Source organism: Falco rusticolus, chromosome 6 (genome assembly GCF_015220075.1).
Source record: "Falco rusticolus isolate bFalRus1 chromosome 6, bFalRus1.pri, whole genome shotgun sequence".
Taxonomy (NCBI): domain Eukaryota; kingdom Metazoa; phylum Chordata; class Aves; order Falconiformes; family Falconidae; genus Falco; species Falco rusticolus.
In genome coordinates, this window is record NC_051192.1 from 56,217,299 (window position 1) to 56,505,656 (window position 288,358).

General features: G+C 41.5%; 3 protein-coding genes, 1 long non-coding RNA gene and 1 other non-coding gene across 12 annotated transcripts; 4 read left to right on the plus strand and 1 right to left on the minus strand.

The window, feature by feature from the left end:
* Nucleotides 1–55,329: 55,329 nt before the first annotated feature.
* LDAH (lipid droplet associated hydrolase) lies at nt 55,330–179,842 on the plus strand. 4 transcript variants are annotated; one of them, XM_037391257.1, is made up of 8 exons: nt 55,357–55,504; nt 67,184–67,364; nt 72,117–72,272; nt 92,612–92,746; nt 115,349–115,518; nt 139,198–139,438; nt 162,832–162,914; nt 176,597–179,842. In XM_037391257.1, the coding sequence occupies exons 3-8, from the start codon at nt 72,260–72,262 to the stop codon at nt 176,786–176,788; spliced, it is 834 nt and encodes a 277-aa protein (XP_037247154.1). In that variant the 5' UTR covers nt 55,357–55,504; nt 67,184–67,364; nt 72,117–72,259; the 3' UTR covers nt 176,789–179,842. The 4 variants fall into 4 exon arrangements, with proteins under 4 accessions (XP_037247152.1, XP_037247153.1, XP_037247155.1 ...); XM_037391255.1 differs by lacking the exon at nt 67,184–67,364 and having other exon boundaries at nt 55,330–55,504; XM_037391256.1 differs by lacking the exon at nt 67,184–67,364 and having other exon boundaries at nt 55,330–55,504; nt 92,612–92,728.
* Nucleotides 179,843–192,496: 12,654 nt separating this feature from the next.
* GDF7 (growth differentiation factor 7) lies at nt 192,497–196,479 on the minus strand. Its single transcript, XM_037392668.1, has 2 exons — nt 196,146–196,479; nt 192,497–193,454 (listed from the first exon to the last, which is right to left on the minus strand). Exons 1-2 carry the CDS (start codon nt 196,477–196,479, stop codon nt 192,532–192,534), a joined length of 1,257 nt encoding a protein of 418 aa, XP_037248565.1. The 3' UTR covers nt 192,497–192,531.
* Nucleotides 196,480–214,045: 17,566 nt separating this feature from the next.
* TRNAS-AGA lies at nt 214,046–214,127 on the plus strand. The gene has a single exon. It is a non-coding gene; the product is annotated as a tRNA-Ser (tRNA).
* A 78-nt stretch (nt 214,128–214,205) lies between these two features.
* Nucleotides 214,206–268,276, plus strand: HS1BP3 (HCLS1 binding protein 3). 2 transcript variants are annotated; one of them, XM_037391991.1, is made up of 7 exons: nt 214,206–214,379; nt 219,522–219,687; nt 228,822–229,029; nt 231,322–231,532; nt 255,228–255,379; nt 256,074–256,275; nt 266,524–266,606. In XM_037391991.1, exons 1-6 carry the CDS (start codon nt 214,339–214,341, stop codon nt 256,238–256,240), a joined length of 945 nt encoding a protein of 314 aa, XP_037247888.1. In that variant the 5' UTR covers nt 214,206–214,338; the 3' UTR covers nt 256,241–256,275; nt 266,524–266,606. The 2 variants fall into 2 exon arrangements, with proteins under 2 accessions (XP_037247888.1, XP_037247887.1); XM_037391990.1 differs by having other exon boundaries at nt 214,207–214,379; nt 256,074–256,209; nt 266,524–268,276.
* A 749-nt stretch (nt 268,277–269,025) lies between these two features.
* LOC119150354 lies at nt 269,026–283,733 on the plus strand. Of its 4 annotated transcripts, none has more exons than XR_005105034.1 (3): nt 269,026–269,220; nt 271,820–272,605; nt 275,133–277,271. It is a non-coding gene; the product is annotated as an uncharacterized LOC119150354 (long non-coding RNA). The 4 variants fall into 4 exon arrangements; XR_005105033.1 differs by lacking the exon at nt 269,026–269,220 and adding an exon at nt 279,662–283,733 and having other exon boundaries at nt 269,266–272,605; nt 275,133–275,263; XR_005105035.1 differs by lacking the exon at nt 269,026–269,220 and having other exon boundaries at nt 269,266–271,957; nt 272,528–272,605.
* The last annotated feature ends 4,625 nt before the right edge of the window (nt 283,734–288,358 follow it).

Consider the following 288,358-nt stretch of genomic DNA (forward strand, 5'->3'; position numbering starts at 1 on the left):
AAATCTGGCTGGAAGAGGCCAGATTTCAAGTTTCATTTTAATATAAAAACTGTTGCTTTAGACTTCTATAGAATCAGAATAAATACATTGTTGAGCTCCATTGTTTTAAGTATTTTGATTTACTAAGTGATCTGATATAAACCACAACAAAAAAAAATCTTTATTTTACTTCATATTCCTTTTATTTAACTTTAAGTTCTGCTTTGAATTCATAGAGTTCCGAATTTCTTAAGTTGCAAAGCAAGTAAAATCAATAAATTCATAAGAAACATGTTACGGAAAATTGCCTAATTAAAATTCCTAAAGCACTACGGGTGTTTTGTACTGCACTTTCCCTGATATTTGCCCATTGCAGATATGTTCATTAACCTTTTTTATTTGATACTGCAGTTTCTTTCTTTTTGTGGGTTATATATTAGAAAAATAATGTTGCTACTGCTCATTTACATATTCAGAATATACTGTATTCCCATGAGTTGTGCACTTCTCTTTTCTAGCTTGATAACCTTATTAAAATTATAGGCCAGAACATGGCACGATGATTGGCAAACAGTGTTTTCTGGAAGACTGTGCTGGTTAGAACTGAAATCACCATTTGTTTCAGCATGTTCCAGGGAATGATTGCCCACTGAGATAATGTAAGTTAAGTAAAAAAAAAACAACCTTCAAACAAAATTTAACAACGAAGTTGTATCATGTATATTTAGGGGAAATTCTATGTATTTAATACAGTGTCCTGTGTTGCAGAGTGCAATACTAGTCTCTTTAAAGAGCTTTTCTTCCTACTTTTCTAACAGTACCATAAAAAAATCATTGTTAGAATTCATCATTCCAAATAGTCAAGGCTAGCATTTTATAGAAGCACAAGTAATTATAAGGAAAGGATATGTTATAGAAATAATAAAACCCTAGTATAAAGGTCAAGCTATGTGAAGTGAAAAGCTTTTATTAAAGAACCTCTAGTTCTGACCTAGAGACCCTCAAAATCATTATGATCATCCCTACCTCTCTTAAAATTAAATGGTTAGGTTACGAAACATATTTTAATATCATCAGCATAACTTTCACATAGAATGCACTCTTGAAACATCAAATCATAGCAATATCATGGGGATACGTGCAGAGAATATCAGTATTTATGACAGCAACTGCACCTAGTCTCTCACTTTATTTTGCTCTTCCTTGTGCTTCTGATTCTGTACTTTTAAGAACAATTTGGGGTCATATTTAGTTTAGTCTTAGTCTAAAAATTATAGAAACAAATTCACCCTGGATTAACCTTTCTATACACTGTTGCTAGAGCAGCTAGAAGTTCCCACTTTGACAAACTGAACATTATCATGTCTTGCAAAAAACACAATAACTGTACTAAAAAGCACCCCTCTTAGACAAGTGTTGCTAAGTTAATGAGCCCAAAAGACAGAGAACATAAAATAACAGTGAGGGGATTATAGACAGGAAGTGCTCAGGGACCACTCTTAACTGATCTGCAAAATGGCATGTGACAAAAAAAATAAAGGCTACAAATGTGTATTTGAAAAGAACACAAATGAACACAGTTCTCTAACTACAAAGGACAAATCATTGACAGCTCACTGTAACATACTCTACTGCCTTCCAATGTCAACTCTTGTGCAAAGTGTTTTCAGACATTTTTCTTAGCTATTACTTTAGCTTCACTAGCTTCACGATAAAAGGTGAGGGGAAAATATTTGCAATATAAGCTATAAAATCTAACACACTTGTAGCAGGAAAGTGTCAGTCAAACATGATGGAAGACGCTGAACAAGGTAGAAGCACATGGATAAGTGAATAACTGTGAACTTGTAGTCACTTTTTTGCTAAGCTACTGGAAAAGCAATATTGTTTAGGAAGTCAGTGGGATGTCAACGAAGTGCGTGCTGATCTGTAATGGATGTGGAAAACTCTAAGGCTAAAATTTTTTAAACATTGCCTAAAAGGTTCAACAGTTGACAAAATCAATAGGAATTCCACATCTAATGTTCAAAAGTGGATTTGAAAAACATTACTTTAAGTGCACTTTTCAACTGGAAATATGAAGTATTTATATGATAGAGAATGAAAGTCTTTCCATGTTCTCCTACAGACCTCCCAAGCATTGATCAGAACATCCATATTCTCCCCTTCTCTGCATCCACTTCATTCTTCTTCCCCCATTCATTGACACTCTTTTTCAGCATAACCGCCACATTTTTTCTATTTTCCCCATCTTTTTATCTCTATTGCTTATTGTACTCATTAAGAGGTGAGCATATATTTTTAGTGAACATGCATGTATAAAAATAATATTAAAAAATAATTTTAAAGTCATATGCAAAAGTGACAGCATGCCAGAATAAGCTTGCCCATGCAATCCTAGCTTATTTTTCTTGGGCATATGCATTTTGATACGGGCTTTAATTACATGATCACAAATAGCACCCCAGCCATTTCAGTGCTCAGATTGGGTAGTGTTTACTTAATGAACAGCTGTTCAATATTTACTTCATTATTCAATACATGGTCCTATTGTTCAATGATGGCTTCATGCCATCTTTGTTGCACGCTATTCAAACCCTTCTCTAAAGATATTTCTTAACTTCCCCACAAATTTGTTTTATGATGCTCATCAGTATAGTTTTGAAAGTTTTACAAATATTAATTATATCCACAATATCCATGTGAGTTGATGGGTACATCCTACAAATGTGGAACTGAAGTAGGCAGATTACAGCTAATAATTTCCATGAATTTTTGAATATCCAGTTTGAAATGCCTTGGGTTTGACTTACAGCTCCCACTGACCTAAGTTGCAGCAGGGAGTCTTCAGCACTTCCTCAAATTTGTTTCCACAATCTGAGGCTGAGTAACCAAGAAAATGAAGCGCTTCCTTTTAGCATCAATCTATGCAAAGTTTAGGTTACTTTCCCAGGATCGCAAACCTAAAGCTGAGATTGGAAGAGAATTCAATTGTGTAGACTAGCATCCACATCTTTGTTATGAGGCTCTCTCCCTTTCCCTTAATGAAATCTTGCTTCAGCTTTATATTCCTTCCCACTTCTGCAACAAATGGGTAACGAAGACAACCTTACCTATGATACAAACACCAGAGAGATAATCTCCATCCTGTCAGGGGGACAGAGATCCTACAAGTAAAAACATATGGATCTGTAATGAAAAGTTGTGCCATGATACATAGGCAAACCTTTAAAGTAGAATTTCCTGCTCTTTGATACCCTGAATTTTCAATCCTAATAACGTTTTACTTCCCACTTCCAGTTTTCCCCTATTATTGACTCTTTGCCCAGGTAATCTCAATTTTGTCTCTGTAGTTTCCTCTTTGTTTTCCTTTAGCTCTCCCCTACATCCCTGAGCCCTTGTTTCTCTAGACATATTGATTGAGTCCAGTCCTTTTCTTTCTCAAATTCAGCTTTTGTTTCTATTGCATCTGAACATGCAGAAAGGTTATAGCTGAAAACAGATAATGGTCATAAAGAGTGTAATGCAAGATCAGTTCCCTGCTCCTGTTTTAGTGTTCACATAAACCAGAAACTCCATCTTTGTCTCTATCACTGCGAGCTAGGGCACACTCAGTTTCTTGGTGAGGGATGGTGCCTATTGCGTAGAGAAAGACCTAATGACACTGAGACACCTGAGGATGCTTTGGAGTTTTTAATCCATAAGGCTTAAGGGGTTTTGCCTATATCTTTACTGAAGCAGGAAAAAAACCCCAAACAAACAAACAAACAAAAAAAACCCCAACCAACCAAAACAAACAAACAAACCAATCAACCAACAAACCCAAAAACAAAGGTACACCTTTTCTTGCCAAACCAACTCCCTGAAAATTTTATTTTTTCTGTCCCTAGGTTTAGGAGCACTGGCACTTTACAAAACATGTACTTCAAGAATTTCAGTGACAAGGGCAAAAATACATACTTTTTCCTTGCATCATTCTTAGAAATGGCAGAACTATTCTGGCTGGAGCTTTCCAGAAAAGTACAGCCTGGGACAGCTACTTGGCATGGGAAAGTTCAGTCAAAACAGTTACAGTTTGGCACTACTGTAAGCAGACAAAATCAAAGTTTCATAATAGGAAACATTAGGTAATTTTAATAATAGGCAGTTCTATCACCTATAAAACCTTTAAACATAACAAAATATTATGTGTGCAAACAAATATCAAGAAAAGTCCTATTAAAAAGTGTCCTAGTGAAATGAAAAGGAGAAAAAACAAACATGCAAAAATGTGAAATATCACATCCTGTCCTTGAAAAATAAAGACACATATACTTCTTCACCTTAACACAGCAAGTGTTCTGAGCTTTCTTCACCTCTGTCCAAAAACAGAACACAAAACATCGCTTTAATCTGCCAGGAAAAAAAAGAAAAGCAAATAACAAGTTAAAGTCCTTGAGCTTCCTTGCTTCCTTGTATTAAAGCATGGCAAGTCTAGGGCCTAACCTCTGACATTCTTCTGGCTGCTTTAATTTAGCATAATGAATGTCCAGATAATGTATTTTAATTTTCTCTGTGTATGACAATCTGGTGAAGCCTCTTTCTTCATATCTCTCTCTCTCTCATTTCCCCATTCTGTCAATACCCAAAATACCGAAGAACATCTGATTGCCCTGGTTTTGAGTCTCATGGGCCAGGACTTAATTCAAAAGTATAAAATGTCCTGTACTGATTTTTTAACAATTTTATTACAAAACAATGTCCTGGAATGAAATACAGTAGTGATATTCAAGGGATATCAGTTTGGAGTGCTTAAGATAGTTAAAATTCAATTTATTCAATAGTTCCTATCTTTTAAAGACAAAGAGGGTTTTATGACTGTCTAATCTCTCTTGCATAACATACTATAAATATCCCACAATAACTTCTGCATTACTCACATAATTTTATTATTTGCTACAGAACGTGATTCAGAATCATATTCATGCTGGATTTAAAATCTTCATGTAATGGCAAATATACTACATCTTTGGATTTAAGTCATGAAAAATAGATGTTCCAGCACTAGCCCTGCATTGAAAGAGAACCAACAAAGTCTGTTCTGTTGTACTAAGTGCGGCAAAGGACTAACTTGAATAAAACTGATCACAGGCTATGAGGATAGTTCAGAATTTGTATCAGCTAGCAGAAAATCCCCAGGATGAAAAGAGTTATCTAAAGTAAAGGGTTATATGAATATATACAATACAATATAACTTGTAAATATTGCTTCTATTGTTTACCATAATCCTAGGCAGTAAACTCACAGGACCTTGCTGGTTTAAATAAAATGCAAGAAGGAACTGACTGAAGGATACATTTTAATAGCCCTCTGTCAGAGAGAGTTAACACACTTGCACCTCTAACAACAGCATTTTTATTAAATCTTTATTATGTTGTATTAAAAAAGTCCCCTTAGCCCTCAGGTAGTTGGTTGATGCTGAGTTTTCAAATGAAATATTTATGAAGTTCTTTGTTTAGAAGTTTAATTGTATCTTTAAATGACTTTCATATGTTTATGTGCTTTACCCTCCAATATAAATGCCATATGATGCTCTATCATACTGTCCAGAATAATCATTATGCATTTCACCATCACAACTGTTACATAACAATAAGCAGAAAAAAAGGACAAAAGGATAACTAAGTTAAACCAGATCCTATACATACTTATTTTGTTGGTAACACAGATCGTATCTCCAACTAAATGTGCTTCTAATCATGTAACATAGCATAGTGCTGTAATACTTTCCATATTTAAACTTTTGGTCAATGTATATTACTATAAAAGATACTAAAATGTTCTGTGCACTGGCCTTTCAATCTCTCTGCCACGGGCAGGGGGAAGGACAAGGCTCTTGTGGATAAAGAACAGGGGTGGAATGAAGAGACCTAAGATCTACTCCTTAAATAAAATTCAGTTTTTCTTCTGTAAGGGCTGTAGAGATCCATCACTCTTTTGGTACAACATTTAAGGGAAAAGCATAGTTTAGATTTATTTTCTTTCAAAGTAATGAGTGATGATTTTGAAATTACCTTACTGGTTTAGGAGCTAAAGGGACATTTTCAAAGGTGAAAGCACATTAGAGATCATGCCACTTCATGCGAAAGCAGTGCTGCATTAACTCTGATCCCACTGTCTTCTACCATGCTGTTCAGGTGCTTCCTGTAGAGCAAATTTTGACACTGCTCCAGGAAGCCTCTATGATTAGTCTTCAAGGAGTTTAGACCAGATAGATAACATGATAGGAGATCTCAAATGAAGTTGTTCGCAGTTTTACACATGGAAGACACACACTCATCATCCCATGCAGCCCTTTTCTGACCCACAGCTAGGAAGTGATATAAAATCATAGAACCATGGAATAGTTTGGGTTGGAAGGGATCTTGAAGATTATCTAGTTCCAACCCCCCTGCCATGGGCAGGGACAACTTCTACTAGACCAGGTTGCTCAAAGCCCCATCCAACCTGGCCTATCAACACTTTCAGGGATGGGACATCCACAAGTTCTCTGGGCAGCCTGTGCCAGTGCCTCACCACCCTCACAGTAAAGAATTTTTCCTTATATCTATCCTAAATCTACCCTCTTTCAGTTTAAAGCCATTCCCCCTTGTCCTCTCACTACATGCCCTTGTAAACAGTCCCTCGTCAGCTTTCCTGTAGGCCCCTGAAATGGGGGCAGTGAAAGGTAGTATAAGGTCTCCCTGGAGTTTTCTCTTCTCCAGGCTGAACAACCCCAACTCTCTCAGCCTGCCTTCATAGGAGAGGTGCTCCAGCCCTCTGATCATCTTCTTGGCCCTCCTCTGCACTCATTCCAACAGGTCCATGTCCTTACATGTTGGGGGCCCCAGAGCTGAATGCAGTCTTGCAGTAGGGTCTCACAAGAGCAGAGTACAGGAGGATCACCTTCCTTGACCTGTTGGTCACACTTCTTTTGATGCAGCCTTGGATACAGTTGGCTTTCTGGGCTGCAAATACACATTGCTGGCTCGTATTGAGCTTCTTGTCCACCAACACACCCAAGTCTTTCTCCTCAGGGATGTGCTCAACCTATTCTCTGCCTAGCCCGTATTTGTGCTTGGGATTGCCCCGACCCATGCACAGTACCTTGCATTGATTCTTGTTGAACTTCATGACGTTTCATGGGCCCACCTCTCAAGCCTGTCAAGGTCCCTCTGGATGGTATCCCTTCCCTCCAGCATGTCCACCACACCACACAGCTTGGTGTTGTCAGCAAACTTGCTGAGGGTGCAGTCCATCCCACTGTCCATGTCATCAACAAAAATGTTAAACAGCGCAGGTTGCAATACCGACCCTTGAGGAACACCTCATCACTGGCCTCCATTTGGACATCAACCTGTTGGCCGCAAAAATTTGAGTGCAACAATCCAACCAATATCGTGAAACTGCTCAAATTTTTGCGAACAGTGATGCCCTTCTCCATGCCCTGGGCAGGCTGGAGAGCCATCACAGACAGAAAGTAGAGGAAAGAAAAAGGTATGAAGCAAACTTCAGGGCCAAAAGGGTGCAAAACTTGTCAAGAGCACAGGCTACTATCCGCTGCTATTCTTTCACGTAAGCATGAATGATGCTGCAAGCCAGAACCTGGGCAGAATTAAGGATAAATATAAAGCCGTGGGGGTGCAAGTGAAAAAGTTTGGTGCCTAAATTATTTTTTCTTCTTTTTTCATGCAGGGTGCAGCCAGAAATAGATGTATAATGCACATCAACTTCTGACTTTGTGGCTGGTGCCATCGTGAGGACTTTGGCTTCTATGACAACGGGACATTCTTTGACTATAAACTCTCAGGAAGGGATGGGATCCATCCATCTAGAAGAGGCAAGGGAATCTTTGGTAGCATGCTGGCAGCTTGGTAAGGTGGGCTTAAAAAGTGAAGGACTCTGGGGGAGGGGTCCAAAGTGGCAATGCTCATGCTATCGCATCCAACTGAGGAATATGCCAGAACAGCAATACATGTTCCTTAACTGCCTCGCAAGATGAGTACCAGAAGGCCAGCCACCTCAAGGGTGCGTGTGGCTATGATGGATCCACTTCCATCCCTCCTGGGAAACCTGCATGCTTGATTACATGTCTGAAATGCCTGTACTCCAATGCATGCAGCATGGGGAAGAAACAGGAAGAATAAGAGATCTGTGTGCATAAGGGCCATAATCTCCTTGCAATTCCTGACATGGTGACATGATGTTTACACAGTACGAGGGCTGGCCTGCTGGAAGGCAGCTCTGCAGAGAAGAACCTGGGAGTTCTGGTGGGCATCAAGTTGCCCATGAGCCAGCAGTGTGCCCTGGTGGCCAAGAAGGCCAATGGGATACTGGGGAGCATGAGGAGGAGCATGGCCAGAAGGTCCAGGGAGGGGATCCTCCCCCTCTGCTCTGCCATGCTGAGGCTGCATCTGGAGTGCTGTGTCCAGTGCTGGGCTCCCAGTTCAAGGGAGACAGGGACAAAGATCATTAGGGGACTGGGGCATCTCCCTGATGAGGAAAGGCTGAGAGAGCTGGGCATCTTTAGCCTGGAGAAGACTGAGAGGGGACCTTACCAATGTCTACCAATATCTTAAGGGTGGGTGTCAAGAGGACGGGGTCAGGCTCTTTTCAGTGGTGCCCAGCAGCAGGACAAGGGGCAACGGGCACAGATTGCAGCACAGGCAGCTCCACCTGAATGTGAGGAGGAACTTCTTTACCTTGGTAGGGTGACAGAGCTCTGGGACAGGCTGCCCAGAGAGGCTGTGGAGTCTCCTTCCCTGGAGACATTCAAAACCTGCCTGGATGCGATTCTGTGCAACCTGCTGTTGGTGACTCTGCTTTAGCAGGGGGCTGGACTAGATGACCTCCAGAGGTCTCTTCAAACCCTGGCCATTCTGTGATTCTGTGCATCTGTGAATAAAGGAAATTGTGGATTCATTAGATGGGATACTTGCTTTGGTAGTTATCAGAGGGGATAGTGAAGGATATGATATCTATGGTTTATATTAACCACACATTACTATTGTACAGTTACAGGTATTAATACAGTATGTTAGCTCACAATACTACCTGAATACACTATGCAGAGTTCTTATTTTTTGGTCATGTGTTACATTAAAATCTTTTGAGCGGAGTATCAGTTTACAGCTCATGAAAGCCATTAGTTTTGCAAAGCCGGCAAAAAAAGGCCCTGTTGATCCAGAGGACTGTCAGTGTATGACTGAATAACATTCCCTGTTTTTCTACAACAGCAAATACTGCCTTGCTAAATTTGTCCTCCTGATGACAATTTTCATTGTAACAAACAGTCCCTAAAATCTGTCTTTCCTATAAGGAACTTACTCCACTTATTATCCTAACAGGCCACAACATCTAAGAAAAAATCTCACATATCATTTAAGGTAGAAAACAGTATTTTCCTATATAATATATTAGAATAAAATCTATGTGAAACAGGAAAAACTCTGGAAAGTACCTATGGGGACCACTGGTTTCAGAAATGCAGGAGGATTAATTCTTTTTCTAAAGCAGCTACTAGTCTGTCACAAAGTCCAGCTGCAAGAAGTGATAATTTTGCAAGTTTTTATAACATTGCTCCAGCAATTGCTCCAGAACATGTATGTAACTTTGAAGTCCTGTATGTTAATTGCATTAGTTGAAAATTAATGGAACCCTTCTCATCAAAATTACTATCTTGGAAATACAAACTTCTAGCAAGACACGATCAAACTTGATAACCCTTTACATTACACCAAAAAAAACTAACTGCAGGTTTTTTCAATATTTTATAGTGTAAACAAAATTTTCTGCTATAATTTTACACCCAAATGACACAAGAGTTTCACAGATTTCAGTAACTAGTTAGTTAAATGTATCACACATAAAAAAGACATTTCCCCCCCTGTTTTGTTCCCGTACAAAGGCTGGATTTTATTCTAGTCTTATTGATATCATTCTATTTATTTCACAGTTGTTAAGACCAATAGGAAGAGAAACAGAACCATTAAATCAGAGTTTCCTCTTTTTTCCTTGATGCAACCTGATGCTTTTTGGTTTACCATGGAATGGTTGCATGGTGAGAGAGACAGATTTACTTGTGTTTTTAATAATGTGTTCTCTTGAGAGAGAGTCAATATTTGCCCTGCCTGGCTTGGCTGGCCTCACTTTGAAAATACTTAGTTATGGTTTAAAAAGATTGGAGATGGTAAAGAACACATTCATTAGGACTTGCTACCACTGGGGACATGTGACAGAGAGAAACATCCATTAGAGGAGCATCCATTTTCATCAGAGGGAATTGTATTATGCAATTTCTTTTGCAATGTGAGCAAGTTCTGCCCTAAAACTGTATAAAGCCCTTTATATCCACTGGAATGTCATGCAAGAACATGATGCTTAAAACCTTTCAATTCTCCATGTCAGACTTCATGAAATGACACCGTTTCATCTCAAATAGTTCTTGGTCCAGCACTGTCCAATAGTTGCTCCTTGTGTGTATTCATCCCATTCTGACACAGCACTCGACAGCCAGTGTACCCCTTGCCTTTGTTTCCTGCTCTGAATAAGCTTGGTACTTCCATCTCATCTGACAAGAACTTAATTGCCCTTATTGTGCTGGACTTGTCTGCTTTCTTGAAAATGCTTACCAGAACAGTACATGCTATTCCAGATAAGGTCTTATCAGAGAGCTGTATCAGGACAAATAGCCTATCTTTATGGAAGAACTGTTTTGGAAGTATTTCAATTGAAATTTAATGGAAATACCATTAAGCTTTGTTTGGCTTTGTAAAAGGTGATACAAAATACTCTGAATCACCACAGCTGAAAAAATACAGTCCTCACTGATGCTCGCTGGAAAAAAAAATTCCCTTTTGAGAGGACTTGGTTAATTATTTTGCTTATTTGTGACCCAAAATGAAAATAAAAAGCAAAAAGCGCTGTCATTACTTATTATGTACACAATTTATCACTGAACACAGCTCTGTTCCTCTGCTTATTAAGCCTCTCCCACATTTTTTTTTTGTGTTTTGGGCTTCTAAAAAGCCTTAAGTAAAACTGATGCTACCTAACAACTCAATCACTGCGGTCTTCTGCAAACCTCTGAGCTCGCTGCTGTTTTCTCACCAGTACATCAAAGCTGACTTAGGATTTTAAATATTTCATGTGCTGCATGAAACAAAAGAACTTGATTATTCATGCATCACATGGGTTACTCTCTTTTTTATTATGAAAAAAAATTAACTAATTGTACTTCTTGTTGTATTTCATTGTGCTCAGGCAGGAATCTACTCTGCTGACCTCTCCAGTGTAGCCTTCTAGTTAGTGAAATGTTACAAATGGCATGAAAGGGTGAGCAAATGTGCCGCATGAGAATGCAAAGGATCACTTTGCCTTTTACTTCTTCCTCCTTCTCTGACTAATCTCTCCTCTGAGAAACTCCTGAGGGCATTTGCCAGTGCAGTTGCAGTCCTCTGCTGCTCCAATAGTGTGTAGGTCTGTCAAAAAGATCCAGGTGGGTTGTGTTGATATTAGCTCAATAGACAAAGGCTAATTGCCCAGTGACCCTTGGAAACCATCTGGAGGGAGTCAGCTCCAGCAGTTAGCCAGGAGTGGTGGACAGGAGCAGCCCGCAAGAGTTCCTCAAAGGAGAGATCAGTCAGAGAAGGAGTCTGCAGATGTAGAGCAGGGAGGTGCTCTGTTACTGCTTTTTTTTTTTTTTTTTTTTTAAATGAAGTAGATTATTATTCCTTTAAGTAAATCAGGCTCACCCATGTTAGCCTTTTGGTTCAGCTCTGAGTGTTGTGTTGGAGCTCTATGCTGAAAATAAGGTGATTTTCAGAAAGCCTAAGGACTTTGAACAGACAGAACTCAGTTAAAAGCTGGGATATTTTATGTTAGTACCTTTTAAATTATTTTCGCAGTCATGCAGATGAAACAGAATCTGAGTTTGCAATGAGACCTATGCAATAGCTGAACCACATTCCCATTCCTCTGGCCTGCCGCTTCTCTCCTGTACTGCAGAGAACAAACAATAGGTCAGGAGCAGGCTGTGCTCTATCAGACAATGTTCTTCACTCCTTCCTCTTCCCCTGTGCCATTGCAAGAATGAGAGGGAACGTAATCCTTACACCACATCCAGGGTGGAACAGTCACAACTCAGTTTTTACCCACAGCAGACAGGAAATGTTCAGTCACAAATCATGAAGTCACAGGGCAAGATCATGCCTGTGGGCATGTTCAAGGCTTACAGGCTTTCCTAACCACAGCCCCTGGCCATGCCCTACCATCTGCCCCAGGGAGGCCTTGTGCAGCAGTTCAGCCCCTACTACTACTCAGTAGTAGTAAATAAAATGTAAATGTAGGTAGCTTGACTTTACAGTGCCTTTGCCTACTGTAATAACTTTTCTCAGGTGTAGGCCTATGGATGGCGTGACAGGCTCCCCCACAGTAGATGACACGAACAGCCAGCAATGGCTATTCAATTTCTAGCTTCTTAGCAAAAAGGCAACGACATTTCCTAGTTAAACTTTTGCCCTCGTCTTTGCAAGCCCCAATCCTCTCCCCTACCCCCAAAGCCCTAATCTTTTTATCTGGGGTGGGGGGAGAAGAAATAGAGAGGAAGAATATTTTTCTGATGGGCTTGTATGGTTAAAAATCATAAACAGTAAAGAAATCTATGTGCTAAGGTTCCAACAGAAACAGAGACTTGGCTGACTTCTGTAATCTGAACTTTGCATTAATTAAGTGTTTTGAATTTGATTAGAATAAATTAGCCATCTCATTTTGTCCAGCATTTGCCCCTTTCCAGCCATTTTAAAAGCCATATCCAAGAGGATCTGGGATCCTAACCAGAGGAATGAGAAGGGTGAGAGGAGGATGGGGAGTTGAGGGTAGAAAGATAAGCACAAACAAAACAGGAAAAACAGTTGTCATCTGCCCAGGATTTGCATTTGGATTGTGTGTCTGTCTTACCTTGTGAGGGCTGCACTGATGACACTCCCATTTTAATCCTGAATTCACATATTTTATGCATGTATTTTTTCATTGGAACATAATTATTTTATGAAACTAAGAAACATCAAATAAACATGGAAACAATTACTGGTGCTTTGTTCCTGCTTTTGTTGGATCTTGGAGAGGCACTTGACAAACCAGACCAGGGCTACTCTGACAATGTTTGAAGAACCAGTTCAGCCATAGGTTGATGTCAACTGTACTAATCAGAACTCTATCAGTCGATAACTACATTCACATGTTGCACTACACTACTCAGATATGCGTGGCAAGCTCCATGGGACACAGAGGCTATTTGACATTAGCTTTCTTTCCTAGACAATTTATTTTGAAACTGTTAATTCAGCTGTTGTGTCACTCTGATTTTTCCTTTAAACATAGATTCACACATTCCTGATAACAGGCGTAGAAGCGTGACTGCCCTACTCATTTTGAAACCTTGGAGAAGAGTTAATTGTTACAACACCATAACCTTGTAAGGAGAATGCAGAAGCAGGAGGAACATACCTGTGGTTCAGTTCCCCCTTCAGCTACAGAGAGCCTGAATCCTCAGCTCCCATTTCCCAGGCTATGCACCACGCTTTGTTTGTGCAAGCATGCGAGCATGTACACATAGAGAGGAGAGGGGGAAGGTGTTGAAATCTGTTCTGTGCCACAGCCAAGAATTCAAGATTCATAGGGCCAGACAGACACTTAACCAAGTCTGATTGTGTAATCTGCTAGGCAATCCACAGTCCTGGGAAGCAGGAGCAGAAGCTGCAGATCTGAATTTCCCATCTTCTCCCTCAACTTTGTATTTAAGTGTAGCTATGACTGTTATACTCCATTTTTGATTTAACATTGCCTGTGCATCAGGCAGCTCTGGCACCATGTGTTGTTTTCTTGCGTAAAAGCTATATGGCCTTCTGAGGACATGGTTTCAAAACATTCAGCTGCAGCAAAAGGTGCCTTAAAGCACAGGCTGCAGCTGAACTGTAGACACTTAAAGCTTTTACCAGAATATTTATGACCCTATAACAATCCCAGTTATTATCCTTGGACTTAGATGTTTCACATTAGTTGTGTTCTGGGCAACTTTGTGTTATTCTGGATCTCATCTTAGACATCCACAATTTAATAGATCTTTAGCTCCTGCTGTTAACCCCTGCAGTTCCCCAGTGCTTTAGGTTTTCTATCGAGTTGAGCAGAGGGATGTGTAAACTGAGTCCAGTAGTTTCATTACTGTGCCAATTAGGATGTATGTGTTCCTGTTCAGGAATTTAAGCACTGGTAGAAAAATTGGGTATGCTGAAATATTTTGCTTGTCTTTTGATCACCTAGAATATTTTTCCAAGTGGTATATGTAGCTTGAAAAGCAATTTTATGCTAAAAACTGCTGCTTTTTTAATGTGGAAGTGAAACAGAGAACCTGCAAACAGTTGCTTTTCCAAATAAATGGTGTGTTGTCAGAAAATTCCTATTCACTTGCATTAGGATCTTAGTCATGGAGTTTAATCACTTGAAAACTCAACTCATGGGAAGCACAAGACCCATGTCAGCAGGGGGAATACAGTATGCTGAGCAGAAGCTGGCAATAACATGTCTGTTGATCCTGCAAGCTGCCACTTAGCCTTTCCAATACTGTTGTGATAGTGGAAGAACAAACAAGGTTTCTTCCCGGTTTCTGACGTAACCACGTTCCTTTCCCTTCTGCATGGATCTGAAGCCTGCAGCCAAAGCCCATGGTCCCAGGCATTTCAAAGTATACACACAGTTTAATTTCTACAAAACTATCTACAGTCACTATTTCATATTGTAAAATACATTTCTTTTTATAATACCATGCCTATAACATGTCATGGTCCTAACTACAGTCCTCCTAGCCCAAGGCTTATGTATCAGCATTTTGCTCAGTAAGCCTTATTATGGTGTATCTCACTTGGAATTTTGTTTGCAAGACAAAGCTCACAGCCCCAGTGCTCTACTATCTGTATTGTTACTTGTCCCGTTGTTACACTATGAGGAAACTTGGTATCAGTCAATTTTAAATGGATTGTCCTACAATTGTAACAGACCACAAAAAGATTTCTGAATGCTTTGTTTATAATAGCAAACAGGAGTTTTGTTTCCACCCAATATTTTCCATGATGTCTACAAAACAACACTAGTGAGAATGCTACAGTGCTGAGATCACTTTTGTCATGATGACCAAAATTATTTGTTTCCCTGTGCTCCCTATTCCCCTGTAATTATCTGGTCTGTAATTACCAGACTGTAAATTCCTCCAGGTATCTTTTTCTTTGTTTTTACAGCACTTAGTATAACAGCACCCAGGATCTCAAATGTTTCAGTAATACTGCAACTAATCATGAAATTTTTGGAGTTCAGTCCAGTGTGTTTTAGTTGCAAATCTGTAAAGACAGAGAAAGCAAAGGATTATCTTTACAGTTCATCTTCCCACCTCCTTTCAGTATTGTTCACACAGTTCATATTGCTAGGGTTGGGCTCACTGTGTGGTCAGTCCGGCAGTACAGTTCTCACAAGCTTAGTTCTTTGCCTGCTGTACAAAGCCAAGCTCAATGGGCATTATTATCAGGAATTACATGGCTATGGCATCTTCTGCCTCTCTAGTTATATTTGCACATAATTATTTTAAAATTATTTAATCAAGAATATCCACTCATAATAAATAAGCTCGATTTTTAGATTCCTAAAGATCCTTTTCAGTACCAGAAGTGGGAGATTACACCAGCTGGCCAACAAGAAAGCATCCACCAACTACAAGCAGATTTCCACACAGAGCAGCTACAAGAGAAGTTAGATGACCCCATCTCTTCTACTACAGAGGAAACATTTAACTTCTGAGACATCAAATAGCCAATGCTTGAGAAGAGAGAATCTAGGAAAGTCCTAGGTTACAGCCAAGAAGGAACAAAAGGCATAGATTGCATTTGTGCAATATAATCGTACTACTCCCACCCTCTCACTGCTCATGTTAGACAAAAACTTTATTGGAAAACGTATTTGGAGTGGCTGCTGTGAAGGAAAAGGAGAAGAAAGCAGGGCTGATAGAATCTTTTGGCAATTGGATGAAGAGATAGGAATGAATTTTGAAGTCACAGTGGAGAAAGTAATGACAATAATCAGAAGAGAATTTTTAAAAATAAGCAAAATAACATCCATCGTGTGAATATAGACATCGGTGAGCAGGCACTATTGCAGGTGCTGACAGGTGGGAAGGAAAGCGAGCGGTTATGCTTTGGTTGATTCTTCTGTAAGGATGAAATGTTTTGCTGCATGTGTAAAAAACCAAAGTGGGTCAAAGAAAGGGAGGTGGCCAAAGATGAAGGTTCTGCGGTGCTACCTGGAGAACTAAGAGGCAGAACTAGGGAAGGAAGAGGGGAAAGGGTTAAAGAAGAGGGGAAGGGAAGGGAAGGTGGAAAGGGAAATGCAGAAAGCAGAAAGAGAGATGATCGAGCAGCATACCAATCAGTAACATCAGTGGCCTCAGGAACTTGCTATTAAAAATCACTCCTGTACATGGGAAGAACCGAAGAAAAAGCTCAAAAAGCTTCTCATTTTACTTTTCCTTCCCTACATTTCAGTAACATTTTTTCTGTATTTTTTCCATATGCCCAAAGTGAGTTTCTTAAATTACACTGTTTAGAAATAAACACATGGAAACAATAAACATCTAGAACATTAGCCTGCATATTTCCTTAACGTATGCATATTTCTCTCCAATTTTCCACATGAAATGAGACTAATTCACTTAAATTTCTTGGGATCCACCCTCTGTCAAAGTTTCCATGATTTCAGGGTTAGCTCAGTAGTTGATTAATACCTTTGAGAGTGTGGACTTACAAATTTGTAAGTCAGCTGCCCATATTGTGCATAGCAGAATATTTACACTGAATTCAAGTGACCTCTGTCAACTTAACCAGATGAGAAATGGCCTATTATTTCTTTTTCTTATTGTGAAAAAATAAGGAGAATATTATGCATACAGAAGTCACTCCTAAAGGAATACAATCAAGGTTTCTTAAAATATTTTTCTACTTTGGGGTATTTTCTGCCACATTTCTAATGTATTCTTTGAAATTTCAATGTGCTAGTTTTTATTCCACGGTTATTTGCAAATGTAAAATTAACTCGCCTCCACTCTGTTCACAGTCTTCCTCTGGATTAACACCAAAAGCAGAATTTTGTTAAATATGAGTGTTCCCTCACTACTTTTTTCTTGCATTCCTGGAGCAAAGAACTTGTCCTTAGACCTTCTAACCTTGCTGTCCCCAGCAGTGGCAAAAGCAGATGCACATGACAGCACATGATCGTGGCTACTTTTTGTAGTACATGCCCTTATAAACCACTCGTACCCCATAGCCATCATATGAGAGATGCCAGAGAGTCTTTCTAATATTTGTTAATGGAATGTTGTCCATTAATTTGACTAATCCTCTTTTGAACCTGCCGACACTGTCTCCAGAACATCCTGGTGCAGCACATTTCAGGATTTCATTACCTCTTTTATAAAGAACAACTTTTCCTGGTCTGTTTTCCCTTTTGTCATTATGCCCTGTGCCATTTCAGATTCTGTGTAGGTGACTCATGCCAAATTCTCACTGACTACTGTTAGGAATTACCTGACCCAATTCAACCAAAAGAGACTGTGGCCTGTTTTGCTTTTAATTTTGTGGTGACAATGAATTGTCTGGCTGGCAGGAAAGCCTGGCCCGTTTTCCAGGAAGAGGTAAAAGGGAGAGGATGTAAGCACAGCAGCATGCACTCCAGGTACCATGACCTAAGACAGCAGGTCACGGGCAGCTGAGAAGATATGTTGATATATTAAATTATTCTCAAGGACTAGCTTAATGTACGGTTTGGGCCAAGCAAAGACAGAAAAATCTCCTGAATTTGAGAGTCCTTCCCCTGTCACTTGTATTTTCATAAAGTTCTGATGTTACCAACAAAGATTTTATGCTGTTCTAACCCAGTGGTCCCCAACCATTACCAGCTCATATGCCGTAACACTAGTTAGAAAAAACCTGTGTGTACACCCTCTTTTGGACTTTCTGATTTATTTCAGATTTCTTAATGTCCTGCAAGCATGAACAATACCAAAAGACTAGTAAGATTTTACCTGTTGAACAGCACAGGCCCCATACATTTTACCATGTATTACAGGGCACCAGAGCTTGTTTACCAAGCCCCATAGTTTATCAACTGACAGCTAGATTTTATCTGTTAGAAAGACTTCTGTTATTTATTTATTCTACATGATGTCAAACTCATTACACTTCTCACTTCACAACACTCACTGTGAATTGCATCAACATGAAAATCAAGGAGCATACTTCTATTTTTTTCCTGGTCTTCAAATTCTGTGCTATTGTATTCTTTCATTCTTTTTCTTTGTTACATTGAAAAATGTTGGAATATTAAATATTTTGTTCTCTGGACATGGAAATATGTTTTTAAAAATCTGTTAATTTGTTTTATATATCACTGAACTCCTTTATGCTTTATTTTTCAAATCATGCACCATTCTTTTTCTTCTTAAATCTTCTGGTTTTATAAAATATAGACATGGAGAATGGACAGAGCATGCCAGAAGTGGTTGTATTAAGTGCAGAAGTTACATGAATGATAGAAAGACAGAATACTGCCCTCATTTCTGCCCACTATTTGCCACTCTCCACGTCACCTAAGGGTGTGAAACTGCATTTCAGTTGACCCTGGGATAGCTTACTGCTTGTTGCTATGGATTCATCATTATGTATATAACTACTTCAGCAGTGATTTTTCACGTAGGAGATTCTCATTGATGTTTATTTTTAGGCATCCAGTTTATTTTCTTACGCTCCATTTAAACCAGCATCTTCTTCATATGATACCTTCTTTTTCTGTGATCAACTGCCAGTGGTCCTCCCGTAGAATCTTATCTCCCTACTCCACCATACCCTTAAAGGTTGTTTCATGTAAAGGCTATAAAAACGTCAACGTGGATTAGCTACATTCATATTTTTAATTATCCAATCACTTGTTAAGGACCCACTTTCCACTGAATGGCTCTGCAATTGCTTCATTCCTTTCACTCACTGCTTTTATTAAAACCGACACACTATGTAGACTCTTTGACAGCCACACAGGAATCACACAAACAGAAGACAAGGAGATGAGAGTTTCACCCAGGTGTTTTGGTATCACCCCACCATATGCACCTCTCTGGAATATAAAGTTACAACTTTCTGGCCTACTGCAGGATAATCAAGTCTGTCAGACGATACTTCTTTCTGCTGCTGCCTCTACTCTCATAAATGAAAAAGGGATTTGCTCTACTTGAGAGTTACTAAATGAATTTTAATTTGGGCAGATAATTTTCTATAACTGAGCTACAGCTGAACTTATAAAAATATAGGGGGATCATTCTTATGAGTTTTATAACTTATTTTATCAGATATCATTGTTAATAGCTAAAAAATGAGTATTTCAAAAGTTGCCAAGTCCCAAAGTCAAAAAGAAACAGCTGAAACATTTAATAGGCAAGCTCTTGTTTGACAATATACCTACCTACACAAAAGTATAAGCTTAAGGCAGAAGATTCAAAGTAGGAAAAAGTTCTCATTTCCAAAAGTATTCACTGGAACAAATTACACGGCAATATAATACCTTTTTTCCTCTTAGTATCTTTAGATCAAGATTCTTCCTGCAATTACATGTTAACCAACCACAAGGTGTCACATGCAAGGAGGAGTAATTGTTTGAAATTTACCACGTATATTTTTCATAATAAAAATATATTGAATAATATAATACAGTTCTGGCCATGAACTCCAGGAACTTTAGAAGATGTACTTCTTGCAGTCTATGTTATTTTGAAATTCATATGTCATTTTGATGCATGGTACACTCAATAAGACTTGGTCAACTCATCCTGTATGAAAGGCGTATGTGAAGTGCCCATTATCTTCCCCTCTCAGTTCCAGATGGATTTTTCCTTAATTGTTAGTACATCACTTTTTGTTTCATTCTTCCTTTGGCTATTTCTATTGGGAAAATATTCATATATTTCCTCTGAAATGGAAGCTGGATACCAGCGTGAGACACTGTGAGGTGAGTCTCTGTTAGCAGATGATCCCTCCCAGCCCTTTCACATACTCAAAGTGAACACTGGAGTTGGAGTGGAATACTTCAGTCCCACAGATTCAATGCAAAACAGATTTTAATCTACAGTTTGTATTTTTGCTGGTAACACACATTAAGATAATTGATTTCTTAATGAGTTGCCATATTCAAAGTACATCATCAGGAAAAATAGATTTCAGATGGAAGCTAAGACCCTGTAAGCATCCTGAAGCACAATGGCTATTCAGACTGTATGTTTTCCCTTTCAGAGAGGCACACATGCAAACAGATCGCTTCGGGCCTCCTCCAAGGCGGTACATACCTCAGGAACTTCAGTTGTGCCCCTGCCGAAAGCATCTTAATGGCCCCATTTACAGCAGTAATGAAAATGAACTATGACTTATTCTCTGCCCAACTGACACGGTAGAGCATTCACCCGTATGACTCTGCCATCTTACTCCCCAAACCAGGTGGTACCTCTGGACCTTTTTCTGGGAACCATCTCTGGTATGTACCACCCTTCAGTCTCTGTTCAAGCATCACCTGGAAGACAGCTTCTTGGCACAAGTGAAAAGCATGCACGAACTGTGTGCTGACAAACAATATGAACCACCATGTGGCAATGCCTGGATCCATGGCAGCACTGATTATTTCATTAGTATAGATGGAGCCAATGTGTCTTGCTCTAATTATTTAATGTTAAATTGTTCAGTAGCCACGACAGCCTAGCCTGGGATACCTTCAGTGCTGCTTTTGGGTGCCTTATCCTCTAAGCCTCCAAACAGAAATACTGCAATGAACACATAAGCAATGTCTAGGACAATGCTGATTTGTCAGGATGAATGGCCAGGGCAGCTGTGTTTCCAGTAGTTTTTATTGTCATAAGAAAACCCAGTGGAGCTGTATTGGTCAAAGTAAGAGACCATCCATCCAGTCTGCTGTAGAGAAAAGAGTCTGAGATATCTTTTGTCCCTGGCAGTAATTCTTCCATAGTAACACAATGCAGTTGAATGGGTGCTTTCCAGACACAGTCTACACTATTCTCACAAGCCTGGAGAGCTTTTATTTATCTGTGCACAATGTTTGTTTTTTAATTGAACATTATGGAAACTCTGACAGTAATGTAAAAGATGATTAGCAATAAAACAAAATATAAACCAATGGCTTCTAAATTTAATAATAGGCTAAATGTCTACATTCAGACATGGTTAATCAAAACCAGTTTGTAACTTCATTTTATTCAGGTCAGCCAGTCAACAGTACATGTAATGCATACTATAAAACTGATTTAGGGCTTTTGGACACCCAAGCATCTACATAAACCAAGCAAGGATTAACTAGGTCTGTCTACTCATAAATTACTGCACATTGTTTTTAAGTGAACAGGATAAAAAGCAACATGCCGTGAACCATCTACATCATGCTTTTTTCTCCTTTGACCAATTTCCCAGTTACTCTCTCAAATTATCACTCCAGTTCCTTCTTTGTTCATCCCTGTATTGTTTCCATATAACTGTCCAAATCTGCCTGCAAGGCAACTAATCAAAAAAGGCTGAAGCACAAGAACATTGACCACTTGATAGTTTGCCCAGCTTATTAAAAATATGAGTTTGACATCCTGCAGCATGTTTTAACAATTGGTTCGCAAATTACAGCATGGCTAAATACAATTAAATTCATTCCATTGTACACAATAACTATTTAACATATGCTGTGAATCTTGTACACAGATCAGGACTCTGCAGTGTTTTTCTACAGCTGTTAGTCAACTCTTATTGCCTTGTACTGCAGACCCATCGGATCTCATAACATAAACAGGCTTGGGCTGGGTCAAAGCTTGGTTGGGATTTTAACAAAACAAAACAAAAAACCTCAAAAGACCATTCATATGGTTTTTAGAAGCAGTGATGACCTTCCATAAGCAAAGTTCTTCACTTCTCTGTACTCACTGAAAAGAAGTACTGAGCTCAGCTACCGCTGTGCTTGTAGAGGTGGAACCATCCCTAACCACTGGACAAGTGCCTTGACTCCTTATCTCAAATGCCTGAATACATGCAGAGCTGTAAGCACTTACCACTTATTCCTATAGCAGATCTCACATAACTTCATAAAAAGTTTTCCTCCCCTTTCACAGAGGCTGAGCCTGCAGAGCACATTCTATCCAGCACAATGTATGTGATAATATATTGGCTCACATGGACAAACATGATATACTATCCATCCCACAGATACTACATGCCACTCTGTGCACCAGATTTGAGAAGCACATGATACACAACTCTCAGGGGATATGAAACACATGTGGGTCTGATTCACCACTTTTATTCCAACTGTACACCGTTGCAACTCTAACGAAGTTACACCAATGTAAAACTGTTGTACTAAAGTGGAGGATTAAACCCATATGTCTTTCTATACGAGCCAAATTTATGGGACAAAGTTATTCAAATAAAGTCACTAAATTCAGACTTCTTCAGAGTCCCATATCTGTTTAGTCTTCAGACAGTACTTTTCTTGCTTCAGGAAAAGCTTTACAGTAAAAGACAGTAGCTGTTATTTGTTAAAAGGATGTCAGTAAGAATCTGAGTTATTAAAAAAAAGTCAAAAAGACTGAGAAGATATGTGACCTACAAACATTTAAAAGAAGATGGCATTTCCTCAAACTCACTCAGCCATGATTAAAACGCCTTTTGCTTGCTTATATGCATACCTTTTTGTATAATTAAAAGCACAACCCATCACCATTTGCAAATTCTTATAATTTCACTGTGCAACTTTTCAAGTGTTTTTTCTGGCTTCTTTCCAGACAGTACACCTGCATATTAGTTTAGCAACATTTTACTGCAATTGAAAATTAATTAATTCTGTTTTATTTGGATTTGTATAAAATTCTGAAAACTTGTAAGCTATATGTTTATAAACTAAGTCAGATATATTTATCCACCAACAGATAAAAAGACATTTATAAAACATATCATACTGATTCTCATGAAGTGTCCTTTAGAAACAGGGATCTGTGCTGCTGTTCAGAGGGTATGTGACTGATCTAGTTCAATGGACAAACCCAAAATTTCAGATTAACTCCATATATATTTCTTCAGAACATTTCACTGAATTGAAAAAGTTGAAATTTCTTTCTGGCTGCAGAAAAATTATTCAATCAGCCTAAAGAATCAGGCTTCATTTCCTTTCACAATTGTGATTGCTGCTTTTAATGCTACACAAAAATACTGAGATAACATAACAACTATGCTACTACTACAACAACAACTACTTTCTTTGGAAGACATAAAAAGTGTGGCAATATTTTCTGCTTTAAAGTTATTTCTACAGTTCACCAAAAATATACTTTCAAGAAGTTAGTCACTTAGATTGTACATTTTCAGAAATAAAAACCTTTTTCTGAAAAATAAAAAAGTAATAAATAAATAATTTTATCCAGTCCCAGCCCCAGTATGTTCAATTCCAGTGCTACTGAATTCAGTTTGATTACTTAATGAGTAATTTTTATGTCATATATATGGTGACTGCAAGATCAGTTTTGTATATAAATTTCTGGGAAGTTTTACTATTAAAAACATTCAGAAATATTGTTCCAGTGTCAACCAAAATTATAAAATATGATGAAAAAAATCCTTACCTATTTTCATTCAAAACAATTACAGCTCACTTCTGACTATATGTTATGAATTCTTTTCCTCCTGGAAATGTCTTTAATAAAGGCATCTATTTATTTGTTTTGCTAAGTTTTTAAAAATTATTCTATACCTCCCTACTTATACCTGTAATGTGATTAGATATGGCAATCAATAAACTCTGTGACCAGCTTTATATTTAGTTATTATAATATTATATATTAATATAGTTATTAATATGGTCACCAAGAAACAATAGTGACTTCAGTTATTGAGGACCATAAATAGTATCTCATATAAATATTATTCATGAAGTACATTAGAACTAGAAGGGCATATCTAAACAGCAAAATTCCCGATATAAATACCTTTCTCTTTTTAAAAAAGTACATCTAGACACTTATTTAGGGTGTGATTCCTCTCACCTAATTCTAATACTGATGAATGTTAGGGAGCCGATTCACTCAAACTTATATGTTGTATACTTAGATGAAGTTGCTGAACACCTAGGGTACAATAGAGGACCCAATACACCCACAGAGCTGGCAGCTCTGATGTGCCATTAACATTCTTCTGAAGCAGCAGCTGGAGGTCAGTGGGGAAAATTATATTCCCATTATATTCTGAATTTCCAGTTTAATCAGTACAGTCAGCAGCACTGCAACAGCAATTCAACTCAGCCAGAACACTTAGGGTAGGATTCAGTTACTTAAACATAGGCATCTACTGCCATTAGGAAGTGTGAGGGTTCTCTAAGACTAACATCCAGTCATCCCATCCTAATAGAGATGTGTAAAATAGGACAGAGGAAATAACCATTCCTCTTCATTGAAAATAGAAGCTTTCATAAAGCTGAATTAGATGGTCACCCCTGGGATTACATTCAATTGCCTACATATAAGCATCTAGTGTCTTTGTAGATTCCCTGTTGCGCCTGAGATGACCACATGGTGATGGACATTCTGCAGTGGCAGCTAGGGTGCAACTGAATTGAGGTCTTATGGTGGGATCCAGGTATTAGAAGCCATCTTAGATGCCATTTCAGATATCTGAAACTCCTGCATGGAGCTGACAGGTATTAAACAGAACCTATAGAAAAGCCACATCTTTCACCAACTGAAAGCCAGATGGGCTCTCACATATAATACCTCATGAATCCCACCCATACAGTCTAACACCATTGTTCCATCCCTACATGGGATTTGATCTGACATCCATTAGCTGGTAGAAACTCTTGGACTGCTGGCAGGAGCTCTGCTGTATGGGAATTTACTTAACATAATTGACCAGCAAATCCATTTCACCTCCTCCTTGGTCTCCTCTGTGCATTCTCTGGGATCACTCCTTTTTCTAGCACAGTATTCCCACAGCTCTCTGGAGGATGACCAGTCACTTCACACGTGCTGCTGTTTACCAGAACATCAGTCTCACTAGATGGTATTTTGCAGTATCGGGCTCTCCTGGAAAAGATCTTACAACTAAAGCTGCTAGAAATACATTAATTTTGTGTAGTTTCACCTCTACATCCTATGAACACCAAGCCCAGGATTTGGGTTCTTCTCCCATACTTTAAGGATTCAACATTCTTATATAAGATTATTAAGCACCATTCCAAGCCTAAAATATTACAGAAATGGGTGAAGATGGCAAACCTTAGGACTGAGCCCAGGTAGGAAAACAGAAGGAACTGTTATGACACTTCATATATGTGAAAATGTATCAACATCTGAATCAAAGTAATTTCTACTTAAAGAATTACATTACAGGTACTTTAAGCAAATGCATACAGCATGAGACATCACAAAATACAAAAGCCTTCATGATGCCTTGGAAAAGCAACCAGAATTTAAATGAGAAAAACCAGATGCCTTCTAAACCTTCTTCAAGTTTTGTCCCTTCTTTTCTTCTTGTTCACAAGAAGACTGAGAGGGGCAGATCTTCACCTGATACAAAACAGTCAGTCCAGCTTTATCAAAGTCAAAGAAGCTACCACCACACACACCACAGGAAAATCTGGCATGGTGCATGTAAATTGCAGATATAACATTAACTGTCACTAATTGTGAATTTCTAGATATTTCCTTCCTACACACGGTTATGTCTTTACCTGACTATCTTTCTGCTTTTTATTATTAGGCATCAAAGGTTATTTTTTTAAAGTCTGCATGGAAGAACGTCTCTCGTTTCCATACGATTTCTAAACTTATCCTTCTTACTTTAATTTGCTCCTGAGGACTTGAAAACATCTTATTGTCTGCAGTAGAAGAAACATCTGTTGAAGTCATATAGTTTATTGGCTGGAATCAGTGATAAAAGACAGTGTAGAGACTCACCAAAACATTTCATTGCTATCAATGTGAGACAAAATATTACAAAAAGCAAGCTGTTTTAAAAAAAAAAAAGAGAAACATGGAGAAAGTTTTGCAATCCAAACGGACAAGAAAAACAGTGACTTTAATTCATCAAGCCTCACACAACTGCATTTTGTATCCCAGCCAGCTAAGGCCTAACTGCACTACAAAAAAAAGTGGTTTTTAATTAGCTAAGAAGGAGAAACAATTTATGAACAATGGTACTTTTCTCCACAGGATTTCCTGTTTAGAGGAATTGCTTTCTGCACTAGAACTGATTTCTGCTCTTTCTACCTACTGGTCTGTTTTAGCACTTGCCTAGTGCAGCCTGATATTAATTACTACTTTTTTTTTTTCTCCTCCTGGCATAACACACCAACAAGACCCCAACATCAAATTTCAGATCTAAGAGCCTCCTAGGAGGTGAGGTGGGAAGTATATGCAATGAATTTAGCACTGGCATATTTTTTCCTCTTTTTATTAGTCTTCTCCAGCACCTCTCTGTATTAGGCACAGAGAATTCAAGGAAGCAGACCACCTGGCAAGCTTACTGAAGCCCGACTATCTTACTGGCATGACAATACACAGGTAAATAATTTGACGAAAGCCTCTAGTAATGAGGAAGAACTAGAAGATGGTATGTCTGAAGCTTCATTTCACAAATTACTCTTTTCACATAGGAGCAAGGATGACTATCAGTAAGGATATAGTTAGCAAGTATGGCCCTCTTCAGGTATTTTGGTTATTTGATACATTTGCCTATAAAATTTCCATCTACCTGCAGTTCTTCAAGCAGGCCTAGCCCCAGTACAGTCACCAATCCTCCACAAGGTTTCAAAGATTCATCTACTGTTCGTGCTGTTTCTCCATACTCTTCAGACCAGTCCACCCTGCTTCTTGCTTCTGCTGCATCCTTCTCCTTGTCTCTCCTCCATCCAGGAGGCTCTCCCACCTCCCTCCACTTCTTCCAGGTGTCTCTTCATAGGCTGCTCCCCTTCCCTACCCCTTAGAGCTATTTAACTACTTAGCAGGAACCAGTCACAGCTGTACATTATCCACATCGGCCAACCCACCCCCCCTGAAGCCAGCCCACAGCTGTATATTATCAATGTTAATTAACCCAGCTTCATCCCTCTACAATTCCTCTACACTTTTCCTTCTTGTTAATTTTTGTATAGTTTCTTTTATTTTTCATTTCCTTTTCTGTCTTTTTTTTTTTCTTTTGAGGCTCTCTGTTGTACACCAGTTTCTGTTGTACACATATTAGTGTTAGAAAGTGTGGAATAAGGCAATGAATGAAATGAAGCTTACTGGCCAAAGCACTGGGGATCTGGTTGTCTCTTAGCATTTCTCTTCCATGTTCCTCACCACCTTGACAAAAAGTATTTTGCTTACGCATAGACAAGTCTGCGAAAGATGCAACTGTGAACTATGTATGAACAGATAGGTTTTGCCTTTTTGTGGCAGATTTCTTAATTCCAAAGTTCAGAGGTTTATGACTTGTTTCTTGTAGTTCCAGATCTGCGGTCAGGATGCCCTAGCATTCACTTGGAAGGATCTATGCCTTCTTTAAATATTTGTTGTATTCTGCTATTTCAGACAACTCTGTAACATTTATGTCAAGCACCAATATTTTCATAAACCCATAGTAGCCATGAGGATCTTCTTTATACCCTTCCTTCTCAAGTAGGCAAGCATTCTGTCTCCTTCAAGGAAGCTGCAGAATATCAGAAGGATATTTAATATATTAAAATAAGTCAGTGTCACCAATGCAGAGCAGGATCTGTACAGAATATAGTTTAAGAAGGTAAGAAGTTATATGTTATAGGTATCTACAAAGTAAAAAACAGAATCTGTAGTAAAGAGTCATTACTACTTGATCCTACTCAGAAAAGTTTGTTTCTGCACTTTGCTTCTAGAGATGTTAGGAACAGCACGGAGCTGCTCTGTTTCTGTACCTGAGTTTCTAATCTCTTCCTATAGTTGTGGAAAAGAAAAAAAGTCTTAGGATACTACTGATTTAAACATAACAAGATTATGTTCCTCTGCAAAGGTGCACACTTTAATGGAACTCGGGTTTTAAGATGCTTATGGATACCTCTGGATTACGTGATGCGAAGAAGCTAAAAGATGCTATCAAGATTCATGGAGTCAGAAAACGTAGCTGTATTGTAACTTTACAATGAGATTTTAAAAGTCACACCATCATTTTTTCTTTTCTGAAAAGAGTAGTAAAGTTTGGCATAATAAGCAATATGGTGTATTTTCCAGTGCAACTTGTTGAATTTCTGTAGATGATCTTCCTAGAGCTGTACTAACTAAACTGAGCAGCCACACAATCTTGTTTCTAAACCTTAGTCTTGCACATTGTTAAGTTTCTGAGAATACAGACCTACTATATTTATGTCTATTATGGTGATTGTCAAGTACATAATGAGTAACAGCAAATAGATTGGGTCAGCATTCAGAAGGTAACCTAAGGCAACCCACCCACTTGCTGCTGCAACAGAGAGCTGTATTTTTGCTGAAGAGACCAAATGCTGAAGGGACTGTATGAACGTAACAGTAATGGAAGAAGTTATTATAAAATGTTGATATATAATTAAATGTTGCATTCTTTAAAACCAAAACCAAAACAAAACCCAAACAAAACAGGATCATTTCATCCCAGCTAAGAAGACCTGAGAATATAAACTAATCAACTTTTGGCTGCTGGTTAATACCATTTGACAGTTTTTCTATAGCCTGTGTAAAATGCAACGGTAGTCTTAGGCACCTCCTTAAGACTGCAGGACACAACTCCTTTTGTGCCAAACACTCTTTCCACAGGAACTAAAGGTGTGATTTGTCTCACCTAGCTCTGTGTCTTGATGGCAGTTGTCAATACAAAGGAGTTCCATGCCATTCTTGTGTCTTACAGTATCTCATCTGGCTTCCATATGGGTCTATTGTACATTGCATGCTGCTCTAGGTGGACATCTCAGGTACTGTAGGCCACAGGCATCAGGCACCTATACTTAGGCAACTGAATAGTTACCTACATCTTCACTAAGTACCAGGGAATCTTAGATACCCAGCTCACATGCAGATGCATAAATATTGACATATATTTAATTTTAGGTGCTGAATTGGAAATACTGTTCTGAATTTAAAGCTGATTTCTAACCCCTAAAATACAGTAGAATCCTACAATAGAATCCTACCCTTCATGTTATTCCCCAGCATTTACATCACACAGAAAAGATGCTGTTTTATAACTCTATAACTCAGCTATTGCTATGTCACTTACTCATTTGCAGGCTCTTAGGGTTCAAGTCTGTTGCCTAAACTTACATGCCTGAGATGGCCAGGAATATCTGAAACACTCACATGGCACTAGCAGATACAGCCCAGGAATGAGACGTGTTAGTTCAAGGCCACATGGGCATCTCAAGTAGCATGCTGGGGCAACTGAACTGCACCACAAGCAAAATTAGCTCACTCCTGGGAGTGGGTCTTCAAGATCAGAGATGAGGCACAGTAATGAGGTGATGCCTATTGAAATTTATGATCTATTTACCGAATAAACAGACAAGTGGAACATTTGTTCCTCCTTCAGTTGCATTGGCCTCTGTCAGATTTACACTCCCTGAGAAAACAGGGAAAAAAACCAAGCATAGCTGCAAGGCATCTCAAAATTGAATAAAAAGCAGGCTATAATAGGAAGGAATATCTATAGCCTCTGAGTTTAAGATGTGTTAAAATAGCCAAAATAGTAGACAGTATTGTATCAAAGGTTGTGTTCTTACATTTGTTCCCTAAATTACTGTCAGTAGTTTTCATCAAATAGAGCAGGTATTTTTCAGGTAAGTGCAGCTGACCTTCAGGGTCTGCAGCCCCTTTATAGCTGGTAGCCTCCACTAATGCTTTGGTTATATAGACCAAAAATGTCAACTATCATTAAAAGGTACATTATTTTTATTACAAAATGATGGAAGTGAACTCTCATGGAATTTTCAGTGGGATATACTGCAAATAAAACAGTTTACAAAAGGTAAGAGAAATCTTCCAGAATTTTCAGATCATTCATCTAACAAGCTCCATACATATGTCAAAATAAGATGAGAATGTTGGCAGATCATAATATGGCAAGGCACTCTCTGATGTTTAGTTGCATCACATAATGGCTGTTCAAAGAATTAACAGTAACAGCTGCTGTGTTTGATCCAGAGCTGGTAGCCAAAAGGAAGATTTGCTTATGTTATGCTCTTAAGCTAGTCTCACCACATTTAAATTGTTTAAATTATTTAAATTATTTTAATTCGTAAATCATTGACTCTGCTGGGGTCAGAATTTTGTTCATGAGGATTTACTATCACTGTTTCCTTGATCACTGATGATTGCCTGCAATAACTGAACCGTCACAGGTAGAGTATTTATTTCTGCATTTAAACAAGAGAACAAGATAAAAATTCCAGCGCTTTATACAATACTGTGCAAAAATTCACTAATATTTGGCTTTTCTGGTAACCAGTGAATTCAGGGAATTCAAAGAATTACAGATATTTTTATTATTTTTGGCTTCACAATGGACATTTACTTCAAGTTCATATAAGGTACACTAATTAAGTTATAGAGGCTTATGTATCTAAGTGCTTCAATATTCATTAACCTCACAAGTAATCACTGTCATATTCAGAGCTGAGTAAATGCAGGGCTATACAGGATACACATAATTCACTGAATTTACCTCTCTGCTTTGGTCAGTCTGGATCAGCTTTAAAGACTACCCTGAACTGATCAGTCACGTTATCAAGGTTATTTGCTTTCTGGTAATGTCAAGGAGATCAGTGAGGACTGAAACCCCGTTACCGCAGGCACTGTGCCCCCTTTCCTTTAATAACTGATCTCTGCAGCAGTGCTTCCAGACTTCAAAGGCAAAATCAACTAACTCTTTTCGTAAAATAGGCCAAAGTCTACCCAGAGAGTGCAAAAACATGTGTAAAATTGGATACAAACTGACAAGGTCTTCAGATGTACTGTAGGTAGTGAAAGAACTCTGAAAACATGAAATACGTGACTGAGGCTGGAGCTTGTAGAATTGCTGAGATTTTGCCAGCATAACATTCTGCTACAGACTTGGAAACACACAAGAAATTTAAACATTATAGAACAAAGCTAGGATAAAATGAAGCAAAAAATATGGGATTTTATGCACTTTATGGTGAATTATAATTTTAGGTAAATTTAGGTAAAATTTAGATCAATGCAACAGATAAATTTCCAAGATTATACAATGAAAGAGGTCCTACTCAATTTAAGTAATTAATTAGCCAATGTGGTTGACCCTGGCCAGCAGCCAAACATCCACCCACCCACTTGCTCACTCCTCTCTCCTGTGGGATGGCGAGAAAGTAGAAGGAAGGTGAGAAAACCATGGACTGAGATAACAGCTTAACAGGGAAAACAAAAGTTGCATGTGCTAGCAAAGCAAAATAAGGAATTAACTCACTAATTCCCATCGGCCAGCACATGTCCAGCCTCTTCATGGGAAGCAGGGCCTCTGCACATGCAATGGTTACTTAGGAAGACAAACGCTGTAACTCTGGACAACCTCCTTTACTCCTTTCCTTCAGATTTTGTTGCTGAGCACAGTGTCATGTGGTATGGGATATCCTTTTGGTCAGTGGGGGTCAGCTGTCCCAGCTGTGTCCCCCTGCAACCTCTTGCCCTCCCCCAGCCTACTCACTGGGGGTAGGGAAGAGGGGAGAAAGCCTTGATGCTGTGCAAGCACTGTTCAGCAAGAGCCAAAACACTGTTTCAGCCACAAATCCAAAGCACAGCACCACATAGGCTGCTGTGATGAAAATTAACTCCATCCCAAGCAAACTCAGTACAGGCAAAGTAACAACAAATGAGAATTTGTCTCCATGGCTGGATAACAAATACATAACAAAGAAAAATTCAAGTATAACTGGGTTGATGAATTGTGGAAGGAAGAAAGGTCTAGAAGAGTCACCAGCTACCAGTAAACAGGGACTTAAATGAGTATCTCATTGTCCAACAAAGCACAGGCTGCAAGAGCTTCAGTGACCCAACAAGAGGGAATGGAAGAGAAAGTGTTTCATGAAGGTGAAGGATCTTGTCATCATGCAGTAATACAGAACTGGCAATTATACCCATTCTGTGGGGATAAAAAAGGGGGGCTGTAATGCAAGAAAGGTAATTGGAAGAAGTCTAATAAACATTTTCTTGAAAGCAGTACAATATGAATAGTAGATGCAAATTCTTCCTTCTGATGAAGAGGAATTATCAAGCCAGCAAATCAGGCAAGTTATTTCAAAGTTCTTCCGGTTTTGAGCAGTCTCCATAGACCTAGGCACACTTCCCGCTTTTTGCTCTGTTTTACAAGAAAGTGGTGATTTTCTTTACATTAGCGTTTCATACAGCCCCAACCACAAGTAAGTTCACTCACCCACCTGTGCAAATGGAAATGGGTTTTCAAGCCTGGTGCTTTATGCAAAAAAGTTTTGGAAGTCTCCTTTGGCCTGAAATCCATTCAAGTGTCACAGAGGACAAAAATTTTGCCATAAAAAAAAAGGAAGACAAAAAAATCATATTTCCTTTGACGCTTTGTACCTCAGATCATTCTCTTCAAGAACTTGGCTTACCCTGTTGTCAATGCACATTAAGTTTGGTCACTGTTTTGGATTTCTTGCTACGCACAAGAAGTTTTCTCACCATTTTTTGTAAGCTCTTCCAAGAATTAATCTGGCAGGGTGCTGACCATTCTGGCCTGATCCAGAAAAACACTTAAGCCTGTCTTTAAGCACCAGAGTAGTTCTAACCAGATTGAGCTCATAATGCTATTGTTTTACAAGATGGTGAAATATCTGTTTACTCATTAAAGTCTGAATATTAAGATTCAAGATTGCTTGTTATATCCATTACAGATGTTTTCTCCTCATAAATGACAATCAAAATTTCATTTGTTTGATGTTTATATCTTTGTTCAGTTCTCTACTCTATTGGATAACTCGCAGTGAAAAATTCCAGGCTCTTCTTGAACAATTTATTGTTCTTTTCTCTTTCTTCATTATTATTAATGGGAAATTCTAAACTTTGCAGATAAGATTTATATAGTCTTTCAAATGGGTCAGAACAAGAGAATATCAGAAATGTTTAAAAGCCTGTTTTGCAATTTATGGCTTTATTAAAAAACAAAACACAAAAGCCTCAATTGCTTTAAAAAGCATAAAATTGCTAAAACCTCTGAGACTGATGCACCACAAAGGAATCTGTCTTTCAACCACTTATGTGCCCAATTAATTATAAGCACATGAGTAGCACACCACATTGTACACTTTCATTAATGACCTAGATAACACTAGACAGAACATGACTATTACTTTCAGATGACACCATGAGAGAAGAATTAAACAATGTCATGCAATAAAAAAGTTAGGCTCTATATTTGCTGCATAATAATACATTTCCTTCAGCTTTTAAAGGCATTTTTCTGACTTTACTTTGAAATTAAATGTAATGAAATTGGAGACCATAATGATCTTTCACCATGAAAAACGTCAGATTTACTATTTTTGAAGAGCTCAGCACTGCATTTAGCACACATCTATTAATCTGAAAAATCTTGCCCAGCTCTAATCTTCAATTATTACAATTTCTTGCAACAAACCAGTTACCATTACACCCTTATTCTCCCTCAGAATCATAGCCTGTAGGGTCCTGACTGATACAAGAGATGATAGCAATAAAGTATTTTCTGTCTTTTGCAAGATTTTTCTGACTATTTCTCTGAATTAGGGACTCATATTTATTCATAATTTCTAATCTAGAAATTAAATTGCTGTTTCTTACCAGAAGACCACTTCCAAGTTCAAATTCCATGTCATGAAGTCATCCCACACCTTTTGAGGCTTCTGGGCTAGAAGAACATCCTGAGTAACCCCATCCAGTCACTAATTGATGCAGGTTGCATATCACAAATTCCTTCTGTAATTTTATAAAATCAGTAACAGAAGGGGTAAATTTACTTTACCTGAAACCTTGCAGGCTGCTCTTTATTCTTGACTCTTGCAAAGACCATGGGTCTCTTTCTAATGCCCAGCCTAAGTTAGCCGTGGCTTGTTTATAACTAGTTGTCCTTAGGCTATTCCTTAGTTTAATGAGCATTTTTCCCTCTTTGGTAGTCAATCTCTTGATACAGCTAGAGATAGCAATTATGCCCTTTTTCAGACAATTGATTTAGATGTCTGAATTGATCTATTAATCTGAAAAATCTTGCCCAGCTCTAATCTTCAATGATTATAATTTCTTGCAGCAAAAGTTACCTCTGTTCCTGTAATTGATTATTTTCTCATCTTATTACCATGACTGCGCTCCAGATTGTGCTTATTTTTCTTAAAACAGATATGATTCAGACTACATAGTGTTTCAAGCAAGTCAAGCATTTTCTATCTTTTATGACATTCTGATTCTCCCTGTCCTGGGGATACTTCTCAGCTTTGTGTCAGTGGATTTTATTGGAAATGTCCATATATTTCTTCTGTACTCATGAATACTTTTGCCTTGGAGAGGTAAAGAGATTCAGTCAAGGTAAAATTAATTCAATTATTTTTTCTGGGTCCTCAGATTTATTTTTGTCTCTGGAAGAAACTGAAGTTAGTGGCTTCTGGATACAAAAACCACTGTGACTTAGTCATATAAAATTAATAGATATGACTTCTCTTTATAAACCATTAAAACGGTCCAGCATACTCACATAGCTTGACATTAGAGCCTATAGATTAAAACACTAAAGTCTATCAATAGTATGGTATCATCACGGATACTTTCCATTCTAGGACCCTTAATATTTTTTTTCACTCACTTTTGGGACAAGGTATGACTTTTCATAAGACTTCACTCAAGATTTTCCTCCAGCTTTTGGCTGTGCCTTTTTGAAAAGATAAGGTTTTGTATTTCAGGAGAATAACAATAATTTTTAATAAGCTTAGTACCTAAAAGTGTGCTGTGCTGTACAGTTTATAGTATTAAAAGCTTACTACATTTATTAACTTAAAGAGTTCAAATGGAAAGGAATGAAAAAGATGGAGCCAAACTCTTCTCAGTGTCACACAGTGACAGGATGAGAATCACTGAAACACAAGAAAATCCATTTCAAAAAAAGAAAAAACTTTTTTTTTTTTTGTTTTACTGTGAAGGTGATCAAATACTGGAACAGGTTGTCCAGAAAACTTGCAGAGTCTCCATCCCCAGAGATGTTCAAAATCCAACTGGACATAAAGCTCTGTGCAAGTGGATCTAATTGACCCTACTTTGAGCAGGTGGGTTGGATTAAGCAACCTCCAGAGATCTCTGACAACCTCAGCTGTACTGTGAGTTGGTGATTCTATGAAACCTGACTTTCCATTGCCAGTGTTGAAATACCGAACTAGCATGTGGACAACCGTCTTCCAAAAATTACAGCAGTAGAACATTCATTCATCTTACAAACTGAGGCCACTCTAACAAGAAAGACTTATAGGAAAGACAACAACAAAGAGAAAAGAGCATTCTGCTGCAATAACAGATGTTGACCCTAGAATTGTTTATATGTTTACGTTAGACAGTCACTGGATAACATAAACCCAGTTTCTGTACTCCTCAGCAGTGAATGCTGAGTAAACTGCAAAGTCAGGCTTCTTTGTGCTTCCTCTCATTCCAGCCACCATAACTTCCTTATTTGTAGGTGTAGAATGTTTTAGCTTCATGAAAGTAAGGTATGAACCGTCTTCCTCCTTCTCTCCTCAGATGCCAGCTTGGTGGTTAGCATACTTTTTTGGACTATGAGATAACTTTCCAGCTCCTTCAATCCTATTTGTTAGGTGAATACCTTAACTGCAAAACTTCTATACAAAAGACATGGCTGCTGCTCCATTGCTTGATGCATAGTGGTTTAAGATATGAAAATCTAAATGAGTGCTGACTAAGGATGTCTTAATTCAACCATGACTAGATGTTTAATATCCTGGCCAAGTGCTCTTGAGCTTTTTTCTGAATGATAAGCATAAAAGCTGATAAATCAGTTAAGGGTGGGTGTGGTTTTTTTTTAATTATTCTTTACTAAATGTATATGATACAGCAAAGAAACTAAAAAGTTCAAACATCAGTCATAAGTAAATGATATAGGAAATATGTGTATATATAATTATAGTTTGTGTTCTGTAAAGATAATCTTTGTTATGGAACAGTGAAAACAAACACAGAATCAAAACCACACAAAAAATGGGAAAGAATGGGCAGAGAGGAAAAGATAAGTAAGATTAATGTAATCTGCAGTATATTAGCCTGCTATCTGATACTGAACCTGAGAGTGTGTTCTGTAACACTGAGCTACGACTTGACTGATCTGACTGGAACAAATGGGTCAGTCAGTCAGCCTGTGACAATCGAAAAGTGCAGCCATAACTGGTCTTATACATTCAATTTATTTACACTGAGCAGGCCTTCTTCTGTACAAAGCTTCTCGCTTCTGATAGAAAATGTTAACACTGCATCATAAGATAGTTCTTAATGATATTAAAGTATATTATTTTGATCGTAGTTGCAGCATACTCTTAATATTCCTTACAAACAGGAAAGTAAAAAAAAAATAAATAAAAAAATAATAAATCTCCCAATTTCTATTTTGTAGGTATCACTAGTCTTCTTGTAGCATAGCATTTTAAGAAAATATTTATCTTTTTCAGTTGTTAACTTTTCCTTCCTCAAGAATATTTGTCAAAATCTGTCTGGCTAAAGTCACGAGACCAAGGGTGTCAGTTTTCAAAAGCGCTGTGCTGTACAAGCCTGCCAGCTTATTTGGAAACAACTCAAGAATCTCAAATAGGGCACTGTATAATGACAATAAAAACCTTAACCTAAAAGCGCTATGTCACCTCTGAAAACAGGACTAAACTCACTTGGCTGGTACCCCTAGAGCCTCCAGTGGATTTTTTTCTTGCACTGCAAAGCTATAGTGCAGGTACCAAATTCTGTGGTTGATAGATCTGTTCCTCTACTGCAGTAACGGTGACATTTCATAGCTTCCAATATACCTGTTTCAGTCTAAATAGCATCATGACGAGCTCTCCTAAGGACCTCAAATATTTTTCTCTGTATGCAAGACTCTTCATCACTTACTTAGAAGTAACCTTTCACACTCTGATTAGGTTTTGAGGGAAACCTCTGTGCTTTTGTATGGGAACTGGAAGTGCTTTGATGACAAAAATATGGATCTTTATAATAAATATAAGGAGCTGGATTCAGCTGCACACATACAAGCTGCTCATGTCATTTTAGATGAAGCAGGATTTACTGTCTAGCATGTAGATGCTGCTTGAGTAAGGCACTTTTTTTCCCTATACTCTGTCTCACCTGCCAGCCTAATGCAGATGTCTCAGATATTGTAAAGCATTTCAAACAGTTATGCATACATCTATAGGCAACTGAATAGAGATTTAATGAGATTCAGATTCAGACATCTGAACTTAGATATCTACCATATAAAGTATCTAGAAGTGAGCTAGATATCTAAGCTCCTATTATAGTCAGTGGAGATCTACTGAATATAGTCACTAGAGTAGTCTCACCTTACAACAAACACGTCTGTGCAGGCTTCACTTATGATGCCCAGGGTATTCCACCTGGCTCCAGCCACCTCCCCAGAAGGCCAAGGAGCTCCCACAGATCCTGCATCGTATCTACCAGTAAGAAGTAGTTCTCTCACATGCCCAGGGGCATCTCAAGTGGCAGGCACTTAAGTGCAGACAACTGAATCAAGCCCATATATTTTGTTTATTTACCTAGATCATAAATAGATACCTATACTGTAGACATCTCAATTTAGCTGCCTGTATCTAAATCACAACAGGAGTTTTAACTTGGCATCTAATATTCCATAAATTTCCATAACTGGAAATAAAGTATTTTCCAAGCCATCATATTAATCAGAACTCTATTACAAAAAGCTTAAAGGACATCAGTGGCAAAATCCCTAGGTTTTTGCTATACACCTAGAACTTGATACTTAAAAGCTTTGCAAAATCCAGTGCTGTGTATCTCTGTGCTTTGATCCTTCAGTATATTAAGAGATGACATCAAATGGCTTAGTATGTGAGTGTGCAAGCACAGCACTCCAAATCACTTGCATTCTTCTGAATAAAACGAATTTTACAGTAAAGTAAATACATTGGCAGGGGTAGATGATTTTGGGTGAAATATTCTTATAATTTATAAGCAAGATTATTGATGTGATGATTGCACAGTACAGGGGTTGACCTGGTAGAAGGACCTGGGAGTTCTGGTGGGCATCAAGTTGCCCATAAGCCAGCAGTGTGCCCTGGTGGCCAAAAAGGCCAATGGTATCCTGGGGGGCATGAGGAGGAGCATGGCCAGAAGGTCCAGGGAGGGGATCCTCCCCCTCTGCTCTGCCATGCTGAGGCTGCATCTGGAGTGCTGTGTCCAGTGCTGGGCTCCCAGTTCAAGGGAGACAGGGACAAAGATCATTAGGGGACTGGGGCATCTCCCTGATGAGGAAAGGCTGAGAGAGCTGGGCATCTTTAGCCTGGAGAAGACTGAGAGGGGACCTTATCAATGTCTACCAATATCTTAAGGGTGGGTGTCAAGAGGACGGGGTCAGGCTCTTTTCAGTGGTGCCCAGCAGCAGGACAAGGGGCAACGGGCACAGACTGCAGCACAGGCAGCTCCACCTGAATGTGAGGAGGAACTTCTTTCCCTTGAGTGTGACAGAGCTCTGGGACAGGCTGCCCAGAGAGGCTGTGGAGTCTCCTTCCCTGGAGACATTCAAAACGCGCCTGGACACGATTCTGTGCAACCTGCTGTTGGTGACTCTGCTTTAGCAGGGGGTTGGACTAGGTGATCTTCAGAGGTGCCTTCCAACACTGGCCATTCTGTGATTCTGTGGTTTTGTGATTATGAGATAGTGCAACTACATGCAAAAGGGGTTTTGTGCATCTTGCTACCTATATTATATTGGCGCTTCTTTTTCTTAGACTGATATAATGTATTTTTAAAAATTTCTTAACACTTGCTTATCGTACATCAAATTATCCCAGAAAATGCATGGTCACGTTTGGAAGCATCACATTTTGCAAGACTGTTTTCACATTTGAAGAAAATATTTTATTTTACTTAATGTGTTTCAGAGTACTTAATCACAATAAGAAAACTGGGTTTCTTCTTCACATGTCAGTGGCTGGCCACAGTGTTTTCAAAGCAGAAAAGCTCTAATTAAGAAATGACTGTGCACTTATAAATGACAGATAAAAGCTAGCAGGAGAACTGAAAAGGCAGCCTACTGGGGTTTGGGGATTTTTCTTAGCAGATTTCTTTGAGAATATTTCATTTTGGAAGTTCATCACTTAATCTTTTTTTCATTTTATGTACTTTGAACAAAAACACCATGATTTTCAACAGTCTATTTATTGTGCTACACATCACAATTAGTAATTTAGAAAAATTAACAGTTTCTCTAGAACACATTATCAAAGAACATGTATAACTCTTATTTACCGGAAGAATTTTTCCTCCACAAAATCCACTGATGCATATCCAAGGAACCCCTGGATAGAGCCTGCTGAAGATCTTTTGCACTTCATGTATAAGAGTACTCAATTCAAATAATGTGTGCAATGCTGAACCTAAAAGGCATTAATGCCAGAAACAACAACTGCACTATATCAAGCCCAGGAAAAAGTAATAGGACTAGAAAGGGAGATTTTCCAAAAATCAGAGGTTTTATTTCATCTGTAATATCGTTGATAAATGGAAATGCTACCATGCAAAATCTCAGCACTTTTTTGGCTGGAAAGGCACTCACGCTAATATAATGAGTCTGGATTACAGAGGTTTGCCAAGCTTAGATCATGTATAGATTAATAATGATGTCTTTTAATGTCTTAATGATCTCTTAATGAAATACATTTATAATGCTGAGATTTGGTGAGGACTCACTAAACATTTTTCATATCAGAACATGATGTTCAAAGCTAGGTTCTTAATAATAATTAACACATGTACTTTCCTTTTTCTCTTCAAAGTGCTCTAGGAACATTAGCAATCAGTTAAAAACCCGTATGCTGTGTGTACGCTATCTGTTTAGGCTCTAAGAGGCCCACAACAATCAAACTGGAGCTAGCCAGGAAAGTCCAAGCAGAAAATAGTAATTTCTTCTGTGTTCTGAAGAATTTTATATCAAGGCAGACATGTCATGAGATAAATTAAATGCAGGTGGCAGCCACTTCATACAAATACTATGAGGCAAATAATATAAACATAGTCTACACTTAAAAAATGTATCCAGAATGTTAAAGCTTAATTAATTTTTTTCCAAAAGGAAGTAAAAGAAAACGCAACCTCTGAAGCAGAAGACTCCCCTGAACCATCTGAAATGCCTTATTTTCTAATCTCTGTTCTCAGCATCCAAAGTGAGGTTTTTAGCATAAGCAACCAGAGGCTTGCAGTGCAGATTCAAAACTTGCTAAAACTTGGTACATGCAAGCTATAAAAAAAATCTGTATAAATCATACCCATTTGCTCCTGTGGCTGATATCTGGCAGCACAGGGGTTAACTGAACAAATAAGAGATTGACACTGGCTAAGTTCCTAGGGTTCATCATCTGCCAGACAAGTACAGATGGGAAAAGAAATCAGAAAGAGATCAGTTATAGCCATGCAAGACTCAGCTTGAGTACCCAGAGAACACTGTAGCTTGGGAAAAGACACTTTCCTTCAGAGATTCACAATAATATACCCCCGTAAACCAGTGAAAACTTGGTTCTGAGAAATTCCCTTCAGTGCCAGAAGAATTGTTTCACAGCATTGTACTGCTTTGGATGGAAGAACTAACTCATGATAACATGAATTCAGAGACTTTGTTCTATATCTGGGAATATTACAGAATTTTTATTTTCACAAATAATTCAAATACATCTTTGAAAACTCATGCAGGAAGCTAGCTGTATACAAAGATCTGGGATTTCTAGCCAGTCTAGATTTTATGGTTGTTTCAATACCTAATGCAATCAATGACCTTGTTTTCTAAGTAGAGACGAGTAATTCCTACATTCACAGGGATATTGTAAAGATAAACATATAAAAGATTCATCAGTAATAGGGTTATGTGCTTAAAATAAATCTGTAGCTAGATTTAGCCAGTGGAAGTTTGGTTGTCTGCTCATGATCTCAGTTTCAAGGAGTAAAAAAAGTCCTAAATGTTTCTATTTAGTTGAATTTGAATTTCAGCAGTCCAAAAAGTGTTCATTTATGTAACTTCTGATTTTCTTTGCCATTTTTCAGCAATGAAAGATTTGAAATAAATAAGAGCTACTGCAAGCTTAATTAACATGAAGCCCTATGAAAAAATAATTCTAATATTAAACCCAGTCTGTTTTAGCAAAACATACATATTTTTTTTCTATTTTATTTGAGAAAGGAAGAAGTTAAGGGTAGTGGAGAATTTGGTAATTGAAAGAATGGCATGAGATACTCAATAAAAAATTGGTTGTTACAAAGGAAACACCTTTAGTAAAGGGCAGAAGCTGAAAGTCCGATTAGTTACACATTGTACTGACTGGACTTGTTTCAGCCATATACTGGAAATTTATTTTATCTTGTGTTAATTTTTTGGCAAATGAAAGCATGATGCTTGTGAGGTCTTCAGAAATATGACCTAGAAAAAGCTGATAGCAAATTCTTGAACACACTTGTTCTGTTTAAATTACACAGATGGCACAAGAGAAATACAAAGGAAGGGGAGGAGTAAGATTGAAAAATGCAGAGCAAGGCTACGGGATCTCAAGCTGCTGTCTTCTGAGTCTGAAGAAAATGACCAATTTCCATTGCTTTTCTTGGAAGCCGCAGTGAGGCCAGGTTTCACTAAGCAAGCCTTGCTCTGTAGAGGAATGAAGCTGGGTTAATTAGCATTGATAATATACAACTGTGGGCTGGCTTCAGGGGCGGTGGGTTGGCTGATGTAGATATGGTGCAGCTGTGGCAGGTTCTGTAAGTGGTTGGGCAGCCAAGGAAGAGAGAGCAGCCAAAGAAGAGAGAGGAGGAAGAAGCAGAGAGAAGGGTGAGAGAGAGAGAGAATGCGCATGTCCTGGATGAGGAGAAGGCAGGAGAGGGACTGGTGTGAAGGGTATGTTGGTATGTGATGGTAAAAGATCTTGTTGCAGCTGGCTAGTCTGGAGAGTGCTGTGACAATTGGTGCTCTGTGTGAGGCCCTTCAGATGATGAGACTGAGTGTAATGAGCGGTGACAGCAATAATGGCTGTGCCGGGGGACATTTGAAGTTTTCAACAGTGACAGCGGTGCCCAGTGTAGTGGAGACAGGCGGGGATAGTCTGTGATCTAGATCACGTTGAGATAGGCGGGAGAGCCTGGGGACCTGGATCAGATACCAGTAAAGGTGAGCCGTTGGGATCAAAGAGAAGGAAGGCTGACTGCCATCGAGTTAAGAGGCTGAGGGTAATCGGCAATAGCAGCAGAGTACACAGCCAGATGTGGCAGCAGCCCACAGCGGTGGTGGGTCCAGAGCGTGTCCGGCCAGACAGCGGTGATGGCTGTGCTGGCAGAAGGCGCGGGAGCAGCGTGGTGCCGCGGGCGGCTCCTGCCGTTGCTGCTGCTGCTCGGCCTGGGGGTATTCTTGCTGGCGTTTATGTGCTCGTTGAAGGTGTCTCCACTTGTAGAAGAAATGGGCGACCACAAGGCTGTTAAGAAGTTTTTCAGGACACAGAATGATGTGTTAGCGTTGTATTCTAGATCTGCTGCTGCTGAAAGCTCACTCAGGTTACTGTCTAGTGTGACCCAAGAGGTGAAAGGACAAGGCACGACAAGTTCATCAGAACCCCCCTCTGAAGAAATCAAAATCCCAGATGCTAAGAAAGCAGATAAGAAGAAAGGTGATCAACCTGCAGAAGCTGAAAAGCCCAAGATAAAAGTGAAGAAGGAATTCAGGGACAAGTTGTCTGGACTGTATGAAAAGTTTATTTGTAAAAAGGTTGTGATGATTGTTAAATACCTAAGGTATGAAATGTTAAAAAGGGGGGAAATATAAAGGAATTATAGAGGACTGTATGAAAAACTTATTTGTAAAAAAAAAAAAAAAAGTTGTAATGATTGTTAAAAATATAAGGTATGAAATGTTAAAAAAAAAGGGGAGGGGAATTGTAGAGGAATGAAGCTGGGTTAATTAGCATTGGTAATATACAACTGTGGGCTGGCTTCAGGGGCGGTGTGTTGGCTGATGTAGATAAGGTGCAGCTGTGGCTGTTCTGTTAAGAGATTGGGCAGCCAAGGAAGAGAGAGAAGAGAAAAAGCAAGAGTGTGTCCTGGATGAGGAGAGACTAGGAGAAAGCACCAGAGGGACTGGCATGAAGAGTATGTTGGTATGTGACTGTAAAAGACCTTGCTGAAGCCGGCTAGTTTGCAGAGTGCAGTGACATTGCCCTACTGTAGCCACCTCCCTCTTCTCTGCTGAAGAGTCAGTCTACCCAGTAAGACAAGCAATTCCAATAGACCTCTGAAATCTAAGGCAGGAAATTCCTTTCAGCACAGCTTTCAGCAATGAAATGGACTGTCAAAACATCCTCCCAGAGGATTACAGGGTTCCTGCCTAGGAATTAGCAGAGAAAGTTCGGCACTTACATTAGTATAATGCCTCTAGCTCCACTTCAGGTGTAACAAGAGGAGCTTTAATGTACATTTATGTTGAGGCTAGTTAACATTTTCAAACTCAGTGCAAGAATGTTACTTTTGTAATACGGGCTATTAAGAACTTCTAAAAATACATATGTAAGAAAATGCTTCTTCTTGTCTAAAGCAGTCTAATGCGTGTCCTTCACAGCTTGTAAATGGAATTGTTTTATTAATTAATTTTGGAGTCTTTTATTTCTGGCCTATGTCTTAAATAATTTTATTAAAGACCTTCTTATAGTCTTGCCAAAGATCCCAACCCAGTGTATATGCAATCACATTGTGCATATACAGGTGTCAGTGGGATGAGAAGGCACACACATATTGTGTCTTCTGCCCTCCTTCAGCCAATTAACTTGGTGAATTTACTGGCCAGTTTGGAAAAGTTGTTAATGCTAGAGGCTTTTTTAATTCCAATTGATAACACAGTGCTGTTCACTGGAATTCACTTAATGGTTGACTGCTGGGATAGGATTCAGTTGTATAAACATATGTGAAAGTGCTAGCCAAGATGTCCTAGTTTATGTCGCTGTGTCCTGAGGTGTTTGGACAACAGCTGCCAGACCAGAAAATGCCTGATAGGTGTCATCTGTGCCAGACCCCAGCAAATGTTATAGATGCACAAGAACATTTGAAATAGCACTAGATGCTTAGGTTTAGGCAGCTGAATCCAGTTTCCGATGACTTTGCAAATAGCATTCTATTTGGCATAACTGCCACAGCAACAAAAAAGCTGAGAGTTCAGCAGCTGTGGTAACAGCCTAACCCCAACCCTGTGCTACTTCAGAAAATCATTGTCTTGAAAACAGCATATACTTGAAATGTAAACCTCAACAGGTTCCCGAAGATTATAATGGAAAATAACTGTGTAACATTACAGAGTATCACTGAAATGGAATTGTCTGGTTTTATTACCTCAATATACCTTGTAACTTAACAGAAGTTTGTCAACAGCCATGTACCAGCAAGCCATATGCTAACATTTGTATCATTGCTGTATTTTTTATATTTTTAAATAGGTAAGTATCCCAGTGCAACAAACAAAGATCATAACCCCTGGCCTCCTCCACTCCCTTTCCCCAAATTAAGTTGTAAATGCACCTGCCTTGGACCCAAATGATAAAACCAGCAGAAACTGGAGAGATGTGTCTGTCACCTGTGTATGGCCAGAAGGAGTCCACCATATTTTAGAAGCTTTTCAGGAGAAAAAAAAGGTGGAGTAATGTTACAGAAAGAAAGATGGAGACTCTCTGAAAAGCCTGTGCCCAGGCAGCATTCTGGAGGGACACATAAAGGAAAAGCTTTCCCACTATTGCTAACTGACAGAAAATATAAATAAGCTAGATTGAGCTGTACATTCTGTAGAATCTTCTGTACAGGAGAAAAGGATGTCCTGTGGAGTCAGAAACACAGGTACAAGGAAAAGGTAGAAGAATTTATTCAGGAAAAATGGATGAGTCATTCTAGGTACTTTCACACAAAATGTAAGGAAATCTGATGCACTGCATATTGGGAAACTGCCTGTGCTGGAGCAGGCTCCTGGCAGGGCTTGTGGACCCATGGAGACAAGAGTCCAGCTGGACCACGTTTGCTGGAAGTACTTGTCACCTCATGGAGGGGACCCATGCTGGAGCAGTTTGTGAAGAACTGAAGCCCATGGGAAGGACTCACATTGGAGAAGTTCATGGAGGACTGTCTCCCATGGGAGGGACCCCACACTGGAGCAGGGGCAGAGTGTGAGGACCCTTCCTCTGAGGGGAAGGAGTGGCAGAGACAATGTGTGATGGACTGACTGAAGCCCCTGTTCCCCATCCTGCTGTGCCGCTGGCTTGGGGGAGGAGGTAGAGACATCAGGAGTGAGGTTAAGCCTAGGAAGAAGGGAGGGTGGGGGGGAAGGTATTTACTGTTTAGTTTTTATTTTCTCACTATTCTGCTCTGATTTGATTGATAAAAAATGAAATTAATTTTCCCAACTTGAGTCTGTTTTGCCTGTGACCGTAACTGCTGAGCAGTAGCTCCCTGTTGGTATCTCAGCCCACGAGCCTTTCATTATATTTTCTCTCCCCTGCCCAGCTGAGGAGGGGAAGGACAGAGCAGCTTTGGTGGGCACCTGGCATCCAGCCAGGATCAACCCACCACAACAACCAAGAGACAGAATTAGCCAGTAGACAAGCTTCTTCCTGAAGAACAGCCTGGGAAGCTAAGGAGGACAACCTCATGATCTCTGCAAAAGAGAGGCTCAAATGCAAGGAGCTTTGCTTTATAAGGGGTAGAGTCAGATCAGAGATCGCAGACAGGGATCAGAGGGGAGATCAACACGGGAGACATCACAGCAGGAATCTGCTACAGGCACCCTTGTGAAGAGGACTTCTGTAAAGCATTTGACACTGTCTCCCATAACACCCTCACAGACAAGTTGAAGAAGTACAGACTACATAAATAGGCAGCAAAGTGGACTGCAAGCTAGCTGAACTGCTGGGTTCAAACCTCTGTGATCAGTGGCATGAAGTTCAGTTGAAGGCCACTCACTAACAGTGCTCCCAGGGGTCAATACTGGGACCAATACAGTTTAACCTCTGCATTTATGACCTGGATGAAAGGGCAGACTGCACCCTCAGAAAAACTGGGCTGACTGGGGTGGAGGTGCTGCCATTCAGAGGAACTTGGGAGGTTGCAGAGTTGGGCGTAGAGAAACCTCATGCAGTCCCACAAATGCAAGCATGAAATCTTGCACCTGGCAAAGGAACAATCCCACACATCCATGCAGGCTGGGGACCAACTAGCTGGAAAGCAGCTTTGCAGGGAAGGACCTAGGTATCCTGGTGGACAAGTTGGCTGTAAGCCAGCAATGCACCCTTGAAGCAAGGAAAGCCAACAGTATCCTGGGACTGTGTTAGGAAAAGCATCGCCAGCAGGTTGAGAAAGGTGATACTTCTCTTCTACTCAGCAGTGGTGAGGCCACATCTGGAGTTCTTTGTTTAGTGATGGGCTCCTCAGTGCAACAGAGACATGGACTTCTGCAAGTTTAGCAAAGGGCTACAAAGAAGGCCGAGGGATAGAAACATCTGACCTACAAGGCAAGGCTGAGCGAGCCAGGACTGTTCAGCCTGGAGAAGAGAAATCTCAGGAGAATCTTATCAACAGGTGCAACTATCTCATGTGGGGGAGTAAAGATGAAACCAGATTCTTCCCAGTGGTTCCCAGTGACACAATAAGCAGAAATGGGCACAAACAGAAATACAGGAAATTAAATTTAAAAAAAAAAAACAAACCACACAAAAAAAAACCAAAACAAAAAACAACTTATTTACTGTGAGACTGGTCAAGCACTGGGAAAGGTTGCCCAGAAAACTTGTGGAGTTTCCATTCTCAGAGAGATTCAAAACCCAAATGGTCACAAATCCCCAAGGACCCTGTTTCAGCTGACCCTACTTTGAAAATGGGGGTTGGTCTAGATGATCTTCCGGGGTCCCTTCTAACATCATCCATCCTGTGAGTCTTTGAATCTGTAGGTGTAGTTTAAAAGTGCAAACAAAAAAGCTGAAAAATAAACATTTTATTTTGTCTGTCCCCTGCGTTACTTCAAGAGTAGAATTATATCTACCTACCTACATTTGTCCATGTACTCTATTCACCATTTGTGCAAGATTCAGGAGCAGACAGGCTGACCTTTCTTCCTTTTGATGTCTAAACTTGACTAATGCTTTAGAACTACAGCTCTTTCCAAAATTACACAAGGAAACAGAAAATCTGTCACCTACTCTGCCCTATAAAGTACTGTACTGATACAACAGTGGCAGGGAAGGGAGAACAAGGATTTGAAAATGTCAAAACTTCCTTTCATGTAATACTGATGTACATTAAGTGAAAATTATAAGATATTGCTAAATTTAAAGGCAGTGATCACAGTATTAGATTTTATTTCACCAGCAATATAGTTTTAGAATATGAAGAATATTGCATTATTATCAAAGATACAGACACGACATACATAGTTTTTTAGGGGATTTAATGTAGCTAAACTAAAAAAGAGAACAATTTCATATATTTAAAATGGCTCAAGCAGAAAGAATTTTCATTTACGATCAGCTAAAGGACTAAAACCAAAACATCATCACAGCAGGTCTTTGCTGCATATTGACCTCAAGGGAAAAGTAGTTGGTCACATCAATAACAAGAATGAAAAAGTGTAGAAAGGTGTTTGGAAAGTCCACCACTTTCTACTGGTTTAGATTTCACTGTCTCTGGAAGTGGGTCTGTGATTTCTTAGTGGGAGACAATTTACAGGTAATTGTAAATAGCAGTTAAGGATAACATTAAATATTCTGCATTTTTATAATTTTTCTAAGCAGAAAAGTGATCCATGGGGCTTAGGCAATGGTTAGTGCTAGAGCTGACTTTTTACAACAGACTAAATTCCATACCTGAGCTGAAACCTGCACCCTCTGAAACACCAGAAAATCTCTGATGAAGACTCTTGGACAAACCATGGTGCGATTTACGACTTACAGTTTTCATGGTCAGTTTTAGATAGCAACAGGGGAAGGTAAAGGAAAAAAATAATTACTTGACTAGCTCTCAAATGTACTTATAAATGGAATTTACTTTCATGAAATTCAATGTTTTATTTCATATTACAGTTTGCAGCTATTAAATATGAGGCAGGCAGTTGCTGTGTGAGTTGTTCCAGTACACACAGCTGCATTAACAGCTAACTACAAATACATTTTACACTAGTGGGTACTTTCAAGAACCAAATGTCTCCTCAGGAAGTTTTACTAGCAACTTTTTTTCATTTATTTACGCAGTTCCAGCTAATTCCATATGTTACTTTCCACATATATGCACTTTTTTTCTGTCTTTGCTGCCTGAAAACTAATTTCCACTCATCTGTGGGGCAAGATTAACAAAGACACTACCATCTGTTCCTTGACAGGATTTGTAATCATATAACTGTTGACATGTAAAGGGTATTTTATATTTTGATTGGACATTAATTGTGCTTTCCTTGGATTAAGTATTTTAAACTGAATATGAAAATAGCCTTAAATATATAGGTCATAGCAATTATTGTGTTATTTACATTACTAAACCAGTATGCAGCAGATGGCCTCCAGGGCCCTGGCCAGAAGAACCTATCTCCTGCAGATTTATTTGGTGCTTGGAGATACTACCAACTAACTTTTCAAACCTGTTTGAATGCCACTGTGCCTCTTGTTTGCTGCCAGCAAAAATATTCCAGGCTTGTTTGTTTCAACACCACTGTTTCTCAAGGCCTTCCTGGTACCTGGCTATATAAAATGTTCATACTTGGGCCTTGTCAGAGGCCATGCCCCTGCAGTTAAATGAAATAGCACCAGGGGCTGCAAGCTGGCCACATTTACACTTCTCAGTATTTGGCCCAAGTCTCTTTTTGGACCCAGGTAGTACCACTGTGGCCATTAGGCAGAACTGTTCCATTGTGTAGGGTTTTCTCATTTATATAAGTGCCTGAAAAATACAGAGACTGTATTGCAGCCCTCCACTGTGATTTCTCCATTTCACAAAACCGAAGTTGTATGCAGTATGAGTCTGAGATGGTTGACAGTGCAAAGCCTGCTAGGACAGCTTTAGAATACCATGTGAGGTACAGAACACCACGTTTGGCGCAGTCTTGTCCACCCTGCCTATTGAGCACGGCTTCCAGTGCAAGCCCGTACCCTGAACTGTGCCCAGGATTGTGCACAAGAGTGTTCAGGGGGCCAAAGCAGGTTAACACTTGCCCAGTCTAGACAAGCAGTAGACCAGCACTGAAGGACACTCACCAGTCCTGGTTTATGCAGCAGTTAAAACTTAACCAGGGAAGTCATGCAAAACACTCAAGAAGATCTGCCCTTATAACACACTACCCCAAGCTTTCATGACAAATTCTCTTTATTTTTCCCATCCCTGAGTTAAACTGGCCCTTAAATGTACTTACTGTGTTCCACCCTGATCTACCAAAATTTTTATGCATGTGAGCTGCTTTAAGCTCAATGTTTTCAACGAGGCTGTTTGTATAAGCAAAGTCTATGCATGCACAGCAGCTCTGGGACCATTGCTTTATGTGAAACCATTCACATACTCAACATTTTGTGTTTGCTGTACTCCAACTTTATACACCTAGAAAAAGAATCACATGAGAGCAATACTATATACATGATATATAAAAAATATAAAACCTACAATTAACTTCCATTTTCAAATGCTTATGTTAGCGGTTTTAGTCTTATAATACAGGAATAAATACTAAAATATTATTTCTGCCATTCACGACATGAACATACTCAAATGCATACCACAAAGTCTGCATGTGCCCACACACAAGGGTACAATGAGCCAATCAACACTATGTCAAGTCCATTTTTTCCCATAGAGATGTGGAAAAATAACCTTTTCCTACTTGAAGTTTCCCTTTCTTACACAACTACCTGTACAGCCACCTTAGTCCTTGGAAGAAATTTATTAATTAACAATCTCTTTTTCAGTTGTTTTGGGAACTGACAATGCAACTACTTTTTGAAACATTTCACTGTCTCTAGGATATCACTATGTATTTCCAACTGCTCTGTAATTAAAAAAAAACACCATAATATGAAAAATACAAAGAATTTATTTTACATACTTCTGAAAAATTCTCTTCAGACAAAATGAGTATGCACACACACAACAGCTGAGCTGTTCACTGTGAAAACTACTTCCATGAGCAATCTAAATATTTATATAAGCCATGTATATTCTTAAACTCTTAATTTTAAGATCTTGGTTACATAGAGAGCTAAGATATTTAATTCTGAGGGAGTGAATAGTTATACTGAAAATCTGTTCAGGATCCAAATGCTGCAATCTATTGTCTGCCTTCCCAGTGTGGTCAAATGTCTCCATTTAGCTAGTACAGTGTATGTTCACAGAATAGGAAACATAATTTCAAAAAAACCCAAACAACAAACAACCAAAATTCTCATGGAAGCTGGACATAAAGATATAAAGAACCCCTTTTTCTCTCCCGTTGATTAAAAAACTACTTTAAAGTATTAGTGACACTGCAGACATATGTACTTCTTCAAACAGAATTTTACCAGTGTCCTCTGACAGATCCTATTTATCGTTATTGTAACTACCTTTAGTAAACTGTCTCCAAAAATACTATGCTTTATCAATGTGAAGACTAATGTTTTAACTGTAAAAGAATCACTGAACTTTTTTTTTTCCTCTGGACTGTAGGCTACACTTGCCACATCATCTTTCCCTCTATCAACTTTAATTTATTACATTTATTTCTATGAGTCCATCAAAGAGAAGCCACGCAAACTAGAAACACCTTTCCGTTGTGTTCAAAGCACCAGAGAACAAAAGAAACAAAAAGCTGGGGGTAAAGGCATTTATATAATTCAGTGACTATTAAAGATGACTGGTTTTCATATTTACAGATAACCTACTGAAATTAATGTCATTAGGTGTGTCATTGATACATATGTATGTATTCATAAACACTGTCCCACCTTACTACTAAACTTATAAATTACACAAACAGAATTGGGAACAATTTGTGATGTTCTGAAAATACATTCTCCAGATTGAATGATAATGAATCTTTGAAGAAATCTTTGAACACTGCCAAGATTCAAAATCTACATCATACATAGAAATTTAGCTTAAAAAAATACATTCAGAAATTGGATTACTGATGATTTTAAGGGGTCATGGAGATTTTCCCCCCTGATGTGAGGACATAAGTGATGAAAACACGTATCTAAAAAGCAGTTATGGAGATGAAAGGAATGACTGCCTAATATTACAGTGGAGCACATAGTGTATGCACAAGTGATGAGCTCAGATGATGAGCTATTAAACAAAACATGTTGCCCTCAAAACACCCGCTTCATCTGTTTTATTGACTTACATTCTGCCACTATATTAGTGTAAACACTGGTTTGATTAACCTCTATTTTCATTATTTGTTTACTACATTAAAACACCCAGATTAACTACAGGTCTGTAATCCATAAAGTTAGTTGCTAATTCACAAAGCACACCTACCAAAAAAAGCCATTACAAATATCAAGACAGAAAACAAATCAACAAATAGCTATCTTATACTAAACTATTATTATTATTACTACTAAAATATTGGTGCATATGAGCAATGTCTTGAGCAATGCAAATGCATTACAGAACCCTGTTTAAACAAAGCGCATGTGAGATGTTTTAAGCCACCTCTCTGCAGTTCATGTCGAGTTGTTCATGCACTCCCTTCGCAAGGGAAACCATTATGAAATTCATGCTAATTAGCAATTCTATTATCTCACTCAAGAAATTAAAAGTCACTGAGAATTTTCCCTCTAAAAAACCATAAACAAACCACATATAAAACTATGATTTATACTTCTGTGAGGACAAAACCTACCAATTTTCTCAACTATTAGAATAAATTTAAGAATTAGAATAAATTTAAGAAAATAACCCCAGCTAAATTACAACACAGCCACTGATAAACAGAATATTGGCATGACCATACTGCCCTCATCAATCCCCTCCTCCCACTTTCTGTCATCTGCCCTCATGACAAGCAATCAGATCACAAATAGTTGAGCAAAAGCCTAAAGTTGATCCTCTTGCAGGGAAGGAAGCAATGCCAGCAACCTTGGAATTTGCACCTAACAATTACAATTTAGGCTGTTGTTATTAACATAACTTTAATGAGGAACCTGAATGTCAAAACATTGAAATTATTTTTTCAAGAACAGAAATTAATATGTAAAATCCAGGACAGAGCTGAGGAATACTGATTCCTTCGAATTTCCATTCAGAACAGACCAGGGCAAACTGCCTCACTCTTCTACAAAGGGAGAGAAAGTATTTTTTGTTACTTCACTACAGGAACTTGCCAACTCCAGTTCATATCAAATGTAATACACATAGTTGCTATTTTAATATTCACCCATGAGCTTACCTGCTGCTGACAATCAGATTTTATAAACAGTTTAATAAAACTGTGTACTCTGATCAACAGTGCCTCTAGCACCTTGATGGCCCTGTGATATTTTAAACACAAATCCAATAAACTGAGTTGTGGAATAATAAATTACCTGCAGGACTTGACAATCGCAGAAAAAAGCAATGTTAGCTGCAAATAGGAACATGAAACCTGTATCACATCATGCTAACAGTCCATTCTGTCTTTGACAGCATCCAACAGTAGGTGCCAAGGAAAGGGCAAGCACATTGGGCTCCTCCCCTGGTACAACCTACGGAAGACTGGTGTCTCTCAGGGCTTTCTGAGCCTTTAAGCAGCATCTTCATGTTTCAGCCACTGATGGATTTCCCATCCATAAATCTGCCTTATCTTTTTGTAAATCCCTGTAAACTTCTAGGAATCCGTGACATTTTTAATGAAGTTTAAGACTGCATTAAAATAGTTTTTGTTTTGAAACTGCTGCCTGTTAGCCAAATTTGCTTTCTGCAGGTTTTGCATTAGAAATTACGATGAGGAATCACTCAACTCAAAAGTCCATTCAACTTGGTCTTGCAAACCATTGTACAGGCTTTGGGCATTATTTCCCCAACCTCCTTCTCCCATCAGCCTGTCTTCCAACTTCCATCATATTTAGTGCTCTCTATGTAGAAGAATCACGGACTTATGAATAACTTTGTCACACCTTTCAGTAACTTTTGTAGTATTTACCCTTTCTGAGAGGAAACTGCTAGATCTGCAGATCCCATCCAAGCAGCCAGCACATGACCATCACACAGAGTGAGAAACATGGCATCCATTTCCAAATGGTTACTAGATCTTAATTGATTTTGACCTCTGGAAGCACAAAGTACTGAGATTTCATACAGCATCTGTTGTCACTCCAAAGTCTTGCTCATGAACATCAATCATTTGTTAAGAGCCTTTCATTCCATCTGAACACTCAGTTTTATCTCATGCGTCAACATGTGTCTATCATTTTACTGCTCTCAGTGGGAATTCAAAAGTCCTTCTGCAACCTGATAATTATTTTTACTAACCTGAAACAACAGATTTTACTACTCCACTATCTGCCCCCTTTCCCAGACTATTTATGACTATGTTGAACACTACTGATCTTCATACAAATTCCTGTACAGCCCTACCTGTTATGACAATCCATTTAAAAATATGGTAATTGATTCCTACCTTTTTGTTTCCTATCTTTTCACCAGGTTGCCATCCACTTGAAGGTTGTAACCTTTGTCTCATGACCGCCTTAGAACACTCCTTCTAAGCACCTTAGACAAAAGCTTTTGCTCAAATGCCTCTCGGAAATCCAAGTTCATTACCCAGGCTTGCCTTGGTCAAGTGTGGTCACTTGGCTTCTCCAAAGATTCCCACAGATTTCCGAGGCACGATGTCCATCCATAAAAAAATTATGCTGATGATTCTACAGTGCATTGTATCTATTCCTATTCCACTTGCTTTTGTGTCTGTTATTATTCACACTGATTTGATCAACACAGGCATCAACCTGAGGGGCTCCTCTTGGAGCAGTTCAGGTTTCGGCTACACGCAGCACTCGCCAGCATCCAACACCATCTGTAGCACATGATTACACAGCATGCTCAGCAGTCCGTCTGTTTCATCCCCAAATCCCTCTGCAACTGCTGGATAAACACCGTCTGATCTTGCCAATTTCCTATTAGATTTGTTTTCCTTATACCTTCTACCACGACTGCAAATGGGAACAGCTCCTCCAGTGCTTTTCTTCAAAAAGCAGCATTTCAGCAGGGAAACCTCCCTAAGGTCCTCTTCCACAAGCAGGAGGTTTAGTTTTTTCGTTACAGCCTCACCTTCCCTGAGCTACTTTCACACCTTATTTAGCAGGCATACAGACCCCATGGCAGGATCCTGGTGGGTCCAGAAAGGATTTACTGCTGTATTTTATGTCTTTTGGAATTTGATGTGAAAAATACTTCTTTGGGGTGCCTGCTTTACCGCTCCAGTTATGCCTGGTGTCCAGGTGCCCAGGTCCAGTTTCCTCATTTAGATGCAACTTCAAACACGTTGTAGGCGAGTCTGTGCTTTTGCCAACACTTCCTCTGCCTTTTTTAAGCACCCTGGCTTGTTTTGCTCTTTCAAGGCTATTTTTTTTTCCTTTGCCAGAATTCCCAAAGAAACTGTGAGGTTTGGCCAAGCGTGACTAACAGAACCTGCAGGAGACCCCTAAGCCGTGCGTCTCGGGGGCACTCTGCTACTCTCGCCTCTCCCTAACGGGCGACTGGCGACGGCGCTCGCTCGGCGCCTCGCCTGGGGCTGGGGCTGCGGCGGCCCCACTAGCCACTGGCCACAGCTCCGGCGGGAAGGGCCGCCCTGTCGCCCCAGGGGCCCCGCCGCCAGGCAGGGCAGCGAGGCCCAGGGTGGCTGCCGCGGACCTGCCGCCCCTTCCCTCAGGGGGCTCGCACGGCCGCCGGCCTCGCGGGGCGGGGCGGGGCGGGGCGGGGCTGCCCTCAGCCCACCCCGCGCGGCCCAAGCGGAAGGAGCGGCCCGGCCCAGCCGCCGCCGCCGCCTCCGCCTCCCGCGGCCGCGCTGCGCGGCCTCGCCGGCTGCTTCCGCCCGGTTTCGGCAGACGTCGCTGGCGCTGGGCGCTGCCTCGCCGCCGCCGCCGCGATGCTGGGTGTTGGGGAGCCTGCGAGGGGGGAAGGTACGTGTACGTGCCGCAGCGGCGCCGCGGTCTCTCCGCTCCCCGCCGCCTCGGGGCGCCGTGTGGGGCGGGGGCAGCGCGGGGAGGGGGGGGGGCGCTGCGCCCTCGCCAAGGGCGGGCGGGGGGCTGGGGTGGCGGGGCCGGCCGGGCCCTTCGCGGCAGCCGGGCGGGCCCTCCCTTCCCCTGCCCTCCCTGCCCTGCCTGGCCCTGCCCGGCGGGCGGTGTCGGTCCGGCAGCGGCAAGGCGAGCGGCCGTGCGCCCGGGGCCTGGCCGCGGCGGCTGCCTAACGCCCGGGGCGGCCATGCGCCGCGGCGGCGGGTTTATGGAGCTGTGCGCCCCTACACAGTGTGGGTGATTTCTAGGGGTGAGGCTAAGGATGGGGTAGCACATCCCGTGCGGCAAGCAGTGCTTTGTACGTGCTGCCTTGACTTGTTTTCCCTTGGATTGGGAGGAGACTTGAGGAAGCAAGTCCTAAGCAGTGCCGCCTTTTCCAGGCGGTAACTGCAGTGATGCTACTTGTAACGTTTTTTGTATGTCAGTGCTTGTTCCTGTGGAGCATCTCTTGGAGCTGACCGACGCTCATTATTGAAGCGGCGAGTTATAAAATGGGTGGGAAGAAAAAGTCTGTGGCTTGAAGGGCCTATAAATGAGGAAAATAAGATTGTAAAGTCTTCGAAGTTAAAAGTGGGTTGAGATTTATAGGTGGCAGGAAGTCTGTGCCTTTTAATAGAAGACCCTAACTGGTTTGTGAAAGCGGAGTCCAGCAGGCATACACACCCTTCTTCAGGAACCCTCTATCAGGTTTGCTGTTGGTACTGGTCCCAGAGCATCATCGTTGTTAGTGAATACAGGCTTGAAGGTAGCTGCTGCAAAAGAGCAGAAATGCGTGCACCAGGCAGGAGATGAGTGGCAGGCTCGGGAAGCGGTGTAAGTGCCGGTGTGGGAATGTATGGTTAAAGAAATCGAAGTAATGATGAAGCAGTGTTGAGGCATGGCAGTTGTCAAGCGCTTTCTTACTGGTAACTTTTTTGTTGCATTTGTAAAAATAATTAAATGGCTTCTTTTCTTGCAACTGAAGTATAATATTAAAACCTTCTCATCAGAAGACTTGAATGGCTTGAATGATGCAGGCCCTTATTTCATTTAAGCTGCAGGATACTCCTGGCCCTCTGGGACTTTATGATATCCAGTTAAGGTCTGAGAGTCCATCCGCATGGACCTGTTGCAGAATCTGGATATGAATTTGTTTTGTATGTCTCTGAGAACAGAAGCCTTCAATTATTAATTAGGATTATTGCTGTTCCCTGTTTTCTTGTGGCGCTTGCTTATGATGTCAGTGAGGGAAGTGGTCACGCATTTACAGAATTGGGTGAGCGACATTTAGTATTCACCATCATGGGATTGCTACAAAGATTGTATAAAAGCAATTGAAGACAGTGATTTTTTTCAAGAATCTTTGAAAGTACCCTAAGCAGATGCTCTTGAAAGAGGCAAGGACATAGGATTCTTCTTTATCTAGACCCACTGTGTAAGTATCCACTCAGCCTGCAACAAAGTGCAGCCCAAGAACTTTCTGGAACAGGTGTACTGAAGACTTCAAGTTTCAGTCTTTTCCATCAACTTATCCTTGCCTTTAAGCCACGTGGAGATCTAGTGTTCACAATATCCAGCCTTAGGCAGTTCTGTGGGTCAATTACCCATTAACTCAGGAGGCACCTGTGATGGTTTTAAACACACTTTCTGCTACTTCTGTTTGGTATTTCCTATTTTTAAATTAGTAGAGTCACTGATGCTGTTTATCTGGTTCATGTGATTCACAAAGGCAATTACAATAAATTGTGTATGGGTAAGGGTAAAACAAAATTTCTAATATGACTGATGAGCCAAAGAACAGTAAATTTGACAGGATTTACTCTAAAGCTTCCTAATAGCACTGCTCTTATAGGTTTTTGTGGGTTTTTTTATTGATAGCTTTGATTTTTTTGAAATTACATAGTTGCCATTATCATGATTTATTATAATGAGGGCACCTTGTCTGGGAGGAGGGGTGGCCCCCACTTTGGATGATATCTTGGTTCTATTTACCAAGTATTAGGAGTAGAATTTCAAGGTTTAAGCTTTAGTGGTGGTGTGCATGCATTGTACAGGCAGTGTGCATGCAGGATATGAAGTAGGTTTTGCTTATTTAAATTGAGCATGCTCTTAATACCAATATAACTATGTTTTTTCTGCTCTTGACAAACCACTGTGTAATACTGTGATTTTTCAGTGAAATATTTGACTAAATTTGATTCCAGCATGCACTTTGAGTGATAACATTTAGATGTCCAGTAAAGTTTGTAAACAGCTTACACCAGGGGAAGTAATTCTGATAAAAGAATATTCATAATAGGAAACAAATGTATAACATGAAAGGTCTGAGCTTAACAGAATCTTGAGCTAGAAACAGATTCACGTTTTCATACCGAAATACCAGCCTGAGTACATAGTTGACTAGTGAAATGAACAAGAACACTACTTATTTACCTGGCTAGGATTGCACAGCCACCTAATGCAGCTGCGCATTGTGTGGCAAGTGCCTTGTTATCATATGTTAGATAATCCTGATGCCAGAACAATGTCTAACCAGAGATGCTACAACTCCAGGTTTGGCAGGATTTCTTTCATCTGCATCCTCATTTCTTTCCTCAGTGTCCTTGCTTCTTCCTGCTGCTGCCAGTAACCATGCTGTTTTTCTGGTTTTTTTCCTTTTTCTGTCTCACCTCCTGCTTCTGTTGAGGTCCTGTTCCTGTTGTCCTTTGTTTAGACAGATCCTTTACTCAAATTATTATTATTATTATTATTATTATTATTTTTAAATAAAAAAACACCTTTAATGATACAAACTTTTTGTGGAAATCCAACTCCCCAAATTTTACTTCTCAAAAAATTATTGCACTAAATGAAAATAAGTATCAGATGATAACTGAATTATTTTTTGCACCAGTGATGAAGACAGGCTTTGTTTATCTATGTATTTGTATGTAGTCATGTGTTGTCAGGGTTTGGCAGCATTATTTTGATGGGAGGAGCTGGATCCCTGTGCAAAATAGTGATGCCTCACAGATTACTCTTGTTTTGAGGAAGAAGCTATCAGTGTTGCCAACGTGATGAATTGACTTGGATCCTTTTGCTACTAGACCTGTAGCCTGTATGTTAGAGCACTGGCGTGTGCAGGCCTTCCTGCAGCACTGGTTCTGGGAGAAACATTTTGGCTGCTGCACTGCCTTGTCCAGCGTGCCTGTTGAACCCTCTGTCCCATCCACCTGATCAGTAGAATGATGAATACCACCATTGCTTCTTACTGGGAAAGACTTGTACTCCAGACCTCATATTAATAGTACAGACAATTCTGTTACTGTAGTGACTCAGAAAGGGATCTAATACTCTCTGGTATCGTTCTGTGTAGTCTCCTGTATACATCTCCTGTTCATTGATTCTTCTGTTCGATTTCACTTGTCCTTCGCACTGAGCTGCATACAGTGTATATGTTTTCATGTCCCTGCTTACACTGCCTTCCTAGCCTGTGTACATTAGTAAATGAATATCAGAATATAGTAAAACCTGCAGTAAATATAAGGAGGATGTGGTAGAGAACTGAGTGGAGAGGAACCTAATGAAGTTCAACAAAGGCAAGTGCAGGGTCCTGCAGCTGGGGAAGAACAGCCCCACGCACCAGCACAGGCTGGGGCTGACCTGCTGGGAGGCAGCTCTGCGGAGAAGAACCTGGGAGCCCTTGTGCACAGCAAGTTGCCCATGAGCCAGCGGTGTGCCCTGGGGGCCAGCAAGCCCATGGGGTCCTGGGGGGCATGAGGAGGAGCATGGCCAGAAGGTCCAGGGAGGGGATCCTCCCCCTCTGTTCTGCCATGCTGAGGCTGCATCTGGAGTGCTGTGTCCAGTGCTGGGCTCCCAGTTCAAGGGAGATAGGGAACTACTGGAGAGGGTCCAGTGGAGGGCTAAAAAGATGATGAGGGGTCTGGAGTATGTCCCTGATGAGGAAGGGCTGAGCGAGCTCAGCCTCTTTAGCCTGGAGAAGACTGAGAGGAGACCTTATCAATGTCTACCAATATCTTAAGGGTGAGTGCCGAGAGGACGGGGTCAGGCTCTTTTCAGTGGTGCCCAGTGACAGGACAAGGGGCAACGGGCACAGACTGCAGCACAGGCAGCTCCACCTGAATGTGAGGAAGAACTTCTTTCCCTTGAGGGTGACAGAGCTCTGGGACAGGCTGCCCAGAGAGGCTGTGGAGTCTCCTCTGGAGGTACTCAAAACCTGCCTGGGTGTGACTGCACAAGCTACTGTAGGTGAACCTGTTTTAGCAGAGGGTTAGACTAGGTGTTCTCCAGAGGTCCCTTCCAATCCTCACTATTCTGTGATGCTACCTCAGACACAAACCTCAAACACTGGTTGAAAGATTACTAGAGGATGTTATGACTAGTAAGTTGGTCTACTGTAAGTAGACAGAATTTTGACTAATTCTTTTATGTCCTTGTTATAAAGCAAGAAAACCAGCAGTAGCTAGAGAGCTAAGTTGAAAGTGAGATTAACAGTTGATGTACGAACACATGCAAATTGAAATAATAAAACGGGATGGAAAGAAAAAGTTTTGAATTCAGTGTGTATGTTATGCTAAGGGAGAACAACTAATGTGGAAATGTGGAATAAACATATCAAGAGGGGTAGTTACGTAGGGAGATTCATTTTGAACAGCACAGCGAAGGATGGAGGAAGCCTGATCAAGGACAGCATGATGCTAATTGGATTGGTGTATGTTCGTGGGGTATTTTTGCTTTGATATCTGTTTCTTGCTGGTATTCATTATGCTCTTTGAGCTTTGCCTTACTTAACAAGAATAAAGAAAGAATATTGCTTTCCATTGAGAGCACCATCTTATTCTCATAGGAGTAGAAAAAGAGTTATTTAACATAAGATGAAATATCAATTGCTTTTTACTGCTTTTGCTTGTTATTACTGCTGCTGAAAGATTGAAGTTTCTTGAAATGCTTAACTTTCATGTGCTGTGGTTTAAATGCATATGTAGGTTACTGCTACTTCAAATTCTTGCATTTTTGTGTTTCATGGAATGCTGTACAGATTACCTGTATGACTTAAATGGTTGCCCAATGGAAATGCGAGGCTTGTAGTTTTGTGATGTAGGAGAAAAAATAAGAGTATAGAACATATGGTTTCAGAGCCAAATAGTTCTTTGACTTTTTTTCCTTTGGAAAGGTGCAAAGTTCTTGTTTTCCCTAAAGATAGCAGGAATCAAAGGGCAAAGAAACATCATCTGTGTTTCATGAGCAAGCATTTTTTCCAAACCCTTAGATCATAAGTAAACCTATTTGCATCTGCATGTTTTCTCTCCCTCAATACCATTTTTAGTTTCTTCTTGTGCATGTGTCCTTGATTATCTGTTCTTTCACTTTTTTTGCAGTGTATTCTGCTATTTCTCCTATTGAAGCAGTATCCTGTTAAAGGTCATTGTCGTCTCTTTGCCCATGCAATTCACATACCTGTTCAATTTTTAAGATGTTCTGTTCTGGGTGGTGATACATGCTTGTAGGGGAATGAAGGCAGTGAGTTGATTGGCATTGATGGCATGCAGCTGTGGCCTTGCCTCAGAGGCAGTGGGTTGACATGGATGATGTGCAGCTGTAGCTTATTCCCACTAAGTGGTTAAATAGCCCAAGGATTGTGGGAGAGGGGGTCAGACAGAGGAGGAATAGTGTTGTCTGACCTCTGGAGGAAGGAGATACAGCACAGACAGTAGAATCTGACCAACAGTAAAGCCTTGTTGCAGTCTACTAGTTTGATTGTGCTGCAACACATGCTTAAGTTTGAAGGCCGCTAATCTTTCTTTCCTCTGTATCCAAAAAAGTGTGATGGGTTCTTGTTCATGAAGTATAACATTCCCACCTCTAACTTTGGTTTTAACCCAGTCTGTGATCATGGTGTTAACATCTCAGTTTTGCCCAGTGGCTCCCAAAATACTGGTGTTCAGCATCATCCACACTGAAATAACAATTAAAGAAATTGCATACTTTGTAGATTATACTGTATTTGTGACAATTTTCTCATGCTATCCATTCCAAATGGGGATTTATTTTCCTTTGATTTTCTAGTGTAGAATTCTTGCTTTTTGCTTGGTTTTCCTGCAGGCAGGTAAGAAAGTTTATTTACAAGATCCTTTTGACATGAGTCTGTTTTTTCTGTGAAATTTGCTGGTCAGAAGACACCTGGCATCGTTTTCTCCCCGGAAACCTTCTTTACCATTGTATTTCATTGTATTTCAGCCACAGCTTTCTGTATTCTCTAACATAGATATTCTGTCGTTACTTGACTGAGGTTTTGCTAACTTTTCAGTCTAATCTCAGAATATGTATTTAAAGTATGTTTATTATACGCACCTGTTATTTATGCCCACCACCTTCTGTTTATCCATCTGTGAGATTTCAGTTTTAAACTTCCCAAGATTTTCCTCTGGGTCCAATACTTCAATATTTGGAGGGAAAGCTGTCTTTCAAAGCCAATTCATTTGTCCAGTATTGCTTGAAAGTGTGTGCAAATGAACAAATTTTTCTTCCATTGGGAATAACCTGTTTCCCAAAATTCCATTTTCTGTTCTAGAAAATACACCATATTACACCAAATTAAACCATGCTATTTGTTTTCATGCAAATGAAGCCATCATTACTTCCTTCAGTGTGCTTGTTTCTTTAAGCAACAGATTTCTTATTTGTTTCTTTTCAGGTCATCAACATTATTAGCTTTATCTCAGGCTTGCATATTAACTGGAAAATGTGGGAGTTGCTAGGAGTATGGCTACCGCTTTCTTGTAATTTGTGGGATTCCCGACCTTGATAATACTTACGAAGTTACTTCAAGAAAAATCAAAACAAAACCAACTTGCACTCTTTTGGTCTCATTTTCATGTTGGTAGCTCTGAACAGTTCACCAACAGTTTGTGATGCTTTAGCTCTTTTGAAAAAGTGAAAATTACCATCTGGATGTGATTAAATAGATTGATAGGACATGATATGTAGGACCTCATCCACTGTATGCTGAAACGTGTTTGATAAAACATATTCCACTTTTAGAATGTCATGGTTTTTTTTCTTTTGAGTATATTTATACTTGCTGGTGTTACATGAAGCCTTGGGGAACCCTCAGCCATACTGGGGTAGCTTCTTGGGATTTGGTTATGCTTGCTCTGACTCCAGGGCTACATGTTTTTAACCGAGTGTTAAAGTCGCAATGACAAATGGAGGACCTTTTGATCTACCTAGTAACAAGGGACATGGACTCTGCTATTTGAGCACTGGGCAAGCATAACTGGGTGTTTGAGCTTTGCTAAAAGAGCATCAGCACAAACAAAAACTGAGTCTGTGATTGCCAAAGAAAAAAAAATTGACCAGACATAAAACTTAGTGTCTTGTTGCCAGAACTGCAATGAAACGTTGGATCTTCTTGCTGACTATGTTGAGTGCAGCAGACCGACAGCTGGTGCTTTCAAGCTTGGGACTGCTTTCATAGAGGTTGCCATTGTGACCAGTTCCCTTGGAAGTCTTTCATTTGCTGTTTCATCCTCTTGACAGTAGTCTGGAAATAAAGACCAAGAGAGTGCTGCAGTAGTTTTATTATGGTAATTAAGTAGAGCTCCATATTTATTTTTTTAGTCATTAGTACATGCTGAAATTTTTAAAGCCAAAACTCCGAGAGATGTAGAGATTGGTTAAAAGTTATGGTGGGCCTTCCTAATCCATTTCCTTAGGGTTTTGGCGACTCTCTCTGTTGAATAATTTTGTACCAGACCAATACAGACATGTATCATTGTGGGATCCGAAAGCGTTTTCGGATTTCTTGATTCCTTACCCCCAAAACTCTTTAATGTTGTCATACCACAGCAAAACACCTTGTTGGAACATCTGTTCCTGTTTTGAATCCACAAAATCTGGACCTTTCCAAGATAACACTTTTTTTTTTATTATTTGAGTCCTATGCTGCTTTGCTGAAAAGCTGTCTCAGTAGATGGTTTTATAATGCTTGGCACTGATAAGGGACCACTTGTCCAGTACAAAATTGATACCCAGAAGTTATTTTCCCTGCTTTCCTTCCACCAGGACAGTATGTGCTTTCCTGGTGATTGCTACAAGGTAACAAGTAGTAACAAAATCCAAATTTTGTGATGATGCTGTATATCCAGTTCTTAAAACTAGATTTCTTCCTACTTGGGTCTATACACAGTCCCCTGTGTGGTGTCTGTAAAAGGTTTGGAAAGGAAAACTGATTCAAGTTTCCATTCTGCATTTTAGGTTTTTATCATTGCAGCTCTAAGCATGAGTAAGCTGTACCCCATTTCCACACATTTCACAGATATTTTTGCACAGTCGTTGGTGAAATTCTTTAAGCTCTCTTACTGCTTGAGGGAGGGGCATGGGGGGAATGACAGAGGAGCAAAACAAATTGAAAGTATCAGGTTGCTAAGTCATTAGGCGAAAATAAGGCCTCCTAGTTACTTCAGTTGTTTTAGACAAAAACATTTTGCTGCTCTGAACTGCCTTAGGTATACATGTTTGGATTTTATTGTGTTATTTCATATGAATAGATTGCTTTGTTTGTGTCCATAGTGTTAACTTTTTAGCTTTGCTCATTTTTAAAAACCTAACAGTTTTTATTTACTAATTCAGAACTAGTGTGGAAGGGACTATAGCAGGTCTTTGCCATCATATGACTTTGACAGAGACCTGTACTGTAAAGTACAGTGAAGAAATGTTCCAGTTTTATGTACTTCTGGCTGCTGCTGCTTTTCTTATACACAATTGGTCAAGATTTGTGACTGATGGCACAAAAGCTTGCGAAGTCTTTGACCTGTGTTTGCTGTAGAAAATCTGGCACGCTCTGTTTGTTTGTAGTTTGTCCAGAGGAATCCTTGATGAGATCCAAGCACCCTGTGTTCCCCTCTTCCTCCCCTTGTTCATCTTTGCAGGTTTTCTATCAGATTGGTCAGTCTGTCCCTCCTGCTTCTTGTTCTTAGCTATGAGCATGCTAGTTCCAGTCTACAAATCAAAGAGCATATGTCAGATCTGGATAATTATCTTCTGGGGATAATGTTGCAAAAATTGTTAGAACCTTAGCATAGCAGGCAGCTAAAGGAATCTTGCTTTCTGTTTTTCCAGTTATTCTTTTGCATTGAATATTGCAATTTTGAGTATTGGTATTGAATTCAATCACATTAACGCTAACCTGATTGGTGAGCCATTTTTTTAAGCTGGTACAGCTAATCCATGGAATAAATCTCCTTCAGTATCATATGTTTTTTGGGGGCTGACCTATTTTAGATTCTTTTTCTCTGACCTATGTACTTGGTCATTGTCATCCACTGTATTTATGAAGCCCTCTGCATTTGGTGAGGTACCAGAAAAATTGTCCGAGACCCTAGTTGCACCTCATGCTTTATCTTTTTCCAGTGTTTTAGGGCCACAACAATTGTAAACTGTTGATTTATAGAAAACTGGAGAAAATTTAGTCCATCCTTCTGTTCAGACCAAAATTATTTTGTCCAGCAGAGTCTTAAAACCCTTCAACAAAAGAGGTTCCACTGCCTTCCTGGCAATCTTCCATTGCCTTCCTAGCAATTTTTTTTTTTTTTTTAAATGTCAGGACTGTCCAGGCACAACTTGTGGCTTTTGCCTCTTGTTTTACGATCTGCCGTTGCAAAGAAAAGTTTGGTTGTGCTGTCTTTGCAGATCTCTTTCAAATAGCTCAAGGTGCTATTTAATTACAGCTTGTCCTCTTCTTGGCAAAGCACAGTTCATGAAGCTTTTCCTTAGAGGTCATGTGCCCTAGGCTGCTCACCCTCTGGGTAGTCATCTACTTGACCCTCCCAAGTTTCCTTGTGTCCTTCTTGACCTTGTGGGGTGAACAAAACTGGGTCCAGTATTGCAGGTATGTATGTTCTCACTACTGCTGAATAGAAGAGTAACTTCCCTCAATCTTTTGGCAGCACTTCTTGAATTTATTTCGGTCTGACGCGTATTTGCCTTACTGTGTGGAGAGTGCGTTGTTGTCTTTCGGTTTGGCATCCATCGTGATAAACCTGTCTTTTTCAGCAGGGCTGTTACTCAGCCAGTTACTTCTGAGCTGCTTCTGAAGCATGGTTTCTGCTCCAGGTGCAGACTTCTGTGCTCTCCGCTGCTGAGCATCATAAGGGATTTGTTGGCCTAGTCCTTAAGGTTCTTAAGGAAACAACCCTCTGAATTGAAGCTCTGCTCTGGCTGTATCCACCATGCCAGACAATTTAGCATTATTTGCATTTTTTGTCTCATCCAAGTTTCTGATGAAAATGTTGAGCATTATAGGCTCCAGTGCTGACCCAAGATTACTTGACTTGTTTGACATTCAGATGACAGCTAGTAGTTGACTATCTCTTAAGCTTGTTCAGTTACTTTTCAAACTATGTGGGTCAGTTTATTCACCCTGTGTTTCCTTAGCCTGGAAAGGAGAATGCAATGGGAGACAGTGCCAGATGTCTTAAAAAGGCAATGTGTATTGCATCTATGTCTCTTCCTTCCATCTTGTAGCCAGGTGTTTCATCATTGAAGGCAATCACATTGCTTGAGCATAATTTGCCATTGGGAAGCTGGTTTCCTGTTCTGGATTAACATCTTTTCCTTTATTTGATTAGAAGAAGATATGCTGCTGTGATTTTTTTTTTTATTTTTTTTTTTTTCCTGAGGACTCAGCTGAGACAAATCAGCTTATAGTGCCTTGGGAGCTCCTCCTTACCTTTCTTGATTGAAAATGGCAGTGGTTTTAGGTACTTTCCCCCCCCCCCCCCCCCCCCGTCTCCACCCACCTGCCCTGGCCTAGCCATCAAGAGCTCCCCTGGTTTAATGAGTCTTTATTAAGCAGCAGCCTTGCAATTGCATCAACAAATCCTTTTGGCACTTTCTAGTTTATCTATTCTAGTCTTATGAATTTGCATACATCCAACTTCTGTAGGTCATCCCTAAGCTGTAGTCCAGCCCCTTTCTCAAACAGGACAAAGCAGGTGGGGTTGCTGAATGCATTGTCCACTCAAGCACTGAGTATCACCAAGGTTGGAGATTCTATGGCCTCTCTGAGCAACTTATTTCATTACTTAATAATCCTCTTTGTATGTGTGGGGAAACTTACTTGTCACTGGAATTTCCTTTGTTGCAACTGTTGACTCTTGGTCCTAGTCCTTTGGACATAAATCACGTGATTCAGTGTTCATATAATCAAATGGATTCTCTTCAATATGTTGATGTCTTGCTTGTGCTGAGGAGTCCAAAACCGGACAGTGCCCTCCAGATGGAGTCTCTCCAGTGCCAAGCACAGGCAGATAATGGTGTCCCGAAACTTGCTGGCTACTCCTGCTAACGTAGGCTTGTATACACTTGGCGTTCATGGTTGCAAGGGCATGCTACTGACTCATTTCCAACTTGCTATCCAGTAGTGTCTTTTTTGCAAGGCCAGCTTCCTAGCCTTCAAGTCCCCAGCCTTAAGTTCTCAAGGTTGTTACAACACAGTAACCAATGTGTTGCTGCATTGGGTTACTGAACTCTAGGTGCAGGACTTCTCACTTGCCCTTGGATTTCATGTGGTTCCTGTTTTTCCAGCTTGTCAAGGTCCATTTGGATAGCAGCCCAGCCCACCAGTGTTTCAGTTGATGTCTTACTCCCCTCTGAAACTGGTATTATGCACGAACCATCTGAGAGTGCGTACTGTCCCATTGTCCAGGTTTTTAATGAAGACATTGAACAGTACTGGCCCAATACTGATCCTTGAAGGACATTGCTGGTAAGTTAGCGGGGGTTTTTGTGTTCTGGTTTTTGTGTGTGAATGGAAAAAGAAAAAACCCAAACATCTTCCTTTTTTCCCCCCTAAGAGCACCTTATAGTCCCCTTAGTCCACATCTCGCCAGTTTAAGAATAAGAATACTATGGGAGATGCTGTAAAAAGCCTTGCTGGAGAAGTGAAGCTAAACAGCAGTTAGTGTTCTCACCTCATCCACTGAGCCATTCATCTAATCGGAGAAGGCAGTGAGGTTATTCGAGCATGATGTGCCCTCACTAGATCCATGCAAGGTGTGCTCCAGGTTGCTTTCATGTGCTTGGGTACAACTTCGCAGGGGATTTTCTGTGGTGTAGACTTCTGAGAACTGAGATGAGGCTGACTGGCCTTGCACACTTCATCTTGAACACGGTTCACGATGGTTGCCTTTTTGTGGTTTTCAGGCGCTTCCCCTCAGTTCCTGTGACATACCAAAAAGGACAGAGAGTGACCTCACAGTAACCCTGCATGGGCACCGTGGGATGTATTTCTTACGGCTTTGTGGAATATCATATGTTAAATCTGCTTCAGTGATCCTTTCTCACTGTTTCATGCAGCTTACCTTTTTCCTTTGATTACCATTGCATCTCTTGCTTCAGCATCATTTTTTCAGATCAGGTACACCAACCTGTTTGTCCTGTCCTGTGACTGGGTATTTTGTAGGCTAGGTATCAGTCAACTTACTCTGGTTACATTATGTGGTGCTAGACAGAGTTTGTCTTTCATTAAACACTGTTTTGGATGCAGATCACAGATTTTGTTATTCCCAAGTTATCTTTCAAATAAAATGTCAAGCCCAAGTAATAGTGTAGGATGGAGCCATTAATATGCTGTCAGGACAGTTGTGTAAATAATTAAGCACAATGTGTGTAAAGGAGACAGGTTTACTGTCAGCATTTTACTTTGGAGTCAGTTGAATCAAAGATGGATATGAAGAGATCTAGTCATATGGCAGAAGTAATCTGCTGTTTGTGGCTAACAATTTCCAAATATTCTTATCTGAAACAATGACAGGTAGGTGGAGTGCGGATCAGTAGTAAGACACCTAAATACACATTTCGGTTTGTAAGTGCAAGTGTACATCTAAGTTCTCATTGTAGGCTTTGCTAGCTGGGGGATGGTTTGTCTCATCCTGAGGTAGAAACCTAGTGGCTGTTCCCATGGTTCTTCACCGATCAGTCCATATACTGTCATGCAGATCTTAGCATTTTGCAATTTGCTTTCGGGCAGACACCTACATTAAGGGTGTGTTAATCTAGTGCTAAAGCCCTACCCTTTAAGTCAAAGCAGATTTATGTATCCTAGCAGAAGTTTCATTACTAGATTAAGTACTGTTGACAGAAGCTGTCTTTTCTTGTAGTGTTTTTCCATGTATGTTTAGAGAGTTTATGGGCAGGGGCTGGAGAGAAGAAAGAAAATATTGCATTGGGATGCAGTTAGTCCTCATTTCCTACATAGTTACATCTTTCTTTCGCTCAATTATTTTCCTCTGTGATGACTACTGTGAAACTCCCACCAGTCAGGTTTGTGGTTATGTCCTCTTAGCTTTCTTAAAGCTGCGGTGCAAACTGTGCCCTCTCTGCCAGCTGCCTAAGCTGGAAGGAGTCTAATCTCTAAAGACCTCTGTCCATTAAATGTGTTTTGAAATAGATAGGTCGTTTTAAGAGATTTCTAGGGGAAACAGGCAATTCATGCCAAAGATAGATGCCTATAATGGAGATGCTGTTCTTCAAAGCTTCATTTCTGAAGAGGAAAGGAGATCCAGAGGGTATTTTTGGGTACTGCTGATTTAATCTTAAAACAGGTCCGAGTAATATACTAGGAATTTATCTGTCTTCTCTCTGGTTTTCTATTCACTCGATTTCTGTAACTAAAGGGCATAAAGTTACACATTAAAATCCTAAAAATAAATAAAGAAAAATCCCTCAGATATTATGTAGAGTTAATCCTAGGAAACCTTTTGGGATTGTCTCAGGTGGGCAGTTTTTCAGAAAACCTTTTCTCTAGTGTGCGGTCTTGTTTTAGGTACTGCAGCAGTGTGCATACTAGAAATTAGAAGTGAAGTTAAAAACTGGACCAAAGCTACTGCAAGAGTCTGTGTGAACCTGAAAAGCCTGCCATTCCAGTCCAAAACATATTGCTGAGCTTCTTTTTTATTGTTGCTTGCTTTATGACCTTATGTTGCAAATGCTGTTTGAGAGTGAAGAGTTGTCAGTGGGATTTCCGTTTGGAGATGTCCAGTGAAATCAATTCAAAATGAAACTTTACAACTGATTTTAAAGTTTATGATCAGAAATTTTGTATAAAATCTACTTTCTTGGATAAGGACTTGTAACTTTTGCTTTTTGGCTTGTAAACACCTCAGAAAAGGGATGACAAGGTTACTGTTTAGTTGCTGATGTAACTGGAACCACTTTGAATAGTGCAGCAATAAAAGCAGGAATAATGCATTTAAAAATATACCTTATTATAGTTGAACAAAATTAATTTTTGTTGTTCAACAAAATATGCCTCAATTACTTATGTTCCAGCCACTCTAAGTTAAAGATGACAACATGGTGAATAATGAAGTAGTAAAGATGTCTCCTTTGGCATTAAATGAACTTTTTTATTTGGGGGGGGGAAGGGGGGACAGAGGGAAGTTTCATCCAGAGACTTGTGCTGTAGTTTAAAGTATTAAGCAACGCTTCTTCCTTCCCTTCAGTAGCATTTTCTGTTTGTATTCTACTCATTTTTTTCATGGTGGTACTTGTTAATTCAAAATAAAACATATCTCTTCTGCATTGCCTGTTGTTTAACTTAACCTTTCAAAATTTCAGATTAAAACTGGGGGAAGTAAGGAAATGTTGCTTCTACAAGTGTACTTTTAAAATGTAGTCAGGTGTCATTATCTACAGTTTCATTTGGATCAGTTCCTTTCAAATTGTGTAACACTGAGAATTTTCTGGTGACAGTGAAGGTAATGCCTTCCACCTCATGGTCCTGCAAAGTCTGTAGATCGTAGGTGTCAGTTTACACACCTAAAATGTCACAAACTGACTAGGAAATAGAATTTGGATACTTGTACACAAAAATGAATGGCCCTTTTTCACTAAGCAAAAACATTTGAAAGGCCTAATGTTATCCTTAACTAGATATTTTTGATGTTTTAAAGGTCATGGTGGTATGCAGCAATATCCAGTTTCATTGTAATGGGTTTTTTGTTGTTGTATCTTCTTTGACCATAGTCTCATTTTGTTTGAATTTATCCTAATTCCATGTGCTGATGGATTACTGCTATATAAGTTATATATGAAATAGTGGCTTTTGAACTCAAGAAGGATCATCAGCTGAAATAGCATTAAAGGTGGCTGTACTTTTGTCTGTTAATTTCAAAATGAAGCCTACCAAAAAGTTTTCCCGCACTGGCTGCGTGTGAAGTCTTTGAGAGTTCCTTTTGGGAATTGCTAGCCTATAATCTTGGGATTTTTTTGTGTACTTTCTAATTACAATTTTTTCATTGTATATACTAGGTAGAGACACTAAAGTCTGATATTTTAGGTTATTTATTAGACTTAATCTTTGGGGTTTTTTTCCTGGTGTGTGAATTGAATTACAATGTAATTAGATTGGATACAGTTAAATTGGACAGCCTTTCCCATTATACCTAGTCATGTATTGGATAAAGAATGCATAGTCATTCCTGTAATAATTCAACAAGTTTTTCAAGTCTAAGCCATAGCTGTTGCTTCAGAAGCCTGAAATGTGGTTCTTAAAAGATTAGAAATACTCTGTAGAGCTGAAATAGCCCTTGAAGTTGACATAGACAGCTTTGTGGACTGATCTCTGTTCTAAGTGATGCTCGTGTGTGATACTATTCCAACAAGGGCAGGCTTCCTGTCCTGCATTTGGTAACTGCACTTGTTGTTGCAAATGGTAGAATGGTTATTTTGGCAGATGCTTGTCTATGTTGGTGTTCATCTTGATGACATTCTAATTCATAAGTAGTCACTTGATGAAGTAGCTTTTTTACTGAAGGAAACATATGGGAGTTTGGTCAGTCAGCCAGTTTCAGCATGATAGCCTAATAATGTTTCCATATGTGATAAATACATGAACCGATGAACATGCCTTTATTTGGCAGCATAGTTTTATTTTCCATCACTGCATGCAGGTAACCAGGTAATCTAAAAAAATTTACAAAGGTGAATGTAAATATTTGCCTGAATTCATCAAAACTTGATTAGCTTTAACTGACAAAGCCTCCTTTAATCCTTTCAAAATTTCTGGAGAACTGAGTGATGCTCTGCTCCCATAGTTAAAGCACACAGAACTTGCAAAGACATCCATGCAGTAGTTCTGTTTGGTGTTTTTTCTTTCGTTTGCCTTCAAGTAGGTTTCAGCTGAACCTTTTCAGTGGGTGATATGAGTAAGAAATGATAATTATTTTTGTTTTTACTTTAAGGTAGAGTAGATCTTGCTGTGTAATTCATCACCATATATTCCTGTGGCAGAAACTGAAAGAAGCTTTCTTTAATATAATAGTAACATGCATCAATTACTGTCACCTATTCAAACATCAAATACTGAATTGGGCCTCTGTTTACTGGAGATGACAGCTGTTTGGGGAAACTAGTTTGGGTTTGTTTGCAGTTAGTCTATGGGAAGGTATAAAAGCAAAGAGCCAGTTATGTAAATATTTGCTGATCTGTTACAATAGTATCTTATTCTGTCTAACAGCAAACAAGAGGTCAGCAGAAGAGCCAATCCCATTACATGAAGAATTCATCTACTGTTGTGGAGCTGCTACCCATGTCTTAAAGTGTGGGCCTTGGAAAGACCTCTCAAAAGATGAAAGCAAAAATCTACCCAGGCTCTTATTCATGATTATTCCCGGTAAGGGTCATCTTTTGTTTAACTCTAGAAGTGCAATGATTGGAAATTTGTTCAATTTCAGGTCTCACTAGGTAAGTGGTAGAATTTGATCTGTGCATATGGCAAAAAAATCAGTAGTATTTCAGTGGTGAAATTTCTTTGTTATATTTGATTACTACTGTTATCTATAGTTGTAACTGTGCAGTAAGGTAAAACAGAAATTAGGATGTCTCACTTAGTTACTCTGTGGTGGTGGTTTGCTGACAACATTACAGGTAGTTTTTGGTTTTTTCCATTGCTCTCCTTTTATTTATTTCTTGCACATTGAAGTACTGTAATGTCAGCTGTGTGCCAACTGAAAGATGGAAGTTACAGTATTTGAGGGAAAATTCTGTATCCAGTAGATTTTTAAAGTTGAGTGTGCTATTTTTAATAGTAAATTATTTTTACGTTAGAATGCATTGAATAGTTCTCAGTTATATTTAAATCTGTTCATCCTAAAATGAAAGGTATAGATTTTCATTTACCATATGTTAACATTAACAGATAAGTCCTAAATTCATCTGAATTCATTAAATTCTGCTAGTGAACTGTAGGAATTTGGACAATAGCAGAAGTAGAGCTTGAGCCCACTCACTTTCACTGCCTTAAGAGTTTGCAGATTTTTTTTTAATGCTTCCTACTATCTGAATGTCTTGAATACTATTGTTACTTCCCCAAGAATTAGTGGTGTAAATAATGAGGCTTCTGATTATCCACATCTTTGGTTTACTGTTTCTGTAAGAGTATACTCTGTTGCTGTTTATGGGCCAGCATGCAGGTTGGACCTTAGCAGTGAAAGAGAGCGCAGGTTCCTTTTTGCAGTATTTTTGCAAGGTTTTAGAAGCCCTGTGGAATATTTTATGTTAGTTTCTTTGGGCACAATGATTTTATGCCCTTGCCTCCTGGAGTTGAATAGTGTAGCTTGTAACTCAGTGACAGTAAAGTTTAAATTCTTCCCTTAACTGAAAAGAAGAAATAAGCTTCCTATGATTATATCTTGTTACTGTTTCATGGGAACAACTTTTTAAGCCAGATACTGCATAGTGTAACTCTTCTTAGTAAAAGACTGACTGTAGATACCCAGATTCTCAAACAGTTTGCCAGAGGTGCAAGCCTGATTTGATGCTTTTCAGTTGCCGCTTTCTTCCAGTTAAGGCATTTCTGGAAGGCTTAAGTGAACAGCTAAGTGTTTATTTCCCCCCAAGTTCTAGAGCCTTCATCTGTCTTCAGGTTGTGATACCCTTGTGTTTGGGTTGGTAGTAGAGCCTATAACTAGGGTAAATCTGCAAAGCTAAGAGCACAAAAGTTGAACATTAGCGTCCAAGGCAAGGTACCTCTGCAAGACATGTAAGTTAATTCTGCTCAAAATATTTTCTGGGCTGTGTATTCATCACAGGAAACTTTGTCATGCAAGAAAATACAGTGACAGTGGCAGGGCTACAGGGAGCTTATTTCCTGCTGAACAACTCTGTGAAGACTTCTTAATAACATCTTACTTTAACTAGATAGGTATCCAGAAATAGACATCAGTGAAATGTTCAGAGTGCTTCTATCGTGGTTGGCAAGCTTTTGTGAGGAACTGATTTATGGTTTTTCTCTTATTTCAGAATTATGTTGGTAACAAACTGGAAGCTGTCTTAATGAGGAAACAATTGAAAAATGCAGCAACCACAATAATGCTGTCTTCATTTTAGATATCCAAATTCAGTAGTGAATCAAGTTACCCAAGCTCCTTGCTATAGCTGGCAGGGAGCTGACTAGGACCTGGCATAACGTAATGCAGTTTTGCTTCTCATAAATCAGATGTTTTTTTTCTTACTGGTATATACCTTGTTTTTAGCCTTCAAGGGAGTTTCTGTCTGCCAACACAAAAAACACGGCCTTAGGAGAAATCCGGACATTTGGGTCATCTGGCAACATGTTCGTGTACCTAAAGAGTTAGGATTAGCATTCCCTTCATGCTTTTGTAACTTTCCAAGTAATGAAAAGTGGAGTCCTTGTGGAATCCAGCAATTTTCACACTTGAAAGGCATGTATCCCTAGTTGAGATTCTTTATGGAATGAAATAAAGAGGGGCAAAGGGATGCTTGGTACAAGTCAAGGAAAAAAACATCCAGACAGGGCAACTCACTGTCAGAAAGAAGAGTCTCTGAAAGTGGTTAGTCCTACTGCATGTGATACATTGGTCTGCATATTGAACTGCTCTGGTACGTACTGTTCCAGTCTTAATGAATTTCATGCATATGATTTTGTTTATATGTAATCAAAAAAAATGAGGTTGAAGGTGGGTATAGAAGAGAAAGATGATAACATTCTAAGTTTGTGCTGGAATCAAATCGTTGCAAGAGATTTGAGAGAAAGTCCTGTGTACTTATTTTCTTTTTTTTTTTTAGTCAGATTTCTTCATAACGGGGAGGGTTTCTTTTTGGTCTGACTTTATTATTATTTTTTTATTTAAAAAAAAAAAAAAAGGAGGGAGAGGGAGGAAGCTGACTCCAAAACATTCTTCTACTCTGAAATCAGTGGCAGAATTCCCATTGACTTTAAATGAGGCAGGATTCTGCCTCCTGAGGACTGGTAGCTCACTGTGCTTGAAGTAGTTGGAATACAGAACATGCAGCAGAGTTCAATCTCATTTAACTACAACAAGCTAGTGGTTTTATTGATGGCAGTCTGTGTAAACTTATAATTTTAATAATGTTTTACTATATTAGTTGAAATGTTTAATTCACTTTTTTGTTCCGTAACATTTTTTCCCTGTGTAAGCAAAACCTCTGTATAGGAGTAATAATGTGTTTACTGAAGTAATTACTGTGTGAAAGGCCCAGTATTTCCTTAGTCTAGAATATACGCATATACTTGTTTGCCTTTCTTAACATGAATTCTTTTCTGTTAAAATCGATGAGTTTTACTCATAAGAGTAAAATTAAAAGTGTACAGTTGAAGGATCAGTTCCATGGTTTTCTGGAAATGTAGGTGTTGGGGAAAGGACAGGAATTACTTTTCCTCTTGTGTCATAAAGGTCTGTTTACCCTTTTGCAATGTTTGTTTAGTGTAAATAACAGTGAAGTATAAAATCTACTGCAGCAACATCTAACATTGCTTGGGTTCATTGAAAACCAGGATCCACCAAGTGTTACAGAATATTCTTTACTGTTTTAAGAGTATCTGTCTATTTGTGTCTGTGTATTTATGAAAACATTTAACTCTGTAAATAAATACAGTACAAACTTTAAAACCACCGTGCTGTTTAGCTCATGAAGTTTCACTGTTCATCAAGTTTGTCTTGCATTTCATTGCAGGACTGCATTGCAATACCTTCATTCCAGGCTTCGTAATTTTTGTTATTATTTCTGTAAACTAGGCAATTTTGTTATTTGAATCTTGTACTTAAAAAGCTTAAGTTCACAGTCAGTAATGTATAATGTAAATAACATTTGTTGTGGTAAAGCATGCTACGCAAGTTTAATGTGCAGAAATAATTTCAGAATTCTGTTCTTTGGCATGCATGCAGAGTATTACCTACACTTGCCAAGTTTCTTGATCTGCCTGCTTGCAGTTGGATTGCTCCTGGGTTATTGGATCATCTTACTGTTTTACCAGTTCATGAAGTGAATTGGTGATGTTTAAGGCCTATGAGAACTTAAGCAGACACTTTTTTTTAATTACAAAGTTTTAATACCCTGAGCCAGTCCTCTGAGTTGGAGAGTTGCTTGTGGTGTTCTGCACAACAGTAAGTGAGGGCTTGAATTCTGACCACCTAGGAGCAGTAACATGTACTTGCATCAAGACTGTTGTCACTTGAAGACTACTTAACTGTTTGTCAGCAGTGAAAACAGTGCAAACAATTTGCCTGGATTATGACAGATCTTTAAGGTATTCTCCCTTGAAGTGAGACTTCCTCTTAAAGTCTTTGAAGTTCTATTTTTGACTGTAATGTAGAGACTCTGAAAAGGTTTCAATAAATTACGAGGCTTTGTCTTCATCTGATGTTTTGATATTTAACAATCATCCCTCTCAATTTGCATAAGAAAAGTTACATCAGGAATCACCATGTAATAATACTACGCACTAAGACTAATTGTATAACCCTGAACCTTGGTTCCTTTATTTTGGGTTTGGGGTTTTTTTTTTGGGGGGGGGGGGGGGGCCTGGCGTGGTTGGCTCCCACTAAAACGGTGGGGTTTTTTTAAGCTGTTAATCATTTACTTAGCTCAGCAGTTGCTGGAATTAGTAGCTCTTCAGAGGTCTACTGTCACCATGAGACGAAGGGGTTTGCGTAATAATAAAAGAATCTATTTCCTCATTCTACAAGCTGTGTAAAGCTTGTTTATTCCAATTGTCTTCAGTTTGGTTTTAGAATGTGCTTTAATTTATGTGATTAAATGTCCTTGTTGGTACGTAATCTGTGTGTTTGTCTACATCAAGTATTTGTCTACAAGAACTGCATTGGCTCTAGTAAAGACATAGTGTTGGCAGATTAAGTTGCAGCATGGAGCTTCTGGCAACCTTGGCCAGAATGTAATCCAGAGACCTGTATGTGACTCTTGGTACTTAATGTGTAATTAAATCAATTAAAAAAAAGACAGATCAGAACTGTTTTATGTGAGGCAAAATCTGATTTTGGTGTAGAGACCACTGAGCTACTCAAGGAAGGTACTTCCATCCTCTCAGAAACTACTTTTTAAGTGGGCAGCCAGTATCTCCTCCCCCAGGGCACAGTGCTGTTCACCATTTGCCTTTGGAATACAACTGGAGGAAGGGGAATGCTGCTGGCAATAGACAGCCAGGTGAAGAGGAAAGATGACCTTTTACCTCCTGAGCAAGGGGACTTCTGGGTTATGTTCTGCTCCATACAGTTTGTGCTCACAGTCACTGAATGAGCTTCAGCAACCATTCTATAAACAGAGTCAAGAACCTGTTCCTTCTGAATCTATTAGACAGTAAAAGCTGCATTTTTCCTCCTTTGGGTTTTGTGGTTTGGGGTTTTTTTTTGACTGATTAGTGTCAGCGCATCAGTAGTAGGAAAAAATGTTTGTCCAACCTCACCTCATCTTTTACCTCTGTAGTTTTGTCACTATCAGCCTGGTTATGAGAGCTCTCCTGTGGTTTGGTTTGGTTGTGTTTTGGTTTTGGGGTTTTTTTGTTTGGTTGGGTTTTGGTTTAGTTTTGGGAGGGGTGTGTGTTTGTGTTTTTTGTAGGGTCAGGCTAGGTCCACGTCACCTCATTCAGAAAGGCACTCTAAGGTCCAATTCCATCCAGCCTAATATAAAACACCTAATTAAGGTGCTAAAGTAAGGAGCGTAAGTTCCGGGGTACTTTGTTTAATCAGTAACTAGGGATGAGCACTACCATGAGCGTGTTTGCCTACTGAGAGGTTAGGTTGCCTTGAGATGTTCTGAAGTCTGTGGAGATAATCAAAACTTGACTGGGTGCATACCTGGGCAGCCTGCCCTAGCTGACCTTGCATGAGCACAGGGTGGGCTGGGAGATAGATCTCTGGAGATCCCTTCTGACTTCAGTGATCCTTCAAATGTGACCCAGGGACGGGGCAGCCAGGCTCCTTGTCCAGGTGTGGATTCTGATCTGGAATTTTGTGGTGCCTTCAAAAGGTAGTAAAGATAAGTACATGGATAATCTTAGATAAGTATTTGATTAGAATTAGCCACTCTTGAAAGCTATAATTTAAGGTACCTTCTCCTTGCCTTTACAGCCATACTGAATAGCATGTGCCTTATCACTGGAATTGGGTTTGTTGAGTGCTGGGAACCAAACAGAATTAAAAATTGGTAAGGAATAAAGAATGGTACTTAAACGTGGCATGGAAAGACTATGCCAGAAGAGGGAGCTGTTTTAAAGAGTAGGAAAAAATAGAGTGTTTTTTTGAAAGTTTACTGCTGTAATAGCCAGCTATACCATTTACCAGCAGACTTGAAGCTCTCATCTGAATGCATAGGTAAGCACTGACTGTTTCTCTACTGTATGTGTATCACAAAAAGTTAGTAGTTCTTGTAAGATTGTTCATGTGACTGTGATTCATCAGTTACATTGGTTGTTGAGGATCATAAAAATGTCTTGTACTTGCTTTAGGAGGACTGAAATACAGGAAGTCCACCCAGAATGTAGAGACTGTAAGGATTAGAGTGCTGGGGCTTCCATTCCCAGCCTTTCCACTGGGTTACTTTTCAATAGATGGCTAGTAGTCCTTGCAAATTGTGTACTAAATCACCAAATAAACCATCAAATTTGCAAAATTTATATTATCAATCACCTGTGTCTCTAAGCTAGCATTGTTACAATCAGCTAACACTAAGTAAATAAATGAACAATAAAAGCACAGCTGCATGGAGTGAGACATCAAATGCTTCCTCTCCTGGAATGTTTAAGTCATTGACCAACTCAATGGGCAACTCCACTCTTACTGATTGTGTGGATTTCTTGTACCAGGATGTATATCATCTTGTGATGTACAGCAGTAAATATCCAAATGACATTAAGGAAGAATAACTAATCATATTTAAGTACATCAGGTCTTTCTTAAAGGAATCGTTCATTTAACTTTGGATTCTGATGGTTTGAGTTAAGTAATGTTTTCAGATGCAATGAGAATTTTTAGAAGAAAGCCATAGAGTAACTGCATTGGTGCTAATGTTGAAATAAGCTGTACAGGACTCCTGTTTACACACTAACTTGCACTTCATTTTGCCTAATTCTGTATCACATAGTTTTGATGACCTAAAGCTGAGGCAGAAAAGCTGTTTCCTGTGTGAATGTATATTTGCTGTCATATTAACACTGTGCTTTATGTATTTATCTTTACTTCTACTAGTGTAAGATATAAGTTGCATAGGTTCTATTATCTTTGCTTATTTTGACCATACCTTCAATGCTGCTATTGTCCATCCTCAGCTGAAGCATTGGAGGAGAGAAGGGAAATTTAGGTTTTGAACGGTAAAGATGGTGTTATTTAACACACCTAGTCAAAGGAATCAATTTAAGAGTCCTGTTTGGTTGGATTATTGGCTCCTTTGACAAGGCACATGGAGGATTATGCAGCTCAGAATGGCATCTAGTCCAGATGGCACACTTGAGTCATGTGTGGCTAATCAGGAACCAAAAAAAGGCTCAATTTTGCTTCTAAAATTCTGTCCTGAGGTAGATGTTTATATCCAAACAGGGGATCCTGCTCAGCTATCTGTGTGTACACAGATGCTCATTCTATTTATTTAACAAAGGCTCCTCTTTTACATATTAGCTTAGCAGCAGCATTCATCTGTTCTGTGGTATTTGCTTCAAACTTCACTTCATCCTGAAGATATTAAACTTGAGCAGAGTATTCACTGTAGAATATCATGCCTGACCGGGAGTTAGCGAGGAGAGGATGGCAGATTCCCTGCAGCTCTTTCATGAACAGAGGAAGAGAAATGCTATGCTCTTATCGTGGCCTGTCCTGCACAACTGCAGTGTAGGACTTGATGCGACCACTTGATGCCTTGAATGCATGGCTTGCCTGCTGACTGCTCTTTGCACTGGCTCTAGGAAAGCTAACTGCTAGTCACAAAAGTTTGAAAAGCATCCTTCCTTGTGTCCCACCTGTCTGTCTTACTGATCTTATGTGATCAACATCACTTAATTGGAGCCTTTCAGGAAAGTCTCTACCACTCCCTGCTTTTATTAGCAGTTGAGATTTACGTAATTGAACTCTTTGGATTGGAGCAGTCTGTAAGGAAACTAGGTGGCAGGACTGGGCAATTGATAAGAGTTCTTGCATTCAGGTAGCTTTTAGAACCATCAAGTAAGGTATAAAGCAGACATTGAGGAGTCTAATTTAGTATGGAAGTCACAAATTGTTTGTAGAGTGTACATTAAGGCCCGCCAGGCATTAGAAATCTAAGAGCTTAGTGCTTGGAGCGCTTAGAAAACTTCCTAAGGCCATTATTTCACAATTCAAAATGTTTGTCAACAATACTGGCATAAGACATTCCTGTTCCCACCATACTGTGCCACTTTATCCGTGGGTTATGCCAGAACAATAGTTTGAGAGATCATACTGTGAATTAAACAAATACGTACATTTATTTCTGGGGTCTTTTTAAAGCTGGAACAGTTCTCTGTTCGGGTTCACAGCACGCCTCCACAGAGTTGTGCCAGTGTAATTCAGGAGCTTGTGACCCATGGTGGGGCGGTGGGAATGATGGTCAAGGGAGAATTCTGGTGGGACTTCTTCAGCTGGACGTGCTGCAGAACTTTCTGTTGCTAAATTATGGTGTCAGTCATATGTCAACATGCAGCACATACATGTGGGTTCACATGCTCAGTCTTGAGACTTCTGTAGAAGTTGGTACCCCACCAGTCACACCAGGTGGTAATGATTTGCTGAGAATGCTTCTCCCTTGTGACTTCTGCTTTTGTTTGCATTGCAGCTTGATGAAGCTGCCAACTCTCCACATTTGACCCTGAGGTCTCAGATTTTGACATGGATAATTTGTATTTTACATTGCTTTGAAATTATTTTTTTTTTCTGAATAAAAAATGAGACAGTGGGAAAGGAGTTTTCTTACTCTCCAGTAACTGGTATACATGATGCAAAAGCAATCTGTGAGAAAAGACAACACTGTAAAGTTAAAAGTTTCTGTAACATAGCAATCCAGGTAGAAGGTTCTACATAGAGCAAGCTAACATATTTTCCCCTTTCCCTATGACTATAGGTCTTATCAGCAGATAAGACTAAGAGCAGGGCTTTCTATTTCAGTGAGGCATAAGTACAGTGGAATACTTCCGATTCACATGGTTGCACGGGATATGTATTATATATGATCATATTTTGTAAATTTGCATTTGAACAGGAGCAGAAACACACACAAAAAAACCCCAGCCCAGCCCTGTCTTCCTAACATTGCCAAAGCCACTTCTTCCAACTTTTCTATCCTTATTTTATCTCTAACATGAATATTCATGGATTAATTATGAGATCAGTCTTACTTTCAGCTGACCATGTATTTTTCTCAGACAGCAATGGATATAAGGTGCTGCTAACTGATGGAGCTCTTAGTGGTTAGTAATACTTTAATTTTAATGCATAGATTATTTGGTCTGTTTATTTCTGATTTATAAAATGGGAAAAATGAAATCTCTTTCAGTCAAGTGCTTGAGGACTCGTCAGTGGGATGTTCTAGCTTGACTCACACCAAGGTTCTTTGAGGGCTCTCCCTTTTACTTTACTCAGCTAAATAGTTTGACTCCCTAAGAACATTATTTTTGGTGGATAACACTAGTTTGTACCTACTTGGTTTCTGCTTTTAACCCCCATAAAACTTCGAATACATTTGTCAATTTTCCCCAAATTTTTCGAGGGATAAGGGATTCAAAGTGATACCAAAAAAAAGTTTGGCCAGAAGACATACATGCTGTAAAACATAAAAAAAAATGTTTTTACAAATATGTTAGGAACAGAAAGAGGGTCAAGGGTAATCATCCTTCATTGGATGCAGCAGGGATCATTGCCACAAAGGGTGAGGAAAAGGCTGAGGTATTTAACACTTTCTTTACCTCAGTCTTTAATAGCAAGACCAGCTTCCCTCTGGGTACTCAGCCCCCCGAGCTGGAACACAGGGATGAGGAGGAGCAGAATAAAGTCCCCACAGTCCAGGAGGAAATGGTCAGTGACCTGCTGCTCCACTTAGACATGCATAAGTCTGTGGGGCTGGATGGCATCCACCCAAGGGTGCTGAGGGAGCTGGCAGAGGAGCTCGCCAAGGTGCTCTCCATCATTTATCAACAGTCCTGGCAAAGTGGGAAGGTCCCAGCAGACTGGAGGTTAGCCAGTGTGATGCTCACCTACAAGAAGGGCAGGATGGAGGATCCAGGGAACTACAGGCCTGTCAGCCTGACCTTAGTGCTGGTGAAGGTTATGGAGCAGCTCATCCTGAGCACCATCAATGCAGCGTGTGCAGGACAGCTAGGTGATCAGGCCCAGCCAGCCTGGGTTTGTGAGAGGCAGGTCCTGCTTGATGAACCTGATCTCCTTCTATGACAAGATGACCCACTTAATGGATGAGGGAAAGGCTGTGGATGTTGTCTTCCTGGACCTTAGTAAAGCCTTTGACACCATCTCCCACAGCATTCTCCTGGAGAAACTGGCTGCTCATGGCTTGGACAGGTGCACTTTACGCTGGGTTTAAAGCTGGCTGGACAGCTGAGCCCAAAGAGTGGTGGGGAATGGAGCTATGTCTCGCTGGTGGCTGATCACACAAGGTGTTCCCCAGGGCTCAGTGTTGGGGCCAGTTCTGTCTAATATCTTTATCAATGATCTGGACAAAGGGATTGAGTGCCCCCTCAGTGAGTTTGCAGATGACAGCAAGCTGTGGGGGGAATGTTGATCTGCTTGAGGGCAGGAAGGCTCTGCAGAGGGATCTGGACGGGGTGGGCTGATGGGCCAGGGCCAGTTGTACGAGGTTCAACGAAGAGAAGTGCTGGATCCTGCAGCTGGGTCACGACCCCATGCAATGCACCAGGCTTAGGGAAGAACAGCTGGAAAGCTGCCTGGTGGAAAAGGACCTGTGGGTGCTGGTTGACAGCTGGCTGAGCATGAGCCAGCAGTGTGCTCAGGTGGCCAAGAAGGCCAACAGCTTCCTGGCTTGTGTCAAAACCAGCATGGCCAGCAGGACAAGGGAATTGATTGCCCCCCTGTAACTTGGTACTGGTGAGGTCGCATCTCAAATACTATGTTTACTTCTGGGCCCCTCACTACAACAAAATCATTGAGGTGCTGGAGCATGTCCAGAGAAGGGCAATGAAGCTGGTGAAAGGTCTAGAGTACAAGCCTTATGAGAAGCAACTGAGGGAACTGCGGTTGTTTCACCTGCAGAGGAGGAGGCTCAGGAGGGAACTTCCTGCTCTTTACAACTGCTTGAAAGGAGGCTGTAGGCAGGTGGGTGTCTCTTCCACTTCTCTCAAGTAACAAGCATTAGGACAAGAGGAAGTGGCGTCAAGTTGCGCCAGGGGATATTTAAATTGGATCTTAATAAAAATTTCTTCACAGAAAGAATTGAAACAGGCTGCCCAGGTAGGTGGTAGAATCACTATCCCTGAAGGTTCAAAAAAGCATAGATGCAGTGCTTAGGGACATGGTTTACTGGTGGACTTGTCAGTCCTGGGTTAATGGTTGCACTTGATGATCTCAGAGGTCTTTCCCAACTTAAATGTTTCTATGAGTCTGTACTGGTAAAGTACCCCCTGAAAGAAAAGTGTGTGTTCTATCCATGTTCTGTATTAGAAAATTCAGCTCTTAGGATATTGCTGTCCGTTATTTTTGCTGCTTACGGACTACATGTTTGTGACTAATATTTTAAAATATGTTGACAGTTGTGCTTTGTTTACTGGGTCAGCCCACCAGCTTCCATTGTCTTTAGAAATGAAAAAAAAATATCTGTCATTAAAATTAAAAACTTTTTCATGCAAAGAAGAGCCTCTGTTTCGGATCTAGGCTTGAAATTTGCCACTGTTGTTGAATTTCCCAGTGTTCCAGAGGTACCTCCGATGGGGGCTTGGTGCTTTTGAGCTTGTTAAGTTTGAGGAGGCAGAGCAGTGATACTATGGTTGAACATCCGACTGTGCTTGACAGTATTTTCCCTCCACTAAATCTGGGTGGCAGATGTGACTTTCTGAAGTAACTTACTGAAATAACTTACTGAAATTACTCAATCCGCGGTCTGTCTTCTCTCTGTCCTCTCCCTGCTAATGAGGTGGTGTTTTCAGCATGGATCCGTCCTGCCTGGCTGCGTACAGCATAATCAGGGGAGGAAGTGATCCCTCTACTGCAGCGTGCAGAGGCTTGAGTTGGCTGGGGTTATGGAAAAGTTGTGTTCTAGGGCAATTTGCTTGATTTGACTGTTTAGAAAAGGGTCTGTTTCTCTTCATGGGATGTCTGAGGCAGGAGGGAAGAAGAAATTACTTCCTGAAGTACCTACCTATGAGGGAAATACAGCGTTCATGGGCATTGTGTACAAATAATGCAAGGAAAATGTATTAAGCTACCAGTGTATAATGTACTTTTTCCTCCCTTGCAGCTGCTGCCAGAAGTACCTGAGCTGATAAGGATTTGCCTTGCTATTAAATATTTTGACCTAGTTATCTCTGAAAATAAAAAGTAAATATTCTCTTTCTGATTGTAGTTAACACATGGCCTCATTTCTATCTGAACAGTAACTCCTATGGATCATTTCAGCTACATTAAAAATAAATTTGGCCCATTATGTTCAATATCTCGATTGTGGAAAACAATAGAGCCAAAAATTCAGTAAGTCATAACTCTTGCAGTTGTTTTCCTGTTATGGGCATGATAAAAGATTTTGTTCATTGTCCTGATTTCAGTTTCTGAAAACAATCTTTGATTATTCCTGATGGATTTAAAAATTCCCATAGTAATAAATAAATAGGTAGTAATACATACTTAAGAGCTGCCTTCCACCTTTATGTTTTGGAACTTTTAAATCTGTAATTGCAGCCTTCTCTTAAGAGGCAGAAGCTCTTCACAGTAGGTTTTAAATGGCTAAACATCTGTGCTTGCGAAGTGACTTGAGTTTATGAATGAGGAAGGTGTTTGCCTGAATGAAATGTTTTGGTTGAAGTCTTCATGGAGCATCTGCTTAGGACCAGTACTAATACCTGAACTACAAGGCCTTTTCCTCTACCAGACACGCTGTGGTGCCAATGCAGACAATTTTCTCCTTGGTAAATCTTAGTTTATCCATATGCAGAGCAGTTTGTTCTTTTGTCTTGCATTTCTGAAGACTAGTAAGAAACGCAAATGCAGAATTCATTTGCAAAATCACCTTAGACTGTTTATTTCAAATATTACATTCTCTTGACAGTCTTGATGTAAAAAAATTGCAGAAACACATTTTCAAGTCTTTTTTCTGCAGTTAACTGTCTTCATGTTCTCCATTGCTATTTGTTTCCCATCTGCCATTTTATTCTAAAAACTATCTTACAAAACAGAAGCAAACCCAAAAATGTTATAATCCCAAAGCCCCTAGACCAATGCTTTTCTTTTTCATAACTGACCAGTGTGGTATAACATAGGGAGATCTCTGATGCAAACTTGAAAACTTACTTTCTGGTGCCATTTGAATGTATTGCTTGCTTCCTTCTTGTATATTATTCAAAAGTGGTCAAATCTTGAGAGCTGTACAAAACAAGTAATTTGTGGTTATCTGGGTTTTGAATTGTTTATTTTTCTTGCCTTTGTCTTTTTCCTGCTGATGTTGTCTCATCAGGGATGTGTTGTTATTCAGATGTTTCATGGGCTTTCTTGTGAACCCGTTTGACATCGTCTCATGTTCGTCTTCGCACACTTCCTTTGTTCTCTCCCTTTCTTTCAGAAGGAGGTTTGTTTTCTGTTGGTCCAATTCTGCTTCAGACTATGAAACCGACTGAAAAATTCCCACTAGAAATTCTAGACCCAGCACAGACCTCACTGCAGCCCCTCTGCTAGCATCAATTGTAGGACAGATTGGATCAGACAGAGCAACCACATCAGAGGTGTTAAAAGTAGCTGTATCTGTCTTCATCTGCTTAAGCATCTGCTTAAGAGACTGTGTATGTGTAGGTGTGTACTGGGAGTCCTAATTAATTGTGTTCATTTTTCATTTGCTATGGAGAAAATGGAACAAAAAATACTTAATTGTAAGCATTAGAAAATCCTGCTTTCTGCCTTTAAAAAATGTGACACATTCAGTATTCCATTATGAACTCAACTTTTTTCAGTTTTGTATCTCAATCTTGACTCCCTTCCAAGAACCATTAATATACAGACATATTAAAAAAACCCCAATAATAAAATCAAGGCCTTTTTGTATTTATGTACCTGTTTTACCTGGTTGAAATGTTAGATGTAACTATGGAAATACATCTGGGGATTTGATAACACTTGCAATATCACTTAATCACAAAGTCCAGTAAGCTGGCCGTGGGCAAAATCAGGGTTTCAGACTTTGTATCTTATCTTCCTGGATAGATGCTGTTAATCATTCATATGAGGAAACAGACATGTACTGTCACAATTTCTAGCTGGGATTTTTTATTCACAGACTTCAGGCACCATTGTCACTTGGGCAAAACCAGCTGTGTTAAGTTAATGCAAGTTTATTGACTGTCCATGGGATTTCTTTAGAGGTAAATGAACCCACATTTGTCCTAAAAGTGGAACAGTGTTGGAGAACAGCAGATAAGCTTATTTGCTTTGCAAAATGCATATAAAGAATGTGTATTATAAAATCCAATATGTATGTCTTATAGCTGTATCAAAGTAAAAACTCTTGAGTGTGTGTGTAGGGAAAAAAAGTGAAATGTTCTTGAAAAACCTTTCTAATAAGCTGTCTTACAGGCACCTGGTTGAATCCTTCTGAGATTCCCTGTTTTCAACATAGGCAAATATATTAAGGTGTTTTCCAGGCAAATTCATGATTCTGGAGTTACAGAGGATCAAACAAGAGTTTTCACATGTGTTTCTGTATAATGCCCTTGTAATTATTTGCTTTTTGGCTGATGCTGCTCATCTGGTGTACGAACTATAAACAGAACATAGGATAAAGAATGCGAGTCCCTTAGACGTGCAAACAGGTGAAAACTTAATTGACGTGAGTTTATGATGATCATTCAAATGTTATTTGAGATGTTTTATTTGAAATCCCTTGACCCTGCATGTCAGAGAAACCTGTGTGTTTCCTTTTAAGGCCTGATCATCAGCCATGGTGTCAGTTTCTGCAGTTTTCTCCCAAGTGTGAGAACATCATTGTGTTTTTTACATGCTCCATTTAAATCCTCCTGACATCTGCGTGGGCTGCTTTCCATTCATTAACATAGGGGAGTTGCATCTTCCATGGTGGCTGGTCAGATGCCAGAGACAGATTAAGTTTCCTTGAGCGAGTAACTTGTCATTTAGACTGCGAGTTGGAGCTGGGACTTTGGCAGCTCTGCGAAGAGGCAGTGAGAATCATTGCCACAAAAATGATTTTTGTGTGGTCCTGCTGTGCACCCCTGGATTTCAAATTTGATTTATGGCTGCTCATTTAAGAAAAAAAAAAAAAGTCTGCATTTGGTTTTGTTGCAGGAGATTATCATATAAATACTGCAGCATACATACTTAATTCTGAAACTGTGGATTATTTCTAAAATTGAACTCATGCTAATTGCTGGCATATTTTCCAGTTCTTCAAAGTTCTCTGTAAACGCACTGTTGGCTGTGTATTTCCCTTCTTCTATTCATGTAGCTGACTTTATTCTTTATGGCCCTGCTGAGGTCCCAGAGCAGACAGAAAGCAACTGCTAGAGAAGTGCTTGAAGCACCACAGCTGAATGCCAGCTACTGCTGATACAGATGGTCAGACTTCTGGAGGCACAGCTGAAAACACTGGGGAACATCTCACAGGACAGTGCACAGAACCCAAAAGTTCGTTTCAAAACAAGGTGCAAGAAAACTTGTTGCTGTTTGGGATGATTTAGCTACACATAAATTTCTTCTTGACTCCCCACCACTCTTGGCTTTTACTATAGACTGCTTAAATAAATCCTTTTCAAGTTAGATATCCCTTCCAGAACTGCTAAGAATTGTTTTACTTTTATGTTTCAGTCTCAATTTCATTTCAGTAAGCTGTATATATTTTTGACCTACCTCTTTCTGGACAGAAGGCTTTTCATTTATGTTTTGGTATATGTTTTTGTTTCTAACCTGAAATATTTTGCTGTTGTGGTTTACATTGTACGCTAAGTCTGGGTTATCTAATACTAGTGTTCTCTTAATAATACTTTACATGTTACATTAATGTTTTCTGTTGCAGAACACTTAAAAAAGGCTTGACAATTTGTAAGCCACAAAAGCTGTCATTGCTTGTGGGGAGTGGCTATGATCTGTGACTTTTAAATGAGCATTATATATTCGTTGTTTTGCATTCAAAATTAAGCTGATTGAATTGCACTGATGGCATACTGTATATAAGTTTAACCAAGTCTGGATAACTTCTTTTTTGTAAGTGCACCATCCAAATATTGGTATGTATTTCATTTTAAGACAAGATAAATTTGATTTTATGACACGTTGTGTAGGAAATAATGTGAAATCAGGATAAAAGTTAGTCTTTAGCAGTGATACCCTGGGGCAGATACTTAGTTTGTACAAATTACTCTCTCTTTATTGCTAGCTGTCTTCATATGAAGGAAGTGCTTGGCATTTAAAAATCTTGATTTGATGGAAAAAGCCTTAACAAGAAAGTGTTTGAAAGTGAAAGGCAAATTCATGTTTATAAGTAATTTTCGTGGTTTTAACTATGTGGATGATTAAAGACTAGAGGTTCCAGTTCTTGAAAGCCTGCATCTGCAGTATATAGAAGTAGAGAATATTTACCTCCTCATATAGCTCAAAATTACACCTCTGCACATTCAGTCTTGCTCTAGCTGTGGGTGGAACAGATCAGAAAAGGAGGAAGTGGATTCCCGTCTTCAAACTAAAAATGGAAAGACTTTGAACTTAATGCAGAAAAGCTGGGTGAAATGTCGTGTATTACAGAGAAGAATAGAGAAGGTGGCAGGAGTCCTTTGGTTATTGAAACTTACGAGTACACCAAATAAAGTGACCCCACTGTGTTCTAATTCACTGTGCAAATTGTCCATTTGACATACTCTTCCCATGAAATGCTTAGAGATCTTTTGTTAATTAAGCTAATATGCAGTGTATTGTAGCTTTGTGTCTTTTTCTGTTATGGTCACCATTTGCAGCTATTGTTCAAAAGACTTTTGAAACAACATAAACACTGTTGAAAATTAAGCAGAGTTGAGAGTAACTGCTTAAAATGTGCTTCTTCATTCAGATGACTGCAACTTGAGATTTGCTGGCATGCATGAATGATTCCGGTGCCCTGAGGTGTCTGAGGATTGATGCGGTATTCAGATAACTGGGGTAACCTTCAAATCATGGAGGTTAACACTGCATTTACTTGTGGTTTCCATTTTTTGACACTGAGTTGCTGAGTGAAAGAACATAGGCAATTCTGGTTTGATGTACTGGGAAATCCTTTAAATGCACAAATGACCACTGCATTGCCTAAGTGCCTTTGTGATGAACCTGGTAGTTCTTTTTCTATAAAATAAAATAGTTTAATAGAGCAACATTTCAACTGCAGTAGATGAACCCAAAATATTGTTGACCGCAGACTGCTGTGCATATTAAACCCCAGTTATTTCCATTAGCTGTTACTGTTGTATCAAAAAAAAATCTTTATCTGTTCAGGTTTTTTGTTTGTTCCGCTTGAAGTATTTTGACAGCAACTAAACTAAAAAAAATACAAAACAACTGACTCTGCAGACATGCAAATTTAAGCTATATTAGGAGATAAACATTCTCTGCTTATAAATATTTTAGATGCAAGCTTTCAAGAGCAGGGACTATTAATCTGCATTTACTTCAGTCAGTGCAAAGCTGGAATAATTCCATTGAAATTGAAAGTCCAATAAAGAATAAATTTATAGCTGCTTTACACGTGGTGATTTCTCTATAGAAATCTTTGCTTTTAAAATCTTTGTTGATTTTCCTTTCCATTTGTGCCAGCAGTTCTCATTTGTACCCCTTCAAGGCATTTTTAAGTATCAGTAGCAGCAGCTCTTAACAGCTGACCCTCTCAGAATGTATTTTACTTGAGACAGATGTTTATGAAGAGTGGGGAAAGGAGGTTTCTTTCCTATTTATGGATGTTCTTTTTTACCTGCCTAAAGTACACATCACATTTATCACAGGATAAAAAACTACTTTCCATCAAAAAAGTATTACACTGTCTTGAGCTTACTATAGTATTTGATGCAAAGCCTCACTGTTTGTAAGCAGTTCTTACTTCATTGCTCTTCAGCCGATGACTGAATCCTGGAATATTTACATGTTAGGTTCACATGGCTCATGATGGGAATGAGCACCCAAATGTCTAAGACGGCTGTTGCCATATCTGTCCCTTTCCTAGTTTTGTATTATAGGAGGAGGGAAGAATTTAAAAAAACAAGGTTGCTTTTGAGATAAATTTTATGATTCCTTGATCTCAAAATATCTAATCACGTTATATTCCAGAGTTAAGTGTAGTGCCCAAACATCATGATCATTTGTACTACAGAATACACACTTTATTTTGGATTGCTGCTACTTTCATCTTCAACCTTGCTGAAAGGTAGGTTTTCTCTATGTGACATTAATCCAAGGATCTTGACAGATGATGTCTAGGTTTGATTTTATTATCTCTGGAGCCCTCTATATTATATCTTTTTCATGTATGAAAAAGTGGTGCAGATGTAGAGATGTGTGACCCCTGTGAATTAAAAACTTTCTTTGGAAAAGTTTGCAAAAATTTGATCATGCATTCTGGAGTTTATACATACAACAACTGTTGTTTGGTTGTTTTTTTTTAATTCTTCTTTAATATCAAGTTTACAAAGAGATGCTTAGAAACACATAATAACTGGTACTTTGTTTTTTGTGTTTTGGTGTTTCTGATTTTGGTTGTTGTTTTTTTTCCAAATCTGTGTACTGCAGTAAAAATAATGTTGTTTTAAGATCAGTAATTTTATTAAGGTTTGAAAACCATCAGAGATGCTTTTTACATGTAAGTGAGGGATGAAGCATGTGTGATGTGACCTAGAGCAGAAGGCTTCCCTCCTCTGCCCACATATCATCACTGGTGTGAGCCATGACATCAACTCCTACGCATGTGTTTGTGCTGGAGGTGGGTTTGGGTGCCTGGTGCAGTGCTGCGCTGTGGTGTCAGCTGTGTTGTGGAAGCCCTGAACCGAGGGAATGCCTCGTGGGAGAGCAATGAACATACTGTGTGTTTCCTGAGGAGCAGAAGGGTTGAAGTAAAAGAAGGCAAAATGAAAATGCCCACTGTAGAAGGAGAAGAGTTTTTGTCTCCACACACCATTTCTACAACTACTAATTTGATTACAGCTCTGATTTGTCGTCTTTGTCACTATCAATACTTACATGGCTCAGCCTTTTTATTACAAGCAGACTGACACAAAGGAGTTTACGCAATTTTAGTGAGTTGGTGTTTTTCCTCTCGTACCCTTTTAGTAACACATTTGTGTTATTTTGGAATGTCTTTGTCTTAAAAAGTGGCTGCCTTTTTACCCAATACTGCTCTTGCTGCCTTTTGCTGTTGATGATAACCAAACTAAGAATTGCCTAGTATGTGAATGAAAGACACGTAACTGAGCAATCCTAACCATAATGGTGGGTTTTCCTGGTGTCTAAATGATAATAAGAAATCAGTGGAACTACTTTGGAAAATTAATAAGTAGAGAGAAAGAATACAGTTTTATGTCTGTGTGGGAATTAGGAAACAAAATCTGCTTTGTCTTCATGTGGATTTACTCTGCAACTTATGTTACTACTAGTATCCAAAAGAGAAAGAAAAAAATGACGAATAGAGATTATAGTTTTGTTTGGAAATCCTGAAATCCCTACCAGATAGATGTTTTTGACTTTGGGATGCTATTTTAGACTTCCACTTCAGCAGTGGTGGCTGACTGTTGATATTCTCACTGTTGAACAGTGGATTTAGAGCAAGGTGGTCAGCTCTCTCAGGGCAAGGTGGATTTGTTCACACACCAGCCTCTTCTGAGAAGTTCTCGCTAAAGCTGATGGCTTGCAGGACGGGGGGAACGGTTCTTCTGTGGTTCTAGATCACAGGTGTTGGAAAAGAAAGAGCTTCTCAAGGTCCATGGAAGAGGACAAAGAGAATATGAGGTTGCAAGCAGAAAAAAAAATTAATCCAATCAGTTTAAAATAAAGTCATCCTCTCTTTTATGCTCAGTACAGATGTTTGTATTGCCAGAATATCACACGCCTGTTTTGAAGTGGTAACACTGAGATATTTGAAGTGCAGACATCTGGATCAAGTGATATGTGATATAGTCTTTGTGGTATTTTTATAAGATCTGGGGGTTTCTTTGCCCAGTTTTCACGTATCTGTGACTTGATGGGATAGATAAGCCAGCTGGTTGACCTCTGCTGGAAAAGATTTTCTGTTGTGTTGAGCTCGAATTTTAGGTTCTGAAATTTCAAAGTAATTCTGTAAAATGCTTCTCGTGGGTGCCATTGATTAACGGAATTAAACCGGTTCAATAGCATAGCCCTTGAAATTGGGAAAATAAAAATTGGAAAAGTACTATAGAAAATAGATTACCAAATTGCTGTATAATGCTGTTTAGTTTGTTCTGAAGCACATTACGTGCTGTTGGAAGGTTAATATTGACTGTGCCTTGTATGTTTTGTTTTTTGGCAGGTAACCCTGGACTGGCAGGTTATTACAGGACCTTTATACAGGCCTTATATTGTGGACTAAATCAGCAGTATCCCGTTTGGGTTGTGAGCCATGCTGGACATTGTAAGCCTCCTAATGGTATGGAAATGATAGAAGGTACGATACTGTAACTTACACATACAAATATTTGTACCCTGCTTGATTTCACTAGCAGAACTTGTGCTCATTAAAAACAGCATGACATGATTTTTAAATGTCTCCATTACATTTCCACAGAACAGTTGTATGAGAAGAGAAGTTACTGAGGAAAAGAGTACTCTTAGGTAAATTAGATTTGCCAGTCAAATAAGTGCTATTAAGAGAATAAGAGTTTGCTGATGGCAGTCTTCAGAGACAAGTTATAAACAAGGTCTAGAATGTGTTTATGTTGAGAAGAGTAGATTAGAAAAATACATTTTTAACTGAGGTGTCCAATTAAGAGATTGAGTACTTTAGGAGAGACTTCATTATCTCTGAATTTGAAAGTGAATTTCCAGGAAGCAATAAATATTTCTGAGGTGCGGTTTTGGAGCGGAGAGGTTGCTTGTTTATGTGTTGAAAGTCTTTTGATGTGCAAATCACCAGCAAGATATGGTAGCCATCTCAAAGTGGATATTTTTAATGTACAGCATTGCAAACTGGGGGGACCCAATAAGGAATCCTGTCCTGAACGCTACTTAGTCAGAAGACCTCATGTACTCGGTCGTCACTGCAGTGATACAGTAAATCAGTATGATTCCTTAGGACCAAAAGGCTCAGCAGTGTGAAGCAACCTGAAAATTTTGAAGAAACTGTTGTAGCTGTGTAGCATAACTTCCCCTCACTAACATTTGCATCTGAGCTTTTAAGCCTTTTATTAGTGGTTTATTTAATTTCAAGTTTGAAACTGAAACCTGTATTTCATTGATAAGAGTCCTGCCAGTCATTGTGTTCAGGTGTCAGACTACCAGACGTTACCACTTTGTCCTGATAGGTGAGAAATACCTAAGCTTATAATTTTTGTTAACCGTGGGATTCAGCTAGAAGTCTGGCAACAGAATAGTGCTGAGTTTGTTGCAGAGAATGTTAGTGGGTCTCACAACCTGCCCTGGGATCTGTAAGTGTGTAGTTAGTGAAAAGAGCCTTTGATGGTGGGAGATGTCAATGGTGGCTTGAGCTGGCTGAGCTTGTTGAAATTGAGGGGTTTTTAGATGGAGCCAATCAGGGATGTTGTACAAATGTCCCACTTCCACTGTGACAGTCCCTGTGCTACAAAAGAGAGTATAGATACGGGGGAAGGAGAGCATCCTGCAGGGAGAAGGGAGCTGGTATCGAAGTTGAAACCAGACCTCCAGCTGACTTCACTGTGTGCTTTTGCACAGACAATGCTCCTGTGAGAGGAGGGGATTTTCAAGAAAGTGGTAGCTTGTAAGGATGGACATGTCAGAAGTGAAGTATCTGGCTGGTGCTGTGTCAAGTTTTATTCAAAGTGACTTGCAGAATGAGAGTGGACAGTGAAATTTCTGAATTTTTGGATGGTACTTCATAGCATTTCATTACTGGGAAGATATTAGATGCCAGGGAACTGCAGAAACATCTTGCAAAATGTCATTAGAGAGTAAAAAGATGGTAGATGAGTGTCAGGGCAGATAAATATGAGTTAATGCCTGTGACAAAAAAGATCTTTTTTAACTGTGCATGGGTGATCCTGAACTTGGAATTCATTTGTAAAACTCAGGAAAGATACTGGCATCATCACTGAGTGTTTTCTAATATAATCTCTTATTGCACAGCAGCAGACAAAATTTAAGTTGACAAAATGTTGGATATAAGCAGTGTTACAGACAAGGCAGGAGGTATTGGTTTATTACTATATATAACCATAGTAGACCTTCATCTTGAATATTAGAGTACACATCTTAAGGACAGCATTTCAAGAGTGAAGTTGGTGAGCGTATAGAGAAGGGCAACTAAAGAACAGGGAGGAAGCAGCTTTCTTGTTGTGAGAGTTTAAATGGCTCTTTGGTTTGGGGAGCAGAATGCTTCTCAGCAGCATGACTGAGGTTTCCAAAATCATGACAGTAAATAAGGTAAATGCAGAATAAAATACACCAGGTTCAGTAACGGAAATAATGGTCATTTAATGGTACTAGCTGCCTTAAAAACAGCTAAGAGAAAGTATTTATTTATGTGGCAGGTAAAAAATTTAGCAAACTAACAGCCAAAGCACTATGCTGTGGGCAAATTATATTAGCAGACTTAAAGTGATAAAACAACCTAATGTACAGCTAGTCCATAACAGCTGCTGAAAGAGTCATGTTCTTTGTTGTGCAGGTGCACTGATGTCCTTGCTTTGGATACTGCCGTCGGTGCTGCGGGCACTGACCTTTTCCACACTTCTGTGCTGCTCCTGGTCCCAGTGCCATCTTGTGGCAGGGCTGTGAGCCTGAGAGATTTGCTGCAAGGGGAAGGGATGCAGAAAGTGGCCAGGCTTGGTTTCTCTTACTGAATAGAATCTACTCTTGCCATGGCTGAGCTTGGGGAACTTGCTTGCCTGACCCATTAAGGTGTTTTCTGTGTTCTCAGTACCATGTGCCAGGATCTGTTCTTACTGGTACACATAACTGTAGCACCATGGAGCTTAGAAAAGTATAGAAAGCCACTGATGGATAGTTTTAAAAATAATGAAAAGGCATTTATGAGATTGTTTTCATATTTATTTTATTAGTAGCACAGGAGCAGGAAGCTCACATCCTGTCATTAGTATACATTTACACAGTATTCCAGAATATTCCATGTGGAGTCTTTAAGCTAATCACGTAAGGGAACCCTGAAAAGTTTAGTGACCTTTGGAAATTATGATATTACTACAGTTGCCATGGGTAGTACTCTGTGCTTCGCAGTAGCTTTGAACGTAACAAAATAAACATGGTTTGTTTCATTCAAACTCAAGAGAAAGCACAAAGTGGCTGGAAGGCCTTATATTTTGCCAATTTGTGACGATGTGAGTTGCCTGCAGTGAAAGAAGAGATTTGGGATAATTCTTTCTCATCCTTATGATGCAAAAGAAATGAAAAGCATTTTGGATATTAGCAGCTAATTCCTTACCTTTTACTTAGTTACTGCCAAAAATGTAATTTTCATGAATTGACTATAAAGGCATGATTAAAACCACAAAACTAAAAATAGAGCATTTTTGCAATTTCCCAGGTGACTGAAAGGAACAGGGAGTCATGGACTCGTTGCTCATGTTCTGCTTCTGCATCCCCACAGGAGTCCTTAATTGACATTTTGTGGTGTTACAGTGAAAAAACCCAGAACCCCAAGGACCAAAGGAAGCACATGCATAGGGATGGATAATTGTGTTCTCCACAGTTCTTTGTTGCTTTCTAGGTTCTGAATTTCTCAGGCAAAGTTCCTGTAACAAGAACTGCTATATAGCATTGTGAAAACCATGTCAGTTATTACTATGCTACATAGAACTAGAAGGGGATGTTTTGTCAAAAAACTGGGCACAAAACTGTTACTGTAAAAAATTCCATGTATTCTTTCATGCTTCTGATGTGCATTTCATGATGCTTCATTTAAAATAGCCTCGTTCAAATCCTCCAGGGAAGTTCAGTATTTCTTGATAAAAAGGATGAGGACATAAATTGACAAAGAAACATTTGAATCTGACACCATTGATTCTTGAGGTTTTTCAGATGGGACTCTAGCAAATCAAAAATGAAAAAAAAAAGGGAGAAAGGAAGCTACTAGGAAAGAAGAATTCATACTGATGAATTTAGAACAGTGATCTACAAACTTTTTTGCTCATGCACTGCTATTGGTAAAAGATTTCTGTCAGTAAAATTTTTTGAGCATGCACCACCATTATATCTTTTTTAAAATATATAAATTATAAAGATTACTTATATGTTATGCATGCGCCTCACTGTGCACACACCCCACTTTGGAGAGCACTGATTTAAAAGTGTGCAAGTGTTTAAATAGTACATTTAACATATAAATGATGCTGCCTGTAAAGTAGTAAAGGGTTTAAAATGAAGCAAACTGTGTTGGAATAATATGCCTTGTTATATTTAGATCAAGTAGATTTTGAAAATCTCTGAAGTACTAAAGCAAGTTTTCCAACAGCAGCCGTCAATCACAGACTTCCTAATTTACTGGAAGCATATCACATAGCGATTTAAAACCCGAACAAAGCTACACGCTTCATTTTTACTTCTGTATGATAGCCTTCTATTCAGAGAGCTCTTGCAAGCTGTGCTCCACAGAGACACGCAACATTAATTGAACATTTCATTGCTGTAATTCTGCTCCTAGCTATCAATCCACTGTGCAAAAAGATTTGAAACTTATTTTTTATTCAGTGAATGCAATACAAAAGTTATGCCTTGGTTTCAACTTCTTATCCCCTCCTCAGCTTTTAAAAATACAGTTGTTTTGAACTCTGCTGTGACTGTAAAACAGGCCAACATCAATTCTTAGATATAGGCAAAATTACAAAAAGGAGAGTAGTTTTCTAGCACTCTCTTTATTTTAAATCTGACATAATCTGTATATGCTTTAGAAATTTTCATGTGATCTTAAAAGTGCTGCTTTTTTTCTTTTCAGTACCTGAGACCTTGATGTGTAGTCTTTCTAATGATTAAGGTGTTTGTGCCTCTTGATCAAATGCTACCTGGAAACAGGTTCTTTTTTTTTAATACCAAAACCCCTGCCTACTCACTCTGTTTACCATGACAAATATATTGTGATTGTATTGTAAGTCTTTTTAAGGTGCAGCTATTTGCACATCATTTGGTTAACTTCTACTTTATAAAGATGTGTTCATAAGAAAGTAAAAATGTATACAAATAGATCATAATTAAGATATGGTAAATTTTTCCTTAAAAATTAAAACAATAGGCAGGTATACCCACAGCTGATGTATTTTTTTAAGTTCTGGAGCTTCTTTTAATGTGTCACTCCGTTGAAGAATTTGCATGACACTTCTTTTGAGATTTCTGATCTGATAAGATATTCTCCTGCATCTAACCAAGTAATTTACTAGATGTTGTGAGGGTTTATTTAAAGTGGAAGTTATTGTTTTCTTTATTAATGCGTTAGAAGTACGCTATAGCTCAGTGCCCTCACTGTCCAAACAGAGGCTACTGCCTGAATGCCGGTATCTGTAACTTAGTATTTTCCTAGGGATTAAATGGGTGGTCTTTTGATTTAGTTGCAAGACAAAAGGCAGGTCATGTTTTTGTGGTTTATAGCTGTCACTGAATGTTTCTTTTTATAGCAGTGAAATCAGAATAAAATAATTTTTGTTGCATTGCCCTGGTTTAAACATACAATTTCCCTTAAACACGAGCAGAAAATAGATAAGAAAAACTTTAACAGAAAAAGGTCTTTGGTGCTTTTAAAAGAAATTAAATTGTTAAACAATGTTACTTGTAAATACTTTGTAAACATCTTGATTAACAAAAAAGGGTAAAATTGAAAAATAAAATTAAGATTAAAAATATTTCATGTTTATTCACACTCAAATTATTCTGTCAAAATGCCAGTATAGCTGCTCTGCTTGTTGGGGTGGGCATTATAATACATCATGAATTGTGGAGACTGAAGCTCTGTACTTTATGAAATGAAATCCATGACTACTGCAGAAGGACTAAAGACCCATGTTTAGAAGTAGCTCCTCTGATGACAATGAACGGTAGCTAGTTGGAAGCTTTTCAACAGCTTTTTAGCTCCTTTTGGTAGGAAGTAAACTGCTAGTTTAAATCAACACCTATCAATAACCAAATCCTGAAATTATTCATCGCTAATTTTACACTCATTGCTAATTCAGTTGCTATGTTACGAATATCCCACTTTAAAATAAGGACTAAAGGACTTAGTCTCACCCAAAGTTTTCTTAAAAGCTGTTGAAAATGGGAGATTAGATCGGAAACCCTTGATACTCAGTTCCCCTTAACACATCCCTCACCCCCATTTTTTAGCATCCTGGTTGGCTTTTGCCACTAAAGGTTGTATAGGCAGCAGGTGTACCTACATAGCCATGCTTAAAAATGGACTGAATCTGTGGACATCTGCTGTGGTTTGATAAGAAATAAGAAATACAATGTCTCCGACAGAAATAAGAATAGAAGAACACAGGTTTGGTTTTGTTTGTCCTTAGGATGACAAAGATACTTGTCTTTAGAGCAAAGTAAGATAGAGAAGTAAAGAAAAATGAAATCAGCATTAAATGATTTATTGATTTTTGGTAATATACTGTGTATGCCAAGTGCTATCGAAATATGGAATAGTGTGATTCAGGAGACGTAACTGATGCATTTAAATATATACCCAATAAATGGCTAGTCATCAGTCATGTCTTAATGTTACAATATTTGGTCACATGATAAATTATATTAAAGATCAACCTCTAGAACTTTCTAAACTGTACAGATGAGTATTGAGCTATACACAGTCGTAATACAAATACTTTTTATTGTTTTAGCAAGGCATGTTTATCCTTTGGAATGGTTTGTCTACTGAATTTTCTGTTGTTTTGGTTCTGAATCAGTATTAGGTAGCTTCTGAATGACAGGGAATTTGAAGTGACATTCTTACTAGCCAAGTTACAAGATAAAATTCTAGTTTGATCTTTCATGTCCTATGGACTGTAGAAGATCATAGCTTGTCCTTAAAATCTATTAAACTATGCTTAGTTCATTTCCCATGATAAGAAGAGGTAAGTAAGGATTGATTTACAGTCCATCAAAAGAGTGCTTCCATTCCTTTTTCTTTATGCAGGGAGAGTAGGGCCTTCAGACCGTTTTGAAACTGAATTATATCCTTAAGAAGCAATATGGGCAAAAGCACAGAAGTGATGGAGGGATTATAAATTATCTATGAAGACATTGATTATGTGATCCCAAAATGTTAATTGCCATCAGTGAAGTTTTGAAGTGAAATGAAGTTTTGTATAAAAACTAAAATAAAATTGTAGTGTTACAGGAAAATTTTGAAGCCATGTGCAGCTTGAATTTATTTGATATATTGCCTCTTAGTTGTTACAATTAATCTGAATGGAGTTTGCTTTTCCAGCCCTCTGACTTCTAATGAAACTGCAGAGTTGACTGAGTGAGATTCTACCTCTAGCTAAAGTGATACAAATGTACACAAAAAAATGACAGAAACCATTTGTGTAAAACTGCATTTATACTTCAGCAAGTTATTCATCTTGTTGATTGCTAGAGAGTTGTCCGCCAAATGACAGATATAACTGTGGGCATGGTTACCAGATATGAGACATAAGTTTCTACCATCATGATGTGCTGTGCTTGCAGGAAAAAACCCTAAAATAGTAGTCTGAGCAAGACAAGGAGCATGGTGTTCTATAATAAGAGGGTTGTGAGTTATTTCGAACAGTGATTCTCAAACTGTGGTCTGTGGGCCACTGGTGGTTCCCAGGGCACTTGCATGTGGTCCAAGAAGAGCTGTCTGATCGGATGGCGTTGGCTCTCTCACCAGTTTCCACTTGCTAAGTGGAATTAATGGTAGCTAAGAATACTTTTCCAATAACACTTTTTTTTGTGTAAGCATTTGCTGCAGTGGCCTTAGAGATGTGTCAACGTGAACGTGTGGTGATGGCGGGGAGAGTGGGATTGTGGTCTGCACTGCTGCAGACAGGAGAGGAGGAGGTCATGAAAGTTAGGTGTTCCAAGAACTGGGCTCCTAAAAATAGGGACTCATCCTTAGCTAAGAGCCTTTGTCCATGTTGTGTATAACCCCAAAGGAGAGAAGTTACACAGGCACAGGGAGTCAGTATACGTTTAGTAATTTTAGCTAGCTTGTGACTTTCATTTATTTTAAGTAGTACGGATGTTTTTAATGATTGCTGATGTTGGAGAATACCTACACGGCTGAATCAGGTGAATCAGAGCTATTGGCAATCTGTTTGGTCAGTACAAAACCACTTCAGATTTAGTGTCTGTAGTGCTTAGAAGGTTTTTGACCAGCAAATCCTTGCGTGGGCTTCAGCGCTTTTTGGTTAGTAGTAGTGGTAGGCATCTGGCCGCATTGAGTATGCAGTGACAGCTGTGTTTAAAAGGCATTTATGGCTTCTATTGTACAAGTAAAGGGAGAAAAGCAGTAGAAAGGCAGCTGACCTGACATCTCACATGCCTGCTTTAAGCTTATGCATGCACACATTTAATTCACATTAATTTCTATTTCAACATTATTTTCTGCTTCCTAGGCATATAAATTAAAATATCGGAGAATCATTGAAAGACGGATTATCTTTAACATAAATTCTTTTGGGGTTTAGTCAGTTATGTTTAAGTATTACAGACCTGGAGAACTCTGTAGTCTTGTTTGCATCCCAGAACACATAGGGGTGCAAATAAAGTTCTGCTTAATTTTAACGCGGAATTAGATGGCAAGATGTCTCCCAGTCCAACAGTATCACACTGTAGGTACATTAAAAAGAACCCAGTTCTAAGCATGCCAACCAGCTAGAATTAGGCTAGTTCCATATCTGTTTCATAGCCAAGTTTAATTTTTGTAATGTATAGAGAGGAGAAGCTTCCTGTTTACAAAGCTGGCACTGATTAATCACCTTGAGCTCTTCACATGGTATTCATCGACAGCAAGGGATCCCACATTGGAGTGTGCCCAGAGGAACTGGTTGTTTTCGCAGGTCAAGACAGGAACTGTCACCTCACTGCGCTGCCCATCCTGATACAGGAATTGCTGCTGCCCAGAAACCTTATTCCTTCTTTGACTTGGAAAAAGCAGCTTAAGGAGGGAAGTGTGTGCGCGTATGTAAATGTTACTATGAGGCATTTAATTGATGAGGGTTTTGGCTTTGCCTGGTAAGATCTGCATTTTACTGTATAGTTTTAGTGCTGGGTATCTACTGTAAGGAAACAAATGATCATTACATGTTATGAACCCACTGGAATGTTTTAAATCTGAATGGGTGAAACATAAGCAGCCTAGGGATGCTGCAGTACTCTGTTTATTTCTTTCCTTTGAGCTACATTCAGTTAATTACTCATAGAGGTCCCATAATCATGCCCATAATTATGTAAATAGATCCTTTGAGTGAAATTTTGGCATTTGGTGTTGACTTTATCAGTTCTGCTTAATTTTAAGCAGGTTTTTAAAAATCTTGTTCCATTCAAAATCAAAACTAAGAAAATAAAAATTTGCCATTTGTGAAGTGTTTCTAAGCTGCTCTGTTGTTTTCTTTTCTGGCCAACCGAAATGATAACAATTGTAACTGATCATAGCATCGTACCTTAACAGCCATGTATTTATTTGCAATGATCACTTAAACATTATTATGCTGATTCTGGGACTACTTAATGTAGCTCTATATTCCATTGACTTTGATGGAATAGTGACCGATTTTGGTTGTTACTAAGAAGAGGACTTTGTCTTTACATTTGTTATAGTAACATGAAAAATAGGTTCTCTGTAGTCTCTGTTTCTTTTGGGCTTTTCCACTGAGTCTGTCAACGCAGTATCTGTAGACATGATTTAAACGTGTCCATGAATAGTTTTCTAATCTATTCTGGTACTCTATTCAACTAATTCCCCTGTTAAAAGAACCAGATTTTTTCATCCATATCTACAAATAGGGGTAATATAATTCTATTTTTAAAGATGTGTTTTTAAGTAAGAACTTTGGAAACCTGTTACAGTCTTCTGGATCCTTATCCAGAAAAGTTTTGGGTTTTTTTTATTTACATTCATCCATTGGAGAGTATAATGTCTTTACTACATTCCAGGAAACTCTGGATGTAGGTTTTGAGATTCTTTATGCATCATTTTCCACCTTTCACCCCATGACATAGGTATGTTCTCCAGCTGATACCATCACTTCTGATTAGATGCAGATGGCTGTTAGTGGGGCAAAAAAAGTGTTCAAGAATGTGAAGCCTATGAAGAGGTAACTTTTATATCTTTTGGTGTCCTGCTTTTAGAAGGCATGTCACAGTTCACTGAGATGAACAATGCTGTGATGTTTCAGAGTAACTCCTTTAAATGTTTGCCGTACCATTGCAGGGAAAGTAAAAATTAAAATAATTTAATAAACAAAATAGTGAGATGATTCAGATTATTTTCCTCAGGGAAAATGCTTAGGAATCCTTTAATCAAAGTCAGTTTGAAAGATACATTTGCATCTGCTAAAAGAATGGAAACAAACTATCCCCATAGCAGAGAATAATCCCTTCTGTCTGGAAGTGTAACATGTCTGGATTTGTTTTGATAGTTGAGGCAAAAAGTTTATTCAGTACCTAGGTTAGCTGTAGGAAGAAAGCTGATCAATACTTCTATTTATTAATAAGAATCTCTACATTATGGTATAGACCTTTGATTTAAATTTTGATACCACAAAGCTTGCAACAAATGATGTAGAACTTGATGGGATCAATCCAGTGTTTAATGGTAGTTCTATTTTTAGTTCACCATGATCTGCAGTTGTAAGACTGAGGAACCATCAGCAATGCACAACTTAATTACAGATTCTAAAAATAATTGTGTTGGGAACATGGAGTCTTTCTGTTTGCTTTGTTTTTAGGAGGTTCCCTTTCTTTAAGGAGCAATGTAGGCATTTCAGGGAAACGCAGGCAGACTATGCAGGAAGAAGTAATTGCAAATTACTTCATTCTTAGATAATCAGCTTCATCAATGAATTACTCTTACTTTAAGTGTATCTACTTAAATCTCTAAGCAAGATCCAAGTAGGGGCTGTGTGCTGCAAGGAACAATAAAGGACAAAATGATATGGTGCTGTGGACTCAGGTTGAATGAGGCGGTCTCATTGCTGCTTGCTGAATGAAGGAGGTGGTTTTTTTCCCCTCCTTTTGATACTGCATGGGACTATTCTTTTTCCTCAAGCTAGACATTTTCTTATCTTTCTAAAGGTTGAATTTTATGTTTTGTGCATTAATACATTGATTAAAATAATCTAATTTACTATAACAAATTACTGGGTTGGTCATGTGACTGCTTAGTTGCCAAATTAATCCTCATTGGGTTAAATGTTACAGCAGACTGCTAAAATTCTCTGGGATTGTTGCAGTCATTTATTTCAAAATAACTGTGGTTTCAAATGTTTTAGCTCTGAGTCTTTGCTATCAGAGACTCCACTGACTTCTTTCTGTAGTAGTGTTCACATGATTTAGATGAAGAAGTTTTATCTAGCAATTAATTATGAAGAGACCAATTGCAGTATTTCTGAATCCACTTCGGTATATAAACTCTGAATGATCATTTGCACATCTGTGTATGTGTAGAGTGCAGGTCAAATTCAGTTGCTGTCTTTTTATATAAATTTTACTGTAAAGCCGCAGGCAGTTTCTAAGAGTTTGTAATGAGCTGTAGCTTCAATGTCTGCTAATATAAAGGAATGAGAAAATCAACATTTGCCTGACTGTGACTCTAGCACTGCTTTGGGTCAGGTGAACTGATTTCCTTTCTATGTAGCACATCTCACCTGTGCAAAACAAAGACCAAAAAAAATCCCTTAATCATCTATAATGACAGATCAGTTTTATAGTGGTGGCATTTTAGTCTCTTTCAGCTGTAATGTAGAACTCCAAGAAAAAATAAAGCCATCACAGTATCTTTGGCATGTTGCTGTACTTGCTATGCTAGGCAGTTCAGCCAGGTGACTAAGAATGAAACCTTCAGCATTTTCTTCAGGAAGGTTAAAAAGGAAACTGCTATCTTGGTAATAGAGAATTCATCTGCCAATTAATTTTTAAATAGTGTGACAGAACATGGGAAAAGAGAAGATATATATCAGAATTTGAAGTGGTTAATATGACAAAAATGTGTTTTGTCCCCAAAGATGTAAAATTTGCACTATACAGCACATGGAAATGGTTATTTAAAGCATCAGCAATTGCTGGAGAAACCTGCTATATTTAAAGAAAGTACAAGGTTCAATTCTGTTTCTTCAGGTTTTCCACAGATTTTAATAAATTCAGGCTTTTACCTATGCTGTTTTATCCAACTCTGTTGCCCTGTGCTGTGCAAAGTAATGAAAGACAGAGCATGGAGTGCTCCTCAGTCAAAATCATGACCTTTTCCGATGGTGGCAGAAAGTGTAACTCAGTGAAGAGTGTCAGACCAGAGAAGCAGATTGTCCCGGCTGCTGGATTCACTTCAAGTCACGTCAGCCAGCAGCAGCCCCCTGTTGCCCTGACATCCAGTGGGGATCCATGCTGGGAGTTGCTCAGCCACAGCTGGTTCCCTTTGCTGTCAGCTTGCACTCCTTGTGCAAAGAGGAGCTGAAACAGAGACAAGGCTTTTCAGGACAGGTAGCGATTAGAAGCATTGATTGAGCGCTGTGAGGTAGCACTGCATTGCGTAATATTTTGCAAACGTTTTGTGCTACAACCCCTGGTAGCACGGGGTCGCATTCTCTGCTAGAATAAACTGACACAGCTCTTTGCAGTCAGCGGTGCGGCAGCAGTTTAAAGTATCAGGGAATCTAAAATAATAATTTTGAAAACTCTTACAATCCATTGATTTTGAAGTATACGGATAAAAGATGGGAAAATGTTATGTTTGCCCAAGTGGGTCATTTACTCCTTAGAATAAAAAGGCTGCTATACAGTATTAAATAATTTGGATCTGTTTACTGCAGGTAGTTATTCTAGATAGTAAATTTAACATTTCCATGGACAAATGAAGATGGAAACCAACACTTCCCTTTATACCTCTATTAAAATAGTATCATCCAAGGTGAGTATGCAAAAAAAGGACTTACGTTATACTGAATGCCATCCTAATGCCATCGTAGTAGCTAGTGAAGTAGGAAGAGTGTTACTGTTGTATTAGTACTATTCTGAAGAATCCTATTTAGTTGAACATTTCAGTCTTATCCTACATCACAGTTCTAAATAAAATTTTGGGATCGATTTTCAAGAGAAGATGGACTGGCCTAACACATTAAAAGTTTTAGCTTGGATTCAGTAGAAGCGTCAAGCACTTCAGCAGATATCATCCGTCGGTCCGGTCGCTGTGAAGTACAAATTCTGTATTGTTACTTGTGCTGCTGTATAATGTCCCTCCAGGTATACACTCAGCTGCTTGCTTTTTCCCCTTTCTCCCTCCTAACTCTGTGGCATGCTCCTTGTGATTTTCTCCTACTTTTAAAATCATTCTTTTTATTCCCTGTCAGTGGAATAACGTGGGTTGTCTTCCTTGGCCAGCTGTCTGTCTGTGCTCCAAACTTAGGCTCTCCCTTGTTTGCTCTCAGTCCCTCTTTCTCTATTTGTATGTTCAAACTTCCCAAAGTTTTAAAGTGCTGTTTTCAGTAGGTATGACTGTAGACTTGCCTACTGTGGCACAGCACTTCATTTATCATACACCAACTGAATTGATTCCTGTGAAGTGATATTCATCCAGTTTTGTTCCCTTCACTACTCTTAAAATTACCACTGTCTTGTCTTTACCTCCTGTGCTAATACCTACCCAGTCTTGATGGTGTACAGAACATCATTATTTTGTTTTTCTTCTACTGTTACACTGTGCAAATGTACGTTATTGTTGAAGTATCCTAGTCACTGAAGTTGCTTTCAGTTGCTTCATTCAGGAAGAAAGCTTTATGCCTCAGTTTCAAGACTGAATTTTCCCTGTGTTACATTGGAATATGTTATGTCTGGCCAATCATGAAAAGGTCTTTATACTAATATGCTTTCCAGTAAAGAATTACCTTAAGGAACAACGTACTCATGTACTCTCCTCTCTGTGCATTGTTCCTGGAGAGACTCGTATGTCTCATGCCTCAGACTGATGGTAGTAATTCCAATAAGCAGCGAAGCACATTTGCCCTTGTAAAACTTTGTGATACTATTTCAGATCATATCTGAAATGTGTATTCCTAAGAAAAACATGAAAGGTAGACATTTGCAGGAGCACTACCTGCTAGTCAGGCAAAGCAAGGAAAATTGACTTTCTGGAGAGTGAAAGTGGGTTTGGGGGAGCTATACTGATTTTTTCAACTTGGCCTTTTTTTGTAGTGTAAGCTCAGTGAATCAGCAATCTAATGGAAATTGCAAGATTTTATCTGTGTTGCTTGGACAGACATTATTGGTACAGTGATCCTATCCAGAGGCTCAGACTGAATGTGGAGCCCTTTCAGGTAGAAGCGCACACCCAGTGCATGCTTTTTCCTGAAGTTATTGTTACTGACTTAATTTTCTTAATCACCAGATCTTCAAGTAGAATCAGAGAATCATAGAATCATTTAAGCTGGAAAAGACCCTTAAGATCACAGAGTCCAACCATTAACCTAATACTACTAAGTCCACCACTAAACCTTGTCCCTAAATGCCACACCTACATGTCTTTTAAATGCCTCCAGGGATGATGACTCAACCACTTCCCTAGGCTTCCTCTTCCAATGCTTGGCAACCCTTTCCATGAAGAAATTTTTCCTAATATCCAGACTAAACCTCCCCTGGTGCAGCTTGAGGCTGTTTCCTCTTGTGCTATTGCTTGTTATTGGGGAGAAGAAACTGACACCCACCTTGCTACAGCCTCCTTTCAGGTAGTTGTAGAGTACATGAGCTGTGCTTCCTGTCATTGTTTGTGAAGTCTTTGCCAATGCAAGGCTAATTAATTGCTTTCTTCCTAATCCAATGTCTTGGATTGGGATAGCTTGGATATCTCTTTTTATCTTATTTTTTGCTGCAAGGCCAGAGAGGTGTGCTTCACTTCAGCACCTGGTATGGGAAGGCTGAGCATGGTTATGTTGAAACCTGCTCTGGTGGCTTGTCTTTGCCTCTCTGTTACTCTGGAATGCCCAGAGACCTCATTACCCCAGGAAGAGTAATGTGTTCAGGGGTTCCCACTACACCAGTGTTACTAGTTTTATTTGGTACCTGTTTGCTTGCATGTAGTCCTATTTCAGGCTATGTTCAGTGATTCTTCCTTAATAAGCTGTGGTAGAGCTCATTCATTTTGGGATTACTGGAAGATGGGAAATTTCTGGAGGGTTTTTGAAGGGCTGCCAGTACTGAAATTATTTGTTATTTTGCAAGTGTAGACATGCCCACCTAGACATGAAATGACTTTGAAACTGGGAAAAAATGGGTAAAGCCTAGATGAAAGTCTAATTTATGGTAAACTAAGGGCATGCTGTTTTCTTGTGCTCTGTAGTTACTTGTCTATTTAATAGAGAGTATTCTGCAAAGTAAAGTGGCATGTAGAGTAGGATACCTGGTGTGGTGGTATTACCTTACTCGTGTTTTACAGCCAACTCAGCTACATGAGCATGGTGTTACAGGTCTTTTTCTTTAAAATTATTAGGTCTGCTGAAAAGCGGTCCTTAATAGTGCAAGTAGTGTGCTGCCATCAAAAGTGCAGCCCAGAAGTGAAGAAAGCATGAGACTAGAAAAGTCACAAATTCTATACTTGTTTCTGTATCAAGATACATTTTACATAGCAGTCAGCCTCAACAAGGAAGTCCCTTCCAGTTTTGTGTGAGCAAGTGAAGAAGGGAATTCACAGAGACTTTCACTTGGCTTCAGTGTGGCCAGAGAACAAGAAACATAACATGAGCAGTCAGCTTTCTGTAGGCTCAGACCTCTTTGCTTTTGCTCCTTGAGGTCACTTTACGATGGGTATTTAGATCTGCTGCTATACAGTGATGGCTCTCTAGCCTCTAATGTGTGAAGGTTTTTTTACTTTGTTTTCCTTTCATTTTTTTTAGTCTTATAAATTACACTTTCTGTAGTTATTCACCTTACTGACTGTAAAATGCAGTCATTCAAGTACAGAAAACTTCTCCATCTCTGTTATGTAAACACCCCCCACCCCCCACCCCACCCCTGTTTTGTTTGCTTTATGCATATTAAAGTGTTTCTGGAGGCATAGACTGGTGTAGAACTTCATACTAAAATGCTGAATGCTGGTTAATGGTGTTTCCCTTGCCAAAATTGGAGACAACCAAGAAAATTCTGCTTCTAAGTTTGTACTGTTATCTCATCATACCTTGGTAATAGTTAGTCTAATCAGAGGGAAACAAGACTGCGAATGCAAAATTTAAAAAAGTCTCTTACTGATATCTTAATTTAATAGGTTCATTATACTCCTGTATGCTTTAATAAAAATTCGGGGGTTAGTGTTTGTCATGTTTATTAGTTCATTCTGTCAGAACATGCTTGTACTAATTTAATTATAGTACAGCTTCCTTTGAAAAACAGATTAGGTGTTAAACAAGTGTCCCAGCAATAGGTACGTAGATAGCAAAGGAAATCAGTAGTTCAATTTGTAAATTAAGGTCTTGTTATTTTTCTAATAAAGAAAATAATACATATGACCGCTTCAGTATCTCGAGTAAATGGTAATTTATTTGTGGAGGATACCTTTACAAAAAGTAATTGCTCCAATAAACACTAATGAGTGGTGTGTTTATCTTAAAAGTTGCATGAATAGTTCCTGAGGGTACTAGGGCCAGATTAAGGTCTAAGGGTTAATCTAAAACACAATGCTTTAAGACCTGGTTCCTGGTATCAGAAGGAGTTATTCAGTATTTATTGAACATTCTTTCATGGTTCCCATCACATTTATTTGGCATGTTATTGCTTGCTGATACAAGTTATCCAGGGTTCAATAATCAAATGAAGGATTGGGTGAAGCATTCAGACTTTAAGCAGTATATCTTTAGGGGATGTATTTTCTCACACAATTGCCTATACTAGACCCACAAACCTGAAATCGCAGTTTTTAAGCTTACAGTTATATTTAAACGTTTTCATATGGCATCATGCAATTGTAAGGAATTACTGTGTTTTGCTGTAAGAACAAAAGCAATCAAATTATTTATTTCATTAGACTTCTGACTATGCATGGCAGTTTGACAGGTAATCCTTCTAATTAGTTTAGTTGTGGGGTTGCTTTCTGCCTGTCAGTACATGCAGGCAAAGATAAAGCTTTCCATGGGTTGCTCCATATAAATAGTAGTTGCTCAGTCTCAGCTGTTGCTCCTCCCATGAGTGTATGTATTTGTAGTGGAAAAAAGGTGGTGGGGCATAAAGTCTAAAACACTTGGCCCTGTATGTTGGTTGCACTTCTGGTATTTGATGGAGGCGCAGTGGATTTATGGTGGACCTGAGCAAGCTCTCCAGAGCTATTTAGCTGGCCATACATGATTGTGCTTTCCCTTTTAATATGCTTTGTTGCATGCCAATGACCTTTCAGTATCTTCTTCCTTGCTTTTCTTCCTCTTGATACTTTCTTATGATGATACTGCATTTTTGTGTGTTTAAACTTATTTCTTCTAACTATTAACATGAAGCAATATGATGATGTCATGTAGCTGAAATGAGCAGCACTGTCAGAGGAAGAGGTGAATCTTTTTCCAGTCCCCTGGCTCAGTCTCCAGATACTTGCTTGTCCTTATTCCGTGAAATGTCTAGTTCTGAAAATTGTTGACCACAAGAGTTTAGATGGGTGGTTCATTAGATTTTGTGGTTAGATATCCTGGTACTGCGTCCTACAGTAAATGACCCAGGGAAGAAGAAGATACAGAGAAGGTAAGGCAGTGGTTTTTAGTTTCCTTTCCTTCATGGCATATAATTACAAGTCACCTTTTCACACAGTGCCTTACTTGTTCATGAGTCATTTGGAGGCCTTGTGTATGAGCGAGTTCTGGGACAGACTTTAAAGTCAGTCCATGACAAGTGGACAAGTGTCTATATGTACTGAGCACAAATATTCCGTCACCTGTTATGACCAGGGTAGTTGAGAGTTTGGATGCGCAAGCATTCCCTTGTGGAATAAGAGAAGTACGACGACCTGCAGAAATTTTATGCACAAATTTGAGGGCAATGCTGGAAAATTTGGCCTCCAGTATTGTTTTGAATCATCCAGTAAAAAGGGGTCCATGATTTTTGGAGGCTGTTTAATGAAGGGCTAAATTTTATGAATCTCCAGTCTAAAGTCTGCTTATATAACCCAATATGCTTTTTTTTTTTGCTGCCTAAGAATTTCCCTTGCATACACAGCAGAAAAACAAACACAATTCTCTGTTATTTCCCTGAAAACCAAAGTCCTCTTTCCTAGCAAGATTAACATGTCAACTAATCTTAGAGCAAACACTTTATTTTAATCTATCATTGTTTTCTGACTGTGGGTTTAGAGGAGGTCAGAAAAAGAGATTAATTAAAGTGATGGCGCATTTGTTTTTTCGAAAGCACATCAGAAGATTAATGCTTTGCCAAAGAAAATAAAGAAATACATTATTTCTTTTAATGCACTTCAGCTAATAAAGTCTTAAAATCACATGCCTTGGCCCATATGGGGTGTTTGCAGCATAATGTACAAGTTGTATAATTTCTGCTATCTGAAAACTGCTTAAATGAGCTCTCCTTCAGCCATGCCATTTATCCCACACCTGAGGTGAAGTAACTCTGGTCCCTTCTCTGATGTAGAGCCATTGGAGGGTTGACTGCCAGTGTGTTTGTGCAAGTCTGTTTGCTTATACAAAGAACCCATTTAAGCTTCTCCACCCAAGAAATTCATGTTGATTTTGGATAATCCCTGAGCGATTTTATTCTGTAAAATAAATAAATAAATCTTCCAAACCGGTGACGCAGTCCAGCTCTCACATATTTTGGACTATTAGAAGTGTAGCATTTATGTTGGGGAAGCATGAACTGACACGCGGCATAAGCGATTTTATATTTGTCCAGAAGTAAAGTAGGATGTGTATTTCAGTGTAGGGTTATGTGACGTTGAGGTTTCATCTGACAAGAGTGTAGAGTCAAGTCAGTGGTGAGGAGAGTTCTGCGTGTGGGTCACCGGACCCCACGCCGCATGCTCATCCTCCAGTGTGGCTTCTCTAGGAGTAGTGCCAATGTGATTTAGTTTGGCAACAAACCAGTATTGCAGAAGAAAAGGAAGGGTTGTATTGAACAGCTGAAAGAATTCTTTGGATTAGCATTGGCTGTCAGGGCTCGCTTTCAGTCTAAGAGAGATTGTACATATATGTAATAGAGGTCAGTAGATGTGGGAATCTGAGCATCCTTGTTCTGCGTGGTGCTGAACAGGGCTGTGCTAAGGATGCTTTAGCCCAGTGCAGTAGAACAGATCTCTGTGATCATCATCAATCGTAACTAACCTGTCCAATTAAAAATTGCTTCTGCAAGCTCTGCTCTCCCCTGCTTCCTTAAGAAAACACTAGTGCACAGGCTTGAGTTGAGTATGCTCAAGTCCTAAACTCAAGTCTGCGTAAATGCGGGGAGGAACAAATGGTTATTTTCACTCTACTCTAAATCCCCACCCGTATCCTTCCTTGGGGTTCTTGGTTTGGCAGCAAAACAGGTTCTGAATAGGCACATCTCTTCTGAAATCAGTAATAGCTATGAATATGTTGCCCTGAATCTCTGTGCTGCTTTTTCTTAGATAACTAAATACTAAATTAGATACCTAATGTCTTAAGAGCTAAAATGATTAACTGTAGTTATCTAACATAGTTATCTACCTTAACATGGAGGATGTTGAGACTGGCCTAGACTGTCTTTGCTGTATTATTTGTTAATTGCATTACAGTAGTTATCAGCATCTCTTGTAGCAGATACTGACTTGGCGTAGTGAAAAGCAGCCATTAACCTCATGAGATTCAACAATACAAATACATTTTTATTCCTGTTTCCTGCTTGATTTCTGGGGTCTTGTGAGCCATGAGAGGTTCTATAGAAGATGTGTACACCTGCTTTACTTCCTTTTCCCTTGTTCTAACCTGGAAATAAGCTGAAATTATTATAAAATCACTCACTTTCAAGAAATAAAGCTATGAATGTACATCGGGTCTGGCTGAGTGCTGTGCTTGTTATCAGTAGCTAGGAAGGTGTGGGTAACACGGGTGTGTGGCTACTGCCCAGCAGCGCTTGCACAGCACCAAGGCTGTCTCTCCAGCCTTCCCCCACCCAATAGGCTGGTAGTGGGCAAGGTCTTGGGAGGGGACACAGCCAGAACAGCTGACAAAGTGACCAAAGGGATATTCCAAACCATGTGACATCTGCTCAGATATAAAAGCTAAGAGAACGGAGGAGGAAAGGGGGGCATTCGTTAATTATGACACTTGTCTTCTGGAGCACCCTCTACACATCCTGAAGCCCTGCTTCCCAGGAAGTGGCTGAGCATCACCTGTGATGGGAAGGGAATAACATCTTTTGTCTTCCTTTGCTTTCGCATGCATGACTTTTTGCTGTTGCCTTTATCTTGACCCACAAGGGTTTTTTCCATCTTATTTTCTCCCACTCTGTGCTGCTGAGGAGGGGAGTGATAGAGCAGTTTGGTGGGCACTTGGCATCCAGTCAAGGTCAACCCACCACAGAATGGAATGTCAAACATTAAAAGACATGCTGATAAATCACTGGAGATGGCAGAGCCTGACTGAAACATTATGGAAATGATAGCAAATGTTTACTAGGGAAAACTGGCCTGCTCAACCCAACACACGGTAATATGCATAGCTCAATGTAACATGCTCTTTCACTTGTTCCTGTAATCCATGGGCTGTTGTATTTCTAGTATTCTGTGTTTTCTGTGTGTTATATGTACTCTTAATTAGACTTACAATGTAGACAGCCCACTCCTGCATAAGGTTGGGCTGTTGTGTAATTAAATAAAAAGTAGGAAAGACAGCTTTTGCTAAAAATAGCAACTAAGTTTAAAAACAATGTTTTGGCCTCAGGCTTTTATTTAGGGTTTCAAAAAACAGAATGAGCTCTTTGTTTTCTATTACTTTTAGAAAGCTTTAGAAACCTTACTTTTATTAAGAAAAATGTTACTTCTCATCTAGTTTTACATTCCTTGAGTGTTTTTTAGTAAACCCCTTTTTCATATAGAGTAAACAACTGTAAAATAGGCTGGAATATGATCATTAGTACTTTTAGTAGATTAGTTTAACTAAAGATCTTTGTTGTGACCTTTGTGGTAGTAGTTTAAGCTCAGAAAAAAGCCATCAGAACTCATTCTTGAGCAATTATTTCAATTTGAAAGGTTGTGCTTCATACAGATGATCAAAAAGGCAGTACAGTGACAGCCCACTTAGGCTACCAATACTGTCACTCTCAAACCCCTGATAACTTCACTACAGCAGCGATGATTTTTAATATTTGAGATTACTGACCAACTGCCGTCAAATTTACTATATACAGATTATCATTTGATGAACTGTGTTCACAATCATAGGCAGTTAACTACGTAGTCAGTGCTTTCTCTAAGCGGGCAAAAACCCCACTACATATGAAATGGATCTATGATGCTCTCTAAATTTCTCTTAGAGGAGTTTTTCAGTGCATTTCAGTTTTTTAATATATGTGTCTTTATAGTATCCCTGCCTGCCGGATGCTTTCTTCCACATCTGTTTTTCACATAGGGAGCTGATGCAGGGGTCATCAAAAGAAACCAAAGCAGGAAGTTAAACACCTTATATTTGGTGGGGTGCTTAGGGCTGCGTGTGCACTACCTTAGTTAGCTGTTCCTGAATTGTTAGGGGTGGGTGGCTTTTGCCAGGAACTTATGTGCTGTCTGTAGGACCATGGCTCAATAATGCTTCTGAACCTTGCCGCCAAGAGATTTAGCTTATTTCAGACTAAAGCTGTGTTGCAAGTCAACATGTAAGGAGCATAAAAGATCAGAAATTTAAGCTGGAGTACGTAATCAAGCCCTGAGGTGATAGCATGGATTTAGGAAATTAAGTCATATTATTACCAGTGCATCTCTTTTAGACAAGCTATAAGCATATGTTCCTTCACGCTTTCTGCCTCTTTTCTTTCATTCCTTGATTTTCAATATTTCTTCTTACAGTCTTTTCCATAGAGTACTCCAGCTCGACCTGGCTTAATGTAGCTTTTAGTGAATCCTTAACATAGCTTTTAGTTTAGTGGGTAGAACACCTTTCTAGCAGATGAAAAAGCTGTGAACCCCCATAGATTGGGGAACTTAGAGCCATGTCACCTACCTCACGAGCAAGAGATAGGATGCCCAAATTGCTGTAAATTCTTACAGGCATCACACTGTCCATGTATTATTGTTGACTGGCCAGGAAGCAAGTAGCAAAGTCCTCACTGTAAGTGATTACAAAGCTCCTTTAGGAGGTCCCTAGCAAAACAGCAATTAAATTGCACAATAACCTAGAACCATGAAGCTCTAACTTGATCTTCCTCTTTGTGGCTGGATTGAGAATGGTAAGAATATGCAGAATATATAAAGTGCTAGTGTTCCATGTTGACACAGGCATTTCATATTTTTCCTCATTCCATGGGACTTTTTTGTGCATCTTTATTTTAATACAGATTTTGAGTATGTGATGGCTCTCAGTGCATGATTACATATGTGATAGTTTGTCTTGAGTGCAGGGACTCTTATTCTGGGGCAGTACTGCTTTTATGTAGGTTCTTATCTCTCAATGTAAAGTTGGATTGATTTAAGCAGATCCAGTGATCAATGAAGGCTAGATGATGTGGTATAAAGCTTCATGTGTTTCTGTATCCTTCCCTGGTTTCCCAGCTACTCATAAGGCTTCACATCCTGTACATGTAATTCATCAGTCTATATTTACCAGTGGTGGCAACTCTAAAATTATTTTTTTAAGTTTGGTGGGTTGGTGTTTTTTTTTAATTAATAAGCTTGATTATTCCAGAGTTTTCCAAAGAAGGGAGGGAGATACTTGAAATCTGTATCATTAAAACAAAGGACTTCTTTTCTTTTATGTTTCAGACACAGATATTAAGGAACTAGAGGATGTTTTTGGACTTAACGGACAAGTAGAGCATAAGCTGAACTTCCTCAAAAAGAATGTATCAAAAGATATAAAGCTGGTACTGATTGCTCATTCTATTGGTTGCTACATTACACTGGAGATGATGAAGCGAGCATCAGAACTTCAGGTACATTGACCTTATAGAATGGAAGTTGTATTTTTAGCAAAGCAGTGCACATGCTTAGTCTATGAGTAATGCCATGTCTTTCTTTTCAATTAAAATGAAATATACCCATTAATGACTAATCCTAATAACATATAATAGTTCGATAAAAAATTCTGACTGAATTTGAACCTTTAAGTGTCCTTGTAAATAATTAGTAATGGTAACAAATATATTTAGGACTTTGTTGTCTTCTCATCTTTAAATTTATAAACACATCAGTGGATAATTGTCAATTACATTATGTTACTGCACCAAAAATTGACTGGCTATGGTCTTAATGTCTTCTTATCTCAAGGCAAGCAGATTGCTGGTTACACATGGGGGAATGTATGGAAAAAAATATAAGTCATGATTGGTACTACAATGAAGGACATTGTTTTTAAAATATACGTATCTATGTATCATTGCTTATGCAAGTTAGTCGTTGTGTAAGTCAGCAGGAGTGAGAGGTGTTACTGCATGTTCATGTGTATCTGAACATTTTTCATTGTCACTTTGAAGCAATAAGGCAGCTGAGGCAGGACCATGTCCTTGCAGCTCTGGAAATGGGTGTTAGTGCTCAGTAGTAACTCACTGTACTAGTGGATGATGAATGAAGAATACTGAATTTTTATTCTTAAACATGCACTCTTGCTGAACCATTGCCTCTTCCTTTACGTTACAGAATCTTCAGTGGATGGAAATGCAGTGTTAGCGTAAAGTCTGTGTTTAATATATGTGTGAGTAGGTTCTTCCACTTCATAACCATTTCCACTCCACGTCCAACTTTTTTTTTCTTCCTTTAAAGGAAACAGCAACTAAAAATGTGAAACATGAGGTTAACTTGGTATATTTCCACAGACATATTTAACTTTGTGATTATAAACAAGTGCATTTTTTTGGAGAGAACTTTTATTACTGTTTTATCTTTTCAAGAGGGAGTGTTCTAGAAAATATCATATGTGGTAATTTGTCCAAAGATATCAGCCTTTCTTTGGGCAACATCTGTACAGCCTTTATTATACGTATGATTTTATCTGTTTTCAATTAAACTATAAATTGTTGAGTAATTTTTTTACACCTGGCTCACTGGAAGCTGTCAGCTAGCTGTTCATCAATGTTTTGAAACATAATTATCTTTGGGATGCTCTTAGACTGCATGGTGCACTATGTTCATGAAGTTAATATATGACAAACTACATTTAAGATGCATTTAACAATAGAAAATATTTGTGTAAGCCAGCGTGTTGTTCAACCTTTGTCCCTTTGCCAAAAATAAGTTAACTGTTAGGTTTTATAACATATGAAGTATGATAATAAGAAACTTGTGTTTCCATCTCTCCCTTTATTTTTACTGGAATATTTGATTCCCACAAGATTTTGAGCACATATGTGTATTTTAGTAGCTAGATAATTTGATTTTATTTTTGTGTAGTTCTTATGCGATATTCTTTTATTACATGAGCTTTGGTTTTGGTCTTAAATTCTCTGCTTTAAGAGCCTTTGATTGCTCACAGTTTATTATTCTGAGCTAGAGGTTAATGTGTTGTATTTAGTGTTCCAATAATTCAGTAAACGTTTGTATTTGGAGAATATGTGTAACAGATTTGATTTTTGTTACACGATTTAAAACCCTTTCATAATCTAACCAAATAGAGAGTAGATTGTCCCTCTCTTTTACATTGATGAGAGGGAACCTGGTGATCTTGAGATAGCATGCATGAAAAGAAGAAAGTACTATCTCCTTATCTGTCCTTCTTGGTTGCTCTTCAGCTGTTGGGTTTGTATGCTCCTAATTTCTTGGGGCCTTGTGCTCTGCAGGTTAATGGGGTACTGTGGTTTTTTTTTTTCTTATATTTCTGTGAAATAATGCTTTCTTATTTCATAAAAAGAGAAATGGAACAGGAATTGCCAGTTCACTCCAGGATAAATTCAGTTTTGGACCCCATCCCTATTTTCCTATTGGCTCTCAGGGAGGCTTCTGTTAACAAGTTCTTCAGGAGACCCCTTGACACAAACTTAGTCATAGGTTGATGCCTTTAACTAAGTCTGAATAGTAAAGAAGGGCCACACAGGTTACATCCATACTTGTAACTAAATGGGGCTACTCCATGGGTGTGAGCACTGGGCCAGCTAGGCAGTGATGTTTTTGAACTAGTCTTTAAGAGACTTTCTGGCCCAAAGCAGCCAGCCACTCCCAGGCACCCTGGCATGCCTCTGGGCTCGGCAGAGGCCCAGGACCATTCCCAGTAGTTAGTCTGGATGCAGACCTCCTGTTTGAAGGCAGGATTCAGGGGAAATGCAGCCATGTGGACACAGACCATCCTATGCCACCCTGTTCAGTGGCAGGACCAGGGAATAGTTCCTGGGTGGTCTGTTTGCTCATACACACGTAACCGTGAACACCTCTCAGTTGTCATGCTGGGCATCAAATCTTGTTGAGGTTCACCTCTTCATGGGGAGTGGAGCATCCAGAGTTTGTCAGACTACTAAAAAAATTTTGACACCGGGAAGGAAAAATGTTAATCAGCCTTACTCTGTGGAGATGGAAAAAGCAATAATGTACAGCTTACTTCATACTTGATCTTAATCTTATAATCTTCTTCGCTCTTCATTCAGCCAGCAGAACTGAAAAAATGAAGCTGAGTGACAAAATTATTTTCTCAGTTGGTTGGAGCCTGAGCCTAACTCATAAATATGCTACATCCTCCAGGCATATTCTTCTAAAATACAAGTCTTTACTTGGAGGATTTCCTTGTGCTTTGCTGGCAACACTACTGAGTGTTTCCTAAAACAATCTGTTTGATCATTAATTTAATCAAAAGATTGACACATTTCCTTGCTAATGAAATTCAATCTGTTACAGAATTAGTCTTTCATTTGCAATGATGCTTTTGAAAAGCCAGCACCTTTGTGGTAATAAATTAACACTTATTAATGAGTGAAACTCTTGTCCTGTAAGTGGGTTCATTACCTGGTGTGCAACACCAGTTTACCGACCGAGTAGAGGTATTCCTTACTTCTTTATTCTAGTTTGTGCAGAGTAGAGAGCTAAGTGGTAATCCACAGATGCCTAGCTCCCTGACCGTCAAAAATTTACACTATTTATATGGTTTAGCATACAAAGGCATCAGCCTTCATTGGTTACAAGTTACCCAGCTCCTTCAGTACTTAGTACTCCATTTCCCGTTTGTCAAATAATTTTCTCGCTTCTCATGTTAATTAATTTACATGCTCAGTTGCAACTTCTTTTGGGTCTGGGGGATTTCTTGAGTCAATGGTCAGTAAGTCGGTAGCTGAGATCTCCCCCTGCCGGAATTACCTTTCCCCTGGTTTTGCTGAGCTCTTTGCTTGTGATGAGTTTCCCAGCAGCTCATCTGTCTTGTGGAGGTGCTTCCTTTGTGAAGTTCCTTTTATAAAGAAAAGGATTTGCCGGTCCTTAACTAAGCTCTTAGCAGGACATACAAAGTGCTTGTAACCTGAATTAACCGTTAACAACTCATTCTCTTTAACTGGGTTAAAGTCAAACTGCTAAAAAGACATTCAATTTTATTAATCATTTGATATCACTATCATACAATGTAAGCATTGCTCTTCCTGTAAAACACATTGAGGAGGAAGACTTTAAAACCTCTGAGTATGTATCAGTTTAAGCGAACAAAATTTCTGTAATACGTACTTCAAACCCATGCATTGCTGCTATCTTGGTGGTGCAAAAGAATACTGCATAAATCTAGAACTGGGTTGATTTCATAAATAGTAGCTGACAAAATGTAAGTTTGAATAGTTGTGTATAAAACAAGTTCATGCCTTGGAAACCCTGTCACATCATTTTGTGCACACGTTCGTGTGCATCTGCCTTACCTTTCCTTCACTGCGTTCTCTTCCAAACAGAATCCTGTTGGTCTGTACTTTCTTTTGAGAATTCTGATGAGCATAACATAGTCTGCATTTAATGTTTCCACAAATTTCTACAGTAGCATAACCATATTTTCATGTTTTTCTTTTGTCTGTATATGCATTGCATTCAGGTCATTCACTTGAGGAGCTACAACTTGTTCAGGATCTGCTAATGTAAACCTTTGAAGGTTTCTGTAATGGGTCTTATTATTGATAAATCAGCACTGGATTTATCTGATAAATCAGGAGGCTGTCCACTAACTGAACTTCTTGAGTTAAGCAAACATTTCTTCATTGCTGCATATTCTAAATTTTTTTTTATGATGTGTAAAGTGTTGGTGCTGTTAATTCCCTTTCATAAATAAATTAAACAGGAAGTACCTGGCATTTTTTGTTAACCTTTTGAATTACTGAAATGGGCTATATATCCCTGCTGTTGTACTGTCTGTTTGGCTGGTTTCTAATCCATAGAAAAAACATTTCTTTCACCCATTATTAGTACTATTAGTGGCCACAGGTATTGAGACTGATCTCAATGGGAAGCATTTTGTTAGAGCTTTTTGAATGTAGTTACTTTAGAAAATGCTTCTATACCTGCATGGTAGCTTTATTTCTTCTTTTTAATTTTTTTAAAAATATTTAATTTTAAAAAGCGAAGGAGCTTTCATCTACAGAACATTGTTGTTGTTACTTCTGATGTTAGAAAAAGCCAGAAATACATTTTATCATTCTTTTTTAAATTTAGCTGATAATAGATTTTTATTCTGTCATTCCAAAGGTTCTGTGGCTAGTAATAGGGTCTTTTATTGCCCTTAGTGTTCCCCTAAATCACACGTTTAGTGTGACATAAGTAGTCCTCATTTTGGAATTTCATACTCAAACCAAAAGGCCAAGGAGGCCTTTGAGGGAGCAAAAAAAGACTGTACCACAGTTTTGCACAAATGAGTCTTAAATTCAGCTGCCTTCAGTGAGACATCTGTGTTAATTTAATTCTGGATGTTTTAAGTTGGTCCTGAATTGGACTATTTCTATTATATATATATATATATATATTCGGCAGTTCTCTCTATCCGTTCTTGATAGATAGCAAGTCTTTCAGAGCATATACAAGGAAGCACAGGTGGTCTGAGCCAGCAATTAATTTAAAATTTGCTTTAGTTGACAGTATACACGTGGCAGAGTCTGCACAATCCACCTGTTAACAGATGACAAAGTTCTGATGAGTCTGTTTTCTCAGTGACACCTCAGGCAATATCAAAAAATCCAGTGGAATAGCCAGTAAAGCAAGCAATACGAACTCGGTGCATTTGCAAGCATTATGCAGCTTTCGTATTTGGAAAAAGCAAGAAGTAAGGCAGATGGCAGATGATTTATTAAACCTGACCAAATCAGGTAAATAAGTTACTGTATCTTTAAAGCATCTAAAAAGTTTCTACAAAGATTTGTGGAGATATATTTTTTTAAAAAAAGGAAAAAATGAAAACAACCTTCATATGAAAACCTAAGACAAATATAAAACCGTTGCGCTCTGGGGTGGGAGGCTGCAAAGCAAAGAGCAATAGTGGGTGAGTTCATGGCAAACAAAGATTTGTTAGAGAGATACTGATTTTCGACTGAGACCCTCATAAAAGGCCACCAGCCTGAATTTAAAAACTGAACAAAACTTATGAATGCTGTCTGTGAAAGGCTGATAATTGTGGAATGGCGTTGAGAGTGTCAGCTCACCCATGAGACCACTGGCAACCATTATTTTCACTGGCTTGATGACAGACTCTAATCCTAACAGTCCCAGTCATATTCTTTTCTACCTCTCCCCGCCAAAAAAAAGCTTTAAAAAATGTAAACTGTAAGAAAATGCAGCAATCGACAGGCAGGTGTGTTTTTTTGTATAAGGCCTACTGGACACCACCTTTGCGAATTGGAACAGGCACTGTCCAGGTGCCATGTAGTGTGTAGGTCTGCCTGAAATTACTTTTCTCTTCACCGCCAAACAGTCCACCTTGTAATATAGAGGACAAAACAATGTAAAACATCTCAAGGATACAAAAAAAAATTTAGAAAATTTAAAATGTAATGAGAAATAAACTGTTGAATATGATACATCTTCAGATGTAAAATGCCTAAGGGCAAATTAAATCAGGAGTAAAATTTTTTGTGTTCATCTTTCTCCACATTTAAGAATTCAATTTTTACCAGGGAAGATTGCCTTCAAGCCAGCATGGTGTAAACTATGAATTATCGACAAATAATTAAACCTATCAGGAACTGAAATTTGATCAGTAACATGAGACTGGTCTTCAGTCATGCTGTGAAGATACCCGACCATTATTTATTTGTGTGTGTCTGATTTTCTGTTTTCTGCTTTCTTGTTTTAACCAGGTAAATTAGCTTTTAATCATACATTGTATAGTCTGTTACACGTGGTGCCATCTTTTGACTCTTATGTTGACCAAATATGTTGTGATCAACGGTGTATAACTGCCTGCTAGTTAACAATCCAGTTCCCTCTAAAATGAGATAACAGGATTTATGCTTTAAAATTGTTCCACCCCTAAAAAAAAGGAGGGAGATAGATTAAAAAGTAAAAGAGTTTTCTAGGGGGCTCTACTTTATATGTCTGTCCTCTGCAATCCAGACTTGTTCTTGCTTTTAACTGCAGAAGTAGCCAGCAAGAAACAATGAAAGGTGAGGCTCAAGCTACCAATATAAGAGAATAAAATTCTGGACATTTTGGCAACACAAAACTTCAGGATTAGGAACATGTAAAGTTTTCCAGGTTTCACGGTGGGAAGGATTACCTGTGAACTACACCCTTTTCAAGTTCTGTGTCATCACTGTTGCGATCTTAAACTTCTAACCCAAAACCTAGAGTTTACCAAGGAAGCATGAATGGAAGGTTTGGATGAGGCTTATGGTTCTTGTCAGCCTACTTGGCCAAAGCTCATGCCTTATTAGCTGGTCCAAAGAAAGCTTTTTGAAGTGAACCTTGACTTGAATTGCTTTGTTTTATTCTGCTCACTAGTATTTTAAGCCATGTTTGTGTTCTCTTGTGTTGTTAATACACTGTGGCTCAGCTCATGTTAGCCACATGGAAACTGTAGTTCATCATATTGTCAACACCTGAAAGGGGGTAGCTATTTGTGGATTTGCCTGGCCGAGTTCAGTATCTGACCAAGAAGTGTGAATATAGAAACTCAGTTTAGAGAACAGGTGAAAGATTGCAATATGACAGTCTTTAAGAATAGAAAATATGGGATATACATTAAATTAAACAACACTCATTTTTAAATCCACTCTTTTAATATCTACCAAATACAGACCAAATGCTATATACTGTCAGTTTGTCTTATTTGATTCCTAAATGTCTCTCCTAAAAACAGAAGTAGAGATACTGGAAATAAAGGGTAGAGTAAGTATTAAAGCTCTGGTTTGCCTTCTAGAAAATACTTTCTAAATATATATATATAAAATTCATTCTTAATACTGCCTTATGTGTATTTTGAAAACAAATAATGCATTTTGAACAGTGCTGCAATGTGTATACATAGCATACCTGCTGTGGCTTTTGAAGTGAGTGAAGCAGGTAGGTATCACCTGCTCTGTCCTGAAACTTTACGGGAAATGCTAGGTTACATATAGGTCAGTACTCTTCTGAGTTAAGAAAACTTAAAATTCCAGAAGTATTGAAGATCGGATGGGACTGGTAAATAGTAGAGTGATAACTAACAGCACAAGTTACAGATTTAATTAAAATTGATGTCTGGTGCAATTAAAAGACAGGCCTGACAAAACAAGGAACAGTGCCTCTGTCAGAACGTAATTACTGAGCATATGAATGCAGGTTTCTGTTTTTAACATTGATTGCATTTTTAAGAGTGCGGATTCGGAGTCAATAATAACATTGCCCTAATATTAGCTTATTTAGATCATAAGCCTGTGATACAAAGGCCTGAGGAAGAACTAATTCCTAGGATTTTCATTGGAAAATCATGTGTTCTTTATAATGTTCACTGAAACTGAAACTTCTATCACCTTGTTTAACCTGTTTGGTTTACTGCTTAGTTGAATATAGAAGCAGTATGAAAAGCAGGATTTTGATCTGCAATGAGTCAAAGTAGGATAACATAAGAACAATAATCTTGATTTCAAGAGACTTAATTTTTTTCAATAACTGTTTATTTCACTGCTAATTAAACATCTGTTTTCTTTTCAGTTGTATGTAGTCAGAATTCAAATAAACCTATAAAAATTATTTTTTCTAGGAAGTTAGAAGATGTTAAAATAGCCAAATGTACAAACAGAAAAGGAAGAAAAATATACTGAAAAGCAAAATCTGTGATCATTCATCAAGAATCCAAAGTAAAACATGAGAATGGAGAGGAAATGAAAGACTAAAAATAAAAAAATGTCTAGAATGGTAAATGGCATAATAACAGGGTTTTTTAAGTAGCGTGGATTTTTTACAGATTCCTTCATAAAATGTTGTGATTTTGAATCTCAAAAAATTTAGATTTCTATTGTAATAACTACGTGAAATAATTCTATAAAAGTGAGTGAATCATAAGCATATGATAAGAAGTAAATTTCAAAACCGGTTAGGATTTATAGCATACGTTACAAAAGAGCTCAACACCCTTTTGAAAGCCAGATTTCCCAAGGAACTTTTTATGCTGGGTGATGTGATCTTTTGGTTCTGTATGCATATGTATATGCATAGCACTTGAAAATCAGAGACTCATCTCTTCGGAGGGTTGGACCAAACAATCAAAATTCAGTATCAAGATACATTGCACATCGCTTGAATTTATTTTGTTTTCCTACTGCAATTAATATGCTTTTATAGAAGATAATAGAGCCAGAAATCAGCATTTTTCATGCTAATTTAAAATTGAGTAGAGAAAAGGGGAAAGCAGTCAATTAGGGCATTGAAGAATTGTTCACAAAAGGAGCATGTGAAGGGGACATCGTGGAGTTTTTGAACACAGACTTTGAAAACGTGTAGTTAAACTCTGAGCATGGCTATAACTCTAGTAACTGAGATCTAGTCATTAGAAGCTCTATATTAAAATGTAATTTCACTGGCAATCCTGAGCCCTCACCAAAGAAGCGGAACTACTTCTTCAGCTCTTTCCTCTCATTGTATGTGATAAAGTTACTCAAGCAGCAAGGAAGGACTTGGATTGGAACTTGTAGTTAGAAGATGTTACTTAGAATGGACAATGTTGTAATTAAAAGTATTTTTTATTCTGTCATATTGTTAATTTGTTCATTCCCCATGGGTTGCAGTGAGTTCTAGGCATGCTTACTTTAGAGGCTAGAATGGAAAAATTTATTCCTCTGCATTAGCTTCTATACTGAGAACGGCATGTTCTGTTTGGAGAGTTCACTGCGGGAGTGAAAGGAATCAGAAAAAGACACAAACTATACAAAAAAGTTATAAAATCTCTGAGCTTAGATTGCACATTCACTGCGTGTAGGACATTTCTAATACACTATTGAATTAAGTTCAGATAAATACTGGAGAATTTTTTTTTCCCCGTCTTTTTAGTATTTCTTTGATTAGTGATTATTTTAGGGGCATTTTTGCCAATGCCTCAATGGATCTTTTCAGATACCTGAGGATGTGTTGAGTGACTGTAAACCTATGCTTCGAGAACTATATCAAACCTTAGATTTCTTCTTAAGAATCACCCTCTGTGCTCTTATGACTGAGGTTATCTTCAAAATTAAATGTAATAGAAGTCCACTTCCTTTTCCATTTATTTCAATGTATAAACATTTGAAATGCTTGATTTCTGTTGTTTGGATACAAGTCTACTTAATTGTGACATTTTGGGGGGAAAAAATCATTAGAGTTTGCTCTTTCATGTGGAATTTGGTGTTAAGCATACATTTAAGTGGAAGTCCAGGAACCACAAATATATTTAATAAACTTGTTACTTTTGGAGTACTGTAAGAAAGTTCAATTAATGTTAATGAAAATAGGCTTCTAATAACTTTTTTACATTTCTAGTCACTGGAAAATTGTAAGAAAATTCCACTGCATTTCAAATTCCAAAAGAAAGCAGTAATTCTGTATAAGGAGTCAGATTCACTGAGTCTTAATTCTTCAAATTCTTGTTCTTAGTTCCACTTACTACTCGATGACCAGTTTTATTTGTGTGATAAATCAGATGTGATAATTTTGCTCTTTCAGCAGATTCCTGCCTATATTCCATTTGTAATAATAATTAAGGCTAAGAGCAAAGGAATTTTGTAATTTTCCCTTATTTAAAATGCTTACAGTTCTGGGAAAGTCAATGCGAAGATGGAAAACCAACCTGACTGAGAGGATTCCTCACCCCCTCCTCTATCTTTTTATCTTATTCTGATACCCTGACAAGACTTGGGGATAGAACTTCTATCATAAGCCTCGAATATTCCTTGTTTCTTTTCTTCCTTTGACAAAAATACAAGGTTTGACTTTGTGTTCTGTTTGTTCTCAGTGTGTACGTCCTGGCTCACTTATCCTTCTGTTCACAGATACAAGAAGTCAGAACTTGTTCTGCTCTTCTTCCTCCAGAGTGTGTCATTAAATTAAGCCACTTAGAATGGTTAAAATGGTAATGGACTTCCTTCCAACACCAAATTGCTCTCAATCTTTTCCTTATCTGTCTACTAACCCTTCTAGCCAAGCAGGGCTGTGGACTGTGTGCCTTTTGAGGGCTAACTTCAGTGAGTGGTGAAATACACCCTCTCCAAGTGTCTTAAGTAGAGCACTTGAAAACAGAAGTCAAAGGATCTTGAGGCAGTGATGGAAGATCATGACTTTCCTTTTTCATCAGCAAAATTAGATTATAAGTGTAAGGCTGGTTTCTGATTCACCTTGTTCAGCCACTTCAGTTTCCTTAAACTGAATGGATTGTCATTGAAATTTATTGGTAGGTATAGCTGTATATTGATGACTGTGAAAGGTGTTGGTTCAAGACAACAGAAAATCTAATTCTTAATACTTTCTTTTTGTTGAGCCGTCTCTCCACTTTAAGGGCATATTACTGGTTCATCGTAAGTAGTAAGTGTTCCAGATTATGTCTACAGGGTTCATGTTTACCAGTCCATGTACCTTAAGGGTACCTGCAGATGCAGTGTAGTGATCTCATGAGAGTGCTACACTGAAAAAATAAAATAAAATCCCACCCTGTACTTCCAAAATGAAAATGGAAAGAATTTCTTCTGGAAAGTGGCAGCTGCGTTCTGACATTCATGTAATGGGAGCAACTGAAAGCTTTATGGTGTGTAACTGTGACACTGCATTCCAACATAAGCTACTCCCTGCCCTTCTTCCAACCAATAAACTATTCTTCCTCTCTTTTCACTCTCTCCCCTCCTAATCTTCTGTTTATATGCTTTAATCATAATAGCAACAAATCCATCCCTGCTGGTATTACCACACCGTTGCAAATTTTGGCCATCTCCTTTGGCACTTCCCTTGTAGATGGAATGATACTGCCCACTTCGATGGGGCTTAATTCTCTGTGTAAAATACTGCTCTGTCAATGAATATTTTCTCTATTAAACTACTTTCAGTCCAACAATAAGATACAGATTTTTGGGAGAACAGTTTTCTCATTATTACCTTAACCCATAAAAAGACTTTTTCTTTTCGTGTTTTTTCAAATATTTTGGGCAAGGTTTCAGTTACCCAAATATTTGTAGTACAGAATAATTTGCATTTCATCCCTGTGAGACTTGTAAATGTAATAACAGCCTGTGTGTTTTAATATTTTTTATATTTTTAATAATTTGCAAATAGTTCTGTATGTAGAGCTGACCTGTTGAGAAATAGTTTGCAGTGTCTGTAGAGAACACTTTTGAGTTCTAGTCTTTTGTGTGTTTAGCAGAATTCTGGGCTTTGTCTGGAAAAATTGTTAAGAGTACTTCTTGCTGGAAAATATCTCAAGTAATGTGAAACAACAGATAATTTTTTCCTGTGCCATGACCCACTTGTAAGGTGAGGTATGGATGGTCCCTGTCCTGTTACTGTTAAAAAGGTTTCAGCCTTGCAAGTCAGGTATGGAAGATACTGACAACCTTCTGAAAGGTGTGATTGAAAGTGTATTGATTTCAAAGGGAATTGTCAAAGGTCTCAATTTATTTCTCAATCCATGAGGTTATTCTGTCACTACCATGATAATTTTACGGCAGTCATGGTCTTCATGTCTCCAAGAATAGATAAGAGAATCTTTGTCTCTAGAGCTGGGAATGTTGTGTCTTTGGTGAGATCCACATTGAGTGTAGACTGTCATATTTAATAACTGAAAACTAAATCCTTTAATCAGAATTTATTCACGGGGCAGAATTAAGGCCCATTACGTTGATGGAAATTTTGCCCGTCATTTCAACAGGAGCAAGACCACACCCAGCCATACAGTAGGTGGAATCACAGAGGACCAGAAGCATCCAGTAGGATATTGGACATACTGCAGTCTCGTCAGGGCTCTTCCCTTTTTAGTTACTTGGCTTGTGACCACTGTTGGCAAAAGTGATTTCTTACTCTTAGCAGATGAAGTTAGATACTACCAAGATTTCCATGCCTCTCACTTTCTTGCTACTGAAAGATGTATCCTGAGTTATTTTCATCACATTTTAGTTCTTCTGTAATTAAACTCTGCAGAGCAAGTTTTACTATACTCCTAATAATATTATGTAGAGTTAATGCTGCAGAAGCCTGATTGTGATTCACATTTTAAAAGGCCTCTTCATACAGCTGGTCCAAAGCGTTTGGATGCGGGATTCTAACATATAAGGCTCAGAATCAAATTTATGCTAAGTCAGTGGAAAGTGGCCTTAAAGTAGACATAAATGTAATCACACCTCACCTTGGTGCAAATGACACTCAGGCCTACATACCTAAGGATGTAATCATTGTACCCAGCACTGTATTCATTGTCACACTGAAGACTACAGTTTGAAATACAAATACATTTTTTTAAAAAATGCTGGTCCTTGAATTTTGTTTCCATCCAAGTGGAACTGCCAGAAAGCACTGGAGGCTTGGGGCATTAAAGATGTACTTCAAATAAAATTGGATAATGTATGTTAAATAAAGAAGGTGCCAGGACATGGAAAAACTGTGTGATCGCTGTAGAGCATTTTAAACAGATGAGACTGTTGCCTGCTATTCATGTCATCAGGTAGAAGCTGAAAGAAAATAGTGAAAAAACAAACCCAAGTTTTCATTCATTTGAAAAATATGGTTTATATATATTTGAACACAGTGGGTCAAATTTCGATGTTGAAGGAGATGCAATTTATATGATAATATTGGATATATTGAATGTAGGAAACTAAATTAGTATGAGTAATAGATGGGCAGACTGGGAGAAAGTGTAATTTTTAAAATGGTGTGGAACCAGCTGCATTAACTTTTATTTTCAAGGCATCCTAATAATTGCTTTTTCTGCTAAATTCTTCTTTTCTTTTTATCACATAGAGTAGAAGCAAAGCTGTGCTACATACACAGCTGAGTTAAGGAAACTCTTTGCTACTGAAATATTGGTCATAGTTCTGTTGGTTTACACAAGGGCGTCCTGACATTTTTTGTCAGCTGGGAGGTTGAGTTTTTCTGTTTTCCTGTCATTGAATAGCATCAGCTAGAAGTTAACATCTACTTAGATCTTAAAATATTCCTGGTTGTTTTTTTTCCAGTATAGACTGTAGAAGTACGGCACAGGTTAGCTGCCTATGAGGAGCTTCAGTATGTCATTAGTAAGGAATAGCATGGCTATTTGTAGCTAGTGCATGTACTGCAGCTAAAAGAATGCCTTTGACTAACTTGTCCCAGAACCAGTGATGTACCTCAGACAAAGAATATACCAGAGGCAGAGTGTGAAAGCAGGACATGCTTCTTAAGATTTTTTTTCATAATGCGTCTCTGATTAAAGCATGAAAATTAATGAAAAGATGTGGCATTGTCATTGAGCCAGTAGAGTGGGGAAAGATAAAAATGCAATTTGTTGTGATGCATTGTATTACGTTTGACTCCTTCAAAATGCAGGTGCAGGAAGACCCGTGGTTGGGAAATCATGAACCAGCATACACAAAAAGGAAGTTTCCCCTTAAATTTCATTAACACTTGCTTGGCTCACATATATTTATGTACCATTTACATAAGTGACTTTGTCTAATATCACTGAGGATGGCATTGTCCATACAACTGTTTAATCTTCCCTTTAAAAAAGGAATATCTTAGGATGACCTTATATTTTGCAACAGTTAATGCCACAGTAGAATACTGTTAAGTTGTGAAGATTATGCACAACTTCATCTGATGAATATCAGTGTGTCCTGTATCTTTCATTGCCCTGTATCCTGAAGGAAATCAATGTTGTTGAAATATTTGGAAACAATGCATTTCTGAGGTTTTCAGGAAGACTTGTACATACGTTGTTTCTGAGAGAAATCTTCTGTGGAATGTATAAGGAAGTATATGTGTATGCATACTGTTTCCTGAAGTACTAATATAGCTGATAGTTTATGTGTATGTCCAAATAGAAATAGCTAAAAACATTGGATATGTGGTTGTTTGATTTTGTTACCCTGAATCCAGTCTGTTGTAGCCTCCAAAATTCTCTCTTCTGTAATTCAAAATGATAGAGACATATGTAAGTTGACCAGCTTCCTTAAGGTCAGTAATAGTCATGAAGTTTTGTAGACGTGAGAAGGGGTCTGCGTGGGTTCTCCCTGCAGTCACAGAGAAATGAGTGGTCTCTCTCTCACACACTTTCATAATTCTCATTTTGCCTGTTTTGTTCAAATCCAGAATAGGAATTGAATTGAGTATCCCAATCAATTGAATTGTGCTATAAGTAATTTGAATTATAAAAACATGAAGCTAAGTATGAAAAAAGAATACATCAGATGCCAAGAGGCAGAGACATCCCTGACATCAGACAAAGATAAACAGAAACCAGCACTAGAACAGGCAGCATCTTGTCACACAGCCAACCTGAGCTTAGGGTGCGATGCAACACAATATTAAAGCAATAGTGTTTTGTTAAAAGTATGAATCTCTAGTTACTTTGCAGATCTGTAGAGGAGGCATTGATCAGAGCTTGGCTACCACTTCTTCCATGCCTCAGCTCTTGCTGACTGTGTTCTAGTTTGATCTTTGAGTGACAATCTGGCCAAGGAATGAGAGTGAGAAGACACCCATGTCAGCAGAGCACTTTAAAGAGGCAGCCTTGTCTATTCGACACATGTTGTAAGAATTAAAAGTCTGGGTGTGCAGGAGGGGGACTTGAAAATGTTATATTCATATTTTTGTACTTACTATTTCTTACACATCTCATGAGTCATATTTGTAGATAATGTTTAAGAAAAGTCTTTCTTAAGAGCCTCCATCAGTACTTTTGTGAAGCTGAATGACACATGGAGAGAACTCACACACATTTTAGTTCAGCATAATATGATTTATAGGACAGAAAATTCTAAGCACTATCATACAAGGTAATTTCTAGCCAGCTGTGTTGAAGAAAGATGAGTTCAGACTGTAGAGGGAAAGCCTAGGAAGATAATTTATCTTGGCTCATTTAACCTCATCAAACAGAGAATGTGTATTATGAGTGTCTTCTATAAGCATTACAAAGAGTAAATACAGAGAAAAACTAGAACTGTTATGCAGTTACCTATTAGGTTATATTCTAATGCAATACTTATGTAGGATCATATGGATATAAATACATTCCAAAATTTAAAAAAACAGTTTCTGGACAAAAAAATATTAAATCTGAAGTAATCATCCAAATAAGTAATAGCAAGAAGACTATATTGTTTTTAGTGAATGTGAATAGTTAATGGAGGGGACTGTAAAAAATAGAAGAGAGTATGTTTGTTACCATTGCTGTAGTTTTTGCACCATGTTTAATTATGTAAGCTCATATATTTCAGTTATATATTGTAAATGTCATTCATATATATGTATATGTATGTATGCATTCTAATTACTAGTATGAAGCCTGTCTTACATTTCAGTACCTGAACTCCTGTTTATGGACTTTCCCATGTGCAGAATGCAGTACTTCCAAGAAATACTTTTTGCCCTTACTGGAGGTATAGCTTCTGATGCCTCAGTTTCCTTCCTTGGAAGCAGTGAAGATTGACCACAGATAGACAGTATATAGTGTTCTGCATAACATTGAAAACTTGCAGATGGCAGCTGGTGTATCTTGTTCATCAAAAATTTCAGATCACAAAGCAGTCCTCCATTGGCACTGATCTCTGTGTTTCATTTTGGTAGCATTTTCTGTTGGCTAAAAAAAACACCTTTCCTGGGATTTGTAAAAAAATTTAATAAGTTCCATATCAGAAAAGGGGGCCCATGCCAGTGGTAGTGCTGTGAGTCTGCCATCTTCTCATCCTGTGCTGGATCATTGGGTTTAGAGGTTTAGATCTTTTTACAAAGCATTATGAAATATGTCATTGGGTGCTGGAGGATTTCTTACGGCCTGATGGGAAGAAAATGCAGAATGCACCGGGTTTATGATCAGTCTTGTGGTAGAGTGTTAAAAGTTTATGTTATTAACGTAATTCTTTGAATTAGAGAGAAATATATTTTCTGTAGTGTTCTCAACTTCATGTTTCATTCTAACTTTTTGGAGGAGGGGTAAAAACTTTGCAAATAACATTTGATTGGTTTTCTCCTGAAAGGGTATGTTTCTTTTCTAGGCATAACCACTCTGCAAAGGTTCTGCTAGCTTGATGTATAACTGAAACATGCTGTAATTTTTTATTTTTTTTTAATCGAGTAACCACTTAGACAAAAGGAGGGGTCGAAAGAAAACAAAAATCCCCACGTTTTAAGTCAGTGCATTTACTTTTGATTCTTCCTGAATTATTAGTTCAGCATATATAATATGGTGTAGTTCCAGGACAGTGTGGCTGCATGAGAGGAATGAGTGTATAATTAACATTGTCGGGCTTTATGTTAATATTTTTATAGCTTCCTGACACAATATTCTGGTTTTGGAAATTGAGGGTGGCTGTCACATCTGTGTAAGGTGGCATTACTCTCTGTTGCACTGTTCCTGTTGGTAACAGTTCTACAGTTGGAATCTGATAGCTTGGTGCAGCATAAAAGTTGATGTCAATAGAGACTTCTGATACCTCCTTTAACATTTGAATTTTTTCATTTCTTTCTGTTGCATCTACTTAAGTCACTTGTCCCACCCAAAATATTATTTTGCATCCTTTGCATTTATAACCCTTAAAAATGTGTGGAGTTATGGTTCGCTGCCCATTGCCTTTTTGCTCCCATTTGCCAAGCTGTTAGTATTATTTTATATATATTTATATAAAATTTCCATCAGAAACATTATTATCCAGGCCCTTAATTAATTTTTTGCTGTATTTGTGGCTGGCTTGTTTATTTGTCCATAAAAAGCATGCTAAGTCTTCTCTGTGGGACTTAATTTTTATAAAGCACTTTGAAATGTTCAGTGATGAGATTCTTTATTAACTGTGTTTGAGATGCTTGTTCTGTTGCCTATCTAATATGCCCAAACATTCATTTAGGGTAACAGGATATCTATAAGGTAGAAGGGAAGAAAGTGCACACAGTACGCTCTTACCTCAAACCAGGAGTGAAATAATTTTTTGTCACTTGTGTTCATTCTTTAGTTCTTTTGCTGTGATGAAATCATGCAGGTTTGTTGATACTGAGCTGTAACAGGCAGCTTGCTGATAAACCAATCAAATGGCAGCTTGAACAGCTGAAGAAGAAACCATTCAAGATTTTAAAATACAACTCTATTATATATTATATTGTATTATACTATAATACACTACACTAATCTATATTTTATATAATTTATGACTGAGCAAAGTGAATGGGCAAGTCCAGAACGTCTCGCTCCAATGAAAGGAAAGCCCACGCCCCAAGCCAACGCTGTCTGGTTTGCCCTATGCATTTTCTTGGAAATCTGCTCGACACAGCTGTGATAAAATAAAGCAAGGACTACTTCCCTGACCCTTGTTGTTTTGCCTGTAGGTTTCTGCATACTGAGTAGAAGAAATTGTGATTAATGTGGCATTCCATGTCAAGCATAGACTGTAGATTACCATTAAGTGCATCGTTATGTTATCTTCGAAAAATTTACTAGCTTTCACTTGATAGATAATAGCTATTCCTCTGCCAACACAACAGAGGAATAACAAAGTAATATGTGGGGTGAACTAATATATATCAAAAGAAGTGTTACTTCTGACAGAGAAACGGCTTTTGCTTTTCGTTGGATTTTGAAGGAATTTTAAATAAAACTTCCTTGCTTTTCTTTCTATCCCTGTGATTTGAAGTCATGCACGTAGTGATGCTGTTGCTACGGAGCAGGGGTGTGTGGCTGCAGGGTCTGTGGGCGAGCTGCAGAACTGTGCTTGGATGCTTTACTGAGTATCAGTCAGTGTGATGGGTCAGTTATAAAACATAATAGATTGCTTCCTTGCTTCTGCCCGCTGGTTTGATCTCTGGAGTTCCTCGTGGGCTCTGAGTTGCATAACTGGCGTGTGAGCTGAGCCTTCTGGTTTTTGTGTTGGTGGTTATTATGTTAACCATTTCTGCACACCTGGTGATTAAGAACAGATTATGCAGCAGAAGCAAATACTCTCCAAAACCTTCCCCACTCAAAAGTCAGTGTGAGCCTCTAATGACTGCTGCTTCTGCCACTAAAGCAGGGTGTACCAGCTGTTTATTTCTGAGGAAGTTTCATTTTCTGATATTTTCTTCAGCGGATCAGAGTCATGTGTTACGAATTTCTTAAAGATCTGAATATGCTTGCAAGGTGTCATGGGCAGGGGTGGTCTGTCCATTGGGAGCCAAGGTATGGGACTGAGAAAGCAAATTCACTGACTTGGAGTCTCTTCTAAAGCAAATCTTTAAAATGGCTCCTGCTCCTTTCTGTCAGTTAGCGTCTGCCTTTTCACATCCTGCCTGCTTTTCTCTCCCATTTTGTCACTCTGTATTACGAGCAAGCGGCATGGTGTAACAGCTGTCTCTGGGCCCTCAGCTGTGTGATCTCAGGAAGGTACACATCTGAGGTGCCTGAATCTGTAACCAGCATTTCATACACATACTCAGGACTACCTGATTTCAAATGTATTAAGCTCCTCCTGGCATTTGAGGAGTTAATAGCTCTGAAAATGGAATAATTTTTTTTAATATGCTTGTAAGTGTAAGTTGTATGGTTTTTAAGCATGGTTTTACATCCTCAGCACTGTAGTTTACCAGTCCCTGTAACAAATAGTATTACCACTGAAACTTCAAATCATAGCTGATGAACATATTTCAACTCTTTCAGTAGAAGACAATAATGAAAAATATTACTGTGGGGTTTTTTTAGCTTTATCTGATCCGCATATTTTTAGTCTTTTTATAAGGAAACAAACATTTCACAAAAATCCTTTGCCTGGTATGGTTGAGACTATTATATTGTACAGTGTTAAACAACAATTCACTGTAAATTTAATTCTTTGGCTTTTTATACTCTGTTCTCATTTTAATCAAAACAAAAAAAAATCCAAATGTTTCTGCAAATCCAAAAACATGCTGAGATAGCCATTAGCTAGCGAAGACTTGAAGGTACTCAGTTGTCACCTTGTCATCTTCTTTTAGATAGGTTAATAGCTGAATACAAACCCCAGATGTACAGAAATATATGTGTTCTTTATTTAAGTAGTTTGGAGGAAGTCTTTGTTTTATTCTTTAGTATTTATATGAAGCAATCATCACATGAAATGAATCATACTCATTTAGGGATCCTGCCTAAACAAAGCTTCTTGGTCAATGCCGTACTTTTGGGGAACAGACATGTAATATTCTTTGCTCTGAGGGCTCACTTTTCCTGTGAAATAAAGTTTCTTCTATGTTGCAAAATTTTACCATGCAGGTCATACATACCTGAAGTTGATGGACTAGATGCTCTAGATACCAAGGTGTATAAACAGTGACAAAAGTGAAACTTTGAAATTCCCCACGTCTTCCTACTGTGGTGTGTGAAGGAATAACAGGCACAGTATATTGGGCTTTGAGGGTGGTTTGTTCTCTGGACGCATGCTCGGGCCATGCCCCATTCATTTTTTCAGTGATACATATTCTGCTTGACTAGGGACTAGGAGCTGCCTTGGCACCACATTGAATTATGTGAAGGGCTTTCAGATAATGTTAGCTTTTTGTTACTTACGTAATATATGTACTTATGTTTACTTGTTGTTAACAAGTTCTAAAACTTCTGAGACACTGCGTCATATTATAGTTCCTTGAACCATTCAGATCTTGAGCCCTGTGTGATTTATAGAGTTAAAAATTAATGATGAAAATAGAAGCAGCTGCCTGGTGACTAACCCAAAGAGCATCTTTGTCTTGCATATTGAACTTTAATGCATGTGTCATCCTGAGTGTTGAAGTCTTGCAGTTTAATAGTATGTTAAATAAGTTGAATGACAGTTTTACAAATACTGTTTATTGTCACAAAAATCAACAGTGACAATTCCAGTATAATGTAAGGATACATGTACTATTTTTAGCGAGTTGACCAAAGCACACCAAGACTAGGTGATATGACCCACAGCTCTCAGTGACTCCTGGGCACAGGGTGTGTTTGCTTTCAGTAGAGTCACTGGCCAACTTTCAGTAGTCCCTTGATCCGCTCAAGTCTCTGTGACTAGTGGCTCTACTTGCCTGACTCTCTGCCTTCGCATGTGTTTAACTGATAAAAACACTGGACTTTGAATTTGGGGTAATTTGGTTAATCTGGATTTCTCTCTCTAGCTGTATGCAATATTGTTTGTATTTTGCCTGATTGGTATCACAAGGAACATCTATCATTAAGTATGAGAATGGTTTCCATAAATAAAGGGGTCATTAACCTTCACACATTACTTAATGGTACGTACTGTGACATTCATAGCTGTGATAATACCTGGTGCTTATGATAGGCAGTGTCCTCCATCTTCAGAAAGACTAGTTTTATAATAATTCTGAAAGTTGTAACTTGAATATAATTCTGTGCCATCTACTTTATTTCAGCTAGTGTAAGTTGGATATAGGTAAGATTCTGGCATTTGAAAGCTAAAAAAATAATTAACTGATATTGACCCTTTGAATCTCATTAATGTCCTTCATTTTACCTGTATATTTCTACTTCACTTACTGCAAGACACAAATATGACATACTTTTTAATGAACATATGTGTCATTATATTAAAATATGTTAAATCTGTTGTATCTGCAGTTGAAGCAAGCCTGCAGTCAAAATCCTGGCTCAGGAAGCTAGCAGTAAGCTAAGAAATAGCTGATAAGTATCTGACAAATACAGATGTTACATTTCTCTATTACTGTCTGCACAAGATTAAAAAAAGGAAGACATTAAATAAAATTGTCTTCCATCTTACCACCATTTCATAAATTTGTGTGCCATTAAAAAATACAGGAATGCACGGGACACTCTAACAGCATTCTTGGTTTGTCCTTTTTCCTCCAGGGTTTACCAACTTCCCCCAGTGGTTAGTACAGCACTCCAAGCAACTAATCCTGTATCTATAAACTGTAATGTCAAAGGATTAATGTGTGCCAGGGAACGCAGGTCAAATCTGCTTTAGATCACAACAGTTTGAGTTCAGCTCCTAGCTGAAGTATCACAAAACTACTATATAATTTAGTACAAGTCTTGCATTCGTATACTTCAGCTGCTGGTTGCCTTTAATAAAAAGAGGCCCAGGACTGGTTTCCCTGAGAATGTATTTTTCTTTGTCTAAAACCAAGGCAGTATCAGCTGGAAAGTTGAAGGATTTCTTAAAATAGTTCTGTATTTGATATAAATAGCACTTTCAAAGTCTGCTTTTAAGACACTGTGGAAAGTACAGCGTGGCAAGTTACTGATGATGGATGCATGATATGGAGGATTCCCTGTCTGCTCTCTGCCTGGATGAACATGGTGACTGGAGGGATGGGGGGGAATGGTGACAAGTTCCTGCCTGCTACAGCAGGTGCATCTCCTCTGTGCCTGCCCCACCAACCCAGGTGCCCGTGCATGGCAGAGATGAGGCTCGGCAAGTGGAACTGGATGAGGATGGTGGTTGTTCTAGCACAGAGGTGCTGCCAAGTTTAAACAGGCCTACACCCTGCGTCAAAACTGCTGACAGGTCATTGTCATAGGAGACTCCCTTCTGAAGAGAACAGAAAACCCGATGTGCAGACCAGACCCACTTCTGAGGGAAGTCCGCTGCCTCCCTGGGGCAGCCCGGGTTGAAGATGTGAAGAGAAAGCTGCCCACCCTGGAACAGCCCTCAGGTTACTGTCTGCTGTTGATTATTCAGGTAGGCAGCAATGAAGTTGCAACAAGAAGTCCAAGGGCAATCAAGAGAGACTTCAGGGCCTTGGGACAACTGGTTAAAGGATCAGGAGCACAAGTAGTGTTCTCCTCTGTCCTTCCAGTTGCAGGGAATGATGAGGGAAGAAACAAGGAGAGCCAGGAGATCAAGGGGGTCGAGTGCCCCCTCAGTGAGTCCCCTCAGTGAGTTTGCAGATGACACCAAGTTGTGGGGGAGTGTTGATCTGCTGGAGGGCAGGAGACTCTGCAGAGGGATCTGGGCAGGCTGGATCCATGGGCTGAGGCCAGCGGTATGAAGTTCAACAGGGCTCAGTGCTGGGTCCTGCCCCTGGGTCACACCAGCCTCACGCAGCACTACAGGCTGGGGCAAAGCGGCTGGAAACTGGCTGGGGGGAAAGGGCCTGGGGGTGCTGGTCACAAATACTTTTTACAAAATAGTCTAATGTGTGCAATGTGTAGAGTGATATGTGCAATAAGCAGACATATATAAATACATCTATTTTATTTATGCTGTCACCAACAAAGCACAGTGGTTTATACCTAATTATCTGCAAATGCAATATCTAGAACCTCTTTTACTTTACTTTCTTGATACTTCTGTTACATTCTGTAGTCTTCTGTCTGTGAGGCATTTTCCTGTATGAATGCTTACAATATGCTTTTACTTGCAGAAAAAAAGTTGCAGATATCCTTTCAGAATATTTGTTTGATCTTACCATTGGAATATAATTGATAGTAGGTGTATTCATTCATTTTTGGTTAGTGTGGATGGGTTTTTCATTCTATTTTAATGCTACAGTGCATTCTGTTATCGTAACTCGTTTTAAAATACGTGTGTTTCCCTATGACACAGTGATACTGTGCACCGCTGTGCACACCTTAGTGAAGGGGCTGGGTGCTTAGACTCTTTTTCTGACCAAGCTTACCTATGTTGAGCTGCAGACTGAAACCCCCACATGTTGTCAAAACAAAGTTCCCGTTCACAGAGGCTGACATGTTTTTAATTTGTTTGGTTGGTTTACTTAGAGAAAATAGGTTACCAGATGGAATGGGAAGCACTGTACTCCTGCTGACGGGAGAGCCGGGACAGCCCGAGGTGGCATGCTGCCCGATACCCCTGGCGGGTCGCCGTCCCCTGATGCCGTGCTTCCTCCTGCGGGCCACTCTCCTGCTCAGTACTCCCCCTCCTCACCCATAAAACATCAGGAACATGTACTCGTTTGCATCGTCTTTTAAATAATGTAACCTGGGCCAACCACAAAGCCCGACTAAGTGTCTGAGGTGCTGCATGCCTGGAAAGCCAACTGCATTTCAGGCAGAGACTCATTTAAAAACGCAGCCTCCTAGGCTGGGCTGTGGTGCGTAGGCCTTTGCTGACAGATGTTTTCTCCTGGCCTGGCAGGTTCTTCGCTCTGTGCTGCTGTTTCCAACCATAGAGCGTATGGCTCAGTCCCCTCAAGGAAAGCTCATGACCCCTTTGCTGTGCAAACTTCGTTACGTTCTGTACATGCCCGTCTACCTGCTGTCCTTCCTACCAGAGGGAGTCAAAGCCTCCCTGGTGCGGTTTGCTCTGCGAGGAATGAAGACCTGCGATGAATCATCCATAACAACTTCTGTGAATCTCTTCAGTGTGGACTGCATCGGTGAGCACCTCTTATTTTGTTACACCAACTTTTTTATTGCTTTCATTTAGTAAACGTTGATGCAGTTTTGCGGGCAAAAACTTTATACTAAAGCATGAATAAGTTTTGAAGGACAAATCTAATTTTTCTCAAACTAAGAGCATGGGTACAGGAAAATCTCAAATGAGTCAGTTAAAAAAAAAGTCTTAAGGGGAAAATAACAAAATATTTTTCCAAAGAATATATATATTTTTAAGAAAACTGATCTATATTGCTAACAGTATCTCATGATTAAAACAGTTTTGCAGTCAAGTTTATGTTACTTAATGTCTGTTTACGTTTTGCATTTCATTCATACTGGACGGTGAAAAGAAATCAGTCATCTGTTTCACAAAGAGTTCTTTGCATATGTTTTTTTAAAGCTATGATTTAACCAGCTGTATAGATTTTGTCTTCTGAATTGGAATATTGGTAAATTCAGAAAAGGGCCTTCAGCCTACAGGGATACGTTGAAGTTACTTTATGCACAGAAGAATTTCAGCACTTTTTGGGGCATACAGAGAAAGATAGAAGATCAGCGTTCCTCCAGCGCATATTGTACACGTATTTTTCACATTGTAGTGAAAGAAACAGCTTTAACAAAGGGAATAATTTCAGATGAGTTATCTTAAGCTTAGAATGAAAACCAGGATATGTATCATACTATACTCCAGGTATTTTGGTAAGTCAGCAGTTGAAAATAATTTGTAATAGAGTTTGCATGCTAACACAATAATAATAGCGAGATGGAAGTTTTGATTACATTAATAGTAGTAAGAACACATTTCTACATGTCCAGTTATGCTGCAACTGTGATTGCAGCGAGGTCCTATAGCTTTCACGAATATCTGTGGATGTGTTGGTCTGTATTGGAGGCTTGCTGTAGGACTGCACAGAGACTGAAAGACTGAAAACAGGATGGACAGTGAGGGTTCTTACTGCCAAACCTAGACAGCCTTGTTTATGTTGTACAAACCTGGCATAATGACAATCGCTGTGTTGCAGAACCTGGTGCCTGACAGAATCAGGCTCCGGGTTGATAACGTATATTTCTGATAAGGAGTACTGTGGTTTATTGCTTGAGTTCCTATTAATGTATGGCAGTTTTATGATGACCGCGGAGAAAGCAAGCATTCAGTTATATGTACAGTAGCCTTTCAGGCTTCTTCCTTTGATAATTTGGTCTCAGAGAAAGGTATGTGAAGGGCTGTGGGGTCGCATCTCCACAAGCCAGGAATCCTTCTCTGGTCCCCACAGATAAACTTTTACCTCTCAAAACACATTATCCACGTCCAGGGTTGTATTGCGAATGGTCCTTGGCCTGCATTAACCTCAAAAAAAAGCACAGCCAGCCATTGTCTGTGAATGCTGTTTGGCCCAGACCACAGCCATGGCAGGCATAATTTAACAAAACAGATTTTATGTGCTGCTGTCGGAGCCTGACTGTCCAAGCTCTTCAGTCCCCAGGTGAATGAGCCCAGCTGATGTGTGCATGTCAGCCTGTTGTGATTTTCTGTGTGCACCAGTGTCTGATCTGTGTCCAAGCTGTAAGGTAAATTAAGGCAAGAAACCAGGCTGAAGGCTCATAGGATGTGATCTCTGCCTATGTTCATTTGTCAAATATTGACTGAATTTGTTATACCAGAATGAAACCCCCTGTGAGCCAATGTCCTGAAAAACGTGCATAAATAGGCCTTATTGATGCAACTAGTTTCTTTTGACTTGGGATACCATCTCTTTCAAGCAGAATCCCCTTTGATTTCATCTTTGGAAAATTATGATGTTTTACAGCCCAGTGACTCAGGACCACATGTGTGGATTAATGATCTTAGGGCTTTCCAGATATTGCCTGTTAACCTTCTCTTGTATTGTTTGTGGATAATAGAAAATGTTAGCATTTGGCAAAAATTTTCTAAACCTAGCACAACAACCAAGTCTGTCTTATGGACTGCTCACCTGTGAGTTACTGAAGCCTCTGAATTTGTGGTAAATGTTTTTCTGATTGATTCCTTGTCCCTTAATAAGCTGCTAGATATGGTTCAGAAACATTCAGCAAATGAAGTTGTTTCTCCTCTCCAGGAAGGTTGCATGTCAACTCATTAAAAATATACATATTGCCTTTGGCATGTACAGCTGTTGCATTACTGTAATTGTAATAAAAGCTGTGATTAAGGGCAGAAAAGATGGTAAAACTTTCCTTAAAACTAATACGTCCGTTAAAACAAATCAACCTGCCAGGGATTTGTTACCACATCCAAAGCTTAGTCACAACAATGTTTTCTCTCCTCTTGAAAGGAAATGAGATTTGAAAACTTAATTATAGCGGAACTCTAAGACTGAGTGCCACTCCCATTGACATCCAGAGTGAAAAGCTCCATTCAGTGGCAGCAGAGTCAGACCCTTGGTTGAAAGAGTCAGTGAAAGAAGAATTACATTACCTCTCTGTCCCACTGTTTCAAATTGTGTTTGTTCCTGCTTCTTATTCAAACTCATCTTTCCATTGTCCTAACTTTACGGTTGATGATACATAGAAGCCCCAGTCACAGAGCAGAAAGCATTGCGATGACACTGTGCAGAAAGGTTGCATCATGTAACATCTTGTCCCAAAGGGGAAATAGTACAGAAAGAGGAGAGACAGCAGGGACTGTAAAGAAAATGGATTGTAAGGAAGGGTGGGAAGACATAGTGCACAAATAATAAAGGACCTATTATAAATAAGCAGAGGGGTCTGAAGGCAGTTTGCCTACCTGGATTAAACTTCTAGGAAAGATATCTTAGGGCAGAAAAAGCATTACAATGAAGAAACTAGCATTTGAGTACTTGCATTTGTGAACCTAGGAGATGAATAGACAGAAAAAGATGTTAGTGACCTTGATTTATCTGAAACATTGTCACTTTGTTTATTCAGGCTAGCAAAACAAGGCTACCTCTATCTAGCACAGTGGTGGTTGTTCTACAAATCATGTACAGCCCTGCAATGCTGGAATACTTTGGCACTCCAGTCCATTGAAACTGGTAAACATTTCTTTGGTGACAGATGCCAGTAGCAGACTTACAGTGACAGTAAACCATTCTATCTACACGGGACAGGATTTATTGTCCAGCCATTTGACTGGCAAACTTCCTCCATTTGTTTCTGTAAAATTTCCACAAAAGTACAGACATTACATAATGGGTAAACACTGCAAGGCTTTTTTGAGAGGCAGGCTCACAGGTCAGAGGTTAACGTCTGGATGACAGTGAAGATACAGATAAGCACAATAGCAAGAAAAAACTCCCATCTGGCCCAAATGAAGTGTGTCCTTTGTGATCTTGAACCTGTGACTTCCCCGGAGGAATCTCCCTGTTTGTTTAACCTGTTTGGGGAGCAGGGGAGCACTGTACTCAGGGGCAGGGGGAGGTCTGCTTTGTGCACTTTGGGCAGGTTGGGAAGGGGGGTACTGAGAAACCTGAAATGAGGGTTTCAGATGGGTTTAGACTGTCACATGAATGAAGGCTGGAGACAGTAAATTTGCAGTTTATTTTCAGCGTCCAAGAGATGTTGTAAGACAAGGAACTAAGATTAAAATTAAGAGTTTGGATTAAAATTTTTTCTTGTTCCAGTTGTGGAGACATTCAGATTTCATGTGAAGTGTTTACGTTTCACACATTTTACAGAGAAAAAGGGCTAAGGCAGTTTGGGACATTCTACTTTTATTCCCACAGGACTGTATATGAAACAAGAGTCCCAACTGCAGTATTGAGCCTTGTCTCCCAGCAGTAGCTAATTCCCTCTGTTGGCTGTACAGGATGACAAAATTACATCCCTGAAGTGCCATAGAGTAAAAAGCTTTCTCATAAGATAAAAATTGCAGAACTGTCAAATAGCACCTGGGAGATAAATTTGTATCAGAAGGCAATGAAACATAGGCTTCCAGTTGCTATGAAAATGGAACATAAGCATTTAAATTGACTACGTTACTTCAAAATTTTACCTCCAGGGAGCCAACTGGAAAACTACATTCTGAGTTTGAATTACCCCAACCATGGGATCTGTCATGTCTTGAGATCTGCTTCTATTCCAGTTCTGTCTTCCTAATCAAAGAGATTTTAAGCGTGACATTATGGGTGGTCTTCACCTGACCAATGTGGACATCATGCTGTCTGAATAGCTGACATGTAAAGCATGACAGGGAATCACACCCTACAAATGACTGTTCCTCTTTATGGACTGCAAAGGGACCCTCTGTCTACTAGATACCTAAAAGTAGAGGAGATAAATCCCACTCCGTATTTACTGGCTGTTCGTTTTGCTGCAGACATCAGGAAACAGCGTAGTCTGAACTGTCTGTGCAGCCTTCACCCTTGCTGCTAGGACAGTAAGATATCCTGTCCTTTGGCTGCATGAGCATTTACAGCTGCTGGTTTCTAGCAAGAGTCCTGTTTCCCACCTTCTTTGAAACTTCACTTTACATCTTCACCTCCGCTTCCCGTAAGATGGCAAATAAGACAAGTAAGACAAGATGGCAGATTTTTGGAGAGCTCTTTTGGGGGACTAAAATGCTGTAGAAATAACTACCCATCTAACTGAAGTACTTGGGTAAGGACAATGCGTGGTTTTATATTCATGGCACTCATTAGTGCCTCCACCTATTCCGCTTATATTTTTGAGAGTTAAAAAACAGTGTTTAAAGTATTAGGTAAGCACTTGATAAATGAATTCACCTGAAATGGTGAAATAAGAGTGCTTTGCCCCATGAAGAGTATTTTTAAAACCTGTATAATCACATAGCTATTTTTTTGTTTGTTTGTTTTTAAATTCAAATGGTGTTCTTTTCTTGCACTGAAATTAAAATTTAACTTGTAAAAATAACAGAAGATATGATGAGCACCTCTAAATTCAGCATGGAAGGCAAAGCTCTTTTGGTTTTGTTTTATGCAGCAAAATTGAAAGAGCTCTGCTTTCTGTGCTGAATGGAACTAAAACTCTCCATTGGGGCATGCAAGGCCAGGGGGGAGTTGCACATTATATTCTCATCTAGGTTTTATTATTTCAAGCACTGTACTAGCACATTTAAAAAAGAACCTGACATTCAAGAGAAGCAATGAGCAATGAGCCCAGCATCACATAGCTGATAAGCAGCAGAACTGTACATAGACCTACGTCCCAGGGCAACAGTTGATCTACTGAACCTGCTTTAACCATTAGTTTAACCTTATAAATATATATACATATGTTAGTCATGAGCAGCTTCCATGAACCACATTGGTTAGACAGGCTGACATGCATGCAGTGCATTTTAAAGTAGAGACACAAACTGGTACTACGAAGGATTTCAGGTAGCACCTTGCGATCTCACACCTACATTTTTTATAGAGGGCGGGAGAATAAAAGTTTTCCCTCCTCCCTCACTGCTGGACAACTGTGCAAAGATGTTTGAATCTAGACCAGTACCTTTCCGAGTTGATTTTCCAGGCTAACTGAAATCTAAGTCCTGTAGTAAAAAGTGATTGTCTTGTTTCTTCTGATGAATGAACATTTTAAACAACTTGTGGCTGTAATGCAGAAATTATTTCAAGGTTATTTTTCTACTTTTACAATTAAATATGTATAGAATTTCAGACATGATGTATATAGCTAGACAGAATTTCATGGAGAACAGAATTTGCTGATGTGGGACATAAATTACATCTACATAAACTAAACACTATTAAATCTCTACAGTGTAGTGTAGTATATCACAGGCAGGCAAAAAGGATGAATCAGCAGGTCTCCTTTCTTCTTCCTACATGCATTCTTTGATACTCAGTGGGGCAGAAAGAGGTCAAAATGATACAGGAGATAATCTCCCTCGCTCTCACTAGCATCTAACATTCAAGAGGAGTCATCTTTCCTGAAATCAGGTAACTCTACAGCTGTCTCTTACAAGGTGTTTTTTGCCTGTATCTGAATTCACTACTGCCAGTTATTGCCGAGGGTCAAAAAGCTGCTTTAGGTGGCCCAGCAGTCTGGCCCGGCATGCTAAATCTTCTGATTCTGCAGAGTTTCTCGGCAGGCTTCTGTATGCTGTCACAGTTGAGTCCTATCCACTTCTGACATTTTAAGTGATGATTGTAATATGTATTTCTGCAAAGTGTTTAAGAGCGTGTTTCCTTACCTGTGGAAACACAGTAATATTTTATCACCTGCTTCGCAGGAGAAGGGGCCAAAGAATAACAGTCTTTAATATTTTCATGTTTCCTCTGCTACTGTTTATTTTCCTGTGTGGTGCCTGACTAAAATGTTTGTTTAATGCAGTTGGACAACTCACCTTACCAAGGCAGCACTTAAGCTGACGGAAAAAACTCACATCTGCTTTATTCTTTCTGTGAGTGAACTAAACTTTTCCTTATTTCATAGTAGGATGCTCATATTAAATTACTGGAGGCAGGCAATGACTTTTATGTATTTATAGTCCTATTTATTTTTTAAAGTCAATCTCCTTCATAATTTACCCTATTTCCAAAAGAAAGAAAGATGTTTAACAAGGACTTTTATTACTTGCAAAAGCTTTTACTTTCCTGTGAAAGCCTTGTGAAAATAATAGTAATAATGTGGAAATTTCTCATTATTTATTTCTGTTAATTATTCCTCTTCTTCTTCTTGGAGGGAAAACCCAACGTAAAAACCTCCCGTCATAAATATTACTCATAAGGCGTGAATGTTTTGATAGTGGAACTGGTGATCATTTCCATGAAATGTGAGGCACAGTTGGGATTTGGTTGGGAAAGGGGAGATTGTTTATTCACCCCTGGTGGGGTTTCGTCCCCAGGGATATGATTTACTCCCACAAATTTGCAGCGAATCTAATGATGTGTTGCAAATGGCATGAAAAAGGAAGGGGTAACATCAACAAATCAGAAAAGATGTTGAAAATAAGTGTGTGCCAGTTAAGTGCTAGCAGCTTTGTGCTAGCCAGTGCCAGGTAGCCATCTGCAAATGGGCACTTTTATTTTCCCTGGGCCAAATACAAAGACCCCTGAATTCAGGGGAAGGATTCCCTTCTGCAGTAGGCTCACACCTTTTGTCTCAGAGGTGTCTGTCTAAACTTCCCCAAGGAATATCTGGAGTAGGGCTTGTAACTCTCTCATAACTTGTGTTTACTTGTTGGGAATTTAGCTTGATTCATCAAACTCTTTCATCATGCAGTCCCAGCAAAGCACTTAAACACAAGCTAAATTCATACACATGGGTAAACTATAGGCATTTGTGTCTTGGAATAAGGTGTGGGTTTCTTGAACGTGACGTTTACAAAGCTACTAATGAATGCGGTACCTGTCATTCCATGTGCCTAAAGGGGACACTGGTCTTGATGTAATTCCTTGTAGTCAGCTAAAACCATATTGCAATCTGCCTTGCTGCTGCTTCTTGTCATGAAAATGTCCACCAGCTTTTACCATCTCCCTTGCCTAATTCTTTTGCGTGACAGTATTGGCAAGAGGATAATGCCTGCAGAGTCTTCTTGGATCTTTGGAGGAAATACTGACTTGTCTTGAGGAAACCCCATGGTGCAGGAGATTGCTTGCTTGTTAGTGCAATGGTCAGGTCTATTTAAAATGAGCTTTAAAAACAGTGGTTTATGTTTAATGAAGGTTGGTGTAGAGTTCACCCGTCAAGCCAATCAAGGCCACTCCACATGAGAGGAAGTTCACCTGGTTCAAAGGATGGGTAGTTCAGTTGCTGAATTTCATCAGGGGTTCCTCAAGAAAGAGTCAGCATCAGGTCCCTATCCAGAAAAGCACTTAAACTGACCTCCATATGCAACTCACATGCATAAACCCTCATCTAGTAGAGCATATTAATCCTAGTAAAGCTCAGACAGGAACCACAGTGTGGAGATGCTAAATCGCTGCAGTGTCCATCCTGGCCGCTCCCTGTGGGACTGAGCACCACCAACACCAGACCTTTCTATGCTCCTTTTGCAGGGTAAGAGAGCAGACACTTTCCAAAACCAAAAATCTGGACTCCAGCAGAAATCCCGTCATTACAGCCATCTGCCAGGGTATGTGAGATCTTAAACTGGAGATTAATTTTTCCAGCTAAGGGATAGTTCTGTCATTTGAAGATGATGGGAGTTGTTCCAAAGTAACTTAGGGCAGGATTTCAGTTTCCATCACACACCCCACTTCACCTGCACATGCTTAATCACACAAAATAAATGTTTTTCACACTTCTCAACAAAGCATCTATTGTTTGTAGAGCACCTGGGTGTAATTGTTGAATAGCTTCTTATTTTTGCCTTCAGTCTCTACTGTGGTTTCTCAAGCACAGCTGCCTGATTTTCTTGTATAGTTTTGATCTTCCTGCAACTATAGTACCAAGCATATTGTAGAAGTCCATCATAACAATTGCAGCTATTTCTGCCTGTTTATGTCGATCATGGTTATTTATTAACTGGTATGTTTTCATTCTAAATTCAAGTGTAAACTTAAGCAGAACCCAAAGTCAATGTTTATATCTTGTAAACCTCTAAACATCAACATTTTATCTAATGTGTGTGTGCATGTGTGGAAGCACATGTTCCTGCATTAGTCATCCTTGATACTAAGCAGTTCCTTCTGTTTGATGTTTTAAACAATAAGTTATACAATATTTCCGAGATTGCTGTTGGCAATAATTACTGGTAGAAAATATGTTTTCCCCATAGGAAATTACACTACTGTTTGGTATTATTAGTTCTTACCACTGTTTTCTGACTGCTTCTGAGAACAGAGATTGCTTCCTCAAGAGCAAAGAATAAACTGGAAAGGAAACTAGTGTTACCCCTGAAGAACCTTACAATTAGATGGGTGAACTTACCAGGAAAAAATGTGACCAGCTAGTAGTACATTCCCTGAGTTCAGTCTCCTTTTTGCAGGGCATTTCGATTTAGCATGGGAATCCAACCTAGAATTGATTCATCACTTTGCAGTTTAAGCAATTTTGCTTTAGAGTTTAGAGGACTTTTGAAAGAGCCATGTTACAGCATGTCAAAGTACAGATGAGCTCTGTTGCACATGAAAATAGTAGGTTTTGGCAATAATTGTCCCATTGAAGTGATACTGTTTTCTTCTAGTACCCTCTGCTTTAGTCTCTCAAAAGGATGAGCAAATCTCTGTATTCATATCTGCAACTCAAGTGTTGAACAGTCAAGAATTTCAAATTTTAGACTCTAAAATCTTTAGAGCAGAAATTGTGTTTTTCCTGATGGTCTGAATAGCCTCTGACACACTGAAGTCAGCTCTTGGCTGGGACTTTCAGCATTCCCACACAGTATAACTACTTCTTAGTTGCAAAAAAGATCTAATAAGGCAGTCGGTTAGGACTCTTTCCTTCTGCTACAATTTTCAGCAAATTACCAATTTACTTATATATTTTCCAGTTTACCTTTACAAATGCCAGGAATGAATGGGAATTAAAACTTGCCAATGTTTTGCATATTTTTTAAGTATTTCTCAAGCATTTTTTAATACCAGTTTATTGTGAAATTATCCTGCTGCCAGGCAGATTTACTAAGGGAGGCATCAGCGAAGCCTTCTGGGAAAAACTGGACTAAGAATCTGTAGAGGTTCTGCGGGAGTCTCTTGTGTGACAGAAGAAAGCATCCTTTCAGGCTTTTCTATCTGCAGTACTGCCAGTACCTGACAATGTGTCCCCAGTCTCTACTGTGGTCCTTAGCCAATGCAAACAAGTGTCTAAAGTAATAGCAATAATAGCAATTAAATGGCAAATAGTGAAATAGCAGATGCGTTCTGTGAAAAACTTGACAGTAAATGATAGTTTTGTAAGGCAGAGTATCAGAACTGTCCTGGGAAGCTACAGGGTCAACATGGGAAAGAAAGATGTATGGAAACAAGCTATAGAGAGTGAGAGACTAATGAGAGTGTAATGAGGTTGCTTGTTTTTCACAAAACATAAGACATGGTTATTAAAACCACTGTACTTCCTCAAAAGAATATTTGCAAGTATACATGGGTGTATAGAGGTTGGAGCACTTTCAATCAGACCAGTGTCATGGGAGCTTTGGCTTCCTTGACCATGAAAAAGTGATTAACATTGAATCATTTAGTAAAGAAGGCCTGATGATGAGTTTAAGGGGAAAGATAAAAACAAATTCTCTATCATGAGCAAAAGTGCACTCATGAAGGATCTAAAATTATGCTAGAAAAAGAGATTTATAAGACATCAAAGAAATACTGGCAGGAAGATGGTAGATGATCTAGGTGATGTGCAAGTAATGTAAACTTCAAAAGTATGGAAAATAAAGTAGTCTTGCAAGCTTTTAAAAATCATCAAAATTAATAATTAATTGGCTTAACAGACATAGGTGAGAGAACTGACAGAACTAGAATATCAATATAAAGGGACCTAAATTTATTGGTAAAGAAGAGCAGGGAGAAAGGAGGATGTATGGACCTGTATTTAAAGACAGGGAGACTTGCTGAATATTGTGTCCACCAGACCATGACAGATGGATTCAAGAGACTTTTTCTGAGGAAATTCCAAGCCATCCAAAGAGCAGTATGTAGTGTGCTTGATGTCTGTAGAGGAAGGAATTCAGCAACATTTAGACTGTTCATCCAGTTTTCATAATGCATTGCCTTTCATTTATGTATTTATGCTAGGACAGTAATAGTTAACATGTCTACAAACATAGAGCTCTATTCATCCACTAATCCCCTTAAAATCCTGTCGTAGTTGGTGGACACTTGTCTAATCTATCTAGGTGACTACTTTAGGATAACATGAATTGTGTTCTTTCCACTGACTGTGAAGGAAGAAAAATTAAGCTTTAGATATCCATATTTAATGAGGTGAATCCCATGACAGATGTCAAGAAACTATGTCCTTCAAGGAAAAAAAAATAGATAAGAGTTGTTTAGACTAAACAAGGGACAACTGATAGACGTGGTAAGAATTTTCAAGTAAAGAACAATTTAATTCACATGTCCATGATAGACAAGGTAATGTGTAATGGAGTACCTTGCAACAAAGGTGATTCAGTTTAGATTTTAGTTAGTTATAAGAATAGAATTGTAGACTGGATTTCCTAGGAAGGTAATAAAACTTTCATTTGTACTTCCTAAGGACAGGATGGAGAAGTATCTGCTGAAAATGACACAGTATCATTTATTCTCCTTAAGACTAAAAGACCGATGGAAATTCCTCCAGCCCTGCAATGTCATACACACTAATTAAAGATCCAAGACTAGGATCCAGAATTTCAGAACTCTAATAAGAGGCAATTTGCCACAGTAAGAACCAAGCAAAACAGATGAACAGACGCAACATATAGTGTTTGAGGAAACCAAAATATAAGCAAAAAACGTCAGGTACTAGTGGAAAGCAGATCTAAAAATTCAGGAAATGTCTGAATATCTGAATGAATCTACGTTCTGCAGGCTGAATGTATGATAGAGAAATGCTATAGTACGACCTGGCAAAGATAGGTGGGTTGCCTCTAGAATCAGCTAAATGAGCATAGGACTGGTGGTTCTACTGGCATATGATTATCTGTACTGTTTAATGAGTTTCCTGGTATGGTTTTAGCCTTCTCTAACTAGCATTCTTCTAGTATTCAGGCATGGTTCAGGAGTTAGCACTGCCATGTACCTTTCCCAATAAGCAGTTTGGGTAGAGGAAAAATTAAAACTGTGAAAACAAGCCGTTCTATTCCAGCTGGCCTCAGGGCCACAAAATACTTGCTGGCTTCTTTTAACCTGCAAAAGCAGCAACAGTTTGATTGTTGAAAAGCAGTTGTGAGAGAACAGACTGTGGAAATTTGACTTCTCAGTTGTCAAAGCAGAAGCTGGGAAATTGGTAAGTCAAAGTAAGAGATGGTGCATTTAGTGTTTGAAGGGGGGTAATACAGATTAGGAAAAGGCATTTTACAAAGGTATTGATCAGTGAAAAGAGGAAAGGCTATCAAAAGCAAGCCAGTGTGGAATATGGTCTTTACAGAACACTGTTTATGGGACAACAGAGCAGATTGTTTTCTAACAAATGAGTACTTGATGATGATAAAGGCAGATAAATCATTATTCTCCAAACCATCAAGCCACGTCTGGAAGTACTGTACTATGCCTTGGGTTTGAGAGTAAACCTGTAAGTCTCTAACATCAGAGAAGGCAAACTAATAAAAAAGTTTTGTTCAGACTTTTATGTAAGAAATGCGGACTAAGTAAGCAAGTTGTAGCCACTTTTCAGTGTTTTACCTGAATCTAGTAGAATTGATGTTCAGTACATGTGACCCTGATAGTACAGTACTAACCTAGCAGGATATCTTCCTAGAGACAGTAACAAATATTGCAAAAAAATGAGTTCCAAATTTGAGGAATGTAAGCATTATTATACTAACTGAGATATACTATTGAGTTACACAGGAACTAATACCTGGAAATGAGATCAAAAGTCCATCCTGTCCAGCCTCTCAATTCCAGTAGCAGTCAAAACAAAATGCTTCCAAGAAGAGGGCAAAAACTCTGCAATGCAAAAGTGTCTGCCAGTTGGTAAAGGCATCATTCTTAGAGGTAGAAGCTTAAAGACCTGAAGCTTTTCTAGTGGTATGTATCTCTAAACTTTGGCTGTAGCTCGTTAATAGAGTTCCCAGTATTTGTTGACTTCCAGTGTCTTTGTTGTCACTTGCTACTTTCTTAGCCCTGAGAGGTTCTCACTGTAACAGGCTGTATCCCACATGCTGTATCATATGTGGTGTGAAATGGATTTCCTGTTACAGGTTCTGATTAATTCTACCTCTTAATATTCATTTGTAAATGAGTTGCAAAAGTTTTTTTAAGAATTAAAGCAGTATCTTCTGGGCCTGGCTGCACTTCAGATTTGTGTTTTTTAATCATAATGAGCTGTCTTTTATTAAATGCGCCAAACACAAAGGAGGACAGAGACAGCTGGAAAGTGTTATTTTACTGAAAAATGCATGAATTAACTAAATGACATTCAACCTGGAAAAATAAAGTTAATAGAATACATATGAAAAAAAATATCTAAAGCATAGGTTCTCTGTAGGTGGGGAACAGAATCAAGGAAGCAAGAAGTAGTGGACGGGCAAGGTAGGCCAGGAGGGGTGGTAAAAACTTACCATGCTGCAGGGTCTCAGAATACCCTACAGAAATACAGAGAATACCCACAGCCTGCACCACAGTCACGAAGGGGTCACTGGTCTCTGTTACAAACTCCTCCAGTTCTAGCTAAAGAAAGTTTATTCATTTCTTGGTGAAAAAAGATACATAGTGTACAGTGGTCTTAGTAAGACAGCGTAAGAAGCCCCTCCAGTCTCTGTATTCATCTGCTCAGGGGGTCAGTTGGTCAAAATATGGTGAGAGTAGTGGCACCAGATTTGCATTTGGGAAGCATATTGAAGGTAGGGCTGTAGTCCCCTTTTCCTCTGAATTTGTCCACTCTGGGAAATCAGATAGTACGTTCTTCCAAGGTTAATGTTGTTGAAATTGTGCTGTCTGGACCCTGAAGTAGAAATTTGGCTTCATGTTTCTCCCTGTACCCATTCCAGAGCATAGCTCCTACTAACTTACAAAATAGAACAATATTTTGATGTGTGGGACTTAATAAATTTACACCTACAGCCACAATCTTGTTGATAGAGTCAACATAATCTGAAGCCAACAGCAGTAGGGAAATGAAGTGAGCTCGGGTAACCCTTTGTAGTCTTATGTTTATTTTAGACTGATGAACAAGCTGTTGAAGAATGCGTGTGTCCATCCATTAAAGTGTGGAGATTGGGGCTATCTTCACAGCCATTCATTTTTGTTGGAAAAGGAACTATTCTGATTACTTCCTGAAATTCATTAGCCAATGAAGTTAAAAAGGTAGTTGTTTTGTTTGCTGGGGTTTTTTTAGTTTGTCATTGTCTCTGTTGTTTCATTGGTATGGCATCTCTTTCTATTCTTTCTGTCACAGTAAATTCATCTCCTTAGCCTAGCAAAGAATACAATATTGTTTTTATGTAATTAAGATACCGACTACAGGGCAAAACCGCACAGAACAATATCTAGTCATGTCAGCACAATAGAGTTGATTTTTAAATTAATCAAGGGCATGTATATCTCTCAAAGTTTATTAGGGTTAAGGCAAAAATACTTATCTGTAAAAAATGAAAGAGGGTTATGTGCATCATGTGTAAGTCTTTTTTTTTTTTTAAGATTTCTTTCCATACAAACATAGTTTCAACTCAAGATTGAATTTCCACAAACAACGTAAAGAAAGTAATAATAACCCGGCTAGACACGTGTTTCTTCAAAACTTGGAAATCTTCTATTGCGTATGTCACAGTGCTTGACTGCACTGTAGATATATCAATGTGTTTGAAGTTCAACTCAATAGGTACAGGTATTCATCTAACAACTGGCTAATTGAATTGGTGGTTAAATAACCCTAAGCACTGAAAAGCTTGATTGATTTCAGTCATTATTGTTTGTGAAAACTAATAATTTAGCTGAAGGATATTAAGTCCTTACTGTGACACTTTGGGTTAAAGAGCTACCAATGATATAAAGCACTCTTTTCTTTTCTAGATCCTTGATTTGAGCCCAATCAGGGTTCCTCTATCACAAAACCCCCACAAATAAATCAGACGCATTTTGGCACAGTTTGTCGTCTCTGCTTAGCAAATGTATAAGACTAAACTGACACTGATCCTTAATCACCTTTAATCCATGGAGAGGGAATGATCCTACCAGGGCAGGAAAAAGGTCATTGGCAGGATCATGGGGAGAAACTAAGTTGGCAGTTAATTTTATAAGCCTGACCTGAGAATAAATGAAGGGCTTCCATTTTCAAGGTAATCTGTGTGTATAAAAGATTTGCATATAAAAAGTCAGGACATTTTAAGAAGGTATTTATGTTTTAAAAGCACAATAGACATGGTATTTGTCTATTAAAACTTTTGATTTCACTTTTGAGCTCTAAGGCCATATTGTTTATGATAATTATATAATTAACAATAGATTTTTTCATTATTAAACTCTGGTGACCTGGTTATGAATTACAAGGGGTATCATCAACTTGAAATGGAATAGAATGTATTAAAAATGCTTTGAGGTTCTGTAGCTGTCACCAGGTATGTTGACCAGTTTCTGTAGATTTGTAACCAGTTTTTTCTTTTTTTGAGAAATGCCTTTTCTTTCCTAGTTGCTATGTGAAAAACCCACATGAAGGAATATTTACAGAGGCCATGATGCTGCAAAGATTCATGTTATATGCTTCACATTCTGTGCTTTAGATTATACCACTGACCCAGGCCAACTCATAATGTATCAGTCCAGCATATGCATACAGATTTGAAGGAATGGGATTAGACAAACAAAAATAAGAAAAAAACCTGCTGAAATTGGCTTTAGACTGTTAAACCAGATAAACGAATTGAATAAGCAAAAATTTGTTGGCACAGAGCTAAGGAGCTTTGATATGTTCCATTCCTAGAAATCCTAGGCTGATTCAAGACAAAATCTTTAGGAGCCTGTGTCCTAGATAGGAATCTAGAGACCAGAGGTACTGGGTTGTTGCCATGCAGGCAAAGGATGAGAAAAGAATAATCTTTATTCCTTTCTTCCAAAGTCTTTTCAGGAGAGGACTGCAGTTCATGTATCCTCAGTGGATAGAGATGGCTTCTTGAGTCAAATCTCTGTGAGTCAGGATTTAGGACTGAGCTCCAGCCTTGATACTGCAAACCATCCAAGCCAAGTGCTGTCAGGTCATTGTGTGGGTCTCTGACCAGAGTTCTGAAGCACCCACATTCAAGTCCATGAGAACTCCGTTCTTATTTCAGGATATGAATATCCAGGTTACTAAAGGAACCTGTACATTTGTTGTTCATCTCATTTACACATCTCATCATACCTATGCTGTGGGGTTCTTCAGACACTGAACGTTTTTGTGATTTATCACTGGTTAAGTTCCACCTTCAGCAAGCAGATTGGCTTGCTTTCAGTAGAAAACTTATCAACTTGCCGTAAAGCTCATGCAAACACTGATTTATTTATTTTTTCATTCATTGTATTTCAATGCAAACACTCACCATTTTATGACAAGGTCAGCTTATTTCAGTTGAACCGAGTTATCAGTTAGGGATTGAAGGAACACATACCACTTTCAAACTACAAGACAGTTCTAATCCTTCAAACACTTAACATTATCACTTTAAGCATTCCTGTTGAAAGCAGAGGCAGCAGATCTTATGCAGAAGTGTGTGCGTGCGTGCGCGCAATATTGTGTCCTCCAAGCCTTTTGTGTTGGTTTCGCTGAGTCAGTTTAGAGAAACATCTGAAATTCAGCAAATACAGTTTTCTCATAGGGACACATCTTGACTTCCAATGCTTACAGGCTTGCCCTTAACTCTGGTTTTGATGTGTTTTTCATTGGATAGCTTTTAAGATTTTACTATTTGCTCACTGTAAAATGCAGCATTCAAGGTAGTAGTGAGCAGTTCTAAAGGGACATGATCAGTCTGGCTCTGTAAATTCCATTATTGTTAAAGAAATACATTTTTCAAGGACTAATTAATAGTCATTATGTTTACATAATGCTTTTCACTTCAAGTATTTTTGAGACAGTCTACAAAAACCACTCCATTGACATAGCAGCCTGAAGTATGTTTATAAAATGCGGAAACTGAGACATACAGATTTTGTAATTTGCACAGGGTCTCAGAGGACTTCAGTGATAGTTCAGAAAAATTCCAGGCCTCCTGACCTTTCATCCCACATTCAGGCTTATCTTTCACATGTAATGATTTTTCAGAATACTAATTTCAAACTTCTTTTGTCTTTACTAAACCCCAGATGTTACTCTCTCCAGTGAGTAGTGAGACACAGTGGTGAATGCCAAACAGATTGAAGCTGAAGCTACATTTTCACCCCAACTTCAGCATGTACACCAGGGTCACAACTCCGATACAACTTCCACACAGCCCGTTATGGGAATTTCCTGTGTTTGCATTTTGAGCCAGGGTCCTGCAGACTCCTGGATGTGCTTTATTTTGTGCAGTGACTAATTCTGCAGATTGCGATGAGACAGCTTCATCACTCAGGAAGTTCAGCACATGGGCTCTAGTTTGATTTTTATATTGTACTTGAAATCATGACAGTCAAAACCAATAAATATTTGTTCCAGGACTCTTGGTAATGATTCTGGGAATCTTTAGAGATTTTCTGCTAAAGCAAGCATTAGCACAGGTTGGAAGTCTTTCCAGAGACTGTAACCCCAGAGAACAAGCACTGACAAAGTGATCTCACAAGACGACCTTCCTATGCATAGCCTAGTAAAGATTTCAGAGGCCATTCATTTTGTATGCCTCAGCTTCTGGTTGTGCCCGGTTCACAGCCTGGTTTTCAGAGCTGCTGAAATGCTCATAGTAACAGTCCCTGGGAGCCTTTTGAGATGGCTTTCCAATTACACACAAAAAGGCAGTGAATTCTTCTGAGTTATTTCCTTTGAAAAAGCAGCTCGGTATTCATGAAATAAGGAAACAGAACCAGTTTTTTTGAAAAGGAAAGAACTAAATATTCAAAAAATGCCAAGGTTAGCAGAGTATAGCATTAGGAAATAGCAGAGAGGTTTCTCCCTGAACTTGTGACTTAGCTTTTGAGAAAAATAGCTTTTCTGAAGAAGCCCAGTTTGACATTCCGCAGCAAGCAAGAGAGAAGGTTATTGTTCCTGCTCTATAATGGTATCTCTTTCAATACAGCTTTCCATAGACATTAAACATCTTACAGTGTAATGTGGATTAGAGGGAAGCAGTAGATTTAGGATATTTTGCCCTTAATAAAGATTTCGACAGTGTCTCCCATTATATGTTCTTATAACAAATTTGGGGAAATATGACATACCTGAAACAAGTACCAGACAGATTTTGGACAGTTTGGAAAATGGGATTCAGGAGGATTTTTGCAACTGGAAAGATGTAGCCAGTGGGGTTTTGTAACAGTCTTATCTTCATTCCTTTAGTATTCAGTAGTTGTGGTAGGGATATGACTGACAGAATACAGTGTGTGTTTGCTGAGTTTACAGATAGTGCCATGCTAAAATATGCTGCAGATACACTGGAGAGGAACAGGAGCAGAATGACCTTCGCAAGCTAAGAGAAGGGGCTGGGGGGCTGGGAGGGGAGAATGCTGTCATTCCTTAAAGAGCCGAGTTGTTCTGTACATAAGTTAAGCGCAAGGGATGGTAAATTCACTCACTAGTTAAGCAATAGTTCTGCAGGACAAAATCCTGGGAATATCGTGGGTCACAAGCTGATGTGGGTTAATATGTCATGTTGTAAAGTAAGACATGATTTTTTTATGTATGAAGAGGTACATGGGCTGAAACGGCTCTACTGTTGAAGAGAGAAACACTCTCTAGCATGAGCTGAAACAGTGTCAGTAAAATTCAAGAGAGAGATGAGCTGCTGGGCATATCCAGAGGAAACAAAGCAAGAATGATAGCAAACCTAGAGAATATTACATGAAAGGAGAGATTGTGGGAGTGTAAGTTATCTTGCCTTTGTAGATATTTGCCCTAAGATTGATTGTATTAACTGTATTAACAATTAGAGAAGCTCAGGGCAACATGCATAGATGTCAGTGCAGCAAATACGTATACTTATCAGTTTCCTGTGGCAGTAAGGTTCATAGTTAATTGCATGTGACAGTAAAAAAGTACTTCCTTTTATTGGTTTGCATTTTGTTGTATTGTGCTGTAAGAGAGGGAAAAACGGTGTATTGTGAAGTATCATGAACATGATGGCAAGAACACATCTTTCATTGTGCTGCTTTGATTGTTTTCACCACCATTCTCAGTTTTGCAGTGTCCTACAGAGGTTGTGCCTGTCAGCATACACAGTTTTTCAGGTGTGGTCATGCTGTGTGATTTCTATAATGGTACTGCAGAATTCTTTATCATCCTCCTACTACTGTTTATGAAACATAATATATGATTTGATTGGAATTTTGAGTAAATGTGCACAGTGAACAACTGTCATCTTAAGGGTGTCCAGTTTCTGATTCCATTCTTTGCATTAATTTAGAAGCTTGTAATGGAAAATAATATTATGATTTTTTCCTGCATGTATGTTGCTTACCATTTCTTCAATTCAGATTTCATTTGCTAGTGCGTTGATTTTTTCTCTCTCCTCTTCAGGTCTGTCCCACACTTCTCACTTCCTGGTCCTCACAAACTGACTAGCATTGTGTTCTGTGCAAATGCTATCCATAATCTACTTATCCATTGACCAGATCATTAAGAAATAAGTTACCCATTATTTTAATATGAAGCTGGACTAGAATCTTAGGTCAGGTTTCATCTCATCTCAGTTTAGGCATTTAATTCAAGTTAAGCTCTAAAGGCTTTATGACTGAAAAGAGAGTCATCTTGAGGAGTGATTTAACCCACCCCAGAAATTATCAAATCACCAGGTATGTTCAATAATTATTTAAAGATTTCAGTAATAATCATGACTTTTTTTTGTATTTGTGATCAATCTAGAACTTATTCCTTGTTGTGATGAAAACCATCTAATCTAATCTACTCCTAATCTTTTTCCTTTGCTTTCAGACTATTTTTTAACACATTACAACCTTTCATTTTACAGCTGTTTCATTTCAACCAAAGTTTATTGTGTGAAATGTAAAAGAGAGCTTTTAGAAGACCAGCAATTTTTGTCATCTGGTTGTGTTTATTGAAGTGTTCAAGAAATAATAGATAAGTAAAATGCTATTTTCCCTTGTAAAATTGGTAGTGGTTAGACAGTATTTTCTAATCCCCAAGCCACAGGACAGGGTGACTCCTAAGTAGCAGAATTGTTATCAACTCAGCAATTCTGTATTTAAAGTTCTTTAAAACTCTTAAATGTATCTTCTAACCTTGATATATTCTATGTTCTCCACTGTTGCTATTTGTTGATACCTCACTACTCAAAGAGAAATTATTGCCAGAAAAACAATATAGAGAGCAGAAGCCCCCTGAATGTATTGCACAAGAAAGTTGAATGCAAAAAAAAAAGAATGCAAAGTAATTTAGCTTCCAAACAGTGTCATTATCCTCTTTAGCTGCTCCCATAGCCTGTACAAATTCTGTTGTAGCCCTCTTGTTTCTGATATACCTGAGGAATATTTTATTGTTTATTTTTAAATCTTTCAGTGTTTGTTCTTGGAAACCTACTTTTGCTCTTTGCAATTTCCTCTTACTTAACGCTTGCTGAAGTTTAAGTTCCTGTTTATTGGTTTCCCTAGGATCATGTTTCCAAAATTTGAAGGATTTCTGTTTGGTTGAAATAGACGCTTGAACCTTGCCATTCATCCGGTTTAGCTTAATCCTGCCTTCCTGGTTCCCTTCCTTGCACAGTACACAAGCCTTCAGAGACGGTTCCTTTTCAAGTACTGTCATCATTGCCTTTGCTGTCTTACAGTTTTACTTTTAGGGTATTTATGATTAATCTAAGTTTACTAAATGTGTGAATTCCATTTCTTTTTTTTACTGCAAAAAACACACAGAAATATGAGCAAAACCCACCAAAAACAAGAGGTAGGACAGAGAAACCTGTAAGATGGAGAAGGGGAGCAGGGGAGTACTTACTGTTCCCACTTTTGCTGTATGACTGAGCTGGAGGGGCAGAACTGCCTTCAGAATCCTAGTAACGTTGAATTGAACCGGTATGTGTCAGGTTCTGCACTGATGGCCACCAGTATTTTCATCCCTGCCTACCATCCACTGCTGATGCTGCAAAGTAATGGTAAAAGTTCTGACTGTGGGTAGGCTAGCCACTGTTTCCTACTAACAAGACTCTTATTCTGGACTGGAAAACAGAAGGCCTGGCATACTAAAATCCTCATATAATGGGTTGGGTAGAAGTCCTGTTGCTACATTGTGCCAAATCCAGGCTCTTGCACTTACTGCTTTGTGAAATCTTGTAAATCCACACTAAGCCACATCCATTACCTGAAGGACCAGTACCTAGGTTAGCAAGGTCTGCTCTCCATGTTCTGCCTTTCATTCTGACACAGAGCAGTGCTTTTGATGGACAGACAACTTGATTTATACATAGGAGTTTTGAGCATTAAGGTTGTATTTGTCACATTAGAAACAGGAATCAATCTGAAATTGATTCAATACCTATGGAATTCCTCATTGTCTTTCATGCCTGTCATTTAAAGTTTTGCTAGATAATTTTTGAAGGTGCATTCTAAGATGCGTATCCTAAAAACAAAGGTGTATAATGCATTAGCATTTGGAGCTGAATTGAGAAAAAGGCAGCCAATGTCAGGTTATCAACTTAACCATACTGTAGATGGACAGACTTTTGCCAGCTGCGCCACAGGATTAGATGACTGAGTTGCTAGACACAAAACTGTGTGGAGGCTCCTTTGCCCACTAGAATAAGACGAGATGAGCACATTTACTGGATTGTCTACATGATATCACATCAGCAACCCTTTCATCTTGTCTAGGAAAGGAAGAACTTGCACTAGCTGCGTTCAACATTTAATTAGAAAAGACAGAGCTCTGCAGGCATATAAATGAATTGCATGTTCTTTGGCTGGCTCAGAAGTAGATAATACTTTCTAGGATATTTTTTTTTTCTCACTTGAGAGTACTGGCTTTGTCTTTTAACATTTGATCTCCGGAGCCATCACTCATCGGTCCAGTGGTGTTCTGTTTCCGTAGAGCACTGCTGGAATTCAGCCAACTCCATGTTTTGGTCACCACCGAAGACCTGTGTGATTGCCATTTCCTCCCCTATCACACATTGTAAGAATGTATTACTCCTGTCTCAGAGAAGTATCAGATTCAACACTGTCATTAACTATTTGTGCACAAAACGTCATTGGTTCAGATTTACAAAATAGTCAGTGTCTTTTAATTTTCTCCTGTTTTTCAGGAGAGGGTTTAGTATTTAAGAATACTTTCGGTCATTCTAGGACCTGGTAATTGTAATCCTTTAAAGTAATTTAGCCATTCAGGGTCTTCACTGGTTTTGCAAACTGGTGAGAAAGGAGAAAAATATTGCTTTTCATTCCCACATATAGATTATGAATGTCTCTGTAATTCAACAAGCACAGAGGCTTCAGATTGTGTTGGCAGGAGAAGCTTGGCCATCTTAATAGCACAGTAAGTTGAATGGGCAGGAAAAAGGGGTAAAAGAGGTGCTGATTCTTTGCATAGTCATACCTGCACATTTCTTCAGTACAGCACTGATGTCAGAAATGGATAGCCCTTATTAAAACTGGGCAAGTCTGAACAACCTCTGCAGGACCTCTCACTATCTGCAGACATACTGCAACATTGATGGCCATGTAGCGACTCTTGATTCTGCAGTTGAATACATCAGGTTTATTCTAGTAGCAAAACTCATAATCTAACAGGTATGTGCTTGTTCAAAGCCAGGTTTTGGACTGTGCACTAAAATTTCTTGCCAAGCTTCTGCAGGTTCTGTTGTAACAGAAGCCAGGCTAGGTAGACACAGTGTCATCTTGCTGCATCAAAATGTTTAAATTTATGAATATTTTAGGCAGCCAGGCAAACTGACCCACTTTTCAGAAATGCTTAGTTCCCACTGCTGTCTGACTTACATGGGACCTGCCAGAACTCAACACCTCATAAAATTAGATTGCTTTTCATTAGGTATCCAAATGTTAGACTCAATCACTGATGCCTCTGAGACAGTACCTTGCAGACCAACTCACAATAAATTACACTGAGCCATTTTTAATACTTTGCATTCCAGAAAGGTAAGACTTAGACATTTAGTGTCCAGTCCAGCCCTGTCAGGGTAAGTACCATCAGTATTATGCAGGACTGCAGTTTTCAATGATACTTTTATTTGCCATTATTTTTATTATTTATGCTGAATATTTGGATGACTTGCATATTAAAATGACAGCAATTTAATAATCTATTGATTGGTAATGCCTTTTAATGTATGCATTGTATTTAAAAGTCCCCTCTTGCAAACACTTCATGGGTGATTTATTATGCTTACCTTTACCTTTCTAAAAGTATGTAGTGAAAGCTAGTCATCAAAGTTCCTTCTCTGCTCAGGAGAGAGAGAGTCATCACCGTGGGCTGATTCAGAAGTCTGTAAGATAGATGGATAGAGTTACATTCCAAAGGTGACCTTCCCTTTCCATTAATTATGGAATTAATTAAGGGGGGGGGGGTGTGTGACTGAATTTAGTCTATATGCCTTTTTAATGATTCATTTAGGTCAAAGAAATGCTGCCCTTTCTGTCACTGGGATTCTTTTCAGTGGGATAGTTGGGATGATAACTCCTCTAGTTGCCTTACTTTTTTGCAGGGTTGGGCATGTATTGTTTTTTCTAAAAGATTTGCTGTGTACTTATATTATTGCTTGTTTCTTTTTCTGCAGCCAACATCTTGTATATGGCAAGTCAAGAAATGATGAAGGTTGTGGAGAGAGACAGTACAACCATAAAGCAAAATTTAAAGAAGGTAACTATTTAATCCTCAGAGTTTTCATGGGAAGCCCACATACATGAGGCAATGTTATATTTGTGCAAAACCAGAATTTCAGCAGGCTTGCTTTTGCTGTTACGTGAGTGTCATGCCGTTGACTTTGGAGAAGCCATGAAAGGCATCACTGGTCATTAAAATGTCATGGAACCACATCTTTGTAGATGTAGCATTCACCACTGTCAGATGTAGTATCCCATCTGGTATTTTTTCCTTGGTGGAGGAGAAACAGTCTGTGTTTGCTGAGCCTGAGGTGTCGTTCTCAGTGAGGCCGGTAGTTACCTGGGTTCTGATCAGACAGACAGATGGTCAGCCAGGACGTGAGTGCAGGCTGATTGACCAGATCTTCTGACTTTGCTGCTGGTCCAGTCAAGCAGAACATGTACCATCTGTGCTGTGTGGTGTCAGTTAATATCATGGGATTTTGCAGGCTTGATTTTTCCGTGGTATCAAAACAATAGAGAGGAGTCAGCAAAATTATTATGACTCCACTGTTTCAGCCACTCAACTGTAGTGTAAGGGAAAGGCACAGCAAGTGTGTTCCTCGGACACTGGAGCTACCGCTGTACAAGTAAATGAAGTAGTTTTTGCGACCTTTCTCCTGCACTGAACTTTCTTGTCTGTGTGGATTTATTGTTGAAAGAGATGCTGGTACAGTTTCAGTCTGGACCAATAGCATTCACCCAGTCAGTTCCCAGGCATGGTTCAGGGGTTGGCACAGGTCCGGAACTGTTCCTGACTGGAGTTTTGATGTGGTCACTCTGTTTTGGAGGCCAAGAGAATTTAGTAGTGTGGCCATTGTCAGGCCATCCCAGATGGCTTATGAGCCAGAAAACTGTCACATTTAATAAGCTACTATTGGTGTAGCTTCTGTGAGTAGATAAACAGTACAACCATATCATTTCACTGTGTCCCCTTTCTTCTCTCTATTTTTTTGTATCATCCTTGTCTTTTTGCTGGAAGAATGATTCCAGCACTTAGCACTGGCAGAGATTTTCCTTGGAGAATGAAATTTTCTGGGACAGAGGTCCTAGATCTCTGTAAGATTACTTTGTGCCTTGTAAATAGATATGGTACAAAGTTCACTTCATGAATCAGTCTTTCTTTTTTTGGCTGAAAATGGATCTGTTTTTTACTTATCCCATTTGCCTTCTCTGCACTTTGAAGTTATGTTCAGATGTTTCAGTTCAGGTTTTTTTAAAGGAGCTGAAATAACACACAGGAACAAGAAACACTACAGGGCACTAGGCATTCCTGTTTTTTCACATTTTTATTGCAGTTCATTCAAAATTCTCCTGCACTTCTGGGGGAATCTCAGTGAAGAAACTGAAGGGCTGATCTTGTAGACTGAAAATATTCTCATTTCTCACTTTCCATGGGTTGATCCAAAGCCCAATAAACTGAAGGGAAATGGTTGATCTTACTGACAGAATGACCCCTCTAAGAGTCTGTGAGCTGTAGGGTCTGCCTGTTTCCCAAGGGTGACCCCAGCACAAGTAGTGCCCTCACCAAACAGGGTCCAGTCCCACAGTACTGGAGCAGGGCAGGGTAACAGAGTCTTTCAACTGTCCCAGACAAGGGAAAACAATAAACCAGGTCCAGCATCCCTCCAGAGAATCCAGTCAGGAGCAAAAAGAGACAGGGCCAGGGACAGAACTGGAGACAAGGCAACAATGTAGGTCCAGAGTCCATCCAGGAGGCACGGCCATGACAGAAGGCAGGTTACAAGGTAGGATCCATCCAGGTGACAAGCTATGTACAACGTAGGTCCGATGTCAATCTAGGACACAGGGACAGAGGCAGGGCCAGAGACACATACTCCTACGACAGTACTTGAGAGGCAGAGACTAAAGGCGAAGGACAGAGATGTAGGCAGGGAGTATGGATCAGGGTCCCAGGCAAGGCTGATAAGGCCTGTTAGTGCCCTGAAACTGAGGGTAAGACGGCAGGTTACTGTGTTAGTCAGGGTACAGAGGAGAAGAGTACAGGAGCGGGACTTCAGGTGCTTTTTGAAATCTTAATCGCAAGCACATGTGCTTGAAGTTAAGCATAAAAGCTTTGTTGAATGAGGACAATAGTGGTGACATTCAGCTACAGCTCCAGTGACTTCAAGTGGTTTACTCAGATGCTTCACATTACAAAAATACTTGTTTCTTGTACTGAATGAAGGCCTATAGCCAACAGTAAGAGTTTGCAGGTGTCCTAGTCTGCTTCATCTGTGCTTTTGTTGACTCTGTCAATGTAAGCATGCCCTCGGCAGGCAGGAGCTTTTTTAAACCTGTGTTAACTTTCTTTTATTGATTCTTCATACTTTTGTATGTATGTCCTCATACTTTTAAAGTGGCAAACATACTCAAGAAAACAAGAAGCTAAAGCAAGTTTATAAGCAGTTGGCAAACTGAAGAAAAAGCAGGTCTAAAAATGAAGCTAAAGGCTTCTCTTTTTTCATCTTCCTAGTAATTTCTGGGAACGTAAGAATTAAGGAAAAAATTTTGAGTTGGCATTATGTTAAATTTGAAGTGTATTGACAATAAAAATGGGCTTAACTTATGAAGGTTGGAAGTTTATAAAAACAGGAACTATAGTCCAAGTTGCTATAGAACTGGCAAGCTGTCACTTCAAAAAATTTATACTGTTTAGTAGGCACTGTGATCGTATGCTAAAAGCCAATCTTAACACCTGACTTTGCCAACTGCTGTGGAATAGAAAAGTTATTTCTGGATCTTATTTGCATTCTGTGATCTGAAGAAGAAAGAAGAAGAGACACTAAATTATTCCGATCTTTCCATGCCCAGGTTTAACTGTAAATATTACTAGTTAGGGACCAGGAGAAATTTTATCTCCAGGCCCCAGATTCTTAGCCTAACAATGCTAATTGCTCAGATTTATGTTGAAAGAATGGGAGCTGGAATATTGTTTGGATAACTGAGAGGTATTTCATTTATAATCTTCTTAAGGCAGAAGTCGCGCACGTTAAATAGGAGTGTAACTGTATAAGGAGGATGGAGACCTGTCTTCTAACAAAGTAATGTATGAAAGGGCATTTAAAATATTGGTTCTAAAGCTATTCATCTGGATCAAGCAGTACATGAATGTAGACATCTTATTACAATGACACAGGCAGTTGTGATAAATCACAAAATCCAAACAAATAAGGTAGGGGATGCTGATAGAAGATTTACTCAGCTTTGACAGTTAATTATCATTAGCTGGTTGTGTCTAAGCCAGCTGAGCTACGTTCTTTCACTATAATAACACCAACTCCCTTTCCTAACAGAAACTGGAGGCAAAGATACTACTATACTAGAGGAAGTTTATTGTAATTCTTGCACAAAAGGAAGTGGATGTAATTCTGTATTCTTAAAAGATGGATCAGCACTGAGCATCATGGAGCTATTACAAATAGAATAAAAATTAAAAAAGGAAGGGGAAAATGGTTATGTTGTGCATTGACTAGCATGCCTGTGATGGACAATGATATTTCCATATAGAGGCTCTCTGCAGCACTTAACTTTTTAAGTCTGCATCATGCCACATTCATTGCTTTACTTTAAGATTTAGCTTCATTGACTTTTCCTGTCAAGTGAGCTTATAAACCCATTGTAATCAAGAAGGTACTGCATTTAAGGGTAAAACTAGGTTCCTTATAGAGGAAATTTTGTTTAAAAAAATCACCCCTCAGATTTTGTATTTGTTGAGATACATTTTGTTCGTTACTCCCTGTGTAATACACAGTAGTTCTATTTTTAATTGTAGGATCTGCTCCAAAGCCCATCTAAATCAGTAGAAGAGTTTCCACAGACTTCAGGAGGTCTTGAATCAGTTTGGCAGTGAATTTTCTGTAGTCATTCATAATTTCTTAAGACCATAAATCATCTCCTTCAACAACTGAAAATCATGTTCTTTTGGTTAGTATTTTAAACCCAAAAATGTTTATACATTCCTTGAATTTAGTTTTGCCAGTGGTCTGGTGTAGCAGATACATCAATTGTATAAGGAAAAAGACATGAAACATCTGAATTAGAGATACAAAAATGAAAAAAAAATCTGTTGTCTGAGAAAAATAAATTTTAATCAAATAGGAAGAAGTATAAACTCGAAGTTTATGGACACATGAACCTTTTTTCACTTAGTTTGAGGAAGTCTGTATTGTGGGTGGCTTATGGCCACCCCTATATAGATGGTTAAGTGGGGAAGAAATTCACTTTTGAAAACATTAAATGAATGAAGTATATGTTTAACACTTCCTGCTTATTTCAATGGTGTATTTAGAATTAAAAATAGTACAAGTTTATATCACACCAGTAATACCACAGAAAAGGTGTTCTCCAAGAGTATCAACTACACAGTGGTATGCAGAGTTTTAGAGTAAAAATTGCAAAAATGAAGGATTACCTTTCCACAGAAAAGTGCTAGGTTTTTCTTTTGAAAAATTGCCTTTTCTAGAGAAAATTTTTAAGACTGAGCAACCAAGAATTATTTTCATCCCTGAAGCAGCTGTTTCGATGTTGCCTGCTGTTTTTGGTTGAGTCTCTGTAGACATCCACAGGGGTTTAGTAATTATTCCCAGCGACAGGAGCATGATCTAAGATAAGTGGTTAAAAGAATACTACAAATACTTTGCCTGCCCACAGACTGAGTTGCTTGCCTACGTTTGTGAAAAAACTTCCAAACACTCTTTCTGAATAGGTGCAAAGTGCTCTCTCGAGCCAAGAACACCTCTTTTTTGGCTGGTCTCACATCCTTTTTGGCCTGCGCTCCCTGGAGTTACAGAGTTGAAGTTAGGGAAGTTGCACATGTGCTTGGCGATTTTGGTGCCTGTGTCATTTGACCACAAGAACAACCTTCTCTTTGAAGCACCCAGAATGCCTAATCAGCGATCAGCAGTTCCTCTCCTCAGTGGAAAAGGATCCCAGTGAGCATTCAAAAAGTTCAATGTACCACAATATACAAAGTGACTGAGCTCCTGTTACCATCGTTCATGCTGTGTGGTATTCTAATAAAGAAGTGATGACATGAATTCCTAGGATTTTTGCAATGGGTATGAGGTGTGTGCTACATGCAACGAGAAAAGACAGCAATATTTCCCCAGCTTTCTGAAGAATACTTAAGAAGTTACTGTCTGACCTGTACTACTCCTTTACTGCTTACTTTCCCTCCCTTTGCCACAGAGCTCATTGCACAGCAGTGAACAAAATTTATGTCATTGTGGCCAGATGCTGATCCTGCTGTTGCAAGAAAGATCTGACTGATTCACCTTAGATAAAGTCTCACTGAATGTAGAATCAGGCTTATATTCAGAAGGAAATACTGTTTGCAGTAAATATGGTTGAAAGAATCTGGCCTGGTAACAGTATTGCTTAAATAATGGTTTCAGGTCTGTTTGTTTTTATTTTGGTATTTATACACACTTGACTTCTAAACTACTCATGTTCCTGGCACATCTAAATATATACCCTCAAATCACTTTTAAGTCTTGAAAAGTAACATAGATAATATAAATAAGTTAATCACCCTGGTTTGTTGATAAACCCTGTACATCCTTTTTAAAGCACGTTTTTACTTTGCATTGAATTTGACCCTTCATTATCTCTGAGAAAGTGGAAATAGAAATGGCCTCTCTTGATTGCTTGGATCTATATGCAGAGGAGCCAGCAGCATTGCTAACAAACGGCAACAAAGTTAAAGGGGAACCCTACCCCTTCCTCAATTTACCATATTTGCAGTTAACACTAACAAACGCATGAAAATGGGGAGCCTGCATGTGCCTGTTTGGTGGAACACCATACCTTCCACTGGGGAGAGGAATAATGCATCTTAATTGCTCTGAAAGTAAATTCTGCCCTCTCTTTCCAGGCAGAGAAGCTAGTTTTATTATTTCTGTTGGTTTAACAAAACTGACCACGTTCCTTACATTAAAACCACCACAAATACCTGAACTACCTATTACACCTTACTACAACCCCTGCAGGTTAGTATTTAAAAATAACGTTGTGTACAGCAGATTGTCAACTGCCTCTTCTCAAAACAGTCCAGCAGAAAAAGGTTGGGTTCACAGTGCCCTTGGAAAGTTGAGAAATCGCAGTTCTGGTAAAGCAAGATGAGAAGCATGTTCCAAAGACCTTGCCATCAAACACGCTGATCTCAACCACAGCAGGATCACAAGGGGAGAGAGATGGTGCCTCGGAGAACCAGATCCCACAGCATTTAGGGCTTCCTAGGGCAATGCTAGCTCTTTGAATTCATCCCAGAAACAGATTTGTAAAGCCAAAGTATAACTGAAGCAAGTCCGAAAAAAAAGCGTGTCCCAAACCAGTCTGTTCCCATGTCATTTATATTATTATTTTTGCAGGATAAGGTGGAGATGCTTTCATAATTCCAGAAAAGCTAAGTCATTTTCTATAAACCATGATTGAAATTGAAATTAATTCTGGGCTAATGCCTTTTAAACTAATTTTCATCCAAGAGTAAATGAAGCTGGTTACTGTTGAGAGATGTCACCCAGAGAGAAGCTGCTGTTTTAACTAGTGAATGCATGTGGGATTAATACTGATAAGAAGTTAATGTATGAGAGACAAAGATTTCAGCAAGGTCACTGGTACAGTCTTGCTTGCCATTGCACTTGTGCCGCTAGTTTATATCCACAGAGATCAGTCCTTCACTCTTTGCCATAAGCTGGAGTAGTGCCTGCCCATGTAATAAGATCCTAAAGTTGTTATAACATGTACCAAATTCCAGTGAGATAAAGGAAAGTCAATTAATATTTTTTAACTTTTTTGATTTGTTTTTCAGTGTTGACCTATGGCAGCTACAGAAGAGGCATAAATGAAATCTCTTTGTAATTTATACTTCTGTGAACTGTCATACATACTAAAACAAGTGCCAATGGAGTCAACTGCAGGAAATCTTTATTATTTTCTTAGAAACTCTTTAAAATGTAAACATCCTGTTGATACAAATCTCAGATTCTTCTGATGTTTACTTAGCAGCTGCCATCATTGTGCAGTGTCTGAGTACACATACCATATTACAGGGTACTAGGCTGACAGAGCCCTATTCTGACTTGTGTTTTATTTTACAGAAGCTAAGGCTGAAAATACTTCTGAGCAATGTAATGGTAAAACAGCTTACACATTGCTGTTATTTTACAACCGTTTGAAACTTAGAAATTGCACAACTATTTCAAACACAGTATTGAAATAGCCAGCCAAAGATAACCCACATCCCTTTCACTGTGCCCTCGCCATCAGATCCTGAAAGAGGAATGTATTTGTCACTCATAACAAGCAGGGTATTGCATTAGGAATCATATATAAAGTTCTTGTTGTCTCCAGTGGTAGCTGCCATTTCCTTTCTGAGTGGGGAATACCTGGATTCAATCTCAGCATTCAATATTGCAAAAGAACAAAAAATAATACTCTCGCCCTCATGGCAGAAAGCTTAAAAAATGCAAATATTGAAAAGTTTAAGCCCAGAAGAAAAAAAGAATGTTCTATTTCTTGTTTTGTAAATCTGTTTATTTTTAAGCTTGTCTCATTATTTTGGGAGCCTGACTCACCATTTTTGAATGCTTAGGTTGGCATCAGTTTTCCATTGCTGGTACAGTGGTTGTGCTGACTCAGGATCTCTTTACAGCTATGCACAGTCCACAGGAAAATACGTACTTTACAGATCCATGCAAATCATATAGCGCATGCCAGTGTTCCCAACCATTAATGAAGTTCCCATGTGCCTCTGGTTGCACATGGTTCATTAACTATACCTGTCTGCGTGCTGCAATAGCAAAACTCCTGATCTTAAAATGAGGATGAGAACATTTGGGTCTTGGAAACTTTTGCTTAAATATGTCTAAAATGAACCTGTCTTAGTATGTTAGGAAAATAGGTATCATCCTAACATCTCTATATTTTGTGTCTGTGTATGGCATAGGCAAAAAGCACAGACATTTTGTCATTCAAAGGAAGAAATTCAATGCCACAAATGACAGCCAAGTATCTGTCAGGTTTCATAGGCCTTGTACCACCATCTGGATCACTGAAAATTTCACCGTAATTGAAGTCCTGCTTTTAGATTTTATTGCATAAACCATTAATAGGGAAGCATTTTGAAAACAATTCTGAACAAACTGTTGGCAGTTTGTAATTAAGAAACATGTATCTTAAAGTTTTAGATTTACAGGCATATGCACAGAGACACACAGAATGCACACACCAACATCTGCACATGAAATAAGCGGATAAAATAGCTGCAAGCATCAAATAAGTTTCCCCACGTCTTCCTGTTATAAAATTAGTTCGTTATAATGTACCCAAACATTAGTTGCATATATGACACAAGTGTCTATCCTTCCTTGACTGTTTATTTTTTATTTCAATCCAAAGGGTTCCACAATGTCTACAAATAAGGATCAGGGCAAAATGCATTGTTTTCTTATGGTAAGAATTCTTGTCTTGGAGAAGGAAGATATTCATTCCAGTGCTGAGGTAATACAGAGGGAGCTAGTGAGTGAGGGGTGAACAGAGAGGAGGAGGAGGCAGCAGGAAAAACCAAAGGCTCTGTTTGCTTGGCCAGAGGTAGGCTTGTGGTGCTGTATGAGGTGGTGGATTTGATCTACCCAAGCCAAGACTGGCACAAGACACACAAGCTGCCTGTAGCAGCAGTGGAGACCAAACAGGATACACTAGCATATCAGTCTTAAGTTGCATGAGATCATAGGTTGGAGAAGACCCTTAAGATCATCAAGTCCAACCATTAACCTAACACTACCAAGTGTTTATGTGTGGCACCTGGATCATGCTTTATGAGTTTACTTGTAGGAATCTACAGGTGCAGTAAGCATTAGAGGTGTGGATGACCCCATTAGAGTCAATAGAACTCTATTGAAGAAGTCAAGGTGGAATTTGGCCCTTAAACACGGACATCTGATTTGATTTGGGGCACTGTGAGATACCCCCATCTGGCCTCCAGCTGTTTTGCCGGAAAGTTGTGGGTCTCCTATAAATTCTGCCTGTCATACCTGTCAGTCATGTGCAGGTGCCTCGGATATCCAGAGCATCTTAGATGGCAGTAGGTACCTACACTTAGGCAACAGAGGTCTTAGTGGAGCCTGAAGTGCAGCTTCACCCACCTTACAGTAGACACCTGCTGTTTCAACTGAATAGCCTTCTAAGCACTGATGGCTTTATTGAGTTTATCTTTCCTGACTGTGTGCTGGGAATTTGGATGCCTGGTAAACATGTAAACACTGCAGTGCAGTTACCTGTATTTAGAAGGATTTATGCTGAACTGAAACCAACCCTGACACTAGGAATGACTGATAGATTCAGAGATATTTGAGGAGTAGGGCTGGGAACAGAGGTTCTGCTGCTAAAAAAGAACTTTTTTAGACTGCTAAAAAAGTGGAGAATCGCTTGGGGGGGAAAGCAACTAGGGTCAAAACTGAGACTCAGAATGGGATGGAGAAACCAGAAGACTAAAATCTAGACTTGGCAGAGCACGAATGTGGGACAAGAATAAGAAGCAGAAGTAGTGGACATTGGAAATTACTAGGTAAGGAGAATAGAGCTGAAACAATGAGCCAAAGAGTGATAGAGTAGTCCTGAGACCAGAAGGAGACAAAGCAGAAGTCATACTTTGAAAGACGGGGAAAATGACTGGACAGCAAGGCCAGTAGCTGGTAAATATTCTGCCCTTTTCTGCTTGGAATGGAACCTACGTTTCCAAGAATCTTATTGTTTCTGTTCTCAACAGGTGCCTTTAGCTACATTTGCCTTAAAAACAGGAGCAGCACAATAGAAGAGAATTCGTAGAGATAAATAGCAAGTGGTGAGGCCCTGATGTTCCCAGTATAGGCATCTCAGAGGGTTATTACTTTAGCCAGCAGTTGTCTTACCCATGGACCAAATGTCCATTAGTGACTGGAGTTCACAAAGTGTGATCCTGAAGAGCATCTTTGCCTTAGTTTCAGTTGAAAGGAGTTCAAACACTCTGAGACTACTCCACAATGTGAACCAAGGCGTGGTAAATCTGGACAAACATGACATTTGCTTCAAAAACACACAATAGATCCAAACTAAATCACCAGTTTCTTTACTGGACACCCCCAGTGTGACACCCAGCAGGAGGGTGTCCCATGTTTTGGCCAGTAGCTGACAGTGCTGCTTCTTTCAATTACACCATTACTTTTGAGGGACAGAGGCCTAAAGCAGTAGAATTGTAGGTGCTAACACTGTTGCCAATATATTTAGGTGTCACATGTGAAATACCTGGTTCTTGGTTTACCTCCTTGAAGTCTAACAGACTGTATACACAAGCTCTGCTAAAACCAGTTGATACGGCATTACCAAGCATTTCAAAGTTACAGAGCACCGATCCTAATTCAGACACCTTTTATGTATGCATAAAAGCATACATAATTTCTTTCATTAAAACATCGCTTTTCCTTTTTCCTCTTTCATTAACCAAAAGAGCTGTGCAATGAAGGAGACGGCAGGGTGTAGCACTCCTACCTTATTTGTGGCAGAAGCAGTGAAATGCCTGTCTAAAGAAACAGGGAACTATATGAAGTAAAAATGGATAGCTTCATGGTAGAGGCACCTCAGCTTCATATCCAAGAATGAACTTTGTGAAGTCATTAACATTTTTCATGGATGGTCACAGTTTGTCATCACTTTTCTGAGTGACCTTGAAATCTGTTTTACAGACAGATAGACAGTGTTTCAGAGCACCGCAAATGAAGTCCAGGGTGCTATCCCTTGAGCGTAGTCAATACTGTGTAATGCTATACACACTGGAAAACCAGCTGTAGGTGTTTCAGACTACACGACATACTTTCAGATTCATGTATGTAGTTCGACATTGATTTCTGCTCTCCCTGTCTGCAAAACGGAGATAGTAATGGCCACTAAGGTGTTGCAAAACTAAATCAATAAATGCGAGCATGCAAATCCTCTAGTGGTGTGTGCCAGAGGAATGCACATAAGAAAATAAATTCTGTCTGTAAACCATGAAATACGTAGTAAATAAATCTCCAGACCACACACAGAATTTTAAACGAAAAATACTATCATCAAATAGCAGCTAATCAGCTGAACATCATCCTGTCGGTGGATTGAATGAGTCAACGATCCTTTGGATCATGCAGTGAAAGATGAAACCGCAATGCAAATATACCGGAGGCAAGCTAAGAATGCACATAAATCTTTTATTTAGGCATTTCCAAATCTGTGAGTTCTCAAGTTTACAACCTTACCTGGAGAACAGCCCATTTTGCAGCTCATGCAGACTAAGCCAAGTATTTTATCCACCTTTGTAAGTGTAAATGACTTTTCATCTTTTTCTAAATGACCATGTGATGAGACTCTATGACTAGCCTATGAAAATGTCATGGACTACTCCATTAAACTGGAGTTGTTCCATTTCTTTTCTTCTCAGTTTCATGGTCTTTATTTTTGTATTTGTTGGTAACGGAGCCCAGAGTTAAACATAATTTGGTCAGATGTTTGGCTTTCAGAAAGCCTTAATGCAGCTGGCCATTTTATGTTGGCTTTTTTGAAGAATTTTTGAAGAATTGTGACATCCTGTGATTTATGAATCGAGGGCGAGATCAAAAGAAATGTTCTGCTAAAGCAAACGACATACCTTGTTTCCAGCAATTAGTGAGTGACAAAGGAAACCAATAAAGTTTGTTAACATGGGATGCTTTATGTTCTATGTTTTACATATACATAGAAGTATAACTTGGGTTGGTGTCTGTGCAACTGAGATGTATTTTGAATGCAGCCAGTAATAATGTCCAAGATTTTTGTATGCTTCAACAAGGGAAAAGTGAGTTAGACAAAAACTTGTAACATTTTGTGAAATGCAGTCTGGGCTCTTCGCCCACCTCTGCCCCAGTGGGTGCATTTCTTTATGTTCCACATGGCTACAAAAATGATGGAATTGAAGATTTTTGTGATGAAAGGAAAACTTCTTGTCCCCTAATTTATGTTAGCATTGCTCAATTATTCACTGAAGTACAGAAATGAAATACGAAACAAATGAGAGTAATGGAATTGGACCAAGCTATGTGTGTGATATGTTGAGCAGTCAACATCCTTCTGGTACCTGCATTCAGATATTTCAGTATAAAGAATCCTTGTCATTAATCTTGTTCCTGTGTAGTTTTAAATCCATAGGTTTTTACTCTCTCCCAGACAACCACTCTCTCTTCAAATACTTTATAAAAATTGAAAAACATAGTTACAGCATGCAAAGTTGAGATGAAAACAGGGGGAAATGATGACTTGGGAAAGAGTGACATTCAGTGTTTCTAACAGAAAGAAAAAACACTTCATTGAATGTGGTATTTGCCTGGAATTTATGACTTTTGTGTTTAGGTGGTCCCTGTAGCACCTGCTTCATGTATGTCATTGAACAAGGCTATTAGGGCAAGATCAAAACAAAATGGACTTTGATAGAAATTTAGTTCCACATTACAACACAAAAGAAAATTGCTCATTGATTTCCAGGAGGTGCCTATGCTTTATATGGGCAGCACTTCACAAAGAGAGAATAAAGTTGGGGTTGTTCAGCCTGGAGAAGACTCTAGGGAGACCTTACTGCAGCCTTTCAGTACTTAAAGGAGACTTAGAAGAAAGATGGGGACAAACTTTCTAACAGGGCCTGCAGCAGTAGGACAAGGGGAAATGGTTTTAAACTAAAAGAGGGTAGATTCAAACTAGATATAAGGAAGACATTTTTTATGATGAGGGTGGTGAAACACTGGCACAGGTTGCCCAAAGAAGCTGTGGATGCCCCATCCCTGGAAACACTCAGCGTCAGGTTGGACGGGGCTCTGAGCAACCTGATCTAGTTGAAGATGTCCCTGCTCATTGCAGGGGGTTGGACTAGATGACCTTTCAAGGTCCTTTCCAACCCAAAGTATTCTATGTTTCTGTGTTTCTAAGATTCTATGAATATAAAACTCTCCAAGCAAAAAAAGTTTTGCTTCTCAGAATGACCATAATTGCTGTTATTCTAACATGGGCAAGTGAATCTAACACCGACGTTAAGAAAAATAGATCCTACTCCACCTAAGGCCCCAACCAGGCAGGTGGTTTGAGATCATACCTAACAGATGCCAGTAAGACTAAGCTACTCGCAAATGTGGAGTAACCTCCTACTTTCTTTTAGTTTATGTCCAGAAGCAAGCCATAATGGTTAGCCCCTTCAACTGAGACATAGCATCAAGTTTACTGGTAATTTTGCTATTTGATTAAATAGCTAGAAAGCTAACACAGAAAACAGCTAATAGGTAGGGAAAACACAGCAGCTTGCTTGTTAGGGGTGGACTCCATGGACAGCGAAAAGTTTTGATCCATAATCAATTTTTTAAGACAGCCAAAATTCCATCAGCAGATCTCTTGTTTTCAGAGTTAAGCCTGTATTGTGTTTCACAGTTTTACAGATGAAGAAAATGAGTCAAAGAGCAATTAATTGGCTTCATCGTAATTGCAGGCTTGGAAACAACCAAGAACTACCAGTTTGCTATTCCGCGTTGTATATCTTGAGTCATGGAGCATCACTTATTTCCAAATAATTCAGTGCTCTTTGTTTGGATATTGGTTGCTTCATCAGTAACTTTTCAAATTAATGATTTGATGATATGCTTTGATTTCTAGCTGATCTTCTACTATGGAACTGGAGACAGCTGGTGTCCACAGCACTACTACGATGAGATCAAAATGGATTTTCCAGATGGGGACATTCGACTTTGTGAGAAAGGGCTCCGCCATGCCTTTGTGCTGGATGCCAGCAAGGAGATGGCTGCCATGATTACAGACTGGTTACAGGATGATCTGACCAAATTATAAACATAGATTCAGTGATCAACAAGAAAACTATGTAATTATTTTGTGAACATGTAATTTTTTGTGAGAGAGTCTGTCCTATTTTTTTCTGTTTATTATAGATTATGGCTTGTTTTCTATTGACATGTTTTAGAGAAAGCTGAAGAGAGACTGGCTGGTCCAAAGTATAGTTTTATTGATTCAGTGGTGATGTACCTTCATCCTGCATCTTGAGGACTCTGCAGGACTTGGCAGAGGGTGGAATATTTATTGTCTGCTAGCACTCTAGACAACACTGGTACTAGATTCACTGGCTACAAGTGTACCTGAGTTACTGTCACCTCACTCATCTGCTGGGAAACTGCCAGGGATGTGTTTAGGGCATCCCAGCTGGCTTGCCTTGGAAAGAAATACCAGGCTACTCTGTACGGATAAAAATCTCCCTGGGGACGGATCCTGACAATGGATCCTGGTATGTTGTGAAAGACCTGACCCTCTCCATATGTCTCATCCGTCCATGTAACCCTGGTGCGTGACAGCCAGAACAGCCCAAGGCTCCAGGACAACCCTAACAGTGTATCCTCCAGGCCAGAGGGGGTTGGTGATCAATCAAAGGTCAGGCTGAGTTCAGGATGAGTGCAAGAGAGGTGTGTAGATGAGGTGTGCAGTCTCTCCAAAGTCTCAGAAGAGGTTTAGGGTGCTGCCTGGACTCCACAGGGTATTAAAAATACCCATAAGGTAACTGTGGCCACTCAGTGAACACATACAGAGCTCTTGTCTGGAATATTGCCAACTGTTTTATATTTTGATTAACTGTAGAGAAAGTAAAGGACACTCGTCAAAAGTGCCAGTATTAAAAGGTTAAAATAGATTTCAGAATCCATATATAACTACTTATAGGCGGCCTAGCTCTCCTAATGAAGTCCATGAGAACAGTACTTGCTCAGCAACTTTGAGGAATTAAACCAGTTTTGATGCATGCCTAAATTGCAGTTCTTTGCCCTAAGGACTGAAGTATAAGTTTTTCTGCCAAGCCACAAATTAGATAAGCCCACAATGAGAAGATGACTGTTGCTCTCCTGTGATTGCACCCATGAAATGTCATGAAATGTCACTGTTGAGAACCAGATCCTTGCTATAGCGCATTGCGGACAAGTAGACTGTTCCTCACAGTTGTTCATCCCTCTCCTTTACAGGTGGCAGAAAACTAGAATAAGACATCCTACCAGTTGTGATAACAGAAGAAGTTACAGGCAATAGCTAGAAATGAAAAATAATGTAAGTGAAAGGAACAGAGCCAAGTGTAATCAGGAAAAGCTTTCTAGCCTTGAACCTGTGAAGTAGTGTCCCTGTGGAGTTCATAGAGACATTTATAAATAAGCGAAACACTACAGAATATAGTCAGGGGAAGTCCTGCCCTTGCAAACAGATGAATTTAGATGATGCACTGGCTATCTAACTTACATGTTTTATTAACAGTTTTAATGTGATGTAGAATGACCAATTAATTCCTGGGTTTTCTTAGACAATTACATACACACCTTCCACTTCTCTCTTAATCGCCCTTGAATCTTTCACTAATATCTAGAGCAATTTGCAGTAGAATTCACTTCCTGGATATTTTGGACTAGTTTTCAAACCTGCGGACAGACAGTGGATTTAAGTGACCTTTGCATCAGAAACTGGTTTAGCTTTTGAGACTAGCCAGTGGCTTTTCAGATTACACTGCCACATAATAAACAGATACTGATGCTTGAGGCAGAAGTGCTGCGACCGCAGTTGCAGCCGCGTGGGGAGGAGCCAGATACGTTCAAAGTGAAAGGACTGTGCCCATGCAACTGATTCTGTTTATTGGAGAGTCATGGGACTTCCCTTCTTTTTACAGGGCCATATTCAGTCATGATCAAAACGATTCTTGTTCTCACTTTAGGAACCCACAGTTGAACGAGTCTGTGTGTGTTTAAATAGCCCACAGATGTTGGCATCTTCTGTTGTTCCTGTTGGATGGCCTTACAGCAGATGCCAAATACATCTGTTGGCCTAGGTGCTCCCTGGGGCAGAGTGAGGTGGGGGCATTCACATATGTGGATATATATATGCACACGTATATATAGACATATGCACCTGTTTGTATGTTAGCAACATAAAAAATACAGTTCACTTGGTTGTTTTGGTTTACACATTGATCTGGTTGAAATAAGCATTTGTTTTTCAAAGTATGTGGAATCAGGTAATCAAGCAAGGACTCAGTCTGTAAAAAGTTCAGCTGTTGTAGTGGATCCCCTGAGGACAGAAAAGATCGTGCATTAACCAAAGATGACAAGCAACTATTAAAGTCTGGAAACTGAAGCACCTATGAGAAGCAGTTGTTTACAGTGCATTATTTGTATACTTTGTATGAGGAATTAATTTAGCAATACTTGTATTTGACTTGTGTATGCCTTTTATACAAATGTTAATCCATTACAGTAGATCCTACTGACTGCATTAAGACCTAACCTGAGATTACATCTGGTCAGTGATGACCAGATCTACTGCAGGATAATGCCTTATGATTTTCTTAAATGAATTTTCTCTAATATTATCAAAACTATATTGATTCAGTTGCTACCTTCTTCCTAGAAGCTGTTGCTGTAAGGCTAAGATGTGAAAATTTGCTGCTCTCTTCATTGCAGAAAAGCACAGGTCTAGTTGTCACAGCTGTACTTCATCAGAGAGGCAGATCTCAAACAAGGAGAATCTAGCTCCTCTGAAGCCCATGGTGTTCACCGTGACACCAGGCAAAGAGTGTCAAAAGTGCTTGTGGTCCAAATGTGCTAATTTACCACGAAAATACAGTGTGGTCTTGCCTGTTTTAGACTGTTCTAGAATTGTGGGGAAACCTATCACAAATGAATTGACTGTATGCAGTAGCACCTAATCTCTGTCATTCACATTTGTGCTTAATTCTCACCACACGAGTAATCCTGCTAGCTTCAATGACTGACTCGTGTTCAAGTGTTTTGCTAGATCTATACCTTTTATGAAAAAGTACACAAATCCAGTAACAAAAATAAAGACATTTATGGTAAAATGTAACTTGATTCTTTATTTTGATAACTTGTTTAGTCTCTAGTTCACCTTCTTCATTACTTCATGTGTACAAAATTTGCAAAAATACTTGCCAAACCCCAGATTTCACATGCAATGTAGACATCTGCCAAGTGCAGAGAAAATCAGTGGGTGGTAGGCACCTGACTCACTTAAGCATTTTTATCCATTATACCACTCCAAAATAATCAGTGTTTCCCCTTGCTCCCTCCAGCTCCATGTTTGCTGCTTTGAACGAGCTATAGAGCGTCTGGATTAGTGAGGTTTGTCCCATCAGGAAGCTTGATGAGTGTTTGCGCAGTGTTTATGGTGAAGAATTTGGAGCTGGACTCCAACCTAAACACCAGTTTCTTAACTCACAGGAGACAGATTGCATACATGAGCCACAACAGATAATCTCTTCTCTGCAGCTGAGGTCATTTACGTATTTATTTTACAGAAAATGGGTTTATACATGCATCTACTGCCTGTCCCTTTCTTTGGTCTAGCTAATTGTGAGCAAAGACTTTAAACAACATGTTCAATGTTATCATTAATAAAGTCACTCAAACTATTACTGGGTTTGGATAAACTTACTAGACCCAAGAGACTTGTTTTACTCTGTGTCACAGGTCACACTCAGACTCCCAACTACACTATGTTTCTGAGGCTCTTCACTTGGAGACAAATGTTCTCTTTCCTGGCACATTTACAAAATAAGAATCCAGAGAGCGTTTGTGAGTGACCAGGAACTATTAAAACAACATGTATTTCTGGAACAGCTGATGGGGTTTGAGTACAAGCAGCAGATACAGCAGTAACACTACAAGCCAGCTGCCAGAAGCGATCTTTGCTCTCAGTAGCATCATGCAGAAGTTATGAAACAGGCTAACATGCATGCTCAGATGGGACAAGCAGGGAGAGAATTAAAGACTGTTTTCAAGTACTGAAGCTGATAGTAAATGGACTAGGTTTTTCCATTCCATCTATTGCAGGAACATGCTTGCAGGAAAGTAATTGTGTTGTGGAAAGTAGTTTGCAGCAGCTAATAAAATGCAGAATGTTAAAATGCTGATTCAGTCTGTATCTGACTGCAGTGTGTGCCAGTCAGACACTCGAAGATTTTTTGCCAATGTATCTGAAGCAGTTCACAATGAAACAGGCAGTGGGGGATGCCCCCACTCCTCCAGTTTATGAACATCTTCAACAAACTCACCTGAAAGCCCCCAAGCTCTAAAAGACGCTGTGCTTCATGTATTAAGAGAAATCCTTACGTATGAAGATGAGGTGGCTTGGAACTGAGAAAAACAGGCTTTCCCAGTGTCAGGACTCAGCCACTCCTTTTCCCTAAGAGGCACCTTGAAAAATTTATAAGGATTCAGCTCTTCCGATCTAACTTGTTGGAAACAAGGAATAGCATTTACAGAATATAAATGTTTTGGGGTGTTAATGTCATCTGCTCTCATCATACTGCAACTCATCAGTGTTTATTAGGAAGGAACCTGTATTTTCACCTACAAAATAAAACCAAAAAAAAACCAAAACCAAAAACAACCCACCAACCAACAAAAACAAAAAACAAAACAAAAACCAAACAAAAAAACCACACCAGGTTTTGAAGCATCCAGAGCAAACTGGAATGTGTAACTCCAACTACAGCCCTAGTATAGCCTCAATAAAGTCAATAGGATTGCACATAGGCTTAGGGAGACCCAAATGATCAGTTAACTGAGACTAGGGCAACAGAGGTGACATGACACGAACAAAGAGCTTCACTACAAAAATATTACATGCAAGACAGGAGTTTCCTTTTATCCTCGTATCGCCTTCTAGTTTGCACCAAAACAGGACAGTCCAATGCAGCTGGATTCCTATGGAATTAAGCACTTTGTGATAATGAGGATTTAAGTTTTCATAGTAATGAAAACCTGCCTGCCTAATATCAGTTATTGAAAATAAGATTAAATTCTCGTACTAGAGTACTTTGGGACTGCAGCTGAGCCTCACAGCAAACATGTCCTAGTGATGTCCCCAAGCATCTTCTGAACTTGCTGCATTGTGGAGGACTGAGTGGGATGGTACATGAGAGGCTTCAGGTAAGTCTCAAGCAGATGCTAGAGCCTGGTCCAAAACCTATTTACATTAACGTAGACATTAAAAGTAGTTTCACTGGACTTTGGATTAGATGCTAAGAGGAAAACTGGTGTTAAAGCAAAGCTGAGCTGGCTCACCTGACTTACCCCCAATTTGTAAGGCTGTACTCCCAAAACAGTTGTCTAAATTCCCTGTCTGGTCTAACTTAGATATCTGCTTGTCGGGGTACCAGATCTCCCTCTGGAGGTGCTGGCAGGCACCAACTAATTTTTTTTACTCCATAAGGGGCTCAGGCATTTGCTGTAGGGTTAATTCACTAGGTGCCCGAGTGAGACTGTGCCCTGTTTCAGTAATGGCCTGCATTTTCTTCTCACCTGCCTTTGCTGTGCCTCTGATTTCTCTCACATACAAACTGACCATGACAATGCTCAGCTTTCAGAATATGTATGAGGATTAACTTGTTTATGCTGCAAATCATAGAAGTCTGAAGTGCTGTGTTAGTACATGAACTAAAAAACTGCCTCCACTCCACCAAAGGCAAACCTACTGCTCCTGTTGATTTCAGTGAAGACACGATGGGATTCCTGTGGATAACCATTTGCTCTCCCCCTTCAATGTTTTGTTGAAAATAACAATAATATTTTCCTCTAAAACTGAACACAGAGTGGGCAGGGGGGCATGGGGGCAATGGCTATCCTGTCTCCCTCCACGCACCTAGCCAGAGAACTTGTGCCAAAAGCCCTCTCAGCCAATGTGACAGTAAAGGAGCATGTGAGGATGCAGGATACTGCCCAAAAGGTGGCTCATGCTTGGTCCATCACTCCACGTGCCACTGGGAATAGAAATCACCATGCCTTCCCCAGCTTAGCCTTGTATTTGTGGGTGTGCCTAAGATAAAGGGACAGCCTAGAAAATACCAGTCTTGTAAGAAATAATTTTTAAGTCCCTCAGGTAAACCTCTCTTTTCAGTTCTCCATGTGTTTTTTCTGAGTCTTGAAAACTGGGAGTGCTCTGCTATGACTAAAACACATGCCTGATGCACTGAAGACTTCTTCCATGCATCCAAACATGCCTTACTCCACACCTGCATGTTCACAGTACTGTATGCAGTAGGGATGTAGCGGAGGCAGTCATAACCCTATTACCTTCACTCACTGTCTCCAAGGCACTTCAGTGATGTCCACCGCAGGAGCACATGCCAAAGCAACTCACTCTCCCTGAAACTTCTGGGTTTGCCACTATGATGTCCTAGTGAAAGCAGATGAGAAAAAGGCCGTATAGCTATTTGACAGCCCATTCCTGAACACTAATCTAATGTGATGGATTAAGCTAATCTTACAGATTCCCTGCTTTCTGGGTGTCCCATAACTTTTAAAGTCCACCTACTAGAAATGCAAAAGGATGTCATTTCCCAGGGTGCTTTATTAAGCTATTAAAAAAAAAAACAAACAAAAAAAAAAGAAATTTGAAAGAAGGAAGAACAAACTAATAAAAAACGATAGTCAGTTAAAAGCAATCTTTAACAAAACATTTGCTGAGGTGGTAATAGCAGCATAATCTCTCAAGTATTAGGAAATGTATCATGTGCACCAGTAATACCCAACAGGAATGAAACTACCAGACCTGATTTGAAGGAAAAAATCTCTCTACTACATTTTTTCTAGGTATTTCTTAATTTCTCAAATTTTCAAATTCCTCATTTCCTAAGGGGATGTTTTCACCAGACCTAACCACATTGGGTTCCTCCCTCATCCCTCCAGCAGACCCTTGCCTTGGGCTCCCTCTGCGGGGACCACGGCGAGCCGGGCTCCTGCAGGGTCAGAGTCCTGTGCTCAAGCCAAACCCATCAGGCTAGCTTTGTGTCATCAAAAGCGTGATGTGAGCAGGGAATGTTCTTCAGCTCTCATATTTATCCCCCCAATTCAATGTTTCTGAGCCTCTAAAGCTGTCTGTTCAAGGCAGCAGAGAGAATCCTGTTTGGCTGACTGGAGCTAGGTAGCTACTAGTCAAGACAGGTGAACTCTATTCAGAAACACAAGGGAAGAAAAGGGATGTACATTTTGATGATAAAGCCATGGCAAACACACACTGTTCTGCAACTCTTTTTCTTGGAAAATACCTGAGGTTGCCAAGGAAGGCAGTTTAAAATTAATTAATTTAATTAATTAATTAGAATTAATGGCTTTTTCATTTTGGGTTTTAGCACCTTAGGTAGCCCAGGAAGTAAAGGTGACTTAGGAAAGCTGCTCTGAAATGAGCTGTCTGGTTTCAGGACAGAGGCACAACTCTTCAAAAGAAAAAAATCTTGCAGAGATCTATTTATCAATAAAATATTTAATAAACTTATCTGTACAAAATATTAAAAAGATTATTGAAGAGTATACAAGAATACTTATTTAACAAATATATACTGCTATATAATATATTCAAGAAAATATAGATTGCTGTTTACAGTTCATTTACAATCCCATATGTACAATCTATTTAAACTTTAGAATACATACAAACAGTGCATTTACACCATCACTTACAGAGCTATCTTCTTTAAGAGATATTTCACACACTCAGACCTGAAAAAGCTGAACAAATACATGGATAGTTTAGAGGCACACACAGGGATATGAGTATTGCTTAAAAAATTTTAACTACTAGAGATACAGCTACTGGAAATGCAAGTCCTTTTTCAGTTTCCTTTCTAATCAAAGAAAAGAACATATAAATAAAACCATGACTGACCAGCAGAGAGGCTCATTTTGTCAGAGGAGCTCCAGATAGTGTTGACTTGACTTCAGAAAAAGAGCATGCAGTGATGGGATATGCATGGACGCAGCAAATTGGATCAACAAGTTGGGCTGACGTTGCTCCTGCCTGCATCTGAAATGAGGAGCACCAAGAGCAGAGCAGGTCTTTCCTGCATGGACATGCATTCAGTTCTTGTGAGCAGCATCTCCACCAGCTTTTCCAGCAAGGAGCTGCAGCGCAACATGGAGCTGGTCACTCCAGGTAGGCAAAGCCCCTAACTACTCCTCAGGTTGCAAGAGCTCGATTTGCAAAGGCACTGCGCAAATGTGGGTTTGACTGAAACCCATGGGAGCACTGGATATTTGGCACCTCAGAAACTCAGACCCGTCTTTCCCAGTGCTATATAAAAGGTCAGTTACTCACAGTACATCGGATGAATGTAACCAGGGCGATCGCCTCCCTCTCTGGCCAAGGAGAGGATTTGCTGCCCCTACAAAACGCCCCATCCCCAGCTGATCACCACCTACACAACCCCTTAACTTTGGCACCTCTTCCAGGACGAAAGCCTGGCCCCTCCATGTGCGACCATCCCTTTTCCTGGCCTGTGGATGTTATTTCATGCTCTACTGCTGACAGCTGAGCTCCTGTGAGCCCCTTGGTGCCCAGCAGTTCCCAGCACACAGCTGGCATGCAGCTCCCTGGGATGACCAGCTTTGGAACAAGGCAGCCCTAAACTTTGCCTCTATTTTTTTCCCTCCTGCTTCCCTCCTCTCTCTTCACCAAGGCAGGATGGAGGAAATGAATGAAATTCTGTGGGGAACGTTACCATCTCCCCAAAAACTGGGACCAAAACCAATGCCACAGCTCTCAGGAAGGTTCTCATTCCTCTGATGGTGGAGACCTGGGTGGCACCAGCATAGGCCAACACCACAGCAACCTGGAGGGGAAGGGAGACCCGAGCCCTTCCACCTTCCTTCAGAAAACCACTTGAGCCTGTGACCTGTTGTGAGCAGGTCCTCTCCTCCCATTGGCTTCAACCCTGCCAGACCTGTCCCCTCACTGTCCCCTGCTCGAGGGCACAGGCTGCACCCCAGGCTCCTATGCTGAGACTCAGCCTTTCCTGCCCCACTCTCCCCCCACCCACCGAACACCACAGCAAGTCTCCGTGCTCCCCATCCTGAAAACCTGAAGTATCAGCACAAGTACCAAAGCAGAAGAATGAGCTCACAAAATGTATGAATGAACCAATAACTGGTGATGACAGAAAAATGAAGAGCAAAACCTGCTGTAAAAACAGTGAAAAATGGCTGGGTTTCGTTTTCAGCCATTTCTGGGAATGGATCGAGCTTCGGTTTAAGATTTTTCAGTATCGACCTCCATGAAAACTCTCTGCTGCCCAATGCTTCCTCCTCTAGTCCACTCAGCCAAAAGTTAAATGCGGTGCACCAGCCAGCCCGCTGGTATGCTCCCCACCACCACCACGTACATCAGGCTCCCCTCCAACACGGTGAGTTCAGGGGGCTGCTCAGATACGTGTGCCAGTAAAAGGAAAAAGCAGCTGCATGGCTACACATCTTGAACTGCATCCTTCGAGATGTAGGGTGGGGTCCTTGGTCAGTGGGTTACACCAGCAGGAGTTCCTAACTTTGGTCGTTTTTCAAAGGCCCAGAATGCTTGCTGATAACTGATAAGGATAATTGATTTTCAGAGACATCTTTGTGCCTCTGTGTACCTTGCAACATGCTGTACTAGGAATAAAGAGCCTTAAAAGACCGAATGCAGCTGGTTTTACCATGGAAGATGTAAACCAGCTCATGACAAAATTCATGGTGTCATGCATATATCAGCCTGGAACATCTTGCTTTTTTACCAGCCATTAATTCAAAGACAGGAAAGGCAGAAAATCTCCCCCCACGATGCAAGGTCACAGGCTTGTGACTATCAGTAACACCCCATCCATGGGACAGCTACTCCCAACTCCTCTCCCTGATGTGTTTTTGTGGAGGACGCACTCCAAGTAGTAAGGCATGCTGGTATGCTCTCATGCTGCTACCCAGCATCCTCATTCGGACCCCCTGTAGCTGTAAAGGGATCCCCCATGCTGAGGAAGCTGCTCTGATGCCAGTGGGACACACACGGTCTCTCCATCTGCTGGTCATGGTGACTTCAAAGAAGAACCATGCCACTCTCAAAGACCAGAGCCTGGTTTTGCCCACACAGATTTTTCTGCCCACTCACCTCCCCTGAGGGTGATGTGAAGGGTGAAAAATCCACGCCGCAACTTCAGCTTCACCAAAGACAGGGGGGACAGCAAGCAATTTGGTGGAACTGCCCAACCAAGGTCCAAGTGTAAGCCTTTTGGTCTGACCATCTTTCAAATCCAGTGGCACAGCCCATTTCATGACAAGCTCTGTGCAATACCCAGACCCTCACTGCCGCTGCCCCACGCAGGTTTTTTTTCTCCCTGCCACATGGCTGTGCTGCCCCAGTGCAGACAAAAGAGAAGGCACTTGTATTTCAGGGCTCACTATGTGCTCGGCAGGAAACCATGACATTTCCCACTTGGTTTAGTCCAATGTGAGTATAAGCTGAATTGGTATTTACGACATGTCTGTCACATCAACACACATCGTGCTTTTTGATGCGAGTAACTGTAGATGCTGCTATCGCAGACAAGCACATCAAGCCAAAGCTCACAGCAAAACTGTTAAGTCTGGAGAGCAAAGACAAAGGCAACCCACCAGCACCCGTGCTCCGTTCCACTTGCCCAGCTGTAGCCCCGTGGGATCTGCATCCCCAGGGCATCTTAAAGTGATGCCCCAGCCTCTCCCATCTCATCCTGCCTCATGTGCCTGCTGTTGCATGGGGTCCAGCACAGGTGACTCTCCCTAAACACATATGTTCGGGTTTGTGGGATAAGGGCTTAAAACTGCCAACAGTAAAAGGAGTTGCTTGTTCTGCAATGGGAGTGTGACCAATAAATCACTGCAGACCTACCCAGTTTTCTCCAGTAACAAGAGCTGTGTAATCAAGACATGAGTTAAAATCCATATGGTGCAAATATACACAGAAGTCGCTGGCACGCAGACTTGAGCAGAAGGCTCAAGGCTTGGGGTTTGCTTTTAATCGGAAGTGGTGCCTTTCCAGTCTTTTCCTTATGGGTACGCCAAGCACCAGAAACAGCCAAAGAGGACATGGCTTCATCTGCCAGCACTGACCAGAAGCAAGGCTGCTGGGATCAACACAGCTAGCCAGGACAGAGATGCTGCAAGCCTGAATCAAGCCCTTCTCCATATGAACGTCCTTCTCCCTGCCAGGGGATTCTCATTTCCCTTCTACCACTGGATGTGAAGTATGATGTAAAAAAAATAAATAAATAAAGGGGGGGGGGGGGGGGGGATGTTATACAATCACTTTGTTTTAAGAGAATTAAATAAAAAATTATTCCTTAAAATAAAAAATGAAAAAGGATAAAATCTGTGTTTGCTGGGAATTATTTCTAGGTCAGAAGCACCCCTGGTCATCAGGCAGTTAAACTGGGCATAAAGCCATTTTTCTTCGGACTGTCCCTGCTATGGGACTCCACTGGACAGGGGGCTTCAGGACACAGAGCAGGCAGTGCCTTAAGCACAGGCTTTAGTTTTATAGAGCTCAAGGAGCCCCAAGGCAAGGCACACACACCAGTCCTGTCCTGACCGGGCGTCCTTCCCCAAATCACTGGTGGGGGAGACAGTTAAGCTTACATATCTAAGTCCTCTTCAAATGCTTAATATTTCTAGCTTCACTGTAATTAAATCCTGCAGATAAAAATGTGCTGAAGGTCAAACAAATCCTCCAGGAGAATATACTCTGCATGGAAACTGGCTTTTTTAACTGGAAAGGTCACATAAATACTGTAGATTGTGAACCTAAAATTATCCATTAAAAACACTCTGAGTCCACTGAATTCATATTTGTCCATGTTCAGTCTCTAGTCTCTTATTTATAATGCTTACATGTGCCCCAAAATCAGCTCAGGCAAGAGGTGACCGATCAGAAATACACTGCTTCTGGACCATTCCTATGGCAGAGGGTGATGCTCTGCGGAGGACCAGCTCCAGGGTTGGGGTACTGGACTGGGCTACTACCACCCTGCAGACGATGCCCAGCTTACCTGCCTCTGAAGGCAGGAGTTACTCCTCCCTGCCCTTTGAAGATACAGCCCCCCATTGCTCCCCAGTGCAGCAGGGCTGCAGCATCTCAGCTGTGGGAACCTCCCTGACCACAAAAGGCTTTTGCACGTCACCAGGGCCTCAACACTTCCATTTGCAACGGCTCTGGTGGCTGCTGCCCAAGCCTGATCCAACTGTCTGGGTGCAAGCTCTGAATCTGCCTGGGGATGGAGAGGCAGCCCTTGCAGCCAGCACACAGGTATTCATAATAGGAGGACTAGTGGCTTTTGCTCTGGAAATACTCCTCCAAGAGCAGTGAGCAACATGAGTGCCAAGTGCTGCAGTCAGTGTGCTTGCCCAGGGGGGAGCAGCACAGTTACTCACCAAGAGCCCCAGCCCCACTCCCTGCCAGCCTTGCCTTGCTCATAGTCATCGTCCTGGAGCAGTCCCAGGTGCTTCCCTCTCCTGTCCCCTTAGGCAAGCAGAGTGTCCAATGCCACCCTTCACCCTCCCGTTGTCCTCCGGAGGTTGTTTGACCAGGAAAAGAGCAGATGCTTTCTTAAAAGAGTGGCTGGTTTGGTCACCATGGCGGTGTCACCATGGGTGTGAATGCAAAGGGCCACACTGCCACTGGGCTCACCCTGGGTGGCTGAGGTTTGATGTCCCACCAAACATGCCTGTTTAGGGAGAGGTACCTGCAGCCAGGAGAGCCAGGACTGCTTCCCACAAGGGCAAAACTATGGATGGAGTTTCTGCCAGCCGTGGCCTCTGCACCGTCCCCAAATGGTCCCCCACACACACTTTTATCATAGCGCTCCAGGTGATGAAACTGCAGTGACTGAGCCACAGGTTTTCTCCCCAGGGCCAGCAAAGCCATCGTGGGGTTCAGGACAGAGCCCCAGCAGCACACAGCACCCCAGCACTGGGGTCCTGGTAAAACATCGTGAGACCCAAACCATCACCCCGCTCTCCATCAGCCATCTCCAGACCTGAGGTGGGTGACATCTATCTATCTGTCTGTTCATCCCCTGCAGCTGTGGCTGAACAACAGCCACAAGGACCAGGGTCACTGGCATCAGCACCCCCTCAGACGTGGTCCCACAGGAGCAGGTCTCAGGCCACTCGTTTGGCCAAGACTCACAAAAGCCACCAGGTGGATAGAGCTGCCTATAACTTGCCTGGATTTGAACTGCTCACGAGCTTCTACTGCAAACACTTGGAGGAAGGGGAGGGGGTAAAAGAAATGAAAACATAGAAAAAGTTGTCTCAATAGTGAGAAAAACTATCAAGCAACCAACGGCAACAGAAAAATTAGGTACTTTGAAAGCCTGGTAACTTTATAAATGACGTAGCGTTCCTAGAGCAAGCAGCTCCGGTGCTGCTTGTGCCAACCTCCTTCCCTAACCGCCTGCGCTAAAGCCAAAGGTCAAAGGAAAGCCTTGAGCCCTCCCGCCAACCCCTCCTCACCGCTAGTTGCACCTCGCCCCCCACAAATGCTGACAGTGAGAAAACCCACCAGCACAGACCTGATTCTTCCTCACCCCTGCTAACCTCCACCTGTGAACACCCCCTGGGTATGGGTACATCGCACTTAATATATATTTACATTCATGCTGAGGTAGGGAGCCAGATTTTCCTCTTGGATACGTGGATATAAAGCCAGAGAAGCTCCGCAGTTGTCAAGGGGGTTACACAAGGCATACGGGTACCACACTTGCTCTCCTGAGTTGCCAATGGCCACAGCCTGAGGATGCAGAGCAGACCTCAGCGGGGTAAGGATGGAGGGGGGCTGGGGAGTTCAGTCCTGCAGATATATATATCACTGTTATTGATGGACATGGTTTACTCCCTGCTGACGTACTATTTTTTTGAAGGGAGGGGGCTGTTGGACCCTCACTGAGGCTTTCCCAACCTTTGAAATCATTTGGATCTCTGTAGAGTTCTTTGAGGTGACACCCTCTCTGCCCTGGCTAGGTTCAGCCCTCCCTAGCAGAACACCCCCAAGATGGAGGACAACTGGCTTTATATAGAAAAAAATCCCACGTTTTCTAGCATGAAAACCCCCAAAAGCAAGCTACCATCACTAATGAACACTGATGTTTACACACCTTGACCACCAGTTTAAAAAAAAAAAAAAAATCATCAAAAGCAGAATCTGTGCAAATACATCTCTGGTCTAAGCCAACCCAGCCATGAACCTGAAGTTCGGTACCAAAAGCCACCAAGGTGCAGCAGAAATGCTTCCCAGCATCCAAAATACACCTTGGCATCGATGCCAGCCTTCTCTGCTTTAAAGGTACAATTTATGCTCAGCTCCTGAGTTACAAAAATCCCGTAGCCGTTTCAGCATGGGTCAAAGCACCCACTTTAAGTAGCAGTCTCTGAGGATGGCATTCAGCCGTTTGCATGGGAAACATCTGTTCCCAGCAGATCCAGGCTCCCTAAATGGAGTGGGGAGAGGCAGGCACACCGGGCAGAGACAGAGCTCACTGGGGAATCGGTGCCAAAGGAAGGTATGGTGGAACTTAGTGCTGTTAGACATTATTTGGGAAAAGAAGAACCCGAGTGAAATCGCTCTTCCCCAGGGAACTCGGGACATTTGCTTCTCTCCAAACACACTGAGGACAGCTGTGTGACTCATGGGCCTGATGCCAAGTGCCTAGTGTGCCTTGGAAATGGGGTTTCGTGCAGGAAAGGGAGCGGACTCGCCAGCCAGTACCTCCTGCAGGACATCAGCAACAGGGCCAGCACTTCGAACCATACGGAGCCACGGCATCCCCAGCTAACACCTTCCAGGGCCGTTCCCATCCCTGCTGAGAGCACAAGCTCTGCTTCAGACCTGACTCTCACTTTAGCCTCCAGTTATGGGGGACTTCTTCCCTGTCCCCGACAGAGTCACAAATCTCTCCCCACTGCAAACAGGCATGGACCAAATTATTTCAACCTGCCACAGCCACGGGTTCTCCACGCCCTGCCTTCCCCCCGGGGTACATCCTTCTGACTCCGGCAAACCCAGGGCAGCGATTTAAAGGCAGCCAGAAAAACTCCTTTAACCCAGAGAAAAGAGTGTTCCCACCTCCCCTGCACCCCACTGCCACAGCCGGAGAGTGATGCTGGCCCGACACCTCTGCTGCAGCCACCGCTCTGGTCCGCCCCCCAACCTCGAGACAATTTTGACCAGACCTTTCCCAAAACCTTTGGGAAAGAAGGTGTCAGCTCAACTTGGGCAAACCAAGCAGACCAGGTGGAGCTCAGTGGCTGAGCGGGCATTCCCTGGGGGCTCTGCCAGGCTGCGTCCCCCTTTCCCGGGGGGAAGCAGGCAAGGCGCGGAGATGGCAGCAGCTCCAGGCAGGGAGCCCAGCCTCCCACCACAGTGCATCACCCCCAGCTGAGCCTGCGGAAACCCGGCATGGGTGGTGGGGGTCACTTTCTTTGAGGGGGCCCAGGAAGAGGCCAACCTACAGCCTCACTGTCTTGGGACAGGGCAGAGGGGGCATCCCCCATCCCTCCCAGGCTTATGGCCAGCACGGCCCCAGGAAGACAGGGGACACCTGCTGTGAGCTTGGCTTTTGGAAAGGCACAGACCAAAATGTGTATGTGTGTGTGTATATATATATATATATATAAAAATTTGTATTTATATATATAAAATGGGGCAGGGCTGCTGGGTGGGGAAGAGCAGGGTGGGGAAGGGGAGAGCTGCAGAAGTTGCTACCTGCAGCCACACGTCTCCACGACCATGTCCTCATACTGTTTGTAAACCACATTGTTCCCAGAGTCTATGTAGAGGATGCTGATGGGGCTGAGCTTGGAGGGCACACAGCAGCTGGGGGGAGTAGACTCTGGGTCCATGGAGTTCATCAGGGTCTGGATGATGGCATGGTTGGTGGGCTCCAGATGGGAGCGCAGGGGGAAGTCACAGACCCCCTCGCAGTGATACGCCTCATAATCCAGGGGGGCAATTATCCAGTCGTCCCAGCCCAGCTCCTTGAAGTTCACGTGCAGGGGCTTCCGGCTGCAGCGGGTCTTCGCCTTCTTCCCGTGGCCTCTGCCTCCAGACCGGGCAGGGATGGTGGTCCGTCTCTTCCTCCGCTTGGGGTATGCCTCCTGGCCAGGATCAGGGGGCTCTAGGAAGGGGGGGCTGCCCAGGGCCTTGATCTTATCCCGGATCTCCTTGAAGAGGTTCTCCTTCCTCTGTGTGCGGGAGAAGGCCACAAGCAGGGCTCGCTCATGGGGCTGTGGCCGGGGCTTGCTGAAGCCCAGCTGCCAGGGGGGCAGGAGCCGCCCCGACTGATCCGAGACGATCCTCAGCAGGAAGCACAGCAGCTTGCCCGAGAGAGACCTCTGCCTCTGATCCCGCAGGGCTTCCCAGACATCAAACACCTCCCATCTGGAGGAGCCCGCATCCAAAATGTCTGCAGCCCTAGAGTCCAGCAGCTGGGGCTCCTCGCCATCCCAGGCTGGGCAGGTGGAGAGGAGGAGGTGGTGGAAGGTGCCTTCAGGGGACAGGGCCAAGCTCCGGTTCTCAGGGAGGGAGCGCAGGACCCGCAGCTCTGCGCCTGTCACCTCCTCTGCCTCGGGCAGGCTGGAGATGTCGAAGAGGTATCGCTGCTCAGGGGCAGATGGGGAGGCATCTGGAAGATATAAAACAAAAAATAAAATAAAATAAAAATATATAAAACCCCAACAAGCTGAAGCCAAGCTCTGATTACAGAGGCGCAAGGGACACAGAGCTAACGGGGCAGATGATTGCTGAGCAGCAAGGCTTGCTGAGCAGCCCAGGAGGGACAGCCTGTGTGCCCTGTGTCAAGGAGCATCACTCTGGCTGGAGGCACCGGGGGGGGGGGGGGGGGGGGGGACGACACGGGACGGGGGGGGGACGGGACGGGGGGGGGACGGACGGGACACAACAAAAAACCAAAAAACCAGGAAGGAGAAGGCAGAGAGGGAGGGAGGAATCAATTCAAGCAAGTGGCTCCTCATCAGCACTCTTCCCTGCGTTCTGAGAAGGCTTCTGTGGCTCCTCCCGGGTGTTTCAGTGCCCACAGCTGCATCACTATCCTGTTTTGACACGGAAGTCCCATCTGAACCTGCACAGTACAGCCCCATCCCCAATCAGCAGGTTGTCACCACCCCCAGCCCCCAGCCCCAGCCATGCAAAGTAAAATGCTGTGAAAAAATCTCATTTTCCTTTGCAGGCAAGCACAGGCACACATGTCAGGGAAGCAGATGCTGTACCTCGGGGTGTCTGACAGAGGCATTCCCAGGAGCTGAAATTGAGCCCAGCTTGAATTTGTCACTATGTTTGGTGGATCCAAAGCCCAAACACAGACTCGCACAGTTTCTGGCACTGATTAAATATACTCAATGTGAATTAAAAAAAAAAAAAAACAAACAACCAAAAACAAAGGAGGTGGAGTTGGGGAGAAGAGATGAATGAGTTCTGGGAGGGTTGTTTTTTATTTTCTCCCTCTCTTAACAAGAAATCTGATCCTGACATGCTGCAAACATTGCTGCTGTGCCCAAGTCCCTCCAGCCCGCTGCCAGCAGAGCCCTGCCCGACACCCCCGTGCTGCAGCCCCCTCCTACGGGCACTGCCGCCGGGCTGCAGCCTGCACCGCCCTCCAGGGAGGCAAGATTTTTCTCCCTGTCATTCGTTATTATTATTATTGTTGTTGTTACTTTTGCTACTATTATTATTGTTATTATTGCTACTGTTATTATTATTACTGTTATTGTTATTATTAGTTTAAAAGCAGATCTAAAATTGCTGTGAGGAGCAGATAAGGAGATCCCTTTGAAAAGTTCATCTGGTTTCGTTTTGCGCTGAAAATTCCCAGGACCTGTGCGCAGTTTTCCGCAGGCTATCCCAAGCCGGGCACTACCCACCCTCCCACCGGAGCATCCTCCCCCCCCCGTTCCGCCTGGCTCCCCCGCCGTTTCCCCACCAGCTTTCAGCAAAAACCTCCCCGCAAAGACTGCAGGCAGGATCCGACCCCTGCTGGGCTTGGGGATGGGTTTGGGGAGCTGCGGGGGGCTCCGCACCACCAGCCGCCGCTCTCCCAGCCCGGGGCAGCCGGCGACGGGCACGGGGGGAGGCTGGGGCTGCTTTTCACTTTGTGTTTTCATTTTATTCGATCGGGATTTTTTTTTTTTTCACCCATCCGACTGAATTTCGTCGGCAGGGCGCAATGTATATGTATGCATACATACATATATAAATCGTTAAGTGCATATACCTGTTTATTGCATTATTATCATTAGATCCGCGGGCATGAAGGGGGCAAAAGAGAGGGAAGAACGAGAAGGGGCCCGCGATGCCGAGCTCAGACGGCGGGGTCGGCGGGACCTCCGCAGCCCAGGGCTGAGCCGCCCCTCACGGGGCACCGCGCCGGCTTCGCTCCTTTCCCAGCCCGGTCCGGCCCGGCCCGCTGTCCCGGGGAGTTTCTCAGGCTGCAAAGACTCTGAAGAGGCTTCTCCCTGCCGGTCCCGGGGACGCTGCCGCCAAACCGCGCCGCACACCTCGGGCGCCGCTCTCGGGCAGCGCATCAGGTGGCAGGAGGTGCCGAGAGCTGCCCGCACCGCTGCCCGCTCTGCCCCAGCTGGGCTGCACCTCGCACCCCGTCCCCAACCGCATCCTCAGCTCCGACAGTCGTCCTTGACCCCGACTGCATGCGCAACCCCATCGCCACCCCCATCGCTCAAGCACAGCCTCATACTTCCCTCCATCGGCAACCCTCTTCCCCAGCTCCGGGCACAACCCCTTTGTCATCCTCATCACGACCCCGTGCCCGCGCGCAGCCCCCTTCCCACCCTGTCCTCACCCCCATTTCCACGCTCAAGCTCCTGCACAGCTCCATTCCCGTCACACAACTGATGCACGGCCCCCACCCCGTTAAGCTCCAGCTGCATCCCCGTGCGCTACCGCATCCCGTGCAACCGCCCCGGGAGCAAACCAACGCACGACCCCGCTCCCCGCACCCCACCCCCTCGCACGACCCCGTGCCCAGACCAACGTGCAAGCTCCATCTCCGTGAGCAGCCACGTCCCACAACCCATGCTCCAAGCCACGCGCAAACCCTTCCCCATCCCCAAACCCACGCAGAAGCCCGATCACCACAGCCACGCACGAGCAGCGGCTCCATCCCCGCACAACCCCGGCTCCATCCCCAAACCCATTCCCAAGCCCCGTCCTCAAGCCCAAACCCACCCACATGCCCCCGCCCGACGGCGGGGTCCCGACGGGGCAGCCCGCCCCTGCCCCCCCCTGCCCCGCTGCGGGTGCTCCTCGGCGCTGCGCGGAGGGATGCGCGTCCCGCACTCACCGCTGCGCGCCCGCTCCGCGAAGCCCGTCACCGTGTCGGCGCGGCGGCCGGGGGCGCGGCGGGCGGCCAGGCGCTGGTAGAGGGCCACCATGTAGTGGTGCGGCACCACGGTGCCGTTGCGGAGAGCCCCGTCTCTCCGCGACGGGGAGGAGAAGGGGGAGGCGGCGGCGGCGGAGGAGGAGGAGGAGGCGGAGGAAGGCGCGGCTGCCGAGGGTCGCTGGGGAGCGGCCGCCGACGGGCCGCGCACGGCGGCAGCCTCCAGCCCGCGGCGGAGGCGGCAGGCGCCCAGCAGGCAGAGGCAGAGGGCGGCGGCGGCGGCGGCGCGGAGGCGCATGACGGCAGCCCGGTGCTCGGCGCTGTGCTGCTGCCGCCGCCGCTCCCCGCCCGCTTTTGAACATCGTCTTCGCCCGCCGCCGCCGCCGCCGCGGCCGCCGCCGCCGCCGCCCGCCGCCGCGGAAGCGCCCCCTGCCGGCCGGCCGCCCCGCCCCGCCGAGGCGCCGCCCGCGCCCCGGCCCCCGCCCCGCCTCCGCCTGCAGGTGAGACCCGCCGGGGCTCCCCCCCTGCCGCCCTGTGGGGTCCCCCGGCCCCGGCCTGCGGGGGCACCCGCCGCCCTGACCCGGAGGGCAGCCCTCCGCCCCTCCGCCCCGCGGCCCCGCGCTGCGCGGCCCCCCCAGCCTTGTCTGCGGGCGGGGGGCGGCTCTTATTTTTGGTAAATCCGTATTTTGGGAGGCGGCCGTCGGTCCGGGACTGGAGGGGGGACCCCGCCGCCTCCCTTTGCAGGGGCCCGAATTTCGGAGAGGGGACTCCCCCGGGCCGCAGTGGAGGGGCAGCCTTTACCCCGAATCGGGGGGTAACCCGCCACCCCCTGCTGGGGCGGGGGACCCCGATCCCCTATCGGAGACGGGGAAGCTTGGCAGAGGAACCGCCGCCCCCCATTTTGGGCGGGACCCGCCGCCCCACGTTGGAGGAGGACACCCCACCGCCGTTTGAGGGGCGGGGGCGACACACGGGACCCCCGCCGCGGTGTTGGAGGCCCCCCCCGCGGTGGTACCGGGCGGCGGGGGCAGGGAGGGGGTGCGGAGCGACCCGCTGCGGGGCGGCCCCGGGGGCCCGGGCTCCGCGCTGCCCCGCGCCTCCGGCAGCCCCGGTAATTCCGCCTCGGGAGACCGACACAGCCGCAAAACAAAAGCCCCGGCCGGGCTGCGGGCTAATGTTTTTCCCTTGCACGGAGGGTTTCCTTGGTAAAATTCAGATGTTTCCTTGGGTCTCGATTAAAATAACAAAGTGGGGTATTTACTAGGATGTTATTTCAAGTCTCTTAAGTCCCTGGTTATGTCTGTTGCGATTTCTCTGCAAATACAAAAACAAGTGCTGCAATGATTTATTTGAAGGAATGTAGGTGTTTGGCCAAAACAAACACGGCATTTTTTTTTCCCTCTACCCCCCACCCCACCCCACCCCCCCAAACAATCTCTTCCCATGAGCATTTGTCGCTGCAGCCTCTCGGATTTCTTTCTGCTGTAATTTTACAGGTGCTCTGTCCCAGTATCTCGAGCGGGTTTCATGCCAGCCAGCGGGTTTGCTCCATACGGCCACCCAGCGCGGAGCAAGGGAGGCGGCTCTCGGGACAACATCTCGAGAAACCCCTGGCCTGGCCCGGAGCCCTTGGCCCACCTCACACAGCACCTCCTGTTGCGTTTGCACGGGGCTTGCGCAGCCTTCGCACGGCGGTTGCGCGGCGGTTGCAAGCGTTGCGCGGTTTGTCCGGGGCCTTGCGCGGTGCCGAGATGCCACCACCCCGCCCAGCAGTTAGAGGACACCGGAGCTGCGGCGGGAGGCAGAGGAAGGGCAGGCAGAGGAAGGCTTCATTAACTGTTTTTCTTCCGTCAGCCTCTCATTAAATCCAGCCTGATGCTGTTCAAACACTAAAGGTCACTTTAAAAAAACATCCGACAAGACCTTCCACCCCCTGACATCTCACTCCCCGCCCCCGGACACGGTGCTGGGACCCCAGCTGGGTGCCCTCACAGCACCAGGGCAGGCAGCAACAGGGCTGAGTGCTCAGGGGACCCCTTCCTGAAGATGGGGAAGGCTGAAAACCTGCACCTCTCAATCCCACCTCCACCAGTGGCCCCAGACCCATGAGCCGTGCTCCTGATGCCTCCACCATGGGGTATGTCAGTGCTCCCTTCCCTGGGCAGCACTGGGAAGGGAAAAAAGGGTCAGCAGAAGGCTGGGAGGATGATGTGACGGGAAGGACTGCCAAGCTTTAGAAAATGGGCAAACAAGTCTATCCATAAACCTCTGGGTTTCTTGCAATGGTTTCTAGAGCCTCCTGCCTGGAATCCTTTCATGCAGCCAGTTTCATGGGAAAAAGTGAAAAGTACAAAAGCGGTCAATGCAGGCTGTGCCTGGGGCCACCCGAGCCTGTTACCTCCTCCTGTGTGTTGGGTTGCGTGTACCTGACACACATGAGGAACTCCAGGCTTCACTAAATTCCCAGAGACTGGAGCTGTCACTGCATTTTTTTCTGTATATTGAAAGTTAAAATCACATTGATGCAACAGACAGGTAGGCTACACTCTCTGGTTTTTCTTTCCCCCCAGTTTTTTCAACCCCAGACCAGTCACGTTCTCAGCTGCCAGTGTGGGCCGCAGGGCCAAATCCCTGCTTGGTGCGAGCTGCTGGAAGAGCTGAGCAATAGGTTCCTCAGTGGCGATTTGCACCACACCATCCTCGGCCCTGTGCACAGCCATCCCCGTGGCAGAGCAGTGCACTGCTGGGTGATGAGAGCTGTATCCCTGTCCTCACTGTCTGTAGGGACACCCAAACACAGGCACGCACATACTCACACAACCCCAAGCCGCACGTACACACATCTACACACACCAGGCACACATGCCCGCACCAGCTGGCACGCACACACACACGGGTACACAGACCCAAGGAGCAAATCCTGCCAGGCTATGACAGAGGGGAGACAGGAAATCCCACAGCTCATCCTCTCAACCACACAGCGCTTATCAAGGTGCTCAAGCACTGAGTTTCCCATCTGTTCTCCATTGCAGCTTCTTCTAAACCCTTTTGGGCTTTCTTGAATTTCCATCAGCCCAGCCCAGCCCAGCTGCAGGACCTTCCCAAGCCGCCCCAGCCCTGTGCAGCGGCACAGCAGCTCCTGCCCCCAGCCCTTCCCTACTCCAAGGGCAGGCTCCCTTCTCTCCCAGCGCAAACCTTTTGTGCATAATTTCATGCTGGCAAAGAGCCATCTTCTACCAGCCCCCTTCCAAAACCAAATTAGCACGCTGCTGCAGCAGCAGAAATTGGAGGGGAAAGGCTGCAGTTTTATTTTACAACTCAATTAGCAAGTTTATACAGAAAAAACACCCATATAACCAAGGGAGGTTTTATGTCCGTTCAGCTTCAACAGCAAATAGACTTGTTCCTCTTGAGGGTACTCCTAATTGCTGTGGGTACAGTGATGTGCCCATGGTGGCCCTCAACCAACATGGTGACACTGGCTCCAGCCCTGCACATTTGCTCCATCTCTCTTGGCTCTTACACTTTGCAAATCCTCTGAGTACCTCCAGTACGAACTGAAAAACACAGTTCTGAGACTGTCCCATCACTCTGTTCACTAAGTATTAAACAAATCAGAAGTCTGCTGGAACCTAAGATGAAGGGCCACATATGCCTCCAATACTTCCCTGAGAACCTGTCCCAAATAACATGGAGCCAATGGCTTATACACCCAGGAGAGATCCTGACTCCTGTACCTTAACTGCTTGCATGTGTCCCACCACAGTCTCTCCCTTCCTTCACTGACAGGCCCTCCAGGGCGGGTGTTTGGAAAGAAGGGGGCGGTCAGCTCACTAAGCCTGTGGGGTTTTTTACTGGGAACATTTTGGGGATGCTGATTCCTTCAGAATCAGGAAGGAATACTTCCTGCCTGGCTGACACTTGGGCTTGTCCCCTCTGTTGCCATCTCCCTCCCTCTGCTCCCTCTCTTGGTCCCAAGTGGTGCCCTGCTTGCCCTCCTGCATTGCCCGTGGTGGTTGGGGACCTTTGTGTGTGGAGCACTGATTCATTTCCATGTGTGGGGTTGAGTCCTGGGCATGGTGGACTCTCCTACCATGGCTGCATCCTCTTTTGCAGCTGTGGGCAAGGTCCCAGCCTGGAACTCTTGCCTGCCAGAGAGGGGTTGCTCTGCAGAGGGTCTTCAGCAAAGGAAAGATGTGGGCATCTGATTTAACCAGAACCCCATCAGCTGTGGAAGACCACTTCTCAAAGGAGGAAACCGAGGCAGAAAGGAAATCCTCAAAATTTCCTCAACCCCCCCCTCCACGTACCTGGTGTCATAGCCATGTTCCCACAGCCCTGTACCTCCACAGATGTTCACCTTGCCTGTCATCAGCACTTTTTGATGGAATGAAAAATAAACTGCAGTGACAAATCCCCTCCCTGTTTCGAAACTGGAGGTGTTTGTGGCTGTTTCCATTAGCTAAGCCAGTGGGGCTTAACCAAATTTGGAAGTCTTGAGCAAGTTCAGATTGGTCAGAATGTTGATGCTAGTGGTTATTTGGAAAACTATGTTTTCATGTAGTGACCACAAAAGAAGCTTCTTGTGGCTTCACTTAACAATGTCTTCTAGCGAGATGGCTACAAGTGACAGCAAGGCCAGCTCAGCAAGCAACCAAGTAACAGCATTGTTTTCATTCCGAATCATCCAGCAGCTCCTTCCAAAACTTGCTTAAACTGAAGCCAAGCAGACTTCTTTCTGATTGTCTGCATGGAGATCGCTAGGGAAGATAAGAAATCAAGGTACAAAATCCATGCATGAAACATCAGATGGGTTCGAAGGCCCCACAGGGCTGCTTTCCTTCAGGCCCAGAGAGCTTACGTCACCTCAGTCTGGATGTCTAAAGCTATGTTTGTCTCACATCACTTTCTATTTGAACATTGTATTCTAGCTAGCGGACAGGAGACTTATGGAAACGCTTTGCTGAGAGTTCAATCCTTCTGGAAACATAAAAGCTTTTTGGATTAGACTTTCCATTCCCCTCAGGGAAAATTGTCCTATTCAGCATCTGGTCGACAGGGTCTGGCATAAGCCACCTGAAGATAGCAAGTCAAAACACAGTTGAACACTCAGTCAATTTTGGGGAAAAAAAACCCACCAAAAAAACCAAAACCAAAACCAAACAAGAAAGAAAAAAAGCCCATTTACTTTTTGAAAAGTGCAGTCAGCAGGTAATTTGTCAATGCACCAAGCCACAGATGCCGAATAAGGGTGGTGCCTCACCCCGTGTCCTTATGGTGGTAGTCTAGGCTAGCATCTGGTTGGAAGGGGTGGGATTCACCTTGCTTCATTTTGGCTTCTTTCTCAGTCTAACTAATCACCTTCCTCCCATTAACAGTTACTGAAGGGAGAGCCGTAGCTCCAGAAAGTGATTCCTACAGCACTAACCGAAGAACTCAGCTGAGACAGCTGTTACAGACATTCTGGTCTTCTTGTGCAGAAAGACCTGAGTTTCCTCCCCACCCCTGGCTGTCCTGTGTGAGATGTCACGGGGGGAAGTGCTCTCCTACAGCTCTCCTCACAATCTGCTTCATGCTTCCTTGGTTTTACATGTTCCACACCTTTGAGCTCCACACAGTCCCTTTTTCTTTCATCAGTGATTTCCCAGATCATCACATTTCTCCCCAACTTCTTGTCCTGAAACTCCCACCCTCCTTCTGAAGGCTCTTCAGATTTGGGGCATATCAGACAGTTCTGAAAAGGAGACCTGGCTGGGAGAGCATCTGCCAGCAGGCACCCAAGGGAGCATCAGAAAGGGAACATTGTACACAGTACTTCATCCTGATCTTTCCAGTTCCCAGGAGACCCCTTCTCTACCCTCTCCCCACCCCTCCCCAGCCAGCACAGCTTATCATGGCTGTTGTGTCATTCTCGCCTCTCTGCCACTCAAGGCAAAGGATGTCTCCATACCAAACCCAAGCTCTTTGGTTTGCATCTCAAAGCAAATTCTAACCAATAACTCCAGCTCTGGCCCACTCCTAACTTTCTGGATGCAGGTGTTCACCACTATGAATGCGGAGGGAAGGTGGGGATTTTGTCCCCTTTAGGTTATTGTCCCATCTTTTGGTATTCTTTATTCCTTGCCAGACAGCTACCTTTGCTCTCTCATTCACATCAGTGCTCTTAACCCACATTTTTATTTTCCACTGCAGACAAGCCAAATGGAGCTAAACTCTGAAGTCCTTCTTCACAGCAGGACTTCCCAGTGACAGGGGCCTGGCAAAGGAAGTCCTCCCCCCAGGAACTGATTTCCCTCCCTTTTGGGAGTATCATCTTGAGCAGAAATCAACAGGTGGATGCATCCTACCTAAGTGCAGCTAACAACACAAGGTACTTCGTTGGAGGTGTCAGCTTTGGTTTCCTTGACAGTTACTCTGGGGACACCAACAAGCCATGGGGATCAGCTGAGGCATGCAGAGGGCCAGAGCAGACCTGCCACCCCCTCAGCTCCAGCCCAGTCCTCCCTTCGCTCCTCTGTGCCTGCTGCTGGGCTGGGCTGTGCGGAGGAAGGTGGGTGTCTGGTTGGGGAAAAGGATGTGGTCCAGGGTCCTGTTTGATTGCAGCTTTGCATAGTCTCGATCACTCCTCTCAGAGGCCGTGTCTCTCTGACCTTGCCAGGGTAGCATGTCCTTCTGTGATGGACATGGGTGATTTTGGCCAGACACTTGGCAGTTAGTAGAGATGCCTCTCACCTAAAGGCTCCACAGAAACCAAACACAGGGTAAACTGAGCAGCTCATTAAATACTTTTTACCACCACTGTGTGTTCTGGCCTCCTGTCCAGTTCTGCGTTTTAGCCCCACAATTTCTGTGTTCCTTTTCCATCTTGCCTTTTCCAACTTTTCTTTCTAGACATCTCAAGCCCTGGCCCTCTTTCTCCTTCAGCTGTTGAGTAGCATGAGGAGCTCCGAGGATAGGAAACCACCCCAGAGGGCTATCTGGACCCACCTCAGCAGAGGGAGTGGGTGGCTGCCGTGGGACGGAGCATCAGCGCAAAGCCGAGTCCCGGGGAGCGCCCGGCTTGCAGGCAGGGATCACTCCCAGGGCAGGAGCACCATCTCCCGGTGACGGGTTTTGTAGCAGCAAGCCTCCACGCAAAGTGTTTCCCAGTGCACAGCTGAAATGTAGAGGACACCAGCAGTTTGGAACACAGACACTCTGGTTTCTCTCCCCCTTAGGCTGTGAAGCAGCTGTACAGCGCCCCAGTACAAGTGTGTATTTTGTATGAGAGGGAGCGGGAACACTGGCTGTGAACAGGAATACATTACGCAGCCACATCCCTTTCCCTTTGTGCCATGCTGTCAGATGGACTTCTGAGTGGGAGTCGCAGGATCAGCTGTTAAAAAGTTTTTACTGCAGGTGAAGCTCCATCTTATTTTGCATTGCTCTGACTCTGTCTCAAAGAGCCCTCGAGGCAACAAAATGAGCTAATCACATCTTGCTTAAGGGTCCTTTGCATAGTTTTTCTGTGTAAGTCAGAACACGCTTTTTGTCCATGCCTTTGCCTAGGTAGATGCATTATGAGGATATATATGCAATGTACTAAATCCTGCAATCCTTGCACATTTATTTAGCGCTCCCACTAAAGTTAAAGGCATGCCTCTAGGCAGTGACAGCTGCATGGATGAAGCCACCGATACATGTCACTGGGTGGGATGTCAAATGCCCTGTTAATAATGACCTTGATTTCCTAATACATTCTAGTGGCACGTGTTCACAACTGCGTATTTACAGCTCTTCACGGAGACTGCAGGTTGGTGTGGGCTGTGCTGACATGAGTATTTTGATAACATACATTTCTGCCCTTTATATTGGATGCAGACAATGTGCTTGCTTTGCCTTGCCCACTTGCCCTGTTCCTTCCCATTCACCCACTCACGTGCAGGTTCAGGCACCTGAGACCATCTGGTGGCACCTGAGGCATCCGGACCTCCAGTTGCTGCCTCAGAAAAGGGTGGGACTGTCCTATACCTTCCGCCTCACCTACCAGCACCATGTAGATGTCTTGGGTGCCTTGCAGCCTGCAGAGACACCAGGTACCTCTTTTAGCACCCGAGCAAAGCACATTCCCTTATGAGAAAATAATCAGAATTTAGTGAGCAAAAATATATAAGATGGGACTTTCCAATATCGAGGAGATCCTTGAAGAGCAGCCCGCTATTTGTGGGTCACTTCAGCAGTGTCTGGGGAGCTCTGCCTGTTTCTGTGGTTCACGTATTGATCCCACCAGGTTAGCAAGTCAAAATATGCCGTTTGGGGCCTTTTGCTCTGTGTCCAGAAGAAAAGTGCAGCTGAAAATTATGTGATATGACTGTCTCCTGCATGAAACAAAATGATTGTCTGGCAGGCAGCTGCCAGTTTGCTAACAAGCCATTTGCACTTGGAACAAGGAGGTGTGAAATTCTCCTTCTATCCTTTCTGCAGGGCCTCACCCTGCAGCGCTGATTGAGTTTGGGCTGACAGTTTTAGGAAAAGCCAAAGGCACAAGGACAGTTAAAGGTCTTCCTGGACCTTAGTGATTTAGCTATGTGGAAACTGCAAGCAAACCCAGCTCTGAATCTTCTCAGTAGTTTTTTCCTCTGCACAGTGATGGCTTGTGGATACAGTATTTGTAAGACAGGTTGTGAATGTAAAGATCTGTCTCATGAGCTCTCCTGGTGGATGTACTTGTGCAAGTAGAGCTAGCCACTTAGGCTGCACCTATACAGGTAAATTAAATTATTCCATGTCCACATGGATAAATTCCCTTAGCCTCCAAGGCTGATGGCCATGTACAGGGTGTCAGTTGAGAATGGTCCCTCGCCTGTGTCAACAACTGAACTGCCCCCAGGAACCATTCAGCACAGCCCTAGGCTGAACACGTGCCAGGGATCCTTTTAGCAATGTGACAGTGCTGACGTTTCTCCCTGGTATTATTTAATTTACCTATGTAAATGGAGTGCTTGGAGACCCTGGAGACCAGAGTAGCTGATGAGCTTTTGAGTTGGAAACCTAGCTCCTTGTCATGATTGTCTGTAGTCTTGCCTTTGTTCCTTCAAACGCCTATTCCAGCAAGGTTGCGGTGAACCTTAGCTATGCAACAAACAGTGGCTTTTCTTTTGAAGAAAGAAAGGTCCAGACTTTTGGTATTTGCTGGTGAGCTAGAAAGTTGGCAGCAAGAGCGATGAAGAGCTCTGCCCTGGAGATGGACCTAAGCCAGCACTGTCCAGGTCTTTGGGACAGCCACCCTCCCTCACATCCCAGTTTTTCCCCACTCTGTAGTTAAGGGTCCCTGCCTCCCTTGCAGGAATCTTGGGCAAAGGATCAAGGAAATACTACAGGTATATTTCCAAACTTGCACACGGTCAGTACAGACATTCCTGATGGAGTCCTGGGAAGGAAGAGCACCTTCCATGCAATCAGTTTTTCCATGATTCCTGAATGTCCCTTTCTACTTCCCAGCTCAGCACAGCCCAGATTGTGTAATGCTTGGGTGGCATTTATCATTCTGGTTTTGTAATCATACCTTTGCAGACCTGAGTGACTGATTTCAGTAGAGGATCCAGCCATATGAAGAGGGATTGGATACAGCTGGTTGTAGGACCAGCTAGAACAACGTGGTCTCTCAAGGAGGCTTCATTTCCCTTCTCAGTCTGACTGTTTCTCTCCACAGGTGGTTAGTTGCTGCTTCTTGTGTTACAGGAGCCTGAAAACTTGACTCATAAGCAAAATATCCAAAGTGTGTGCTACGACATTGTACTATAAATGACTACATCTATCTCCAGAGCTGTATTTTCCTCTGTCTTTCTGAAGGACAATCATCCATTTCTATAAAATCTCCAACACCTGTATAGTATCATTGTAGTAGTTACTGTTGTGGAGGAGTGTGGTAAGGAAGCACTTAGGGTGGATACATTTCACGTGATCTACAACACAAATGTGAGATTTGCTAGACATGCATCAGTTATACCACTCTTCTAGCTCCAGAGACCACATTGACTTGATTTCCAATTACTGTCATAAGTACATATATATTTGATGCACACGAGGACACCAGCTGGTGACACCTGCTTCTAAGGTCATGAATTTCAACCATTTAGGTCTCATTCCATTGCCCACACACAGACGCTGTAAACTGAGACATACCAGAGATCCAAGACATCTGTCTGGAGATGCAGACATAGCACAAGACCAGCATGAGACCCATAGCCCTCTAGGGTAGCAGCTGGAGGCCAAGTGGGATACACCAAGGTCTCTTCAATGGCACTAAACCATAGCTGAGCAGCTGAATTGAGACCTGAACACTGGAGCTGGTTGCTACATTGCCCCTATAGCCACTGGAGAAAAGCAGGCACTTTTAGGGCACAAATCATCGTATCTTGAAGTGAGCACCTGAAACAGATCCCAGTACTCCCAGAAACACCCTTTTTTCCATTAACTACAAAGCCAGTCTACCAGATCAGCACAGAGGAAGATGCTGAGCAGGTCAAAATCTAATTTTCAGCATGAGTAATCTCACTGTGTGTAATGGATAAGCAAACTGCTTTGTAACACCTTTACAATTGGAACACTAATATCTTCATTAAAACCCACAGATTTCAGAAGCCCATGCCCATGACCTGGTGAAACCCAGACTATGATTGCCAGCCACTTTCTAAGTAACAGTCAGAGTGTCTGACTTAAAATGTTTGTTGTAAAACATCTGTGATAAAAACTCAGTTCCTGGATTAAATAGCATTGACCTGGGAAGATCTTTACCTTCCTACTACATCTGTGTATGAACAACTGGTTGATGAGACAGATTGTACTGGTTGTGCTATGAGACAGAGGCACACTTACAGGTCTCCTTTGACAAATGGGTAACTCTAGCCTGGCTTGTTGTCACCAAGAAACGTTTGGGTTGTTGCAATCTTTCATAGCAACTGCCAAATTAGTTATCTTGAATTGAAAACAGAACAGCAGAACTATTGTGACTCAGTTTACCAAAAGATCTGTATTGTACTTCCCTTTTACTTCCATCCCACACTGGAGGTACGCAAGAAGTCACTAGCCTACTGGCAAGCCAAATCAAACAGGTATCTGCTGAGTTTATGCTTCAGGCTTTCCCTTAGATGGACGCAAATGCTGGCCTCTCACCTCTTGAGCTGCCAGGATTTTACAATAGTTGGAGGAGCTGAAAGCTGTCCAGCCATCTCTTCCTCTGTTGTATTTGGTTAAAACTGGCCATCGGGTTATTACAGCGTTATTAGGTGGGGAGCAGACAGCTAGACTGGCAGACACATGGAGCAACAGACAGAGCAATTGCACACACCTTCTTTTTTTAGGAAGAGATGCTGAAGTATAACCTACTAGCACCCTCTTGCCTCCTAGCCCCTTCTCTTTTCCTTGCTACTTCAGAAAGTTGAAATTTTTCCATTTGGGAGAATTTCAGTCAGGTCCAGAATCACTCATAAAATGGAGGAATTGTTCCAGCAATGTCCCTGGAAAGTTTCCTAATTTTAAAAAGAAATCCAGGCACAAAATCTGGCCAGCTCTAACATGGCTGGCTTGAACTGTGTTGTGATGGGTAGTTCAGCAGAGGAGCCTGCATCTCCAGGAACCTCAGCCTTTTCTTACTCCTGCAGGCAGGATCTTCATAAAGGGAGTCAGCTCCACCCTTCATGCAGGTAATGAGCAACCAGGGGTCAGCACCAAAGTCAAGCAGACCTTGGGCTCTTCTTTATCTGCAACCAAATAAATTGGCATGGACATAAACACTTCCAGAACTTATTTGGTGGGCATGAGGGAAACCAAGGTAAAGTCCTTGGGCAACAGCTTAGGTCGTGTGTGTGGAGAAGATGTACTTGAAAAACTTGGCAATGTATTTGGGAGTCTACCTGGAAACTTGTGCAGTTATTGACTGTTCCTTCACCTTTCCCTGATCTGGGGAAATACTCTTTTCATTGTGCCTATTTGGAGAGCCAACTACCCCAAAACTATTGTTTCTTTTTGGGGGGAAAAAATAGTCTACTGTATCTACCTACTGTAGATGTGATTTTTGAATATAGACAATTTTCTGTATTTTTAAGGCTTGATATTATTAAACTAGGGCAACTCATCTTTTCTTCCTCACTAACTACCATGAAATTTATCCATGATTTACCTAGGACCCCAAATTTAAGAGAGATGGGATTTTAATTCCAGGGCTGCAGCAGGTTAAGAGCCAGGTTTATCTTTCACCAGGGATTACTTATGGTTTCTGCTAGATTATTCCTGACATGTGGCTCATCATATCACAGGTTAACTGTTTAAGGGTGGGGTGGGGGGAGCATGAGGCATAATGAAGAATGGGTATATAACTCTCCTCCCTTCTCTCCAAAATAAATCTATCCTGAGTTTAGGAGGTATGTAGATAAAAAGGCTGTTTTGACAGGCTATCAGCAACCTTACCACATCATATAACAAGAGTGAACGTTAAATCCAACATTTTGGCTACCTTTGAAACTCACAAAGAAGCCCAGTCCTAATATAAAATCTCCTGGTGATTCACATCTGGGTTTTGTAATTGTCATCTGAAAACACACAGTGGTAGGAGTGATAAGTGATTGGTCATCTCACTGGAATCCTAGTACTCTAGTGCAACCTTTTCCATTAATCAAATAATATTGTATTTCTCCCAACATGAATCAAGGCTGAAAAAATTTCATGCTCAGTTTTTAAACTGTGTTTTCATAGCCATTTATTTCATTTTTAAATATGTTCCTCTGTCCTTGCTTCTCCCAACCTCCCCCATTTTATTTACTATACCCTAAGCAGGGCTCCTATTTCTCCTCATCCTGCCATGATTACAGGCAGAGTCCTCTGCCAGAGATTCAAGAATTGGTGGAAAATTCCCCCTGGGTTTATAAACTCACTTTTGTTTGCCTGCTGTCTTGGGAGAGATGAAAAGCAAATCCACGATCTGCCAAGAATCACACCCAGGCAGGGATGCAATGCTGCAAGAGCTGGTCCCTGCTCTGTGTACGGGTGACAGACGTGACCCTGGGATGAATTCATGGGGTCACACCTTGGCTCTGATGGAGACCCCTGTCCCCTTGTGCCCTCATGGGGAACAGAGGTATTAAACTGTAGGGCTGCAGGCCTTTGCATTGAACTGAATGAACGGATCCCAGCCACAAATCACTGAATATTTTAACAGGCTTTGGGAGGTTTTTTTTCCTTACTTCAACCCTTTGTGGGAGTTCAGGGCTTGTCTGAAGATGGCCAGTGGGCAGTCCTCCAGCACATGTGGTGAAAGGCTACCTGGTGCAAATGTGCTTTTTCCATGTCCCAGCCAGGGCTGAAAGGACAGGGAGGACTGTCCCCTTCACCTCTCAAGTCTTGGGTCTCCACTACAGCTGCTCTCCAATGCACTCCTTGCTGCCGGTCTTTACCTTTGCCTACTCACCAAATGGGTCCCCAGTTTGGCACAAAGCTGTTCCCCAAGAAGGCCAGGATTTGGTTGTCACTTTATCTCACAGGCATTGGACCGCAAGCTCTGCAGAGGACTTGGCTATCTCACAGGTGTCAGATCACAAGCTCTGCAGCCACTTGCCAGCCCCCAAGCCTTCTAAGCTTGCCCACCTCCTTGCAAACTTCTTTCACAGGTTTTTTAGGTTGCCACGGGTAGGGCCAAGGGGGGAGCTTGTGAGTCACATCTGGCAAAGGAGAGCAAATGCATTTGTGCCCCTTTCTGAGTTCTGGGGAGGGGGATGATTGCTGCACCTCCATCATTTTTCCCTGTACTTCCTTGCCTGTCCTGCCCCAGGCCAGTGGAAGCAGAACGATATATTCTTTGGCAGAAGAGCCCAGTGCTAATGCAGGGAGAGGTCACGGAGAACAGGAGCTGTAGCCTGCTAATTTCTAACCTTTAGCATTTCTTTCTTCTCCCCCTTTTTCATCCCACTCCCACTTGGTCCCCTACAATCCTCTTCATGCTGAGGCAAGTGGCTGAGAAAACTCCTCTGGGCTATGTGTCAGTGAAAGGCTCTTAGTTCAGCTGTTGGAAATAAAACTGTGCATAAAAATTAAATACAAACATCAGCCCCAACTGCAAATGCAGTCATATCATTACTGGCTTCAGCTCCATGGGAAATCCCAGTGTAACTAGTCCCAGAGTCAGGTTTTGAGCATGAGCTGAGGGTTGGACAGGAGGCAGTGGGATCACCTGTGCAAGTAAAGGGTGCAGGGTGAGACCTGCACCAAAGGGTGAGACACAGCTGGGGACCACAGGTGGCACTAGCGACCTGTCCCTGGTCCATAGGTTGTATTTGAGTGCTCTCTAGTGGACAGAAAAATGAGTCCAGAGGCAAACACAGCTGGCGCTCGCTTTCCCTGAACGGAAACCCTCAGCCGGGGTGTCTGTGCAGTGTCTGGGAGCAGGGTTTTGGAGGGCGGCTCCAAGCAGGATCTTCTTGGTCAGTGACCGTGCAGGGCAGAGGTCTGACGTGGGAGCAGTGCAGGGTTGTGGGGGACGCACACCTCATCGGAGGTAAGAGCTCGCACATGGCGCACAGGGTAACACCCCAGCTCCTTCCCTGTTACACGGCCCTTCAGTGCTTCTCCTTGTGTGGAAGGAAAACCCTGCAGGGCCTGCTCCTACCTGCTCAGTCAGCAGGTAGAAGAGCAGATATGTACTGTGGAAGGAGAGTAGAAACATTTTTTGGTCATGAAAGGAATTTCTTGAAGAGGTAGGCAAAATAACACTTGGAACAGTCATTTTTGACCTTGCCTTGTCTAATCAGAAACCACTGAGGCTCTGTCCTGGTTTCAGCCAGGATAGCATTAATTTTCTTCTCTGTACCTGGTACAATGTTATGTTGATGGTGTTGCTAATACACTGACATTTTTACTTGCTGCTAAATAACATTTACACTAAGTCAAGGATTTTTCAGTTTCTCAGGCCCCCCCAGCCAGTGAGAGGGCTGGAGAGGCATGGGGAATGGGGAGGGGACACAGCCGGGGCAGCTGAGCCCAGCTAGCCAAAAGGATATTCCATACCACTGAATGTCATGCTGAGTATATAAGCTGCGGGCGGGGGGGGTGGCTGGGAGTGGGGCTGATTGCTGCTTGGGGACTGGCTGGGCATAGGTCAGTGGGTGGTGAGCAATTGTATTGTCTATCACTTGTTTTGTTTTTTTCCTCTTGGATTTTATTCCTCTCTCCCTCTCTCTCCTTTTCATCACTATTATTATCATTACTATTATTGCTATTCCTATTATTATTACAATAATTCATTTTATGTCAATTATTAAATTGTTTTTATCTCAACCCACGAGTTTTACCTTTTCCCTGATTCTCCTCTCCATCCCACTGAGGTGGAGAGTAGTGAGCAAGCCGCTGCGTGGTACCTGCTTGCCAGCTGGGATTAAACCACAACAGACTGTAACACAGTACCACACATACCTGCAGTAAAAAAATATGGAATTGTGTATGGGCAGTTATTCTACACAAATCCATTAATGGTTTTGTTACAGAGGTGCTGCAGCTATGCATAAGTCAGGCTACTGAATGAAGACTGCATGAATATGTTGATCCAATTTGCTGAGGGTCCAGAAAGGAACAGAAGAAAAAAAGGAAAAAAAAAAAAAAAAAAGAATGGATAAAAAAACCCTCAAGCAACCCACCAAACCAGTCAGCACTGGAGAATTAGGAGGCAGGAAAAAAGCTGGCAGTCCCAAAGAAAAGAGCCTTGAAAATTCAGAGTTTCTTACTCTTCACTCATACACAGTTGAACTGAGGGAAGAGAGACCCATGAAGGTGCGAGGAGCAGCTGAGGGTAACCCAAATATTGGCAGGAAATAGTAACTTCATTAGTGATGACTGTTACTGGTATTGGTTCTCAGATTCACTGCACTTTCTCCCATAGGCCTCCCCTTGCAGGTTTCCAGTTGACGATCAGCTACACTAACGAGTCCCAGTGCCACTGTGCCTGATGGCCTGGGCGCAGGGTCTGGCCAACACTCATCAGTGTGGTCTTTCTGCCAGGAAAAAAACATAAATAAATGGGTCCAGTGGAAGATATTTTGTATGTAGCTTCCAAAGCAATATGGGAATCAAACTCCAGATATTCCAAGAGTTTGCTTCTGAAAAAGGCAAGTTTGTTGCTCAGCTCCAGCAGACAGCTCTGTCTGCATATTACAATTTTCTTCCATCAGGTTTGATTTTTGTGCACCTTTTGCTGAGATTCACTCTTCAGTCAGCACCTGATGAAAGACCCTGCTGTAACCTCATGGGTAAGTCATCTAATTTTTTCCACAACTTCAGAAGCTAGCAACACTGAGGCATTTGTTTTATTTTCCAGCTACATGATGCTTTTGATGATATGGGCTGGGGAGTCATGAAAATGCCACGTGATGAGATTTGCTAAGAAATCAGATAAATAGGCAGTGCTTGGACTTCTCCATGAGCACCCCAACGTGGCACGCACAGCCTCTCAAGGTCAAAGACAGGACCCAGCAGCATACTGGGGCTGAGCAGACACTTCTGTTTGGGGAGAAAAGCCCCAGTCTGAAGCATCTTCACAGGCACTTGGCGATGTTTGGATGGACACTGCTCAGCAAGTGTGACAAGTGCTGCCTCAGCAGGGGCTCACAGCTCAGGTCCTGCTCTAGTTTTGCTGTCTCGAGCAGCAAACTGCCAGCTGCTTACTCCTCGGTACTATCTAAATAAATTGATCATCCAGGGAGCCAACCGGCAATAAAAATGCCATTAGAGTAGTAATTCATTTAGATATATAACTATTTAGGATATACTCATGCTTTCAGGAACTCCAGCCCAGAGCTTTGTAACCCTTCAGAGGCCACAGGAGAATGATTCACATTTCAAAAGCATTTTTCAGTGGCTTGCGGCACTTCTGGCAACCGCAGCTCCTGCGCCAGAAAAGCTGCAGCCCTGTGATGGTATTCACACTCTGCTTAACAAAAGGTTTCCAGGGGCAACAGCCAGGTAGAGAAAACAACCGGGATTTAGCAAGGCACTCCACTTACAAAGTTTCCTTTTTTCGTTTGTTTTGACTCATGAGTTTCAGGCCCCAGACTTCTCCTTTCACCCGAAGCTGCAGAAGATTGTTCTGTACCTGCCACCTTTGGACTCTTTACAGACTTCCATTGCATCCCCAACTCCTCCAGCTGTTTCCTTCCGGGATGAAAAGTCCTGACCTACTCACCACATTTTGTTTTAGGGGCTGCTTCTCTCTGGGGGCACCCCTGTGCGCCGCTGCGGGTACTCGGGGTGCAGAGCCCTTTTGGGGAGCAGCTGCACTGATGCAGTGGCAGCATCTGGCTTCTATTGCTTTTCTAATATTCCTCAGCATCTCCTTGGGTTTCTGCTGTGACATTGAGGCAGACAGCAGAAAGCTGTGCCTGGCATGGTTGGTTTTTTCCTCCGCGCTTCTCTGTGCAGAGAAGCACTGAGATAAAAGCAGCACCCAGGTGCACCCATGGAAAGGAAGCTGGGCTGCCCAGGCCAGCGGTGAGGGGCAGCGGGGAGAGCAGCTGCTTGCTGCTTTCTTTCCAAAGTAGGGGCTGGAGCAAACGGCACCTGCGGGCATCCCCGGGCGTAGCGTTAGGTCCGCGGGGGCTTGCAGTAGCCGGCGGGGGACAGCGGGCTGTCTCGTAGTGCAGCCAGCGCTCTCGGGCGGCACCGTGCCGATTGTTTTAAGGCAGACGGATGCGTCCGGGCTGCTTCCACGTAGAAGGAGCGCACAAGGGTGCCGCCGAGACTTGGGGGAAACGTTTTGGTGCCGTAAAAGAAAAAAAAACAACGAACCAACAGGGAAGCGGGGGTAGATTAGTGGAGCTTCCGTGCCAACACAGCCGCCCGTCGGTGTAGTCGTGGCCGAGTGGTTAAGGCGATGGACTAGAAATCCATTGGGGTCTCCCCGCGCAGGTTCGAATCCTGCCGACTACGCAGCGGGTCGCTTTTTTTCACCCCCGGCCCGGCCGTTTTCCTCCCCCCGCCCTTCCCGGCGATCGTTTTGCACCGCAGCCGCCCGCCGGCAAACATCCGGCAGGGCGGCCAGTGCCAGCCCGGGGGAAGGGGGGCGGGACCCCGTGACAGCGGGACGCGGCCTCTCCAGCCGGGCCGGCACCGCTCCGGAGCGACTCCGAATCCCCGAGCCATGCAGTACAGCGCGGCGCCCGCCGTGCTGGTCACCACCAGGTACCGGGGAGGGGGCCGAGAGCAGCGACCCCGCCGCGAGTTGCGGAGCCGCCCGCTGCGGCCTTCCCGTGGCGGGGCAAGGCCCGCGCAGCCGCCCCAGCGCCGGGGGCGGGAAGGGAGGGGAAGGGAAGGAGCGTGGCGGGCGGCGCCTCACGGGGACCCCGGGCGGGCACTGAGGGGCGGCCGAGGGGCCGCGGAGGCCGGGACGAGGCCCAGGTGGGAGGCGGGTTGGTGGTGCGGGGGTTTGTCCGCGGGACGTCTCGGATTTGTGCGGTTTCTCGAAGTGTTTTGGCTGAAATTCCACAGCCGGGAGAGACCCCTGTTGCCCGGCCCGCCCTGTGGGACGCCCGCCGTTCGGTCCTTTCTTCCTGTGGTAACTTCCACATTGACATCCTTTCCCTTCCGCATTGGCACGGCCGGGGACGCAGCCAGTGCTCCCACCCTCTGGAAGCATCTTTCCTTGTCAGCATGGCGAGGTGGGCGGGAAGGAGCTATAACTCGTCCTCACGTCTTTGAGGTGTGGTGTCGCCTGCTTTTGACTGGCCCTGCTCCCGCCGCCATGCCCTTCCCATCCCTGCCCACCGGGCCACAGGGAGCCTGGCTGGCTGGCAGTTAGGGCAGCGATGGGCAAAATAAGTTTATTCTGTTTTCCCACATTTGTGACACCATGCCCGAAGTGGGTGCTCTTTTCAGTTGCATTACATTCTTACAACCTGTATTTTCCTAGACGTGTCAAATGATCCTTCAAGAGAAATGCTTCAAGAAGAAAATGCTTGTGGCAGTCTTTATAGAAAAATTATAGAGCTATATCTCTCTTTCTTTTTTTTTTTAACCCACCACAAGAGATTTGAGACCACCTGTAAGCAGTTTCCGATCAGATGTGACACCAGAAGCAGAAGTGTTGATTCATCAAGGTCCTGGCTCTCACACCTACCTCCTAGGACATAAGTAGCACCTGTGTCAATCACATGAACTTCAAAGCCATTATTTTAGTCCTTAAATATTTGGCTGTATCAGGGCCTGACTTCCTTTGGAGCAGTGGCGTTGAACTTTCAAGTGTATCTGACTTCTATACATGTCTTCTAGGACTAACTTTATATTATTGTATATTTATTTCCAATATTTATATATTGGAAAGGGAAATCTGAACACCTGGATTTATTTTACAGTCAATAGACTTTGCCACTTGCAAATTGTCCCACCAATACTGGAATGCTTTCAGTGATAAAACTAGCTATATGCATCTGTGTGGAATAAAGGCTTTAGCAAATGAATGTATTTTCTAGTTGTGAGGTAAGATAGTTCTGACCTTTTACACTCTTTTTTACAAACTGGGTTTGGGAATAGGATTCCTAGTTGCTATGTTAATATAAATAAATATGAATCTGTATATTGTAGTTAAGACTATACAGAGAAATAAAAGTGTTTGCTGGCTAATTTGTGATTGATACTTTGCCTGCACTTAGTGAATAAACTAGTTGTACAAGTTTTTTCTCCTTTTACTATGACCTGGGTCGTCACAGAGGCTGTTGGAGCTGAGTGCTGCTGATAGGGCTGGCTTTTATCAGGACAGAAAGTGCAGAGTCTGCTCTCCTGGCTACACAGACACTGGAATAAAGTTTCTGTTGTCACAGCACTTGTAGCTCTTTGCTTTGCTTGCAATGGCTGCTTTCCCCCCTTTCCCATCTTGGACTTTCAGCACAGAAAGCAGATTAATTAAAGTACAAAGCCTCTACATTGTATGCAAATAAAAAGACAGGAATGAAAAGCTCTTCTGTGGCTCTTCTGTGAACTGTGGAAACTGCTCTGTTCAGCTGACCTTTATATAATTTTTCCTTCCTCTGTCCTGTGCCAACCCTGCATGATCTGATTATGCAAGCACAGTGATATTGGCATGAATGGTCTTGTATTCAGGTGAAGTAATTCATGTTAGGGAAGTTAACCATGTGCCCAAGCCTCCCCTGAACAATCTGCATTGTAGACAAAAGTGTAACTGAGAGATACACAAGTCAGGTTTCAATAAGGAATAGAAGCAATAAACGTGTATGCCATTTAAACAGCCAGCTTTCTCCTTTTGCTTCTTTTTTCAAAGCTACTACTGTAAAAATAATTGTGTTTGATGTGAAAAATGCAAAGAAACTATTCTCTGACTTGGGATTTGTAGGTGCTGCTTCTGTTTTAGTAACAATAACACTGTCAAATTAATTAAAACCCTGGGACTGCTGATTTTGAAACTAAGACATTACAAGGGCTAGTGTGCACTTTGGCTATTAGGCTGTATCTGTCTCAGCCTCCCTGTTGATTTCTGTTAGTTTAGAATCGTGTTTTAAAAACTACACAATCCTGTTGCTATGGAAAGGATAATAGGGGTAGGTTTCCTGTAAGAGCTGAAAATGAAAGTGATCACAAAGCCTAAAGCAAACAAACAAAATGTAGCCATTCCCTCTAATCGCTTTCCATTACAGTCGTTTTAGCTCAGACTTTGAACAGCTTTAAAGGAAGAACCCTGGGTGTAGTTAAGGTACTTACTACATGACATTTTTAGAACTCTTTGATGCAGCAACTCTTTTAACAGTGAAGTTGTGGTTGTGCCATCTCAGAACATCTGTTCATGGTTGGTATTTTGAGCTAAGTTAAGGCCATTCAGGAAGGATGGTTTACTGGTGGTTTTTCCTTTTATTTACATCAGAGGTGAAAAGCAGGTTAATTTGTCATTTGTACTCCGTGGCTGTGTTAACAGAAGTCAGTCTCTCATGAGTACCATCTGACAGACCTTTTTGCTGTCATAGCTGCAGTCACAACTTCTGAGTGACTACGCATCTGGAGAGCATTTCCTCTGCTGCAGGTATATTCTAAAAAAACCCAGATCCAACTCATTTTATTGGCAGGTGTCCTCTGAGTTAGCATTTTGGCTGCCACTAAAGGAGACAACACTCCAGATAATGACTATTACTTACAGGTTTGACAGGCTGCTGTGTGAAAGCCAGGCACCTATGTATTTATACATAAGCACTATTGATTCTGTGTTTAGAGCCCAACAGCATGTAACTGAGAACAAAATTTTGTCTGATAGTGTAAAGTCAAGTCCTTAACTGGCAGAAAATGAGAACAGAATCAGAGCAAACAGATGGCAGTCGGGTACCTAGTATAAAATCTTGGCAACAGTAGAGCTCTTGTTAAATCCATAATGTTTTAAACATGGCTTGCAAATAGGATTGGGTACAAGTTGGGCCTGTGCCCTTGTATGTTGCTATCCAATTTATAAAGAACTGTTGAGGTGCTCTCTTTAAAAAGTTTTTATTCAGTTTTGCATTGGAGATACAGAGGTTGCCTTCTTGGGAAAACTCAAGTTTCAAAAGAACTAGTCAAGTTTTGACATGAGAGGAGTCTTTTGAAACTTTATTTGAAACTAGATTGTTTAAATGTCTTTAAAGTGTATTTTAAGTTTGTACACCTCATGTATCCTTAGGCAAAATGGCATCTGTGTTAATATATCTAAATTTCCTAAAGAGGCAAGAATGCTGCTAGACACCTCTGCAATCTACAGGAAGTCCAGGGAAGATGGGACGTGACATTAGCCATACGGCTAGGATTAAAAAAGAAAAGAAAAAAAGGCAGAAAAAATGTTCAATGAAAATAAAATTGTGGGTTTTTTCTTAAACAGTCCCTTCTGATTTCGTTAAAAAACACTTATGCACGCATAGGAAGGATGCACTCAAAGATAAGTTCAGAGAGTATTCAATGCTCTGGATGATAAACTTCTTTCTGATTCTGGCAGAACACTTGATTCCAGTGACAGCAGTAGTGAGTGTGCTGTGGCTTGGCGTAGGGCTAGCTTTGGGGAAACAGTCACTGTGGTTTCCAATCTACTGAGACAGACTTTATTTCATTAGATGTACAGTTCTCTTGTGCCCCAGCAGCAACTGCTCAGTCTTGCTCTTGATGTGCGAGGACTATAATATGATCTTGGCATTCCTGTTGCAAAAATGTCATAAATAATTGTTGCATGGGCATCCAGGGGGGAGGTGACACCACGGTTCAGCGGATCTGAAGCTGGCAGGAGAAGAAAATGCATTGAGTGAACTGCAGCAACAGCTCCCTTGTTGCATTTTCCTCCAAGAGGAACCATGGGTGGTTCTGACTGTTGGCAACTCTCAGAGGTTAATGCTGTGATTCTTTGTCTACTTTAACTCATTACGCAAGGACAAGTGGCTTTGTTTCCACTGGGATCTTCTATGGGAAGGCTGAGATACTTTAGCTAGTGTACCCTTTCTGCTATTTGGCAACAAGACTATCAATCAGACAGTCAAAACCAGAAGGCAGTTCAAAGAGATCGTGTACTCCTTTAACTTGGTTAGTCCTGGTAGGTGTTTGTCTAATTTTCTTCAAGGACTTCCACAGATGGAAACTGTGTGGTTGGCACAGCAGTCTGCTTCAGCACTTCTCTTTGTTTCAGGCTTTAGTCTAGTTCCCTGGTTGGCTCTTAACAAACCTCAGGTTGTCCCTGCTCTCCAGCAGGCTCCTTCTTCCTTTTGTGGCCTTTTTCAGCTGTTGTCTCTGCCGCTCCTGGGTTTGTCCTAAGAAAAGGAGATGTGGACAGGGCTTGACATGAATTCTAGTGAGCGGACCCTTGCTTCACAATAAACTGTAATGAGAGGTCATGAGATCTTCTCATCTGCCCTGCTAGGTAGGACAGCACCTTCAAATCCTGTGAGTGAAGTCCTGTTCTGAATGAATCCACATCTGTTCCTAGAAATGCTATGTTCCTGGCATTTTGTCTGCAGTGGCCAGTGGCAGATGCTTTGGGATAGAATATAGCAGGGGTCCTCAACCCCCCCCACCTCCCCCCCCACCAGGGGTTGAGGGGGGAAACCAAGCAGCCGCAGATGGCTGCCTGCCACTTCATCCATGCGCCGGACCCCTGTTTAAAAAATTTGAGGACCCCTGGAATACAGGAAGCAGGCCATGTCCAAATTTGTATTGTTGCAGAGTAGGAACAGTGCTGGGGTAGGATCGTCTGGTGTCCTGTTGAAATATTAGTCTTCACGTTGACTTTCTCAAGATTTCAATTGGATCCTAGGAGAGGGTCAGTTAAAAGTCTTTGTGCCAGTGCCTGAACTCTGCATGTATTTTCTTCCCTAGGCAAATTCAGAATACGCACACGGGGCTGGATTTGTCAGTGCCAGAATACCGGGAAATCCGGGGGAAGATGATGTCTGGCCATGTAGAGTATCACATTGTTGTTGTTACCCGACTGGCTGCCTTCAAATCAGCAAAGCACAAGCCTGAAGATGTAGTTCAGTTTATGGTAAGTGTTTAATCAGTGCTGTGTCAATGATAACTTTTTTAATGAGCTTCGATTAACTATTTTGGTCCTGGTGTAGCAGATACTTTGTCATCACAGCCTCCCTGGGTCAAGGTCCTTGGTAGGACAACACAGTCTGTACCATTTCTGCAATAGAAGTATTATACATATGTTAATTGAACTTTTTATTCCAGGAGCTTAAAACAGCAATGACTCTGGTTGCCTTTAAGGCATTTTGCATTACAGGTCAACAAATAGAAATTAATTAAGCTTTTTATAAGTCTTGCTACAAAATTAGTTTCTCTGATAGGCGTATCAGCACTGGGACTTGGTGCATAAACATGAAATAAATATATAATAGTCTACGTGAATGGAGAAAGAATCATGTGAGGCAATAACAGGAATTAACCTGGCAGTAGGGTTATCCTTGACCTATTAGCCTTGACATGGCTTTTAAAATCCTTAGAATGAGAGTTTTACAAGGAAGTGTCCATATAAAACATTATTGAGTTGAATTGTCTTTTTCACGATACCTGCAGAGTAAAGGTTTCGAAACATAGCACATGAGATTCATTTCACCTGTTTTAAAGTCACCTATAGCATGTGCATTACCACTTAAGCTGTCTCACCTGGGACTGCCTATTGAGTCGATGGAAAAACACGCATTTAGGGTACATTTAATTTGATCTGTTTTAGCTGTCTGCTGAACTGCTCCCAAGAAGTGCGTTTCTCTGCCGATTGACTATAAAGGGACTCTAAGGGGAGGTACCCTGTTGCACGCTATGGACATCTGCTCTTTTTTTGATGTTTTGAGGATAACTGTAATGTCAGTGATGTGAGTGTGTGGTTACCTGCTAGACCATTAGCCCTAGTGTAAGTCACACTCCATAGAAGGTAGCTCACAAATGGATATTTACAGTCTGGTTTGCAGATAAAGCCACATCTGTCAGTGTTGTGAAGAGGTGCATGGTGAGGAGATCTCACACATTTATTGCACTCCTAATGCTATATATAACTTCATGGTAAAAGCAGCAATGCTGGTGTAAGAGTCTCTGTTCTCCCTTTTTGTCCCTGACTGCTTGTTCTCGCTCCTGCAGTGTTTCCTTCTGTGTGTCAGTGCCATGTGGCTGTTCTGTGATGTCAGCTGAGGAACTGGTCCTGGCTAAAAAATGGGTATTTGGGGGGTTGTTATTTGTTATTCAGTACTAATTTACACCTGTTTCTTGAGCCTGTGAGTTGCACAGCCCCATTAAAGTTTGTTTAGGACAGGGGAAGGGCCAGACAGGCAGATAAGGGAAGGGGATGTAGAATTGCTTTTTTTGTCTGCAGCAATGCCTGCTTGTATTATGTGATATTTCCATGCAGCTCTGTTCAAGAAAGAGCCTGACTAAACCTGAGGTGTTAAATGGGCTGTTGTCATCTAACATTTTGCTTCATTTAAAAAAAGTACATAAGATCAGCTTGTCTGTAATGAGGAGAAACAGAGTTCCTACTGTGGCCCGCCTGCTCGCTGAGATTGTCCATTCCTGTGTCCATTCTCTAGGAGGATCTTCAGCACTTATTTGCTCTTGTCAAGTGAAATGAACTTTTCTGATTTCTTCTCTGGTCAGAGCTCCTGACATTTCATTCTTCATAAAGAAGAAAACTGGTGTAGTCTGACAGGAGTAACATTTGTCTCATCAGATCTGGTATTTTTCACCTGACTAAGTCTGATGTATTATGTAGTTTGGTGTGTGAAAGTAATTTAAAACTATGAGCTGGGAGGTTGGAGGATGGAAGCTTTGCATCAATTCATTCTGATGAGTCTTTTCTGTATGTGTTACTGGGAGGAACAGAGGGATTCACCTGTCCTAACTTATCTCTCTGTAAGTTGGATATTTTCATCTGTCTCTCCGTGCTTTTATGGTCAATGGAGAGTAAGGGAATGAGGTGACTCATCCTCTGGGAATGCTTGTCTTCTTTAACCGTAAAGGGAAAGCATTCTACATTTTAAACAGCTGGGACAGGGGGCTTTAACTCTAGGCTAAAATACTTAATACTCAATTGAGTTGCACACAACTCACTGTTTATACCACCAGAGGTTCCCTGGGCTTTTCCATCTAGCCTTCAGAAGGTTGTGGGTCTCCTCTAGGTCCTGTGTGATACCTGCCTGCCCGGCACAAGCCCCTTGGAGACCCCAAATCATCTCAGATGGCAAGAGATGCCTGTCTTCAGGCAGAACATTCTGTCTCTATGATTAGATGTCTGCATTTGCTGTGGATTCCTAAGCTCCCATCCCAGTCAGTGCAGTACTGTTGAGAATATAGCTGAGCATCTAAAGTGGGGGGAATCCATTTTGCATAACATACATGGTACCATGTGAGAAACCTTAAGTTATCCTAGGTGTCTGCACAGGGCTAGCAGATGTGACAGAGGACATAAAGGCATTGGCAGCACCCTGGAGCAGAATGAAGTGAGATGCAGTACACCATCCAACGTACCGCTAGCTGCCTGTGTTCAGGTGAGTTCAGTTTCAGTCACATCTTCCCAAATGTAGTGACTATATCTGACTGTGATGAGAGCCGAGGAGCCTCCTGTGTGTAGGCAGTTGTCTTAACCCAGAGGCAAGTCCCAACCTTGTGCAGCCAGGTGAGGTGAGTTGCACACGTAGCGTCTGTGTTCTACTGGATGGTGTACCAGCACAAACAAGAACCATGGCCCTTCCCCAGAGAGTTTGTCAGTGCAGTGTAGGAGAAGCAGGTGGCTGGGGACCAGCAGAGAAGAATGAGGTTACATTAGGCAGCAGATCTGACACGTTGAATTTGTATCACAGGGCAGAGTGAGATGAGACATCTGAAGGAGGAGAAAGAAAAAACTCTGTGCCTGTTCTGCCTTCCCAAGTATGGGAGCAGGATAGGAGAGGGAACATGTTTTTTTGCTGTTGAAATTGTCAAATTTGAGAGGTTGAAGGAAGGAGACAATGTAAGTTAGAGAAGATGGGTAGGCATGTTAGGATTTTCATTGGTTCTGGATGTGTTGAACAGATTTTGGCTACCTCAGAAGCCAGGTCTGTGTTTTGAGACCTTTTGTCTTTCTTATTCCTGGTTCCCCTTTTCATGAAATACTAGCTCAACTGATTTTCCTTGTCTAGCTGTTCCACCTGCTTCCAGTTGCAGTGGCTGCTTTCCACACTCGTGCCCTAGGTGGCAGCAAGGAAACTGGCTTTGTGTGCGTTAGGCTGTGAGCAACTGCAGGCAGCGATGTGACTGAGCAGAATTTATTTCTCAAATAGCTTCCCTGTATGCCCTGGAAAAAGATGGTGAGCAAGACAGCGTCCTGCAAGTTAACTGTGATCTGTGGGCTGCGATTTAGACCACACTGGATCAAGATATGTTAAGGGCCTGTGACCAAAGCCAGGTGAACATCAAGAAGATTTCAGATCTGACCTGTGGAGTTACTAGCCTTGACTGTGGGTCTAAACAATCCAGAGTTTCCCGTTCCCCAGCCTTAATGGGACTATGCAAAATCAGTATCATAACGTTTTTAATTGAAATATTTCTGAAGCATTAACAGAAGAAGAAATTAACTTCTGTGATGACTTTCAGATCCAAATTCTTAGAAACAGGAAGGATTTTTTTAATTAAAAAAATGCCATTTGTAAAATAGGGCAAATGGGTTGCAGAACTGCTTAACCATTAGGTTATATTTGGTAACTGAAGGAAAAGTCAGCTGCATTTCTTTCAAAGATCAGAATACTCTTGCCCTATTGAAAGAGTGAATTTATTTTTATCTTTGGTACTGCATCAGAGGTACTGCTGCAAAGGTGTTATTTAATTATTGCCTGACGATCTCCCATTTTCTGTGAGAAGGAAAGGCCTTTTTTTTCTTAAATGTGTTTCTTCTAGCCACACCTTACCTTTTTTAGCAATTAACTTCTCCCTTCACAGCCTTATTAAAAATCTACCCCGCCTATAGTGCCTTTTCTTTCTATCTGTGCCCAATTCAATTGCCTCTTTTTCATAAGTTATGTTTGTTAGCCAAATTCTTTCTTTTTTAAAGCTAAACAACTAACTGCTGGTGTTTGACAAACAGCACATTTTTGGGAGGAATTTGCTATGGAACTGTCTTCCTCTCATTAAATGAGGGGGTGTAAGTATGTGGGTGTGTATTCATCTATGTTTTTATGATTGCCTGTTTGCATATGTTGGCCTTCTTTCTGTGGGCCTCAAAATCTGTGTGTTGGAGTTGCTACTTCCTGACCATACAGGTATGTTGTGAAGATAATTCCTTCACATTATAACCTCTGTGGTGTGAGGGGGGGGGGGCGGGGGGAAATCCCTGCTCAGTGTAGCAATAGGTTCAACAGCCATTAAGAATTTGTTGATTAAAAAGAAATATTAGAGTGCTTGCTCTTCTACTGGGCAAAACAGATGGGGAGAACAGCATGTGATCATGTAATTAAAATCTACCATAATGCATACCCACGAGGTCACCAAGCAACATTAATTCTGGTATGGCTTGAATTAGGAGTGTACAAGTGAAGGCTTGGTTTGTGCTGTATGTGAGAAGGGATGCTTTTGATTCCTACATCCAAAGCTAGTGGTTGTTTTAAAGTACAGTGCTGCTTCATCTCAATTTTCTGCAAGTGTTAAGAAGTGGGCTTTGTGAAAACAAAGTCACCGTAGCCATATGTTTTTCAGTAAATACTATAAAATGAAGAGTGCTCTTCACTAGCATGCATTGGCTGGCCAAAGGGCTTGAGTTAGCTTTGAGATCTCCATTTTCTTGAAATCCTTGCAGTAGATATAAAGCATATGAAGTTGGGGTCAGAAATGGGGCATTAAAAAGAGCATTAAAGGGGAAGGAAACATTGAATCTCATTAATACCGAATGGGATGAAATTCTATGCACAACTGAGAGTCCCAGCCTGGTATCCTACAGGCATTCTGGTGTGTGTACTCATGTATGAGGTTCTCATGATGAAGGGAACAAGGCACATGCATGAGATTTGAGGGATTAGCAGCAAACTTCAGGCTTTTGCTTTGAACTTCCCGGTGGTTTTCCTAACCCTCTAGCTATGTTTGATCATATTCAACTTACTTATATGTTCCTGGTGAAAAAAAATATTCAACCCATCCCTGTCTCTTTTTAAGTTCTATGGTGGATATTAATTGTTACAGGCAAATAGGGTCTTGACCTGGCAAATATGCACATGCTTTGCTATATTTGCCTGATTAAATCTTTTGAAGTGAAGTAGATTAAGCCTTTGATATTGTGACTTGACAGAACTCCTTGAAGTGCGTGCACTCACACTGACTTACAGGTGGTGGGCGTTTAGCTCCACAGTATTCACAGAGTTCAGTTAGAGGCATGAGGTCAAGACCTAGAGGAGTTACAGGAAGCAGAAGGAAAATATTTGAATATTAATCAGCTATGACTTTGTTTACTTAATAGAATTGATAAAATGGATTTTAAAGCCACATTTATTTTTTATCCTGACATTTTGGGCCATAGAATCCATCAACTATTTTCAAAGGCTTGTGAATGGTAACCAGAAAAAGCAAGATTTAATTTTGTTACATGCTGATATGCCGTTCTCCTGGAAAACTGTCAGAGGACATCAAGTTAAAAGTGTCCGAAATTGTCACAGCAGAGCACTGCTTTCTGACTGGAGAGGTGTGAGAATGCTCTGTGATGCTGGGGCCTCAACCTGAGAAAATACACTCTGCAAGACTTGGCTGGTGCTTTGTAAGGCCCCTGCATGGCCTCTGTGCTGCTGCATCCAGCTCTGGTTTCCCTGGTACAAGAAAGATGTGGACCTGTTGAAGCAAGTCCAGAGGGGGCCGTGAAGATGATCAGAGGGCTGGAGCACCTCTCCTGTAAAGACAGACTGAGAGAGTTGAGGTTGTTCATCCTGGAGAAGAGAAGGCTCAGGGGAGACCTTACAGCAGCCTTTTAATATATAAAGTGGGATTATAAGAAAGGTGGGGAGAGAGTTTTTACCAGGGCCTGTAGTGACAGGACAAGGGCCAACAGTTTGAAACTGAAAGAACGTAAATTTAGATTAGATATAATGAAGAAATTTTTTTATAGTGAGGGAGGTGGACAGTGGAACAACTTGCCCAGCGAACTGGATGCCCCATCCCTGTAAGTGTTCAAGGCCAGGTTGAAAGGGGTTTGAGCAACCTGATTTAATGAAGGGTGTCCCTGCCCATGGGAGGGGGGTGGATCTTCAGAGTTTTTTTCCAACCCAAACCATTCTGTGATTCTAAATATATCAGTCTGACGTTGTTGGATTCAGCCAGTCTGTCTTCTGCATTTCCCGCACAAGGACCAGGGTAAAGATAGCAGTAGTGTTGAGCGGAGATGTAGAGGAGCCAGAAGCAGCCAGGGGTTGAGGCAGAGGGACAGCAGGCGAAGAGCCTCAGCGGACAGGGCCTTGCAGAGGCCAGCATTGGGCTTAGGTAGGTGGGGAATGGTTTAGGCTGGAGGTTTAACATCTTGCCTGTGTGGTAGGTTATCCCAGCAGAGGGCATCCCCGCACTGCTGGATATGAGCTTGCATGGTGTGCCGCAGGTGTGGGGTAGCTGTTGGTGTGCTTTGGGTGCAGCCTTACCGCACTCTCTGCGCTGTATCATGTGTTACGGTCGTGGTGGTGTTCAAAGCCCACGCAGATTCACAAAGGCTCAATTAGCGATAGGATGCGAGGGTGTGCGTTCACTTTATGTTCAATGGTGTAATTAGACATAAATTGAGATTTAGGAATAATTTACAGCGTCTGATAGAGGAGGAATAAAAATTAAGCAGAGATAGGAGTAAGTTTGTGTCTCTCAGTTCAGCGTTACTTTTTGGGTATTTTAAAGCTGTTTTGGCATAGTCTTGTTTGGCTGCTGACTTGTAATACTTTAAGACATCAATTTGTTGTTTATTATGAAAATTAACTAGATGTTAAACATTTTTCACAAATCAGACTTGATTTGTTTTTTCTGGGTGGAGAGTAATATTGTTCATTCTTTAAAAAAAGTACCAGTAAATTCCTCACTGCCCTTACATTTGTGTTTACACAGTGGTTTTGGGAGAGGATGTGGCATTATACCCTGTTCAGAGTGCTACTGGGACCTAGCAAACTAGAAATGTAAAACAATTCAAAAATTCCAGAGTTGCTTTCCTCTCTGGTTTTGTGGTATCTTTCAGAAGGAGGACTGCCTTATTCTGGGAAGATCTCTTTGTTGCCATCACTTTAGTGCTTGGCTGCCGAATTGTGTGTCAGATCCTGCATGCAGGGCACAGTGTTGCTCGCATTTACCTGTGCTGCTTACAGGAGACAAGTCTAAAATTCTTGTTTTTCATTCCCCTGACAACTCAGGTTTGCTTTTGTGCTTCAGATCTTTCTTGTAGGGCTGCTTACCATTTGTGACTGGACACTGAACCCACAGTGAACATTTTACAGCTGGAATGCAAATAGTTTTCAGATCAGCTTGTTTGGTTGATAATTACTGCAAAAAGCAGGGAAGCATGAAAGCGAAGGTGGTTATTACTCTTTATGCCTACATCTGATTTAGTAAGCTAGTCGAGGTGTGTCTGTAATGTCAGGACCTGTTCTCTGGTCTGGAGGGCAGCTAGCACATGCTAGCTGCATCCATAGTATTAAACTTCCACACCATTTGCAGCGAGCATTAGTACCCAAGCTGGCTATTGTGTGGTCTCTGCACCAGGCTAAATCTTGGGCTGAAGAATTATCTGGAGGAGTGCTAACTGCCCAGAATCAAAATCGTGCTGGACATTGTCAGGTCCCAATAGATACTATAAGGTTCCTAATAGATACTGTCAGGTTCCAGTGCCTGGGAATATGGCTGATAGTGTTTAGTTTGCTAGTGTAGATGTGGTTTATGGATTCTGGGTTAATCTACAATTTGTTTCCCTTCTACTTCCATGCTTTTTGTTGGGTTAACTTTCTTTTTTCACTGTGTTGGTGGAAGAACTGCCTTCTTGTATCCCAAGATGCGGTGCTTTCCATCCTTTTTTATGTTGCAGTATTAATTAGGATTCACTGCACTAGAGTTCACCAATATGTGTTACAGGAGGGTAAGAGCTGGATCCTAGCAGAAGATCTGTGCCATACACACTCCTCTAGCACTAGTTTTTTGGGTTATTTTTTTAATTCTAACTCTGTATTCATCAAAACATTCATAGCTTATAGGGCCATGGAGGGCCATGGTGAATATATTGTCTGTATGATACCACAGTCACAAAACATGACAGTCCTCTCCATTGTGCCTGTAACATCACTTAGAGATAACATTTTGTTTGTGTGTGGGTTTTGTGTGTTGATTTTTTAAAGTACTGAATTCAAAACTTAGTGTGGCATAGAAGCCACACAATTTCTAACCAGCATTCCCATGGTTATTGCTTTCCGTGTAATATCTTGGGTCTTATTTCTCCTCAGGCTTCCTGTCTTTGTCTGCAGAAGGAATGACTCCATTCACTGTTGGCATCTTCCCCCTATATGGGAACCTGTAGGCCATGGCCAGGTTGTTGGTTTTTATTTTCTCGTGGAAAAACTGAATAGTTAGTGGTCAGATGAGGTCTCTGCCTTTCAATTTCTGTATTAGGTGCTCTGCAGGGCAGCAGACGTGCCAGTTTTTTAGGTGTTAACAGCCAGAAGGGCACTAAAACCCACCAGGGCTGAGAAATGGATCTTCTGGCTCAATGGTGAAAAGATTCAGGCAGCTTTCTCCATCACATAACTACCTACTTAGGCTTCTTTTCCCTCCCATCTCTCAGGGCTGGGCATTATATAGGTCATTTTTAGTGGACAAGGATTTTTGCTGTTAGAGAAAAGTATCTGGAGCAGTGACCTTCCCAGTATTTCATTAGTTGATGAGTCAGACAAATTGACACTGGGATCTGGCAGTGAACTTCAATTCCATTAGGGAGCAGATTTTAATAACAGGATTAGAAGATGAGCAACATTGTTTGGGGATTCACTGTGTAGATAACAGGCTTTTACTAGGCTATATGTAAAGCTCCTTGGTAATACATGTTTTTCCACTTCATTTTCCAGCATTAATGTTTCACAGTGCTTGAACTGCTGCTTTGCTTCTCATGTCTCCCCTGTAAAAAAAACTTCCTTACCCAGGCAGCACGTTTCATTGCAGGTTTCCAAGAAGTACAGCGAGATAGAGGAGCTTTACCAGAGACTGGCGGCACGATATCCACAAGTTTCTCTTCCACTCTTACCTAGAAAAGTTCTCTTCGTGGGAGAATCTGACATTTGTGAACGAAGAGTTATGTTCAATGATATAATGAAATTCATCTCAAAAGATGAGGATCTAGCAGCAAGTCCTGAGTTACTGGAATTTTTAGGTAACTAAAAGATGTGAGTGTACCCTCTCCCATGAATGTGATTGATAAAAGCATTATGAAGTTCTTGACTCATGTGGTCAAAAACTAGAGAGTACCAGAATAAAGGCTGCTGCTAAAAATATCCTCTTGTGCATCTACAGTGCTGCATAGTCATGTTTTGTTTGCTAGTGTTTTCCCCTTCTCTCAGTGGACACGTGCCTCATTAAGAAGACCATGCTTGCTTTGAAGGTACCGATCCCACCATCTCTGATTTCCCATAGGCATGTACCTAAGCTGTGATTCCTAGTTAGCTGTGAATTAACATGCAAGTTTCAAAGGCTGAATAATCATATATTGACAGTGGAGGGATGGACCCTAAAGGGGCAGTGCAGAGTCTCCCTAGTGATCAACTGTTCCACATTTTGTCTGGTTTTCATTCCTAATAAAATTGTTAGGCCTTGTTGAAGAGGGTCCTAAAGCAATTTATTGACCCTGAGAAAGATTTGAATAAGAGACAGATTCTTTATTAGTTAAACCCATTCTCTGGGCTCTGGTTTTTTTTTTTAATTACTTTTTGTTAGCCTTATGCCCTCCTTTTGTATTCTCTTCCAGTGATTCATATAGTTCCTTTCTTATGTTCCTTGGACATAGCAGGGACTCACTGAATGAATGGAACAGATGAGCTCTCTGCTTTTAATTCAGCTGAGAGATGCTGAGCAGGGAATATTTCACTCTAGTGCTGTGCAGGATTCTCAGTATAGCATTAGTTTTAATGAAGTGAAGTTGCAAGGTGCTAGCAAGGCACCATGTGTGAACAGCTGATTCTGCAGAAGGGTTAAGCGTGGCCAGATTAGAAGTTCGGTGAGCCAGGCAACTTCCTAAAGCCAAGGGGGGAAGGGGCTGAGGGGGGGCAAAATTGCACAATATTTGGCAAAATCCTTTTGCTAATAAAGTTTTGGAGTTTTGGTTTGGTTTGGGTTTTGCCATGGTAGTGTTCTCTTTAAAGTAGACCCCTTGCACAGAGAATTCAGAATTCATGTTGATTAATCTTTGCATGCTGATTAACCTAATGATGGTGCACATGTCTACAGCTGAATTAGCCTGGACTGTCTTTTACTGTGGACAGATTGGGTGCAAGCAACGTGACCTGTTCATTGAAATCTGCCTTAGAATAATCACAGTCTCACCCTACCAAACCAGGTGGAACACAGATCCTCAAGCTAGTTGTGTATACTTTCCTTACAGGTGCTGGAGACATAGTCAATATATTCAGGGGTGTTTAGGGAGAATCAACATGGTAAGACACAGATGACTGTGGGGATAAGAGAAGCATCATCCTAACATTCACTGCTTACCCCAACCAGTATTGTCTTGCCTGTAAGGGGAGTATAAGACCACTTGCTCAGTGTAGACACCCATATTTAGTCAGTGAAGACTGCCCTGGGTGATTTAGCAGATTCAAGCGTGAAAAGCTGGGTGAGAGGAGGCTGCCATGTTACTTTAACAGGATGAAACCATTAATTTTATCCATCATGGTTTTCATTAGCCTATTTTTAGGTAGTCTTATTGTTTTACATTGCTTTCCTGAACATCCAGGAACACCACAGCAAGGAATAGTTCTCTCCTCGTTCTCCTGGGCTTTACATGTTAACAAGTATGGTTAGAAGACTTGGTCAAAGTGCATGTTCCAGTCTGCTGCATTTGCTCAGCTGGATGGATCTTGCATCCTGAAGGGAGTCAGAACTTCAGGGTTCATTTTTGAAAGTAAATTGAAGAGCTGCTGAGTAAACTTTTTCATGTTGTCTGATGCTCTAATTTTAACTTAAGTGAATTAAATTAGTAACAAAAAGTGGACTTTATCTCAACATGCTATGTGAAAGTTAGCTACCTACATCTAAGCAGAGTATTTATAGCCCCTCTGTAGCCAGTGGAGAGAAATAAGGATTTCAGAAGGAAACTCCTTCGCAGAAAACTTTATTTGGATGAGATGAATCACCAGGTGGAATTTCTGTTGTTTCCATTGACTATAGAAGAAACATAAATAAGCAGATTAGACATGAGCTGCTATGTCTCAGATAAAGTTAATTTCCTCTGTCCTTATCTGCTTAACTACTTTAAATCAGTAAACAGATCAGATACATAATGACACATAGTGGATAAAAGGGACAGTCAAGAATGTTGATAGAGTTTCACAAAAGCTGATTGTGTTCTTCGTTCCCCAAACAAAACCATCAGGAACAAGGGCAAAATATTAAATAAAATATGGTTGTTACGCTGTGTACTCAGTTTTGCATTTGTTACTGTATTTTGCAGGAACAAAATCTACTAGTGCCATTGACTTCAAGGGTAAAAACATTCCTGATGAGAAGGAGAAAGAAGAAGAAAATGAAGCACTGGATTTTTTCAAAGAGGAGAAGACACCTGACTTAATCTCACAGCTTTCGTCAGTGGAAAATGCCAAAACAGGGGAGAAAAAAGAGGAGGAAGAAGAGGAAGAAGATTTAGACCCTCTTGGTATAATGAGGTATGGCTGGTGGTGCCTTCATTATTTGGGTTTTAGCCTAGTTTTCTAAACAAGTAGGGCTGTTCTATGTCACTGTCCCCTTATCCCAACATTTTATAACATTGACCACTTTCAGCTGAATTTGACTGAGGAGGAGAGGCCTCTGCAGGTCATGAAGGAGGTGCCTTAGTAGAGGGGGAGACTTTGCAGTGCCTCTTTAGTGCATTCCTCAGGAAATCCAAGTGACAGAGGGACATTGTGAATGCCTTGATAACAGTCTTGGCTACAGTAGGCACTTCACACTGCAGTGTTCCACCACAAAACATAAAGCCACCAGGGTCCATTGGATGTGCCACTATGGCGTACACTGATGTTTACAGTGTCGAAACTGCTTTCGAGCTCACTTGTGTCTAGAAGGAGGTGAAGTTATAGCAGCATAAAGACCAAAAGAGCCAATACTTCAGTCATGATGTTCACAAATAGGCTTTTCTTTCCTTCTTCCCTTATCTGAACGTGTCACATGCTAAATGCTGCTAAGGCATAAGCAATAACAGCTTGAGAAACAATAACTGAATTGAAACTTGCTGGTGTTAGTGTCTGGGTTTGCTTATCTGTCCGGTAATTTTCAGACAGTTATTTTCTTCAAGATGGAATTTCTTACTGAATTCCCAAAAATATTTTTAATGTTTTTGGAAGCAAATTTGGTTTCTCAATGGCTGGGATCATGAGTAGTGACTACTTTTTTGAGGGTGTCTCAGTCTGTATATGCCCAAGTAGGAAAGGCTTAGCTGTTCTTGATCTTCAGTATGCACCGACTGACTGAACTGAATTGTTTCAGCCACCCACAGTCACCAGCCACTACTGAACGTTCTTTGTCTTGGACTTTGACAGTGCTTTCAGAATGCTTCTTCATAGCAATAGGCAGTAACTGATAGTAACAAGCCAGAGCCCTCTCTTGATGTTTCCCAATTACCTTGAATCATTTCCAAGGGGATCATTCACTCCAGGCTCTTAAGCCTCCCACACCAAGTTGGGTCAACTACAGTGATTAATACTGGAAGTGCCATTTGGACATTGCTCCTGCTATTATAATCATATATAATTGCTGATGTCCAGGAATCATCTTTTTTACTTGAAGTACTTAATCCTTTAGATATCACAAGAAAACTTCAAATATTATTCTTTTGACAAAGCACATGCTTAATTACTCAGTATCAAAATTATTCTTTTCTTGAAGAAGAGTTTTAAAAAGTTAAGTAACTATTTACAATGAGAAGTTTGATAAAGCAGTGCTTCCCACAAAATGGTCCTTAGCTGCTAAGTTTACAAAAGAAGCTGTCCTTTTTTGGATAGGAAAATGATCTACTGGTTTAGCAAATGCAATGTTGTATTTTCCAACTTAAAACAAGTAGAAGCTGTAAAGAACTTGCTGTGCCAAAACAAGCAAGAAGTTTGCTTTTCTGTTCTGTACAGTTTGACATAGTATTTGAAAGTCTTGATTATTTTGGTCTTTTAGTGCATTGAAGGATGACAAGATCTGGTATTTAATCCTTGTGTAGTTTATTGCTTCCATTCCTTTTGAGAACAGAATTCTTACTGGATCAGAGTAACTTCTTTTCTGTAAGAAGTTTGGTCTTCACTGGTGCAGGGCTGCAGCATGACATGTTAGGCAGTTTTTCACTCTAAACCAGTGGTTGCCTATCTATAAAAAAGATAAAATTTCCACATGTATTTATTGTTATTTTTGTAAATCTCACATGAACAGTGTCAAGGCAGAAACATGAAAGTGGAACCAAGAATCCTGTATCTGATTTTACATTGTCTCTTATTCTCCTGTAACTCATCCTGCTTCCATGGAAGGTATTTTCAATTCACATCAATGGAGATCAGATTGCACCTAAGCATTGTATCCCAGCTTTATACCATCTAGTAGTAGGTGTCTAGGTAGGAGACCAAAGGCAGGAGCTTAGCTGTCAGTAGATGGGCGTTTCTTGGGTGACCATTTTCAGGTGTCTTCTATGTACATTATAATGTTAGGTGCTTACAGGCTTTAAAGACAGAGCTTGCAGGCCTCACAGCTTCCGTGCCTCAGATGTGCCTGAAGTTACTTTGGGATGGGAATGAATAAAAAAGGAGCTGATGCAGGCTGGATAAATATGTTTAGTGGTAAACTGCTCCCTAATGCCTAGTAAATTCAGGTTAAAGAAAAAAAATAATCCCCTGTGAAAAACCTGTGAAAAGATGTAAAGTCAGCACTGAACCAGGCCAGTCTATTCCAAGTAGTATCAGTGGCCAGGGTGCTTTGAGCAGCAGAGCTCTGACCTAAATTGAATCATGTGTTTGGCATAATCTTACAGGGTGTTTTTTCTGGATGAGGATGAAACTGCTTCAGTAGCACAGGCCTCCATATGTTGTCAGCATGCTTCATTTGGTAACAACTTTCCCTCCTGGGCCAGAAGGCTGTGACTTGGATTTGGCCCAGCACTGCTGCTGTGCTGCTGAACCACCAGATATCCAGTTAAATATACTGGCCTTAGGGGTAAAATGCTAAACTAGGGCCTTTTTTTCTGGTTTTGTATTGCTGGTGATCATCCAGGTGGAAGCTCATAATGGTCTGGTTCCCTTTGCCTTGAGGAGACATCCCAGTTGTGCTCATTCTCTTCCTCACGTTCAAGGCTGTGTCTGAGTCGCTCCTCCATGTCTGGTGGGCATTTCCCTTGCCAATTCTGCTCTTAGCTTTTGTGGGTATAAATGATGATCTACAAACTTTGTGTTTCTCTGCTGTATTGTTTTCATGCCCAAAAGCTTTCTTTCTGTTTTAGCAGGGTGATCTTGGGCCATGTCTTGGATTCTTAACAGAAAGACTAGTTTTATTCTTGTCCAAGTCAGTGATGGTTCAAAAACTGTCATACCTATTTCTGATTAAGTTTTCTGCTTTTAACACCCCTTCTCCTTTATTTTTTTCCCCCAGGCCTGGTTCTTCCTAGAATAAAAGGTGTGCAAAAAAGGTTACATTTGTGGGGTGCAGTGTTGAAATGCATTTTGAAATATGTTTTTGAGGGGTGTACTTTCTCCTCTTCACCCTTCTTGATAGTTTGGGAGTATTGTTATTCCAGTGTATTGTCACCAGTTACTCTGCAAGTTTTCCCGGATGTTTGTAGAAATCTTCTCAGCTTTGGGCAGAATATACAGGTCCTGTAAGAATAAGCATTCTTAATACAGAGTAAGATGGTCCTTTGACATCAGCTGTGCAGCATGGAGTTAATATAGTGTACTTGCTTTTGTAGTAGTGGCACATGTCTAGCTCTATTTCATTTTTTTTGGCAGTGTACATATACAGTGACTTGTAAGTCACAAGGGCTCATAGCCAAACTATTTTTTTCAAAGTTAACATCTCCTTTTTTTTTTTTTCTTTTTTTTCTAGTAAGCCATGAGCATTAGAATATCCCTTTATTAAAATGTTTTAATTCCTTTATAAGTGGAAAATCTGATATTTTACCTCACGTTGTAGGGACAATATTAGGTGTATTGACATCTTTGTCTCTATTGTTCTCCTTAAAGTGAGTGCAATAATGCTCTTTATCACTGTTCTCTAAATCTATCTATCTCAATGTTTGCAGAGACCTATTTTTAGTGTCTACCATGGTGCTTTGACAACATACCTGGGTTTTTAGAGGTGCAGTATCTTTCAATACTGCTGTCTTTTAAAGGATTTTCCTTGTAAATCACAAAATAGTACTGTGTGGCTAGTAACAATTGCAGTCACAAATTTCTCCAACTGGAATGCCTTCAGGAATGAAAGAAGCAAGAATACTAGATCCAAAAGGGGCTAATCCTCTGAAGGAAAAGGCATGGAAGACAGCCACAAGATGGAGGAGCTATTCACCCACAGCTAGGATATCCTTGGTGATACTGCTGAAAGTTCTGCAATGGAAAGAGGTATAATTTGCCAGTGATTTGAGAGAAGATTTTGCATGGAGTGAAGAGAGCTGTGTGAAGCAGGAATTCGGAGTCAGCTCAGCTGTGTGAGGGTGCGTTGCCGAGGCTGACTGGGCAGTATCTGGCCATGTCTATACCGTTATGTTCTCCTGTCCTCCAGGTTAGATTTGCTATGTCCAGAATGCCCACTGGAAGTGGCTGCTGGCCTGTGCTGCCTCCTGGGCTGTGATTTGGGTGGTTTAGGAGAAGGCAGCTTGTCCCATGTCAGGGAAGTATCAGGGACTGTCCTAACAGCTGAATTGTTGAACTGAGCTCCTGTGTTCAGGCCCAAGGTGTGAAGGAATTACTAAAAAAAAAAAAAATAGTATGGCCCTGAGCTCCTCTGCCCACAAGGGTTAGCTTTCTGCCTGCTGCTGTGTTTGCTCCCAGTCTGCCCTAAGGGTTCTCTAGGGTCTTGCTTTCTGTAGGGAATTCAGGCAGCCAGTAGTGGATTTTTTTATTTGATCCAAGCACAATCAAGTTAGACATTTCTAGCTTTGAATCTTAAAACAATTTAAAAAACACACCACAGTAACTGAATTGGGTTTTGTCTTCTCCCTCTGTGTATAAACTATACAGTTTTATTGTTTGTAGGTTGAAGCCAAGAGCTTTAGCATCTCTCTCCTCTCTTTGTAGTTAGAACAACTGAATATAGTACTTGTGTTCAGTTTACTCCAGTAAACCTTAGACAGCAGCTGATTAAAATGACTCAGGACCAGCTCCTCTGAACAAAGCAGCAATAATTTTGCAAAAGGAGAGCAACTGCTTCATGGGTTAAAGCATGTAGCAGCCCTTTCAGTGCATGCATTTCTTCAGCTGCAATTTTCTGAGGTAATATTTTGTTCACCAGCTTGGGAGAACCCACCTTTTCCTGTGCTTCCCTTTCCTGTCTTCATCAGCCCTCTACAGCCCTTGCAGGAGCCTCTCCTCCACACATGATTCCCTCCCTTCCGTCCTTTTTCCTTTGCTTCCGTGAGTCTTTCAGTGATAGCTATCTTCCCTCAGACCTAGGTTTTTCCTGGCAAACTGCACAGAGCCCAGTGCTGGGTATTCCCCAGGCAAGAGTTTTTCTGTCTCCTCTTGGGTCCTGGAGAGTTTCTGTCTCCACTCTCTTCCTTTACTATTGTTCAGAGGATTTTCCCTCATGGCTTCTCCTCATCTAAATTTGTACTTTTTCAGAGAAATAAAGACACATGGGTAGGGGGAAGCTTTGCATCTGTTGTGTTTAAATGCAGATACAGCTGAGACCTGACAATACTTAGGAAGGGATGGGGCTGGTGAGGGCTGGCCTTTTGGGAGCCTGCTGCTGGAAGTTTTTAAAAGCCTTGTAGCAAGTTGTTGCTGAGGTCAAGCTCAACCACTCCTGGTGCCAGAGGTTTGCTGTTGCTGGGTTTAGTTGGTAAGGAGATTATTAAAGGACTCAGGGCCTTTTCTGGCTGCAGATGAAATGGCCGATGGCTTTGAGCAACAGCTTGGCAGGGAACGAGCAGCCAGGCAGCCAGCCGTGGCTTTGCCAGAGCCCCCCAGAGTCAGGCTGGCTGCAGGAGGAGGTAGGTTGGCGCACAAGCCAGCAGTTGTTTCTGGGTTGCATCCTACTTCATGTTTCCCAGCCCCTTAACAGCAGCCAGGCTAGAGTTTGTCTCCTGAGCTGTTCATTTCAGTGCTCCCTTTCCCTTTCCCTTTCCCCTTCCCTTCTGTGGCAAAAGAACCTAGGATGGCCTCAGCCTTTTGTTTTTAGGGGAAAAAATGAATGGCAACATTGGTTTGATCTTGCTTCCTCTGCCAGAAACCTTGGGCTGCCGAGAATGGCTGACAAAGAGGCAGAAATTGGTTTCAGGGGAGTTCTGCAGTTAGCATCTTTCCAAGTGGTTTTATTGATGGAGTGCCCTGAGCTGTAATAGGTGAGGGCAGTGTGCTTGCCAGTGGTTTTTCACCTCCAAGGAAGAAAATTTCTGCAGGCTAGAACAGTGTCGTGGCACAGCTGCTGTCGCCTGGACAAATTGTCTGAAACAAACTTGTGAAAATGTATGTTCAGTTGCTGTGCCTTCTGGTCCTTGGTTGGCAGGGTTGTACTTCTGCTGCTCCTCAGGCATCCTCCTACTCCTTAGCCACTCATAAATTCACAACTGCCTTTTGATCTAGCCAGGTACATGGATGACTTCCCCTCTGAACACAGTAGTATTCATATACAGTAGAAACACTTGTCTGTCTGTCCTGATCAGCTGAGAGGGAGTGTCAAAACATCGAAGAAGAGAGAAGATATAGGTTATTTTTTCTTTAATGAAATTCAGATAGTTTAAACAATGAACAAGAAGAGAAAGAGGGAGCCTTGTTTTCCTAGTAAGTGTCTGTATCTGTGCTCACAGCTGTGAAGCCTTTGGAGATTTAAACAGGCAGATCTTTTATTTTTCGTCAGTCATTGAGTCACAAGCTTAGCTTGCAAGGCATGCTCAACCATCACTTTGCCAAGTGACACAAGTATTTGTTGCAATTCCAGTCCAGCTGCTGTCAAATTGGCAACTTGCAAAATCCCAGTAAACAACCCTGCTCGTCTTCTACTGAAACATTTCTGACAGCTGAAATTTTCCCAAAAGCCAAGGATATAGATTGGTATACTTTTCTTCCCCATCAAAGAGAGGAAAAAGAAGAAAAAGCAGCAAAAGGTGTGTATTACCTGTCCAGTTAAAGGAAAAGCCTCACTTACGTTTCATAAACTTGTCTGCTCTTGACCCATTTTACGGGCAACTTTATAGCCTCTCCTTGGAGGTGTTTTAACTGAGTTGCTAGTGAGTAAAGCAGGATGGCAGGCATGCTCTCCTTCATCCTTCCTGAGGAAATTCAGTCCCTCCAGTTTGTCTGTGCTGAACTTTTTTTTTATGTTTATAGGTGCTTTGTGTTGTTTTCCCATGCAGTGGGCTTTCCTTTCTCTTCTACTTCCAATCCCATCTCCTGAGCACAGCTTCCCACATGTTTCTTTACTGCAAATTTTGCTGTGCCCCCACGGATGGAAGGTTGAGGGTGGTAGGAAGAAAGCAATGGAAAATGAAACCATACTGAATCTCACAGAATTGTCCGTATACGTTCTGTTTTGTGTGTTGAGTAGAAGAAACATATTCTCTTGGAATATGTTTTCCTTGGGAGAACTCTTCTAAGGCCTGTGTGGCTCCAAGTAGTGGAACTGAGAACCTTTTCTAGCTGTACTTTCCAACCAGTGGAATCAAGCTGGGTGTGTGAAGGACTCAGTCCTGCTCTCTCATTACTGTTCTGTGGTAGTGCTAACTGAATGTAAGTGTGCTTAGGAGAACTGAGATTTTCTGGTACTCCTGGGCTTGTAGTTGGCATATGTTACTAAGCACACCTTCAGGAGCGTGTATTTAACAGGTGATTGCAAAAGCCCTGCTGCTATGTCCACTTCTGGCTATCAGAACTGTACCTTGGGAGTCACTCAGACTGTCAGAGAGATTTGGAGAGGAGCGGGTGCGTAACCGACAGATCTAAAGTTGGCTACTCTGTCTATTCTTTTATTGTGGAAATAGTCACTTCCCTGACCTAAGGAAAAGTTCTGAGAGCCCTCCCCCATGCCAGCATTGTCCTTATCTGCATTCATATTTCCTGGTCTAGTGTAGTTTTGGTCCCATAAGATTACGCAGTCATTATTTCCCCAGTTTTTATGTTGCATGTTGAAGCAATTGCTTAGTTAAACTTCAGTGGTGAGTTTCTGTCATGGCTGGCCTGAGAGATTCCAGTACATACACAGCTGGAACACAAGGACCCTTTGGGAAGGAGTTTAAGTAATTATTTTAATGTGCTTCATTTTCTTTCTGATTGGAACACTGAATATACTGTAATGGGTCTTATAAATAGTAAATTTCTGTTTATACCATCGTCCTAAACCCTAAGGACTGGAAATAACTCTATAGTCTGGGTAGTGTTACAGCTGTGTATTGCCATCCAGCAGTGTTTCCAAGCAGAACACAAATGTAACTACACCTGGGGTAAAATGCAGCAAGGACTTAATAGCTTACTGCAACACTTCATTGCAGCATCAGACAGTAAGTGAAGAACCTGTAGTTCAACTGCAAATGCAGGGGGAGTTGCACCGATGTAAATACTCAACTTGGAATTTGACCAGCTTGCTGAAGTAGATAGGTCTGCTTTTAAGAAAGATGTCACAGGATTTTTAACAGGCCTGGTTCCTTGTTTACAATGTATTAAAGCAATAAAGCTTACACTTTTCTGTATATAGAAGAATTGTGGAGCCACGTAATGTCAGGGAACTGGAATGAAATATCATTGCCACTAGCTGGCACCAGCTCTCAAATAATTCCCACAGTCCTCTGAATGAACTCTCAGCTTTTGATTTTCCCATCCTGTTTAACAGCAATGTGCGGTCATTTGTAGCAGTGCAGCACTGAGCAGTGATGAAGGCGTGCAGAAGCTGCCATGAGCTATTCTGTAGGCGTATTAAGCAAGTCCTTGCATAACTGAGACAGGTTCGTAGGAAGCAGGAGATCCTTTAGAGAGTGTACAGGATAAATTTACAACTACACAGAATCAAAAGTGTCTTTTTTTTTTTTTACTTCTGCTTTGGAAGAGGATTGAACATGATGTAATTGGGCAGATTTAAACATGTTTTGTTTCACAGACTTTACAATAGTGGGATGACTCAAGTCAATTAGAATAAAAAAGCATTACCTCATCGATTAGCCTGCTCCTTCCACCAAGGCACGGGAAATCTTTAATCGACAGATGCGGGGAGCTGCTTGTAGATGAGACAGACTGCTAATGAGGGATGGATTCAGAGCTGCCCCATTGCTTTTCTGTTCACCAAGTATAACAGAATTGTTTGACATAGAAGAAGCTGTCTATGGAGTGAATGTGTGCTTGGTTTAAATAGAGGTGGGAGACTTTTCCTTTCATCTGATGCTGTCAAGTTCCTAATTCAGCAGACTTAATAAAACCATTGTTCTCTTTTCCCCATGGATCTGCTGCAGAAATTTCTGTCTTGGTTTCAAAGGATCAAAGAACTGGCTTTTGGAAAACCATTTTTGGAAGCGATCTGTAAAACTTTGCCCAAAATGCATGAATTAGCAGTTGTAACTATGGGCTGGTACTAAACACACCTGGGGATCACATCTCTTGCCACTGCCCTTTGCAGCAGTTGGCCAGATCTGGGATCATCTGAAGTGCCAGTGAAAGGAGAAATGTTTTTTAGGACAGATACACATCTGGGATTCAGTAGCTCTTCGTTTTGTACTTTAATTTCTCAGGTCACATCACAGTACTTAAAAGTTAGATCTCTCCATTATCCCTTTGGTAAAAGGAATAAAACTGATTTTAGAGGTCTGCTTGGGGAAAAGTCTCCCTTTTTACAGAAACGTGGCATTCAGATTGTTGTTAATGACAATTGTCATTGAAATGAAAGAACTGCTTTCTGTTACGTTCCATAAATTTTGGGTAAGACTTGAAACCTTTCCTTCCATATTGCCTGAGATGCTCAGTCATGTCTGGATCATACGGGGGAGTACAATTTATCATCACAGTGAAATATGCAGCTGTGGTAGGTGGTTTGACTGTGGCTAAACTAGTAAATAAAAGCAGACAGGAACTGTTCTTACTCTGTGCCAACTAGCATGAAGTAGCTTCTGTCCACAGCTAAATCCTTCCGCTCCCCAGAGCAAGGTGGCCACATCCAAAACAGGAAGGACCCTGAGCTTGTGCTGATCCCTGAACTATGTCCAGGCATCATTCGGGAAAGCAATAATTAGAATAATTAGCCTGGGCCAAATTCATGCCAGGGAGCATGCTACAAACTCACAAGACAGATGCTGTGTACCATTGTCTCAGCCCAAGCCCTGACCATGTTATCTGCTAGTATAGATGTTGGCTTTATTTACAGGGCAACTTGAAGAAGGTGCACATTTGGGAGTCAGGATTGGAGCCACTGGGGCCCTGTAACAAGGCTTTTCTTGGTGCGGGTGGTGCTGAGCATATGCCTTGGCACTTAAGGATGCTCTGTGATCATAAAACACCAAGGACGTTTTGCAGCAAGTATGTAGCTGGCTGCTGTGGTTCCTATCAGCTAGGACTCTTTTTTTTGGTGATGGTGGGCACAGCTCAGGAGCTAGCCTAGGACTGCAGGGGTGCAGCCAGCTTGTTCTGACGTATAACAGAGTTCAGTTGTGTGGGTGTGAACCATGGTGTGTCATTTATCTAGGAAAAGGTCTTTGACTTGGGGTTTTGCTAGTATAGGCTATTTTCTGAGGTCTCATCTCTGAACCATGATTTTCTGTAATAACTGCTACTTATTTGGCACAATACACAAACTGGTCAGAGTGGCTTGATGGAAGATTTCCAAGCTTCTCTCTTCTTTACTTTATTGCTTTTTGTCTGTAATAGCATTGAAGGCATTCTTGAAGGCATCATTAAATACAAAACATGGTGTCATGCCCTCAAAACCAACTTACAACATTATCTAGACCCATTTGCTAAAGGTGTCTCACTTCTCATCTGTGTGATGGGTTATCAGCCAGCATAGGCTGTTGCTGTGTATAACAGTCTTGTCCTGGAAACTTGTTCCTGTGTCATCCATCTTTTTTGTCTTGGCTATGAGTGATAGAGCCATGGCCCCGGCTGTTCATGTAATATGAAAAAAGCAAATGCATTCTTAAGAGGCTCCTGAGGGCTAACCCTCATTTCCTCCCTCAGGGGCTTTTACAGCAAACCCTGACCTCACTGGAGTTGTTTTTATTTGCTCAGTGGTGCTGCCAAGAGACAAGGGCAGTGCCACACAATGCAGGATGCTCAAACGGGAAGGAGAAGAATATGGTCCAGAGCTGCTGGCCAAGGTCTCAGGGGAATTAGTTTCAATTCGTCTTTTCAAAGACATCCTGTTTAGGCTGCAGACAGTTCACTTCTGGTTTTCAGGATTGTGTTTGTTCCCAATCTGTAAAAGAAGAGTGCTGGCATGCCCTGTCACATAGTGGTGCAGAAAGAGTGAATTCTGAAAGGTTGTGAGGGTTTTGGGGGCTATCCAAACATTGCAGCCTATTAGCAATAAGCATTGTTTTAGTTGCTCTATCTGGGTGGTGAAAGGTGGCTTATCTGTTTTTCCTGGGTGGGGCTGGTACCCAGGACCCCCTCCAAAAGGTGATGATGTTGAGAGGACTGCATCAAGTTTGTCTCCGTACACAGTCCTTTGGCAGTATCTCATCAAGGTTTGCTCCTTCAAACACCACCACATGCCTTTGTTCTGTGCCCAAGGCATGTTGTAGCACAACCCTCACATTATTTCAAGCACTTTGAACTGAAAATCAGGCGCAGAATAAATAGGAAATCCAAGTCACCACAAAGAGAAAGGGAAGACCAAGACTAAGTGTTTTATAGTATGGATACAGTCCTGCCCCAGCTGTCTTTTTCAGCAGGATAGGTGCGTATGTGCTGCCTCCTGTGCTCATTGCATCTCTGCTGTGGAATTCTGCTAGTCATGGGAAGGCAGGCAGCCTCAAAAGCCTTCTCTTCCCTGGAGACACCACAGGCAACTGTGGTGGGTTGACCTTGGCTGTATGCCAAGTGCCCACCACAGCTGCGCTGTCACTGCCCCCCTCAGCTGGGCTGGGGGGAGAAAATGCAATGAGAGGCTCGTGGGCTGGGATAAGGGCAGGGAGCCATCACTCGCCAATTACTGTCATGGGCAAAACAGACTTGACATGGGGAAAATTATTTTCATTTATTACCAGTCAAATCAGTAGGATAATTGAAATAAAAACTAAATCGTAAACACCTTCTCCACACCCCTTCCTTCTTCCTGGGCTCAACTTCACCCCTGATTTCTATATCTCCTCGCTGCCAGCAGTGCAGGGGGATGTGGAACAGGGGCTGCAGTCCAGCCATCACATCTCTGCCACTCCTTCCCCCTCAGGGGAAGGCTCTTCACACTCTTCATCTGCCCCGCCGTGGGTCCCCCCGCGGGGCGCAGCCCCTCAGGCCCGGCCGGCCCCGGCGCGGGTCCCCGCGGGGGCACCGGCCCTGCCCGCAGCCCGGCCCCGGCCCGGGCTCCTCTCCCCGCGGGGCCACGGGCCCTGCCCGGAGCTGCTCCAGCGCGGGCTGCCCGCGGGTCACAGCCTCCCTCGGGCACCCCCTGCCCCGGCGTGGGGCCCTGCCGGGCTGCGGGGGGGGAGCTGCCCCCCGGGGGCTCCGTGGGCTGGGGGCACAGCCTGCCCCGCCGGGGGCTGCGCCGCGGGCTGGGGGGAGCCTCTGCCGCGGCGCCTGGAGCCCCCCGGCCTCCTCCTGCCCTGGCCTGGGGGCTGCAGGGCTGCGGCTCTCACGCATTCTCATTCCTCGCTCCCCAGGCTGCAGTTATGCAGGTTTTTTCCCCCCTGTCTTAAATATGCTTCCTAGAGGCGCTACCACTGTTACTGATGGGCTTGGCCTTGGCCAGCAGCGGGTCCATCTTGTAGCTGGCTGGCATTGGCGCCATTGGATGTAGGGGAAGCTTCTAGAATCTTTTCACAGAAGCCACCCATGTAGCCCCCCGATACCAAAACCTTGCCACCCAAATGCAATACAGCAGGCACCAGCATTGTCCCTTGGTGGTACAAAGGAAATGAACAGAGACAGGACTGGGGCCAGGAGCTGTAGATAGGAGCTGGGTGGGAAGCATGGAGGGGCTTGGCGAAGGGCATAAGGCAGCTGCATGAATCAGCACCTGGCACTTTGGCTATGTTTGATGTACTATATGTTTACAGCCACACTGATCCTGTGGTGTTGGTTCTCTGTCCTAGCCATGTGGCATGTAAAAGGTCTGTAGCATTTCTTCTTATGGATCCAGATCCTGAAATGTCCTGGGTCTGTGTTTTCTGTCTGAAATCATCACTCTTTCCTCCAGCACTGCCACAGCCGCTGTAACAGCAGGGAGTAGAATCTTAAAACATTGAGCAGTTATTTGTAGTTGCTACTCCCCTGCTGTCATCAGCGTCATTTCTTCATTTTTCCACTAGTCCCTCCTACTCACAGGGATTAGCGATATAATTTCTGCTCCCTCTGTGTATTCAACAAGAGATCCCCCTTCATAAATCTCAGTTAATTTCTCACATCTCTCCTATTTACTAGATGGCTTAGTTGCACAAGATTCTCCACTAATGTAAAATAACATATACTTTAACATACTTTGAGTCCATTTAGGATTTGAGTCAGCAAACTGGCCCAAAGGATCAAGTTACTTGCCCAAGATCACACCATGAGGCAACAGAAGCTAATCCTGCAAAGAGCTCTCCTTGAGCTAACAGAACACTATTCATTTGCTGCTTTTTGTCCCTGCACAAGCCTAAGGTCTCACAGAGTCTAGCATTTGAGAGCCTAGCATTTGAGAACCTGAGATGTTTGCCAGCATTTCAACCAACAGTCTGTGTTCCCTGATCCATTTTCCCTGCTGCATCCTTTGCAGCACAGGAATCTTCAGCATTTCTAATCTAGCCAGCCCCAAGGGGGGTGGCTGGCAGTAGCAGATCATCAGGTAGCTACGCAGGAGCAAGGAGCAGGGTCTGCAATGAATCAGTTGGGTAGATCTGCAGGCTTGTGTCACTTACGTCAAGTCATAATTTTCTGGGGATAAGAGATGCTCGTTGAAGGCTTCGCTGAGATTGTCCATCTGCCATTTCTGAAGAGTGCTTTGGGAATAGCAAGTGTTGCTCTGGGTGAGCTGAGCTCTGAGAGATTTTTTGCCAATATGAGAGGAATTATTTTGGTTATGATTTTAGAATATTGTCATGGCTGTTAAATAACACCAGTGCTGAGCTGGATCTCATGTGTAAGCCAAAACCACTTGTAAAGACTACTTACTTCTTCCGTCACGTGTTTGTGGATTGTTTGCATTTATCAGGTTTCTGTGATTCAGCCCCCAGCCTTGCTGTGCTCCGCAAAGGGCTCACAGTGCTTCCCCACTTGAACCCATCCATTCAGCATGACAGCCAGCTGTTGTGTGCACTGAGCTCAGTGCCCAGCCCCTGAAATTACTTATGTTCCAAAAGCCTGTGTGCTGAGAAATCAGGCCAGTTAGTGATAAAAACGTAAATAGGAATCCAATTAAAAAAATGCAGAACTATGTCAGCTATTTTTCTGCTTGCAGCAGAAAGAAGCCCCTTGGCAGCTGCCTCTGCAGAGCCTCAGTATCTTGCTTAGGAGGGAGAGTTGTATGTCTCTGGTGATTCCTGGTGTGACTGTTTGACCTCCAGCAGTGTCTGCAACATCAGAAGTGGAATTGCTTCACGCAGTAGGTATATCCATGGTCTAGGGAATATTTTACCCAGAGCAATTTTATCTTACCTCTGTTAAAAAAAAACACAACAAAACCCAAACAAACAAAAAACACACAAGAAACCTCTAGACAGGAAAGCTGCATTTTCTTTTTATGGAAGAGGTTTTGATCTCGTCATCAGCAGGAGAGGCAGCAGGCAGAGCATGGGGCTCCATCTGCAACAGCGGTATCATTTAGCTCTGACAATGTCTCACTGTGTCCTTTTGTATTTTATTTCCTGTGGAGCCATCTCTGTGTTGCAGTGAGAGGTTTATTTTACCCATGGTGCAGCCAAGAGAAAAAAGTGACCTCTGTGAACAGCAAGAAGTGTGGGGGGGGGGTAAGGCAGTGGGGAACCAGGCTCAGCCCCATCTTCCCTCCTTGGGCTGTATCATGGAGCAGTCAAGACACTGCGCTTTTGAAGCAGTCTGCCTCTTGAGTGCAAATCCTGCTTGGCTGTTGATGGAATCTGCTCACTGCCTTGGTAACTATCCCTCCTCTGGCTTTCATAAACACTCTAGATGTGGTGTGACAGGTATGTCAGGCAAAATTTTAGACTGGAACATCATTTGCAGTTTGTTAGAGGTTTTCTGTAGGTTGTGGGTGGATTTGTGCAGGTACCAGGCAAAAAAAAAGAAGGGTGCCCTTCAGACAGAGTTTTACGGGGAGCCTTTGGGATTAGAGAGGCCAGAGGTTTTTGATGCAAACAACATCTCTTTGTTGCATTACCTGTTTGAGGCTTTTCTGTTCACAGGCAGATGAAAACTGGAGTTGTGCCCACAGTCTGGGTTCTTGTACCCATTCTACTTTCGCATGCCATGAGGAGGAAATTCATGTGAGGCAGCAGGACAGGGGGAATGGTCTCCTCCTGAGGAGCACAATATGAGCCTGTGAGGCTGTCAAACGTAGGTGGCAGGAGATGCTGCTGGATATAATTACATTTTGTTTGCAAGGAGATAAATATCAGGTAACACAGAATTAAATCTTTATATAGTAGATGTGGAACAGTTAGGTTGCCTGTCCTTGGGAGGAGGTACCAAGCAGTTGCAAGTCCTGCTGATTTGACTTTACCAAGACCTATAGTGACAGGACAACTTTAAAACTTTCAGTTTAAAACTGAAAGAGGATAGTTTAGATTGGATGTAAGGAAGAACTTTTTTACAATATTGCCTGGTGGAAAAGGACCTGGGGGTGCTGGCCTACAGCCAGCTAAACGTGAGCCAGCAGTGTGCCCAGGTGGCCAAGAAGGCCCAGAGCATCCTGTCTTGTATCCAAAATGGTGTGGTCAGCAGAACTACGGCAGTGATCGTCCCCCTGTACTCAGCACTGGTGAGGCTGCACCTCGAATCCTGTGTTCAGTTTTGGGCCCCTCACTTCAAGAGAGACACTGAGGTGCTGGAGCGTGTCCAGAGACTGGCAACAAAGCCGGTGAAGGGTCTGGAGCACAAGTCTGATGAAGAGTTGCTGAGGGAACTGGGGTGGTTTAACCTGGAGAAAAGGAGGCTGAGGGGGGACCTTACCGCTCTCTGCAACTACCTGAAAGGAGGCTGTAGGCAGGTGGGAGTCAGTCGCTTCTCCCAGGACAAGAGGAAACAGCTGCAAGTTACATCAGGGGAGGTTTACATTGGATATTAGGAAAAATGTCTTCACTGAAAGGGTGGTCAAGCATTGAACAGGCTGCCCAGGGACATGGTGGAATCAGCATCCCTGGAGGGATTTAAAAGACATGTAGATGTGGCACTTAGGGACATGGTTTAGTGATGGACTTGACAGTTAAAGGTTGGACTTGGTGGTCTCAGAGGTCTTCTCCAACCTAAATGATTCGATGATGAGACAGTGGCACAGGTTGCCCAGAGAAGCTGTGGGTGCCCCATCCCTGGCAGTGTTCAAGGCCAGGCTGGATGAGGCTTTAAGCAACCTGGTCTAGTGGAAGGTGTTCCTGCCTGTGGCAAGGGGGATTGGTCTAGGTGGACTTGGACCTTTGAAAAGGGCCCTTCCAACCCAAACCATTCTCTGTGTTTCTATTATTTAGAGGTGTGAGTGCCCAACACTTCTGGAAATGAGGCATGAACTATTCAGGTGTTCAGTGTTTTTTCAGAAATTATGCAAATGTCTAACAAGAACCTACAGTGGTATGTTCATGTGTTTGTTTGGCTTTTTTCACAGTTGTTGAAGAAGCCAGACGCTTCTCCAAAATGGTCGCTGTTTGCATTTGTCACTTTTACTTGCTAGTTGTAAGAACTATTGCCACAATGCTGGATACTTTCGGTACCATCAGTTTCCTATTTGTGAGGCTTTCTTTTTTTTGTGTGTTTGCTCCTGAATCTGTTGAGTGTGTGGCAGATAACATGCTCACTAGCTAGTTTTTTCACACCCTGTTTGTTTCAGCTTGGTTGACTTAGATTGTGAAGCTGCTCAGGACATTTTGTGAAGAATGTCTCATAAAGGGACAATATTGGCAGGTTGATTTCATTACAGTTGTCATATTTATATTCTTGTCATGTCGCACATTTTATTGCGTTATACGGCACTAGACATCACTTTACAGGCATGCAACGCAGTACTTGCCCAAGAATTTATTGTCTTTCAAGCTACAGACCTGTAACAATTATTAATTAGTGTAAGAGGATGGATTTTTTTTCTTAGAGTATAATTTTTATAGGGTCAAAACACAAAGCTAAGGCCTATTCCTGGAAGTAACTCCATTAGCTTGAATAGTGACCTGAAAGGAAATAGATCAAGGAATAATGTCTGGCAGAGTTTGTTAAGTCCAAACTGTTCCTCCTAGTTTTTTTCCTGATAAAGCTTCCTTTCTGCAGAAAGATTTTCTGTTTATTTAAGATTTAACATGACTTTTGTCTTTTATTGAAAACTGACTGGTAAACATCCTTGTTTATTTTGTGTGGTCAGCAGGTACAGGTGGTTATCATTTGTGATCAGCTTCAGCCTCTTAACTTCCTCTTGCTTCGCTAACTTACCTACTGTTACCTCTGCTTAATTTCATCCCTTTTTTCCCTTACCCTCCCTTCTGCATTTTCCCACTTTCCCATTGCAGCTTTCTGTTTCTCCTTCAGTTACAGCCTGTGGTCTTTTTCAGAAGCATAATTTGACCAATAGTAGTAATCTTTGGAGATAAAACAGAAAAAGAAGAGTCCAGGATAGAGGTCTGGAGGGTAAAAGGTACATGATGCCAATGGGGGGAGAAGCAGGCTGAAGATGACAAGGAGGCCTAATTGTCAGTTTAGAGAATAAGCAATATTCCAGATTCTGGAGGTGTCTGATACTGGCCATAAATTTGGGGAAATGGATTGAGGAGGGATGAAAAGGGGGATGAAAAGGATGATGTGGAGCAGAAATTGCAAGGACTAGGCACAGGGAAAAGAGAATGTGCTCCAGAAGAGGGAAACAGAGCAAAAATCAATGTTTCTCTCCTTCTGTCAGTTTGAAATCAAGTACTGCCAAACGTGCAAATAGAGTATTAAGGGCATAATAGAAGCTGGTGTACACCAAGCCCTGATGCTGCCATCATCATGCTTGCCTTGTAGCTCTTTTACTAATTCGTAGACTGAACAGCAAGGCATAATATTCTCTCCTTCTCATCCCATGAAAGACATGGAGAAGAACCAAAAAGAAAGAATTCTGGTTTCGTCCCTCCTTGCTTGAGGCATCTGAGTGCCAAAGTTAATGCAGAGATAGCTCAGGTCCTCTCTCTACAGAGAAGCAGATACCTGCAATGCTGCAGTGACATCCCTGTCTGCAGGAGCAAAGGATAGGAGCTTCCCATTGTCTTGGTCCCTGCTTTGGAAGAAAACGGTGGAAGGTCTCAGGACTGCTGTGTCAGTCCTTTGATAAGATATCTTTATTAACCGTCCATAGGCTTATAAAAGGAAAACAGCAGCATGAGTCTGGCAAGACTTTAGTAATGAATGCTTTTTTATCTGCCTTTCATTAACCTTACCAAGCATCAAGGCAATGCTCACCAGCCCCTACTTCTTTGTGTTGTACTTTTGTAACTTTTTTCTAGTTTCTAAAATAGCTTTATTTTTAGCCCTCTGTAACATCCCTGAAATTCTAAAACATGTTGAGTAGTTATATCCAGGGTGCAGAAAGATGCCTGGCAAGTTTTTTCCAAAACATGTTAGGGCACATTATCTGGTATTGCATGTTTGAAAATGTGCATCGTTAACATGAGTATTAGGATAAGAACTATTTCACTGTTGTCAGAAACCGTGAAAGTACCATTATTCTGCTTTGCAGATGAAACACAAAATAGTAGTGAGTATTTTTGGCTTTTTCACATCGTTATTGGCAACTTTATTACGCCTGTCTTTGTGTCCTTGCTGTGGTTTAATTTAGTCATGATTGTAATTTGAAACTTATCTTTCATTGTCCTTAACTTGTTTCAGCAACTCTCACATTCTGATTTAGTCTAGAAAATCAAAGGAAAACGATAAAGAAATTTCTTTTATGTTAATTTTCTTTCTTTGCAATCTACTCTGTAACCCTTGTTCCCTTGCCAGACACATGAGTGCCTGTGTGCTTTATTAGTTACTTAGTTGAAAACTTTTTAGGAAATCTTTCCGTATTATGATTATTGTAATGAGCTGTACACTAAACAAAAGTCGTCTGTCTGTGATCTTGTTGTCTGTTTTCAAATTATACTGAAAAAGGATATAATCAGAAAGCTTAAGGACAGATTATAAAACCAGCTTGGCTTCTTTTAGGAAGAACAGGTACTCCTGAGTGCTGAGCCCTTCAGAAAAATCTCTCCACAAAAGCAGGCCCCTAGATGGGACCTGAAAATCTATTCCTTCAGGCTTTCTTTCCATCTGTTGCTCTGCTGACACAATAGTCCAAAGCAGGCCTAATCTGGGGGCTGCAAACAAGAGAGATATTGCCTGCAATTGAATATTCTTCTTCCTAGTGATTTCTAATAGGAGATATATTCTGTCTATCATGCATTATCTTACTTTGGGACATGCCAGGGCCATTTAAAACACTGCAAGTTACTGTGATGTCCACAAGAAAAAATTACTGTGTGAGGTAAAATATCCCTGCGGCCAGCACTTGTCACAGTTGCTTAATGCTTAGCAGTCAGGCTGTGTTGAGCTGACGGGCTTAGAATTTCTATTTGGCATCCCTTGCCCAAAGCAGATGAGAATGACCCCTTTTGTCCTGTCTGTTATTATCAGGCAGCTTTGGAAAATGAGCACTGTTGAATGAAAAGAAAGCAGCAGATGACATTTTGTTTTCTGCATGAACTAGTGTATAGGTTCTTTGTTTTTCAGAAATGGTTTTCAAGGAGATGTGCTAATATTGCTGCTATTTTAGCAGTAGTTCTGTTGTTCAAGCCTGAACATAGATTTGTGGGAGTTGCGGTGTCCATTTATATTAGTGTGAGCTCTTTCCTTGTAAATTCCATGGGTTTCTAAAATATGAATATGTATATTCTGAATAAGTCTTCATAAATATTATTGTAACATCTACATAAGTAGAATCTTATTTCTATAAAAAAGTGATGGTCATATTTTCAGAATAATAAGTTCTGAAAATTTTTGTCCGTGCACTGAGATTACATTTACTCTGAACAGTTACATTCACTGTTTTAACCCCAGCAGTGAGCCTGGGTTAGGGACTCGTGTCTGTACTGAGCACAAAAGACAAGCCCTTTGGTTTAAGCTATTTGTCACCGAGCATGAGGTCTGGAGATCCAAGATTTCAAAATACAGCTGTCATACATACAGGTCTGGAAATCTGACTTCGGAGTGTCTTAGTCATCCTCATTGTTGTTTTCTACAGTGAGACATGGAGGCAGCCAAACAAGTGACCTACATTGTGTTGGTAAACAATAACATGAGTATTGCGTTTACAAAACGGGTTAGGTTAAGTGAGCGTCTCCTGCATACAGGGTTTTGTTGACATTTTCATGGGTGATTTGAGATTCATTTGGGAGCCAGGAGTCTCAGCTGGATTTTCCAAGTGTGCCAGCAGCCTGACTAGGTGGATTCATATTCCCTAATTTTTCATCATCCCGTTTTGGCCCATGTCAGATAGCAAGCTAGTCTTTATCTGTAGTCACTTATGAAGCAGTTTGGCTCCTTTTGGACTCAGAGCAGAAGACAGTGTTACCTGAGTCATTCTCTCAGTGCTTTCTGTGTAGAAGTGAGCTCAAATGACTAAATAGGTTAAGCTGAACAAAGGATACATCATCTTTAGGGCTGGTTTGGTTTTTGTTAAGATTTTTAAAATTCAGTAGAGTGATATTCCAAGGTTCACTTGTTTCAGCAACAAAAAATTAGCAATGATAAGGGTCCTCTTCTGCCAGTTGGATGCGGGTAGTTTCAAAATGCCTTCCCAAGAGCCTCTGCATCCCTGCACTAGTTTACTGCACCCTGGCACATCATGATCATTGAATTAACTATCCTTGCAGCTTCTCCTCTGCATGCCTACCAGCATGTGTCCTCACAATCAGCTGTTCCAGCGAAGTCCCTGGTCCCCTGTTAATGGGGAGGTAGCCTGAACATACAGAGAGGGGATGAGTGGGCAGGCAGGCACACGCTCAGACCAGCTGAAGCTGATTGTGAAACCAGAACCTCAGACAGACTCCAAACTTGTTACACACCCTTTCTCATCCATTAACCTCTGCTCAGCAGTGCACAGCCTGGACTGGCACAGCTAAATACAGAACCGTGGGAATCCTGTTTCCCAGTTAGAGACTGACCTCAACAGAGTCCCTGTATGGATATGCTGGAATTACTTGGCAGTCCAGCTGTGGCTTCCTTAGAAGGGTTGGGAGGGGAAACAACGTGAAGGCAGAAAAACAACTTCCTCGTGTTCCTACTGGTAGCAGTCAAGCCCTTTGGGTTTGGCCCAGTGCCTGTAACCGCCAGTGGAGTCCCATGGCAAAACAGAAAGCAAGCCAGTGTAAGTGGCTGGTTTGATGGCCAGACTAAACAGAGGGTTATTACCAGGACCTTTCAGTTAATTTCATTTTGGTTTAAGTGGTGTTCTTTATGACACTCTTTATGGTTCTCTTCTGTTTCATCAACATTTCCGACCTTTCTGGTACTTTTTGTTGCAAATAGCTAACTATTAGTAAACTCCTTGTTAACTTCACTGGGGTGGAGACCTGTTGCTTGGAAATTTGTTGGCTTATGTATGTAAGTACCTGTGGCATAACAGGACGTTATACATCAGGAGAGCTGTTGTAATTCTGAATGGGTGAGGGGTCTTGTCAAAGTCTTTTTGGCATTCTGTAGGATTGCAAATCCCCATCTATATTGTCATTCACTTCTCAAATAATACTTTGCAAGGCATGAATTATGCAAATAAAGGTTACTTCTTCCCCAGTAGATTGGATTTATTTGTGTCTACTAATTCTATTTTTAATCAATCTGCCAGCTCTGAAAGACTCAGTCTTACTGTTCTTCTGGTTTTGTTGTTCAAGATAATGGCTCTCGTTTTTTACGTTTTCCTTTAATACTTAGGTTCATTTGAGTGATCGATTTCTTACCACAGTTAATAAAGCAATGAATCTGAGTTTGTGTAGAAATCCTGGGTGAAAGCTGTGTGGCTTGTATGTATCATAACTTTAGATTTTGTCAGGTTTTGGAAGAAGGCTCTTTTACAAATGCTTCAGTTTGAGGCAGTTCCTTGGAGCTGACCTTTCAAAAGTAGCTCGGAATTCAGAAGTCACTTGAGGTATATCCATAATGAATATATATTAAAAAAAAAAAAGACACGGAAGTTTCATCTGCTTTAAAAAGACTTATAAATAGGTCAGCAAATTAGTTGACAACTGCAGATACCTTTAGTATATTGAATAGGGTGTATTTCCAAATAAGGGTGTATTTCAGTTCTGCATGGGGCTTGCTCTTAGGCCCCTAAAGCGCAGCATTTCCCATTGCTGAGAGATGAAGTGGTGGTAGTCAGGTAATATCATCCATGAGTTCTATTTTGGTGATAATAAACTTGTTAAAATAACTGGAAGTAACTGGACTCCACTCTTTTGTGTGTAGCTATAATCAGAAGAGGATTTTACAAGACTCTTTAATGTAGTTGGAATGTATGTGTAATCTTTTGACCTTGTTCTTAGTTTTTGATGACGATGGCATGTTAAGTGCTGATAATTGGGTTTGCTCTAGGCTGAAACCTGACCTGCTCTCTGGGAAGGAGAAGATCAGATCTTCTATTGTAAGAGGCACTCAAAGGGGATACTTTAGAAATGGCAAGGCCATGACTGCTAAAAGTAAGGAACTCTGAAATATGGCAGTTTCTTAGGAAGAACACTGTCCTAAGGAACTCTTGTCTTTCAGCTTAGTTTGAATTGGACTTTTCATCCAAAGCTTTTTGTCCTGTTCTCTAAATTTTTTTTTAATATCATCTGGTTTGCCTCATAACGCAAGCTACCCTACTGTGAAAGCTGCCTTGTAGCTTCATCTGGTAGAATATGACTCCTAGGTGTAAGAGCAAGAGGCACACGCTTTTCACTCTGTTCTTGCGGGGGGGGATTCAGCTCCCCTTGTTTGAGCCATATGCAAATGAGGCCTGTAATCCAAACTATTTTTTAGCTTCTATCTCCAGCCAGCGGGAAGAGGAGGAGATTTTCAGAGATTTAGTGCATCCAAATATGTGTTCAAAATAGACGGGATTAATTGTCCTGTGGAGGTGCATGTCTCTTTCCACTGAGTAGAGAAGCAGCCTAAAAATTAATGTTGTTTCACTGACAAATTTTAGAAAACTAAATTTAGAGGAAGTTAATCCAGTCCTTAGTTCAAGAAAGTACTGAGTGACATTTGTAGATTCTGCAAATAGCAGTCTGTCCAACCAAGCATCTTCCAGTCCCTGCTTGCTTCAACTTGAAGATGATGTAGTCTTCATATCATGTCTCCTCTGAGGAGGATGAGGGGAGTGTCTAACGCCTTTATGAAAGGAGTGTGCAGCAGTCAAAAACAGCAGCAGGCACTGGCAAGGAAATGGAGCCAAAAAGGTTTTTAAAAACCTGTCCAAAGGGATCAATGCAATGGTCCAACCTGTGCTTTGCTTTTCAAGCCATCCCTTTTCTATCTGTCTATGACAGTGTTGCTGGAACTGGTCTTCTTTCTTATTTTAGGCTTTCTGTGTGGGAGGAGTAAAGCTGCTTAAAACAAATGTGATTGAGTGGTAGTTTGTGCAGTACAGCATTGTTAGCCCTGCTCTTCCAGTTCCCATTGGATTTCTTGATAGTTCTTAAGAATACAAAACATAAGTACAGGTAGAGTATGTCAGACCAACAGTGTTTGCAGCTCAATATCTTGTTCCTGCCAGTGACTAACAGATGCCTATGTACCTTTCTCTGATCCTTTCCCAGCCTTCATCTATTTTCAGCTTATGGGGTTTTCTAGCCATAAATCTTCCTTGTTAAATGAAGAATTGTAGCTGACTTTCTTGTCTCTTATGTTTTAGAACTAAAAAACCAAAGAAGGCATCTGCTTCTCCAGCCAAGGAAGAGAAGCCAAAATTAACGATTTTTGAAGAGGAAGGAGATCCAGATGAAGGTCTTTTTGGCCCAGAAAAAGATTTCTCATCAATTGGTCCCAGGAAGAAGATGAAAGAGAGTAAATCTTGTTTATATTTGTATATACACAGATTGTTTTATTTAAAGCATGTGTATAACTGAGGTTTCAAAGTGTAGCAATACAGAGTATACAGGCTAAATAATGACTTGGGAATGTTAAGGCAAATCTTCAAAATCACCTAGAATCATTCAGAAAGAATAAATAAGATGTGTAGTTCCCGTAGGTCAGGGGTCCTCAAACTTTTTAACTAGGGGGCCGGCGCGCGGATGAAGTGGCAGGCAGTCATCTGCGGCTGCTTGGTTTCCCCCCCAACCCCCGGCGGGGGGGGGGGGGGGGCAGGGGAGTTCTGTAAATACCAGGGGCCAGATTGAGGACCCTGGTGGGGGGGCGTATCCGGCCCGCGGGCTGTAGTTTGAGGACTCCTGATGTAGGTATTTACTGTTGACATTTTGGGCTGGGATATTGTAGGTCAGTGGGAGCTGGCTGTCCCACAGTCACTCATGCCACACTAACAAGTGATGTGACCTACTTTTGAGTGCAAGAGGAAAGCAGATTTACCAAGTCCTAAGAGTGCAAAGAATGACTGCACTTGTGGATTTGAAGTCCCTGTAAAAAAAATAAAATTGTCTACATGATCTTTTTTTTTTCGGTCCAGTAGCCAGATTTACTAGCTAGTATTAATTGTGTTATATAGCATGATTTAACTAGAGCATTTTCTGGTTCCCCATTCTAGATCTGAAATTATTTGAAAATCCAGACCTTGGTGGGGTGGTAAGACTGGGTGACTCACTGCTGCTGCCAGCTGCCTGTAAGAACAGAGAGTATGTGCTGAACACAGGTCCTGAGGAGGACACTGAGGAACTGCTGAGGTACACATCTCAAATCTGTCTTGTCGGATGAAGGTGATCTGAGAAGTTCTTTAGACTTCCAAAGAGGTGAATTTGTGTAAATTTAAGCTGAAAAGGCTTAAATACTTTGAATGCTAACTGAATCAATACTCATGCTTACAGGTAAAAGGTAAGATATGTGTCATGGACCTTGGAAATCACACGCATTAAAACAGAAATTAGGAAGACCCTTTGAGAAAGGTAGGGTGCAAGGTATTATTCTGTAACTGTAAAGGAAGGGTCTTGGAGGCCCAAGGCATGCCATCTAGTCCTTGTTTTCTAACACGACACTTCTGCTTCCTGCAAGCGATCCTGGGGGTGAAAACTGACTCCATTATGAAAAGTGAGAAACAAAGAGGAATTCAGCTTTAGTGAGCTGAAATCAGGGGTTCTTGCCACAAGAGGAATGATTTTCTGCTGGTGGCTCATGGGCACATGCATGCTTCCAGGAAGAATCCTGTGCATACCTCTGCAGCTATAAAAGACTCTCATTAAAATATCACCCAGCTTTTAATTTTTAATCTGGTGGAAAGGAGGGCTCGAGCTCAGAGTCATAGGAGGGAATAATGTACTTGCTCTTACCTGCCCCCTTGATAGTGTAGCACTGGAACATATCATCACAATGTATTTTATTCCTGGTATCTCTCACAAGGCTAGTTTGCCTGCACTGCTAATCCTCAAGAGATCAAGCAGGAAGGCAATGTTCAGAGAGAACAGCAGCATCAGGGAATCTGTGCTGCAGTAAAGAGTCAGATTCATGCCTTCTGGATCTCAGGCTGGCATGTGAATGATGAGGCCAGCCTGCTCTGAGCGCTAATTCTTGCTCACAAGCTCCTGTTAGGAAGTATGATTTCCGCAGCAGGTACTAAACCCAGGAGAGAGAATCTGTGTGTGGTTTCAAACCTCTCCTGAAGCAGGCAGTTTTGCAGGTATTGCTTTCTACATATGCAAAGGTGCTAACTATTTCAGTGGTAATACCTGACTTAATTTAAACAAAGGTTAAATTGGGTTGGATGCCATCTCCCATTACATCCTGACAGCCCACCTGATGTTTATAGAAGCTGATGGGGCAGGACATGACCTGATTTAGTGCTGTGGTATACTGGGAGCAAACAGGTATGTGCTTTCAACATTTTCATGTTTGCTTTCTCCTCTGCTAGCAATCTCAGCACACAATGCTTGATCCAGATTGTTACAGCTAGAAGTGCCTGTTCCAGTCCAGTCCTGGCATTATTGTCCACTAGTGCAGTGAGCTTCTCCATCTGTCATGTTAATATCCTTTGAATTATATGTTTTCTTTTCCTCTGTGGCAGAGAAAGGTCTCTGAAGTCTGCTCTGAGACCAATAGACCATGCTTTTGGATCAGTTTGAGGTCATCAGTCTTAGCAGCACACCCAGATGGTTAAGGATACCCATGGGAAAAGATTCCATTTCTCTTAAATTTGAGAACTTTTCATTTATTCTTGTCCCAGCACTTTCAGTAGTTGACAAGTCATCACGGTCCAAATGCAAATGAAGTAGTTTGATGGGAAAGTTGCTACAGGAATCCAGAGGCAACTCCTGGCTGTGCAAGAAGTATAAGCAGATAGGTCAGGATCTGGTGACCTGTTCAGGTGCCTAACACCCCCTGAAATCACCCTAATAAACCTAGTTCACAGTGTTATCTGCACATGATAGAGAGCTGGTGAATGGAATGCAATGTGATTGGGGTTAAAGGAGAAGCTGTTAAAGGGGAGGAGAGGAGTGGCAGTGCTGTTCTAACCTAGTAGAATACTTCACCTCACCTTTATGTAAATTCATTGCAGTCACCTGAAGTCCTGTAGCTGAACTTTCTCAAGTGCTTATGCACAATGCACTTTGTTTTCTGTTCAGCTGGAAGCCTTAGCAGAACTGTCAGGTCTCATAAACATAGAAACAACATTTGAATCATCTCCCACCTTCCCTTACAACCAGACTGTTGTTACATGTTCTTGCAGGGCAGTGCCACAGTCCCTTTTCCAGGCGGTGACCCTTTGTGGTGAGAGAAATCTTCAACATGAGGTGAACCCTGCAATCTCTCTGGCATGGGGGCCTGAGTATATTTTGAGGCCTAAGAATAAATCTTGCCTTTGCCCAGTAGTTGTTGACAATCGCTCTCCTGTCCCAAAGGGGACAGAGGAAGTCTCTCCCCAGCCCTCAGGTCCGTTCACATGCATGTGGTAGATTCAAGAAGTGTCTGACTTACTGAAAAATTTACTTACCAGTGAATCACAGGCAGAGATAGGAGAGCACTGCCTAAGGCAGACAAGGTAGAACCTTTTTCTTCCGAAGGGGAGGTGAGAAAGAGATGATGTTCAGAGCGGAACACAGGAGCAACCAAGTCCTTTGTGATCTTTATGGTACCTGTGTGGTTGTAGCAGCAGTAGCACCACAGCACTCTCAGCACAGCAGTCAATCCCCAGCAGTGACTTGTAACTCTTGAGGAAGAGACTATTATGGAGACAAATGAGTCTGCAAAATGTGCGTGGGCTGTGCTTGTCACAACATGAGGGAGAAGAGAATATGATAAATGTTCTTATTGCAAACTGAAGACTGTGCTTTCTGTGTATACCTGCTCAAGTGACATGAGAATTACTATTTTAAATAGAATCACCTACTTTACATTAACAAGTGTTAAGCTTTGAGAAGAACCAATTTCTTTGTAAGTTTAATGAAAGATTTATTTCTATGGCAAAATATCCATGTCCATTCAAACAAACATCTTCCCTCTTCCTGTCCATTGATCAGCCTTTTACTGGTTACAAATTTCTTGGCCTACCAACAAATATTAAGTGATAGTGATGGAGAAACTAAGTGAATTACCTCACTCGAGCCACTGGCATTACAGATGCAGGCACTCTGTCCTAGCACTACGTCTGCCATAATACATGAGTGAGGTGCCTGTAGAGGACTGTAGTTGCAAGTCCTTCCAGAACTTGTGGAAAAGAGGTAAATTGCTGTGGTAGAAACCAGCAAGGTCATGTCCCATCATGTTGCCTTCAGGAAAAAAAGGAGTATGTCATACTCTTCCTTCATGGGATGTGCTTTGAGAAAAGGAGGGAGAGGTAACCAAGTCTTTTTGGCTTATCTCTTCACCACAGGGATACAAAGGAACTCAGGCCCTTCTGAGAAGTCCTGAGTCCCTTTGCTTTTGACTGTTCCAAGGTGGAAGGTGACCAACTGCAGTGAGGTGAAAGGGTATCTGATCAACCCTTTCCTAGATGTTAAAAGAATTATCCTTGGGAATGGATTTAGGATCAGGCTTCTCTTTTTTTCTTCATTTTCCTGGATGACATCATACTAGATAATGATTCTTTCTGGATGCATTCAGCCATCTACCTCCACTCTCAAAGCTCCTCCTCACATCTAATTTCCATTTAAGCCAGAAACAGAAGTCAGACGCTGCAGAAATCAGTGTCCTGCAAACTTTCCCATCATAGATTCTCATGCCATCTTATTTTCTCATCTGCATCCACGCAGTGGCCACAGATGTGCAAATTAAGTTTTCATGCAACAGGACTGCAGTTGATCTCTTCTTCCTTATTAACCTAATTTGTGCCTGCCTAGTGTTATGGATCAGGTTTTTGTGGAAAACCGGTGCTAGAAGTGACTCTGTGAATGTTGCAGCAGCATTGTGGGCCCACAGAACAACATAAATTATTACACATCCTAGCCTGAAATAATTATCACAGTTGTCTGAGCAGCTTTGTAGGAGAGATTTAATTAACTTCACCTTTGATAATGAATAGGGAGTTGACCTGGAAGGAAGCAGCTGTCAGCGTTAACATTTGTCTTTTTCCAGTGCTGAGAAAAGTGTCAGCAGTGGGATCCTGGTTCTGCTGCTCTGTAATGGCAGACCTGGTGTATTCTTTCTTAGGATTACACTGATCTAAGACTGCTGGTTTAGAAAGGGACAGACCAGCTCTTATCTTTGTGCTCCAGCTGCATTGTCCTGTCTGTACCCTTAAAAGATTAATTTGGTCTGTATTTACCAGTTGATCTGTTTTTACACAGCTATGAGCTGTGCCATCAGTGATAAAAATGATGACCCTTTCAGAAGCATTATATATTTTTAGAGACTGAAGCTATTTCTGAAACTGCATCCTGACAATGGTCATTTCTAAACACCATTCAGTCCATACAGCTTCTTGAGCAGGTTTGTTAGCTTCAGGCTTGCCAAGAAACTGTTGCAACCCTTGAAGCAGAAAAAGTTTGTATGTTCTTCATTCTGCAGGCCATTCAGACTAGCCAGGAGTCATATAGGACACCAGTCACCTCCAGAACCACATGATGAGTAATGCTTTCTCACTGTCCTGAGGATATGAGAGCAGCACCACAGCTGGGAGAAAAGCTTTGAGAAACTCCAGAGGATTTAAATCTAGATCCTTTGGGCAGACAGTTGTTTAGGTGATGGGCAGGTGGCAGAGGAGGTTGTGGTAACTGGCTTGGAAATTTCCTGACCACTCCAGGGCAGTTTCCCTTGCTTGCGGAGACCTGATTGTGAGGAAAGAACCTTGATTTGGCTGCAGTGGCTTTCAGTAAACAAATAAATTCTTCTTTTCCAACCAGTTTTTGGTGGATTTCATTTGCTGCCCAAGAGCACTTTCTGTGATGGTTTTCAAGCATATTTTTTTTTTTTGTTTCATTTTTCCTGTGATGTATAGAGATGCTACTTATGAACACTGGAAGAACTACCAAGTAAACTTGCCTAACAGAATAGAAAGGCTTTTACCGCACAGGAAACGTTAATTCTTGCCCTATGCCTAGGAACATGTATAGGTTGTATAGAATAATGCAGAGAGGTGACCTGGAGTCCTAGCCTCTCCTAGTGTAGCAAGAGATGCTTTTGCTAGGCTTGAGAGTCTCCAGAATTCAACTGTCTTGCCCCAGGTTACTTATATTTTTGACAGACATCTTTAGCTGGGGGGATAAAAGCTGCCTGCTCCCCCCTTTGCCTGGTGATGGGGGAACTTTCTCAAGAAGCAGGAGACAGAGGTTTGAACTCCTTCGGGCTGGGGGAAAATTGAACCAGCTCTCTGGTTCAAATTGTACAAATTGAATTATCTCATTTCCTGGGTGAGTGATCTAACCAGTAGGCTGTTTTCTTCTTGCAGGCATATGCATGTAGGACTTACCTGTACTAATGAGCCTATTCTCTGGCCCTCAGCTAGACTGCGCCGCCAGGCTGCATCCGTGCTATTAACACTCTCCAGCTGCAGAGCAAGGTGACTGTACGCAGCTGCCTGCTGGGAATGGTCCCTCCCATGCCAGCTCCAGGTTGTGCCTGGTAGTTTTTCACAGGAAGGCTAATCTGACCCAGACCAAAGCTGTGCCAGTGGTTCTAAGATTTCAGTAATGCAAACTGTCATGTTCCAGTGTCCAGACATATTTCATGGCACTGGTTAAAGTACCAGTATGAATTTACCTGTAATGGATTGCAGGAGAAAACAGGAAAAGGAGGGGAGATACCTCCTACACAGTCCCCTATGCTTTGCACTCCTGTGGTTAACTCCAGCCTGTATAATTTCCACGGGCCTTGTTAGAACATCACACCCCCTCTCTACTGCCTATAGCAGAAGAGGTGGTCAACAGATACTTCAAAGCCTCCTGCCTATTTTTGGGCACAAGTATTTTCCCAAGTCATATATGTTAATACACCTCTCCCCAAGGCTTCACTAAGGTATCTGTCATATTTGGTGTTAACACCAGACAAAGTAAAGACACCAATAATAAGATAGGGAAAGATAAAAGTCTATTCTGCAAGAACTGCTGTGAGTTGCATAACCTAGCTTCAAGCATGATCCTTTTGGATACTTTAATAAATTATGGTAGTCTTTGTCTCTTGATTTCATTACTGATTCTTCTTATTAGAGCAAGCAGAGGTCACTGTCCCCATCATGCTAGGTGCTTACACACATGTAGTCATTCCTGTTCCAAAGATCTTGTCCAGATAGACAGGATAGAGTTCAGGGAAGTGGCATTTAAAATGGTGATGTTCTGATGGCAGCTGTGTCTGTCTCAAAGTCAGAGCTGGGTTACTCTCTTGAAGCCCACATGCTAGCAGTCACATCATAGGGCTTTGCGATACACTTTCTTCAGTAAGGGTTTTGGTTGCTTTCTGTGTCTGGAAACAAAGAGAATTTCCACCAATAGAGTCTGTGAATCAGCACAACAGTATGGCAGGAATTTTAAACAATGTGCTGCTGCTTTTCCATTACAGAGAAAGAAAGAGACTAATTAGAGAATGATTAATTACATGGATTCTGCGCCTGATTGTTTATAAAAAGATGGGGGTGGGAAGGTTCTTCCTTTAATCTTGTTATTTCAGAATAGTTGCTGATTTTTTTCTTCCTTCTCCTGGCCTGGAGTTAAATATGGTGGTAGTTATGCACTGTAACAATTCATTTGCCTCTCAAGAAACAGAATTCCTTGTTTCTATCTCTGCCTAAGGCATTTTGCATTTTCTCTCTTCCGTTTTTCAAAGACAGTTGTGTCTCACATGATCAAACAACAGTGGATCAGTTTGCCTAGCAGTGCAGCACTGAAAAGCAGGTTTTGAGACAAAGGCTGCATATTATCTGCTGTGTTCTCTGTAAAAGACTTCTGTCTAACCAAGGTCTTGAAAAAATCCAGGACAGCAGATTTATATGATCCACTTCCAGACTTGCAAAAATCATCTCCTGCATAATTTTGGCCTAAAAAAACCCCCACCCTCCCCACCCACCACCCCCAAAACCCCACACCTTGCTGGACTGCATCTTTTAAGGGTACTCTGTGACTGTGCTGAGTGGTTTTGTTGCTGTGGTTAGCACAGAAATTAATCTAGAGCTGCACAGGAGCAGAGAGTTCAGGAAGCTGTACCATCTGATCAGGTTCATGAGCTGTATTTACTGCTGCCCCTTCTGGGCAGTGCACCTAGTTCTCAGGCAGTGCACCTACTCCAAAATCATGCTTCCTCTGTATGATATATATGTATATGTATGTATTCTTAATCTGGTTATTATGGTTTCTGTTATTTATGAGCAAAACTTTATGACATGGACACTGATACATTCTGTATTTGTTCATGCCAAGAAGGGAGGCATCAGATCAGCTGAAGAAAACCAGGCTTCAGAAATACCAGCCCTAACATGTTTTGTTTATTACACAGCAAAGAGAACAAGAACATGTCTTGGCAATGTGATCACAGGTGTGATATCTCTTAGATATCAGCGTTTGCAGCAAACAAAAATGCCTGGGCTTAAACTGAATTAATTTCTTCTATGTAGATGAAGTATTCAGGAGGAAGAAATACACTGACAAGGTGCTTTGTAAGTTAGGTGGGATATGTCACCTGCAGGGAATCATGGAAGCTAAAAGACATCAGAAATCTTATCTAAATAAAAGAGAACATAATCTCCAGGATTACTTGGGGGATGAAATTTGAGGTGCTGCCAGCTGGAGTACAAGTCCACAAGGTAGAGTTCAAGGTGCAGAGCTCTGGAACAGTGGCCCTGACTTGTCCATCCGTTGGTCTGTTTAGGTATTTTTCCTAGTTTTAGATATCAATGTTCAGGCGGTTGATTTTACAAGATTAGCCTTGGTTAAAACTGATCCTTCTTAGATTCCCTTTAGGAGTCACAAAAAGATCTGACTTCAACAATGATTTTACCTTAAAGGGTTCTGACCATCTATACGTCAGAAAATTCAGGCTAATCCTTCTTCACTTTATAGCTAATTGATGGTGAGTGTGGTTTGTCTCAGCCTGAAGGACAGTGTAAATTCCTCACAGCTTTTATTAAGGGTGAACGTAAAAAAAGAAACCCTTGAAATTATGCAGGTTTTCTTAATACTAGTGGGATCCTTAGCTGAGGGTGCTAGAGCTCTTGAAGTACCTGTGGTTTTAACATTCAGTGTTCACTAGGGATGGAGTAATAAAGCGTCTCAGAGACGATGATTCTTCTGTTGATCATCTTCCCCATGGTCCTGGCCAGTTACTCTATAATCAGTTGCTTCCCAAATTATGGAAGAGCTCAGCTTTGCTTTAACTGCTTACTTTAAATGTTGGCAGGAGGCCCCACCAATTGTTCTGCTGTGTGGTAGAGGCATTCACAGTATCACTCCTAAAGCTACTGGTGAACAAAGAAATAAAGGGAGGGATCACAGTCCCATTTAGTCAACAGAACTTATCTCAGTGGCTTCACAGGTATCTGAATACCCCCCCCCCCCAAGTCACCCTTGCTGCCTGGCAAGTGAGGAAGATATGAATTACAAAAGGCAAATGAGTGGAAAGACCAAAAAATACCTGCCATGAAATGAGGTGAGACTCATTCATGTGCCAGGGTCTGCCTACATATGGGGCTTGTTTTAAAAAAACATGAAAAGGCACCTTCCTTCGACTCCCTGGAGTATGGTATCCTGTTCCAGTGAGTGGAGCTGCTAGAGGGCTGCTCCAGCAAATCCCTCCCAGTCATCAGGGGCTCAAGTAAGAAGCTTCAGAGAATCCTCCCAGAGAGAAACAGCTGTTGTCTGTTCCCTTAGTCACGTCTCCATTTGCTCCTTGCCATGAGATAGTTATGGTGCTGTGACCAACAGAGAGCATCCAGCCTATCCTCCTGGAGGGAATGTGCCACCTCTTGATGTAGTGCTGGAGCAGAGACAGAGGGAGGGGATGGGTTGCACATATACCGCCAGCTCCTTCCTTGTTTAAGAATTACTTGACCAGACTTTCTTATCCTCACAAGTCCTCTAAGAGTGAGCTAAATAAAACTATTTGAAGGAAATTTAAGCACCAAAGCAAATTCCGGTCCCTTTGGAATAACTCTGGCGCCTTTAATTTTGTCTCCTAGTTCATTTGTAGCTTTCCTATCAGGCTACCCTTTGGCTGAGGCAGAGAGAGTTTTATTGCTGGCACTGTTACAGCCTAATGGGCTGATTCAGTTGATACCGAAGTTTCGTAAAAACAGTTCTTATAACAGTGCTTGTAAGCAATTAATCAGTTAAATCTTTTCACTGCCTAAGACACTATGGTTGTGGAGAAAGTGTATTTCACTAGAGCTGGGGTCTGGCAAGGAGATACCCACATATTACAAACCTACTGTTCTTGATCTTTGGCTCCTGGTCCCCCATGTAAAAGTTTTTGCTTGCACTTGATGTGCTGTAGCTTTCTTGGGTTTGTATGCTACAGTTAGAGGTGGAGTCTTTGCAAGTCTTGTATTTTGTAAGCACATACGAAATACGCATTTTATCAGGGGCTTCACTTTTGTACCTGGTCATTACGCAGCTGATTATCTGCATGGATTTCTAGTGGGGCTTTGACTGCTTAACAATTATTTATCAATCAAGCCTTTGGGAAATTAACAACAATGTTTACTCCTTCTGGTGTTTTGATTGACCACTGTGCTCAGAGGACCAAAAGAAGAGGTTATTTTGATTCAGAACACAAATTACTGTGGCCTGTAAAGACTTCTCTAGCTACGCTAATTTTTACTTTGCCATCTCTGCTATATCTTTTAGAGATGTTATGTGTCACAACCTTCCTTGCCTTTCCTCCACATACTCACTTGTCTTGTGACCTCTTGAAGTCACAAGAAAATCTGTTATAAGGGCTCTCTCGAAAACTTTAAGAGCTCCTGTGGGAACAGAGCTGGGCATGCACAGCAGTGCTCTGTCTCTTGATAAGGTCAAACAATGCAGGTAGAAAACATCCTTAACTGTTTCAAGTGTTTTGGATTATTTCACTAGGAAATAAGGGGAAATGATCGCCAGAAAGACTTGTAGCCATCACAGAATGCAAAACGTCTTCAGTTCCTTGTAAGCAAATGTGTTCACAATATTTTTAAAGCCATTAGTGTTTCCAGTTTCTCAGGATTGAGCATGGGGGATGCTCAGTCTCAGAGAGATGGGGATGAAGCGGAAGCAGAGCTGAATGTGAAAAATTTTACTATCCCATGAAAATTTCTGGGAACTAAAGCATCCTGTCACAAATCAAAACCATTTGCTTCCCAAACTAAAATCAAGTTATTTTACTTTTGATAATTGCAAATTGCTTTTAATTGAGACATTTGAAAGCATGCTTTAATATTCATTAACTTTGATGGTGAACTGAAAAACCACATTATAAAAAGACAGTTCTTATTTTGGCAACATTGAAACTTTTATGGAACACTCTTCCATAAAAGAGAAATTAATCAAAGTTGATCCTGCAGAAAGTTTAATTTGCAAGACTGAATTTTCTTACAAAACAAAAAGCAGCTCAGAAATTCCCAAGATTTTACTGATGTTTTCTTTTCATTTCAGAGTTGAAGATGATTTAGAGAAACTTTTGAAAGTAACCTCCAAACCAAAACCTAAGGTACCATCAAAACCACCACTGCCTCAGAAGCCAGCAGTTGCCCCCAGGAGCACTAATTCATCTCCACTGGCAAAGCCAAAGGAGAAGAGGATTCAGACAATGAATGAAGTGGACATTCTCCAGTATATCCAGGAAAATGAATCTATCAACAATCAAGATACGAGTCTTTTTTGAAGATAGTATTTTTAAAATGCAGTGATGCCTTCTTGGCCCAAACTTCCAGTGAGCTCAGGTGACAGTAGCAAAAGTTGACCAGATGTCTCTACTGTCACGGTGCTCATTTGTGTACCATGATATAGAAGAGCAACAAGTTTGACTAGTAGAGGCTCAACATGTTTTCAAAACAGTGCAGTTGGTATAATGTTGCCTTAGATTTTCAGGGTTTTACAGGGGATGTGGACAAGGACATAGCACTACAGATTTTCTGCTACTATTTTAGTATCAACATAGTACAGTTTTAGCTAGTTTAGTCCTGACTGAAAATGCTAAGCGTGTTGCACACATAGCCAATAAATGGTCTGAAGCAGGGCAGGATGCTGTTCCTGTCACTTTAGATAGTGTATTTCAGCTCACTGGAAAGGTCATTTTCCTTTTATCCTGCACATTTTTGTAGCAGTCCTTTCCTCCCTGACTGGTATTTCAGCGATTTATAATCAGGAACTGTTAAGTATAGGTAACAGTTCCTCTGTAGTGGAGAGAAACACTGAAATCCCAGCTAAGCCTGACAATCTGCTGCCTTTGTTGTTGTGCAAATGCCAATTTATAAGAGAACTTGTAGGACTGCAAACTTTTAGGATGCTATGCACCTCTGGCCCCTGGGGAGAATACCAAATGACAAGATGGCTAAGAGTGCAGCTGCAGATGTATGCGGAGGCTGCAGTGTGTAAGAGGTTTGGATGCTGTAGGACTCTTGTGAACCTACTCAAGATTCACAAGGGCTAATTTTTTCCAGCCAGGTCTTCCTGGGCTTCCACTGCAGTTAGTGGAGTGAAAGAGGTTTCTCCAGGAGGTGATTCAGTGCAAGTGTCCTGATGCAGGAACTCTGAATTGCTGTCTGGAGTCACTCACTTGCTCTTTCTCCTTCCTTTCTCCCAGAACTTAGAAGCCATGGTGATTAATTCCACTTAGATAAAATGATTTTTTTTTGATAAAACAGTGGCCTGTTCATTGCTATGGCAATAGTTAAAACAAGGGAAGGCAAACTTGGGATTATCCAGAGGGAAAAATAGGAAGAAAATATACTGGAGACATTTTAATATGCAGGAAAAGAAAAACATAATAAAACAGGTATCCTGGACTATGCCTCTTATTCCCCAGCTCAGGCACTCTGGCTGAACATGCTGAATTTACATCTAATGTGGGTTGATACCTGCTATCATGTCGAAGGAGATTCCTGAACTCATTCCACGTGTTCTATCCAGATGTGAAAACAAGCCACCCAGAGTGAAAAGTTTAATATATTTAAGCCATATTACTATCCTCAAGTTTGCCTTTCTAATATAGAACAAAATAAATAGAAAGCATTATATATATATATATATATGTTTAATAATGAAATTAACTCTTTTAGTATTTCCTTTTTAAGCCAATGGAAAATATGATAAAGGTCTTTTGATTTGATAGGACAGATAAAACGCAACCATTGGCTCTTACCTATGTACAGTATGTTTCAGTATAATAAAACATTTTGCTAACCTGCAGGTGTTATTATTGTTCTCTAGGTTGTACAGTAGCAGCAAATCAGAGATAAGAGATGGATTGCATTTAAGATCTGAGGAGCATTACATGGAGTTCAAGTGCATGCTCCACTAAACCCCTGTGTAACTAAGTATGAAACCAAGAATGTAGCTGCACTCATATTTCCTTTGAGAGCTGCTGAAAGTTAAAACTATATGTGGGCAGAGGTGGTACCTGATTATGTCTGTTCTCATAGTGCAATTAGGAAGCTTGTTGATCCCATCCTGCAGAAGGGGAACAAAAGCATGAGGAGAAAATAGATGACTTTCCAGAGAGTAGGCAGAGAATAGCAGTCAGGAGAAAAATTCAAGAGAGCCTTCCTATTGCACTACCTGGTGTCATGAACTACCATAGTATATTTAACTGAGAGTTGAGGAATTTTGATTGCCACTTTTTTCAGCACTATTCAGGGAGACTGTTTGCATTTCTGTATTTTTGGCCAACAGCCCATCACGTGGCCTGAACACTGCTAAAACTGCCATATTGAGGGCCTGTCCTGGTTTCAGCCGGGATAGTTAATTTTCTTCTTAGTAACTGGTGCAGTGCTGTGATTTGGACTTGTTGTGAGAGCAATACTGACAGCACACGGATGTTTTTGGTTGTTGCTGGGTAATGTTTATACTAAGTCAAGGACCTCTCAGTTTCTCGGGCCTGCCAGCGAGAGGGCTGGAGAGGCATGGGGAATTGGGAGGGGACACAGCCGGGACAGCTGAGCCCAGCTAGCCAGAGGGATATTCCATACCACTGAATGTCATGCTGAGTATATAAGCTGCGGGAAGAAGAAGGAAGTGGGGGGACACTGGGCATTATGGCATTGGTCTTCCCAAGTAACCGTTACATGTGATGGACCCAGCTTTCCTGGGGATGGCTGAGCACCTGCCTGCCCATGGGAAGTGGTGAAAGTGGTGAGTGGACTCCTTGTTTTGCTTTGCTTGCGTGTGCGGCTTTTGCTTTACTTGTTGGATTGTTCTTGTCTCAACCCTCGAGTTTTAGATACCTTTCCAATTCTCCCCATCCTTCTGGGTGGCAGGTGAGTGAGCGGGCAGCTGCGTGGGGCTTGGTTGCCAGCCGGGGTTAAACCATGACAAAGCCATAGATTTAACGATCAGTAGACTTAAGTTCAGATCTTCACCCTGAGTGGGGGATCAACAAAGGAAAAGGATTATGATTTTTTGAAGTAAACTAGAGATACCAAAGAAGAACAGAGCTGGCAGTGGACTGGGAAGACCAGTTTGTCCACCTAAGCAGGAACATCCTGCTGGTGGCGGTTCTTGCTGGCCAGGACAAGATGTTACTGATGTGATGTTGCAACTGAAGAGTAGGCAGATGCCAGAGCAGGACATGGTGGCTGAACACATGGGCTGGAGAGATACTTGAGTGTGGGCACTGGATTGTTCTTGCAGTGGCAGTAATTATGCCTGTGTTATCTCTCATAGACATTTTTCTAACCTGTCTTTAAAAATTTGTCTGTCTGGAGAGCAGCACTGGAGATGTCATAGCCTCCCTGGGTGTGCCATTACAATTCTTTGCCATCCTATTAGAAATGTTTTCCTACTGTTTGACACAACTGTTCCTTCTTGCAACTTAAGCTCATTACATTTAATTCTCATCACCACAGAAAGAGAACGAAGTGTATTCCTTTCAGTCTTTTTTCTAGACTGCACAATTCTGCCTGGTGAGAGTGGCAGCAAGACAGGTCAGGACATTGCTACGATACCAGCTTCTAACGACTTTCTGTGCCCTAGATGAATGTTGACATCTTGCATTTGATTTCTCCCGTTTTTAGACAGAATTGCTACATATCCACCTATCAATTTACCAAGGGCAATGAAGGATGCCAGCATCCCACACCTTTTCATTAACACCACTTGGTGCAGTGACACAATGTACAGCCTTTGTTCCAGCTGGGACTACGTTTTTCTTTCACCATTCCTATAAAGAATTGTTATAAGCAACATCATCTATCTGCCTTCCACCATCTCAAAGAGCTCCACTCAGCTTTTGCAAAGCAGTGGGAGGGTAGATATTATATATTACCATCATAACCATGGGAACATGTCCAGTAATACTGATGTAACAACAGTATAGCTGTATCCATTTTGAGTGGCCAAGGAATACTTTGCCCCCCAGCCCTCCCTAAAATTGTCAAATTACCTAAACAACACAGGGAAGGAAGAGCTGTTAATTGTTTCCTGTGCTAGGTTTTTAAGATGATTTTAAGGTCAATGTTTTACTTCAGAAAAAATCTATCTTTCCTGTCAAGGAACTAACATAAAAAGATCCTTCGTAAAACCCAGCATTATGCATTTGTTTTACAATGCAAATGTCTAGCAGCAGTAATATTTATAGGCACTTTGAGGTGATTTACAGTCCTTGAATAAATTATATATAATGAATCATTACTATACAAGAGAAGAATGTCAGGCACATGTATCACAGAAAAATTGAACATATTATTTGAAATGACACAGGGAAACCACACGACATACTTTGCATCCTGCCAGACCAGAACTTTCAGGGCTTTTTTTTCATGCATCACTTCTAGTAGCCACTATTTTATTAGTCTGCTCTTGACAACTCCTGAAATTCAATTATGGACCCTAATGTGGTTCTTGGCTGACAGGTATCACATTTTGACATTAGTAATAGCTAGCTCATCAGAAGATTTGCAAAGCAAGAGTTGTACTTAAACCCTTTCAAACAAAAGATGTTTTCTTTAGTGATTAGATCTCATAGTAGGTATGTCTGTTGCTTTAGAAACTGCTTCTTGTTTTGCATAACCTTCTGCTTGTTACGTGGTACCGCACTAATTACATTATTTGGGTCACAGTTAAAATACTGGTATCACCAAGCTGAGTATTTCAGAGATGAACTGTGGGTCATCTGCTCAGGTCTGTTATGTTGCTGATTTTTTAGGAAAGCACATAGCATTTAAGGCCTGATTCTTTCAGTGACAATTTGTGTTGGGTCTAAAACTACGTATTAACTCAAACTGGTATTTCTGCTAATATTTGCCCAGATGTTAGCTTCTGTAAAGAAGCTGAGCTTGCTACAGCTGAATACACAAGTCAGCCTGTGATTTAAGGTCATGAAAATCCAGCACACTCAGGGCACTAAGGCATTAGCTAGTGAAAGGAAACTGTAAATGACCAGCCCCTGTGGTCATTAGATTTAATATAGAGTAAAAGAAAGCACTGGTATTTCATTTAAAAATGTTGACTGTCACTAATGTCACCAAGGATTCTTGAATCTGTGTGTGTGTGTGCATCAACCATGTTTCTTATCCATGTGATCACACGTTTGTGACAATTTAAAACCTCTTGAGAGAGGGGGTTTACTGTGAAGCTTTATCTGTATTCTTACTTTTAATCTCTGCATCAACAACAGAACTGGATAGTCACTCAGTTGCTTTCTGTATTGCACCCATTCCTTCCTTGATTCATCTTTAAACCCTTCTGAACCAATTTTTTCAGCCCTTAACACAGCACTGATCTTCCTTTACAGCCTTCCACATACTACTGGTATTTGATGTCATGCATTGAACCTAATGAAGAATTCAAGTGAAGGGAAATCATGTACCTGCGTTACCAGAGAACTGTCTGTAGGGTACACTGCTTTGAGTAAAAATACCAGCAGTGAAAGGTAATGATAGTAAATTAAAGTAATAGTCAAATTAAGTGCTGCTGTGGGAGTTCAGAAGTCAATGAAGCTGCTTAAAGGATTGATTAGTCATAGATATTTAGGGACTAAGTTTTAATCATACCAGGATGTTATAGATGCTAAAAATTTATATGGGGTCAGGGAGACACTGGTTAGACTCGTGAAAGAGAAATCTATCAAGGGTCGTTAAAGATGCCGCTTAGAGCTTGGGAAGTCCTTGAGCTGCAAGTTGCTGGAAATGAGGAGAATATTCAACCAGTAAATATTTTTGTATTTCCCTATAGACATCTGCTTTTGACTGTTGTGAAGAATACTGTACTGAACTAACCCAAACTCACACTGAATGAGTCCCTTAGTGAGGATTTGGTGACTGAAAGAACAGAACATCCTCAGTGCTTTATCATCCTGCTTCCCAGCACCCTCAATGAAAGCCACCTACTTGCCTTACAACAACAAAACCATTTCTCCTATTCACTCAGGAGAGATTCCTGAAGTCATTGCAGTATATGCTTTTTCAAAGCCACTTTTGACACATATGTGTTATATTTGCAGTGAGCGGTGCAAGTCTTACTGTTATCAGAGGAAGATTTCAACCATTCTTGAATGCTCCTCCAGATCCCACCCTTAATGGTAAGACTTAGTAGATACTATGATGTGCCTAGGAAGTCAAATGTAACAGATTTGCCAGGGGTAACGAGGCAACAAATGACATCATCACAACCCACAACACTCAGCAAATTTTCGTGGAATAACCCCTAAACAGACCATCTGAGGTTATGTTATGCTTGTGAGGTGCTCAGGAACCTCAGAGTTTGAAGTCAAAAACCAAACACAAAAAGACGTAAGAGCCTGCTGGCCTCTGCTGCATTAACAGCCACTACAGTTTGTTACCCTCAGGTATATTGTTTTTCTTGTCAAGTACTTGGGGATCATAGTATAACATTTAGAGGTTTGGAGCTGTTAAAGCCATGGGGAAGCATTGTGGTCATCATGCCGTCTTCAAGTGGGAGTTTCAGTCACCTAGCAACATCAGGATGATGTATGAAAACCATCATTTTGTTGGTTTTTGGTAAAAAAATGCAAGCCAGTCTCTCCTTGAACTTGTTAAATACTCTCTGAATGCAATTTAGCCATTTGCTGCCAAAGGCAGTGTTTCTGTGCCATTTATGTCATCGAAAGGTTGCTTCCTATGACTGCTGGGGGAGCTGTACAGTCAATCTAAGCTGCCAAAATCCCATGCAGATCATTAGAAGCCTGGTGATGCTGATGCTTGAGAAAGGAGGTACAGGAATAGGATGTGACACCACTGACAAGCCTGATCGACTTGGAGAGCACCGCTGAGAATGGGAGAGACAGGACAGAATGAAAGAAGGCATCTGCCCGATTTATACACAGAGCTCCAGAGCCTTTCACATCTCTTGAAAAACTGGGGCTGCAGGGCTGAAAGAAAGAATTCATTTAATGGTTCTTTGGCGAGATGAGCACCATGGTTTTTCAAATGAACATAAAACCAAACAAAATAAAATCACAAAATTCCTAGGGTATTTACTGAGCACTTTTCTTACTTCTCTGCTAATTTATTTGCTTTTTTAAGTTCTTCCAGGCAATTTGTGCTAATGATCACAAACTTCTCAGATTATTTTGTTGGTAATAACAATGTAAGGCCACTCATTTCACCTCAGAGGAACTTCTAGAAATGGTTGTTTGATAATGTACAGCTATGTTAACAAGTTCTTACTGTGAACTAGAATAATAATTTCTTTACCTTGAATGCTGATAATCAAAGCTACCTAATGCTCCCCCCCTGCCTTATGCAATCAAATCTGCAGGCTGCTATGATTTGTTTTCCTGCTTATGCCTTCCTGTGTCTTGACCTTTAATAGCATACATATTTAATCTTGTGTACAGACCCTGAAAGGAATTTTTTGTGTCCAGAACTGCTATCTAATTATAGTTGCAAAGCCTTAAGCTAAAAAGAAAACCTAATTGTACATGGAATGATCTGGAAAATTCATCTTTTTCATGAGGAATAAAAAAAAAAAATCTGGAAGTGTCTTCATCAGTGGTTTAGCTTAGTTCAAGGGAGCACTTTCATAGCAAATCTCCTGATTGGCTCCATTGACCATACGCTGGTTCCCATGACAGAGCTGCCACAGAGCAAACTGGACACTTGGGTCCAAAGGACCCAACTAGAAGTAGAAATAACTTCCCCAAAATGTGCAAATTTTGCAAATGTGCAAATTTGCAAATCCTCCCTGTTGTGTTGCTGCACTTGCTGATGCCATCAGTGCGTGTTTGGTGGTAAACTGAGCCCAAAATCCAGCTGACCTCAACCTGTTTCCTTCCACCTTTGCAGTAAGCCATTGTACTTAGTCAGCAAAGGAAGGAAGGGGCAAAATCACAGGGAGGTTCAGGTGTCCCCTGGTCTGCAGATGTTGGAGTGGATTTCGCAATATCTATTCAGGTACTCTTAGTATCACAGTTTGGTCTCTGTTCATCTGTCTCTGTGCTCTAGGCAGAGAGTTAACAAGTTTTGCATTAAACAAACATTGGCCCGAACTAAAGGAGTAATTTAAGTTGTGTGATAATAAGTAAGTTGTGTGAGAGAGACAGGGAGAGGAAAAAAAACTCCTACATCTCTTGCTCCCAAGTAGAAATACAGAATCAGAGAATGGTTTGGGTTTGAAGCGAGCTTAAAGATCATCTAGTTCCAGCCCCTGCCACGGGCAGGGACACCTTCCACTAGACCAGGTTGCTCCAAGCCCCGTCCAGCCTGGCCTTGAACACTGCCAGGGATGGGGCATCCACAGCTTCTCTGGGCAGCCTGTTCTGGTGCCTCGCCACCCTCACAGTGAAGAATTTCTTCCTAATATCTAATCTAAGACTACCCTCCTTCAGTTTAAAGGCGTTACCCCTTGTCCTGTCACTACACTATTGTGTAAAAAGTCCCTCCAGCTTTCTTGCAGGCCCCCTTTAGGTACTGGAAGGTGCTATAAGGTCTCCCTGGAGCCTTCTATTCTCCAGGCTGAACAATCTCAACTTTCAGCCTGTCTTCATAGGAGAGGTGCTCCAGCCCTCTGACCGTCTTATCATCTCATATGTAGATGTCCTTATTACTTGCTACAAAATCCCTGTTTCTTATTCTGTTTCTTTCCAGTTTCAGCAGGAAAGGTAATGCTTGATTTTGCCACTGCTTTGCTTCATGTTTGCTGGAGTAATGGCAGATGGACGTTCGAAAGTCCCTGAGGCTGAGGAAGGCAAAAAGCCCACATTTCCCCACCACCCTGGGTGAGTACATTAGGCAGAGTACCAGCAAAAATTTAGAAGAAATAAAAACTTCCTTAATCAACAAGACAGGAGACTGTCTGTCCCAAGCCTGGCTCAAAAAATAGTGACTGGGGGTCACTATGAGACTCTGTGGCTTCCTCCCATTTGCAAACTGGCACCCCACAAACCAGGCCAGATGGGGTGGCAGGATGCTGGTATGGCTGTGCTCCACGCTCCCAGCCTGTGCTCGGGGGACTGCTTTCAGCTGAGGCTGACAAGCAACAAGGCTGTTCTGAATGGTGTTGCACTTGCTAGATTTACCAGCTCCATATTTGCAAGTCTGTGCATGATGACTCTGTTTCGTAGTCATGAGCTGACCCATTTCCTTTTAATGCAGTAATTACCAGATTAACCGCCTTCCCCTTCCAGGTGCTGACCTACAGTGGCTCATCCAGTAATTACTGTGGATGAAATCTGTAATGTCTGCATTTACCACAGCTTTTTTTTATCCATTTCTGTTGCTGTTTCTTTTTTTTTCCTTATTTTTCCCTTTTCCTTTTTTCCCCCACCCCTTTTTCTTTTTCCCACTTGACCTGCAGATTTACCAGCTTTGTGAAAGAAAATCATGGGGGTTTTTGGCTCAGCCATATGATAAGAAGAGAAAGAGAAAAACTGGGAGTTTAGTGGAAAAAAATAATACCATTTCCCTAGAGCCATATTTGAATAATGAATCCCATTTAATTCTCCCAGAGATCCACACAGGGAGTTACACAGGGCAGCATTAGAAACCAGCGAGGGATCCCAGGCTAAGAGGTGTCATTGTTGTCTGCTGTCTCACCTTACTGTGAAGACTGTGCTGCTGGCAGGGACATTTCAAACTGTTCTGGATAAGAGTGACAAAGTGAGCACAGCACCACATCCCTGCCCAGGGGCTGGGGTATTCACCTGTGTGTGACTGTCAGGGACCTGCTGCCTCCTTTTCCTTTCCCAGTAGCCATTTTAATAATGGCCATTTCATGGAAACAATATTCAGTTATTTTAGACACTTCAGTAGAGACTGGGATTTAAGACTGGAGTCATTTATAGGCTCTGTGTTTCTCTTATAGTACATATGTATATAGTACATATGAGAACGTGGAAAAAACAGAGAGGCTTTTTAATCCTCCCACAGTTAAACAGGGACTCTGTAGCACAGCCAGCAAAAGATTTGTCTGGTTTCCTATCTTGGCCATGAACCTCAAGGCTGAACTAAAAATACAAACAAAACAATCTTGTGGGTTAAGGGATTTTCTGATTTGTTTTCACTTTTTTGTGATGAGCATAAGCATGACCTGAAATATTCTCCCTCTGAAAAACTTTTGCCTGCCTTTTCTGTTTTGTTAGAAATTTAGGAAGATGCTTGGACTGCTGGGCAGCCAGTGAACTGATGACATTGCAACAGATGAAAGGGAGGGAGAACTAGCAATAGGACAGGATATTTTGGTATTACAAGTTTTAATTTCTCTTCTAGTTGAATACCTGTTTTGTGTTAAAATATCTAACAAAGTTTGTGAGAAAAAAAATGTTTGTTAGGAGTGCTAATGAGTTTTCCCAAATGAAGGGTGTGAGAATCTGGGTTTCCTCCTATTTTTTCCCAATAAAATATAAGAAGGAAATGAATGACCTTTAAAAATAAAAAAGGAAAAGCTAAACTGTTTTCTTTATGATGTCACCAAAATAGGCCCAAAGTTCAAATTCCTTTGAAAGTCACCTTTCTCTTCCCATCCAGTCTCAGTCCCTGAACCAGTCACTCTTCAGTCACCTACAGACTACTCAGAATCAATATGAATAGAAAATTTACTGAATTTGTGTCAGAACACTGTAAGACAAAACTTTTTAAATGGAAACTTTTTTTAAAATCATAGTCAACTTGTCACAGCAAAAACCAGAGATGCCTTCAGACGCATGAAAATTAGAAAGCTGTCTCTGCATGGCTTTCCCCTAAGCACTAGGACTATATCTTTTGTGGTTTCCTAAAAAAAAAAAAAAAGGTACTGGATGCAGATATGGGGTAGGCCCCCTTTTTATTTGAGGTTTTGCACAGCTTCGCAGGGCTGCTGTCTGAGCAAAACAGAAAAACACTGCTGCCCCTTCAGCACAGGCAGGGCTGTAACCATGCCTGAAATGGAAATGGTATCAGCCACCGCAGGGGCTGAGTTGAGTTTTCTCTTATTTGAAAAATTTCTTGTCTGAAAGCAAAGTACTGGTGGCAATCCTGATTCTTGGAAATACAGTTATGAAAATGCTTAAAGCATGATTAAATGCTGACTAATGAGCAACTACGTAGGAGTGTGACTATGCACAAGAAGGGAAAGCAAGGTCAGTGATTTAACAGAGAAGCTTTCAGGCCACTGAAGCACGGCAGGCTGCGGCAACAGGGCTTTCTGTCATCACCGTACCTTGCTACGTGTGTGTGTAAGGCAAGGGACTTGCAAGGACAGTGAGAAGTGGGATTCTGGAGTATGACTAAAAGAACATTTTTCTGGGATCTGAGTTGTTTCTAATCATTGGAGGCTTCCTATTATTCTTTCCTTATTGATTACATGTCACAAATGAGACAGTAATCCCATTTGGCACCTGATTAAACCAATAGGAACATGATCTTTATTAATATTAAGTGGCAAGTTATTCCTGCTGCAGACAAAGATGTCTAGCCATTTCCTTTACAGGGCACTGGTTTTAGTTCCTTAAAACTTTGCCAGATTTTTATTGCTTGGGATAACATTTCACATGCTCGGTTATTTGGCTCCAGTTGAGATATTAAGAAAGCTTTAGCTCAAACAGTTCAACAGTCTTCAGGTGAAGATGCTGTACAAAGTTCTTTTAGCCCGTATATTTTTTCTTACAACTGTGTGGGTGAGAAGGCTTTATAGACCCATGTCTTGAAAGAAGGATTTGGGAATCAGCATAGAAATCACTTGGATGTCAGAGCTGTGCCTTTTGCCTTATTAATTAGTAGCAGACAAATAAAGCCTAAACCTTCCCAAATTTATCTGTACAATAAATGGAAAAAAGAAAGGAAAAAAAAAAATCAATGCGTATACTGCCAGTACTATAATATTGTGGGCATTTCTGTACATTTTCCTGTGAACGTGGTCCTCCCTGACAGAGCCCATCTGCAGCCAGCCAGGGGACACAGCATCTCTCCTCCATAAGCCCAGTGCAGGAGGAGGCTGAGCAAGACTCGCTCTGCAAACACATCTTTTGGCTGCCAATGTCCAGCTCCAAAGGGGCTGTGGTGCCTAGCAAGTGATCATTTTGGAGCTGGGGGGGACCTACAAGAAAGACTTTGGCAGCTGCCGGCCAAGCAGATATTAAACATCTGTGTTTAGGTAAAGGAACCAAACCTCAAGAGTAGTGTTTCCTATCTCAGAGCTGGCAGGTGAGAACATTTTTATAGTCAATGAAAACAACTGGTGTTTCCAGACTGCTTCATCTGACCTTCTTCTAACCTGGGGTGAGAGGAGATACCCTCTGGAAGTGCCTGTTTTCCTCTCAACAGGACCCTGGCCAACTCAGCTGCAGACTGTAGGCATCTAAAATTAGGTGAAATGGATCCTGCCCGAGGAGGCTTTCTCCCCAAAAGTCATGACGGGTCTCCCCTGAGCTGTAAGTGGAGGTGGCGGCTGCTGCCACCCGCCAGCTGCTGGGAGGCTGTTCCAGGCTGGAACCATCGGCTGGAGCTGGGCCATGAGCATTATTTTGGGCCTGTTCCTGCACGTGTGCTTTGGGTCATGTGTTAGCAGACAAGGTAGCCAAAAAACATACTGGCAGTGGCTACATGAGGAGGTTCACGTTGGCCAACACAGGGAAAATGGAGAGATGGTGGCTTGTCCCAGGTGGAACTTGTCTCCTCTCAAGCCATAATGAGCAGTCTCCTGTGGGTAAGCAAAGGTCTGTCCCTCTCTGCCTTGCGGCAAAAGTGCATCTTTACAGGGCAACTTTAAAAAAATGATTCATACATATTAGTCCTGGGAGAGCTGTAGTTGGAGGTGTTGGGGTGGTGGGTCTATGCGTGGGGAAATCGAAGGTTTCAGAAAACATCTCATTCTCAAATTGCCACAGAAGAGCAGAATCTCAAACAAACAATACCTTCTAACCAAAACCGTGAGAGAAAGCACTGACCAGAAGCAATGGAAGTAGGCTTTCATTTGGAGTATCACTTTTCCCCTAAAAACATAAAGTTATAATTTAATTTTAAATCTAAACTAAAAGCCAGGGATGAGATATGTAAACAACTGTGACAGGTTTTTTTTAAGAAAAATAAAAATTTGGAAAACCAGAAATCCACTCAGAAAGACACCGCCCTATTTCAATTCTGTTTCAATAAAATTTCTTTTTTGGGTGTTAAAACTGAAGCAATTTTCTGCCCTGCTACAGACCTCAGCTGTGCTGTGCCACTGCATCCTTGGACAGACAGGACTGCCAACAAGGACAGATGCACTCGACTCCTTAACCAAACTAGAAGCTTTGGTACAGGCTCCAAAGGAGGTAAAGGCCTGAGCTGTAAACAGGCCAAGAACTCCTCTAGATCCATTCTGTCCTCTGAAAACCCACTAAGGAGCAGAGTGACACAGTGAGCATCGATGCAGATGGGCTTGGAACACCAATCATGCAATTAACACAGGTGGCTTTTCCAAGATTCATCTATCAAGGAACAAAGGAAATTGTGGGTACAAGGAGTCTCATGCATGCCTTTCCCATCACATGTAATTTGATTATGAGCCAACCACTTTATTCCATAAATATGACAGCCTAAGTGAGGCTCCCTTGAGCTCTCCCAGCCAGGCAGCACGGCTGCATGGTGGTGATCTCCCCTTGAGCTGGGATGCCCCTCAAGGTTGCTCCTCAAGGCAAGGGAGACCTTTTACCAACAGCAGGTCTTTGGTAAGTGACCAATATTGCACATAACCTTGTAGTACGATAACACTGATTTTGTCTTGATAACTTTGATTTGTGCCTTGGTAGTTTTAAATCATCATTCAAATGACTGTGCCTCAGAGTAACAGAGTGAACCTTGAGGAATTTCATATTTTGTATGCCTTTTACATACAAGTTACACTTGTATGTAAAGTTACACTTTTACAACACCATATTAAAACCACTTCTGCTAATACCTTTGACGGTGATTCTTTAAGTGATCTAAATTGCCCATATTTGCAACATAACCCCATTTCAGCAGGAGCGTCACTGTCTCGAGACTGGCAGCTCACATGAAGAGCTGCCTCCCTGAGCAGAAGAGCAGCAGGCTCTGAGACCTGCCAGTGGAAAAAAAAAACACATTCTCTGGCTGTGAAGACATTAAATATTTACAGTGTCAGGTGCAGGCCATGGCTGTGGCATGGCATCGGTGGGCTACTTGCCTGTCATGAAGGTGGCCTGCCAGTGATGAATCCAGACCCAGGTGTGTTGCCTTGTGTACCATTAACCCTACCAACATTTCCTTGTCACCGTGACCCGCGGTGGGGGGCCAGGAGGGTGTCTGCATGTCTGGAAGTGGAGATGGGATAAGGCAGCAGCAACAGGAAGGTACATCCGAGTTGTGCAGTGGAAAGCTCTTGTAGCTCTGCAGTTTTTCAGGCTTGCATGAAGGTGGTGGGAGAATTTTTGCAGGGGGTTTCACCCTGCTCTTGCAGAGTGTTCGTGTTCACCCCAAGTTCCTTTCAAAATGAAAGTAAAGAATGTTTTAAAACTCACAAGGTGGGACACGAGGAGGAAAAATACCTTTTGCTCTCCTGCAATCAGTTAGATTAGTGGAGTATTTTGGAAAGCTTGGGTGATAAATATTTCAGGAATAATGAAAGGGAACTGTACCTGCAGCTGGCCTGTGGGATTTTAACAAAACAAGCTCTCTGATTTGCAGTGCAGAATTTGCACCAAAAAAAAATAAGCACTATCTTGACTTCCTTGTGCTGACTGAGGGCTGAAGAATGGTGCCTCCACCCTTCTCATTCCCCCAAAGGGCCCTTTTTTCCTGATTTTGCGACAGGTGCATTTGGTGTCAGCCTGTCCAGACAAAGAGATGAGATGCTTATCTCATGTAGTGATGGAAAAATATTTCATTGACAAGTTATCCAAAGGACCACACACCTACATAAAACCTTGTAGTGTAGCCAAGATCATGCCTTTCCTCCATGTGTGCAGTTACAGAAGCTCCAGGCTCTTTGCAGGCAGTAATTAAGCTCAGTTTGTTGAAAGGATCACAAGCCACAAATAGCCCTTCATGTCTCCTGTCACACCAAAATTATTCCAACCTGATGTGGGCGCGTTTCTTTTTAAAATAAAACCTCCAGGTCTCAGAGAAATTCAAGGAACCCAAAAAGCACTCTGGTGTGCTCTGACTTGCTTCAGGCCTTTTATGGATCACCTCTAAAGTTACCTGGAGATGATCTCTCAGCAGCAGTGCTGGACTGAGGGGCTAAAGCAAATCACACGTGTGTGCCCAAACCCAAGCTACACTGGTCCTGCTCCTCAAGCCAGGACAGAAGTCATACCTGACGGTAGACACGGAAGGAGCCCTTCACCCATTTTTCTATTTTTCATGTGTATGCAAAGAAACCCCATCCAGTCCCATCCTGAGAGACTACCTTGAGCAACTGAGTCAGATAAATACATCACACTCTAGGCGAGGGGACCCTGCCTTTGCAAACAGTCATGGGAGGCTGGAAATCAATTAGTGGGTTTGTTCCGACAGCAGCTAATAAGGAGCCCCACTTCTCTTGCTAGCTACTCCTAGACCTCCTCAGGTGTTGCTGTGAGCAGGGGTACCCAGACCTGCAGCTGTGTTGTCTCCTGCTGCCACAGGCAGGGTGGGAGAGGTGCTTGGAAATACAGTCCTGAAAATTTACATTGTGTGACAATGAAGGGGAAATGTGGGGGGTAGGTGGGAGAAAAAGGAGGCAGTATAGGGTGAGGGGAAGCAGGGTGGGCTGGTGAAAGCCAGTGTCAATGCCCCACTGTTTAGTCTGTATGGTAGGGGGCTACCTTGACCTGCCTCTTGCAGGTCCCGTGGAGCAGGAGCCATTCAGGAGTGCCCTCCAGGGCCACAACACCCAGTCATTTAATCAAAAAAAATTCATTTTCTCTGAGACCTTTCCTTGTGTGAACTGAAGCAATAACAGGGAGAAGAGGGAGAGTATCTTCAGAAGTTCAGACTCCTCCAAAGCAAAACACTCAGGTAGGCGCACCCAGATTGTCTTTGCTAGTTCCACTAGGGAGGCTCATATGGGTACAGACTCGCAGGACTGGGTGTTGTCTTTGTACATAGGATGATACAGGTAATTATTGGATGATTGAAAGTACCTGTTGCTGTTAACACCAACACATTGCCACCAGGGGACAGAGAGATTGAAAACAGCAGTGCTCAATTTTGCTATGAAAAGGCTGAAACACTGTTAGCAAAATCCGAAGCGGTTCCCTCATTGTTAGGGTGCCTCTGTTTCTCCTTATGGGTTTTAGGACTAGGAAGCCATAGGTGCTGCTTTGGCAGTTTGCTCATCTGTCGCAGCAGCTAGTAGTTCTTTATTTTATCTGCCCGTTTTTAATGACTGCCCCTGTTGCTGCCTGCCAGGGGACAGCCTGCTCGTGAACATGGTGATGGGGGAGGGTTTGTCCTCAGCAAATTTGCAGCCCGAGGGCTCTGTGGCCAGCTTGTAAAAGAAGAGACAAGCCCTTGGGAAAGCCACAGAGAAGCTAAAACATGAGGCTAATACAGCATTTGAGGGGGCAAGCTAGGGTGTGCAGGAGTGGGACAGAGGGCTGGAGCTGCTGCAGGAGTTGCAGCCTGGTACCAGCACCTCTCTTCTAGATGTCTGTTCCAGTTCTGAAGTGTGCATCTCAAGGGGCCTGAATTTTGCAAATGACAAGCATTAGCTGCAATGTTGTTGCAACAGTAGTGACCTAGGGACACAAGTAAGGTGTGATTTGTAGGAAAGGTCTGTATTTTTTGATAGTCCATTTTCAGTAGTAACATTGCTGCAACTGGGAGGGAATACAGATCTGCTTTTGAGTGTGTGATCCAGTTCCTACTTCTTGGGGGAAAGGCATACAGAATATGAAATTCCTCGAGCAACAGATAGACTTAAGCCCTTAATCCTCCCCTCTCCTCCTCCCCTTCCACTCCCCACAGCAGGGCTGGAAGAGGCACCATAATTTACTGCTTGGCTAGTAAGGTGTCCCCAGATATGGAAGATTGTAGTTCATATCTTTCCTCTCTCTGAATTTGTTTTAACCTAATTCGCTATGTTAAAACATGTTCTAGAGTTTGATGTTCCCCTAAACACAAACATTATTTCATGTTTTTTTATGCATAAGAAAAGCAAATGTTCTTTGGGCCATTGAGTGCATGTAAATTATTATGTCTTCATAATGTAGACGTGACAGTATGTACCTCATTTTAGTCCTCCCTGAAGATGAACAGAAGGATGTGTGGCCAGCAGGACTAGGGCAGTGACTGTCCCCCTGTACTCAGCACTGGTGAGGCTGCATCTCAAACCCTGCGTTCAGTTTTGGGCCCCTCACTGCAAGAGGGACATTGAGGTGCTGGAGCGTGTCCAGAGAAGGGCAACGAAACTGGTGAAGGGTCTGGAGCACAAGTCTTATGAGGAGCGGCTGAAGGAACTGGGGTTGTTTAGCCTGGAGATAAGGAAGATGAGGGGGAACTTGAAAGGAGGTTGTAATCAGGTGGGGGGTAAGTCTGTTCTCCCGAGTAACTAGTGACAGGACAAGAGGAAATGGCCTCAGGTTGCACCAGGGGAGGTTTAGATTGGATATTAGAAAAAATGTGTTCACCAAAATGGTTGTCAACATTGGAACAGGCTGCCCAGAGAACTGGTTGAGTCACCATCCCTGGAGGTGACTTGTAGATGTGGCACTTAGGGACATGGTTTAGTGGTGGACTTGGCAGTGCTGGGTTAATGGTTGGACTCAATGATCTTAAAGGTCTTTTCCAACCTAAATGATTCTATGATTCTATGAAAAAGGTTCTCAAATTTATAAGTACATATATTTCATTCTTTGGGGCAGCAGCTCAGAAGGCAATCTGACCAACCTTTGATATCTGGCTGGATGTCTGGGTTCAAAGAAATTAGGAGACCTAGGTCCCACTGGCTTCCATCTTTAATGAGGAAACTGTGACAGTGCCCTGGGAACTGAGAACAAGTGATGCTGGCAAAAAGGGAAAGTGGTTTATGCCTTGCTGACACTTTCTCATCTCATTCCCATTCACATCCTGAAGAACGTGGTGCTGTAATGCAGCAAGCAGATTGCATGTGAAGCTGATAAACATGAGAGAAAGCTACATGTTCCTGAGCATCCCAAAAGCTGCACAGTCTCCATTTCCCTAGAAACAAATTTTCATCTGTGTAGGGATGTGCCTTCAGGATTGTTTAGCAGATTTTCATACCCAAGGACAATGCATACATTAAATTGGTTTATTATCTGATTCTGGGGCTTTTTCACTCTTTTCAGTATGTAAATTGCTCCATCCTTTCAAAGGCTGCCTGTGGTCTGAGCAGCTCCGCATGTGTCTTGGAAAGCCCCATGAAATGAATACAAAGGCTGGCCCCCTTTTCCTTTAACATCACTGCCTTTGACAAGGTCTACAATAGTCATCACCTAATTCCTCCTATAAGAGTGTCAAACATAATGAAAACCCAAAGGAAGTGCTTACGAGACTCAAAAGGAGTGCACTCCATGCTCTGCTTTTGCCACACTGGGATTTCCAGCAATGAGCCTTGGACTGGCACAGGATGCTGAAGCCCAGCAGCTGGGGACCAGCGCTAAGCAGCTGCTAGCACAGGTGATGCTTTGCTGTGGGCAGCAGGACCTTCTCGCCTTCTCCAATCTAGCACGCGTGAACATGAGCTGATGCACCAAGACTCAGCTACTGTCTTTCTGACACCAGCCTGACACCTCAACAAAATAAATACAGCAAATGGGAGCAGAAGCGTCAAGAGAACCTAAAATCTGTGACTGCTTTTAAAAAAAAACTCCACAGACATTTTGATCTTAAAGGAATTACCATGTGGCTTTTGTATCTCAAGGAATTATTTGGCATCGCCTGCACATCATATAGGAGGGATTGGCATTGAATTGAAGTATTTGGTAGTGAATTTAAGAACAAAAAGACAGATTTGTATCTCTGTTCCCAGGTTTTCCCCAGCGTTGACATATTTCTCTTTCTGGGGGAAAGCCAGAGTCCAGCCTCCATCCTCCACATGGACAGACACGATACCTGTGTGATTTGTAGTGTTATGCAAATAAAATGGCAAGACTTGTTGGGTATTACTATTGCTCATTTGCTCTTATAGCCAACTTCAATTTTCCCATAGAAAGAGCTAATGGTAGAGAATTTAATAGGTTTCCAAATGCTTCCTTGCCCTTCAGGATAAAACTGCTGGGTTTAGAGGCTAGATTAAAAGAGTCAGGCAATTGCTTCAATAAGCTTAAATTTTTGTTGATATTGAAACCTTTCAGAAATCTTTGCTGCATTCTGCCAGTTTTCTCCCTAATCTGTGTAACTCCTCTACCACCAGGGTTTAAAAGAAAAAGGTAAGGTTGAGATGAACACAGTCTTTCCTGAAGCTAACAAAACCCTCAGCCTCACAGCTGGCCTGGGACCACGCTCTGAGCTGGAGCTGGGGAGCACTGAACAGCCAGGGTGCAGCAGCACATGCCTGGGATAGCAAATGCCACTGCTGCAACACACTGGGGACCATGACACTGGGTGTCCCAGCAGAGGTGCTGGCACCGAGGGTGACACCTCCTTATCACAGGCTGCGGTGGGGGAGCCAATGCAGACAAGCTTTCTCCTTCAACATCTCTCCTGTGGCTGCTGCTTCCTGACCCATGTTCCCATCGCTCCAGTGGGGTGGGTGCAGTTTTCTGCAGAGCTGTGCTCCAGGCCAGCCCTGTCACTGGAGGTGATTTACATCTGCTCCATATCCTTCTATCCAGCACAAATTGCTTCTTCCTTCTCCCATTCTTCACCAGCCTCTGCTCACCACTGGTACGTAACCATCTTTTGGTAAAGGCAGACCCCTGCCCATACAGAAAACATATTTTTTTTGTCTGTTAGTACACCAAAATGATGAAGACATCATTGTTTCAACACACAGGTATGGGGCTGAGTTTTTATTGGAATGGCCCAGGAGTTTGTGCTGGCCTGGAGTTGCAGGTGACCAGCCAGGACAGCCCCATCTGCCTCCCCCATCCCCGCAGTGTGGGAGCAGGGACACCCTCACAGTCCAGCTTCAGAGCATAGGTCTGGACTGCTTGCAGGTGGCACTGGTACATGGGAAGAGGTTGCACTTCAGTTTTCTTATGAAACTATGGGCTATTACCAGCATCTAAAACAAAGTACCTTTGCCCCCATGTTGTCTTTTGTTCCTCCCAGGTCCAGGGGGATGTCTGGAGTTGTGATACCCTTTGCTAATGGTGAAGAGCTCCTTCCCCATAGCCCCAGGAAGTCTCATCCTTCAGGAAATGCCCTTCCCAGGCCTGATCCTTGGATTTAGTTGTATATAACATCAACAAACACTGAGAGTAGAGCAGCACAACTGCAAAAAAACAGGGGATGCCACTGACTTTGCTGTGTGAAAAGGCCTCTCTGCACAGCAGCATCACCCTCGCAGTGACACTGTGTCCTCACCTGAGCTGAGCCAGACTTTGAATTTATTACGGGCTAATCAAGCTGGGAGACATCCAGAGCTTTTTCAGCCATTTTGATGAATCCCCTGCAGGGCAGGGTGGCTTCTGAGGCACTGTGGGTTTGGTCTAGCCATCTTGAATGGCTGTGGATCCAGACGCTGGAGTTCTGGTATGGGGTCCTTGGTGGCAGACCTTAGGTCTGTGCGGCCATGCTCAGCTCTGTACCAGCCACCAATGCAGAGGTGGGACTAAGGGTCGTGCTGCTGGTTTCCTGAAACCCAACTTGTCTGGCCATAAGCTGGCTTTGCAAAGGGTTGGGCATATCTCTTGCTGTTAGGCACTTTGCACTTGTGCAGCATGGAATGGTGATGGTGTCAGGCCTCTCTTTTCCCTTTAGAAATGCTGCATGAAAGAGTGCCTCTAGAGAAGACAGGCAGTTAAAAATAACCCTGCAGGCAGCCGTGACTAATGTGCTCATACACAGAGAGCTGCCTCCCCCTCCCTCTTTTGCCAGTGGTCACGTATGTCTCCTGTGCATGTCTGTGGTCTGCAGCCTTGGTGGGGCTGCAGAGTGATGGATTTACATTCACTGGGAGAACATCCATTATCAGCAATGCTCTGGGGTTTAAGGTCTTCAAGTCACTACCTTAATAACTGCTATAATCTGGAGGGAAAATTGCCTAGTTTCAGCAGACACCCTGCTCAACATTATCTTGCGATGCCGCCTGGTCCTGAGTTCAGCCCCACAAAGGAGAGAGCCATTGGCTGAAGAGTGATTTGTACGTGCAACAAGAAATAAAGCTCTGTGTCCTTTTTCAGACACACTTTTTCATGGCCATGTGCTTCAGCCAGTCTGGTTGCCCTCTCCTGGGGAACATTGTTTCAACAACACATCCTCCAGCATGCCTGCCTGGGATGGCAAAATGTCAGCCTCTATTGTGCAAAGCTTCACACAACGTTGTAAGACTCAGACCTGGTGTGAGAAGGTACCTCCTTACCTCCTGCCATGACAGTGATGCTCCCTCTTGCCTGCCCCGCCCCCTCCCTCCCCCCCAGCGTTGCCTAACCTCTTCTCACTGCAGGCTGTGCTACTCCCATCCTTTCTCTGCTGGCCCAGGGCTGGCCCAGATGGTGAGCTGGGCTCAGGCACAGGTCTCAGCATGCAAAACTAGCCCTGCCTGATGAGGTGTGTGCATCCTGAGGTGCTTACTCCAAGTACATACAGCTGTGGCTGCCCTTTCCAAAACCATGGATCAGTTTATGCTAGAAGTGCAAATGCTTTAGCTCTGGGGTGCCTCGTCCTGCCCTGGCGCGCCCCCGCCATGTGATATGGAGCAGTTTCATGTGCAGCTGGCGCAGGGCTCATGCAGCAAAGATGGTCCTGTGCTCTTCTGACCAGCATCTGGTCAGGCATGGCACAAAGCAGAG

Coding starts and splice junctions, on each gene's coding strand:
- LDAH (XM_037391255.1), top strand. CDS start 55,471: ATGCTGGGTGTTGGGGAGCCTGCGAGGGGGGAAG. Junction 72,273..92,611: donor CTTATTCATGATTATTCCCG/GTAAGGGTCATC, acceptor GTTTTTTGGCAG/GTAACCCTGGACTGGCAGGT. Junction 162,915..176,596: donor TAAAGCAAAATTTAAAGAAG/GTAACTATTTAA, acceptor TTTGATTTCTAG/CTGATCTTCTACTATGGAAC.
- GDF7 (XM_037392668.1), bottom strand. CDS start 196,479: ATGCGCCTCCGCGCCGCCGCCGCCGCCGCCCTCTGCCTCTGCCTGCTG. Junction 193,455..196,145: donor CGCGGAGCGGGCGCGCAGCG/GTGAGTGCGGGA, acceptor TATATCTTCCAG/ATGCCTCCCCATCTGCCCCT.
- HS1BP3 (XM_037391990.1), top strand. CDS start 214,339: ATGCAGTACAGCGCGGCGCCCGCCGTGCTGGTCACCACCAG. Junction 229,030..231,321: donor TGAGTTACTGGAATTTTTAG/GTAACTAAAAGA, acceptor TGTATTTTGCAG/GAACAAAATCTACTAGTGCC. Junction 255,380..256,073: donor CAGGAAGAAGATGAAAGAGA/GTAAATCTTGTT, acceptor TCCCCATTCTAG/ATCTGAAATTATTTGAAAAT.